We start from the raw sequence: 248,154 nt of genomic DNA, 5'->3' as shown, positions 1-248,154 counted from the left end.
CCCTTCTGTAGATTACAATTATTGGTTAAAATGTTTGGACACTCAACTTTCGGAACCAAACAATCAAAATTTAATAATAAGTCCCCAAAGTTGTCAAGTCAATGAATAAGAAAAAGTTATTATAAGACTTTGGGGACTAAAGTAATAAACAGCCCAATGCCCCCTCCCTCCCAAACAACTATACTGCTTTTTCCAGAGAGAGTGAGAGGGGACAATGTGTTTAATACAAAAGTCCCCAAAGTTTTATAAAAATGTTTTCTAATTCCTTGGCTTTTCAACTTTAGGGGGCTTTAGTTAATTTTGATTAGTTGTTTCATTGAGTTGAGTGTTCAAACGTTTCAACCAATAATTGTGAAATGAAGTTCTGTAGGTTAAAAAAACCCGCGAAAAATACACCAAAACCACATGAAGGAATGGTTAGAGGTGAATTGTACATAAGAGTAAAGTTGCTTAAAATTTAAAAATATGAAATTGTTCTTTTGGTGTTGAAACTGTAAAATGAAGTTTGGTAGTAATTTTTAAAAAAAATCCGCGAAAAATACACCAAAACCACATGAAGGAGTGGTCAGAGGTTAATTGTACATAAAAGCAAAGTTGCTTAAAATTTAAAAATATGAAATTGTTCTTTTGGTGTTGAAACTGTAAAATGAAGTTTGGTGGTAATTTTAAAAAAATCCGCGAAAAATACACCAAAACCACATGAAGGAGTGGTCAGAGGTTAATTGTACATAAAAGCAAAGTTGCTTAAAATTTAAAAATATGAAATTGTTCTTTTGATGTTGAAACTGTAAAATGAAGTTTAGTAGTAATTGAAAAAAAAATCCGCGAAAATTCCCCCAAAACTGAGTATACACAAATAAGCAAACTTTTAGTTTTTGCATAGATAGACATTTCATGTTTTACAATTTTTTCTCTAAAACCAATAGTTTTTGAGTTATTGAATTTTGAACCGTTTTGGCCAATTCTGGCCCACTGTGCATTGTACATATAAAGCATTTTATACATATGAGTAATATTTTGATTTACTATTAAGCTCCTAAATAAATGCCTGTCTATATGACCATATGAAACTTTTTGGGACAATATGAAAGTTTCGGCTGCTATTTAAAATAGACAGTTTATATACTTTCAAACAAATTAGCATCAAGTTTACTAATTTTGTACTTCACTTCTTATAAATGTTGCGAGCTAGAAGAACGTTTAGCCGTTCATAGATCTTTAAAACTTATGTTAAATAACGACGTTGTATGTATAAATTATAGAAAAGCTTTGCTTTTAAAATGCTAGTCCTTTATATATATTTAGATTAGATAATAATAGAGATATGCAAAATTTATTACTACGATTTGAGGAAATGTTTAACTGTGTAATGTACAATTGGAATAAAGGGATGACAAAATTATATTTTTAAAACTATTTGTAAAAATTGTAATTTTAGTTGTCTTTGTTTCATAATCTCCAACTTTTGTCTGGAAGTCATAACTGTGCATGATAATGAGTTGCTACTGTTTTGGGCCAAGGCATTCCCCCTACTTTGTTTATTAATGTCGTGCATATGACAAATCAGCAGGAAACATTTTTAATGTCTTTATTATGAGATTCGAACTAATCACCTCCTCAACAACGAGCGGATGAGCTACGTGTTAAGAAATGGTCGCGGGTAGATAACACCCATTAGACAACTAACTTTTATACTTTTATATTTCAACTATTTTTAGCATTTTTTGTATGCTACATTTTAAGTAAAAAATGTTAAGGTTAATATTTTTTTAAAGATTAGTAAAAAAAAGTCAGAAACATAAGAGTTATACTAAAGTTCTCTATACTACCCAAGAATCTTTAGGAATAAGACAATGGACTATATATTAATGTACATCCTCAATCATGATAAATTAAAATTCCATTTCTGTAGATTAAAATTATTGGTTTTAGAGTTTAGACACTGTTGGTTTAAAATAACTAATAAAGATTGAAAAAAATTTTAAACTTTGGGTACTAGTATAATCTACAGTCCCCTTTCTCCCTGAAATGTACTGGCAGCTATCTGGTGTAGTACCCCTCAACTAGACCCAAGGGACTAGGTACCAGCTCTCACAAACATAGTTACATCAAATAGAAAGGTTTGCAAGATAGATTTGGAGGAAAGAGAAAAATACAAGCGAGTTACATAATAATTAAAGAGAATTTACAAAGATAAAACAAAAGATGGCAATATCCAAAAGGGCAAAGCTCTAAAATCAGACGGTAGGACAAACTATCATAAACAAGTGTAGAATGTTATTACTTAATATTGATAGACAAGTCTAAAAAGAAGTTGTATATAAATAAGGACAAACTTAAAATTTTAGAACTTGATTAATATTATAGAGATGCTTTGAAATAATGTATCTTGTTATCTCATAGATCACAAGCAGCTTCGCCCCTAGCCTCTAGGGGCTTTGCCCCAAGAGATGATCAAAAAAAAATTAAGGTGAAATTCATAAAAGGACCAAGGAAATCTTCTGCAAAAAAAAAGGACCAAGGAAATCTGCAAAAAAAATAAGAGGGGGATTTTTTGTTTTTTGGGGGGGGGGGTTGGGGGTGTCCCACCCCCCAAGAAAATAGCCTAAAACCACCACAGGACCAGTAGGTATATACCCTGAAGAGTAGTATAAGCTTCAGACGGACGGACGGACGGACAGACGGACAGACATCATTCTACTTTGTATTATAGATGTTAAAAACTAAAATTAAATTCAAAACGATTATATATTCGTTACGCTTTCTAAGTCATACCTAACTGTTACAGGATTCATCATGTAAAGTTTCGATACAAGTTTGAGCAAAATGAACGGAATCAAAGAATAATCAAAAAATGTCAAAATCAAAAAATAAAATAACCAAGATAAATAGAGAATGATATAGATACATAGAAGTGAGTCAGACAAACTAAATACAAAGATAAAGTGAGTTTCAAACTCTATACAAAGTTAAAGTCAAATAGTCTGTAACATATAAAGATAAAAAATATGCACAAAAGTACCTTATTGCCGGGATCTAAAGGGATAAGACAATGGCCGATAAATTAATGTAAATCCCCATTAAAGATACACAAAATTACATTTTCTGTAAATTACAATTAGTTGTTGAAATGTTTTGACGTTCAACGTGATGAACCAACCAATCAATCTATAATACAAAGCAACTTGATGTCTGTCCGCCTGAAGCTTAAGATCTCAGTAACCACTGAACCGATCGGATTCTACTCTGTAGGGTATATACCTATTGGTCCTGTGGTGGTTTTAAGCTATTTTTTTTGGGGGTGGGACACACTCAATCCCTCCAAAAATGAAAATTCCCTACCCCCAAAAAATTGTTTTCTGGGTAAACTACTTCACATAAAGTTAGCAGCACCAGAAATTTTTTTTTAAGTTCCTCTTGGGGCAAAGCCCCTAGAGGCTAGGGGCGAAGCCGCTAGTGTTTAATAAAAGAATACAAATTGTAAAGCCATTGATTAACAAAAAAGTCTTTTAAAACTGTGAGACTAGTGCAATAAACAACATAATGTCCCCTTCCTCCCTGACCTTGTTGAGCACTCCCATTAATTCATAAAATAATTTAAAAATACGAGGGAGGGAGGGGAGTCTTCGTTTGTTTGTTCATTACTTTAGGTAAGATAATGTTGGGTACGGGATGGCTCCCCCCCCCCCCCCCTTAGGTTTAGGGAACCGAAGATAAGGCCACCTGCAGTGGTTAGGAACGGGGGGGGGGGGGGTTCTCATTGCTTGCGAAGCACATTGAGGGAAAAACATTAGTTTTTTCATAACTGTTTATTTTCAAATAAAATTCATGTAAATACTGTAAAAAAAATTTTTTACAGTTTTATATTATTATTTTTATTGTTTTGTACTACTATTCTGTATCTTGTAAACAGATGCAGAAACCACCACAGAACAGGGAGGGAGGGGATATTAGACTGTAAAGTGTAAATTATACTGGTACCCAAAATTTTATAAAAACATTCTCTTATCCTTTAACTTAAAAGATAGGGTTCTTTTTATAAAAATCTTGTGTTTAAACTTTTCCACCGATAACTTTAATATTCGAAATGGAGTATCTTTGTTTGTCATAAATTGTGGTGTAAATGGTTCAATGTCTTATCCCTTAAGATCCCTGTAACAGACAGACAGATTACAAATAAACATTAATTGGACTCCTAGACATTCATATCCTTTACAAATCTGCATGCTGTAACTATTCCAGCAATGTACTTTATGCTTTCTGCATCAAGGAGGGAGGGGACTTTGGATTGTAAAATATACTGGTACTTTTAGACACATCATCTTATTCGTTGGCTTTCAAACTTTGGTTACTTTTATTACTTCTTGATTGGTTTTTTCCAACTAGCAGCATTAAAAGTTTTCATTTATGTATTTTATAATCTTTGATCCTTATTTTAGAATACCTTTGCTTTTAAAAACAAATCAAAAAAGACTCTAGGGACATGTCGGAGGGGATTTGTGGGGAGTCAAATTCCCCCTGACGTTAACCCATTGATGGTCACAACCAACCAACCACCCCCCCCCCCCCCCGCCCGATTTTGACTCAAGACCATTTAAAATTACATGGTATATCTTGTAAAGTTGAGATATAAAGACAATGTGCACATTGCTTTAAATTACTCATATTATATCATACATATTTCAACATATAATACAGTCAAATTATTAATACTCAGAGATAACAGTATGCCTCACAAAAATTTTAATGTAAGTGTAAAGTATTACCTTACCAATATTAAATATTAGGGTTGGGCCGGATACCGGATATCCGGGCAATTTCAAATGCCGGATATCGAAAATCTGGCCGGATATTGAAAATGGTCCGATATCCGACAAATTTTACTACGGATATCCGGTATCCGGATAGTTATAATATCCAGTATCCAGATAGTTTCAATATCCGGCATCCGGATAGTTATAATATCCAGTATCCGGTTGGATATCCAGCCCAACCATATTAAATATATACCAAAAATAGATGTAACCAATACTGAGACACCCTGTAGAGATAAATTTACTTTATTTTAAATAGTTTTTCTTCTCTGGCATTGTATAATATTGTATTAATACAGGAAATAGTTATTCTTAAACACCCTGTATAAGAATAATACAAAATATCTGAACATGATTAGCAACGTTTGAGGGCTTTCTATTACCCCAAGAAGAAAGGAAACATTGGACAAATAATAACACCGGCACCCCTTTATCTTATTAGTTGGCTTATAAGTATTAGGTACTTTAATCGAATTCTGATTAGTTAGTTTCAAACTAATTTTTATCAATTCTTCCAAGATTCTAAATATACAGAAATGGTTAATTTGTATATGATCTTTGGTTATCCCTTAGGATCTCTGCATTCGCCTTTTTATTTAGAGAAAGGAAATAATCGTTTTGGAACACCCTGTACTTTTATACAACAATAGGCCGGCTACATGATGAGCAAAGTTTGATGTCTGTAATTTGTCTGAATTTAAAGTTGGCTATGGCTAGGATAGGCAGAGTTATGCAATCTCACTAATGTACACCTCGCTATTTATTTTAACAATTTTGGGTTGATTTTATTTTTTAAAACTCAAGTTAAACAAATCTTATACATGAAATCAAAATATTTTGTGTATTCAAAAAACTAAGCCATTTATTATGCTTGATTAAAAATTTGATAGATGGATAATCTCAGGAAGGGGGAGGACAATAGATTTACAACCCTTCTTTCTAATAAAAACTAAATTTATTTAAATTTAATATAAAAGTGTACAGATATTTACGAAATAAAAATTTTCACTAAAAACTTTCCAAAACCAAGTGTCAGCGCAGTGTGCACTTGTTACAAAGCAATTAGAGAAGTTTGAAAGTGGGTATATAATATAATACTAGGATATACATTATATATTTTATATGAATATTTAATCTTTATATAAAAGTAACAGGATGTCTATCTTTCTGTCTGTCTGTAGTGAAGTTTATTAATTTCAAATGTTAAGCCTTCCCCTCCCATTGATTAAAAAATATATGTACATTCATAGGGTTATAACTTTTAAACCTATTTGTCATCAAATAAATACTACGTAACATACAGATTTCGCACAATACAATGATGCTGTGAGTATTGGTGCAAAAAATATGACCTAACAAAAAAAATTAGCCAATAAGAGGCCACTATAAATTTTACCATTGGTCAATAACGGCCTCTCATTGGCTAATTTTTTTTGTTACGTCATATTTTTTGCACCAATACTCACAGCATCCAATGCAATTTAATATTCTTTAATAGCGAAGCTATTCTATGATTGTTTTTGATTTCTTGTATTCTCTTTTTTTTCTCACTCTCTCAATCTTTGGCCGCAGGTTTTGCTCATATTATTTTAAAACCTTGAATTGAATTTAATTGTCATTAAAAATTCTGATTTAATAAATAAACAACTACCTTTCCATTTGGTAGATAACCAGGGAAGGGACAAAATACTTCCTGAAATATATTTTATATATAGATCAATTCTATATATGGGCTCAAACCCATCGAGACCTAAATCTATGGGGCTTTTTCCCAATGCTTCAGCTCTGTGGGGGAAATCATTCGAGGCCTACACCTGCGGTGATCTAAGCTTTATATACCCTATAATATAAATCAAAAACCTATATCTCCCACAAAGTTTCTTCCTGCACTGACATAACTCCTTATTTTTTAAAATAGATACAAAATAAGAAGCGACATAGTTTTTTTTTATGCCTAATCCCTACGGGGGACCCTAACATGAGGGGCTACCAAGTACACATTATAACCTAACCTAACCTTACCATTAAAAAAATACCATTTTTTAAGTTGGGAGGGTTCTAAGCTCTACTAGAAACTTTAATGGAAACCGCCAAATGCATAACTTACCTCACAACTGGGAGTAGAAGCAGACCAGTTGCCAAAATTACATTTGGTGGTGGCTTCGCCCACAAGTCTATACCCATCCTTGCACTGGTAAAGCCCTGTTGATCCATGGTTCACCTAGATTATATATATTCTGAGCATTTTTTATTGAAAGTTATTTTTAGTCTATTTTTTACCCTTTCACATGGGCTCATTGCAAAATTTTTAATATTTAAACAGAGAAAACGTTTACTGATTCAGCTACCTAAACTCAAATCTATATCATAAATAATCCTATTATATAAAGTGGTAAGAATGTTTTGTCTAGAAATAAATATTTAGCCATTCCTAAATGCTAAGTGCGAAACTACTAGTTTATAATAATAAATTTTTTCTATCTAAATAAAAACATCTTAAAATCATCGAGCCGATTTGGTTGTTTCTTATTGGGAAGCTTAATTTGTGTCTTTTGACGGCTTTAGCTTATTTATGGAACAATTCAATATTTTCTTAATTTGAAATTTTCGAAAATTTGGGTATACAGGGAAGGAAAAAAAGGATATCAGATTGAAATCACTACAACACATTGTTTGATAGAATCTAGAAAATCAATAACTTTACTGAATGTTATCGAACGTTATACTAAAGTCTAACTGATACAAATTATTGTTTACCTTTGGTACGACAATCATTCCATTCTTAGGAGGAGATGGCATTGCCTAGAAAATAAAATATCATTAGTATAATGTTGTAATCCTAAATGAAAAAAAACAGGGCGTGTGTGTAGCAAAGGATCTCGTTAACAGCTGGATTTATAAGGTTCCCTTATACATAAAGCTTCTCATAGGTCCAAGGAAGTCTTAAGAGGAAATTGCACTTGAAAAAAAATCCACCCTCGCCAATAAAAATTAGAAATATACTTTTTTTCTCTTTAAACTTAAATTTTAATTGGAGGGTCCACGACTCCACATACCCCCCTATCCCATGGGGCTTAATAGATACTATTTGAATTTCCATTATAAATTTACACGAGATTTTAATCTATACTTATATTCATAAAATACACTTTAATCAATAGTCTTAAGTAAACGTACCTTCAGACAGACAGGTAATTCTTATAGAGAAGAATCACTTTTAAAATGTTGAAATGTTTAAAATGTTTACCTTACATCTGGCTGGGAAACATTTGGGGATTTGAGACCATGTTCCATTATTACACTAAAAAAGATTTATTTCTATCATGTTTTCTTAGAGGATATGAAAGATAGAGGTCTGATTTTTCTAGCGTACATTTTCTATAGGGCATTACCGACTGTTTTATAACATTAGCAGCCAGATTGCTCCTTGATTGCTTTACAGCCGCTTTCACATTTTTCATTTATAAAACATTAAAAAATAAAACAATGGATATATTATTACTTTGGTTACAACAGATTTTTATATTTTCTAATTAAGTGAAACTCGCAAAGGGCTAAAATAACGATACTCCCTGAAACCTCCTTTACTCTATCCCCTCCCCTTATGGATGAACGAACTGATTAATAAATGAGTTACATGTTAGCAACGTACATTTTCCCCTGTCAGAATATCCACGCATATTCTATATCCATTAATGTCTTGACATTTTTCATTAATAAAATATTATAAATTATAACCTGAATAGGTGTAACATTGCTGAGAACTTCATATCTTTCCTCGCATAAAATTGTTGTTATTTCGCCATGAGATATCTAAATAGAAAATAATTTAGTAATTTTGTGTCCATCAGCAAAGACGTTCAAGCTTTTAATTTTTTTTGTTGGGTAGGGGAGGGTTAGTAAGTCTCACACCCCTGTTCATCTTACTACGTAAACTTCATAAGAATGTTACAATTATCTTTATAGTAGCGTATCAATCCTATAACTACGTCAGTATTTATGAACAAATATGGCTCATACTTCTCCACTGTAAATACACATTTCCGTTGGTATAATAAAATTCTGGACATTTAGCATAATTTCCTGTAGAGGAATTTAAAACTACCTTGCTTCCAATAGGATTATTAGATCTGCCATGTTCAATTTCAGGTATAATACAGGGGGCCAGGCATTTAGGCAGCGGGTGACTCCATCGTCCTCCAGGTCCACAGGTTGTACTAGATAGATAGATAGTTAGATATGTAGTAGATAGATATTTAGATAGATATATAATGTTTCAGGTATAATACAGGGGGCCAGGCATTTGGGCAGCGGGTGGCTCAATCGACCTCCAGGTCCACAGGTTGTACTAGATAGATAGATAGTTAGATATGTAGAAGATAGATATTTAGATAGATAGATAATATTTCAGGTCTGATACAGGGGGCCAGGCATTTTGAGCAGCGGGTGGCATCACCGGCCTCCAGGTCCACAGGTTGTACTAGATAGATAGATAAGTAGATAGAGATATTGATAAATAAAAGGATGGACGTATTGCACAGATAGATAAATCATAATAATAAATAATAATTAATAAGATACAACTACTAGATTTGAAATAAAAGTTTTAATTAAACCTGTTTGCTCCTTCCATGATCATCCCCTCCAGACACTTGAAAAATACAACTGAATGCATTGAAGTCCTGAAAAATAATAGAATGTATGAACGATTATAATTTGCAAAAATTGTAAAAATAATTATCATATTACAAAAGATGTATATGATATATATATTATTGACTGTAAATGGTAATAAACCTTCAAAGTTAACTTAAAAAGCCATTGATTTTCTTTGTTATAAATGGGAATATTGATTATTTAAATTATCTAATAACTTAAAAACTTGTAACTATGTTTTCTTATTATATAGTTTCATATTACCAATTATATGCTATTTACCTAAATTCTAGTCTTACAAAACTTGTCAATTAGGTTTTACTAGCGGTTACGCCCCTAGAGGCCTTTGGAGGAACTTGAGGGAATTGAGTGGGCGGCTAAGTCGACCCTCCCCATTTTGGTTTTAAAAAGAAAAAGATAAAAAAGTTGAGGGTAGTTGTGGGGTATTTTTCTCTAGGGGTGGTTTGAGGGAGATTACCACCTCCAAAATAAACCTTAAAGAAACATCACTATAAGGAGAACCTTACCAATTCAGCAGTTTGCAAGATCTTGCGATAAAGACAAATAGACACAGCTTTTTTGTCTAGAAGTTGTGATATACATATATTGTGACGTCACTGACTAATTGTACCGACAAACTAATTCTTCAAATCATAAAGAGCAGCTTTGATACCCAAAAACAATAGATTTTATTTTGAATATAATATTTTTATTTATAACATGCATAGCTTTGTGGCAGATATTTTAATAAAATGTTGTCTAAGTTTACCATTCAAAATAGACATACTATAAAACCTTAGTCAGACTGTCTGTCCGTACATTTTCAAAGGAGAGATTAGAACTTTAAAGATGACATGATAATACTTTTATCCTATTATATAAAGTAGTTAGATTTTTCGTCTGTAGCTTAAGATTTTGATAACTGCTGAACAAAATGAGTTCTGCACTTTAACATATATATAGGATGGTTTCAGGCTACTTGTTGCCCTTCCCAAACCCTTCAAATACAAAGCCCCTATACGCATGGGGCGCAGCCTTTAATTTTATAATATGATTTTATAAGCCTATTATTAATTATTGGATATTTAATATCTTATTTAACACGTTGAGTTGTGTCCATTTTTACAAAACTTATTTTTTTATATGAATAAATTTTTCATATTGGGTGAATGGTTAAGGCAAAGTTATGGTATTTAGAGCGTGTTTTTGTTTCTGGCATATACAGAATAGGCGGTAAAATAATATTTAACTTGAGTGAATCACAAATGCTCACTCTCCCTTTTTATTAAAATTAAAACTTCAAGCAAAGCATGATTCATGGAGGGAGGTAAAATTGAATTGTAAATTATACTGGTGCTCAAACTTTTATAGACATAAACCTCATTCGTTTGCTTAAAAACTTTGGGTACTTTAATAAAATCTTAATTTTGGTGTTTATCAATTTATTTCCTGTCTTATCTTTGAGATTTCTGCTTTAAATTTTACTGTTAATGGTATTTTTTTTAATGTGCAAGGCTGACAAATTATCGACAATCTTTAAGAAATTTTAATTTTCCTAAAGAAAAGACAATAAAATTATCATCAAAAATCAATAACTACATAAAAATGATTTAATGACCCTAAAACTATTATCCTATGACGTTGAAACAACAACACTTTACAGGTTATTCTAGTTTTTTTTTTAGTGGGTGCAAAAATGGAGGATTTACTGACAAATAAAGGATGTTACCGGATAGGCAGCTGTGAAAATTTTCAATCCAAAACAAGAGTTGAAATTTAATTAACTTTCTGACAAAACCAGAAAAATTTGCCATACAATCTACACGCCTATTTGCAGACTATTCTTAAAGGCGAATCTTTTTTAATCTGTCCGTCTGTATGTACGCAACGGATAGCTCTTAGTTAAATTAAGCATGTCAATTAAGTCCTAAAAATGTAAGTATTTCCTTATACAACATCCTAAATTTACAAATATTTACAACATATTAACATATTGTTGATAAGAATATAATGATTCTCTTTAAATAAATAAAAAAACGATACTTTTGTGTACATGAATAAAAAATAGATATTTTTCATTTAACGTTGAATACAAATCTCTGTTAACTGTTTAAATGTTTTTTGTTAAGTTCTACGATATTTTTCAGAAAAGGATAATTATTATTTTAAGAAACCAATAATTTCCTTAGTTTCTTCACAGAAAAATAAAAAAATTTTTTTTAGCATATAAGAGTTTTAGAATAGAATTTGAAAGGAGTTCAGTAGTTGAGGTCCAGATAAATGGATGATACCAATATTTGGTTGGAACAAAACTTATCTTTAATTGACCCTGTCAAATTTTACTTCAAGTAAACGTTTATCAAGAATTTTGTTTATAAATTGTATATAATTAAATTCTCATCATTTTTGTGAATATATAAAAAAAATTGTTGATAATTGTAAATGATAACCTATGCTTGTGATACATAATAATTTTTTTCATGGATCTAGTGCAGTTCAGGGCAAAATAAAAAAACCATTAACCCGCAAAATTACATGTGCTGCAAGATAATTAATTATTGGCTGTTTTATACATTTTTGCCAGTTACAATGCTAACATAATATGTACATTCGACTAGAGAACTTCAAATTTTTATTTCTGGAAATAATCGATTCCAGCAATATTTTACCGTGAACTACACCTGATCCTTTCTTCAACCCTTTTTTTTGTTTTGCAATTTTATTGAAATAAAAAATGTACTGATAATCCACAAAATGTTTCATAATTTTATTTATACTCTCTATTTATGAAGCTTAAAATTAATATACATCTAAAATTAATAAATGTATCTAGCTGGCCTAGTTTATGCATATATATAGTACTACAAATACAACAACATAAATTACAAATGTTATTTATACATATAATTAATGAATTATAGCCATGGAATAAGTATAATAAAGAGGAAAACTTTGTACATATTCACTGATTCAGAGCTCTAGAATAAGTAAAAATAAAGTAGAGATTTAGAGGAATATATATGAATATTATATATACAACAAAAAATTCTAAATACAATTAAAAATTAAAGTATTATTCTCATAGAATAATAAGAAAATATATAGGTACTAATTCGATTTAAAGTCATAGAGAGGAGAATAAAGAGGAGAAGAGATATCCTATTACATAAAGTAGTAAGTTATTTTTTGTCTGAAGCTGATTTTGTTAAATACAGAACTGATTGAGTTCTCCTTTTTAGGAAAGATCCACATAGATCCCGGAATGGTTTTAGACTATTTTATTTTTGTTTTTAGCATAAGATGGTTTTAGGGTATTTCTTTTGTCAAAATTGAAGACAGAGTCCCTAGATGCTAGGGGTGCAACCGCTAGTAATCAATATAAAAAAAACCTATGAATTAATTTCATAGAACAAAAATTAAAACAAAATGCTTCAAGTCTTAAAACCCTTAGGGCTTTAAAAGCTATGACATTTTTTTATTTGTGAATTAGATTATTAAAAGTATATGAATGTATTTTTACCTCCATGTTTTAATCTACTAAAATGATGATATGACATGAATTATGAATCAAAATATGAATGTATAGAATTTGACTAATAAAAATATTTGCTATTTATTCACAGAGCCCGTCATAGACAGGGAAAACTCTTAAAAAATCTGTTTGTCGATGTATATTTTATTTAAGAGTTAAGACACTAGGGGGCTTGTTGTCGCTTCGAGTACTAGACCTCTCTCCACGCACCTTGAAACATACTCCGCTTATGATTGCGGTGTAAAGCGTTCATTCGCCCATCAGACAACCAACACTCTGAGATGCACGACCTTTGTCTGAGAAGTCCCAACTGTGCATGGTAACGAGTTGCGCCTGTTTTGAGCCAAGGCATTCCCCCCACTCTAACTAAATACTTCGCGCATCTGACATAGCAGCGGTGAGAACCATTTTTAACGTCTTTAGTTATGACGCGGTGACAGACCCTGATTCGAACCTATCACCTTCCCGACGACGGGCGGATGCGCTACGTGTTGAGCCACGGTCGCGGATTATATTTTATCAAACCTAACTATTTGATATTTGTAATAATGAACAATAAATTAATGTACAGTACATCCCCATTAATTTTAAAGAAAGTTACTCATTTCTGAATATTAAAATAATTAGTTAATAGTTATTTCTCGCATCGTATTATAGGCAGCTTTCCGCGGATATAGAATGTACAATTATAAGATTAAAACCAGTTTTTTAGCCCGTGCCTTCGGCACCTCGGGGCTAAAAACCGGTTTTAATCTTATGATTGTACATTTTTATATTTATAAAAAACTGGATATATAACGATGCTAGACATAGTTTTTTCGTATGGATGAGAACCGGTTCCTATCCACCGGATTCGAATGAATACGAGAAAATTATTTAGCAACCAACCCAAAGTGCCCCTGGTTTTTGAGCCAATAAATAAAATATCATAAAGGATTATAAAACTTTGGGTACCAGTCCAATCCTTCCCTAATCTAGGTTTTTGTCTTTATGTTCTGTCATAAGAGATTAACTAAAAAGCAATCAGGAATCAAAATTTAAGAAGATTGCTATTAAATAAATATGCTCATATATTTTTTAGTTTTCTTTACTTCAATTACATAGTTTATCATTTTCTATATCCCTATCTATGTCAGGAAGGAAAAATTATTACATTAAATATTTATGAAATTATGATGTAGGTATTACTTTAATTTTATCAAATAGAATAATTCTAATTCAGAGAAATATATAACACTATTTTTTTTAATTAATTGACAAAAAACAAGGACAAGCTTGAAATGTAGCTACTAGCTATCCTTTTATACAAAGTAGCAAAGTTTTTTCTATTTGAAGTTTAAGATTTCAAAACTACTGAAGTGATTTAGTTTTCCTTTTTAGGAAAGTTTCACATAGGTCTCGGGATGGTTTAAGGTCATTCTTCTACCTCCATATTACTCCTTTATAACTCCTTATTATGCTAGGGGCGCAGCTATAAGTGTAACATATTCAATAACATAACTAAAATATAAAGAGAGAGAGTGGAAGAAGGGGTCATAAATATTAATTTAATTTTTATTGTCATTTCCCATAAGGAAAAATAATTAGATAATAAAAAACTAATTTGAAAAATAAAAGGGAGTTAGTGAATCAGGGAAACGGATATTAATAGAAATTATATGAATCTTAATCATTTAAAATCAGTTTTATAACGTAAAACAAGAGACCAATTTTAATATAATACTAGAACTAAAGTTTAACTGGGGGGGGGGGGGGGGGAGGGCCCAGGGGGTGCACATATTAAGGAACAATATATTATGTAATAAATTGTGTGTTTACACCTCATTATCTTTTATGCTTTGTTGTCCTTAAATATATTATATTACAAGTATTATTTATTATCCTATTTACTTTTCTTAGAAATATATATCTACTTTATAATTAGGGTCTGTATGTATTGTGATACTGTTACTTCTATCTTGAATATTAGCTGGGAAAAGCACATTTCTGATAATCAGACGGACTTAAAGACATAAATTATATTAGGGTATTTCCTTAGTAGGATGGTGGTACCCTCCCCAAAATTAGATTAAATCTTTCAGTTTCAAGGAACTGTAAATTAGAATAGCATTTAGTGAGATCTTTCATTACATACAGACATGCACATCTTGACTCTTATTACAAGAATTATAGTATAAGATTGTTACATAGATTAGATACACAGAAAGATAGCTAACTAGATGGATAGAAATTATGCATACTGACTAAGTATCTAACAATAAATAGATAGATAGAAAGATAGTTAGATGGATAGATAGAAATTATGCACGGTGACCAAATATTTAACAATAGATTGATAGATAAAAAGATAGATAGCTGGATAGATGGATAGAAATTAAGAAATGCATGCTGACCAAGTATTTAACAATAGATAGTTGGATGGATAGATAGAAATTATGCATGCTGGACAATAGATAGATAGTTAGTTGGATCGGTTGAAATTATGTATGCTATCCAAGTAATTATCAATAGATAGATATAAAGAAAGATAGATGGTTAGATGTATGGATAGAAATTATGCATGCTGACCAAGTAATTAAAAATAGATAGAAAGAAAGATAGATAGCTGGATAGAAATTATGCATGCTTACCAAGTATTTAACAATAGATAGATAAAAGAAAGATAGATAGTTAGATGGATAGAAATTATGCATGCTGACTAAGTATCTAACAATAAATAGATAGATAGAAAGATAGTTAGATGGATAGATAGAAATTATGCACGGTGACCAAGTATCTAACAATAGATAGATAGATAGAAAGATAGATAGTTGGATAGATAGATAGAAATTATGAATGCTGACCAAGTATTTAACAAGTTTTCCATAAAAGATTAAAGTGTTTAAAAATAGATAGATAGAAAGTTGGATAGATAGAAATAATGCACGGTGACCAAATATTTAACAATAGATTGATAGATAAAAAGATAGATAGCTGGATAGATGGATAGAAATTATGCATGCTTACCAAGTATTTAACAATAGATAGATAAAAAGAAAGATAGATAGTTAGATGGATAGAAACTATTCTTGCTGACAAAGTATTTAAGAATAGATAGATAGAAAGAAAGATAGATGGTTAGATGTATGGATAGAAATTATGCATGCTGATCAAGTATTTAATAATAGATAGATAGACAGAAAGATAGTTAGATGGATAGATAGAAATTATGCACGGTGATCAATATTTAGCAATAGATTGATAAATAAAAATATAGATAGCTCGATAGATGCAGAGAAATTATGCATGCAATCCAAGTATTTCACATTATACCACATTATACAGATAAAGCAAGATAGATAGATAATTGGTTGGATGGATAGATAAGATAGAAATTATGCATGCTGACCAAGTATTTAACAAGTTTGTTCATAAAAGATTAAAGTATAACAAACTTCACAAATTCTTGTGGAAAGGAGGGTTTTTTTCTCACTTTCTCTCTTTCTTCCTCCTTTCCATCTCTCTTTAGTCTCTTTCTCTCTTACATTTTCTCTTTCTCTTTCTAAATTTAACTATCTATCTCACTCTCACTTTTTTTCTACTTTAATTTTTTATATTTGTGTTCTTTAAGGTAAGCTTCTCACTCTGTTTGTTTGTTTGGGTGTCCTTAATTAATATTTCTTCTAATATCCTGATGGAGTTTAGACCTTCATAATCTATTATTTTATTTTACTCTGATCTAAGGCCTTCATATATTCCTTTTGAGATTTTTTTTACTATGTGACATCTTTCTTTTAGACAATAAACATTCCTGCTTGGTATTAAGCTTATTTTTGGCATATATTTCTGCAATATATAAATTATATAACCAAATATATAGAAAATCTAGTGCCTAAGTTGTGATTTATATCCAGTAATTATTCTTATAATAGGGTCACACATAAAGTTACAGGAATAAGGTATACTAAGAATAATTTTATATACTATAGTAGCAGGATGGTGTCTGATTGTCTGTCTTTTACAATGCCAACTTATTCCGCCCCTATTTTGCAAGCTATGTTCATAAAAAAATACTTTAACATGGTTTTTATGACTTCTTTGTGGAATTTGATACTTAATACTTATATTACTTTACAATTATTGTTGAATTTACCTATCCTCACAACCATGATTATTAGCACAGTATAATTACGTCATTGCACACATACTTTTCTTAACATACATTTTTTTAGACATACAACTATGTAGACTGGTATTTATTGATAGTTTTTAGGAAGAAGATATATAGGTCACCTAAAACTTTCTTCATTTTCTATTAAGTTTTTGTCTGTTTATCATATGATCAATAAATCAAATTTTTCCTTAGCTAATTATCTTTCCATCCTTCTTTCTTCTACCCACTAAAAAATCTATCTTTTATACAAGAAAATACGCGGGAGGGAGTATTGATATTAACTCACCCCCCCAAAGAAAAAAGCTTAGACGTCCTTGATCTTTTTATCTTACCTTGATCCCTCTAGCCATACTTGGGTAGGTGACCGCCTCCAGGTGTATGTCTTACCTGGATCCCTCCAGCCACTCATTGGGTAGATGTCCATCTTCAGGTGTATATGTTATCTGGATCCCTCCAGCCATCCATTAGGTAGGTGACCACCTCCAGGTGTATATCTTAACTGGATCCCTCCAGCCATCCATTGAGTAGATGTCCACCTCCAGGTGTATATCTTACCTGGATCCCTCCAGCCATTCATTAGGTAGGTGTCCGCCACCAGGAGTATATCTTACCTGGATCCCTCCAGCCATCCATTTTATAGGTGTCCACCTCCATGTGTATATCTCACTTGGATCCCTCCAGCCATCCATTGGGTAGGTGTCCGCCACCAGGAGTATATCTTACCTGGATCCCTCCAGCCATCCATTGGGTAGGTGTCCGCCACCAGGAGTATATCTTACCTGGATCCCTCCAGCCATCCATTGGGTAGATGTCCACCTCCAGGTGCTCCACAATTAATTTCTTTACACTCGGGATGGCTTCCACTCCACTGCCTGTCACTTTCACAAGTTCTACAAAAAAAAATATTTTTATTCTTCATTTTTCTGAAAGCTTCCTTTTGGTCCAGAAAGATTAATATGTGACACATTTTTATGCATATATTTAAAATTAGAGCCATTGTTTTATCTCTTTGATGGCCTTGAATTATGATCCTATATTTTCTTGGTAGTTTTATTTTCATTGGTATCAAAATGTTTAAAGTTATAGATATGAAGAGGGGGTTGGGTGCTATCACTAATTTTGGGAAGTCCAACTGCCCCCTTTTCACTCACACCCAACTTATAAATCCCTTTGCCCTTATAAGATTTTTCATCTATACTATATATTTTTGATCCCTTCGGGGATAAAGGCCGGGTCCAACAAAACTGCCATAAAATTTATGTTTTTTTATATTCATTTTATCTTTCGTTAAAATTGTCAATACTAAGATACGGTAAATAGTATTTCAATATAGCTGAGAACCGGTTCTAATCCAGACGATAGCATCGATTCTGAAGACATACTATAATAGTTATTTATCGCATCGTATTATAAACAACTTTCCGCGGATATTAAAATGAAAAATTATAAGCATACACCAGTTTATTTCAGCCCAAAAGTGCCTAAGTCCAAGGCAAGCAAAACTGATTTTTCTTTTAATATTTGTGAAAAATTGACTGTAATACAATACGATACATGATTTTTCAATGAGAACCAGTTCTAATCCAGCGGATATTAATCGGTTTCTAAGCCAAACTATAAAATATTGTACCTATTAGCATCTCCGACAATCATATATCCATAGTTGCACTCATATGTAACTACACTCTTGTATGCCAAGGATGTAAACAGGGCCCTTTTATTCAGTGTTCATTTAAAACAAATAATTGGCAGAAAAAAAAATTAATATTTGTTTTTAAAGGTTAGTTTTAACAAAATATTACATTGTATATCGAACTTGTTTGAAATGCTAAACAATTAACTTTTCTTAATTTGTAAAACAAAATGCTGAAGATCATTTTGAATGTTTTGTATGAACATCCCTGCCATTCTCCGGGTTCCTGGGAGCTGGACACTGTACAGCTTCACATTCTGGCAACAGAGTCTGAAAAAAGAATATTATACTATTTTGCTTATTTTTAGGTTATATTAGGATAATTCAGGGTTAGAAGAGCTCTGCAAGGGGTTGAAACAGGATTTTGTTTTGAATTTAGAAAATATAGTTAAAAGTGGTCCAGTATCTAGTTGTTTGAAAGAACCAGAAATTAATTCTAAACTATTTACAAAGACCCTTCCTCGTATTTTTGTCACCCACATGATCACGAAATGAATGTAAGAAAACAGTTGTACCTTACCTAATCTAATCATATGACCTAACCCTTTCTCACCTGTGTCCAAAGGCCATCCCTCTCACAGATTTTTGTATCCTGGCCTCGCAGAATGAACCCAGGTAGGCAGGTGTACTTTACTTGGCATCTAAAATAAATGACTTAGAGTCTACTACACAAAATCTGAATGAGTCAGTTAGAAAATGAAAAATTTAAATGTTGGTACATCTAACGGAGCACTTTACAGTGCCTATAAAAAATGACGTCATACAATACAAATGCACAATGATAGGCCAATATACAGACTAAATTACCAATAACAGGCCAGTATACATTTTAATTGACCAATGGTAGGCCAGTATGACGTTATTTTTTTATAGGCGCTATAAAAAGCTTCATATCTAACAGGCATATTTCGAAAGTATTTGGACAGGCAATATTCTAGATCAACTTCTAGGCAAAATCTGAGTAATAAAGTGAATCAGTAAAAATAAACTTTTATAAATGCTACGCACCTAAAAATACTTATTGTAATATAATGTTTGGATAGTATTATGTATGTATCAATATTATTATAAATCTTGTATTAATCTTGTTAGACATGTAAAGGGGGAATATTCACACATTTTTACCAGGGAGAAAGGGAGGGGACAATGGATCAAATATTCAATATTTTAGGGTTTCAAACCTTGGGGACCAGCTTAAAGTGTTCGTGAAGGATTTTGACTGAATTTAGGGACTTTGGGGACTTAAGCACAGTTGCGTATACGAATTTGTTAAGAATGAAACAATTAACACAAATTCTAGCAGACAAAAAATTATTTTGTATAAAATTATTTCGGCTGGTTCTAACAAATATTTTTTTCCCAAGAAAATGTCATTTTATGTCTAGAAACACTACTGTGATATTTGTGTAATAAATAATCAAAAACCCTCTTGAATTTTGGTGGTTGTTAATTATATCCAGGGATCGGAAGCCTCACGTAAGCCGCGTGTAAGCCTCAGTGAAATCGTGATTTTATCACTATAAAATTCAGCTGGATGTATAAAACGGCTCTTTAGCAGACAATCCTTCTTTCTGAAATTTTTTTTCCTGCTCACAATCAGGTTTAAAACTGAGGCTTATGCGCGGCTTACGTGAGGCTTCCGATCCCTGATTATATCTATAGGGAGAAGATAAAGATGTTCTAATGGAAATTTTTCAAGTGATAAATTACAGAATGTTTACTTACTTGTGATGTAATAGTAACCTATTTTATAAGTAGATGCTTTTCTTCTTAAAACTCTTACTCATTTTGAGTTATCTAATTTATATAACCCTATACACTTTTAAATTTTCTTCAAATTTTCTGGATAAATCTGGTTTTCGTGGCTTTTCAGCAAAAACTCTCAAAATTAATTAATTGCCCATTGTCCCCTCCCTTCCTCCCTGCATTTTTACACATCGTACATGGCATTAATGCACATATCCTTTTATAAAAAAGTATATAATATAAATATGTCTGTGTCTGTCTGTACATTAGGATCACGATAACTGTTTGAGTGATATGGTTCTTAATTATAGTGAAGCTTATTAGTCCAATTTATTTTTATTTCACTAACCAGTTATATTGACCATTATACACAGTGTTGCGGAGCCAGAGCCGGAAGCCGCGGAGCCGCCATATTTTGGTGGAGCCGGAGCCGTAATTTTCGTTAAAAACGGCTACGGCTCCGGATTAGCTAAAAATGATTTTTTTAACGGTCTCTTTCTATTTAATAAATTGAAAAACTATTGTTACTTAACAAATAGACACTAGATCTTTTCATGAAAATACTCTTTTTCGAATTTTAGTCTTCTGCTAACCTAAAAATTTACTTTAGGAGCCTAGAAATACATGTACAAAATTTCAGCTCTCTATCTCTACTGGCGACCTAGCGCCAGGCATGTAAAATATCAACAAATAACGGTAGCACGGCGGTTTTAACAATATCTCAGCAATGTGCAGGTTTTAAGCTCTTCTGCATATTTCAATTTAAACACACAAGGGCAAAGATATATTATCCCAAAAATCTTTTGTCAAAGTCTACTCTACACCTAGCGCCAGTCAGTTTTCTAAAATAATGCATTTTATACCTGTGAAAATAGAAATCGCCAGCGCTAGGTGTAGAGTAGACTTTGACAAAAGATTTTTGGGATATTATATCTTTGGCCTTATGTGTTTAGGTTGAAATATGCAGAACACCTAAATTCATCTTCCAAGCCATTCTCTAGGCATTTTAATTTTTTTTATGAAATAACGGGATTTCAAAACTGCCCTTTGAAAAGGCCTAAAAAATATCTTTTTTTGTCACTTTTTTCACTGCTTATAGTTACAACTTATTAAGATATTAAGCCCAGTTAAAAAAATCGGCGCCTCCAGCACCAAAACCGGCAAAAACTGGCAGTTAAACTTCTGTGCCCCTACTTGCCCCCCTCTTCGGTAAACAGTAGTTATCTCAAGAAGTAAAAGAGATATCAACACACAGAAAGAAAGCTTTTTAAATAAAACTGAGCTAAGTAACCATTACACATTTAATTTTAGGACTTTCCTTCTAGGGGCTTGTGGAGCAAAAGACCCACCAAAACACTAATAATATGAGTTCTGAGCTTATTTTTAAAGATATCAACCTGATTTTTTTTTGAAATCTTTTGTTACCATAATTGAACTCAGTAACATTCACAGATTTAATTTTGGGACTTTCCTTCTAGGGGCTTGTTTGGCAAAAGACCCCCAAAAACTAAAAATATGAGTTCTGGACTTATTTTTAAAGATATCAACCTAATTTTTTTTGAGAAAACTTTTTTCACATAACCAAACTCAGCAACCTATACAGATTTCATTTTGGGACTTTCCTTCCAGGTGCTAGTGGAGCAAAAGACCCCCCAAAACACAAAAAAATATGAGTTCTGAGCTGATATTTAAAGATATCAAACTGATTTTTTTAAAGAAAACTTTTTTAACATAACCAAACTCAGCAGGGGCGTGCAAGCTTTTTTTTTTTTTTTGGGGGGGGGGGGGGGGGTAATTACCCCCCTGAAACCTGTTGGCTGGGGCAAATTTTGTTTACCTTCCCAAAATTTATCCCCAAATTTTTAAAAATAAAACTGAACTCAGTAATGATTACTCATTTCATTTTGAGACATTCCTTTAAGGGGCTTGTGGAGCAAAAGACCCCCCAAAACACAAAAAATATGAGTTCTGAGCTGATATTTAAACATATCAACCTGATTTTTTAAAGGAAACTTTTTTAACATAACCGAACTCAGCAGGGGCGTCCAAGCTTTTTTTTTTTTGGGGGAGGGGGCGCCCCCAAATTCGTTTGGGGGGGGGGGGGTAATCCCCACTTTACCCCCCCCCTCTTGGACGTCCATGAAACTCAGTCATGTTTACAGATTTTATTTTAGGACTTTCCTTCTAGGGGCTAGTTGGGCAAAAGACCCCCAAAACTAAAAATATGAGTTCTGAGCTTATTTTTAAAGATATCAACCTGATTTCTTTTTTAAAACTTTGTTAACATAACCAAACTCAGTAACATTTACAGATTTCATTTTGGTATTTTCCTTCTAGAGGCTTGTTTGGCAAAAGACCCCCAAAAACTAAAGATATGAGTTCTGGAGTTATTTTTAAAGATATCAACCATTTAGGAGGGGTAAACAATTTTGAATACCCCCCCAAAAAAAAAAATCTCTAACAAAAATTTTACCCTGGGGGCAAATTCTGTTTTCCAAAAGATTTCGGGGGGGGGGGAATTACCCCCCCCCCCTCAAAAAAAAAGCTTGCACGCCCCTGCTGAGTTTGGTTATGTTAAAAAAGTTTTCTCAAAAAAAATTAGGTTGATATCTTTAAAAATAAGTCCAGAACTCATATTTTTAGTTTTTGGGGGTCTTTTGCCAAACAAGCCCCTAGAAGGAAAGTCCCAAAATTAAATCTGTGAATGTTACTGAGTTCAATTATGGTAACAAAAGATTTTTAAAAAAATCAGGTTGATATCTTTAAAAATAAGCTCAGAACTCATATTATTAGTGTTTTGGTGGGTCTTTTGCTCCACAAGCCCCTAGAAGGAAAGTCCCAAAATTAAATGTGTAATGGTTACTTAGCTCAGTTTTATTTAAAAAGCTTTCTTTCTGTGTGTTGATATCTCTTTTACTTCTTGAGATAACTACTGTTTACCGAAGAGGGGGGCAAGTAGGGGCACAGAAGTTTAACTGCCAGTTTTTGCCGGTTTTGGTGCTGGAGGCGCCGATTTTTTTTAACTGGGCATAATATCTTAATAAGTTGTAACTATAAGCAGTGAAAAAAGTGACAAAAAAGATATTTTTTAGGCCTTTTCAAAGGGCAGTTTTGAAATCCCGTTATTTCATAAAAAAAATTAAATGCCTATAGAATGGCTTGGAAGATGAATTTAGGTGTTCTGCATATTTCAACCTAAACACATAAGGCCAAAGATATAATATCCCAAAAATCTTTTGTCAAAGTCTACTCTACACCTAGCGCTGGCGATTTCTATTTTCACAGGTATAAAATGCATTATTTTAGAAAACTGACTGGCGCTAGGTGTAGAGTAGACTTTGACAAAAGATTTTTGGGATAATATATCTTTGTCCTTATGTGTTTAAATTGAAATATGCAGAAAAGCTTAAAACCTGCACATTGCTGAGATATTGTTAAAACCGCCGTGCTACCGTTATTTGTTGATATTTTACATGCCTGGCGCTAGGTCGCCAGTAGAGATAGAGAGCTGAAATTTTGTACATGTATTTCTAGGCTCCTAAAGTAACTTTTTAGGTTAGCAGAAGACTAAAATTCGAAAAAGTGTATTTTCATGAAAAGATCTAATAGACACACATCCTTCTACTTTTATATAGCTTTAATCAAATCAAAGCAAAATATTTCATATTATTTATTTTAATTTCTCAATTCAATAATGAACAAAAATTAATATATTATTTTAGGTAGGAGGCGGAGCTGGAGACGGAGCCGCGTCAAAATTAAACGGCTTTGCAACGCTGCTTATACAATTGAAGAGAGTGTTTCGGTACGCATGCCTTGCCGTACACGAAATCTTAATCTCCAAGCCCTCCGAATGACCAACATGTGAATGTTTACAAATGTGTATTTATTACCATGAAAACGGTGCATCTAAAACAAAAATATAAAAATTAATAACATAATATTAATGGTTTATTATTTTTGTATATCGAGGTTGCGTGATTTCAATTTAATTAAAAATATAAAATTTCTAAAAAACTTTAAATTGGCACGAAACATATTAAATAGCATCATAAATTGATAATTTTAGATTCAAATGATCAATAAAATTAAGGAAAATATTCGTATGTCAAAAGTTAGCAGTTAAATGGTCTATTTGTTGAAAAATTAATGTTTTAAATTTCTTCGTGAAAATATACCATACTACACTTATTATTAAGAATTAAAGATAAATTCTTACCACATTATACGTCAAACTAAGCAGGAAGGCTTATTTGAGATCTTCCACGGATTAGAGCGCATGTATATCCATCCAATACATTATTTTTATTCACGTAGCTCTTCACATGGGAATCAACAAGGAAAAAATGTGCGCGCCTTTGTTTGTTTACAAGCGAAGCGCGGAGATAGTTAGGAATGCCGCGTAACACACTCATTCTCTGGTGTAAGGAAAAGGGAATTAATGGGTTCGAACTTGCCAGGGAATACAAGAAAAATCATTCCAACACACACCCGTCTAGTCACTGGGAATCGAACACAATAACTCATCTTAGCATCATGCGTGCAGACAGTGTCCACAAATCACAATCTCATAACGCATAAATTACAAGAGTTTAAAATGGCATGGCCATCAGGCCTAAAATTAATTATGGTAACTTACGAACACCACAATAACTCAAACCGACTCCACTACCACATAAGGATAGGAATAAGGAATGGGAAAAGCATTCAACATTCAGAAATGCACATTTACCACTCACACATCTCATTATATCATGGCCTCATAATCTCAATTAAAGTTAGAATTACAGACCATGTAATTGCGAATACATGAATTAATAATCAATAGTACCTAAACTTTGATTAGGTACCTACATAATAATAGGCAAATGATTTTTATATTAAAAATCGCATCAATAATTAAATAATCAACTCAAACTTTTAATCAAAAGAAAGAAAGATTAAATAATGACATTTTTTCTACTAAATCTTTTTGCTAAAAAAGAAAAGTAAAATTTTCATAAAAAACTTCTCAAAATTAAGCATTTTCTCCAGCGGAAAAATACTCGGGCTTACATCTAGACATTCTTAGATAAGATAGGTAAATCCTTAAATCTAACATGTTTAATAAAATAGATACTTAAATCTAAACAAAATATGACTGTAAAAATCATCAAACATCGGAAAATTAAAATTTCATAATTTTAAATCTTCGTGAATCAAAATTGCGTAAAATAAAATTGCAATTGAAATATGCAAATTAAATTACCAAAAAATAAAACAAAAGCTCAATTATAAGAAAAGAACTTCTCTAAATGCTGAGTTTGCAATTTCTCTCTGTTTTAAGAAGAAAGCAACTTGTACATATTCATACAGTCAAAATTAAGGCAATTTGGGGCCTCAGTTAGAATGAACCCCTCAAGATACAAACTAACCAATCTTTCAAATATTAATAATGCCGTGTTCCAGCTATCCTGACGGACGTTATGTCTTTCCATCACAATTTTTTGATACTGCATAATTTCCGACAGGATTTCTGGCGCAGGGCTCCATCAACTGAAAATAAACATAATTAGTGATGTTTAAATCAAATCAAAAATTAAAAGAATCATGAATAATTCAAGAAACTTTAGAATCATCAATCAAAGCAATCAAAATAAAATTATCTTATGCTTTAGTTTTGCCGTTCTGTAGTATGTCTGGCCGAGGTAACAGAGCTAAGATACACTATAGAGCGGTCTTATTAAGCTTAAATCTTCGAACTCAAAGAATCTACTTAATTCAAGACGAAAAAAATCTGCATTTTTCTTTAGGTACATCGGTTAAGAGGTAAATAGAAATAATTTTAATATATATGTAATATTAAATTATCTATGTGATTATAATAAATCTTAAGAAATATTTGTATGATGTAAAAAATCTCATTGTGTTACTTTTTATCATATCGAATTTCAATTAAACAAGGATAAGAATGTTCGTATTTGCGTAGGTACCTAGGAAAATTTCCGCGAAAAAAATCCCTGGTCCCGGAAAGACTTAAATCATTGAAAAAACTTGCGTAAACGTATAAATAACTTAAGTTTGCATTTTAAATGAAAAAAATCTTGTGTCGATTTGAAAGTTTAAACGAAATTGAGTTAAAATTTGCGTTTTTTGTCTTTCGAAAAAAATCTGATAAATCTACCGTAAAATAAAATTCAAAGTTAAACAAGAACGATACTTATACTAAACTTTGGGTAGATTGATCTTGAGCAGACGTCTTGCGGAAGTCTCGTTACTCGTGGCGGCTGCGTCATCTGATAATTTGAACTTGCAAACCACGGTCCTCCCACCTGGGCGCACTTCTTCCAAGTTCTCCAGCCTCCTGGTGATGGGCTCTTTACAACCTGTTTCAAAGGTGCAGATTGCATCGTTGGTCCTGCCGCCTAACAGATCAGCAGGTGAAATTATTCTCCAGCAATTGACGTCATCTCCTTGGGTGGCATAGGTCAATGGCTTAGAATTCAGGACTCTTGCAGTCTCAGCACACAACACCAATAAATCATTGAAGGTTACAGTAGCACCAGCCAACTTCTTGTTCAACACACGCTTGACCAGCCCAACCTGCCTCTCCACAGTACCCACGAACGAGTGTGCTGCGGTGGGCACCAGATGCCATTCAAAATGCATTCGGGTATCCTTCAAAAGTTCATCCATAATTCGCTTGGCACCGGCCATATTGGTGCCTCTGTCTGTGGTAACCCTTCTAGGCATATTGTAAAACGCCTGAAGTTTTCTCAAGCCGACCAGCACGGCTTCAGTTGAATAATCAGTCAACACATCAACAAACACAGCCTGTGTAAATCTACAGGCCACAATCAACAACCAAACTTTGTACTTGGTCTTGGAACTCCTGGTACCAACGCCAGGCTTCGTAACTTCGATCGGCCCCGCAAGGTCCATATGCACCTCCTTGAAGGGCATAGAGGGCTCGACACGATCTGGCAGAATATTAGCAATTGCGGGACTCGAACGCTTGGCATATTCAATGGAACATGCAGCACAACTCTTGACCACTTTCATAGCCTCCATGCGGCCATGTGTGATCCATGCATACCTGCGGCTTTGCGCCAACGTCTTACGATGGCCTCCATGCCCCAATTCATCGTGGGACTGTTGAAGGATGAGCCGCGCCAGCCTGTTGTGGCGGCTGAGCAAGACAACACCTGGGCTGTCCTTCATAATCTTCCTGGGGCCTCCAGCAGCGGCCTCAAGAGCCTCATCTCCTCTCCCGGACATTTTCAATATTGTAAATGTCCTAAGAGGATAACATCCATCATGACCCACAATGGGCCAACAAACCTGGACCTTGTGATGATAAGGTTGAAGGGAGTCAAATTTCCCCTCGGCGTCCATGGTCATCTCCTTCTCTTGGTTGAAGGAAGTCAAAAACAGGTCACAAACAGAATCCATGTATGTATTTGTGAAAGTATAGTTCTCATAATGCTTAGAACTATCATTGCTGCTAACACCATCCTCAATTGTTGCAACGCCACGTTTCTTGACAAGCAGCGTTTTAAAGCAGTTGGCAGCCTTAAGAACTGCGGCAACAGTCCTCCTTGCCTGCCTGTAGGTCCTTCTTGCCAGGGACCTCCAGAAATCATTGTCCACTACCTGTGTGAACATTACCTTGAGCTTCGCCATCTTGGGATTTAGCTCGCTCTCGGGAATGGATGCATTTACCTCACCCGCCGTCTTAACGGGCCACTGGTCCTGTTCCAGGCGCAACCAGCTTGGACCTTCTTGGTATGTAGATCCAGGTTGTACATCCTCAATCGTACACAAACCACGCGTTGCCAGATCGGCAATGTTGTGCTGGGTTGGAACCCATTTCCAATCTTCAGGGCTCGTCAACTGTTGTATCTCAGAAACACGATGACTGTTAAAAACATTTAACATAACACTGTCACTGGATAGCTGAGCTAGGGCACAGCTGCTATCACTAAAAAATACTTTGCCAGAAATGTTGAAAGGTAGAGCTCTGGCTACAGTATCCACAAGCCTGGCCAAAATTAGACAACTAAGCATTTCTAACCTTGGTATAGACTCAATCTTCACTGGTGCGACACGTGACTTGGCGCAACACAAAACTACATCATATCCTCCAGGAACTGGCCATCTCAGGTAGGTGATGGCTGCATAGGCCTGGTTAGATGCATCGCAGAAACCAACAAGCATTGGAAGCCCCAACGGCTTATCAGGAACCATCGAACGTCTGAACGACACATTTCCAAGTGCCGAACGGTCCTGGAGGCTGGACACGAGCTCCGACCTCAACTCTCCAGGTATAACATCATCCCAGTTACATCCATGTATGCAAACTGAGCGCAGACAAAGCTTGGACTTAAGCAGCAATGGCGCTGCTAGACCCATTGGGTCATAAAGTTGTTGCACAATTCTCCAAACTTCACGTTTAGTTATCAACTCAGGTAGACTTCTCCAGAGATCCTCCAGGTCCAGATCCTCTAGTAACTTTCTACCCTTAATCTTCTCGCCGTGGTTGGCTCTGACAGGTAGGAACAACTTATCCTGTTTAGGGTCCCAAACGAGGCCCAGAACTTTTACACTGTCAACATCATCTCCAGAATAAACAACAGATTTAAACTTGAAATTGCCAGGTGCAATCATATCCTCCAGCTCTTGGACCAGCTGGACAGCTTCAGGTTTACTGTTATGACCGCTCAAACAGTCATCCACGTAAGTACAAGTCTCCAATTTGACCGATGGAGGATCTTGATACAAAACAAATTCAGAACTGAGTGGTTGCTGAACATCTCTCCACACATCCTGCTGGGCTACAACGTCACAACCTCTAATCTTCTCAGATCCATAAACATCTTGAACATCCTGCTGGGAACGTCCACCAAAAATACGACCAGTGAGTCTGAGGGCGGTCACGGCCATATCTCCAGCCAAGGCCTCACCAAAGTTGATGGTTTTGGTAAGGTAGACCTCTGGCTCTCCATCAACTGTATCAGCGAAAAAAACACGTTTCAGCTGAGAATCTTCATAGGTAGCTAATAATGAATTATAGAACTTCTGAATATCAGCCACGAATGCACACTTAAAACTTCTGAACCGGATAAGATTGTGCATCAGAGTATATAATGGAACTGGGCCGTCCATCATAATACTATTGAGGCTTAGCCCCTTGCAGCAGAGGCTGGAATTTGCGCATATCCTCAACGGCGTGGAAATAGACTCTTTATATGCGCAGACTAGGCTCGAATAATACACGGGCTTAGTATAAGTTAGGTCTTCTGGCGAAGCTTTCTGATACACTCCACGAGACACAGCTTCTTGAAACACTTGGCAGAAGGTGCTGTATTCACCTTTTTTAATCATTCTCTGCCGGTCACGTAAGCAGATCTTATAGGCCTGCTCTGAATTGTCAACTAACACACTTGGCGGCTGCTTGTAGGGATATGAGGCCGTCCAAATATGGTTCTCAAGATCTAATGTCAGACCTTCTTCAATCAGCTGCCGCTTACGCACATCCAAGGCGGACTGCCCGGCAGCTATGGCGGCGCAATGACGGCAGTTCTTACAACCGCTGCACATTGATGGCGGCTGTATTCCCAAACTCTCAGTACTCAGGAACTCCATCTTGCTGACCTCCAACTTCACAGCTTTACAGGCGACAGGATTAGCAACAGTCCTGCCATCTGCAGACACAACTAAATAGCCTGTACCAAATAAGCTTCTGTACAGTCTAGAATCACCAACCATTTTATCTGCACACGGGAACATAGCTGGTGTTAAATGGCCGATTAAAACATCAATCTTGCCGTCGACCATAGAAAAATTATCAGGCTTCATGTTGAAAATGTCGGCGGCGGCTGTAGGATCAATAGAACGCAACCCTTCTTCAGTACCAATGCTGGGCACTACCGCCGCCTCCAGAATATGTGAATTCCGGTTGCGGTCAACCAAACAAATCTTGACTGTAGGACATGCTTGGCTCTTTCCATCTGCCAGAGAAATAGTAGCTGTGCGACCAGTAGATGGCAACTCTAACTTCTTGGCAATACTTCTAGAAATCAACGTCAAATTTGCTCCGCTGTCCCACATGGCATTGACGGTGACTTGACGTTTGTCAGCCGCCAACGCCGGGACCTGCTGCAACATCAGCATAAAATTGTTCTTGCTAAACAATTGTGACTCATACACCGCCGCAACTTGTCCACTAGCAACCGATTCATGTAATAATGAATTATGAGGCTGGTTGCAACTGTCAATGGTACAGCTGCCAAGCTTATCGGCTCTGGGACAATCGGCCACCCGATGCCCTTTTTGTAAGCAGAGCAAACAGGCGCCTATCTTCTTAACGAAGACTTTGCGTTCAGGAACAGACATATCCCTAAACTTGGAGCACTTAAACAACAGGTGATCAGAGTTACAACCTTCCGACGGGCAAGGCTGTTTCTTCTTGGTCTTAGCTGGAGACCCAGGTTTACCAACGGCTGTAGCTGCGGCCGCAGGATTACCTTTCTTCTTGGAGGGGGTGTCTACATCGAATGAACACCTCATCAAAATGGCGCCACGCTGCTCCTCTATAATCTTCAACAGCTTAGGAATATTTGGGGTATCCATCGAGCCCAACGCCAGGTTGAGCTTGTCCTGGAAATCACGTGGCAACTTTTTGGATAACATTTCCAAAAGAATAATGGTCAACCACTGGCTTGTGGTGACTTCCTCATCATCATCATCCTTAGTCAGCTGCTCGAGCTGGCTAACTGCACCACCAAACTCTGCTAAGACTGTCACAATCTGGTTGGAGTCCGACGGTTTAGGCTTCTTCTCCCATTGGTTGAAAAGGCAGAGCATCTGACGTGTTTTGGACTTAAAACGTGCGTCGAGGTAAGCCCATTGAGATTCATGTGATTGAATCTGAATTAACTGAAGTCTCAACTCTTTATTTTTGCAGACCTTTTCACTGCTCAACAATAACTGTAAATATGACGGGTCCTGTCCTACGGTAAGCTTTTTAAAATTGTCCTTGAAACTTACGTAGGCTGACTCTGAGCCGTCAAAGCTTGGAAGAAGACGTTCGTCGACACGATTCATATATCCTGGCGTGAACATAGAACCGGTGCCGAACTGTGGTGTGCCAAACGGCGACACAAATGGCGATGCTGTCGAAGCACCCGCCGTCGTTGTAGGCGGCTTCACAGGTTCAAGCTTAACCTCGGCCAGCCGTTTCATCAAAGCAGACAAAGTGTTTATAATTGGTTCTGGTAAGGGAAAGTATGACCCTTTAATAACTTTCACAATCTTTAAGCAACGATCATATAGTTCAGCCTTATGGTCAGGCAAATTATCACCAACTAAATCAACAACACTTTGAATGTCACTAAGCTCCTCCATAGCATCTAGAGCATCTTTCAGAGCGTTATAATCTTTTTGCACAGTAATTATATTAGAATAAATGTCACTAAACTCCTCAAGCTCTTGGATTCTCACACCAAGCTTGCTAAAACCGACCATAATGCTATCGAATGTCTCGAACTTGTCATGGACAAGGATTGACTCCTTAGTGAAATGTCTAACATCAAGCTCTGAAGATTCACTGACCAACTTCATCACTTTATCTAGTTCACTGGTTAGGGCCTCGACGGCTGGGCGCAGCCGTAGTCCCAGTTGAGCGCCTTTATTCTTTTTAGGACCCATGATTGTCACAATAATTAACTGTACTGATTACGATTATAATAGTGTGTGGTAAGGTATCACAACCAACACATTCACAAAACTTCACAGATATTTTCTTAGCCGCATCTGTTCTGTCTCGTTTTCATTGTTTCGGTACGCATGCCTTGCCGTACACGAAATCTTAATCTCCAAGCCCTCCGAATGACCAACATGTGAATGTTTACAAATGTGTATTTATTACCATGAAAACGGTGCATCTAAAACAAAAATATAAAAATTAATAACATAATATTAATGGTTTATTATTTTTGTATATCGAGGTTGCGTGATTTCAATTTAATTAAAAATATAAAATTTCTAAAAAACTTTAAATTGGCACGAAACATATTAAATAGCATCATAAATTGATAATTTTAGATTCAAATGATCAATAAAATTAAGGAAAATATTCGTATGTCAAAAGTTAGCAGTTAAATGGTCTATTTGTTGAAAAATTAATGTTTTAAATTTCTTCGTGAAAATATACCATACTACACTTATTATTAAGAATTAAAGATAAATTCTTACCACATTATACGTCAAACTAAGCAGGAAGGCTTATTTGAGATCTTCCACGGATTAGAGCGCATGTATATCCATCCAATACATTATTTTTATTCACGTAGCTCTTCACATGGGAATCAACAAGGAAAAAATGTGCGCGCCTTTGTTTGTTTACAAGCGAAGCGCGGAGATAGTTAGGAATGCCGCGTAACACACTCATTCTCTGGTGTAAGGAAAAGGGAATTAATGGGTTCGAACTTGCCAGGGAATACAAGAAAAATCATTCCAACACAGAGAGAGTGAGGAGATATTGGACTACACATTATAATAGTTCCTCAATCTTTATAAACAAGTTCTCTACTTCGAAGGTTTAAAAACTTTTGGGACTTAAATCTTAATGAAAAAATAGGAAAGGTAAAATTTTTAATGTAGTATGAAAATCTAAAACATAATAAAAAGTAAACCATTAATTCTCCATATTATGAGGAAAGTTCCAATATAAGCTTTTTGGCAGGTTTCTTAATGATATTTTAACATTATACTTTGTACTATAAAATATTGTTAGGCGGAAAAAAAGGAGAAAAAATGTAAAGATAGAGAGAGGCAGACAACAGGGTTATAAAGGGATAGGACAATGATAATATTAAAAATTACCCCTTCTGTAGATTACAATTAGTGGTTGAAACGTTTGGACACTAAACCTCATGAACCAATCAATTGAAATTAAATAAATATTCCCAAATTTGTTAAGCTAACGAATAAGAAAATGTTATTTAAAACGTTGGGGATAAGACAATGGGCGATAAATTTATTTACAACTCAAAGTATGGTAAACAAAATTACTCCTTCCGTAAATTTAAATTCAATGGCCTGTTTACTACACTGGTTTCCATTTTTCGTATTTGTTGGCTTAACAGCTTTAGGGACTTTATATGTAATCTACAGAAGGGGTAATTTTGTGTATATACACATCAATTTATCGGCCATTGTCTTATCCCTTTAGATCCCTGTTATATTACTATTTAGGAAAGACCCAGATTTTTTTTAATCACCCTGTAAATTTTGATGTATATTTCATATATTTTGCTCTCATCATTTTATCTAAGTAGGAGAAAACTTTTAGCTAATTAATTGGAATATTTAATTTCAACCCATTTCTAAAATTAATGTAGAATATATATTCTATGTTTTTAATCTATTTTTTGTGCTAATTTTCAAAGTATGCATATTTGATTACTTTATTTATTTACTATTTCTGATTTGAGTCTGCATGTCTGTCTCCTAAAACCAATTTTCTTATCTAAATGATGATTCCTAAGACTGCAAAGATTTTTTTTAAAACGACTGCTTGATCATAATACAAGGATGACATCATTTATAAGTAGCAAAGCACAACAAAATAATGGATTGGACAAAAAGGCTTATAAAATAGGTGTGTGTAGTGGTCATAAAAAAACAAGAAAGAAAATATGTGAGTACTAAATAGTAGAGAATCACGAAACCTTTATAAAAATAAATATATCTGTCTTTTGTAGCATGACCGGCTGACCGACTGACAAAGTAAGTTGTTAAGTGGTACTAAAGTCAGCAGTCTATCTTAGATACTAGACTTACGGACTGAGAAAAAAAGTGCATTATAAAGTAGCTTTGCTACTAAAATGTTATAAAATATATACCTATCTCAAATGAAAAGGTTATGATTAAATAAGCCATTTAACTTAATTAATTCCCAAAATTTGTTAGTAGTGAATCTACTCTATATTCAACTAGCGGCTTCGTCAGTACCCTCTAGGGGCTTTGCCCCATGAAGTAATAAAAAAAATAATAATGAAAAATAATAAATAAAAAATTGGAGGTGCCCCCACTATTTTCGATTTAAAAAAAATTGAGGGGAATTTTTTTATTTTTTTGAGGGGGGTTGGTGGTGTCCTAACCCCCAAAAAAATAGCCTAAAACCCCCACAGGACCAGTAGGTATATTCCCTGAAGAGTAGAATCCGATCGGATCAGTGGTTACCGAGATATTAAGGGACAGACGGACAGAAAGACATCAAGCTACTTTGTATTATAGATTTATGTAATAACTAGCGGCTACGCCCCTAGAGGCCTCTAGGAGCACTTTAAATGTTGTTGTTTGTTAAAGTTAATTTTTTATGTACGATACCACCTTATTTGACGTTGAAGTCTCCTCTAAATTTGAAATTTTTTTGATTTTTTTGTCATTTCTCTTGGGAGGGTGGTGGTACCCTCCCCCAAAATAGTTATAAACCTTCCCGGGACTTATGAGAAGCTACCCTGTTAAGGAGAACCCGATCGGTTCAGCGGTTAGCGAGATCATTCGGTACAGACACACAGACATCCTGTTACTTTAGTATAAGGATATATCAATAAGTATTTTAAAAATGTACAATTTATTCTTTTAAAAAGACTTGCAGAAAAATACAAAATACCTGTAAGAGGTACAGCTAAAAGATTTCTTTCCGTTTCTGGGTACATCAGGAGGTCCACATTCTATAGGTTTACAGGTCAAGTCTGGTCCATACCTACATATAGATAGATATATAGAATATAGATAGAAAGATAGATGAATATATCAGGAGGTCTATATTATATAGGTTTACATGTCAAGTCTGGTCCATACCTACATATAGATAGATAGATAGATATATAGAATATAGATAGATGAATATATCAGGTGGTCCACATTCTATAGGTTTACAGGTCAATTCTGTTCCATACCTACATATAGATAGATAGATATATAGATGATGAATATATCAGGAGGTCCACATTCTATAGGTTTACAGGTCTAGTCTGGTCCATACCTACATATAGATAGATATATAGAATATAGATAGAAAGATAGATGAAAATATCAGGAGGTCCATATTCTATAGGTTTACAGGTCAAGTCTGGTCCATACCTACATATAGATAGATATATAGAATATAGATAGAAAGATAGATGAATACATCAGGAGGTCAACATTCTATAGGTTTACAGGTCAAGTCTGGACCATACCTACATGTAGATAGATAGATAGATATATAGAATATAGATAGATGAATATATCAGGAGGTCCACATTCTATAGGTTTACAGGTCAAGTCTGGTCCATACCTACATATAGATATATATAATATAGATAGATGAAAATATCAGGAGTTCCATATTCTATAGGTTTACAGGTCAAGTCTGGACCATACCAACATATAGATAGATATATAGATATAAAGAATAAATATAGATGAATATATCAGGAGGTCCACATTCTATAGGTTTACAGGTCAAGTCTGGACAAAACAAATATTTGAACAGATAGATGAATAGATAGAAAGACTGAAGGATAGACAGATAGATGGATAGACAAATAAAACTATTGTTAGATAGATGGATAGACATATAGATGGATTAACACTGTAACAGATATATTGAAGGAAAGACGTACATAATGCTGGATGGACAAAGAAATGGTTAGACAGATAGATGGATTGACAAATAGACAGATAGATGGATAACAGATGGAGGGTAGACAGATAGATGGACGAACAGACAAAACAAGAAAGAGACACTTACCAAGTAGCGGTGCCATTCATGTAGAAACATTTTGCATTGTCAAATCCATCTCTTCTATATCCGGGATCACACTAAATAGGAATTCAATTAAGAGATCTTAAGGGATAAGACGATAAATTTAGAGATAGAGATAAAAATTAATTCTTTGAAGATTAAATTATCAGTTAAAAACTTTGGACACTTTTCTCACTTCTCTTCCTTTTGATTTTTATTGCAACGGAACTTATGCTCTATAATTCACTTTGTTCGTTTGTCAATCCATGATATTTTTGTGCTTCACTTCTTAATTATGTTGCCTATTACATAGTTTTTTTTTTATTTCACCCCAAATTGGCCATTACTTTTAAAATATTTTCCAGTATAGCTTAAAACCGATTCAATTTAAAATTCGCTGGATTAGAAACAGTTCCTAGTAATACTGAAAAATCATCTACAGCATTGCATTACAGACAATTTTCCACAAATTCTAATGTAAAATCGTAAAATTAAATCAGTTTTGTTAGCCTAAGCCATCAGCCTCTAGGGTCTAACAAAACTGGTTTGAATCTTAAAATTTTTCATTTTAATATCCGCGTAAAAGCTGTCTATATTATGCTGCGATAAATAATTTTTATTAGAAATACTTAATTTTGCGTGATTGTAACAAAAACCTATTGTAATCAATTTCACATTAGTAAGAAAATAAAGCAATTCGAGTACATTTTAATGATAGATGGAGGAATATTAATTTCAATGTTTTTACTACAGCATAACATATTTATTATTCATGTTCAGACTTTTTTTATCAAATGTTTATCATAAAAAATATACAGCAATTTAATAGCAAAATTTATTATTTATATTTGAAAATGTAAAAGCTTTTCTATGATTAGAGTTAAACCGTCCAACAGTCCATACGCAACGGATAGCTAATATCTTTGAATTATAATTATACAAATACCTGATAAGCTAATTCTGTATCTAAATCCCAGTAAACCTTCACAAAAAATATATATCTTTTTCAAAGCAAAATAATCCTATTATATAAAGTAGTAAGTGTTTTTTGTCTGTCCTGAAGGATCTCACTAACCGCTGAACCGATATTGTTCTCCTTTACAGTGAAGCTTTTTATATGTCCTGGTAAGGTTGTAAATTATTTTTGGGAAGGGTGTCATCCCCCCTGAGAAATATTTGTTTTACTTTTTTGAAACTCAAATTTAAAATGGGATGAGGTCGACTTTTCTCCCTCCTACCTTAATGGCCCCTAAAGGCTTTTAGGGGCGTATCCGCTAGTAATAAATAAATAAATAAGTTTTTTTTTAGGTTTGTGCTTTAAACTTAGGATCCATCATACAGTCTGTATGTTACAAGAAACGCTTCCCCAGTCACCCCGTTTTATCTAGCTACTCTATAATCCACAATGTCTATTAGCAGCGAAGATACTATTTACTTTAATAATCATCCTTTTTGGTTTTAGAAAACAGTAGGTCTCTATGAAAACTTTGTAAAATTGTTCGGTCATGTGTGTTAAGATCATTTTCTTTATTGTTTCTTATTTATTTATTTTTGTAAAGCGAAGCTTTTCTATAATTATTAAATATCCATTTCATACGTTCAGTGAAAATTGCAATGCGAAAAAAATATATTCCTGTTCGCCCGTTCCATTGTGGGAAGCGTTTGGGATATTTGGGGGAGTTCCACAGTAGTAGGGGGAGACTACACCCCCAGACATCTCCTTACAGATAGGGGGTATACCTAAATATAGATAGATAGATAGTTCCACAGTAGTAGGGGGAGACTACACCCCCAGACATCTCCTTACAGATAGGGGGTATACCTAAATATAGATAGATAGATAGTTCCACAGTAGTAGGGGGAGACTACACCCCCAGACATCTCCTTACAGATAGGGGGTATACCTAAATATAGATAGATAGATAGTTCCACAGTAGTAGGGGGAGACTACACCCCCAGACATCTCCTTACAGATAGGGGGTATACCTAAATATAGATAGATAGATAGATAGTTCCACAGTAGTAGGGGGAGACTACACCCCCTGACATCTCCTTACAGATAGGGGGTATACCTAAATATAGATAGATAGATAGTTCTACAGTAGTAGGGGGAGACTACACCCCCAGACATCTCCTTACAGATAGGGGGTATACCTAAATATTATAGATAGATAGTCAATAAGAGAGATAAATAGATAGAATGATAAGTACACTTAAATGTCTGTTTGCGAACCTAACTGAGTCATACCTTAGATATAAAATATTTCTTCAGATTCCTTGACCATCTAACTCTCACCTGCCACTAGCAGAATAATTTTGTGACTGTAGACCAACAAGTTTATACTATACCTGACCATCTGCCACTAGCAGAACAGCTGTGTGACTGTAGACCAACAAGTTTATTCTATACCTGACCATCACCACTAGCAGAACAGCTTTGTGACTGTAGACCAACAAGTTTATACTATACCTGACCATCTGCCACTAGCAGAACAGCTTAGTGACTGTAGACCAACAAGTTTATACTATACCTGACCATCTGCCACTAGCAGAACAGCTGTGTGACTGTAGACCAACAAGTTTATTCTATACCTGACCATCACCACTAGCAGAACAGCTTTGTGACTGTAGACCAACAAGTTTATACTATACATAACCATCTGCCACTATCAGAACAACTGTGTGACTGAAGACCAACAAGTTTATACTATACCTGACCATCTGCCACTAGCAGAACAGCTTTGTGACTGTAGACCAACAAGTTTATACTATACCTGACCATCTGCCACTAGTAGAACATCTTTGTGACTGTAGACCAACAAGTTTATACTATACCTGACCATCTGCCACTAGCAGAACAACTTTGTTACTGTAGATCAACAAGTTTATACTGTACGTGACCATCTGCCACTAGCAGAACAACTTTGTGACTGTAGACCAACAAGTTTATACTATACCTGACCATCTGCCACTAGCAGAACAACTGTGTGACTGTAGACCAACAAGTTTATACTATACCTGACCATCTGCCACTAGCAGAACAACTGTGTGATTGTAGACCAACAAGTTTATACTATACCTGACCATCTGCCACTAGCAGAACAACTGTGTGATTGTAGACCAACAAGTTTATACTATACCTGACCATCTGCCACTAGCAGAACAACTGTGTGATTGTAGACCAACAAGTTTATACTATACCTGACCATCGGCCACTAGCAGAACAGCTTTGTGACTGTAGACCAACAAGCTTATACTATACCTGACCAGTGACCATCTGCCACTAGCAGAACAGCTTTGTAACTGAAGACCAACAAGTTTATACTATACCTGACCATCTGCCACTAGCAGAACAACTTTGTGACTGTAGACCAACAAGTTTATACTATACCTGACCATCTACCACTAGCAGAACAGCTTTGTGACTGTAGACCAACAAGCTGATAACCCTCGTTACAGCTGTATGTTGCTTTGTCCTAAATAACATTTAGGTAAGTAAAAAGCAAGACGAAATAAATAGTAAGCGAAGCACAAAAAATCATGGATTATAAAACGGACAAAATGAGTTGAAGATATATGTTACAAATGTGTAGCATGTCAGAATTTTCTTTCATTTTTATAAACAAGTGTTTTTATTGCTCTAATAAATGATTACCTGGAAGTGCCTTCCATAAAGATGGACCTGTCCATCCTGCGGATCTGCCAGTTCAGGACACTCCTGTGTTCAGGTATAGAGTTATAGCAATGGCGTGCACAGAGTTTTTCCAGGGGGCAGTATTTCTTGTGGTGGAAAGTGGAGAAAACATGCATTCCCATTTTCGATTTTTACCACCTTAACCCCTCTTCTCACATTTATTGCTATAAAAGAAAAAAATTGAAAAGTTGATGACGATACTTAGTAAAATAAGGCTATTATAATTTTGGTTTTCTTTATTTAACTTTAATTTAGTATTAAGGAGGAAAAGCAACATATGAACAATTTTTATCACGTAGTTTTAAAATTTTCAACATTTACTTTAACTCCATATTCCTGCCTTCTCTGGTCTGATACAGGACATGCCACAGGGGCCGTCACAGAGACACAGCTTGCGGTCATTCTGACAGTCAGCGTCCACAGCACAGCGACGCATACAGGTCAGCTTTAGGGATCGAACCTGCAGTTTTAAAAGGTTATATATTTATCTAATTTGAAAGAACCCAGTAAAAGTGTCTGACTATGACGTCAGAAAAAATTAATAATTAACCAATAAGAGACCGCTATATATTTTACTATTGGTCAATTACAGTGAATACTGGCTTCTCATTGGGTAATTGTTATTTTTTTCTGACGTCATAGTTCGACACTTTTACGAGGTTCAATTTGAAAGATATGGAAAAAATGAGGCTTTTATATGTAAAGAAAGATAAAGAAATGGAATTACTTTTTCCCGCGATTTTTCCCAAGTGGATCGAACAGTCCATACTTTTTTACGTTTTTGTCATACCAATACATGGTACTAGCCTAATCAAAAAGGAAACTAAAAGCTTTACACAAATCTAAAAAACACCTTTTTTGACTACTGAAGGAAATTTACAATTATAGAGTAGCTTCGCTACCAAAACTAAATAACCTGTGCATCATTTCTAATGGGACAGGGTTCATCCGGCAAACTTCGTCTGAGATTATTTATAAAAGGATCTCTATAATATGATATCTTCTCTTTACCCCCTCCTCCTTCAAAGGATCTGTACCTTAATAGAATTAGAACTTATTAAAGTAGGTATACCTATTTACCTAGATGTAAGTATATAGGTAAACTACGTCGGAAATGGAGTTCTAAAGATAAAACTAAATTGATATAATGATTGTTTTTCTGCCCACTCCTCACACTTCGGATACAGAGCCCCTGTAAGATTGGGGCGCAGTCGCTAGTATTATAAACCACAATAAAATTAACATTTAAAAAAAGGTAATATCTGTAGCTGTGGAAACTGAAGCAGTAGAAGCAGCAGAGCCGTTGATAAAATATATGCGCACAACCTAAACTCCTATACTAACAAAACTGTAAAAAAAGCAAGCTGAAAATTACTGAATAAATGAGGAAAAAGTTGAGACTAATTTAGGTAATGTGCCCATAAATATTATCCTAATTAGCCTTAGTATCATATTATGGATAGTAAATAAACATTATGCAATATTTATAAACGTGACCTCAAATATCATCATTGTAAGATTTCTAATATACTCTTTTCCATAAAATTAATTTCTAAAATATAGAGATAATAGAGGGTACTAATGTAATCCATGATAATAGAATTAGGAGAGAAGAAGTATAGTGTGAACCCTTTTTCGTAAATCTGACAAAGGAACTCCTCCAGCTGACAAAAAACTTTAAAATAATTTCTAGAAAGCTAACTTTATATTAAGGAATTCAACAATTCATAGCTAACTTATTAAAGGATTTGTAATATGCTTTACACTATACTAGAAAATAAATTTTAACACGATATATTTTACGTGAGAAAAGCTTTATCTTAAGAAATGCGACTATTTACAGCTGATACTTTATATGAACAAAATGAAAAAAATATGCTCTTTCCTTTACACAGTACAACGCTAGGTCCTGTTGAAAACGTAACGAACGTACTGTTGTATTGCTATTTGTTGTTATTTTATTTTTATATAATTCATTTCGAGGTAAACATGAAACAAACTATGAATTTATGTATTTTAAATGTTTATAATAGATACGAATTACGAATTAAAGATTATAAATCATGTACATTTGAAGTCCGAGATATTATTGTTTGTTTTAATAGAAACTCAAGAAAAAAATATGATTTTATTAACTTAAATTCATAAAGGGATTTTTATTATTTTGCAATGATTGCAATAGATGAAGCATATTTATTATTAATGCACAGATAAAACATAGATGTGAAACAACAATATGAATGCAGTACTTTATGTAATGGACTTGATTCGAGTAAAAGTTGAAAGAACAGCTCTAATTAACTCTAATGAAAAAACTAGAAAACTTCAGTTTAATTCAACCAATGAGATTTCATGTATGCTCGGATGAGATTCATTTATTGGCTCAATCAGACATTACCTCTCTTTCTTAGTACCTTTATTTCTGTGATATTTAAGGCTGCAGAAATTGATTTTTGAAAAAACGTATACTCATTTTTTTAAATTATAGAAAGGCTTATGAAAATTATTCAGATCAAAAATTGGTGCTTTCCATAAACATTGAACCCACTTCCCTCCCTCCCCCTTATTTAGAAATTGATAAAATGTATTTGCGATGCCCCAACCCTACGGGGAATCAATAACCTAAACTAACCTGACCTAAAGAAATAAACAGACAAAAAACTAACCCACACAGTTTCGAATTCTAAATATGGGGGGGGGGGGTTCTGTGTTTGACAAGCGTCTTTCAGGTAAACCAACGAAAGCCCTAACCTATGAAGTTCTACTCTACAACTTATTTTGTATACCTGTCTAGTGTCTTTTTGACCGTCCATAAATATTGCCAGAAGCAATAGTAAGGGAGTTCAAAGTGCAATACTGCTAAGTGAGTAGATAATAATGTGTGTAACATATTGCTTATAGGTTTTAACATGAAATATTGCTAATCTTCTAAAAAGATGGATGGCCTTCGAAAAATATAGGAATATCCTTATATATATGTATATGAATGTCTGTGTGTCTGTCTATTTTACAAAAGTAAACATTTAGGAAAAAATTATCGCTTTATTTTATAACACTTTATTTTACCCCCCCCCCCCCCTCCCCCCTGAGGAGCTAAACATGCGGTGGCCTAACCCTGCCGAGATACTTTGTTAAAAATATCACCTTACCTAACCTGACATGAAAGTATAGATAGGCAAAGTAAAAGTATAGATGAGGCACGAGCTATGTGTTACTATATGGGTACCCTGTGTCGACTTTTAATTGGGTCTTTATATAAACACAGAAAGTCGATAAAAAGAGCAGAAAGCAATTTTTTGTAAAACAAAATTGACCCCATTATTTTTAATTTAATTCATAATAAAGGGCGGGAGGCCGGGGTTCTTTGGTCGACTAAGTCCTTTCAAGGAAACTACGGTAAATTTAATATGCATTCTGTGCTGTGGTAATAATTTGTGGATGTAGTCATTTGGCGGAATTGATTGTACACTACTGGTTGTGTGTTAATCAGAGAGAGCGGGGACAATGGGCTGTCTATTACACTAGTCCCCAAAGTTTTATAATAACGTTTTCTTATTCGTTGACTTAACAACTTTGGGGACTTCAATGAATTTTGATTCATTGTGTTCAGTGTTCAAACGTTTCAACCAATGATCTTAATCTACAGATGGGTTAATTTTGTGATCATCATTGGGGATGAACGTGCATCAATTTATCGGCCATTGTCTTATCCCTTTATATCCCAGGTGTTGATTGACGCGGAAAGTAATGAGTTTATCGGATATTTTCCATAGTTTAACCCATTTAGTATTTACATAATGTTGCTGTATTTCAATAATAGCGCAGCAATACTATGATAAGAGTTGGTCAAAACGTCCATTCTTACTCTTGCATGCGCTTAACGTCAACCCACAAGAACTTTTTATATCATATAATTATTCTTTTCAACTTTTCAAAATTTTTGAATAATGATTCCTGGGACAATAAGTTCCGACAATCTGCAAAGTTTATTGTTCGTTTGTCCTTCCTTCTGATTTTAGAGTTCGTTTTTATGGATGTTGTCATCCTGGTTTGATATAATTTTCCTTGCAAAGACATTATACCCATCAACAAAACCTTACAGAGGCTTCTAATTTGATTATAAATGTTTTTTTTATTTGATATTAGCTGATACGCCTCTAGAGGCCTCTTGGGGCGAGTTTCTTTTGGAAGAGTGTTACTAACCATCCCCAAAATATTTATAAACCTTCCCAGGACCTATGAGAAGCTAACCTGTAAAGGAAAACCATATCGGTTCAGTGGTTAGCGAGATCCTTTGGTACACATACACACAGATCCTGTTACTTTATTATAAGGATCTTTACTGTTTTATAAGAACTATTACAATGTTTCTCACTATCTCTATAAAAAGGTGCAAAAATACTCTAAGCATAAGAAATGATTTTACCAAAAACAAACAAGAAAAGGCGATAGAAAGAAGCAGAAATTAATTTTTTTATTTTTTGAAAAACTGAAATCCTAAGTTATTATTATGTATGTATTCCTGTGATGTCCTTTTATATATAAATTTTAATTTAGTCAAATGCTCTTATTTAGTCAAACCGTTACACACAACTGACAAAAAATTACCCACTTTTTCCTTATTCTATATTTTAAAAATGCCGAGTTACTCTTCATACCAGTAATACATCATGGCAACTGATTTTTTCAATTGAAAACAAGAAATAATCAAAAGCACGTAAATTAAAATCATATGATTTAAACAAGGGGTGAATTTACATCGTATTGTAAAATATTCTGGTCCCCAAAGTTTCTTTAAAGACATTTTTCATTCGTTGGATTAAAAATGTTTGCGACTTTTATACAATTATGTTTGTGTTGTACACTGACAGTAGCCAGAACTTTTCAACCAATAATTTTGATCTACATAAGGAGTAATTTTATTTATCATAATTGGGAGGGTATATGAATATATCGTCTATTGTTCTATTCTTAAGATCCTTAGCTTAGATAGAATATGAAATATTTTCGTGTTTTACATAAATGTATGTATGTACATATTATAAATTTATATAAGATAAACATATGAATATTATTTACAAAAATAGAATTGTATATCATATCAAATATTTCTTACAATGTAGCCAAAAATGAAAGGGGACCTTAATTTTAAAAAACAAGCATGATAACATTCGTAGAAGCGAAGCTCTAAAATCAGACGATAGGACAAACGAACATTACCTAAAAGTAGGAAGATTGTATTAGATACAATTGTTATAAAAAAGGTTAGAAAATCAACATGTTTTAACATATTTAATCTACGAACTTTCACGAAACGATTATAGAGCTGCTACGCTTTCTAAATTGTACTAGGAATTATCAAGCAAAGTTTGAAATCGATAGGACAGTTTTATTATGCCTAAATTAACGTCAAGAGCTAACGTAAAGACGGAGGGCTTTAGACCGTAATTATAGAGAAGCTTTGTTATTAAAATTAATGAATTATTGAATTACAAAAACTTCCATATATAATTAACATGATTGACAAACTGTAATGTTCCACATACCAAATCATTACTAAAAACCTATATCTACAATCTAATTGATATTTGGCCAAATAGCTCTTGAAAAATTGTCTGTTTTATATAAACATAAAGTTTGTTATAAGAAGAACAATTGGACAATCAACATGTTTATTCCCTAAGAGAAATACATGCATACTTTGGAGATAGGACAATTGAAAATATATATACATTCATTCTAGTTTGCTAGCAATTTCTGAAATTTTTATTTTGGTAGCTTAAAAGTATTATGGGTAAGATTGATCTATCGTCCAAAGTCCTCAAAGGATAATTTTAAAATTCTAATAAAGGGATAAGACAATGAAAGATGATTTGATCCTTACATAAATTCTTGAATCATGGAAAGAAAACGAAGTATTTTTGTATTTTCACAGTACTTTTTGATAGGTTATTTTAGGTTTTTTTAGGTAAATTTTAATGATTGCCCGCAGGGTTAGAGAGCCCTCCTCAGTTTCTAGAAATAGGAGAAAAGCTCCTGTGAAAATACGATGAAACCCGCTACTTTGTTTTCCTTCCATGATTCCATGATCTAAATTCTTTAGTCAGAATATTTCAAATCAACATTTTTATATCCTTAGAACAATATATTAATGATTCAATTAAATCAACCATTTCCAATTCATTGTGTACTGAAATCTACCCATGATTACTTAAAATAATTTTTAAAAATGTATATAAATTGACGTGAAATTTTAAAGGCATAATAGATGCCAAATAGAATTTTATTTAACCATGATTAGAGATCTTATATGAAAACACAATGGCGATATATTGATATACATCTAATGATGATAAACAAAATTACCCCTTTTGTAGATTAAATTACTGGAACTAGTACTAGTTTGAAACCAACCAATCCAAATTTAATTGTTTCTGACGTTTTTGAGGCAACGAATAAGATAACATGGTTATTAAATTTGTGTACCAATGTAAATTACAGCCCATTGTCCCCTCCCTCCCTGCATGCTCAATATTGAACATTTATCCATGTATCTATTACGTTTCTGGTCTTTCTTTTGGACTGGGTGTTGAATAATGCAGAGAGAGAGGGGACAATGGGCTGATTATTACACTAGTCCCCAAAGTTTTAAATTAACGTTTTCTTATAAGTTGGCTTAACAACTTTTGGGGACTTAAGATGAATTTGATTAGTTGGTTTATTAATTTGAGTGTCCAAACATTTCAACCACTAATTGTAATCTACATAAGGGGTAATTTTGTGTATCATCATTTGGGATGTACAATGTACATTCATTTATCAGCCACTGTCTTGTCCCTTTAGATCCCTGGACACAGATCATAAAGATCATAAAATAATTCAAAATAAAAATTATTTGTGTAAAGGTTTGGACAGCCAATTCAATAATCTAACCCACCATAATTTCTAAAATTACGAATGAAATACTTTAAGGGGTATTGTCCCCTCCGTCCCTGCAATAAATAAAATATGGATATAAAAAGAAAAACTTTCTATATCCGTACAAGGAAAAATCAAGATACACTAAAATAGACTTGGTCAATATTGAACTTTTTTATGTTTTATCTTTTGTTTTTTAAAAGGCTTGGACTTAAGATGTATCTTTATTTGGACATTTAAACTAATTTTAGGTAATCTCTAAATAGAATAGAATTGTCTTCGAACTTAGATCTGATAATATACCCGTCAATAAAAGAAGGACTTTTCCATTTAAAGTGCTTTGTTTAGCACCGACGTACCGACTGTCCCACCCCCTCTCTTATTTCTCTTATAATTAGATTAAAAATAAGGGTGGGGGGGTAGTTTTTCGGTTATCAGGCTAGATTAGGTTATGTTGTGTACTCTACAGCCCTGCAGGGGTACGATCCCCTTATTTTGAAATAATAAAGGGAGAGGGGGGGGGTATCAGTTCTCGATAGGCACTTTGTGGGAAAGCACCAAAAAAGCCTCTTTTGAACAGTGCTATACCACAATAATACAAATTGGGTATAATACACAAGAAAAGGTACGCGGCATAAAACTTTTTTACATGCATATCGTGTTACATACAGTTTATGCTCCTTTATTTATATTTTATTAGGGTTAAAAGGTTTCAAAGAATTTTTAATATTTCTACAAAATCAAAGGATCTAAAGGGATGAGAAAATGGACGATAAATTGATATCCATCCCAAATGATGATAAACAAAATTATCCCTTCTGTAGATTGAAATTATTGGTTGAATAATTCAGACATTAATTGTATAGAACCAGCTAATAAAAATTTTAAAAGTTTTTATGTAAACAAAAGATATTAAATTATGTCATTTATAGTCCAATTTAAAATTTAAAATCAGAAGCAATGTGATTGGTGGGGCTGTGTTGCCCCCCCAATAAAAATATATATAAAACATCTAAGAAGCGAAGGACAAAAAAATTATTGATGGACAAACGGTGTTAGAGATCATTGGTCATAAAAATAAGGGATGAAGAGAAACAAAAGAACAAACCCTAATTATAGAAAAGCTTCCTTTTTAAAAAAAAGTATAAAACTTTACCTATGATGTCTCTGTCGTCTTGAATTAGCAAAGCTTATCCCAAAAATGATTAAAAACAAGCATAATTTTATGCAAGGCACTCGCAGCAACATTTTCAATGTGATTTAGATTTTTATTTACTTCTGAAATAAAAAAAATGCATTAATTATTTTTCAAGGCGTAAAAAAGTTGTAAAGTTGTTGAAATTAAGAAACTTTGTTAAGGGTTATCCCATCCTCTCACTTCCAAGAACAAACTCCGCCCATTTCTTAAGCCTTTACAATTTAATCCACCATTCAGGGCTAAGGTCAAAATCCACCCCCCTCCTCCCACAATTTTTTCTCCTCCTTCAACAATCTTACCTATCACATCTCCGCCTATTTCCTAACCATTCCAAAAATCTCTTTTAAAAAATTTGCCCCGCCCCCCAGGTCAATACAAATAAGGCCAGAACTCCTCCTAATGAAAGTTATAATTTAATTCATTTTTTTTAGTTTTTATTTCATAATCCTGTTGACAACTTTCAACATAATTTGTGACAATTTTTTATATAAACTTTTGTTCATATTTATTGTTATCTTATGTCTCATATCTAATTTTTTAGACAAAAAATTTGTATAAAAATTTTCAAAATTGAAACAAATATTTCTAAGAGGCGAACGCGGATATTTTCATAAATTAAGTAAATACTCTTTATATATAAGTAATCCTATACAATACAAATATGGTACACACTAATTGACCAAGAGACCTTGGCATACAGGGATAGGTCACACAATCTTACCATGAGGAGAGGGGACATTGGGCTGTTAGTGTTTATTACAATAGTCCCCAAAGTTTTTTATTCGATTACTTAACAACGTTGGTGACTTTTCATTGGTTGGTTTATTAAGTTGAGTTTCTAAACATTTAAACCACAAATTGTAATCTACAGGACGGGTAATTCTCTCTCTTTTAAAAAATTCAATTAGGTTAGATTAATTTAACTGCCATTATTCTTATATCCCTGACAATGAAGCAAAATTAATGGTTAATTATCATGTAATTGCCTTATACATGTATCCCTGATTAAGAGACCAAGTTTAATAGTTATTTCAATAGAATTATGAGACAAGAAGAATAATGTATAGTAAAACAATTTGTCACAATCAAAGAGGAACTTTTACATAGTTTTTAAGAGGATTTATCATCGTTTATTCAGTATTGACTAAAACTATTTTATTAGATTCTTTTAGTAATTAAAATATTTTTTAAACATTACAAAAAAATATTGCACGTTACTTTATTATTATTATTTTTACTTTATATGAGAAAATTTAGACTACAACATTATCTTAAAAAAAGATACAGAATAATTGTTTTTTAAAACTGGTATATCATATGTTAACTACCTGAGTATAAACTGTAATCCTTTAGTTTACAGAAGATACTTCTAAAATAATAAATAGATTGTGCGTGGTATGTACTTTCAGATCTCGTCAACATTTAGAACAATTAATGCTTAATATTCGGATACAGGGTTTTGATTTTATTAGAGGGTATTATTGCGTCAACACCTTAAAATATATGAACCAACGAAATAAAAAAATATAAAAAAATGCATCATGAAAATTAATTTCAAAATAAAAATTGCACTTATAAAAATGGAAAGGCTCGTATTTTATTATCTAAGTTGAATAGTATTTTTCCTATTTTTTAAATGTATAAAAATCTATAAAAATTTAAGGAGTAGTGTCACTAACACCCGTCCGAACGAAATTTGAAAGTTATGAAAACTAATTGATCTATGGGTTTTAATTAAGAAATTCGACCGTTTATAGCCGACTTTTTTTATGGGAAGAAATAAAAAAAATAAGGCCTTTCATACCAAAATGTGTACAGTTTCTACCCAATAGCAGGTCTGCCGAGTTCTCCCAGGATATTTTTATTGGTGGAGCGTTATTACCCCTCTTTCTTAGTACCTTTATTGTTATTTCTTTCATCGTATTATAAACCGCTTTCCGCGGATATAGAATGCACCACGGGGCTAAAAAACTGGTTTTAATCTTATGATTGTACATTTTTATATTCGTAGAAAGCTGGATATAATACGATGCTAGACATAGTTTTTTTGTATGGATAAGAACCGGTTCCTATCCACCGGATTTGAATGATTACGAGAAAATTAATTATCAATGACAGTTTTATCTTCATTGAAATGGATTTAGGATATACGTGGATATATTGACAGAGGAAAATTGGGAATAGTCCCTTTCGTATTATTTTTAAAATGGCCTTTATGGGTTATTTTAGGTTAGGTTATATTGGGTTAGGAGATTGCCCCACGGGGTTAGGTAATTGGCCCCGCAGGGTTAGAGCCCCCCGCAGGGGCTAGAAATAGGAGAAAAGCTACTGTGAAAAATACGAAGAATCGCCCCATAAGGCTCGATGTTACGAAAGGGACTATAACCGGAAAATTTGTTGTCATAGCTTCCTAATGTGGGATTCATTTATTGTTCAGTACGTTCATCCTGTAGGAGAGGAAGGGATGGAGTTAAGGGATTGGATGGAGGATATCATTATTTCAGCTAGCTGCGAGCATCATCTGGTGAAACCTCCAATTAATAATATATTAATTTTCATTGATGTATCTGAACTCCACAAGTAGGAAACCAAAGTCGGTATCAATTATAATATAAATCAATTAGGATATAATCTAATTAATATTGGACACGAGATATCCCTTAATATATAGTAGCACAGATTCTCTATAAGTAGGATAAGTCCGCATTCTAAGTCGCTACAGAAAACCCTCTATTTTATTTTGAATTAAATTGAAAGGCGTGGATATTTCGTGATTTTGAGTTTTAGTCCTTGGTTAAGTTAGGTTAGGTTCAATTTTGGGTACAAGCCACTGAAGACCACAAGAAGATAAAAAACTATCCCCCTTTAGTTTTAAAATTACTATAAAAATTAGGGGGAGGGGGAGGGGTGTTATTTGCTCGCTAGGCACTTTGAGCGAATAAAAAATTAGCCAAATTTCTATAATTTTACAGACACACATTTTGGAGACCTTCAAATTTGAGGCAAAATAGTATGAATCTATATTTAATATATATAAATTGATCAAAAAGTAAAAATAAAAATTACAATGTAAAGAAATCATATTTTCAAATGCAAATCAAAGGATTTACTTAAGTCAAAGTGTTTTAATTATAGTTTTACTGCATTCTATTGCTTTGATTCATAAAGACATTTTTAGTAGCGGAGCTACAATATGGTTAGGGCCTGCTCTTTCATTAGAACAAGTAGTTTAAGAAAATCCTAATTTACCTTACTTTAGTATAGAATTAAAAAAAATGAAAGCAATAAATAAATCAACTTATCATTAACAAGTAGGAACTAAAGAAACATTAAATCAGAATACAAATAATAATAATTCACTGTTATTGTTGAAAAATCAATCAAAATTAAAGTACTTGATTTGCGTTTAACGTAGATAGTCTTCTTTAAATTTAGTATTAAAAAACAAAAATTTACCTTTTCTAATAAAGATTATAGAGCTATTATACTTTGTAATTCCTGCAGGCGGACTTTTCCTGCGTTTAGAAAAGCTTCGCTTTACAAATATTTAAATATTTTTAATGCTTAGAACGAAGAACACCACCCAGCGATAAGGCACAAGAAATACTAACGGACGGAATTATTTTATATTGAAGAGAATACTTATATTGAGAGAATGAGAGAGAGAGAGAGAGAGAGAGGGAGGAAGACACAGAGAAAGGTGTAAAACCACGAGAAACCGTGGCTGGTTCCTTGACTAGTAATTTTCCTAATATCACACAACTACTATTGCATAATATATGATGTAAATGAGATGTGAATTTTGCATTAAGGAGGATATTAGAATTACCTTCGTAGATTTTGTCATTTTGAGTTTGAATTTGGCGTTGTATTGGGAAGGGAGGTGACATTGGACTGTAAATTGCACTGTGAATCAAAGTTTTAATATATCATATTTATAGCACCAAAAACTTTCTTACTTCTATTTAATTTGTTTCTAAACCTTTAAATTATTTCTCGATTTCGTTTTTAACTGTAGTGTAAAGGGGCTAAAATATAATTTAATTCTATTCTCATTTTAAGTCCTTTACAACTTTTCAGAAAATAAAATGAGACGCCAAGTAGGAAATTTAGGTACTACAAAGTAAATAAATATTTGAACTTCTTCGCATCCAAATAGTACTAATTAGCAGGGCAATGATAAATTACTTCCATTTTTATGAAAAAACAATAGTAAAGTATAATATATAAATATCCCTAAACACTAAGGGCGAAGCCTCTGTTCTTATAATAAAATAACAGGATGACTGTTTGCACCGAAGGATCTCGCTAACTGCTAAACCGGTCAGGTTCTTCTTTAAAGGGTAGCTTCTCGTAGGTCCCAGGAAGGTTTATAACTATTTTGGGGGAGGGTACCACCACCCTCCCAAAATAAATCACAAAAAATCGACTTGAACGCAACACAGACATATTTCTAAAATTATGTATTTGAAAAAAAAACATTTAAAGTGCCACTAGAGGACTCTAGGGACGTAGCCGCTAGTATCTAGTAAAGTACGATACCAGGATAAAGTTAAATAAACTAAATAGCTAAACCTAATATTATTTTTATTGAAAATAATTTTGTGTTCATGTTTTCTTAACTTTCGTTTTTCTTTTATATTGTTTTTATAGATTTCTACGCGCAGACTTTGTTCTTTTAAGCTTAACTTTTGTAACTTCCTATCAGGGTGTCGGAGCCGTTTAATTTTGATGCGGCTCTGGAAATACGGCTCCGGCTCCAGCTCCAGCTCCTACCTTAAAATTAGAATATCAATTTTTTTTTTCATTATTGAATTTGATAAAATAAAATAAATGATATAAAATATTTTGCTTTTATTTGATTAAAGCTATATAAAAGTAGAAGGATGTGTGTCTATTTGTTAAGTAACAATAGTTTTTCAGTTTATTATATGGAAATAGACCGTTGCCAAATTATAATATTACTTTAAAAAAATCATTTTTAGCTAATCCGGAGCCGGAGCCGTTTTTAACGAAAAATACGGCTCCGGATCCGGCTCCACCAAAAATGTTTCTGCTCCCGGCTCCGAAACACTGCTTCCTGTTGTAAAAATTTGACTAATTTTATTTAATAATACTGATAGTTTAGAACTAGATGATAAAATTAAGTATACATAAAACAACATGTCTGCCTGTAACTGAAGATTTCCCTAACAGCTAGATCGACATGGTACTCCTTTACAGTGAGACTTATTATATTTTTAGGGAAGGTTTATATCTATTTTAGGAGAGAGTACCTTAAACCTAAATATCTTATATGTATATGTGCTATTCCAGAAAATATTTGTTTGAAACCAATCATTAAAAGAGTGAATATTCCTTAATTATTCAATTTATTTGTATTAATTTACATATTATCATTTAATACAATCACAATTATGGATTATTAGGTATAAAAATAAAGAAATCATTTCATTATTTAACATTTTAAATAGTATATACAAAATATTTTGACAACTATCAAACAATTATTGATTTATAGCATAACAGAAATTACTTCAAAATTTTCAAACGAGGATCAGTCCAAGGCCTCCCCTGCATTTTAAAAGCGAAGCTTTTCTATAATTATTAAAAGCGAAGCTTTTCTATAATTAGGGTTGGTCCATCCGTACGTCCGTAACGGATAACTTTTTTCGTTAATTTAGGCATGTCAGAATTGTCCTATCGATTTCAAACTTTGCATGGTGATTCCTTTAGTAGTTAGGTACGATTTAGAAAGCGTAGCAACTCTATAATCATTACCAGAATGTCCGTACGTCCATTTTAAACATGTCGATTTTTTTACTTTTTTAACAACAAATTTTCATGTGATCTAATCATCCGATTGATCTGATTTTTGGTATATTAATTCCTAGGACAACAAAGTATAATGTTATAAGTGAAGCAACTCTATAATCAAGTTCTAAAAATGTAAGTATGTTCATAAACATTATCCTGTATCCAGCAGTTTTTCAACAAATTTACTTACAATTTTGGTTCGACTCTTTTACATTTATATTTTGATTTTTCAGTTTTGACACTATACAAATGTTAATGTCCGTTTGTCCTACCGTTTCAGTGCTTCGCTTTTATGGATATTGTCATCCTTGTTATTGATACAAATGTTATATTGCATATTAATGATAAACTGTATTTCAATGAAAATATCTAATTTATGTATAAAAGGAGTAAAATAGCTCCTTCTCATGTGAAATATCGTCCGATTTCCAATTACTTCTATAGAAAACAACAAATATCAAATTTATGGGGCGTGTTGGTTTTTGCTAAAAATTTGATTGCAAGAACAAATATGAACCAAGTAGCACAGCCTCAGTTAAATAGCTAGCTCCAAATCTCTTGAGGAAGAACTGTGCTGACTCCACGAACTTTTCTTAAACGAGAAATCTGAAAAAAAATCAGTTATATTCCATGAAAACAAATATCTACCTTTCCCCTCAATCTTTCCTTTAATACATACAAAACAATAAATATAGACGTCCAAGGTCAGGCAAAGGGGTGTTTACCCCCTTCAAAGTTTGAAACTCTTAATTTTGCCCCCCCTCAAAGTTTTGAAAAATACATTAGAATAAAAAATAGAAATCCAAGGGTGGGGTAAAGTGAGGTTTACCCTCCTGAAAAAAGTATAGACAAAAATGTCAATTAGAATTTTATGGAGAGGAGGGGAACATATGATTACTAATAAATTTAACTATCTAAGAATTTTACTAGCAAGCGTCAAACGTTTTACTTAGGTCTAAAGAACACAATTTTGTAGTGAAAATTTACCTTATTTGAATTATTATTTTGATTAAATTCCTATATAAAAGTTACAGGATGTATGTGTGTGTAGCAAAAGATCATAAAAATTGTTGGACTTAAAAAGGAAAAACTTTTCAGCTATAAATATCCAAATATGTATGTCATTAAACAATTAGTGAACAAAAGATCAAGTTTAAACTGACCTGAAAATGAGCAGGAAGAGGTTGAAAAATTTGTTGGGGTCATGGCTGTCGTCTGATTGGCAAACTCTTCGGCTATATAGGGGTTATCCAGTTCATGTTTCACCTATAAAGTATAAAATAAACATTTTCAAATCGAATTTACTTTTACTAAAACGTCTATTCTCTTAATTAAAGAAGTCTGTCTGTGAGTGTGTACAGAAGACTTATGTCTAAAAAAACTTTTTATTGTATTAGTTTGTGGGTATTTTTAAAAATCTAAAATCCTATTTAATAGTAGGATTGGATCAAGTCAAGCAGAGTGTGCCAATACCCTGTTTTAGCACACTCTGCTTGACTTGGGAGAATATTGGCATACTTAAGGGAATACTGGCAAAGAAAATATCTATACCTGGGGTTTAAATTGAGGTGTAAGTTTTCTTTTCTTCAGAAGACTCCAGTCTAAGCTGGCAAAGAAAATATCCATACCTGGGGTTTAAATGGAGGTGTAAGCTTCCTTTTCTCCAGAAGACTCCAGTCCAAGCTGGCAAAGAAAATATCATCCATTATCTCTCGTCCATCGCTGGCTCCTGAACCTAACCTTAAGTATTTCATTTATTTAAGTAACAAAACAATAGGGATGAAAAAAAAATCCAAAAAAATGACAATAAATGTACCTAGAAGTTTAAAAAATAGTTTGACGATTCATTAGCTAAAATGAGTGCATACTGGTACATTAAAGTTAGTCACATTAAAAAGTTTTTCAAAATTATTTACCTCCTTTTAGGGTTCTTCTCCATGAGTCTGTGGATTATTGATTTCAACTGGAAGCTTATCTCAATCTCTTTGGGAAATCTTAAAAAAGTATAAAAAAAAATAATATGAGGGTCGTTTGTTTATTAAATTCTCTTTGCTTGAAAGATCTTTCAATGGTTAAGAGTGTACGCTTTTTGATAAAGAAGGATTTAAACAAGAGAAAAAAAATATTTCAATAAATTACGACGACATATAATCTCTTATCAGGAAAGTAAACATCTTGATACTGGTGTAGCTCAATAATAAACTATTCTTCTTCGCCTTTTAATTGTGTTGTCTCATTGTTTGTATGCTTAGCTGGCTAAAATACTTTAATCAATAAAATTTAAATTTAAATCAATGCATTACCTAAGAGATTCTTTGGATATCATTCTAAAAAGCTCCTCTCTTCTCTGACTATAAAACGGAAGTTCACCTAAAATAAAATAACTTAAATTTTTTTTCTCGTAAACTTAAATACTATGAACTTCGTGTGCATGTGTTTGTATTAAAGGGACTGTGAACGTAAATTTTTCTCATCTTAATATCAAATCTTAACATTATCTCATTCCTAATATCTCACAGATAGAGCAAAACGCGCTTTTGTTTGCTTAAAAAACGGCTTTTTCCGACGATTTTTATAAGGTAAAGGGAAAGGAAGAAATTTTCCGTATTATATAAAATGTGCATTAAATTGCTTTTTTCTCCCATTATAGCTAAAATTAAACTTTTTCATATAGTTCATGATTTTTCCTAACGGTTAAGCTGACTTTTAACATAATTCTTGCTTTAAACCAATGTATAGTTACTTAGAAATTGATAAAATAAGCAATATTTTTTTATGGAAAACCAAATACAATAACAAATCTAGAAACAGGTTTTTTATTAGTATCCAATTAACTTTAGATGGCCCATCTCTCGCCCACCTTTAATTACAAATTTGTAAATAATAAAGGCGCAATATTTCTTTATAAACAGTCTGATAAAAGTGTAAACTAATTCTCCAAAGTGGGTTATTTATTGTCCAACACAATAAAAAAGGATATTATTATTTTAAATAACCTATGAGATTCAACCCTTTGTAGACAGTGAGGTATTTTTTTGTCAATAATACGAATTTAAAATAGGTCTTTATTACCTAATTACTACGTTATAAAAAAACTAATTGGCAATTTTATATCATAAAATAAATCCTTAACAGTAAGTAAATTGTTTCAACTATATATGACACGTTAAATATCCCTACAAACATTATAAGAAACATAAACGTTCAGATTTTTCCTGTTTTTTTCTTTTTCCCTCCCAAAATACCATAAAATCAAGGCATTATTCCTGGATATTTTTGTTAATAGGACGTTTTTGGTTGATCAGTGTAGTGAAATGTGCTTAGAAAATGTTAAGATTTGATAATCAGATGAGAAATTATTACGTTCACACTCCCTTTAAAGTATCTTATTAGTTTGGTAAATTGCTTAAATACTTTGGACGCTAAAAAAGTAGCTATGCTGCTCTATTATTGTTCCAACCTGTTGCCATTTCGAAAAGTACAACTCCAAGGCTCCACCAGTCCACTTCTCTACCATACAATCGGCTGAATACCTATAAAAAAAGATAAAAAATTAGGTGTTTCAACGTTGCAGGGACAAGGGACCATGATTCTGACAACCAATTCTAAGTGAAAATTTCCCCACAACCCACTTCCTTCTTTCCTTCCCTTCTTACCCACTACCCTTTAGTTTACGCCAACATAACGCCACACAAATATCCAAATTTTCAGCAATTTCAAATAGAATTAATGTTCATGATCAGAGCCCCTGCAACAATGCTTGTATTGTTTAAAAGGTACCACACATGGTCCTGACCAACATACCTCCAAATATAATCATTACCTCAGGTACCATGTAAGCAGGTGTACCACACATAGTTTTTTCCAATATATCTCCAAATATAATCATTACCTCAGGTACCATGTAAGCAGGTGTACCAAACATAGTTCTAGCCAACATACCTCTAAATAAAATAATTACCTCAGGTGCCATGTAAGCAGGTGTACCACACATAGTTCTATCCAACATACCTCCAAATATAATGATTACCTCAGGTGCCATGTAAGCAGGTGTACCACACATAGTTCTATCCAACATACCTCCAAATATAATAATTACCTCAGGTGCCATGTAAGCAGGTGTACCACACATAGTTCTATCCAACATACCTCCAAATATAATAATTACCTCAGGTGCCATGTAAGCAGGTGTACCACACATAGTTCTAGCCAACATACCTCCAAATATAATAATTACCTCAGGTGCCATGTAAGCAGGTGTACCACACATAGTTCTATCCAACATACCTCCAAATATAATCATTACCTCAGGTGCCATGTAAGCAGGTGTACCACACATAGTTCTATCCAACATACCTCCAAATATAATAATTACCTCAGGTGCCATGTAGGCAGGTGTACCACACATAGTCCTGGCCAACATACCTCCAAATATAATCATTACCTCAGGTGCCATGTAAGCAGGTGTACCACACATAGTTCTAGCCAACATACCTCCAAATATAATCATTACCTCAGGTGCCATGTAAGCAGGTGTACCACACATAGTCCTAGCTAACATACCTCCAAATATAATCATTACCTCAGGTGCCATGTAAGCAGGTGTACCACACATAGTCCTAGCTAACATACCTCCAAATATAATCATTACCTCAGGTGCCATCTAAGCAGGTGTACCATACATAGTCCTAGCTAACATACCTCCAAATATAATCATTACCTCAGGTGCCATGTAAGCAGGTGTACCACACATAGTTCTAGCCAACATACCTCCAAATATAATCATTACCTCAGGTGCCATCTAAGCAGGTGTACCATACATAGTTCTATCCAACATACCTCCAAATACAATGATTACCTCAGGTGCTATGTAAGCAGGTGTACCACACATAGTTCTATCCAACATATCTCCAAATATTATGATTACCTCAGGTGCCATCTAAGCAGGTGTACCATACATAGTTCTATCCAACATACCTCCAAATACAATGATTACCTCAGGTGCTATGTAAGCAGGTGTACCACACATAGTTCTAGCCAACATACCTCCAAATACAATGATTACCTCAGGTGCTATGTAAGCAGGTGTACCACACATAGTTCTAGCCAACATACCTCCAAATATAATGATTACCTCAGGTGCCATGTAAGCAGGTGTACCACACATAGTTCTAGCCAACATATCTCCAAATATTATGATTACCTCAGGTGCCATGTAAGCAGGTGTACCACACATAGTTCTAGCCAACATACCTCTAAATATAATCATTACCTCAGGTGCCATGTAAGCAGGTGTACCACACATAGTTCTAGCCAACATATCTCCAAATATTATGATTACCTCAGGTGCCATGTAAGCAGGTGTACCACACATAGTTCTATCCAACATACCTCCAAATATAATAATTACCTCAGGTGCCATGTAAGCAGGTGTACCACACATAGTTCTAGCCAACATATCTCCAAATATTATGATTACCTCAGGTGCCATGTAAGCAGGTGTACCACACATAGTTCTAGCCAACATACCTCTAAATATAATCATTACCTCAGGTGCCATGTAAGCAGGTGTACCACACATAGTTCTAGCCAACATATCTCCAAATATTATGATTACCTCAGGTGCCATGTAAGCAGGTGTACCACACATAGTTCTAGCCAACATACCTCCAAATATAATAATTATCTCAGGTGCCATGTAAGCAGGTGTACCACACATAGTCCTGGCCAACATATCTCCAAATATAATGATTACCTCAGGTGCCCTGTAGGCAGGTGTTTCACACATATTTCTATCCAACATACCTCCAAATATAATAATTACCTCAGGTGCCATGTAAGCAGGTGTACCACACACAGTTCTAGCCAACATACCTCCAAATATAATGATTACCTCAGGTACCATGTAAGCAGGTGTACCACACATAGTTCTATCCAACATACCTCCAAATATAATGATTACCTCAGGTGCCATGTAAGCAGGTGTACCACACACAGTTCTAGCCAACATACCTCAAAATATAATAATTATCTCAGGAGTACCACACATAGTCCTGGCCAACATATCTCCAAATATAATGATTACCTCAGGTGCCCTGTAGGCAGGTGTACCACACATATTTCTATCCAACATACCTCCAAATATAATAATTACCTCAGGTGCCATGTAAGCAGGTGTACCACACATAGTCCTAGCTAACATACCTCCAAATATAATAATTATCTCAGGTGCCATGTAAGCAGGTGTACCACACATAGTCCTAGCTAACATACCTCCAAATATAATAATTACCTCAGGTGCCATGTAAGCAGGTGTACCACACATAGTTCTAGCCAACATACCTCCATATATAATGATTACCTCAGGTGCCATGTAATCAGGTGTACCACACATAGTTCTATCCAACATACCTCTAAATATAATCATTACCTCAGGTGCCATGTAAGCAGGTGTACCACACATAGTTCTAGCCAACATACCTCCAAATATAATGATTACCTCAGGTACCATGTAAGCAGGTGTACCACACATAGTTCTATCCAACATACCTCCAAATATAATGATTACCTCAGGTGCCATGTAAGCAGGTGTACCACACATAGTTCTAACCAACATACCTCCAAATATAATCATTACCTCAGGTGCCATGTAAGCAGGTGTACCACACATAGTTCTAGCCAACATACCTCAAAATATAATAATTATCTCAGGAGTACCACACATAGTCCTGGCCAACATATCTCCAAATATAATGATTACCTCAGGTGCCCTGTAGGCAGGTGTACCACACATATTTCTATCCAACATACCTCCAAATATAATAATTACCTCAGGTGCCATGTAAGCAGGTGTACCACACATAGTTCTAGCCAACATACCTCCAAATATAATAATTACCTCAGGTGCCATGTAAGCAGGTGTACCACACATAGTTCTATCCAACATACCTCCAAATATAATAATTACCTCAGGTGCCATGTAAGCAGGTGTACCACACATAGTTCTAGCCAACATACCTCCAAATATAATAATTACCTCAGGTGCCATGTAAGCAGGTGTACCACACATAGTTCTATCCAACATACCTCCAAATATAATAATTACCTCAGGTGCCATGTAAGCAGGTGTACCACACATAGTTCTATCCAACATACCTCCAAATATAATAATTACCTCAGGTGCCATGTAAGCAGGTGTACCACACATAGTTCTATCCAACATACCTCCAAATATAATAATTACCTCAGGTGCCATGTAAGCAGGTGTACCACACATAGTCCTAGCTAACATACCTCCAAATATAATAATTATCTCAGGTGCCATGTAAGCAGGTGTACCACACATAGTCCTAGCTAACATACCTCCAAATATAATAATTACCTCAGGTGCCATGTAAGCAGGTGTACCACACATAGTTCTAACCAACATACCTCCAAATATAATCATTACCTCAGGTGCCATGTAAGCAGGTGTACCACACATAGTTCTAGCCAACATACCTCCAAATATAATCATTACCTCAGGTGCCATGTAAGCAGGTGTACCACACATAGTTCTAGCCAACATACCTCCAAATATAATAATTACCTCAGGTGCCATGTAAGCAGGTGTACCACACATAGTTCTAACCAACATACCTCCAAATATAATCATTACCTCAGGTGCCATGTAAGCAGGTGTACCACACATAGTTCTAGCCAACATACCTCTAAATATAATCATTACCTCAGGTGTACCACACATAGTTCTAGCCAACATACCTCCAAATATAATGATTACCTCAGGTGTACCACACATAGTTCTAGCTAACATACCTCCAAATATAATCATTACCTCAGGTGCCATGTAAGCAGGTGTACCACACATAGTTCTAGCCAACATACCTCCAAATATAATCATTACCTCAGGTGCCATGTAAGCTGGTGTACCACACATAGTTCTAGTCAACATACCTCCAAATATAATAATTACCTCAGGTGCCATGTATGCAGGTGTACCACACATAGTTTTAGCCAACATGCCTCCAAATATCTTGTCCTTGCATAGTCCAAAGTCAACTATTTTTACATGACCCTAAACATGATAAATTAATTTAAACAAGGATGAAGACATCCATCTAAACAAAATCTGACTATCGGACATCTAAATTATAGTGACAAATGTTGAAAAAAGAACACTTAAAAAGTCAGATCAATGCAATATTTATATTCAATACAGAATGCTTAATATTAACATTTATGCTAATAATTGTTGTAGGAATCGCCAATATTATCAATAGGATACTTTTATCTAAAAAAATTGGAAAAGGGAATGAAAAGAGGCGTTAATATGTAATTGGTTGAAAATAACTCTGCTTACAGACATGTTAAAAAATGGATATAGGATAAACGTGGATATATTGACAGGGGGAAATATGTCATCAATTCAGTTTGTTAATATAGACCTAATTTATTTGTCAGTTCGTTTACACAGTAGAAAAAAGAGGAATGGGTAAAGGATGTATCGTTATTTTAACCAGCTGCAAGCATTTCTTTACAGAATACATGATAATCTGGTGCAGCATCCAGGTAATAATATATCGATTATTAAAACTAAAACATGAATGAAACTCTAAGAAAAATGTACCTGTCTGTCTAAGATTAAATTTTCTAGCTTGAGGTCTCTGTAGATAATGCCTCTTGAGTGTAGGTAGGCCAGACCAAGAGTAATCTCCCCGCCATAGAACCGTACCCACCCCTCGGGAAAGTTTCCCATACGCCCTGACAAAAAAGAAAACTTAGTTTTTTTTTACCAAGCTTGCTTACTACCTGCAAAGGCTATCCAATATTACCTCTTGCGAGATTGTTTGTCATTTGACAGTCTACATACTACTTATTTAAATGTATTGCTCTCAATTTGCAATCACATTCAATTTAATTAGATTGTATTGTTTGTCTATGAATTTTTAATACTTGTATTATAATATTGTTAATACCTACTTATTTTGTAATGTGTGTCATTAAATAAATATCTAATCTAAACTTGACAAAAATCTTCTCATGCATGTTTTTATATTTAGCTTTTTTGACTTTAAGAAAGTGTTTGGTTATATTTTACTTTTTAAGTAGGATAAATTTACCTGTAATTGTCACTAAAATGAGAATTATTTGAAATGTACAAATATAGCTCACCTAAATGCTCAAAAAGTTCTCCGCCTCCAACATATTCCATAACAAAGAAAATGCGTTCAGAAGTAGTAAATGTATACTTCAGATTTACCAAGAAAGGATGCCTAAAAATAAAAATGAATGGTTTTCGAAAACTACATATAAGTTTAACTTAAAAATTTTTATGTTCAACCATACCATCCTATATACTTAATAACAGGATGCCTGATAAGATTAAATAAAAGGTCGGACCCGAAATATTTAAGCCACTAGAGAATCACTCCTCCCCCCCCCCCCCAAAAAAAAAAAATCCCAAAACTCGCCATAAGCTTTATCTGTTAGGATAAAATCATTAGGGCTTGATATTTAATATTTAATTGACAGCACACGGTTGGACCCTCAGATGTAAAAACTTTATTTTAGTGTTTGGCCAAAATGACTTAGCAATTGTATCTGTAAGTACGTCCAATAACACCCTTTGCTATTTTTAAAATCCTAGAAAATTTTTTTTGCAAGAAAATTGCATAAATTCGCAACCTTTTTTAGAACCACTACATAACTCGAGTTTTAAAACTTTTTTATATAAAATCCTTTTTACAAAAAATATCAATAATTACTTAAAATTAAACCTGAAAGAAAAAAAATCTCATTACACGTAATAATTTGCATGTTTTAGGTCTTTTTTTGAGGAAAGTATAACTTCCACATTTTTGACAATAATATATTTTTTTAACATTTCAAAGTAAAATATAATAAAACTTAAACGATTTTTCTTGAATTATCAGTTGAAAATTTCATCAAACATGCAATTTAAGTGATGAAAATTTAATAAAATCATTTTTTGAAAGTTTAGAATTACCAATTTTCCACATTTAAAACAAAATGTTCACAAAATTTAAAAACATTTTAACATATAACTTCAAAAATCAATAACATTTTATAAAAAGATGTTTCAAAAAATAAATCATTAAAAGGTATTAAAATGCATTTGAAATTACTTAAAATTAAAACGAGAACATCTTTTTACACTGTATTCTGTGTAATAGAGTTTAAATGACATGATTAGTGAATGAAATATTTCCTAAACTCATTAAGCCTTTTTGTGACTATATTAAAAATAATTTATTTTGTTTTATATTGTTTTTTTATTCAAATATTTGACAAAATTTTCCCTACGTCAATAAAATAAAGTCAGTTTTTTACTGTTTCCAGGTTTTTCTTTATAATTATAACAATTAAATATAATATAAATCTTCATTATCTTTTATTTGAATTATCATACACATTAAAATGTAAAGTATAAGCTAGAATAGCACTTTTTTCAACGAATATTTTAATGACATTATATCAAAATAATTCCCTTAAATATCACACAACATATGATTGGGAAGTATAGCCATTTCTTGGAAGTATAATATTTACAAAAATACCATTAATTCTGTTTTTATCAGAAGTTAAAAAAATTCAACAATTCTAAAACAATGGTTGGCTGTCTAGATATTGAGTACACTAAGACTACGGCTCTGTTCTATTGAAATAAAGTTGCAAAAAGAGGGGTTCTGAAAGTAATCTACCTAATTTTTTTTAAAGAACCAACAAGTACTGTCAGTATCTTTTTTCTTGTAATCTAGCAGACAATCAAATCATAACACAATTTTCATGATAAAATATTCAGGTTTCTACTTCACATTTTAAAAAATATACTGATCAATAAAATGTTCAAAATTTTACTTTGTACTAATTGAAAAAATATGTTGTAATTCTTATTTTAAAGTTACATTTTTATCCCTGACAAAATCATAGACGACTTTTAAAGGCATCTTATCTAAACTTTTTGAAGAAAAACTTAAAAACGTTAATTAAGTATGAAAACTATTTTCTTCGATTTTTCTGAAGTTATTATCGCATTCTATGGGTTTTTTATTATCATTTACTTATATCGAAAGTGCCAAACATTGTACCCTAACTTGAATAGGAGAAAAGCTACTGTGAAATTACGACGATCCTTAATGTTAAATTATCAATCCGATATGAAGACGCCAAGTTCATTCTAAAAACATACCATGATTGTCATCTCATCACAATATATAAGAACAGTTAACTCAAGTACAGAATGATTTCTCTCTCTTAAAAATAGGGGCTCGGCAGCCGCCTATAAGCCTCAGGAAAATTAACCCTCTACAATTTTAAAAATAAGACTAAAACAAAACCTTACACAAAGGTGGTAATAACTCTTTTTATTTTACAATATAATTCAAAGCATCCAAACGTGTTGAAATTTTTAGGCTTTAAAATTTAGTCGCGTCTTACGCGCGGTTGCCGAGCCCTGCTAAAAATCATTAAGATAACAATTTTTATCAAGAAAACTGGTCACGCACCTCAAGGACTGTAGTACTCTATTTTCTGTCCTAGTATGTTCAACCTCATGTTTCTCTAGCAGGACGGTCTTTTTCAACATTTTCATGGCGTAAATATTTCGGCTGCTCTTCTCTCTGCACATGACAACCTAAAATACAAAAAAATATTTATTTTGATGTATGCAAGGAAAAAAAATCCACTAGCATCACAGACCAGAAGATTTTTCCCAAATTCATAATTTAGGGATTAGAACCGATTTAAAGCCATACTGAAAAATCATGTTTCGTATCGTTTTATATCCAGTTTTCTATAAATATAGAAATGTACAATTATAATATTAAAACAAAGTAGGCACGGGCTAACAAAACTAGTTTTAATCTGAAAATTGTACATTTTTATATTCGCCGAAAGAAGCTTATATAACGATGCGAAAAATAACTATTATACTATGTTGTAATATTTTTTTTGCAATTTTTGTTTTTAAATCAAACAAATTTTAAAATCTGAATTTTTTTTAATGCATTTGAAGCGTGATTTAAAGGACTCATTCCTTACATCATATAGAGGAGTGTTTACCTTTCCAAAAGCACCTCTGCCAAGAACTTTAGTGATTTCAAAATCATCCAATGAAATCTTCCTTTGGGCCACATCTCTGTCTAAACGATCTCGAACCTATATCAATAGTAATATGCCTAATCGTCATAAACTTGTACACTAATCAGAAAGTAATATTTCTTTAACAGAGAGAATAATTTTGTTTTTAAAACTAACATTCAAAAGCAAAATGAAAGTTCACAAGAAAAAAGTATTTCATCAAATTTTCAGACTTACTTTTTAATACTAAATTGAAAGTGGAAGGTCAACTTAACCCCCCCCCCCCTTCCTCTCTTATTTCTTTTGTTGTCCAGATTCCTCTATGATAGTAGCCCTTGTAAATAATATGTTTTGTAATGGCCTACCATAGAAATTCTATTCATCCATTGATCTCTACACTTAGAATCCAGGAAACAGAAAATTCTCTCCTTGTCTTTATCTGGGTCTTGGCACAACTTGATTATCAGACAACTAGGTCTGAAAATAACAGAGAGAAAGGTTTAAAAGAGAGTTCTCCTTTTTTGGTACTTCATAGACCGAATTCTTTATCATTCTCAATTTATGATAGAAATTTTCAAAACGAATAGAATTTATTTTGCTTACTATAAAAAAAAATGGATAAAAAAAATGGATTAAAAAATTGTACCTGGGGTCTTCAGTGGCCATAATCTGACAACTCTTGACAGAAAACCTGTTCAGCGGGGCCTCAAACTCGTCCCTGGAGACCGGCTTCATTTTGAATCCAATAAGATCTCCGTTCAGCCGCAGCATAAAGTATCGTTGCCGCCAGTTTTTGATGTGCTCGCCACGTTTCAACAGCCAGCCTTCCTAAAAAGTCAAAAATTAGTATACACAAAGATCTTTTCGTAAATTTCAATTCATTTAATTACAAAAATATAATTGTTTTTTTTTTCTAAATGCAAATTAATAAAAAAAAAGAAGTTTGAGAAAGCTAAAAGCTTTTAGGGCGGCCTAAAAAGTTAGGCACATTCAAGGATCATTGACTTTCTCTAGCGGCTACAATTTGAAGAAAAAAAATCAGTTGCTAGATTTAGCCGCCGCTTTTGCCGAGTTTTTAGCTTGTTAGCTAACTAGTGGCATCAACTACGGATTTTCAAAATTTTGATTGGCGGTTAAGCTTAAAAAAAGCAAAGCTAAAAGCTCAACCTGCAGCCCCGAGCAGCGTATAAAAAATGATAATACTAATTAATGAGGATTAAAGTCTTACCTGAATAATATCAGAAACATCAAGCTGTCCAGTGGCAGGTTGATGAAACTTTGTCTTCACTTGCCGTTCTTCATTATGAACATTATCCTTGTGGTTATCATTGTCAGTTGGGAAGTCAAATGTTTCATCAATAGCATCCAAACTGTCTGTGCTTCCTTTAGAGTTACACTCGTTGATTTTTTTCATGGGAAATATAAAAGGATAAGACAATGGCCGAAAAATTGGTGTATACCCCCAAATATGATTCACAAAACTTCTGTAGATTACAATTAGTGGTTGAAACATTTGGTCACTCATATTAATTAACCTACAATTCAAAATTCAAGAAAACCCCTTAAAGTTGTTGAGCCAACTAATTATAAAACATTATTATAAAACCTTTTGAACTAGTGTAATAAATAGCCCAATGTCCAACCCTGATACACCTTACATAATCTGTAAAATACCGTAATTTTATCGACAAAGAAAATCGTAAAAAAATGAAATAGTGGGGAATACATAAGGCACAATAGTTTTCCCAATTTCCCTCCCAAAAAGAAATAAAAATATCAATCGAGAGAACCTTTTTTAGTTTTGACTAGAGTATGATGATTTGAAGTTGCTGGACCAAGATCAAGCTTCCTTGTCTTACTTACTAAACACTGGGGGTCATATTCTTCACATCTTAAACAAAATATATTATATTACTGTTAAAGGAATAGATTTATTGTAGACTAGTGGCGCACCCCTAGCATATATAGGTTCTGCATTGAAATTATCTACAAATAAATATCCAAAAACAATCAGAGGACTTTATCCTAGGAATAAAATAGCATGAACACCATTCCGGAACCTATGTAAAGCTTCTCTAAAATAGAAAACCTTACTAATAAAAGAACTTATTTCTAAGAGAAAAAAGCATTAAATCAATTTGGAAATAAAATATCTTTTTAAAAATCAGGTATCTGAAGCATGCCTATATGACGAAATCTATAACTAACCAACCTTTGAACGTGACTAGTAGAATCTGTCAATGGGAGGACTTGTATTTCATCTAGATCCAGGTATTGGGGTTTCCTTTTTGTACCCAGATACTGAGACAGACCGTCAGAACACCTTCGCACATTTTTCATACCTGTAAAATTGAGATTATACCTAATTCATCCACAAAAATTATTAGGAGCAAAGCTACTCTTTAATCAACCTTGCCTGTCCGTCCATAAGCTAATCTATAACTAACTTTGACGTTTCGTTCATAATGCTTTACAGGAAATGTTATTTTGCCGTCTGCTATTTCAGATAGATTGCTGATTTTAAGATAACAATGATAACAATTGGACATAAAACTACTGGTCCTGCGATGGTTATAAGCTATTTTGTTTGGGGGTGGGACACCCCAACCCACTAAAAAAGAAAAACAGCCACCGGCCTCTTCGTATGGGAGGGGAACTTCTTATTACCAATTGATAAAAACTTTTACCTTGTAATTCTAGATTGATATCTTCACTCGAATACTCCCGTGGGGGTGGAAACACCATGGTCATATGTTCCGGGGAGGGTGGGGTGCCCACATAGAAATATGCCCCACTCGGGCCAGGGGGCGGTGATGGGGGTGGAGGGGGCAATTCATCAAAACTGAAACCCCCATCTTGTAAAGTGGGGGTCAGTGGCTCGGTAGATTTTATTTCGCCATAGAAATTTGGAACTTGGTAGATTTTTTGCTCTGGAATTTGGCAGGTTTCTTGGTTGTTAAAATTTGACTGGCTAATCATCATTGTCTAAAAATAAAAAAATTGCAAAGCTGCTCTAGAATTCACTTTGTCCGTCAGTTCTTAACGCTATTTGAGGAATGTGATTTCCTTAGTTATTATTCAAGATAACCGGCAAATTTTTTGAATAGATTATCTGTATAAATAGTAGGATTGGGCCGGATATCCGGTGTGGCCGGATATCCGGCCATTTTCAATATCCGGCCGGATACCGGATATTGAAACTATCCGGCCGGATATCCGGCAATATAATCTTTTTATATTTTACAACAAAAATCTCTTTTTTTTTAATCTTAAATGGCTGTAATTTTTTTATTATTGAAGCTAGAAGAACAATTTTTTCTGAATATGTTTATCTTTATGTAAATTTTATATTAGAAAGGGGTTGATATTACAGTTTGAGGGAAGTAATAGTTCTTTAGATTTATTTGCTAAGAAGAAAGATCATTTAATACTTACTTAATTTTTAAGTTTTAATCTTAATTTTATCCTATTATACAAAGTAGTAAGCTTTTTTTGTCTGTAGCGAAGGATCTCGCTAACCACTGAACTGATATGTTCTCCTTTAGAGTGAAGCTTCTTATAGGTCCCAGGGTGGTAATAGGCTGTTTCATTTTTATAAAAAAAAGTCGTTGTAAGGTTTTAAATTATTTTTCTGCACTTTCATGTCCCTTCTAATATCCCTAGATACTAGGGACGCAGCCGCTAGTATAATATAAAACACTAGTTTATGAAGAAATTTTTTTGCGGGTATAGTCCTCTTTGTGGCAACGACCCTTAAGGAGCGATTATTCGTATTTTCACAGTAGCTTTCCTCCTATTTCTAGCCCCTTGCGGGGGACTCTAACCTTGCGGGGCTAATTGCCTAACCCTGCGGGGCAATCACCTAACCAAATATAACCTAACCTAACCTAAAATAACCTATTAAAAGCAATTTTAAAAATACAACGAATCGCCCCTTAAGGTGCATTGCCACAAAAGGGACTATATCCTTTTTTGATACTTTAATATGTAGTAATTTGGCCGGTTATCCGGTAATTTGGCCGGATAACCGGATATTTGTTGGATATCCGGCCGGTTACCGGATATCCGGCATTTGAAATCAGCCGGATATCCGGTATCCGGCCAAAAAATATCCGGCCCAACCCTACTCTCAGTTATGTGTCATACCCATATTTCGAAAGTCACTCAGTTATAGACCTCTACCTTTTATACACAGAAAATGGGATAGAAAAAAGACAGAGGGGGGGGGGGGGCAGGCATTCAACGCCACCTCCCTGCCCATCCTCCAACCGTTAGGGGTTGATATTACAGATTGAGGGTAGTAATATTTAATTAGATTTATTTGCTAAGAAGAAAGATCATTTAATAGTTAATTAATCTTTAAGTTTTAACCTTAATTTTATCCTATTATATAAAAGAGTAAGCTTTCTTAGTCTGTAGTGAAGGATCTCGCTATCTGCTGAACCGATATGGTTCTCCTTTAGAGTGAAGCTTCTTATAGTTCCCAGGGTGGTTTTAGGCTGTTTGTTTTTTATAAAAAAGTCATTGTAAGGTTTTAAGTTATTTTTCTGCACTTTCATGTCCCTTTTAATATCCCTTGATACTAGGGACGCAGCCGCTAGTATAATATACACCAGTTTATGAAGAAATTTTTTTGCGGGTATAGTCCCTTTCGTGGCAACGCCCCTTAAGGAGCGATTATTTGTATTTTTGCAGTAGCTTCCCTCCTATTTCTAGCCCCTCGCGGGGGACTCTAACCATGCGGGACCAATTGCCTAACCCTGCGGGGCAATCACCTAACCTAAAAAAATACAATGAATCGCCCCTTAAGGTGCGTTGCCACGAAAGGGACTATATCCTTTTTTGATACTTTAATTTGTAGTAATTTTGCCGGTTATCCGGTAATTTGGCCGGATAACCGGATATTTGCCGGATACCGGCGTTGGCCGGATACCGGATATCCGGCATTTGAAATCAGTCGGATATCCTGTATCCGGCCAAAAAAATATCCGGCCCAACCCTAAAATAGTATATAAATGTCCGTCGGTCAAACTACAAAAATATGTTATTTAAGAAGGTTTTGTAGTTTTCTATGTATTTTTTTTTATTGCCATTGAACATCTGCTCTTTAACTCACTTTGTCGATTAGTCCATCCATGATTTTTTCTTTATTTACCTGTGAGGAGTCAACTCCATAAACATCTCCATGGGTCCAGAGTCTACAATCTTTACCTACATTAAATAAGAATATTAGGACATAAAAATAATATTTGAAAAAATAATCACGAAACCTCTAATTAAATCAAAGTTTAGAGTAGAGGGTAACTCAAAGTGCCTTGTAGAACATAGAAAACCTTAGTCCACATTTTAAAATAAATTTTAAATAAGAGGGGGGGGGGGAGGTTATATTGTTTGTTTATTACTTTAAGGCCAGGTTAGGTTATATTTGTTACTGGGTAGCCCCGCCGCAGGTATAGGTACCACAATTTAAAAGCCACAGAATGGATAGGCATAGATTAAAAAATGTACTATCCCCATTATTTTCCATATATTTAAAACATAATTATGGGGGCGGTTCACTGCTCGATAGGTACTTAAAGGGAAAGCAACATAAACAAAAAAAATGTGTGTAATAGCGCAGTAACAATAAACTTTAAAAAAGCTTAAGTAAACTGTAGTATATTTTCAAAACCGTTGACTAAGAAAATAAAAATCGAATTTAAAAGATGATAAAGTAGCTATTAAAAATACCTTGGTTTGTAATATCCTGTAGATTTTCCATCGGTCTGGGTCTTATCAGAGGTCTGTTGTAACGGGGAGGTTTTTGTGGACACGCGCCTGACTGTAGCCGCTACAAATATTAGCAGATTAATTAAATAGTACACTATAGTATATAAATAGAGGCTTCGCCCCCTCGAGGCCTCTAGGGGCACTTGAGGTGTTTTTTTATTTCAGTTTTACAAAAAAAGGTACAACTCCGAATAGAATAGATATTTATCGCTTCGTATTTTAAACAGCACCGAGGGCCGAAGCCCCGGGCTAACAAAACTGGTATTAATATTATGATTTTATTTAAATATTCGTGGAAAATTGATTGAATTACGATACTTTATTAATGTATGATTTTTCAATATTTCTGAGAAACGGTTCTAATCAGCCAGATATTAACAATATCATAAATCAAAGATAATGTAAACAGATAAGTTAACCTGACAATGGATATAGGATATAAGTGGATATATTGACAGGGGAAAATTGTCTAATGTGGACTTCATTTATTGGTCAGTTGGTTCATCCAGTAGGAGATAGGGTAAAGGGGGTGGATGACGAAGCCCAATCTGTCCCACTTTTGAGCAAGACTATTCCTATATGACGTCATATAAAGGAAAAAGAAAAAGGGAAGGGGGGGGGGAAAGAAAATCTCTTCAAAAGAGATGGGAGAAAAGGGAATCGTCTTGCTCAAAAGTGGGACAGATTGGGCTTCGTCGGGTGGATAAGAGCTAGCTATTTCAGCCAGCTGCAAGTATTACTTTATTAGAGTACATGAAAATCTGGCGCAAAATCCAAGTATTAATATATCGATTAACCCACCTTGATAGTATCTGAACTGAAAATATTGTTCGTGCATGTGTCACTGACCCAGCTATCGGTCATCGCATGACTGTTGTTGTTGTGTATCGATGATCGCTGTTGATCGGGCAAATATTGACCTAAAAAGGTAATATTGTAATTTCACACAAAGTGCCTGTTAAGAACTAATTTAACCCTTCCTCTTATTTTCAAAAAAATAAATTGATAATAAGAGGAAGGGGGTTGGCTTTCTATGCATAAACCCTGCGGAGCAGTGCAGTATTAAATATAACCTAAGAATTATTAACAGAGGAACAAAACAATATCCCCTCTTATTTCACGGCGGCTCGCTCACTTAAAGAAATGGGAAACTTATAAAAGTTTTACTCAACAAACGAAATCGTAACAATTTTCATGAGAAATACGCATTTTATAAGGCATACAAAACGCTCTAATTTTCGTTCTATTTAACGTAATTTTATCATTTTTTTTGCTGTTTATTTTATTTTATATCTACTTTTATCATTTTATCAAAAAAAAATTATCTTTTTTCATCATTTTTTGGAGAAATTAATGCTTAAACTAAGGGTATCTTTAGACGCAAAATTGACGCACTTAGAATAAAAAATGCGTATTGAGTACAAAGGGGGGATAACTTCAAGTCATGAATGTTCTAAAGATATCTTTTTTTCCATAAAATTTTAATGTTTAGTCCACCCCACGTCACCCTGAAAATTATATATCAATTTATGAAGATAATTTTTGTAGAATAATTACAGAATTTACAACGTTATGGACTCTGAAAGTATAGTTAAGATCAAAGGCGTGCAAAAGGTTGGTATAGGGGTTGTTTACACCACCCTTGTAAAATTAAGGGGGATGGATACACCTCCCTAGGTTTTCACCCATGTCCACCCTCTTGACAAGAGCCTACACCCTCAGATACACCCCTCTATAAATTCCAAGGGGGTGTAAAGGAAATAAATTTACACCCCTTAAAATAAAGTGGGGTTGGGGGTGTTTAAGGAGGGTGTATATAAGCAAGTCACAGATTCAGATAATTATATGCTATCTATTTTTAGATAAATTAATTACCAGACTTTACTAAAATAATCTTGCAATATTCTGTACAACTGTACTGTACAACTTTTAATTAGTAAATTGGGACATGAGGAAGCTCTCATACATATGTAGGGGGGGGGGGGGGGAGTTAATGCAACCATCCCATAATCAATTAATCCAAATTTTGTTATGAAAATTGGCATGTGTAATCCTTGGTAGGTCTGTTTTTCAAAATTTAACAAAAAGTTAAGCTTAAGGGGGGGGGGGTTAAGGCAACCATCACGTAATCAATGCACAAATGGCACTGTTTGCTCAGCTGTTTAGCCGTTTTTTGGGCTATTTTCAGGGCAAATCCATCAATAATCATGTAGGAATCATCCATTAGGGATAGGTTTTAATGGGTGCTGAGCTGAAAAATACTACCTAAAATAGTGGCAGCTGGGTAATGGCTTATAAGGATATAAAAAATTGAATATTTCCATGGAATTAAACTTTTCTTAATTAACATTTTAACTTTATGTCATGGACATATTACTAAAAGAACTTTTTTTTAATTTCTAGATTTCGCTGTCATAACAGCTAAAAACTGCCAAAAATGGCTGAGAACAGCTGTCAACAGCCAAAAGTATATATTGTAGATTAAATCATCCCGCCCTGGAAAAATTTTGATAAAAGTTTTGCCCCCAGTAAAAATTGGTTGATTTAAGCAAAAAAATGACCCATGCTAAATATTTTTCTGTGATGCAATAATTGTGACCTCATGAGCACTGCAAAGTTTTTGAAATCTGCAAAAAAAAATTTTTTTTTAGTTCTTTTGTGTGATCTCAATTTTAAAGATTTTTACAAAATTCAATTCTAGTATGTCAATATAAACCTGAAATTTACCAAAAAAATGGAGCAGTCTCAATTATAACATATGAAGGTGTAGCAAGTAATCTGCAAAGTCAAATTCCATTTTTGCAGAGTTTTTCTTACATAACTTAAAAATAAAAATTTTAATTTGGTTTTCATTTAGATGCAGTAACTACTGTAACCAGGCAGTTTCAAAATTTTAGCTCAATATTCAATCAATTTTGCTCACCTTCCAACACTAAACCCCCTTTATTGATAAGAAGACCATTAATTTTATTTGGGGTTTCCCTCAAAGTTTTTACACAGATAGTATTAGTATTTATAGTAAATTGTGACCTCAAAAATTGTATTATATATATTTATGCAATTTTGACTTTGGAAGATGTGACATGTCTAGGGTAGGTTTTTTTTTTTAAACATACTTTTGCTTTAATGTATGTTAAATTATACCAATAACCATATTTTAATTTTCAGTACCACTCACTTAACAGCTAGAACTGGCTGGAAACAGCTGGGAGTGGTCAAGAGTATGATGAGTAGATAGGGCTTTTGATGTGTCTAAGGGTAGGTTTTTATGGGTGCTGAGCTCAAAAATACCACACAACATCCATATGGCAGCTTGCTAACGGCCACAGCTCAGCTGGGAGCGGCCAAGAGTAGAATGAGTAGATAGGGCTTGTGACATGTCTCTAGGTAGGTTTTTAACAGTCTGTGTAACAGCCCCAGCTCCCAAATGGATGGACCCCCACTATTTATAGTAGTATTTTTACTTTTTAGAACTTTGATACGATCCGTTATTGAAAACTACACAACCTCATGTAATCTAAAGAGCTACAAGTATAATACGAAGCGATTTATTTCAAATTTCGTGTTTAGCCGGCGATTTCGGGTAAAAAAACCCTGTTTTGTTGTTGTTGTCAAAAAAGATCTATTAGTGAAACCGGGTAATAAAAATTTCAGACTCAAAATGGAAATGCCGAACCGGGCCTATATAGGGCATAAAAAAACAATAAAAAAATCATATAAAAAATAATAATTTAAATAAAACGAATTCACAAATAGATGTACTTGTCAATAAACTTTAGATTTAACGAAAAAAATCAGCAACTTTACTATAAAAACAAAAAAGTTAGATGGGGTATTTTAAATTGTCATGATTTTCAAACTTTGTTGATCTATACCGGCAAACGGAAGTAAGCAAAACTGCCTGCTTCAGGGGGAAATGAAAGCCAGGGTAGTAGAGGGGGGATTCATACTGAGAATGATGCAATTATGAAGCCGGAAACCGTTTTTTTTTACATTTTCTGGCACCGGGTTTTAAAACCCGGTTCGGCTCTAATGGGTTAATGATAGTTTTGCCCTGAATATAGCCCAAAAACGGCTAAACGACTAAGCCGCCAGCTGTTAGCCATCACTTTTCCAACTTTTTGTTTCATTTTGGGAAAATATATAGATATACCAAGGATTACTCATGCCAAGTTTTGTGACGAAATTCTAATTCTAAGTGCAATTTGCGCATTGATTACGAGATGGTTGCATTAACCCCCCCCCCCCCTTAAACTTGAATTAATTCCTTTAATGATCTTGATAGATATATGTTTATAACTTTTAATATATTTTACAATAGTGCTCAAAGTTAATGTTGGGAGGGAGATATATCCCAATCCTCTTTTTATATAAAATTTTTTGAAATGTAATAAATTTCTTATGTAAAGTAGTTTTGATAAAATCTTAATAAAATAACCCTTGATTTTAGTTTAAGGGGGCTGTTAAAAGTCATAAGTGGGGTGTCAAAAAATTTAGTTGTTAATAAATTAATGGAATATAACCTGATATTATAAATTTGAAACATATTTTTGATGTACAAAGAGATTTAAGGAACATGTATTACACTTTTTTTCATAGAAGAAATTGAATAATTTTTTATTTGTTTTTTTTCAACACAAGGTTATTTGTGTATCTCTTGGTGCAAGATACCACCATATTATTAGTTAAATCTAATTTTTTATAACTTAAGTGAATCAGTCTGTTAGACCAAGGGTAGAAACTCAGCAGATAGACAGGCAAGAAGAATTATCAAAGTTTGACTATAATAGACAATTAATTACATAAAATCCAATAGAGAACCTGTGAATGATCAGACAGACGGAGGGATAGACAGACGGACAGACAGAGCGACAGGTAAATAGTAATACAGTCTTTGAGGCATTAACAAATTACAATTAGGCTATGCTAGATGATTCATTGAAATCCAAAAGAGAGGCAGTTAGACAGATAGACAGACAAGTGGTGGGACAGACAGACAAAAGGACAGACAGACAGAGGGACAGACAGACAGACAGACAAATGGGTATTGCCTAAAAACAGTTTGGCTGCTATATGAATCATTAAAACCCACAATAGAAAAGAAATTTACAATAGTTTCTTTTTTCGATACTCAAGGCCCCTCCCCCTCCCCCACTCAAAGGGGTTTATTATTTCTGAAAATCAATGAGTGACTTCTCAGCATAATAAAATTGAATATACTTTTTATTTCATCAATTTATCTTAAATAGAACGAAAGTTATAATCATTTTATTGTCTACAAGAAATATGCTTTGAGTAAAAATCAACCTAATTGTCAGTAAAAACGTTATATTTATGCATATTTACACAGTAAATAGATTTTAAAATTGTATTTTATTGTAATGAATAACTTAAGGGGGTTGTATGAATTATCAAAAACCTAAAAAAAAACTAATTTAATTAAATTAGTCCAAGTAATGATTGATTTAGTACAGCACATATGAATATGTTGTCAATTTCCTATCAGAGTCGCAGTGATTTTTAATTAAAATCAAAATAAGAAGGGGGGGGGGGGCAGAAATGGCATAAAAAAACCACTTGGTTTAAACCAAAAAAACCAAGCTTAAAAAAAACAAAAAAAACAAGGTGGGGATGTTTTTTAAAAAAAATATTTTTACAAAGGCCTAGGTATCTTTCCAGTTATACCTATCTTTTCATAAAATAAATAATACAGTAAATAACTGTCAAAAACCTAAATTACCGTATAAGCCAGAGTTGTCAAATCGGGCGGGTGCTTTTGAGCTGCCCTTTTGGGCAGATTTGGGCACCCCCCGTTTGGGGGATGAGAAAAAGGGGAAGGGGATAAAAAAGAGGGGGGGCAGGCCTATAATTTGAATATTATTTTAAAAAAAACAAAACGGTTTAAACCAAAAAAAACAAACTGGTTTGTTCTTTTTTTTAAAAAAACCTGTTTTTTACCATCTCTAAGGGGGGGGGGGGTATCAGTACTCAACAGGGTAATTTGTGTGAAAGCGCCAGTGAAACTTATTTAATAAATACTAAATATTAAAAATTAGCAGAATTGAAACATATAATTTAATAAACTTGTTGAAATTGTTTTCTTTAGTGATTATTGGGAAGTGATAAAAAATGATAAATACTTTTTTCATGAAAGAGATTTTTTCACGGGAAAGGGGTGTTGAAATTCACCCTCATCACCACTGCAGTATTGCCCCTTTGAGTTAACTCAAATGTATAAAAAAAATCTTAACCTAAAACACTCCAGTATTGGTCATTTTTGAGCCAAGGAAGAACATTATGACCGCCAGAATAGCCAACAGTAGCTGACAAACGGTCAATTTCACTCTTGACCGCTAGCATCGAGTCTAGGCCGCCTCGAGATAACCCATCATGACATGTTGAGCCTATATTTTCAAGCAGGTCTTGACTATTGGTCATCGTGCGGTCAGAATCCATATGGCCGTTATACTGATGATTATGATAATAATGACCGCCGAAACTACAAGCGGTCATCTGATGACCGGTCATTGTGTAACTAGTACAATTGTTCAATAAATAAATGAAAATAAATAAAATAAAATTGATGTGACAATGGAAGACAAAGAAACAACGTCACTGTCATAGGAGGAGGTCACGTAAAAGTTCTTGGTCCAAGTGCCTCCCACTGAAGTTGAAAAGTGACTAAGAAAAAAGAATCAGCGAAAGCTTAAAATATTAAAATCATATACCTTAATGAGTGTTCATTCAATAGTGATAGCAAAATCAGTAGAAAGCTTTAGTAAAAAACAATAAATAATTTCTCACTTTCCTTTTTATTTATATAGAAATAGAAAATAAGAGGGGGTGGGGAGGATTATTTTTTTGGTGAGCTTATCTATACTTTGTTAGGCAAGTTAGGTTAGGTTGTGTTGGGCACAGTGTAGCCCCGTAAGGTAAGAGCCCCCTGCAGATATAAGCCATAAAGAGAAAAAAAATATCTACCCTCCAATTTCCCATAATTTCAATAAGTATTTTATTAGTTTTATAAAAAGTAAATAATTTTTGCTAGAAAATAAAACCTCTTATCTAAAAGGCAGTGAGTAGGTAATCACTAAGGTCGGCATGGCATGGCATAAAAAAGTTAACAATTAGACAAAGGGGAAAAAAGACTTAACAGAAGTTCCATAAAAAAGTATTCAAATATTTTTAACTTTATGTGATTCAAAAAAGAATGAAGAACAAAAAACTTTAATATAGATTTGGTAATAAAATAGCATAAAACTAAATAAAAACCTAATTAATAAAGCTGATAAGATTTCATTAAAGAAAATTGACAGAATATCGTTGGGAAAATTCATTTTTTGAGTAAAAATCCCATGAGCAATGTATATATTAAATTAACTAAAAGAGAACATCTTTCAAACCGTTCTTGATATCTTAATAGTACGCCCAACATCTTACAATAAATTCATCTGGTATATCTGTCTTTAAGAAATAATTTTATCTAGGTGTTGGTCCCCTCGAGAGATAAAAGAATTATTATGACATACTTTCATGTTCAAATTCTTTACTCAAAAGAAATTAATAGCCCATAATTAGGGTTGTATCGAAAGATATGTTTAAAAGTAGTTTTAAGTTGTCTCTTTGAATAGCGCGACAGACGTCCAGACAGGCATAAGTTGTAGAGCAGCCTCACTTCTAAAATACAAATAAAAGATCGAAGAAAAATGTAATAAAACTTAAAACTATCGAAGTAAGGAATAGTTATTTATAGCTTTGTATTATAGTTAGTTTCCCGCGGATGTTAAAATAAAAAGAATAAAACCTTTTTGTTCGCCCCAAATTGCCGAAGGCCCAGCCTAACAAAAATGGTATTGATGTCATGATTTTCATTTTAATATTCATGGAAAATTGTCTGTAATACGATGCTATACATAATTTTTCAGCATGGCCGAGAACCGGTTCAAATCCAGTGGATATTAATTGGTTTTGAAGCAATATTGGAAGTTTGTATAATTTACAAAGTTTTTGTTTTCATTAGATTACAAAATTCTTTCACAAACCTAGTTAGTTGATTATGATATCCCTAATATAAAATATCACTTTAATTTTTGGCGCAATCTGCCCTCCGCTACGAAATTTTAATCATATGTTGAATCAGTGTTAACAAACAGACTTTACCAGAAAGCTAATCTTAAATAATTGAAAATTAAAGATAATACAAAATATGAAAATAAAAAGGATATATGACAACATCCAAAGTGTAGCTTTAAAAGTAATCAAGACAAACATATATAGGTATTTTAACAACGAATTTATTTTTTAACATTATTAAGAGCTTTTACTAAATTTTGGTTCAAATAAATATATAGGTACTTTTGTGATAATTTGAATAAATACATATTTTTGTTATTGTTTAGACTATGCTGTGATGTGACCATAAAAGATCAAATACCTACCTATGGAAGGAGTCTTATATGTTGAAGAGGCCGACGTACATGTGATACAAGAAGGAGGACTCTTCAATATAGTTTTATGATAGCTTAAAAGATCAAATATAAATTCCTGTGTTTTATTTATGTAAAGAATCAATATATGATGTTGCTATTATCTTTATCATTTATTACTTTTGTTTATTATTCTATCCCCGTTACAGAGTGAATATTTCTGGGGTTTTAATTATGCTCAACTGAAGATTTCATGTGTATTTTAGAGAGTGTAAAATGGCATTGATCCTGTCTACCTGATCTGTTGATTACACTGTTGTTTGGGTGAGTTTTAGCTATTTCATTGAATATTTCAACTTTAGATAGAAGCGTGAATAAGATTGGACATACTTACATTGAAAGACTGGATCATAGGAATTTTTCTCTTATAAAAATATACCCAATGGTCTTAGGAATCTATATTCCAAATGTAAACTTAATAGGATAATTCAATAGGTAAATTTTGAATTCTATATTCCACATTTTCCTACAATATTTATAATTAACATAATAGTAAAATGTATTTTATTCAACTTTATAAATAAGTCAAGACCTACACCTATAAATAATTGACGGGGGAAAAATCCATAGAAAGTATTATTATTTTTGTTCATTAAGATCTAGGAAATTGCAATAAATCAAAAAATATATTTTCTGTGAGAAAATCTTGGTGAAAAATTCAAGTGAATCGAGGCAGAATTATTTTATCGAAAGAAAATTTTTTTTTGCATGCCTCTTAATTAGATGACTGCTTCTTCTTCAAAAGCTGTCAATTTTTAATATGTCCGACTTTTTTCATAAATTAAGGTTCTCTTTTATAGATGTAATCAATGAATCATACTTGTTATATAAATATTTTTTTTTAATTAATGAGAACAAGGGGGGATGATTTCATATGCTTAATCCCATGGACCTAAATCCTGAACATAAAGTAATAAACAAACAAATAACTACCCCCCCCCCCCCTCACCCTTATTTACAATATATTTGAAGGGGGTGGGGGATTTTCTGTGCTTTACTAGGCACTTAGAGGAAAATTGCAATTAATAGAAATCTAAAAAAAATGTTTTTTTTTGTATCTTTTTACATGATTTAAAGCAAAAATATGTTTCAAAAAGTTGATTCCTAAGTAATTTATGACAGATTTGCCCTAAGAATAGCAAAAAGGCTAAACGGCTGAGCCGTTACTTTTTTCAACTTTTTGTTCGATTTAGGGAAAATAGACCTACCAAGGATTACTCATACAAAATTTCAGATCAAAATTCGAATTCTAAGTGCCATTTATACATTCAGTGTGGCCACAACCATAAAATACTGATACTGAAGAAAAAAAAGGAAATACTGAAAATACTGAATCCTAAAATAAGAAAAAATACTGAAATACTGAACAAAAAAATACAAATACTGAATAAGTATTTTTTTATGTTTCCTCATTTCAAAATTTCATACCTATAATTATAATTAGGGGGATATTTTAAAGTTCTTTTAATTTTGCCTCTTAGATTTTCTACAAGGATGACAACATCCATAAGTAGCGAAGCACAAAATCTTTAATAAAATAGACAAACAGACAAAGTAATTTATAGAGCTGATTAACTGTTATCATAACAAAGAAAAGAAAGAGATAAATATGCAAATAAATATGCAAAAACTCAAAATCATGAAACTTTGAAAAATTACCTAAGGTTTATATCTGAAAGTTTTAAAAAGAAAAGCAGCTTAAAAGCAATCAGACTACCAAAGATAGGAGCCGAGAAAAGCTGTTGCAAAAAGTAAAAGCGGTTAAAGAGCTGTTTAGAAGCAGACTTAATTATGCTTCATATTGTTGGGAATGTTGATAAGAAGTTTTAGCCTTCTATCTTTTACAGGAGCTGAGAAAATCAGTTTTAAAAAGTAAAAGCGGCTCTAAGCTGCTTAAAAGTATTCCGACCGCTATTGATGTTTCATACTTAATTATGCTCCATATTAATAGGAATGTTGACAAGAAGTTTCAGCCTTTTATCTTTTCCAGGAGCCAAGCAAATCAGTTTTGAAAAATAAAAGCGGCTAAAAAGCTGCTTAAAAGCAGTCTGACCGCTATTGATGTTTTATACTTAATAATGCTTCATATCAATAAGATTGTTGACAAGAAGTTTCAGCATTCTCTCATTTACAGGAGCCAAGAAAATAAGTTTTGAAAATTAAAAGCGGCTAAAAAGCTGCTTAAAAGCAGTCCGACCGCTAATGATGTTTTGTACTTAATTATGTTCCTTATTGATGGGAATGTTGCCAAAAAATTTCAGTCTTCTATCTTTTGTAGGAACTGAGAATATCACATTTCCCCCAAAACGTTTCAGACATACATAAAGACATTCTTACAGACATACAGACGGTAATTTAAAGGAAAGTAAAGTGAGGCGCGAAGCGCCGAAAAAAATCTGACATCAACTACTTGAAAAAACATCTTATTTATGCAAAATTTTTTGGAATTTAAGAAATAATGAAAATACTGAATCATGAAAATTTCCAAAAACTAAAAAATACTGAATAAAATTTTTAAATACTGAATATTCAGTATTTACTGAAAATACTGAACCCCCAATTTCCAAATACTGAAGAATACTGAATATTTTCAGTATACTGAAAAATGTGGCCATGCTGTACATTGATTACGAGATGGTTGCATTAAACCCACCCCTCCCCCCTTAAGTGACTTTTTAAATATGGTTGTGACACATAACTAAGAGATGAGCTTTTTATAATATCTTCATCCTAGTAGGCACAGGATGCAAACCTGGCAAGGTCATCCAGGTGGGGAGCAAATTATTAGCTCTACATTGATGTCATCCACCGTCGTCCGCATAGGAATTAAACAGATATTTATAACCAAAATCCATTTATATATAAAACAAAGATAAAAATAATTGTAGTCCTAATAAGACATATAAAATGAGTTTCTTTCTTACCATTAAGATATCTTATTCTTCACAGTATAGGTACCACTAAAAACTGAATGCTTAAAGATTTTAAGGATATTCACTATATGACTGCGTGTTCTACTACATGAATCAGTATATAAAGAGCCTGGAGAGAGCCTTATTTTTGGCAGATTTTTAAAATGTTTAATACTCTAAATTACAATAGAATCTTAGCTTTTAAAGCATTCTTCTAAGTGTAATATTACAATTTATATAACTTTGTGGATGGCAAGTTTTAAATTCAACGCAATTTTACTCTGCTTATTCTACAAATTTTTGCAATAGACGTAATATATAAGAGTCATCAACGAAATTGTATTCGATATGAAATTAACGATTTACATTGGAGTTTTTGGTTGGGCAAATCGGTGGTTTCCCTGAAAGTGCTAAGGCGAGCACAGATCCCTCCCACCCATTTTAAAACAAATCAAACATAAGAGGAGAAAAATGGATATTATTACATGGGCTTACACCAGATTTTCCTGCTCTCTAGGTAATAAAGTGAAACATGCAGCGGGCTAAAATCGTTTCTCATCTTCCTCCCCCTTTAACCCATCCCCTCCTAATTTTCCCCTGTTATAATATCCACGTATTTTTTACATCCATTAGAAGAGGAGATATTTTTAGGTCAGGTTAGGTTAGGATATATTGGGAACTGGGTAGCCTCGTTGGATTAGGGCACCACAAAAGGGTTAGGCATAGGCGAAAAAGCTGTCCTTCCCCTTATTTTGAGTTTATTTTAAAATCAGAGGGCCCTTGTCCAAATAAGCACATTGGGGGAAACCACCAGCCTGTCAAAATAAAATTTTGATTGTTAGTTTAGAAGCTAAATGTCTAATGCAACTGCATGATGAAATAAACCGACGGCTGACTTATCGTATTATAGACAATTGTCCGCTTAAAGTAAAATGTATTTTTTGTGAAAAATTATGGATAAAATGCAGGTTTTATTTAATTCTTTTATTAAAAGTGTGCCCCAGAACCGGTTTTATTCCAGCAGTTTCGTAACCATACTAAAATGTATATATTATTTTCAAGGGTTAATGCGTACTACGTAGTATTGTACTTTTCAATACGGCGAAAAGTATTATGAAAAAAAATTTTATTCAGAAATAGATTTTGAAGTATCTTATTCTTTTATTATCGAAGCTATTCTATAATTAATTTTGTCCATTTGCAACGCTAGAGGAAAATGGGATTTTCTACCCCTTTAAAAAGGGCATCCAGTATACAATTCACTTGTTCCGGTGGTCATTCTAAATAAATGTATATATTGACATCTCTATAACTCACTTTGTCCGTTTGTCCTTCCGTGATTGTGCATCTACTTAAATGAATCTGTACATTATCCAAATCTGGCTTGCCTTGACTGCTTATTAGAATACAGTTCCTTGATACTACGTAGCACTGAATTGTACTTTCATACTGACTAGATCTACTGCGTAATAGTTACTCTTAGAGTCATTCACATCAACCTATAGACCGATTCTACAGTGGTTATGAGTTTAGTGTCACAGTATAATGTATGTCTTACTTAATCTTCTAATAATGGATAAAGAATAAGTGGATATTAGGAGGGATTCTCGTATACCCTGACAAAATGTTTCTTCCAGCTAGCTAATATAATGATACCCCCATCCCCGTCACTAATAGTGACCAAGGAGGAACAAATCGACCAATATCTGAGGATTATATTAGCAACGATTAAATTGACGACAAAAATTCCTCTGTCACAATATGCATTCTCTTCTATTATATTTAAATGTTAAAAAGGTCTTAACTTCATAAATATTAAGACTGGTTGTTTTACTGGTTTTTAACCAAAGTACAATTTGGCCCTAAATGATTTAAAAGAATTTAGGGAAAATATAGAAAAGTACACGGAATATTGAATTGAGATACCATCAAGCAGTAAGGTTTTTTTCTGTGGCTAAGGATCTCACTAACTGCTAAACCGATATGGTTCTCCTTCGCAGCGAAGCTTCTTCTAGGTCCAAGGGTGGTTTATTAACGTCTTGGGAGATGGTATCTCCAACTTGCCAAGAAAACACGCCTGATGGAAAAATGACTCAAATCCTTAAACAATAAAACAAAAACATTTTCTTTCCTTTTAAAAATAAAATTGAAAGGGAATGGTTCAACACTGGAGGCCTCTAGGGATTAGCTGCTTGACCTGGTACATATAAAAAGTAGGTATCAATTTTTTGATAAAAATTCTGTTAATAGACATCATCACTATGTTTAGCTTGTGCTTTTAAAAGCGAAGCTTTTCTATATATTAGGGCATCCCGTAGAGGAAAGCTCTTACCGTTAGTATAGGTATTTTAAGATTGTCAATCTTGGCATGATGATTCCTGTAACAGTTATGTACAATTGAGACAATGTATGAACTCATCATTACAGGAAAGTCCGTACATTAATCATAAGGAACATTAAAAACATTTAGTTTTTTTTTACCTTTTTTGACAATAATTTAGACTTCCGTCTCTAAATTGTAAATCATCATGCCATGATCATCAAATATCAATAGAACAATAACATCGTGTCTCAACTAACTATAAAATCTATCCATTTCAAACGAACCTACCCTAACTATAAAAAAGCCTCGTTTTAAAAAGAACGCACTATCCTCTATTAAAAAGAATTGCTTGAAATGTAAATCTAGGTTCACCCAACAATAATAAGACATAAGGGCAAACAAGACCTAAAGCATCTAAGTTAGGGTTGGCAATCCGTATCCGAATCTGGAATTCGCCCAATTTTGGAATCCGAATCCTTTTTTTTGATAGCGGATTTGGTTCGGATTCTTAATTGGTAGGCTAAAGTTAGCGTCTTGAGTTTTTTCTTTCAACTCCGCCTTTTTTAAGGCAAAGATTATCGACAATATATATAATATCTTTTAAAATCTGGTTCGATTCTCGGAAGTGAATATAGAGAACACCAAAAATATTAATTTTTAGGACATATGAAGTACTTAAATTTTTTTAATTTAAAAAAGCCTTTCAACATATTGGCAGAATCTCAATCCGAATCCGGTCAAAAAATTTGACGGATTACCATCCCTAATCCAAGTACAACATTTTAAATCTGAAAATCTTAATAACAGGTCAGCAAATGAAGAACGCTGCAAGTGAAACCAAAATCCAATTTATTAAAAATCTATGTAATCAAAATGAACAGAAAATTTATGTAGGACACAAAGATAGTAATTGTAATGTTATGGCCGAATTATCAAATATAAATTAATATATTACTATTATAACAAATTTACTCAATTACAAATACATGTTTTCTATTGACTGGGGAATTCATAGTTGTGGTGGAACAAAATAAGTTTAATTTGTAAGTGAAAAAAAAAGACTACAACATGAAATAGTATGTAGCCCAAAAAGCTTGCCTCAAATTGTGCTTCAAACTAAATTTGAATTGCTGATATAGGAAAGGCAATTCTAAAAACATGTCAGATTTTTAGGCACAAAAATGGTTAGGTAAGCAAGCCAACAATTTTCATAAAACCCTGCAGGGCCTAAAGATATTTCCGAAAATCTAACCCTACTTAGTAAGTGTCTCCCCAGTAGGACAACTGTCATAAGCTGGGCTAGACCGCCACAAAATTACGCGGCAAAAATGCACAAGATTAAAATTGCACGAAAGTTAATAGTCAACATCTTTTGAACCTGAGGGTTTTATTTTAATATTCTGGTTAATGTGACTTATATGATGGCAATTTTATAAGTCATAAAAAGCACAGAATTTACAATCAGCCATTTGATGTTTAGTTTTAATTTTGATGGAAATTGAATCATCCGTTGCTTTTGAAACTGCAAGGAGATCTAGATCACAATGTATGGACACTGTAGGAATAACTGGATGGTCATTTTCTTCAGGTTTACAGTCTCGAGTTTTTACATTTTTTTTATTCTTGTAGAAAGATTACATATATAATCAAGACACATGCACACACGAATGAAAAAAAGCGCCGCTGCTTAAATGTAGCCCTTAAATTATTTGGTTTTCCAGATGTTATGATGTAAAAAAGAAGAAATTATTGGACTCTAGCGCGCAGCAGGAAAGCATGCGCGTGTGCACGTGCGTTAAGAACAATAATCATAAGGTGGCGAGAAATCTGAAAGACTTTTAACTGTCTAGAGTTCAGTTTTCTCTACGCAAGAGAGAAAAAAATTACAAGTAATAATATAGTTCAAGTATCATATAATAATAATATGGATGGAAAAAAATGAACATTTACACTCTCTTTCTTACTTTCTTTACTCCCAAAAAAATTATTATTGTAGAAAAATAGTTTCATATATAAAAATCTAGGATAAAAAATTTGTATGGAAATTTTTTTTGTGTAAAAAGAAATTATTTTATAAGTCCAAAAAAACAGTCCCAGGTTATTTTTTTAAGGTTTGCTATGGCACCCGAAATGCGATTTTTTTTGTTTTTGTTGTTCATGCAATCACAAAAGTATTCAGAACACCATATATTGTATTTTTTTTAGATTTTCATTTGACACAAAATTAAAATAAGTGATAATTTTCAATTGATGGGAAGAAAAATTATAAAAATTGGTCACTTCTGAATCATCATATTGTAACAAAACTCGATGGAATAATAAAAATGAACACGCACACAAACACACATCAGTAAAGATTATTGTGTTTCGGGGGAAAATTATTGAAAAAGTGCGTTTGAGAAACACACTTGATGTTGTTAAGACACATTCGTTGCGTGGGTGTGTGTGCGTGTTAATCATATGTGTATCGAGACAATCACACCGCGGTTACGTCTTTGTGGACTTGGAGTTTTTGGGTACTCTATACTTTTCCACACCATTTTCAAATCTATTGAAGAATTACATCAGCATTTTTCGGCCTCACCATAGGGAGCAAATCAATGCTAATACTTAATTCTTAGATGAATAAATTACACAAAAAGATGGATTACAAAAGTGGCGGGAAATAAATTTGACCGCACGCGCTGGCGCGGCGGCCATTTTGATTTATTAAAAACTCCAATGAAATATGCACACAAAGACACAGCGCGCGGTTTATTACAAACACAGCCATTTGGTCGGGTCAGGGTGACGAGCGGTGACGCAAGCTGCACCAGAGCTTGGCGTTTACACTCGTGTGTACACTTTGTAGTAGTAGAGATTTGAGGCAACTTTGTTGGTTTTTAATCACTCTGACCGGACTGACGCGCACAAAAGGATTTGATATTGTGTTATTCTTCATTATGAATGATGTTGTTCTTGTTTTTTTTTATCATGATATGATGACGTTGTTATTGATCATGATTATGATGTTGTTGATGGTTTAGATTAGCAGGATGGGGAAGCAATTGCTACAGGCACCAGGAGATCCTAGATATAGAAACAAAAATTAAAATTAAGGTCCAGTATTTTTCAGTAATATAGAATAGTGTTCTTGAGAACGTAAAACGTGGTTTTGATAGTTAAAGATTTAAAGTTCTTTAAAGATTTCAATTAAAATTATTTAGGTATCCAGTATTTATAATGTATTTGCTTTAAAAACAGAAAATGTTATTTATACCTGAATCTTTAGGACCTTGTCCGGGGTGTTATGGTTGTGCTTGAACCTGTCCAACTGCAAGCTCTGGGACTGCAGGGACTTGCGTCTCTGCAACAATTTAGACTGGGACGGGGGACTCAAACCTAGACCCTGCTGTAGGTCCAGCTGGACACCCCAGCATCCAGTATTGTTGTTGTTATTATTTGTGTTAACAGCTGAGGTTTTGCCGCAAAAGTCATTTGTGCCGGATCCATACTCCCAAAGGTTGACCGACATGTGTTGTAAGACCACGCGGTTGACCTGCGCGGCAGAATCGGCAAATCTGCTCAGCTGTTTGGCGTTGTTGTGTGACCGCATGGTGGCGGGCGTGGTCAGCTCGGTCCTGGCCGAGGCGGTTACCATCCAGGGGTGGGACATGACCCCGCTGGCGGACAGACGGTGGCGCGCGTCCTTGATCAACAGCTTGGAGATGAGGTCCTTGGCTCCCTCAGAGATGTGACCCCATTCGGAGGCGTGGAATTCAAATCTTCCATCCTGCAAAAAAGAAGGAAATAAAATTGAAGCTTTTTCTACGGGACATCTTTAATTTAATTGCCTAGAGATTTGCTGTCAGAGTAACTCGTTGCTTAACTTTTTAATCAATGTGCCTTAACAGCTTCGTACCTGGATGTTATTGAAAAGATTTGCTTGACAGTCATCACAAGCTCCGCCTTGATTCCAGCCACACTCCTCTCCACAGTTGCCAGAGAAAGGTGGGTATCCACACAGCAGGATGTACAGCATCACTCCCAGAGACCACAGATCGCATCTAAAACAAAATCATATTGTAAGTTTTAGGAAAACATTCACGTAACATCACGCAACCTCGGTTGTACAGGATATTTTTAATAAAATGTCTAGATCCGAACTTACCAAGATCGTTTCGGATAGAAATAAACTATTATATAAATTAGTAAGATTTTTTGTCTAGAGCTTACGATTAAGTTTTACATTTTAGAGAAGATTTACATAGGTCTTTATTAGTTTTGGGCTATTTTACTGCTATTTCCTACCTATTTCGAATACAAAAACCATGGATGCTAGGAGTGCATCCACTATTAATTATAGAATCTGTAATATGGGACACCTGCCATATAAAATTGAGAAAAAAGAAGAAAATGAATTGATTAATACCTTTTATCATACTTGAGGTCTCTCTCTGTATCCTCAATGAATGCCTCCACAATCTCTGGAGCCATGAACTCTGCAGAGCCCACGGGGGTCAACAGCATCGGGGTGTTGTCGATACCACCGCCACTGAAATAAAAATAATTTTTTAAAGAACATTTATTTGTTTAAATTTGTTAATAATGAAAAAGTCCATTAAAGGAGGTACTTCATCAAGTTCACCGATTTTTCAAATGGTTGAAGAGTTTTATCTTTTAAATGCTAATATGAAATTGCTCAAAATAAAAAGTATTAAAAAAACCGAAGGCAAAATCATTCTTTGAGATATATTTATTTTCAATTTTGTCCTTAATGAATCATTAAGTATGATTAAAATCATTTTCTTTTTATAAAAAGAAATCTCAGTGGAAATATAAACAGAAAGACATCCTATTACTTTATTATTTAAGATATTATGTGTATGTACTTGTAAAACCTACACTAAGAAAATAAAATACATTTGTGTTTACTTTCATAGTATGAGTCATATTATTACAATTTCACATGTTAATAAAAATATTTTTATCCAATATTAAACACTTGTAATAATATTAAATATTTATTTAATGTTGGAATACTTAAATATAAAGTATGCTTTTTAGTAGCGAAGCTGTTCTACAATCCTAAACGTCAGTCAGTCATCTGTAAATCTGTCCTTATAAAGAGGAGATTAATATATTTTCAATTGCCTTATCCATGCACCTTTAAATGTACTTAACACTAGCTAGATAAATGAAACTTTAAACAAAGTGTTTTTTGTAATGGGCATAATTTTCAACAAATATAGACTTTGCACCTAACAGTCGCTATTGTTTTGATTCTTTGAGAACCATAATAGGTATTTATGCAACTATCTACCTATGTGGAGGGGTTTACAGTCAACACTGTAGGGCGTCGAAGGATCTCGCTGACCACCGAACCGATTTGGTTCTTATTGACAATATATCTTTTCACAGGTTCTGGTAAGGTTTTAAAGTATTTTGGGGAAGGATGTCCCTAGAAAACCTAAGCCCCCCAAAATTTAATATTTACTTTTTCTTTTCAAAACTAAAATTGGGGAGCGTCCACTCATCCCCCACCCAAGAGGCCTCCAGAGGCGCAGCCACTATCATTAGATAAATATTGTAGTGATATTATGGCATATAAATACTTTTATCTGGAAGTACTCCAAACTTTAATTTTAGCTTTAGCTATTTACAGAAGTGTTTTTGCAATAACGTAAGAGACATCATTCCAAATATACATTAACAAGTTTAATATTAAGAATTTTACCACCTAACTTAGTGACTTAGGCAAAAAATGAAACATATCAAGGTTAAAGAAAAATTAGTTTACTTAGAATAAAATATCTAAATCTGCAAACTATTATTTTTCGTGGTTTATTAAGAACGTAAATATGCTTATGAAACCGTGTGTTGCATTGTCTCGCCTTCAACTCTTTTAAGCATTCACAAAAATAGGAAACTCAAAAACGTGAGGGGAGGTGACAAACACGAGAGTTTTATGGGGACATGGATCAGTATTCTAAAGAAAGGGTATTCGAAGGGGACAGGCAAATGTAAAAAAAAACTTATTGAAAGCCCATTTTATTAAACCCCGAACCACTTCATTATGCAATCTTCATTTTCCTGGATATTTTGTCTACGGTAGTCCATAAGTGTACAGCTTTACAGTACATTGTTTCTATTTGTTAAAGGAAACAGTTAGTGTTTAGTTCTCATCCTATAAACACATGCATTTGTAATTCATTTCCTATACAAGGGATCAAATTAACAAAATGTCAAAGTTTAACAACTTAAGTGTAGAAACTACAGTAACAGAAGATATTCGGGATATCAGGGATAGATTATCTAAATTAGAAGTAATTGAGAGTCTGTCTGCCCGTATTACTGCAAATGAAAAAGAATTGGTTTCTCTTTCTAAAGCCATGAGTGATTTGCAGGACGCAAATACTGATTTGAAAGAGGAGATTAAGAAGCTGAATGATGATCTTGAGTCCAGGCCTAAAAAGGCAGATTTAGATGCTTTAAAAAGCGAGCTATCTGCATTTAAAGCAGAAATTAATGATAAGCATATACTTCCTTTAAAGGAAGGACTTGAGACTGTCAGAGAAGGAGTGGATGCTAGAGAGCAGGCATCAAGGAATTACTGTGTGCGTATAAATGGTCTATTTGTTCCAGAGGCGCAAGCCAAAAATATCTCTGAATATGACCATGCTAAGCTTTGTATGGCTGCTGTGCATGAAGTGCTTGAGCCTGTGTTGATCAAAAAGAAAGATTCCATTGGGTTCAGCGTTGATCAACCATCAGATTACATTGAGACAGCACATATATTGCCCATCCCAAAGAGTGGTAACTATATGTGCCCACCTATTTTTGTGCGTTTCAAAAACCGCAACCTTCGAAATCTTATTCTTGCCAACAAAAATTTTGCCAAGGTTCGGAAAAATGATAGTGAAAAAGGCACAAAGAGCTATCGTATTGCTGCGGATTTAACCAAACGCCGCTATGCTGTCATGCAAAAATTGATCCAATCTGAGAAATTTGAAAAAGTTTGGCATCTAGATGGTAAAATTGTCAAATTTATTACTAAAAAGAGTGAGAAAGTATTTAAAGTAAAAATGTTTGAAATCACACCCAATCAAATAATTGAGAAATATTGTTAAGATATAAATATATTACAAAGTGAATTTTATGTTAAATATCCTATCATATGTAATACTTTGATTTTTGACTAAGTTTTATCTTCTTACATTATATTTTATAATATTTAAATTATAGAGTAGCTACGCAACTAAAAATTGCTTCATGTAAATATAATTTTATACCCTTGTTATGAGATATGTTTATGTTAACTAATAATACCCAATTTCCGTTTGTTTCATTCATTATATATAACCTATTTTCCCCTTCATTATACCTTCTTAATATGAGTCACACACTGTGTTGTAATTTTAATTTTCGATAGAGTGGGTAGCATCTGTCAGATTTTAAATAACATTGAATATGATTTCTTATCTAGATATAAAGATTCTACATTAAATGGTAATAATTATGAAAATCCGTATTATGAAATTGATCTGTCATGTTCATATTTTAATAACAAACAATTTATTGAAAAATGTAAGCAATTTCAAACATTAAAATTTCTTTCTTGGAACATTCAGAGTCTTAATAGTAAATTTATTCAGCTTAAAGAATATATAGATCATTTAAAAGAAAATAAAGTTACAATAGATGTGATATCTTTGCAAGAAGTCTGGACTATTTATGACCAAGATATATTTAAAATAGAAGATTATATCTTTATCTATAAGTGTAGAAAGAATAAAGGGGGCGGCGGGATAGCTTATTATATTCATAAAAATCTAAAATTCAAAATATTAAATGAATTGTCAACATTTGAAGAAGGTTTATTTGAGTCACTCACAATTCAACTTGAATATAACAAAGAAAAATTTATTTTGAGTAATGTCTACCGGCCTAATACTTCTATAATGGGATTTACTGAATCTCAACAAATGGATTTTTTTATTGATAATTTTTCTAACCTACAAAGTAAATTAATGTCTTTTAAATGTGCCTCTTACATTTTCACAGATTCTAATTTTGACATTTTAAAATATCATTGTCATGAAAAAACAAATGATTTCCTTGAAAATTGCATTGCAAATGGTTTTTTATCTTTGATAACGAGACCAACAAGAATTTCTAGGACATCAGCAACATGTATTGACCAAATTTTTACTAACGCAAAAGATAATAGTTTTCATTCAGGAATTTTATTAAATGATATATCTGATCATTTCCCAATTTTCACAATAACACCTTATTCATATAAAGCAAGTAAAGAATCTTGTATTTTTACAAGAAATATTAATGAAGAAAAAATTACTGGGTTTATCAATCTATTAAGAAATGTTAATTGGGAAAATGTAACTAACAGTTTAGAACCTCAACATTGCTTTAATAAATTTTATGAGCTTTTTAATGAATTTTATGAACTTTCTTTTCCTTTACAAAAGATTAGAATTAATAAGAACATACATAAAATTGAAAAATTTATGACTGATGGTTTAATGAGATGTAGAGATAAAAAATTTGAATTGTCAACGTTAAGTATTAATGAACCAACTGCTGATAATATTAGGATGTATAATAGATATAGAAATGTCTATAATCGTGCAATAAAAACAGCTAAAAAATTGTATTATTGTAATGAGCTAAAAAAATGTAAATCTGACTTGAGGAAAACTTGGGATATTATTAGAGATGCAATCCGAAAAACAAAAGATAAAGCAACATGTATCAATGAACTGAAGTTTAATGATGCTATATATTTAGATAATGCAGAAATTTCTGAGAAATTGAATGAACACTTCACTTCTGTAGCAAGCAAGATATCATCTAAAATAAATCCTTCTAACATTGATCCGTGTAGCTATATACCTAATTATAATTCCAGTTTTAAAATGCATACAATAAACCCAAATATAGTCACAGATATTGTTAAAAAAATGGGAAATAAACAAAGCATGGACATTTTTGGCCTGTCAAATTCTTTTTTAAAGAAAATAATTTCTGTCATTGCCCTTCCTCTCTCTCATGTCATTAACCAAACTATTTTAACTGGAAAAATACCTTCTGAATTAAAAATTGCAAAAGTTATACCTATTTTTAAGTTAAAAGGGAATAATTCTAATGAAAAAGCTGATCCATCAAATTATAGGCCAATAAGTTTATTAGCTATTTTCTCAAAAGTTTTAGAAAAAGTCATTTATCAACAACTGTCGTGCTATTTGATTAGAAATAATATCATTTTTGAACATCAGTATGGATTTCAATCAAAAAAGTCTACAATACACCCTGTGATACACCTCTTAAATTATATAGCTGAAGCAAAAAACGATAATAAAACTGTAATTGGAGTCTTCTGTGATCTTGCAAAATGTTTTGATACAATTCCACACTCTATTTTAATTAAAAAGTTGTCAAAAATTGGCATTAATGGCGTTGAACTTGAATGGTTTAAAAATTATTTAAGTAATAGACAGCAATTTGTACATGTAAACAATACTGACTCAAGAAAGCTGAACATAGATAGAGGTGTCCCACAGGGCTCTATTTTAGGACCAATTCTATTTTTAATCTACATAAATGATCTTAAAAACTGTACTGATTTATTTACCCTATTATTTGCTGATGACAGTAATTTTTTAATTTCTGGTAAAAACTTTACAGAGATTAAACTGAAATTAAACAATGAACTTAAAAAGATATCCGATTGGTTTAGGAGTAATCAAATGAGCTTAAATCCTGATAAAACTAAAATCATGATATTTAATAAAAATGAAAATACTATTGATTGGAATGCTCTTAATATTAAGCTAAACTTTAACAATGAAAATGAGTTTGATCCTGAGAAAATAAAAATTTTAAATTATGTCAATTCAAGTAGCAATATTCCTGCAATTAAATTCCTAGGTGTATTTATAGATCCTTCTTTAAATTTTAAATATCATGTAGAACATTTACGTAAAAAGATTTCTAGTTCCTTATTTCTTATAAATAGAGCTAAACATATACTGAATTTAGATAGCAAAAAAATGCTTTTTCACTCACTTATAAATAGTCATTTACTTTACTGTTTACCTGCCTGGAGTTGTGGTCTTAAATCTACTATGGAACCATTAATTAAAATGCAAAAAAAGGCAATAAGAATTGTTTTTAGTAAGAAACACATCTCACACACAATGCCTTTATTTAAAAAAATGAATGTCCTTCCTTTACATGAATCAGCTAATTATTTGAAATTATTATTTATGTATGATTTTATAAACAGTAAGCTACCAAGTTCCTTTCAAGGTACATGGCTTCGCCGTAATCAATTACATACCAGAAATCTTAGAAACTCTAATATGTTTGATGTTAAAAAACCGAAGTTTAAATCTATTGAAAGATTTCCTAAGTATCATTTTCAAGAATTATGGAATAACCATTGTAATAATGATTTATTAACCCACAATCAATCAAGAAAAAAATTTATAAAAAATCTAAAAGAATCTTTGTTATCAAGCTTAACTTTAGTGTGTAACAACCCATTATGTCAAGAATGTAGATAAAATTGTATTTCTTTTCAATATTGTTTGAAATCTGATAAATCAATCAAAATCTATTTGTTGAAATGTTTTTTTAAAATTTCTATTATTGCAATAATGGTGTGAGACTTGTATGCCCTAATCAATCCTTCCTAATATCATTCTTTCCTCTCCAATATGATTTTATTTATTGCTTATTATCTTTTTTCTATTTATTTGTCTTATCTATATGGCCTGTATGAAAACAATGTGTGAATACACATTACTGCATACTTCCTAGTTTTTAGGAAACTGCCATTTGGGAAGAAATTTTTTTTATAAATTAACCATATCAATAAAATTTGACTGTATATATAAATGTATATAATATTCATTTAATTCATTTATTATTTTGTTGTTTTTTTTCTATGTATGTACACCCAAGAATAATAAATCTAATCTAATCTAATCTAATCTCACGTATGATAAAAGAAAAAGATTCTTTTTAAAGTAAAATGCTTATATTTCAATCAAAATCTATATTTTTTTTATTTTCACCGATCCACTTCATTATGCAAATCAAAAGAAAATCAATGAGAAAACGTTTGTTTTGCACTTTTCTCCACTTTTAAAAAATGATTCTGATAAAATAACAATTTTTTAAGGGATTTATGCATTAATTATAATGAAAAACAGTTTAAGGTAGATTTTATTGATTTTTCTAAATAAGAAATAATTGAAAAAAAGAAATTCTATCCCTATCACTTTAGAGGACAACTGCTGACCCCCAGTCTTATGGATGAAGCTAAATACATGTTAAAGATAAAAATTACCCTGAAAAGTATACAAAAATGTTTTTTTAAGTGTTAAAAAAATCCATTTTAAAATCTTGATTTTGAGGATGATGGCCTTTAAGATGCTCTTACTGGTGGTGAAGGTGAGCTAAATGTTATCTAAGTACATGAACATTACAACAACTTGTCTATTAACCTATGTACCATTTTTTGTAGTCATAGCAGCCTCCAGTAGAGCCTCTCGACATGAAATATAACCATTATCTAAAAACTACATTATTTACTTTATGAATTTTAGTAATTAAAATTGCAATTTTTTTCTTTTTCAATATTGCTTGGCTGGAGGCTTCTATGACTACAAAAATTGGACCATAGTTTAATATATAAGTTTTCTTCAAGGGCATGCACTTTGATAACATTTAGCTCACCATCACCACCAGTAAGAGCATCTTAAAGGCCATCATCCTCAAAATCAAGATTTTAAAATGGATTATTTTAACACATCAAAAAACATTTTTGTATACTTTTCAGGCAAATTTTTATTTTTTACATGTATTTAGCTTCTTCCATAAGACTGGAAGTCGGCAGCTGTCCTCTAAAGTGATAGGGATAGAATTTCTTTTTTTCAATTATTTCTTATTTAGAAAAATCAATAAAATCTACCTTTAACTGTTTTTCATTATAATTAATGCATAAATCCCTTAAAAAATTGTTATTTTATCAGAATTAATTTTTAAAAGTGAAGAAAAGGGCAAAACAAACGTTTTCTCATTGATTTTCTTTTGATTTGCATAATGAAGTGGATCGGTAAAAAATACAAAAATATAGATTTTGATTGAAATATAAGCATTTTACTTTAAACAGAATCTTTTTCTTTTATCATACTTGTTGCTTTAACAAATAGAAACAATGTACTGTAAAGCTGTACACTTATGGTCTACCGTAGACAAAATATCCAGGAAAATGTAGATTGCATAATGAAGTGGTTCGGGGTTTAGTTAATTTACATAATGATTTAAAGTTTGATTATACTTAATTCGTAGATTTTATTTGCTAAAATTGTGCAAAAATTTGGAAAAAAACGCGCAAAAATGGAGCAAAATTGCATATACTAAAATTGATGCACTTATTACCAGGGCTATTAATCAAATAACTTATGCAATTTTTGTTTATTTAATTTGCTACGGATGAAATCATTTTTATAACAGTAGAACATTTGTTTTCTATTTTAGGTTTTATTTTTCTTTTTGTAACTTGAGATCTCTATACCAGTTTTCACCATGGGCACGAGCAGGTTTAAAGCCATTTAGCATACCTCATCTTTAATCTTAACTTAACATCCTTACATAACAATAAAGTTAGGGGTGGATACTTCCCCTCCTCTGAAGAACGAATACTAAAAACAGGATTGTAGCTGCACCTATTTAAATTCCTTTAAACTTTCAACAAAACATTTAATAGCTATTTATTGCATCGTATTATAAACAGCTTTCCGCGGATATTAAAATGTACAATTATAATATTCAAACTGGTTTTAATCGTAAGATTGTACATTTTTATTTTGTAGTAAACTGGATATAAAACGATGCTATACATCATTTATTAGTATGGCTAAGAACCGGTTCTAATCCACCGGATATTAATCGGTTTCAAAGCGATACAGAAATCTATTTATATGAATCTGAATATAGTTATCTAACTTGTTTGTCTAGAATTAAGATAACAAAATATTAGATGGGAGAAAAATATTTGCACAATCTTTAAACTTGAGATTAAGATTTATTAAGGCTGTTTATGTCAATTATGTAAGCAAAGTTTTAGAAACATAATATGATTTGTGCCTCCAACTTTTCAATCCGTCAAATATAACATTATATTATTCTCCTAATATTTATTATCAATGTTAAAGAATTCATAAATGAATTGTTTAATGTACAAGCTTTGAAAGAAAGAAAATAGTTTCTCAATTAAGCATAAAAAAACGTAGACAAGACATAGCTTTGATAAGAAAACAAAAAACCAAATTACAAAACTATTTAATCTATGACAACTTATGTATTACAAAAACTTTGCCCTTAAAGATTGTACTATTCTGAATTATTTACAAAAAAAAACAGCTTTCCCCCTTATATAATAATAAGATTATGTAGTGTTAAAAGCTATTGTTGAAATTCCAACGGTTCAAAGAGGACTATCCACGAACGAGAGCACATGATTCTAAGTACCTTCCAGCATTAATCCTAAGTATTTTCTTTCAGAATATAATAGGACACCATATATTATTAATATATTGACTAGAAAATTTATGTTTCACCATGTTTTTTTTTAGGTATTTTAATTGATTTTGAAAAATTTAATGAAGCTAATTCTTTTAATAAAATGGATATTTGATGATACATATGCGAATACTCGTGTTATATAGATTGTAAATTAATCCATATTAGCATTAATTTAAACATACATATGAGATATAGTAAATGTGCTTTTGACTTTTTTTTATTTTTATTATTTGACAACATGGACAATTAAAGACACCCCGAACTCAACAAAACGTTTGATAGAATTTTAACGAAAAATGGTGGACATTTTTTTACTTTTCTTCAACTTGAAGTGGTGAAACATAAATTTTCTCGTCAATATATTATTTATTGATAGTGACCTATTATATTCTAAAAGAAAATACTCAGGATCAATGCTGGAAGGTACTTAGAATCACGTGCTCTTGTTCGTGGATAGTCCTCTTTCGCCCAATTAAGCATAAGATTTATGCAAGTGATTTCAAATTGCATAAAAAGTTGGGTAGGAGGATTTTTCATTTAATTCAATGTGTAAAATAATCCAATAATTTCCGCTAGGTATTTTATTTTCTGTAAACATTTTTCCCTTTCAAAAGTTGAAATATTTGACAAAATGTATTTTAAGAATACCTACAAGAGTTCAAACTTCCTATTTGCTTTCCCAATAACCCTAATTTCGATGTAAATTAAGAAAGAAACCCTTAAAAATATTCAGGAAATCACTTTTTTGAATTCTTTAATACCCCACCGCGACTATACAGGAATGGATATAGAATATACGTGGATATTAGGACAGGGGGGGGTAATGGTAGTCAATGTAGATTGCTAATATAGAACTGATTTATTGGCCAGTTTGTTTATCCAGTAGGAAGGGAGGGGATGGGGTAAAAAGAGGTGAATGGGGGGTTCGTTATTTTAGCCCACTGAGATTTTCACTTCAATGGAGAACGTGAAAATCTGGCGCAACATCCAAATAATAATATATCCATTTATAAATATACAGGCCACGTTTCCATAATGTAAAGGTACACAGTTATGTAATTGTAAATATGTCGAATTTTAAAATAAATGACAAATATCATATTTGGTCCTTCACAAATACGTCTCATTCAAATTTTCAAAATGTAGAAAATGATTTTTTCCGTAAACTCAGCTTTTTTTGCTTCGTCGTAGTTTTGGAAGAAAAAGAAAACGATTTTATAACTTTCAAGTGTCATATAAAGGAATCGAAAATCATACGCAATTAATTACGTCACGACTAGAGAAAAGCATTTAATCTGTACACATGTGTCGCAGCAAAATACCTAAAACTTTCCATAGAATTCGCCTAAATCCGCGAAAGAATTTTTGCCATCTGTCTATTAGAGTTAACACTATAAAAACACACGAGACCTATTAAAAGGCTAAACTTCAAATAAAAAGATGTTTTGTCATTAACCATCAAAAGACCTTCTATATTATTTGAGAAAATCGTCTGTTTCTATGATAGGTCTAAATCTAAATTAGCAAATAAATAGCACGTTAAATCTTAAATTCCTAAAATAAAAAACACATTTTTTATAACAAGCAAAAATGTATAAGCTAATTGCAAAGCTTATTTAAAATTTTGGTTTAAAATTTTCATTACCTTAGGTACCTGTTAATTTTTTAAGTTTTGGAGAGGTAAATTTTTAGTATTTTTCAATACGACTGCAATTTAGTAGAAAAATACTTTCAAGTGATTAGGGTAAGGCGGGGGAAGTTTCGGTAAGGGGCTATTTTCGGTAATTTCGACCTACCTTCATTAAATGACCTTTTTCTCCATGTTCCTTTCAAATGACAGAAAAAAACATTAAAGCAAATTTGTTCCTTATTAAATTGCCTACAAAAAAGTATAAAATGAATTTTTTGTGAGATGAATATTAAGGGTACTTATTGGGTCTCAAAGTCGGACGAAAATTTTTTTAGTAGGTGTGTAAAGATCGACGTACACAAAAATTGGTAAGACCTAGAGCTAATCCGTAAACAGTAAACACCTTTTGAATTAAGAATTGCCCGCTCTTTCCAAATCTGTTGAGAGCTTTAAAATCGGGGTAATATTTTTTTCAAAAATGACCAAAGTTGGCGCCAGGGGAAATTTCGGTAATTTCAAAAGAAATTAAAATTCAACTTTTAAGGTCATGTTTTCATGTATTCTTTTGTCAAATCTATTATTCCATATGGACTTTTTAAGAATTAGGCCTAAAAATGAATAAAACAGATAAAAAACAAAAAAAAAAATTTTTATTTTTTGAAGCAAATTTTTGCGAGGAAAAAATCAAAATTTCTGGTCCTTTGAAAAAAAATATTTTTGACATAGGAGGAATAGTCCGATCTTTATGAATTTTTTGGTGGTTAATCCCAATAACCTATACTAATTATGATTTATTACGCTTGTTTGGTCGTTTGGCCTTTTTTCATCGATTTTTTTAAGGTTAAAATGTAGTCAAGATTTTTTTGCAAAGATGACACTTTTGCTTCAAATTCAATTATTGAGGTCAATTTTTAATCAATTTTCATGTTTTTTTGGTCTAAATCTATAGTTCAATGTGAGCTTTTTTAGGATCAGGCCTAAAAAGTAATAAAATATGTTTTTTTCTTATATTAATTTTAAGTTTTTTAAAAAAAAATTTCGAAAAAAAAAATCGAAAATTCGCGTCTTTCAAAAAAATTCATTTTTAACATAGAAGGAATAGTCCGATCATTATGAAATTTTTTGTGGATAATCCCTATAACCTATACTAATTATGATTATTTTATTATGTTCGACTGGCCGTTTGGCCGTTTTTCATCGATTTTTTAGGTTGAAAAAAATTACCGAAAATTCCCCCGCTGGTGGGGAATTTTCGGTAACTTTTTTGCGGTCAATTTCGGCAAACTTCTAAAAGTCCTAGGATAACGTCCTTTTAGGACCTGATAGTCCTTTCCATAAGCTTTCTACCGGTCTTGGTTTCATTTGAAAATATTAATATTTACCCCATTTTTTTTCAAAAAAAACCGAATAAATACCGAAATTTCCCCCCCCTTACCCTAGTTATTAAGAAGCTACGCTCTAAGTAAAAGTAATTCTAACAGATGCTCTAGAATTCTTTTATACTAGGAATTAGGAAGATAAGAATGGGTGGGATTTCCCTATTAGTCTTAAAGCGGGTTCTACACATGTTTGATTTTAATAGTATCACAACCAAATTTAAGTAAAGACTAGAGTGTTACTGTACTATAATTTGATGTTAACATGACCTAAGAAAGGGCATTCAGCTCTAACATAACTTTTATTCTTCTTATTAGATTAAGGGTGAAACTTTTATCAATATAAAATACAAAAATTCTAAATTTTAACATTTTAAAAATTATATCAAGTCCCACGCAATTTATATATAATCCATTAAAAATAGAAAAAAAAACATATTGGGCTTCTGTTTAAACCAAATATATTAATGTATTTTATAGTTTTTTTCTGTAAAAAATATTGCATTTCTCATTTATAAATGAAATAAAAGTTAAGTAGGTAATGATTACGTAGATAGAACCCACACAAACATTCATTTGCTCTTATAATTACAATTTTAATATAAAATAAAAATGAATCAAACTAAATTTGAATTAAAGTTTTTCATTTTTACTCTGGTTTTACTGAAGAGAGTATTGCATGTAACTTTTCTACCATTCAATAAAAAGGACATACACTTTAATTATGAAAACAAAGCATAGCTTTACTGCATCAGTACTTGGTATGAAAACGGTCATTACCTGCAGAACTTGATCCCGCTGCCGAGGTCAAAATCACAAAGTTTGACCGGTGTGACCGAATCTTTGTTGGCACACAACACATTCTCCGGCTTCAGGTCACGGTGGGCTATACCTGAAATATTACATGGGTTAAATGATTGCTGTCTACCGTTCGCTAATGACCGAGGACCTTTAAGAACTGAAGACACGACACTGCAAGCACTTTTTTATATGAATATAAAAAAAGCTGAATTATTTAAGATATAAATCTATTTTAATTGACAAGGTATTGAATTTCGTTATAGTGGTGATTTTAAAACAGATAGCTTTCTAAAGTTACAATGAATGCATGTTTCTTTAACTTTGGAATAACATCTTTCAAACAACAAGCCTTTAGATTGCTTTACTTTGGACTGGAAGTCTATGAGGAGGCGTTGCGACCAACCTCTGCTATTTTATTACCCATCCAACATAGTAGCAGCAGGTAAAATATCTTTAGGCTGGCAATACTAGCATACATCACCTTCCCTCGAACATGAGTACGGGGCCGGGGTCAAAAACCCCTATCTTGTTTCTATGACAATATTTATGGGGAGATGGGAGATAGGTTGCATATGCTGACGTTATAAATGTATTTTCTGCAGAAATTTCAGGGTTTAAGCACGGATAACAATGAAACAAGTAAATATTTCAATAAGTAAAACTAAGTAAAAATCTATGAGTAAAAATTCTACCTATTTTAACAATATGGCAAACTAATACATATATACCTATCTAAAAAATGTTTTTGTTATTTTATTTTCATTTAACATCCAATATTCATGATTATATGTATATGCAATCCAAAAACACATAGAAACAGAGATATTATGGCACTGAAGAGTATCTGTTTTGCCTCTAAACTTTTGGCCAATTTAAAATTTAGAGTTTCTTTGCAAGCAAGAACAGATTATTTGTGTTAAATAAAAACAATTAATTTTGTATTAATAATAATCCCTTTTATCCCAAGGAAAATGTGGAAAATAATTGGCTTGATAAACATAATGAATGCCTTGTTTTTAACACTTAATGAAATGTGAAGTAAGGAAATATTATCCCAAACATTAACCTACAAAATTCGTTGCATAGACGAAATATTAATTCATGCATTGCAAGCCTGGCAAATGTTAGTTTGACAAAAAAAGTGATAGTTCTATGAAGGGTATTAAAATAAGTTGGAGGGGGGGAATGGTGCGGGGGAGAGGTTCTCCACTTGAAGGGGGGCACTAACCCTGCAGGGCTACCAAGTACAAAATATAATATAACTTAACTAGACCTAAAGTAATAAGAAAAATCCAAAACTACCCCACAATTTTTTCAATTTAATTCTTTGAAAATAATATGCGGTATATATTTGTTTCTATCCTATTACATAATTTTTTTCTGTCTGGAGCTTAAGATTTTGATAACTACTACACCGATAGAGTTCTCCATTTTAGGGGCGCTTTATTTAAGTCTTGGGATGGTTTTAGGCTATTTCATTACCTTTGCTGTGTAGGAACTGCAAGGCAGAGGCAACATCCTTGACAACAAGGGCGGCCTCCTTCTCGCTGAAGTATTTCCTCTGCTGGATGTGGTCCAACAACTGGCCTCCACGAACCTGCAATCAATCAATCAAATAGTTTTAAGTCAATCTTTATGTCGATTGTTTTGTTTTCGTAACCTCACAGCATCTCAAACTGAACTTTATTAATTCTATATGTTGTTTATTTGTAAGTCTATCAATCTCTTTGGTATTCTCAAAATGTTTCTTTTACTGTTAAAAAATCAATATGTCATAAAAAATCAATATACATTTTCCATATTTCAAAACAAGGATATGTTCAACTATTGTAACAATGATGTGAGGGAAGAAAGTTAACATGGATGGAAAAAATACAACCTTCAATTTCTTGTAAACTGTCTTTTTATATTTTTCCTTAGGTTTCTCTTTCTAGCTGTCTGTCTCTCCAACTATCAACACATCCATTTACCTTCTCAAAGACCAGATAGAACTTATCCGACTCTTCAAAGTATTCCACCAGCTGAATAATGTTCTTGTGGCCCTACAATCAAAATATGTCTATTAGTATCGAGTAGCCACGCTATAACAATGTAGTTTAAGGGTGTAGCTAATAATGTAAAATATAAGCATATATAAATATTACACCTACTCTACGCTTTGTATTGAATCCAAATGATATACCTACACTTAAATTAAATAAAAGCTAGTCAATTTGGGTCTTATTAGTTGCGAGTCTAGAACTTGATAATACTTGAGATGAGACTTATGAAGATCTTTAATTGTATATAACATTTAGAAACACCCTAGAAAGCTAAATATTCTTATATAAATCTTCTCATTAGAAAGCGTCATGGAATATATCTTATTTTATTCTAGACTGTTAGAAATACATTTCAATCAATACTTAAAATCCTATTAAAAACTAAAATAAAACTTTTATGTTGCAAAATTTAAAAGAACCCAAATATTCCAACCACCATAAAGTCTGCATGAATTTTGCATCAACGCAACCACCACCAGCTTATAGGAATGGATATAGAATATAAGTGGATGTTATGACAAGGGAAAAATTCTCGTCAATTTAGCTTCCTGGCATGGAACTTATTTATTGGTCAGTTCGTTCAGCTAGTAGGGGGAGGGGAGGGGGTGAAAGGTTATTTAAGCCCGCCTCGTGTTTCAATTTATTAGAGAACATGAAAATCTAGTGTAAGATCCAAGTAATAATATATCCGTTCTTGTGCGAGTCCTTGAATGTGCCTATTTTGTTCCAACACACAAGCACACAGTTATGGTCATGAGAATGAGAATTTAAGTTTTCTTTCTTAGAAAACATTTAACCAACCCATTTCGGAAATTTTCTAGAATGATTTTACGTTCTTTAAAGCAAACTATAGAAGAAATACTAGCGGCTAAGCCCTTAGCATCTATCAGCTCTTTGTTCAAAATGCGAGGTGGAGGGCAGGAAAGTAGACCCAAAGTTTTAAATCTAAAAAATATAGCCTAATACCATCCCTAAATATATTTTGAGCTTCCCTGAAATTGAAAGCTTAACCAGTTCACCGGTTAGCGAGACATTAACGGACAAACAAAAAACCATACTATTTTATATAATAGGATATATAAATCGCAAGTTGGGAATGTACGATAGTGAAAGTAAATAAGGGTCAGACATAAATCAACCTTTTTATATTGAAGCCAGATAAAATCAGTAAATTTCATCTCCTTTAGCCATTACTTTCACCTGCCGAGTGTATGTCTGGCATAAAACCAGGAAAGGAAATCAACAGAAGAGAAATCTTTATTGCTCTCCCATTTTCAAAATTAATAATGATATATTTTCTTTTATCTTGTTAAAAAAAATGAATATTGTTTTTCTTCTAGTGCAAAATCCCCGTCCGTGGTTAAGACCTTTTTTGCCAGCATTTCAAACAGAGCACGTAGATTTAGTTATTCTTTGTTGATGTTTTTTACATTTCATTTTCAGGACAAACAACAAAAAGCAATTTTATTTTTTTGTTGCAGTTTCTTTATTTGTATTTGAATTGATTTTTATCCTTTGTTATAGTATTATTAATTTTATTATTAAATACAAAATAACCCAGAAGAGCGAAGAATAATAATAATAACAAAGATAATACATACGGTAGATTTGGGGAGAAAAAATGGGGAAATTATCCCCCCCTCCCACCCCCAAACAAATGCAGTTACTACCCCACTTAATCCCTTTAAATTGCATTACCTCCCCCAATATCCCAAAATATTCCCCAAATAAAAACAATATTATTCTGCCTAGTAACAAAAATATGTTTATTCATTAACACAAAATAATTCTAATAGCTTAAAACAGTTTAGAAGCAAAATCCGCTAACTATTAATAGGACCATTCAGTTAGAAATCTTTCTCAACCCAATTTAAAAAGGAAAAAGTCTACTTTTATCATTCCGAAATATATATTTAAAGTAAAAAATACTCATTATCAATTGCATTTGACAACTAATAAAAAGTTTTCATAAAAATTCTACCGTTTAATATCGTCCTTTGATTTCTTCGCAAAAAAATATTTTAATTTGTTTAGGTATTTGAAGAACGATTTTTACGGTTTTGAGAAATGACAAAATAAAATAGGTACCTCAAGCAGAGGGGAAATAAAAACATAAAGTAAGGGGAGTGGGGTGGCTATAAAAGTGATGACAGTAGTTCGAAATCTCGGATTTTTTAAAACTTGTTTTGTTCCCCCCCCCCCCTTATTATTGTGCATTAACTGGTGTTTATACAAATGCGCCAATTTCAAATCCCCTACCTAAATTTTTTTTATAATATTTTTTATTAAAACTCAAATTAAAAAGTAGAAAGGCGGTTGACTTATCCCCCTTCCACTTTAATGATACCTAAAGGCTACTAGGGGGCGTTGCCCCTAGTCTATCTTAAAATAAAAGCTATATCTTGCATTATTTTTTTCAATTAGGTGTTTGAACACGAATTGCATATAGTAAAAATATTTTTCTTTTTTAATTGTTATCCTAATAAGATAAAAGTTATACTTAAAAATTGTTTTAATAGTTATCATTATATTTTGCATTTAAAAAAAAAAAAAAAAATTGACCAAAATATGCGTATATATTTTGTACTCACTTGCGTAATTTATATTTCAGATTTTATTTACCCGTCATCATAAAAGTGTACAGCCAAAGGGGAATAATAATAATCTTCTTTGTGTTGTAATAATCCTTTATACCTAGCAAAGACAGCTCATCCCATAATAAATTAAGCTTATGTGGAAAATCAGAAAATTAATATCTAATGAAGAATTAACAGCACTTGAGTAAATTGGACATTTCTTTGAAAGGTTTTAACAAGTTACGTCAAATTAATTATTAATTCGTTATGAATTTTAGACATGTAAAATATCACGTTATTATTATCAACATTCAAGATTCAATATTGTAAAAAAATTTAAGAGCCCCCCCATGTATTTAAATTATCCCAGTGAATATAAGACAATAATAAGTCTAGTAATAAGATATCAAACCTTAACACCCCATTATTAATGATTGAAATATAAGCCTATAGTCATAAACATTAACTTGTAATAAGATACATGTCAATACACTCATCATCATCATCAAAGGCTTTCAGCTCCGTCAGAGCTCCGCCTCCCTTGCTTGGATACATTTGGTTTGGTGTCTAGCCATATTTGTTGCTGAGAGAATTTTTCCACATATGCTGCACGGCTTATTTCTGGACTTATATACTCTTGCCGTGCCTTCTACTCTAACAGGTTGTGGTTCCTGATTATTCCTGGCCCTACATGTTCTTTGATGTCGTGCAAAATTGGCAGTAGTTATTGTCTTAAGACACAAAGAACATTTCCTGAGGTTGCGTGATTCTGTCGTAGTTCCTTGGCAGTTCTTTTTGTGATTCATTATGCTTGACTCATACTGGAAGACTTGGTTGCATATATCACAGGTGAAAGTTACTTTTTGGTTTGAAATTTCATGTGTGCGCTTGATATGTGTCATCAGACCTCCTCTACTCTTACATATCTTGCCGCATTCATCACATTTGTTGACTAGTTCTACTCTAAGCTCTTGGTTTCTGTTTGTGGTTGGTCCTTGACTTTTCTTTCCTTTCTTCTTGTCCCAATCATAAAGGTGTTTAATCCTTTTCTTGACACATTTCTTCCACTCTTTTCTGTCTCTTGTCATAGCTCCAATCTTGGTGTAATCTAAGCCTGCTTCTCTGACCAATTTCTTGTAAAATAAGACTGTCTTTCTCTTTTTTCCTGGCACTTTCGGCTCGTTCTCTAGATCTTCTAACCATCCTAGTGTTACACATTTGACCAGTCTGTTGTCGTCCATCCGCATCAGGTGACCTAATCTTTCCAGACATCTCTTTTCTATCTTGACCCTGATAGAACCAATGCCTAGCTCTGTCCTGATATCCTGCATGTTAACCCCCATCTCCTGCATCTGGATTAAGGGGGGCTTGACCTTGCTGCTCCAGATGTACCTGTACATCTTGTCGACGCAGCTCTGGAGCTTCTTAATTTCTCCAGCCTGCCAGGTCCGTACCTGACAGTCAAAAAGCATTGCACTTTCAGCACATGCTTGGACAATCTTAGCCTGACTCCGTTTAGACAATCTGGAGCCTTTCAGTTGTGCTTTAACTTTGACCCAGGCTGCTCCTGCTCTCTTCTTTCTCTGCTTAATGTCCTCTGCTGGTCCAAGCCAACTTCCCAGCATTCTGATTTTGTTGCTGTCCTCTGTCCCGAAGATAACTTCTTCCTCCTTGTCGTCGTTGTTTTTCTCTTCAAATCTGTTCATGACCTCTTTGATGGTTCTCAGTCCTAGTTCAATCTCGTTCTTCTTTCCTATAACTGAAGTATCGTCTGCAAACAGTTCCTTGTCAATTTTCACTCTCTTAGCCTCCGAATTTTGTTTCTCCCAGGTATTACCACCTGGGAAAAAGGAGCCAGGTACAACTTTGTACGATACTCCCATTTCAAGACCTGCTTCTTCTGCTTTTCTCTTTCTCACTTTTGTGCCCACCCTCATCACCACCTGGTGGAACACATTAAACAACACTGGGGATGATGGGTCTCCTTCTCTTAGGCCTCTAGCTGGTACCCATGGTTCGCTCTCCCCTTCTCTGCTCTTAACTCTGTATTCTGTCGCCTCATGCAGTCCTTTTAGTACTCTCAGAGCCTTCTCTTTCATCCCATATTTCTGGAGTATTCCCCACAGGGCTGGTTTGTTTACCCTGGGGTATGCTTTCCGCAGATCCAGTAATCTTGCCACCGGGATTTGGCTGTCCTCTAAAATCTGTCCTCTGGCCTCTCGTCGTCTCCTTAAATCTGTCACATCCTCTTGGATCCTCACCATTACCTGTGTGGCATCCGCAGTTGATCTCTCTTTCCTGAAGCCTGCCTGGTCATCGTCTAATATCTCTAGTTTCTCCGCCCATATTCTCAGTCTGTTTGCCATGATTCTAGCCAATATTCTGCTGCCCATGGCCAGCAGGCACACACCTCTGTAATTATCACGTCTGTTCCTGTCTCCTTTCTTGTGCAGGGGGATGACAAGACCTATTTTCAGTTCATCCTCCCATTTGTCTGGTCCATTGTTAAACATGTACTGTACAAGTGTTACTACTCTGTTGATTATTTCTTCTCCTCCTTTGAGTAACATGCCTAGCCTTACACCATCTCTACCTGGAGCTGAATCTCTCATTTTCTTCATTTCTTTGAGTATTTCCTCTCTTTGTGGCGTTTCCTCTAACATGTCATTCCATAATTCTGCTTCCTCAGTGTTAAACATAGTTTCGTCAATCTCGTTTACCGCTTCCTCTATCTCTTCTGGTGTGTTTTCAAACCGATTTTCTGACACACCTTTAAAATGGTCACGAAACTCCTCTTTTGTTATCGTTGTGGCGTCTGTATTTCCTTTCCATCCACGTCTGCCTAGCTCTTTCATTAATTTGTACATCTTTCCTTGGTCTCCACGTCCTTCTGCCTGTACACATTCTGCTATCTTCTCCTCCCACCACTCTCTCTCATAGCGTCTTATTTCTCTTTTCATTTCTCTCCGGGCGTCCTTTAGGTTCTCCTTAGCTTCAGCTGTTTCTCTCTCTAAGTCTTCTCCTAAAGTTCTGGCTCTTTCATTTATTGCATTTCTTCGTGCAACTGCTCCGGAGATTCTACTTTTCATTCTCTGGAGCTCCTCTTCTTTACCGACCATCCATGGATTTTCTATTCTCTTCTCCTCCTCTCCACATACATCTTTAGCTGCTCTCGTTACAAGGTCAATTATTTCCTTGTAATTTGTTCTGTCTGGCATCTCCTCCTGTCTGTTTTCTCTTTCGTTTTCTTCAATCAATTCATCTATCCTCTGTCTGTACTGTTGGGCTATTTCTTGATCTTTCAATCTTTCCCATCTAATTTTTGGTACTCTGGCTCTCTTGTTTGTTGGCCAATGCCATTTCTTGACTAGTATCTGTAGTTTCTTTGGCTTGTGATCTGACAGTGTTAGTTCCCCTACAGTGTTTAATTTTCTTGCATACCTATGTCTTTCTTCTTTTCTCATAATAAAACCGTCCAATTCATACCATCTGCCTAGCATCCTGTTGAACCATGTGCCCCTGTTTTTGTGGTTGAAAAAACTGTTGACATAAGCCAAGTTGTTCTCATCACACCATCTGATGAATTCCCTTCCTCTCTCATTTGACTCCCTCAGTCCAAATTTACCTTTGGTTCCTTCAATTTCCTCTCCACCTCCGACATGTGCATTGAAGTCTCCGCCTCCTATGAATATCTCCTTGCCTGCCCATTTTTTGTGTTGTTCTAGCTTATTAAACTCCACTTCTATTTCTTCTTCATTGTTTCCCCTGTATACTGGTATGTAGCTTGCTGTTAATGAAAGGCCTCTTGTCTTGACTGAAACATGTCTGTTACTTAACATCTTGGGTTGTCCTTTCTGGCACCACCCTTCTAGTAGGTCGCCCCTTAAGAGTATCCCTGCTTTCTCCGAAAAAATAATAGCTGTCAGATCTCTGCCTTCTCCTATCCATGCCACTCCTTCTTTTTCTGCTCTGACTTCACTAAGTAACACTGCGTCCCATCCTTCCTTCTTAGCTTTTTCCGCCACTGTCTTAGCTTTTCTTTTGTTGAATGTCCCTAGAGACATCCTCTGCACATTCCATGTTATGATGTTGTATTTTGTGCTGTTGTTGTTGTTGGTTTCTCTCCTCTTTTCCTTTCTTTTCTCCTTTCTCCTTTCTCTCCGTTGTGCTTTCCCTTCCTCCGTTTTGTTTCTCCCCGGTCCTGGGTTTGGGTGAATAGTTTGAAGTCTAAATTTCACCCATTGTCCTATGCTTCTCTCATCTCCGACACCTCCCAAATGATAGCCCTGCAAGGGCCTTCGCCAATATGTTTTTATAGAGAGAGGTGTTGTGGCTGGTAACACCCCCCTCTGCTGCCTAAAAAAGCGCCTTGGTTCGTCCTCCCTTGCGGGGCTCCTGCCGGGCTCGCTTCTTCGGCCTCCTGGATTCTTTGCCGTCGGTCTCGTTTCCGGTTCCGCCGTTCCCGCTGGTCCTGCGGGGAAGGGATCCATTTGCACCAGCATGTCAATACACTCTTCTTTTGTTTACCTATTTCTTCATAATCAATTCAGAAAGCTCTTCATAATTGAGAGCACAGTTATTTTATATTTGAGATTTGTCAGTACGTCACTAAGGGGGGGGGGGGGGGGGTTAATGCAACCAATGTAATAAATAATAATCAATGTATAAATGGCACTTAGAATTCGAATTTCGATCTGAAATTTTGCATAAGTAATCCTTGGTAGGTCTATTTTCCCTAAATCGAACAAAAAGTTGGAAAAGTAACGGCTTTTGGCTGGCGGCTCAGACGTTTAGCCATTTTTTTTGTATTCTCAATGCAAATCCATCACGAAACCTATCTCCACATAATATTCTTTGCTGGTCCAAAACGTTTTCAAACGAATCTAGCCGGTAGTTGATGGTACTAGAAATTTTAAAAAAATGTTTTTTTTTGTATCATTTCACATGATTTAAAGCAAAAATATGTTTTAAAAAGTTGATTTCTACGTAATTTATGACAGATTTGCCCTAAAAATAGACACAAAAAAAAAGGCTAAACGGCTGAGCCTTTTTACTATTTTCTTTCTATTTTAGAACTATTATTGATAGATTGTGAATATTTACTTAACCCCAAATGACTTGAAGCCTTGCAACTGCTAATCTGTCTATAGTAATTTGAACACCCCTCAATATAAATTCAGGTTACTAAGATTATCTGTCTATAAATGTAGACTGGCATGGCAAGTTTTGATACAACTTTGATAAAAATATATTTTCATGGAGAGGACATTAGACTATACATCATACTGGTGCCCAAAGTTTTGATATAACTGGGTACATTTATGAAATCTTGATTGAAGGGTTCAAACTAACAAACTAACAATTAAATTAAGAGCTGGATCTTTAAATCATTTTAGTGGTGAGCCAGATCGGGGTGAGCCGAATTTTAGCTAATCACAGCGCGGCATTTCATAAAATGCTGTGCTCTCATTGGTGGAAAGTTGGCTCACCCCGATCTGGCTCACCACTAAAATGATTTAAAGAATCAGCTAAGGTGTCTATAACATTTTATTTACAATAATGCAGAAACATCTGTGAATGCAATGGAGTGCATTATTTACCTAATCTAAACAGATTTGTTTGTCTTACCCTATCCAATTTCTTACATACATTCAGGGATCTTTAGGGATAGGACAATCATTGATAAATTAATATACGTCCCCAATGATGATAAACTCATTCTTATGATTGCAATTATTGGTTCAAAAGTTAGGATAATTAAACCAGCCAATTAAAATTAAATATTAGTAACTGTCTTTGAGGCAACGAATAAGTATAAGGGTACCATTATAATTTACAGTCCAATGTCTTATCCCTCCCTGCATTGCATATATTAGAACTTTGAAGGAATTGTCATATGCATAGGTATGAATAATATTAATATCTTATAATTATTAAGTTTATTATATTGACAACAATGATTTTGTTAAAAATATTTGAAAGATTTTCATTTTCTAAATCTAAAACCATCTTATACTGAGTAAGTCAAAATTAAGCAAAAAGTACATAATTTTCTTTTAAAGAAAATAAAAATCATTTAATTTATCCTTTGAAGAAGCTTATAAAATGGAAAATAAAAACAAGAAATTTAAAATTGCCCAATCAGCAAAGATGAATTTTAATTTTTCTAGAAAACGGGTCACGTTGAAATAAATGAGATAGTTTTGGGAGAAATATTGAGCTCTAGATATTATTAAATGGGTAGATTTGAAATTCTTATTTAAAACTATGCTTCTCTAAACCTTGGACGTAGTTGTCCTTGTGCCCTATTAATAGCTGCTTTCACTCAAGCCTATCACTAGACTTCTAACCACCCCCCCCCCATTTTTAATTTTGAAAAAATAATACTTTATTTCTAGTCCCTGCGGGGCAGTATCCTTTCGAGGTTCTTCCTTTACCTACACCTTAAATAAGCATAATAATAATGCAATATGTGGGAAACCGACTAAAAAAGAATTGATAGTAAAATTAGCATAGAAAGAAATGATTGTATTTGCAAAATAAGGGATTTGAGAAAATTGTCACATGGTCTTGTCTTATGTAAGTAATGTAAACTTAGCTAACAAAATTCTTAAAACCAAACGTTCTACATAATTACACAGCTGGTTTTAACAAACTTTAGACGTTCCCAAAAGACGGACGATCGTCTAGACTTACCAAGATGCACTATTAAAAGGTAGTAAAAACGTTTGTATTTGCAGTAACTATACTTTTAAATCATATTTAATATCCGTTCTTGCAAATAAAACGAGATGTAACAAGTTATTGACTTTAATAACAATCACTAGGTCGTCGAATGAAAAAAAAATGCAGTGTGGGTAGAAAAATATAACCCATTAAAGAAAAAGTACACATATTCGCTTTTGCGTCGCAATACAAGATGTCAGGCCACTAAAAAAGCAAATAGTACACAGACACGCACATCTACACCAGGAATCTTAAGGTATAAGACAATAGCCAATAAATTAATGTATATCCCTAATGATGATACACAAAATTACCTCCTCTGTAGGTTGCAATACATGGTTGGAACATTTGGACAATCAACTTAATGGACCAACCAATCAAAATTCAAGGTAAGTCCCCAAACTTGTTAAGCCAACGTATAAAAAAACATTAGTATAAAACTTTGGGGACTAGTGTAATAAACAGCCTATGTTCCCTACCTCCATGCAAAACACACATTCACACATACAAAACTAACACACAGAAAATAACAAAAATTGCACATAAACACCACCTAAAAAGATTAATTTAAACAGAGATAAGAGTAAAAACTTAAACATGTACAGTTTTGAATTGTGCTAAGTCACTTGACTCAAAATCAAAAACAGCTTCCATCCACTAGATTGAAAATTTAAAACATATTTGACAAAGATTTAAAATATTTGAAAACAGGTATAAGGGAGCTTAATTTAGACCTTTAAATATCGCAATTTGTCGACATATTCAACCACTTATAAATATAACAAGGATGACAACATCCATAAGTAGCGAAGCACAAAAAAACGTCGATGGGAATACGTACAGGTAGATTTAAAAGGTTTTTACTAAAATCAAGAATAGATTTATTGGATAAAATAAACATGAAACCTTGTTTTATTTTGCATGATGACGATGGTCAAAGTAAATTATATTAAAGATGCTCATAACAATGGGAAAAATTATTTTGATACAGATATCCCATAAAAGTTTGAAAATTGCATCAAAATAAACAAAGATATGGGGAAATATGTAAAACATATAAAAATAGCCAAAAACCTGATAAAAGGCAGTCTGGCCGTCATGGTTGTTTTATTAAAACGACTAAAAATTTAATTTTTAAATCCTTAACTTAAAAAATTTGGAAAATCGGACCATATACACTGAAGATATGGAAAAAAGTGTTAAATATATAAAAATAGCCTAAAACCTGCTAAAAAGGCAGTCTGGCCGTCATGGTTATTTTGTTTAAAAGACGGGAAATTTAATTTTGATATCTATAACGGAAAAATTTTGAAAATCGGACTGTAAACACTGAAGATATGGAGAAAAATGTTAAATATATAAAAAAAACAGCCTAAAACCTGCTAAAAAGGCAGTCTGGCCGTCATGGTTGTTTTCTTTAAAGACGGGAAATTTAATTTTGATATCTATAACTGAAAAAATTTTGAAAATCACACCATAAACACTGAAGATATGGAGAAAAATGTGAAAAATATAAAAATAGCCTAAAACCTGCTGAAAAGGCAGTCTGGCCTTCATGGTTGTTCCTTTAAACGACGGGAAATTTAATTTTGATATCTGTAACTGAAAAAATTTTGAAAATCGGACCATAAACACTGAAGATATGGAGAAAAATGTGAAAAATATAAAAATAGCCTAAAACCTGCTAAAAATCGGTCCGAACGCCAATGATGTTTTATAGTCAATTGTGCTCCTTAATGATGGGAATGTTGTCAAAAAATTTCAGCATTCTATCTTTTATAGGAGCTGAGTAAATCCCATTTCCCCCATAGCGTTACGGACGGACGGACTGACTGACGGACGGACTGACTGACGGACGGACAAAGTGAATTATAGAGTAGCTTCGCTACTAAAAAGTAAAAAAATACTATTTTATAGGAAGCTAAATATGAATTTTAGCTTTCTAGGAAATTTCTAGATGTATACAACCTTTGCTTTTACCTTTTGTTCTATGGTATATACAAAAAAAAATTACAAAATGTATAACTGCTCTAACCTGACAATGATGGAAGGTGTCGATCTCCTTAAAAACCCTGGCCCTGCTGTGGCCTGGGATCTTGTCGATGACCTTGACGGCGTACTCGACCTCTGTGTAGATGTTGACACAGCTCTGTACGCTGGCGTAAGCGCCCTGACCCAACACCTCTCCGGTCAACCGGTACAGCTCCTAAAAGAATAGTCATTTTCATTTAGGTACTTTTTAGATAAGCAAGAATAAAGTGAAGAAGTAAGGTTTTTTTTGTCTATAGCTTACAATTTCACGATTTTCTAAACCAATTTAGTTCTTCATTATAGGGAACCTTCGGTTTGGTTTTAGGCTATTATTCTCCTCTTCCTTACCAATCAAATAAAGAGACCCTAGATACTAGAGGCCACTAATGTAGTAATAACAAATATTAAAATTCTTTAGGGATATTTAGTAAATATAACAACTCAACTTCTCAAGTAACAAGGATGACAACATCCATAAAAGCGAAGCACTGAAACGGTAGGACAAACGGACATTAACACTTGTATAATTTCAGAACTGAATAATCCTAATATAAATGTATAAGAGTCAAAGCAAAATTGTAAGTAAATTTGTTAAAAAACTGCTTGATACAGGATAATGTTTATGGACATACTTACATTTTTAGGACTTGATTATAGAGTTGCTTCGTTTATTACATTATACTTTGTTGTCCCAGGAATCAATATACCAAAAATCAGATCAATCCGATGATTAGATCACATAAAAATTTAATGTTAAAAAAGTAGAAAAATCAACATGTTTAAAATGGACGTACGGACATTTTGGTAATGATTATAGAGTTGCTACGCTTTATAAATCATACCTAACTGCTAAAGGAATCACCATGCAAAATTTGAAATCGATAGGACAATTCTAACATGCCTAAATTAACGAAAAAAGCTATCCGTTACAGACGGACGGACGTACGGAGTGACGGACGGACGTACGGACGGACCGACCCTAATTATAGAAAAGCTTCGCTTTTAATAAAAACTGGCCCTAAAACTTTTTTTTTTTAAGTGTACTCTTTAGGTCTATAGACATTTTTGCATAATTATAAGGAGAAAATGACAAATTCCGTGAATTAATACGGATAATTTACTTAAAACAGACAGCCGTACATACATATTCTATTGTTTTTTTTAGTAGGTCAAGTACAAAGTTAAAATAAATCAAAATAGTATCAAAGGTGGTGACTCGTCACACGACATACCAGCAATTTTATTTTGGGTGCTACTCTCTTAGTTTTAGAGATAATTGGATGAAATCTTTTGGGCTGGGTCACTAATTACCCCAACTATTGGTATCTTTCAAAAAAAAACGGCGGCGGGACCGCCGCTCCCGCCGCCACCAAAAAAAAAATTTTTTATTGCATTTCTCGCCGAATTAGGCAATTTGGAATCATTTGAGACCATGTTATTTTTTTCAAAAATTTTTCCCCTTTGAAGCAACCCTGCGGGGGGACTTGTCATTTTTTTCAAATTCTCGTTTATCAAGGTATATCTTAAATACAGTGCTACTCCTGTGCTTTTAAAGATATTGAAACAAAATCTTTTTAGGTTGGTAAGGAAAAAATATTTGAATTAAGAAAACGGTGGCGGGACCGCCGCTCCCGCCGTCCGCCGCCGTTTTCCGCCGCCACCAAAAAAAAATTTTTTATTGCATTTCTCGCCGAATTTCAAATTCTCGTTTATCAAGGTATATCTTAAATACAGTGATTTTAAAGATATTGAAACAAAATCTTTTTAGGTTGGTAAGTAAAAAATATTTGAATGTGGAAAACGGCGGCGGGACCGCCGCTCCCGCCGTCCGCCGCCGTTTTCCGCCGCCACCAAAAAAAATTTTTATTGCATTTCTCGCCGAATTAGGCAATTTGAAATCATTTGGGACCATGTTATTTTTTTCAAAAATTTTTCCCCTTACAAGCAACCCTGCGGGGGGACGGCGGGAGCGGCGGTCCCGCCGCCGTTTTCTTAATTCAAATATTTTTTACTTACCAACCTAAAAAGATTTTGTTTCAATATCTTTAAAATCACAGGAAAATTACTGTATTTAAATATACCTTTAATTAGGTGGAAGAGGAGTGCCTGCAAGCGGTCCACCTGCACAGCTTATTGAGGAACCAGAAGGCTACGTTGTAAAGGTCCTACCATAACAAACAGGCTCCTGGGGAAATAACCGACTGACTGCTCCTCCTGGCCCTCCAAGTTCGGGGGTTTGGCGAAGGACCAACTATCCTTCCCAGTGAAAACAACAACAGTTAATGAAACTTTGACAAGAAACAATGACAACAACGAACAAGCAGGATCCCAGGCAGGCTTTGGTCTTCAAGCTGATGACCGTATGACCATCCCTGATGAAAGCCTTTATGAGGAAGTCAGGAATGCGAGGAGAAGTCTACTTGGTCCTAAATCTACCATCATGATAAGTACATGGAATGTTCGCACCATGTGCGATTGCTCCAAAACTAACCAAATATTGAAAGAGATGTATAGCTTCAAACTCGATATCCTTGGATTGTGTGAAAGCAGACTTGTAGGTAGTGGAAGAGAAAGACTAGAGGATGGATCTATACTTTTATATTCTGGTCATGAAAAACACTCTATTAGAGGTGTTGGCATGATAATTAGCAAGAAATATGCTAATTGTATCTTGGAATGGAAACCAATCAATGATAGACTATTAAAAGTCAGATTTAACTCCAAATACTCTAAGTTAACTGTAATCCAGTGTTATGCACCAACAAATCAAGCAGAAGAGGAGGAAAAAGATAACTTCTATGAAGCCCTTCAATGTGAAGTTGACTTAGTCCCAAGACATGATGTACTCATGGTAAATGGTGACCTTAATGCAAAAGTTGGAGAAGATAATACTGGCAAAGAAGGGATTATGGGCAAACATGGACTTGGCGTTATAAATGACAATGGTCAGAGGTTTGTGGATCTTTGTTCAACCAATGACTTGGTTATAGGTGGCACAATATTTCCCCATAAGAAAATCCACAAACAAACCTGGATTTCCCCAGACTCAAACACCAAGAACCAGATAGATCACATAACTATTAACAGAAAGTGGAGAAGTTCACTACAAGATGTTAGAGTGTACAGAGGAGCTGATGTTAATAGCGACCACTATTTACTAACTGCTAAACTTAAATTAAAACTCAAAAATCCAGATAGAACTGATAAAAAACTAATTAGAAAGTATGATGTATCTAGGTTAAAAGATACTGAAGTTCTTAATCAGTTCAGAATAGCCCTACAAAATCGTTTTTCTGCTCTAGAAGAAGAAAACCTAGACAATGAAAATACTCCTGACGAAGGAGATGTTGTAGAATCCAAATGGAAACGGTTTAAATCTGCCTACCAGGAAACTGCGGAAGAAATCATTGGCTACAATAAAAACAAAACAAAACCATGGCTATCAAAAGAAACTTGGGATAAAATTGAAGATAGAAAAAAGATCAAATCTAAAATATTAACAGCAAATTCACATGAAACTGAGCAAGTTTTAAGACAAGAATACAAAGTTAGAGATAAACTTGTCAAAAGAAGTGCTAGAAAGGATAAACGTGACTATGTAGAAGACCTGGCTAACCAAGCAGAAGTAGCTGCTAGGAAAGGTAACTCAAGAGAACTCTACAAAATCACTAAATTGTTATCTGGTAAAAATTCTTCAAGATCAAGCACTCTCAAAAATAAACAGGGCGAGATGCTTACAACAGAGATTGAAAAAGCTAACAGATGGGTTGAACATTTTAAAGAGGTATTGAATAGACCTCTTCCAAATAATATTGCTAACCCAGAACCTGCCCAAAACGATCTAAATATTAGAGTTGATGTTCCAAGCCAATCTGAGGTAAGAAAAGCTATTGAAACCATGAAACCTAACAAGGCACCTGGTATTGATCAAATACAAGCAGAGATCCTCAAAGCTGACCTTGAAACCTCAACCAAGTATCTCACAGAAATGTTTGTAGCTATATGGGATAAAGAAGTGATCCCAGATGATTGGTGCAAGGGTGTAATCACTAAGTTGCCCAAAAAAGGAGACCTTAGCATCTGTGATAATTGGAGAGGGATAACTTTGCTACCACAGCCAAGCAAGGTCTTTTGTAAAGTTCTGCTTTCCAGAATAGATGAAGAAATTGACGAGATATTGAGAGAAGAACAGGCCGGTTTCAGAAAATTTAGGGGCTGTGCAGACCAAATTTTTGCATTAAGAAATATAATAGAACAAGCTACTGAATACCAGAAACCACTTTTCATAAATTTTGTGGACTTTAAGAAAGCATTTGACTCTATATGTCGAGATGCCATCTGGAACATACTAAGAAGCTATGGAATCCCTGAGAAAATAGTTAGATTAATCAAACTATTTTACACAAAATTTGAATGCTGTATAGATTTAAATACTGAACTTTCTGACTGGTTTGAAGTTAACACTGGTGTTAGACAAGGTTGTATAATTTCACCTATTTTATTCCTTATAACAATAGATTGGGTGATGAGACAAGCAAACAGAAATACTCAAGGATTAAAATGGATTGGAAACGATGACCTCCATGATCTTGACTTTGCTGACGACCTTGCCCTACTTGCTGAAAGTATTTTACAACTACAAGTAAAAACTGACAATCTTGCCTTGTTTGCAGAGAAAACTGGACTTCAAATTAACGTTGATAAGACAAAAACAATGTATATAGCTTCAGACAACATTGACCAAATTACCATTGACGACACTCCTGTGGAAAAAGTACAAAAATTTACATACTTAGGAAGTCTTATTCACCAAACAGAAGGAGCAAGTGCAGATATTAAAACGAGAATTGACAAGGCAAATGCGTCCTTTGCTATGCTAAAAACAATTTGGAAATCCAACAAATATAGTGAAAGAACAAAGTTAAGGATATATAATAGTAATGTCAAATCTGTCCTTTTATATGGTGCTGAATGCTGGAAGAACAACGTTGCTGATATGAAAAAGTTAGATGTTTTTCATAATAAGAGTCTTAGAAGAATATGCAAAATTTACTGGCCAGAGGTTATAACTAACAAAAATCTTTATAAAAGAACAAACAGTCAACCAGTTTCCACAGATATTAAACATAAGCGTTTGAGCTGGCTGGGACATGTGCTCAGAATGAATGGTAGTAGGATCCCAAAACAAACCCTTAGCTGGATGCCTGGAGGCAGCAGGAGGCGGGGAAGACCCAAGGGAACCTGGAAAAGGACCATGGAGAAGGAGCTGGAGGACGCCAACCTAGCCTGGGAGGATGTGGAGGAGACAGCCCAGTATCGGAGAGAATGGAAAAATCTTGTCAAAGCCTTATGTTCCCCAGAGGAATGAAGAGATGGTACAGTACAGGTACAAATATACCTTGATAAACGAGAATTTGAAAAAAATGACTAAGTCCCCCCGCAGGGTTGCTTGTAAGGGGAAAAATTTTTGAAAAAAATAACATGGTCTCAAATGATTCCAAATTGCCTAATTCAGCGAGAAATGCAATAAAAAAAAATTTTTTGGTGGCGGCGGAAAACGGCGGCGGACGGCGGGAGCGGCGGTCCCGCTACCGTTTTCTTAATTCAAATATTTTTTACTAACCAACCTAAAAAGATTTTGTTTCAATATCTTTAAAAGCACAGGAGTAGCACTGTACTTAAGATATACCTTGATAAACGAGAATTTGAAAAAAATGACTAAGTCGGTCTCAAATGATTCCAAATTGCCTAATTCGGCGAGAAATGCAATAAAAAAATTTTTTTTGGTGGCGGCGGAAAACGGCGGCGGGCGGCGGGAGCGGCGGTCCCGCCGCCGTTTTTTTTGAAAGATACCAATAGTTGGGGTAATTAGTGACCCAGCCCAAAAGATTTCATCCAATTATCTCTAAAACTAAGGGAGTAGCACCCAAAATAAAATTGCTGGTATGTCGTGTGACGAGTCACCACATTTTACCCCCCCCCCCTTTCAATTGTGTCTACTTTTATGTGAGATTATATAAATCGTATTATGTTAGTCACTATTTTTATATTTTCGTATCAACATTTTTAAAAGTACTTTGGAGCGGATTATTTACAGTTTTGTTATCGTTAACAAAAATAGATTGGCCTAATTTAGCAAGAAATTTCTTGAGAATTCAAAAAAAAATTCCTAACTAATGTAGATTTTCAATTTTGTTAACTAAATAAGTTATTCTTATTTTGTATAAAAATCAATAACGCTATTTCTTAAGAATTTCATCCTTGTTAAACCGTCAAAACTGTTTAAATTCTAGAAAGATGAAATGTTTGTCAAAACACCCACAAATCAAGAAGCTGTGTTTTAAAATACATATAAAGTTTCTTGGCATAAAAAAAAAACACCCAAAAACTTATTTTTTTTTACAAGGTTACATTATTTAAGCTAAATATTAATTGAAAACAAATAAATAAAATCGGATAGGTAGACACAAGATTGATGTCTAAAAGGTGAAATTTAGGCCTAGGTAAACATAAGTCCTATGTTTGTGTGTGTCTGCCTGTATGTTTATTTGGGTGAAAATAGGCCTAACAAGGCCTATCCTAGAAAAACGGGCGAAGGGGATAAAAAAATAGAAGGAAAATCATGAAAATCGGGATAAGTAAAAAAGTTTTTTTTGCTAAAAAAATACGCTATGGATACTTGTATTTTTATATTATAAATTATCTTAAATTGATCTATCCCTTAATCCTTGAGGAAAATACATTTAGATGCGCATCTTGAATAAAAAATGTCTGGTTTGAAAAAGAGAAATTCACAGTGCCTTTGTGATGGAAGTTTTAGAACTATGGACTTTTCAATTGATAATATTATTGGTTAAAAAGTATTTGGTTGTATGTCGGCCTGTGTGTTTGTAAGTTTTACTTAAGATTTCTAACCGGATAATATTGATGGTTGAATATTAAAGCAGTTGATCATAAGTCGGCCGGTCTGTCTGTAAGTGTTACTTAAGATTTCTAACTGGATAGTAATAATGGTTGAATATTAAAGAAGTCGGTTGTATTTCGGTCTGTCTGTATCAGGGTGGGCATACAAAAAAAAACACCCAAAAAAACCCACCCAGGTTTTTTTTAAAAAACCCAATAAAACCCCCCAAAAAACCCAGGGTTTTAATATTTTTTTTAAAGGGTTTTTACGGGTTGGGTTGGGCTGGGCTTTTTAAAAAAACCCTGGGTTTTTCCCCACCCTGGTCTGTATGTAAGTGTTACTAAAGATCTCTAACCGGCTGTCCTCTTACATGGAAGGTATTGGAAGCCAGAGAGGTGGAGCTGACAGTTTTCTTTTTCTTTTTCCTGCGAAGTTTGGCCTCCTCCTTCCTTGTTGCAATTGCTGCAGCTCGTTCTGATTCATCTACAATAATGGATTTATTATTACTTGGATCTTACACCAGATTATATAATAATCTATGTATTCTAATAAAATGAAACTTGTAGCGTGCTTTAATACCCCCCCCCCCCTTCACCCACTTGACCACACCTCCTTCAGAGATCTTAATAATAAAAGAATTAATATTGTAAAAAAAAAATTAAAATATGATATTTAACTAGGTATTGAAATTCTATACAGAAATAATATAAATTTTATATTAAAATCTACAAAATTCAATTTAAGAAAAGAGTAAAAGAAACATTTTAGTAGGTAAAATATCACACCCGTATAAGGTCTTAATTAAAATATAAAATATCTTTTTCTAATAATAAGGTCTTTTTATATTTTGATACATAGTCTAAAATAGTTGTACAATATCTTGCAATTTACAATATTATTATACGAAAAAAACATCATTTGTTATTCATAGAGCCCATTAATAAACGATGAAAATATTCCATTAAATACGCGAAAAATATCACGTCAACATAAAATGTTTACGGAAAAGAAAGATGGGGGGAGAAGATGGAAAGCAGTCGAAAAAAGGGCGGGAAAATTATCCAAAGTTGCGACGCAATTCTCTTCTTGGAAAGTCTTTGGCGGGAAGGGAGTGAAGGAGGGGTGTTAGTGGTACAACATGGTAGAAAAAATGCGGGAATAAAATAGGGAATGGGAGGAAGAGGCGTCAGCTGCGTACAAAACATGGACTCAGGGAGAAAGGTTTTACGAATTAATGGAATAGATTCAGAATTTTTCAATAACAATTATAGCAAAAAGTGTACTGAAATGTTTTTGAGAGAAATTAAGTTTTTTTTTAGTAAGTATTCCTTTATTTCTGATTAAAAAAAAAACAGTTAAAAAGGAAATAATTCATCCATGTGTATGTGAAATTCAAGGAAGACTTCCCCTGGTAACATCTACACAGAACCAACGAACGGAAGAAACGATTTTGGAGGGAAGAGAAGTTATTAAACGTGTGTGTGTGTGTTTTAGTATGAGGGGCCCTGTAGAGGTTATGATCATGGTAAGGTATATGTTTTAATAAAAATAACAGATTTAAATCAGCATAAGATTGGGAGTGTAAAGACTACAAAAAGTAAAAACATTTTATCTCAAAAGTAAAACCAACTTTTATATGCATTATGACATCCTATAATATAAAGTAGTTAGGCTTTTTGTCTGAAGTTAAAATATCTAGGATATGGTTGTCGCAAATTGGTTGAACTTTTCAGGGAGCTCTATAAATATCTCGTAGTGGTTTTAGTATATTTTCCTGACCTCCCCAACTCCACCCCTCAACAAGAATCAACAAGTTTTTTCTGTAACACTAACAAGTTACAAAGAATTACACCCCCCCCCCCCCTCTCACAAAAATTAAGGGGGGAAATATGGTTCTTTCTTAGATAATCAAGACCATTAACACACGCTAACATTTCCTAATTCAAATTTGTGAATATGTATCTCTGTTTATCCTTATTAACATAGATTTCAGACGTTGGAAGGGAGGAGTGGGGTGGAAGGGAATGGGGGATCTCTAGAGGCTTTCCTGTGCATAAACTACGCAAAATAATGGACGACCTTGGGGAGGGGTTGAAGTAGGATCATTCATCAGAAACCAAGGGGGGTTTTAGGGGGGGGGGGGGGGTAAAAGTAGGACAGTGCAGACAAAAATTGAAATAAAGTAATAATTGAAAAAATTTTATACCTAGTGGTTTTTATGAACTGAAAATACTATAGCATGTTTTGGCACGATATAACTTAGGTATTATCAAGCTGTATTTGTAAATCATATTTGTCTAAGGAAAACAATTTTTCTATTGCTGGAATGTCTCCCTAAATAGGCAAAATCTTAATCTAGTGGTTTAAAGAACATCTAAAGAATTATGAAACAGACAATGATGATATTATACTTAAGGAAATGGTTTCATAACAAGAATTAAAACATAACAAATGAATTTTGTTCTGCTTGAGAAAATTTTCTTAAAATTAATTATTAAAGCATGTCAATATCATTAATTACCATCCAAAATTCCCGTTTATTAAAATAAATAAAATGAGGCAGGGCAGATTTGTTAACTGAATACAAATGTAATGACAAAATCTCAGTCCCCTGATTTTTATCATATCCAAAATTGTAAGTTTAGATTAAAATCTTTAAAAAATCCGCAGAAATACTTAAAACAACTGAAAGAATGAAAAAAAGTCTGCAAATTGTATTTTCAATTAAGGTCAATGGCAAAGCCCCAAAAAGTGCACTATTTCAAATTCTAAGAAAATGTCGCTTGCACATAATTTATTAACAATAAAAAGCACAAAAAAGCAATTTATTTTGTGTTTCTTCAGTGTAAAAAAAAGAACAATTAAAATCCAACTACTAGAATGTAAAAATGACTTATAGATATACATATCACGCAGTTATAACAAGCTTATATTTAAAATTATAATAAGCAATTGGCAATACATAAATAACAATTTTTAGACCCCCAGCTTACACAGCACGTACGGACGTACGAACATATAGAGTAGCTGCGTTATGTCTCTCCGCACGAGGTGAAAGTTAGATTTCAATTTGTAGATAATCCCAAGATTTATAATGTGTTGTCTCGAGCTTTTACTTTAATGACATGATTACAGATTAAATAATGGCATCTTAATAATAAGTGGTTTCTTAGGTCATCAAAACATATATAGTAACCATAATATTCTAGCCTCAACTACCCTTAAACCTAGGTACTGTCATACGCTAAGAAACTCATTGCAGATGTAATGACAATCAAAAGGATAAACACCTGTTGGCTTCTATTATAATTTCAAGACATCTACTTTGAAATCAATCTTGACCTTAAATTCTTGTTCTAGTAGAAGATTTGATTTGATGATGTTTAAGAAATAGTAATTATCCAAGTAAATGTTAACATTCTTGTTAATGACAAAAGTCTTTGTAAGGGGCCTTTTAAATTGTCCATTAGATTACCACGTGGTCAAAAGAGGTTTTTAAGTGTTTATGTTTCTACAGTGTCACATAACATTTGCAAGTTGGGATTTAGAAAAGTTCTACTGTGACAAAGGGGAAGACATATGTTAAAACGCAATTTTAGAGCTTAAAACATTACAAAAATGGAAAGGTAGTAAATATTTGTCCACATTTTGATCAAATCTTTTCCAAGAACTAGCTTTTGGTTATGACCAAAAGCTTTAAAAAGGCCTTTGTATTTTTAATAACAGAAAAAATTGCATTCAAAAACATTTTAGGGAAATTAAAAATTAAAAATATTATAAGCAATCAAAATAAATTGTACTTTAAGGAACAGACCTATTATCTTGTTGTTAACCGGTCAAAGTTATAATTCTTATATAATTCCAACACGTTGAGATGACAAAACAAGTCTGAATAAGATAAAAGTCCAATACTTAAAAATGAAACTTTCCATTGTAATTTAGTTAATTTTGGTTGACAAAATACCTATTTCTTAAAGTATACCTGCAAAGATGAGCCATCAAAAAGATAAAATGTTTATAAAAACATAACTTTTAAAGAACTACAAAAAGAAAAATCTCTTTTCGTGGTTGACATACAAAATATTTTAAGTATTGGGATTTGGTTCGACTTATAAGGCTTCTTGCCGGTTACTATCTATCATGATAGCACACAAGAATATTTTACTATGTTAGCTAATCTTTATGAAGTAAAATTAAGAGCAGAACGACTTTAAGAAACCAACTTATTGTATCATTCTAATCTATTGTCTTGTTGATGCCATGTTAGATTTAAATAAACTTGCTTTAGACAACTTAATTGTCCATCACCTTTAACATGAATTTTTATTCCAGAGAATTTTAAGTTTTAAGGGGGGAGGAATTGAAAAAAATCCTGAGCAGGGGATCCCATGTAGAATATACACCCCTGTTATAATGTAAACTCAATGTTTTCTAAAAATATATTTGACGTTATTCTAAAACCAATCCTTCCTTGGGCTAATGGATAGGGAAATGGCAGGGAAAAACAGTTTTTCTACTCTTATTGCAATGAAACATAAAGTACAATAAAATATGAATAAATGAGAATGTTTTTACGGGTGCTTTATCCCTGCAAATATACAATGACGCAGTGTCTATGTAAAAATGTCATGCAACCTAAAGTAATTTCTGCAATTATACCAGAAACTGCAAATGCCAATAAAACGTAATATATAATGGTATTAGCCATTTATATTAATGGGACATTAGTGGCAATAAATATACAAACAAGCACAAATGAAACATTTTAAAGTCATTGCCTTTTATAATACAAGAATAAATTTTCATTGAAAGAAGGGACAAAGGGCTGTCTATTACACTAAACCCTTAAGTTTTATGATATCGTTTTTTATTCGTTTGCTTCACACCTTTGCCGGTTTTAACTGAATTTGATTGGTTGGTTATAAAATTGAGTGTCCAAATGTTTCAAATACTAATTGTAACCTTGAGAATGGGTTATTTTGTTTATCATCATCAAAGATGTCCATCAATTAATCGTCCATTGTCTTATCCCTTTAGATCCCTGGCTGTAATGGAGAATTTTTTATTAGACAAAATGAAAAAAATAAATAGTATTTCGAATAACACTACTGGTATAAAATGCAAAACAATAAAGAAATTAAGGATCATTTATTTCAATGCACTTTATCTAATTGAAAAGCAGCATAGAAATTCTAGGCCAAAACACTCCTATGCCTTGGGGCCCATGTAAGGAGATTCCCAAGTGGATTGGTTGCAATTAAAATCACAGTAAAGTTTTAGTAAACATTGTGCTGTTACCCTAAAATGGAATAATATGAAGAACCAAGTAAAATACATGAAGTGGGAAACTAGGCCTACGTTTTTAAGCAGCACAGCTACTACAAAACTTGCTAGTTCGTAAGTCCGACAAATTCAGTTCTGTATGTTACTATCGAAGATGTTAAGGGATAGGACAATGGACTATAAATTGATGTAACTCATTATTTACATCTTTGGTAAATTATTAATCCCTAATTAAGACTGAAAAAAGTCCAAAAAGACAACAAATGAAACTTAGTAACAATTTTACAGTAAAATGTTTCATCTCTCCCTGATTTTAACAGAAAGGTTCATTTTGCCAAAATACAATAATTAAGAGAAAATAAAAGGTTACTTTTTTACTTGACGAGTTTTGGACAAATTTGCCCTTGTTTTTTGGTTAGTAGGGGGCCTAGAAGGAAGACAATAAGGTATTGAAAACTCTTTTAAACCATAACTTGATTTCTTTTAGTGTGTAAAATAAATTAGAATTATAAAAATTAGGAAAAATTTCTTAAAATACGTATTTGAAAGAAAACATGGGGAACACAAAAAAATTAGCATTGAAAATAAATATTATCTATAATATATTCTCGTATTTGTATATGGAATACATAATGTTTATTTAAGATCTAGCCAGAAGATATTTTCTCTCTCAGTACGACACACATTATAGTGCCTTTTTTTTTTTTTTTTTTTTTTTATAAATAGTGCCTAGATATTAGACTTACAAATTATGGAACAAGCCAAAAAATCCATAGTTTAGGAATACAGTTAACAATAAATAAAATTTCAATATTAGGAGATACATAAATGCTCATGACTTTAAGGGCCTGTTTGCATGTTAATTTTTTGAAATTTAGTATCATAATAGTTATCCACCATCCAACGGTATTTAAAGACATAATGATTACAGTATAGCATTCATTTTATCTCTATTAGCTATTATAAAACTAACATAAACAAATTCTCTTGATTGTATAGAGGCATCGTAAAGTATTCATTTTATCTCTATTGGCAATGGTTATGCCTACTATTATCTTAAAGAAGGGATAAGGTTAACGAACTTTTTTTTGTTTCTTGACCTAGGCCATTCTTATTTTTGGAAACATACATACATTAGATACATTTACATATACATCTTAAATGCAATAGGCCTTATCTTCTATCATAAGAAAAGACGCAAGCAGCCAAAAAGTTTTGTTTAGATTCAAGCAACTACGTTAGATAGGTATTGTTTTCAATTGAAATTAAGCTAGGTTAGTGTGAAAAAAAGATAAAATGGACAACAAAAACAATAGAAAGCAGAAAGATCATTTTCTATTCTAAATCTTTTATTCAAATACAAAAGAATTTATCTTCTATAATAGCCTTGGTTTTGGCATGGGGCTTTGCAAATATACTTAACACAGCATTGAATATGCCAAAAGTAAGCTAAAATATGCGTATTTAAATTTATCTTTTTAGTCATAAATAATTATCTATATATTAAAAGTGTCATAATAAAATTAGAAAATATATTTATACAGATGTTATTTTAGTCGCATTAAAAAAGCTGCAACTTTTGTAAAAGTAATCAAAGGAAAAATCAATAAAAAAGTTTTTTTTATATCATTTGCATATCTAATTGTGTTAGAATGAATAAAATAGTATTTTTTCAACTACCTAAAGAAATATTAAGGCGATGATTTAAAGATTTTGACTGCTTTTAAATCCACTGACGAGTTTATAGGTAATTTTCATATTTTAGTCCATATTAAAGTCAAAAGTGAAAATATACTTATTAGCTTTTCAGGGTGTTAATATTATTTTATTTCGCACCTATATCCAGACTTTAGCTAGTAATCAGATTCAAATTTTATTACAACAGCGCATACTGCACCCCCCCCCCCCCTATTCTTAATTTTTCTTGAGATATCCCGTTATGTGGCCACATGCTAAGGATAATTTTGTAATCTTTTTACCCACCTATAAAAAGAAAACGCAATATATTTAAAAGATAAGGAGTTAAAAACACAATTCTTTAAATATTTAACCTTGAGTTTACTTAAAAAATTAATTCAATAACATTTTTTTTGATTATGTAACAAGTTTAAAAAAAAAAAAGGTTTTTTTTGCGCATTTTTCAATTAAAGTCATGTTTTTCAAAACAATCTAAATTGACTCAATTCTTAACCACAAAAGAAAATGACAATTAAAATGTATTATGAAAATGATAAGAGACACAACGCAAAAAATCTAAAAATACACATTGATTTATTTAGGTCATAAAAACTACGCAGACATAGCTAACAAAACTAAAAATGTGTCTGGATGCGGGCGAGAAAAGAATTAGAGGCATTTTTCACTAATATCTGCTAAAATTACAACCCACCCCCCCTTCCCTCTTAGACAACTCATAGTAGTAAATCATCTGAAGAATAACATGGTAACCTAAAACTTTTGAAGTCAGTAAAGAATATTAGTTCCTTAACGACTTGTTGTTCTCTCATTAACAGTATTTATATATTGATGCAAACAAAAACATTTCATTTTGTCTCAATGATAATTTTAACTGGCACATTCAGTTTTTAATAGGATTCAATTTGCATGTCCTAGCTAGACCTCCAAAACTTACTTCGAGAGCATTTTAGATTAATATGGATATTGCTCCACAAAATATAAACAAAAAGCTGAGCTGTTAAACTGCAAAGCTGACCTTGTCTGCTAGATTCGAATTCAATGTTAAATTTATATCTGTTTTATAACAAAACTAGCGGTTGCACCCCTAGTATCTAGAGGGTCTGTATTTAAAGAGGTATAGAATGGGCAAAAAATTGCTTAAAACTATACCAAGAATAAAATATAAAAACAAAACAGCCTAAAACAATCCTAGGAAATAAGGGAAGCTTCCCTAACAAAATGTAAACTAAATCAGTTCGGTAGTTATTGAGATCTTAAGCTTCAGGTGAAATTAACTTTAATACTTTTATATTAAAGAATAACTATCTTACATTAAGTCTTATCTGTCAATCTTGCAATGAGAGGGGAAGGTTTCTGAGCTGGATCTTTAAATCGTTTTTATGGTGCGCTGAATCGGGGCGATTCAGAGGTGAACCGTAGGTGTGCTGGTGGTTCACGATAGTTTTGCAATAAAATATTAAAGTAATTAAAAAAAATATTTATTTATTAAATAAATCACCCCGATTTAAACCGGCAACGCCACTCGGTGAGTGGCATTGTCGCGCCGGTACTGCGCAACTGGGCGCGCCAAATCGCCCATGCCATTTCGATTTAAAGATTGGTATTTAATAATTTGATGGCGCGCTGAATGAATCGCCGCGGTTTAAATCACCTATAAACGATTTAAAGATCCAGCTCTGGTAAAATCCGTAAAGATTAGGTATGTGTTATAAGTAAAAAACAGTAGTAGAACGATAAAAATTTATGTTAACTTTAAAAAAAAATGTTTGTCTATATTTCTTTTCAATAAGAAATACACATATTTAGTGAATATTATCGTTCTACTACTACTTTTAAGCCTTAAACACACACCTTTACGGATTCTACCAGAAACCTACCCCTCTCTTAGTTGTATCGACAGTATTTCGATAATATGTCAGCCATGACCATGCACTGCAAAACAACCAAAAATAAAACCAATTTAAATGGATTGTCGAATGATTTTAATAATACATAAATATTATTAAAAAAGCATCAAATGTACTATTAATATTCAATAAATTTTTAAGGAAAAAAATAAATTATCATGAAGAAAGATTAATTTAATTGATGTAAGAATGAAGGATTAAAAAAGTTAAAAGATCACCATGATTATAAAGTTTATATTGCATGACAACAAGTAAACCAAATTCTTTGGGCCCCTCCAATATTTTTTTTTATATGTCATAATGCTTTTTATCTGAGTAGGTATAATAAAAAATAAGTTTTATATGGGGAAAAACGTAAAATTGTGAATCTATGAAAATAAATAAGTGCCTAGACATTTTACTAAAATCTAAAAAGCTCTCATATCAAAACGAATGAAATAGCTTAGAAAGCAAATTGCATTTTGAACAAAAAGGGTGAACAAGGGCCTCACCCCTCCCCCCCCCCCCCTGCTCCTCCTACTAGTCCCTTTTCTCTAACATTCTCTTACACATATATATGAAGGTATATGGTCTCAATATTTGCTAAGCTAGGATGACGCGAACCGTCTCCACTTGGTAACAGAGAAAACACGACAAAAAAAACTCTTCTATAATTTTGTCATTCATTTTTCTTGTAAGAAAAAAGTTTTATATAACAAAAGTTTGAGGACCAATCAAAACAGAATTGGAGTCATTAAGTTAACTAAAAACTTACAAAGTGAAGACTTCATTTTATTTTTAATAAAAAAAAACTTCAGCTGCCAAATCTTACTAGATCCCAAATCAAAATGACTTGACAAATCATCTTTCCCAGATTTTTTCGTCTGCTTTTCCTGGATTTTCTCCAGACCAAAATAAATTAGCAAGACAATTTTTTAAAGAAATGACAATAGTTGCAATTAAACGAAAATATAGTTGTGTAATCAAAAAATATTCCTTATACAACTTTAACTTAAAATAGAATCCATCTTTTAACAGGCAATCAATGTATAATTTAAATGCACTTAAGAACAAATTATAAAATTTAATAAAAATAGTTTGACAACTGCCCATAGGTTTGTGGAAGGAGGGTGTCAACACCATCATGAATGTTAAAATTTGGTAAAGGCCTGTATTTCCCTTTTTTTCACCCCATCAAGGTAAACATCCCCCCCCCCCCCTGACAAAACTCTGTGTACGCAACCACTTCTAATATGTGTGTACCTTTATATTCTTCGACAGGGTCAACAATGCTTTGATCCTCTAATAGCGTTGCTAGTCTGTCAGCCATGGTTCAATCCTTCCTTGTTTAGGTTTTCTTTTTAATATTTAGAGAACACAAATATCTAATGTTACATATAAATGTCAATTTAATAATCACAGCCTTCTCTTTATCTCTCTTTTTAAACGACTTTATTTTGCATTTGTTTTGTATATACCACTGGTCTTAAACTCTCCTTGTTCTCAAAAAGTGTTTGTGATTTTTGAGCTTTGGGTTTTAATTTTCTCCTTTCTTCTGCACTTTCGGTGTATTTCGTTGAAACAGTTACAGCATTTTTTATATAATATAGTTTATTTGGTGTTAGTACAAGGTTATGTACTTTAATTTGATAAATAATAATATATTAATTAATATCACAGAAGCTTAACTATTTCATTTCAAAATCACGCCTCACCCCTGTGAACTCTTAGGACAAGAGTTCCTTCCTACTTGATGTTTCTACCCTAACTAAAGTTTTTTTTTCAAAAATGAAAAGCTATCTTTTCTACATTTCTCCTGACTCTCCCTTTCCTCTTCCTTATTCCGGCCTCCCTTTCTTTCCCCATACACACACAAACCCACGCACACACACACAAAGAGTAGAGCTTCGCATTTACCATTTATGTAAAATAAACCGGCAGCTGCTTATCGCGCATGCTCGTAGAAAGAGACATGTTTTTAAAAAACTTTTATGGTGTAAAAGATAATTTTAGGTAAAAAAAGAAACCACAACTATAGCCTTATTTAAAAAGTATATACGTTTTCGACGAAAATAAACTAAAACACAATGATAATGATTCAAATTTTGTCTAAGCTCCAGAAAACATTAGAAGAGGTATATGAAGATTGGCATACCATGGCTATCCCAAAAAATGCATTTGTTTATTACAGGAAAGCTTTAAATGTATTTATGCTTCAACGCCTTGCTCATATAATGCTTATTGCTTACCTATGCTAATAAGTAATAATATGTATCCATGTGAATGTACTTGCTAGCTTTACAAAATTTGCCTATAATGCGCAAGCGCAGTAGTTACATTTCTAAAACATGTATCAACATATATACAGAGGTAGTTAAGTATATTATATGCTGAAGCGCAAGAAGAAGCGAAGAAATACAGGGATCTGGAAGGATGAGACAATAAACGATAGATTGAAATATAGCCTTTTTTATGAATATCCACTTTATGGATTCAAATTATTGGACAATCTTTTTTGTACCAATCAATTAAGACTGAATAAAAGTACCCAAAGTAATGATTCAACAAATGGGAACGTGGTCATAAAACTTTGGGTACCCGTATAATTTAAAATTCAGTGTCCCCTTCCGCCCTGGATGAAATGGCCCCATTCAGGAGTGAATATTCCCCCCCGACCCCAAGTGGATGCAAGACCAACGCCAAGCTAAACTCCTCTTTCTCCCAGAATATTGTGAACAAAGAGATAAACTTGGGAAACTCGTAGCTGCAAAGCAGAAACAAAAATGTGCATTAAAAATAGGACAAGAATTCATAATAGCAAAAATAATTTAGTCACAGGCGGTGAAACATGAGATGATTTGATGAAATTTTTGTCGCATGGCTTTAACTTAAAACTATTATTAGCTAGTTGAGTGTCATTTATAATTTTTATCAGTCGAATATTTAACTTAATCTATTTTTTAAAGAGATCAATAATACTTACATTCAAATATCACAATCAATTTCAATGTAAGTATTATTGATCCCTTTAAAAAATAGTTTATTTATAAAGTTTTAACAATAAAGTTAACTCGCTAAGAAATATTAATTTGGTATTTTGCAGAAACATAAAATAAAGTGGAGGAGGGGGAAGGGAGGATTCAAAAGCCGCCTGGGAACTATTGTATCTATCTATCTACCCTGTACTGAAAACTTAAACCAAACTGCGTAATAAAAGGTATGTATGTATATTAGTCGCATGGACAAGAATAGGTAAACTAAAAATAAACTAATAATAATAAAATAGAAAAGGATTTAATAAAGAATGTCTATTTCGAGTTTAATGATTAATGATTACAAAAGGCTTTAAAAAAGAAGCTTAGGTATATTATGTTTTAAGTCTTAATTATTATTAAAAAAAAACATGCATATATTCAGATTGTCCTTATGAATAAAAAAACCTGTCTTTTTAAGTAGAAGCTAGCAATATACAATATACATGCATATAATATTGCACTGACAAGGAGTAAAAGTATACAAAGAAAGAAATCGATAAAACGAAAAAAGAAGCATAAACGGTTTAAACAATGTCATAGTATAATGACCTATTTAAACCTTCCTCTTTCGGATCTAAATTTCCAAGATTTTCTCCTAAAATCTAACAAATATTAGATTGTGCTATAAGGACTTTTAGGATATATCGAATCAAATAATGTATGAAAAACCGTTAAAACAAAGTCGTTAGGAATCATAATTAAGAGTTAAACCGAAGCTCTACGCATTTGATACGCAATCCAAAAGAATTTTTTTTGCCTCAACGGCTGCTATGTGTATATGTGACGCGTCGTTTGATTCTGTATCGTAGCTACTCTAAAATTAGTTCACTATTTCTAGACTTAGTAAATAGACAAGTTGCTGTTAAAAAAACCTTAAAAGAAGTCATCTAAGCTTTTTTTTTAGGTGGGGTACTTTTAGCTTACTTATTTACAAAAATTTGAGGGGTGCCTACAGCATCCCAATTCTTTATTTTTTGGGGTGGGGGGGGGGGGGGGTTGTGTTAACACCCTTTTACTACCCATCCCCCTTAAAAGATATTCATGTGTGACGAACTTGTCAAATATTTATCTAAAACGTCTTTTCGGGGAAAATAACGTCCTTGTTCGAGTTGCCATAAAACACATTTGTTCTTCTATTGAAAAAATTCATAAAAATTGCTAAAAATGGGTAATTTGAAACCGATGAAAGTATTTTTTATTTTTGTAAAATTTTCCAACTTTGTTGGGGGTAAAATTGGCAAAACTGCGTAAGTAAAAAAGGATACATTAATAATACAATTATTTAATACATAAAAATGCAAAAAAAAACTTGGTTGGAGGTAAAATTATTTCGTACAACTGCGTCTAAAATTCATAACATATTTTTCAAAATGTTAAATTCCATAGCTAAATAAATGGCATAATTAAAGACATTTTGTTTAAATAAAGGCAATTAATGTATAAGAAGCTTTTTCTATTTCAATTTTCCTGAAGAACTATCAACAGAATTCTAATCTTTTTTCAAAAAGCTTCGATGAAATCGCAGCTTTCAACCCACCGACTACATTTCTCAAACTGACGAAAATATTCGTCGTATCGCGATTCGACAAGTTAGCCACTCATAATTAATTGCGGCATTCGTCAATTTTTACGAAACTAGGTTGCCATTGGAATAGTCATGAAGACAAATTGTTTGAATTTAACAATTGATTTTTGTGGCTTTTTATTTCCTTTAGGCTTTTTTTTGGGGGGGGGGGGGGGCTTATGTATTTCAACTTTAAAATTAAGCCTGCCAATAGTGCAATTACAATAACAATGAAAAAATATTGATAATTTTAATTAAAATGGTATCTAAAAGTTCTTCTGACATTTTAGAAAGAAAATAGCTTAAACCCCTACAAGGACTTAATAAAAACCCCTAATTGGAAACTCAATAAGTTTAGTCATTAGAAAAATCTTAAGAGACAATTAAAATAGTTCTAGCTATTTCAAGTTTTAGAATGGTAGAACAAGAAAATTGTAAGAAATAACAAAGGTTTCGTGAAGATAACCTAACATAATAAAAACTACCTATTCTAAAAAAAGTAAGGTGTTAATTCTATCACAATTTTTGTTTCAAATAAATTAATCAAATGTTACTTTTAAAATTCCTACATGGCAACCATGTTTCAAATGTAAACAAACCATTGATGACGTCATCAAAACTTTGCTAACTTTTTACTTGCGCATTTTTGTCAATACAAAAAACAAGAATCCTATCATATGTAAAAGTAAGGTTTTTGCCCGTTTGTCGGTTAGGATCTCGCCCTCCACTGAACCGATTGAGTTATCCGTTTCAAAGAAGATTTATTAGATCAAAATGTAAGTAAAAAAAATAGCGAAGCTCAAAATATAAAATATCCAAAGAATACAGGTGGATAATAAGTCAAATGAACAGACGGATGGACATAGAAAATGAAAAAGGAACATATTAATGATGCATAGAATAAAGTTCCTAATTAGCGATTTAAACGGAAATACATGGATTATAGATCAGATGGATATTAAAATTTATATTATTAATTGGAAAACAGGAAATCCTTTGTTATAAATAAGTTGTGCGTTAAGTACATTATTATTATTTGTAGTATAATCGTAGCTAATTTTAATGGTTGGTATGTCCGTACGTTACTAGTATTTTAAAATTAAAGGCTAAATCTTACTTTCAAGTTTTAGCTTTGGATTCAATTTAATTCAAAACAAAAAAATATATATTTAATTAGGTAGATAGTATTTTTTTTATTTTGTAAATTAATTAAAGTTATGCCAATTTAGTATCAAATTATCCTTGTTTATTTTGTGCTTGATTCAAACTCGATAGAATGAGAAACTTAAAATATTAGAGTTTTATGCATTTTCGACTAATATTTAAAAAAATAAACTTTAAGTAACAATATTAGTTTAAAAAACTAGTTTCTAAAACTCTTTCCTGTCCTTCGATTTAGACAAAGGAATTAATTCTCTTTAATTATGTAGTACATTGAGTATGGATGATATATATATTTAAACATACATAAATTACAATGTTTTATACCTTTCTTTTATAAATGATATATGAAGTAAAATTTAAGTATGTATATAAAATAAAATATGTATTTTATGTGTATAAATAACTGCCGACGAAACCCTTTGTAAACCTGTTTTTTGGCCGTAGATAAAAATAGTTATTCACTCTTTAAATCCTTAAATTGAAAACATGCTGCAGTCAAAGAATTGATCAACAAGGTAATAAATATATTTGATTACATATTAGTTATATAAATCCTACCTTTATTTTGGACAGGTTGAATATTTTCTTTCTGCTCTTGGTTGCTGCCCCCATCCTCTAGAATTGTATGTAGTTGAGAGGGGCTCAGAGCCGTTTCTACCTTCTTGGTAGCTGTACATTTGTTAACAGTCGGTGATTTATTAATATTAGGCTGATAATTTTGAACAACTTCTTTATTCTCCTCCGCAGTTTTAGGGGTTGTTGTGGTAGATTTGTGGTTGGTATTTGTTACATTGGTATTAACATTTGTAGTATGGTGGTGGTGGTTAGTCTTTATTGCGGAGTTTTCACCTGAACATTTAGAAAATATTTATCTTTCATAATGCCAATTTGTATTAAATATCATTTTTCCTATAACTAACTTGAAATTAGCAACAGGTTTTAATATTAAAGAGAAATGCTTGACAAGGCAAACTTTTTTTTTTAGCAACAATATTTTCTTTATTTTTAGAAAAATTTTCCTATTAAGTACAAAGGTACAAGTGTCAAATTTAACTTAAGTGCCCAATTAATCATTAAATCTCTTATCAATAGATATATCTATTCAATTAAATTATTATATTTTTAAAATAGTTTAGATCTCGATTTAAGAATTTTTAAGGACTACATAGGGCTTGACATTATACAAACGTAACAAATCAGTTGTAGGTACAAAGCCTAGTAAGATAGTTATCTTACCCTTAATCAGGCCGGGGCTAGTATAAATCACTGAGTGTGGAAGTTGTTGATAAAGTCCAGAGGTGGACGGGGGGACAGCCACCTCCCTATCCGTCTAAAAATATTAAATATTAGCTATGTAACTCAAAAATTTTTAGCTTGAATGGTTTTTGTTCATAACTGGACACATATCAATCAAGGATCTAAACAAAATCAAAAGGCTGGTTCAAAACAGACCAATAGGACATACATGTATTATGCTGGAAGTTCTTAAATATTTTTTTATTAATTCATTCCCGTAGTTCAGATTTTAGTGTCAAAATTAAAAGGCCTGTAAATCAACAAGCAAGTTTATCTGTCAAATCAATTTATTTAAATCCTAGAAAATGGGAGGGAAGGGAAGTCATAAAATAAAGGAGGATTGACAGATTGAATGAGTGAGCAATTTCATGGAAGGGGGGGGGGGGGGCTTGACAGATGCAACAAATAATCCAAACAAAGAGATATATTGCATATAATCCAGAGATAGGGGTAAAAGATGAAAATCTGCATTTTTAAACTAATTGCCTTATAAAGCTTTCTAACATATTCCCCCTTTATGCAAGTTTTTTTTTAATATTTGACTGTCTGTTTAAAAATAGTCTTTGAGTTCAACAATCTTTGAATAGCATCTATTCTAAACATATAAGTAGAAAGATTATTTGTATAAGTTTGTTTTTAAATGATCATTTCAGCATGACTAAAAAATTAACCCGCTGACATAGCAATGAAAATGAAATAGTTAACCAACCATGTCAAAACATTACAATTTATATTATGCCAAAAATTTTACATCTAGCAACAATTCATTCAAGAGAAAATTTAAGCCATAAAAACATTTGACCTCGGGCAAAAATGAGAACAAAACCACAAAGCATAAAAGGGTCAATTTGGCAAATTTTAAGTCTTGTTTTGACACAAAGAGCTAGGTCATTTAGGGTTTGTTTGGGTTTAAGGATTGGGGTGAGGTGTGAGGAGGAGGGTTAATTGGCAAGTGAAATTTATTCTGCAAAGATTTCAGGACTTGACCTAGCCTGACACCTTTCAAAATGTAAATATAAAAAGTTTAAATTTACATAGATGATCAATACAAAACGTTGTTTACAGTTAAAAAGATTTTATTATCAAAATAATGACAAATTACATCAGTTTGTTTTTATATTTTTAAATGGAAAGCGTCTCATCCCCTAAACTTAACCCACCCCCACCCTTCTCTTTTAACTGAAAATAGAAAATCAGCTGTTCTCGACCTATATGCAAAACAAAGAATGTAAACAAACCACTTTAAGTCCATTTTCACCGTTAAATCTTGATAAAATCACTATTATTTTTATACAAACACAATCTATAACATCTTAAAAATTGATATTTCATATTGTATCTTAATTTTATATAACAAATTTAATAAAAATTAATAAAAAATGATTGTGACCTTATTCTGGCTAGCCCCGGCTGCCATGGCGTCAGTCCAACACTGCCTGCTCTCTGTGCTCTGCTCCCAGTCTCCCCTACGCAGTTTAATAATATCTCCCCCCATTCCCTTCACACCATCCCTTTCAAACTTTTTTTACCCACCTCTCTGTCACCCACCACCCACAAGCATGATATATTCCCTTTCCCTCTCTGTATATTTTGATTCTACCTACATTCTCCTCTTTTAAGATTTAGGCAACATTGTAACCTTCGTTTTTACAACTAATTGCAATTTTAACAATTCATACAGCTTAGCTAATATCATATTAGATTTGTTTCAATTGTTAGAAATTCTAAATAATTTGCCTTTTATTTTGTTATTAGTAAATAAAAATGTGAAGATTTCAGGTTAAATTTTGTAATTGTGTAAATGAACCTTCATCTTTATTTTAAAGTTGTCTTCTATTATCAGATGGATTGCCATGGCCCACTAATTCTAATTGTCTATAATTTACCTATTATTTTCTTTTATGAAATCTTTGCCTCTATACATTAAATGCAACATTCTATACCCTTCTTAGGCCCCTGCACAATTTTGTTCCAACTTTTTCAGTCATTTCTTTGGACAAATTCTACAACATCCTAATTTGTACTATAACAGTACCATTACAAGATTTATTAGCCTATATAAAGCTGTTATACAAGGGTACAAAATCCACAAAAAGTTGTCTAAACAAATTCGTCTGCTCTTGGTTGGTAACCTCCAAGGAATTATAGTGTTCCACGGAAGCAACAAAATATGTCTCTTGACAAAGCTATTTAACTCTTGACATTTTGTGACCTTGCTTTTAAAAAGAACTTTGTTTTCATACGTTTTTTTGCTTTTAAAAACAATAGCTATAACTTTGCTTTTGGAGATAAACGTGTTTTTGCTGTTTATTTAAAAAGTTCTGCATGGCGACAGAGTATAACAAAAATTCAGGCCCAGAAGGGAGCTTTTAAGCTAAGTTATCATAGAACATATAGGCCTAATACAGACTCTTATGTTACAGTCATATTACTGATAAAGTTTGCGCTGAAACCCATTACAGACCATTTTTTCCAGACTTTTCCAATGGAGGACAAAAGCAAAGAGGAGAATTTAGATTACCCCGAAAAAAAACCTCCTTTGAAGATGTTTTAGAAGAGGAAATTTCCGGCATTTTATAATAGTTTAATGTATGTATGTATATCTAGTTGGTAGAATTCCTATTTAAGAATCTAAAAAAAGAGAGAAAGGGAGTTAGACTGAGCTTTTAAAAAGTTCACGTAAACCAAGGGTATAATTTATTATAAAAATTATTTGAAATTAGGAAGCTTAGGTATGATGTTTTCCCCCATGAATTTTTACACCCAAAATTAAATAAGATCTCACTCAGTTGTATCAAGATTACATTCCTTCCCTGTATTTATCCTTTAAAACCTCTGGAATAGTAAATCTTATAAGTAAAGCCATTTTCATTGTTCAATGACCTTTGTTTGTAAGTCGGATTGTGTTTAATAGTGGGCTGAGCCTGTTATTGAGACATGGCATTTCCTCAATACTATTTAGGTAAAAATAAATTTTGCTGTCAACTTTTTTTTTACCAAATTGAGGGAAAAAAAGATTGTAAAATTTAAGATTTTACATAAAGTCTAAAGATTTGGAAGTATGACCTAGCTTAAAAACTTGATTTTTAGATAAATATGTTTCTTTTTCTTATGTAATTTTAGTGTAGAATTACGCAGTATAATTTGAGTAACTTAAATTCGAATTGATTCAATGTCTAGCAGCAATGATATTTTCTAAATGTCGTAAGACACCATGATATGACGACTTTTATACACATATTTGCATTTTCCAGTGTCATAGCAGACCAAATGTACACTTATATTTGCTAGCAGACAGGATACTGTGATATGGCAGGGGAAAGTTGGAGAGGGTTCACAGCAGACCAATAAATAAGAGAGGACTTTAATTTTTGAGGGATTGAGTTAAGGGTATGGGGTGTTTATCTAAGGTTTTCATAACACTGTACATTTGACGGCCGACCGATAACTTAAATCTGCGAATGGGAGCAGTGGCCTTATGGTCGGCGGCTGTCATGAGCGGGGGGGGGATGGATTTTCTAATAAAATAGATTTGACTTATGTATTTCCTATCAATTCCCAGATAAATATAAATAAGTACTATTTATTTTCAGAGAAATTTAATGAAATTCTAACTTTAAAATGACAGAAACGGAAAACAGCGGAGGTTCAGCCCGATCGATGGTAGTTACAGAAGAAGTCGGAGTTATTGAAGAATTAGATGCTGAAGACGTACAGAGGTATTTATACTTAGATTTATAGATTTAAACTAAACTAAAACGGGTATAACCACGTCAAGGACAGCGTACCCGTAATAGTTTATAAATATGCAAACCTAACTACTTAACATTTTAAAGTTCTCTCTAGAACAATAAATTGTTTCAAGTAACAGGTGACACATATTTAATTTTATGTAAACTCTTTTACTTAACAATAAATTTAATCTTTTGTTTCAAGTAAAGGGGCGACACATATTAAATTCTATGTAAACCTTACTACTTAACAGTAAGTTAAATAACTTATCTGTTTCAAGTATTGGGTGACACATATTTTGTTTATGTAAACCGAATTACTTAACAGTACAATTTTAAAATTATCTGTTTCAAGTATTTGGTGACACATATTTTGTTTATGTAAACCTTACTACTTAACAGGAAGTTCATTAACTTATCTGTTTCAAGTATTTGGTGACACATATTTTGTTTATGTAAACCTAACTACTTAACAGGAAGTTCAATAACTTATCTGTTTCAAGTATTTGGTGACACATATTTTGTTTATGTAAACCTTACTACTTAACAGTAAGTTTAATAACTTATCTGTTTCAAGTATTGGGCGACACGTAGTTTTGTTTATGTAAACCTTAGTACTTAACAGTAAGTTTTTCCAATAACTTCTCTGTTTCAAGTAACGGGTGACACATAGTTTTTCTTTATGCAAACCTAACTACTTAGCAATAAGTTTCAATAACTTAATTGTTTCAAGTATTGGGTGACACATATTTATTCATGTAAACCTTAATACTTAACAGTAAGTTCAATACTTATCTGTTCTGTTTTAAGTACTGGGTGACACATACTTTTATGTAAACCTTACTATTTAACAGAAAACTTCAATAACTTTTCAAGTAATGGGTGACACACATCTAGTTTATGTACACCTGCTGCTTAACAGTAACTTTCAAAACACACAATATCTTGTGTATTAAGCTTCTTGTTTACATTATCTAATAGTTTACATTATCTAATACTCAAACAAGAATTAATATCAATCTTTCTTTTCAGTTATGACGACATCTGGAGAGCTAAAGATAAGGATTATGCAAGATTTCCTTCACCTTTTACAGACAACCCTGAAAAGTGGTTTTTTTTCCTAAAATACAGCGCAAACGGTCAATTTAAAGCACAGCTATTTAGTGATACACCTATAGTTGTTAAAATAGACTTCAATTCGCTACTGGAGTCTCCCATCAAGTCAATGGAAAATGTCCACGCCCTAGCAACTCTGAGATCCTCAGATGTCGTCTTTCAAGACAACAAACCAGTTTCTACCTGGTTTACATTTGCTCAACTATTGGACAGACAAACAGCAGTCCTGTACGACGAAAATGGACCCGTTGAATACACAAACTCCTACAGAGATATCTTTCTAGAAGAAATTAATAGTATTGCCCTTCGTTTTGAGCTTACTGTTTTACCTCCAAAGATGCATTCTTTCAGTGTTTCTTTGCGCGCAGTTAATAAAACTTTGGCATCCATGACAAAATACCAAGGAAAAATTGACCTGGCAACCATGAAAGTAGCTACATTTGGGTTGACATCAATACATCCAACAAACATCCGTCGCGCGGACAATACAAAATTCCACATTTATCCAACTGTTTTCACCTCATCACCTATTGATATGAAACAATACACTGAATTAGTAGAAACTATGTCTACTACATTCACAGATCTCATTATTTATCATCACAATCATACATACGAATCATGGCTAGATGCTATAAATACAAAGGAGTCCAGAAATAAGTTTATTCTGCGACCTTCAGTCAAACCTAGAAAGAATCCACAAAGAATGCAAGTTCCTGACCCATCAGGAATTTATAGAATATCAAAATTTGGTGCAAATTTTAATATATCACGCTATATTTTAGCTATTCCCCCACAAATACGTGACGTCATATCATATTCTCTCGCAACCTCTTCGTGGTCCAGTTATCAAACAGGCTGGAAAACATATCTAGACTTTTTAATGCGCAGCGGAAATAAACTTTTGTTCCCAATTCCAGTTGAAAACCTTCTGGGTTTCATTTGTTATTGTTTTAGAGTGAAATCTTTAGCTGCAAATACAGTTGAAAATTATTTATCAAGCCTAAAATATTGGCAAAAACTTTTCAACATACCTACATCAAACTTTGATGAACCATTGTTATCTATAGTTAAGAAAGGTTTTACTAACCTAAAACTAACATACCTGGAACCGCCCATGCATAGAAGTGTTATCACTTGGCCTATACTTCAAATACTGGGAAAAGAAATCGAAAAATTGCAATACTCTAAACTAGACAAACAGGTTATATGGACAGTAGCGTTAGTGGCGTTTTGGGGATCTATGAGGATGGGTGAATTATTACAAGGTCAATTTGGTTTTGATAAAATAAGAGCCCTAACTTGGTTGAGAATACAAGAAATAGATTCTGAACATTGTGTTGTATTTTTAGCTTTACCTAAAACCGCTACTAGAAATAATGGTCAAATTGTAGACATTTTTCGTTACCCAGATCCAGCATTATGCCCAATAACTAATTTACTTAAACTTGCGGAAATGAATGCTGAAAGAAAAAGATATGATTCTTCTAATCCTGTCTTTGTGTTATCCTCTGGCAAACTTTTGACTATGAAACAAATGAATCATGTTCTCAAGAATACATTAGATGCATGTTTCCCAAATATTGGACATTTTACATGTCACAGTTTTAGGTAGGGATAGGGTAATGTAAGATTTAATTCCGTTTTTCTTTGTAATATCAATCTAAAGTTTAGTGTACTTTGTCAATGCAATGTATCCCATAAGATTTATAAATACCGGTCATTTCTTTCCTTCATGTATCATGTTATTTATTACATTCTTTAACCTATTTCTCTTTTACAGTTTTTCATATATATATATAATTTTTTTTAAATACCTATCCCTATAATAGAGCCGGTTTGCCAAGTATAATGGGAGCTTTTCCTCAATATTTCACAGAAAAAATGATAAAAGATCAAGGTCGTTGGTTATCAGACTCTGTGAAAGCATATAAGAAACTTAATTCAATTGGTTTTAAAGCAGTGCATAAGAAAATTGTCTCTCTTCTGCTCGAAAACAGGTTTAAATTTTATGCTTCTTAATTTAAAACAATACCTATTTTATACTAGTAGATACCTACGGTCTGTCTGTCTGTCTGTCTGTCTGTCTGTCTGTCTGTCTGTCTGTCTGTTCGTCTGTCTGTCTGTCCGTCCCTTAAGATCTCGGTAACTACTGAACTGATCGGATTCTACTCTTCAGGGAATATATAGCTTATTTTTATTCATAAGTTAATACTTCTGTTAAATATAATGTAAACATCTTAACGCATCTATGACAGATGTCTTGTTTTTATCACAGAAAATACATTCTAGTAATTATTTTCTTCACTACCCACATGTTTACATAATCAGAAAAAATTTCATTTGCACCAAATATTGATATTCATAAATAATTCAGATCACTGGCAGTCTGGTGTTAACTACAACACACAATCTACTTTCAAACAAGCAGAACAATTACTTAAAACATCAAATGCTTTTACTGAAAAAGAAACAGATCCATCTACTGGTTTACCAATACTTGGAGCAAGAATATCACATAAAACCAATGCAGATAATGTATCAGATGCTCGCCCTTTCCACGGAGACTCCTCTGACACAGAATCTAATGACGAGCATCAAACTGTGCACAAAACTAAAACAATTCATGGCGATAACAAAACACGAAAAAAAGATACCTCAAAATCACAGTCTAGTCGCCAAAAATATGCAAAGAAAAGGAAACATTCTGAAATTCCTTCCCATGTCAAAACAAAATCAAACAAAAAACACAAACAGAAACACAAAAAAGCTCCATCCTCTCCCTCGGAGACTGATTCAAACACCAATGACTCATCATCATCATTTTCTTCATCTCCAGATGAATTTCAAGATGAACATGATGTAGAATACGAAGGGTATCTTCGCCAAGGCCTGATAACAGATAAGACCACACTTTTTAAAGCAAAAGGGATAATGAGTAAAAGTTTACTAAAACATCTTTACCCTACTCTGCACAGAGAACAAGCTTTAGATAACAAACACAACTTCATGCTTCAACTCCAAAAAATAGGCGAAATGGAAAAACAAGCAGTCGAAAGAAAAGCAAAAATGGAAAAAACATCCCTGTCAACACTTGAAACAAACAAAGACGTTGTTTACAAGACAAGGATTTTCCCTGAGCACAAAGACAATCTTCGTAACATCATACATCCTATTCGTTTCCATAGACTCCCAAGCATTAGCATTGGTGAATTATCCAGGAAAGATGCAAAACACCATATTGACAAACGCCCTGTCTGTGATGTGGATTATTCTGATATTAATAATGTCCAGCATTTGTCACCAAAAGCATGGGCAGATGTTTCTGATCCTTCTAATCATGAAATTTCATTAAAAAACTACATGCAAAAATCAAGTGAAGGCAATGATAACTCAAGTCCTAAAGACATTATCCAAGTTAAAAAAGCATGGGCTCATTTCATGCTTTTCATGCATCGCGCTCACCCAGCCATGCTGCATTATCATACGCTGAACATTTTCCTAACGGAAAAAGACTGGTTCTTGGCTACTAAACAACAGCGTGGTGTCAATCAAGCCACTTTCGCGCTAAAGTTTATAGATTTTGTACTTTCAGAGTGTGCAAACTGTTGTAGAAATGACATTACTTTACCCAATAAATCTAAATTGTCTTCCCTTTTCAACGATTTCCTCGACAACTACACTGTACACAACACAAACACGACCGACCAGGTCAAAGCTTCCAGCAGCAGTGGCCAATCCTCAAATCTGCCAAAAACTAATCCAAATATTTGTCGACAGTTTAACAACACGACAGGTTGCCCTCGTTCTACTGACCCAGGAAGCAAATTCTGTAATGTCAAAAATAAAAAACTTTTCCATGAATGCAATAGATATGTCAATGATAGTTTATGTTTTATGAAACCACGACATCCTGCCCACCAGCACGACACGATGATGGCGGCAAAGAAAGAAAAAAAGTGATAATGTACCGTATTTTCATTTCAACATTTTTTTTTTCATTTCAATATTTGTACATATTGTATTATGCTTTACATTTTCTACCCGTGTTTCTCAATTTTAATTTCAAAACAAAATTTTATTTTGACATTCAAACAAATTTTACATTTTCATAAACGTATATTTCACACAGTCAATTTTTTTTTTCTCTCCAAAATTTACCGTTTTTCATAACGACAGCACACATATTACATTTTATACTATATACATAAGTGCTTACTAATCTTCAAAGAAAATATTTTCCTTGTAAAATATATCTTTTCTACCTCATAAATGACTCATATTGTAATACATGTACATATATATTATGTTCAATACCATTTTTATACCATTTCGACAATGATTGATCATCCCAATAACAATTTATCCAATTTTCAGAATGAATAATGATAATAAATTCTGGGTTTCCCATAACGATTTGGGTCTTAACAGCTCATCAATGCGGGATTGGTTTTCAAATAAAACACTGAATTTAGTAGTACCAAAACTGTTAGCTGTTAAAAAACCTATTATTCACAAACAAATTCCGAGTTTAAGAAACTATGACTGTATACCCGATGAAAAGTTTTGGTCGATTTTTCCTAGTTGCCCATTACCCAACTCCGTACACACACCAATTGATACCGACAAATTAAAGGACCTAATCATGCAATATGAAGAAAATTTGTCACCTGCTCAAATAAAAAATGCTTATTACGTGTTACATAATTTACGATTTGGAGCGGACAACTTAACTGATAATGAAACATTAAAATCGTTCACATTACAAAATAGCCCTTCAATGTACAAACAAAAGGAAGTTTCATATTTACTATTTCATTTTACAACAATTCTTAAATTTTTATATTTTTATTTTCTCTTTATATCTTTATTTATTTAATCAAAACTTTACACTTATTTGCCATCATTTCATTTCTAAAATTGTTAACATCTCTTATACCCAGCATTTCGGAGCCGGGACTATTTCCATATAATAAACTAACAAATAGACGCACATCCTTCTACTTTTATATAACTTAAGTTAAATCTCCGACATGCTGCTTATGCCACTTGCTTTAGTAGAGTTCATACTTACATTAATACACATACAGAAAAAGTTTCCTGTATTTTCATTACCTTTGTATAATAGTAAATATAAATGCTAACAGGTTGGTAAAATTTTCACAGACAACCTTGCTACAGCAATACTTAAAAAAAATGTAAGTGGTCCATTCATTCACAAACCTTTACCTCAATTTTGCACCAATCAAGTTTTTGTTGTGGATCAAGGAACTAAATTAAGGCCGATTTTAAACCTAAGTGCGCCGCCAGGCCTGTCATTTAATGATTCCATTGACAAAGATAAAATGCCAAAAGTGACAATGGCAACATCGAGACAAATTGCAGACATTATTATCAGAAAAGGTAAAGGCTGTTATTTGGCAAAAATCGACCAGGTCGATGCCTACAAACTCGTACCAGTGAAAATTGATCAATTACGTACACAAGGATTTTATTGGCTTGGTCGATATTTTTGTGAAAATCAACTAATTTTTGGGGGATCTTCGAGTGTACCTCTTTATGATTGTGTACATGATGTTATTATAGACCTGGTTGCAATCCAATCTCAACCAGAACAGGATTCCATTCAAAAATGTCTCGATGATGCTATATTTGTTACTAAAACCTATGAAGAAAATCAAAAAATTTATTCAACCTATAAAGCTATCGCAAATCAGATAAATTTACCCTTAGCTTCAGAACAAAATCCTGATAAAGCCTTTTCTGCTCAAACTTCTGGCAAAATCCTAGGGATTATTTTTGACACAAATGAGCTCAAATGGTCCATAGATGAACAAAAAGCAAATAAATTTTCTAGAATTTTACTTAAAGCTATTCATCAAAGAAGAGTTACCAAAAAGACACTTCAATCAGTTATGGGCATTATAAATACAATAGTCCGCATGTGTCCTAGCCTACGTTTTTTTCGTTCCTCAATTCTTTATGAACTAAAAAGATCATATAAATTACATTGTGTGATTTTAAGACCACATTCAATTTTATCTTTATATAATTGGCTTCGAGTGACACAATCTCTTAAAAATGGTTTACCTCTAGGTAAAATTCATAATGACAAAGCACCAGCAAATGTGTTAACTTTTACTACAGATGCTGCAGGTGTTAAGAAAGACTCTAAACTTTGCTATAAAATAGGTGCAGCAGCCGTTCAATCTATACACCCAAGTGATAATTATATCTGGGCTGTTAGAGCTTTGTGGCCAGATTCATTTATTTCCAACACTTTTGATTCTAATGGAAAATTTTGTGGTGCCAAATCAACTACCTTGGAAATGTTGGCAATAATATTACCTCTATTTCACAGAATTTCTTTAATTGTAAACAACACAATTCTCATTCAAACTGATAACAAAGCTGTTTATTATGCTTTTCGTAATGGCAGAAGTAAAATTGACCCCTGGGCTAGCTTAATCCTAGAATCCATAATGTTTGTTGCAAATTCTTTACCCTGTAAAATATATGTTGAACATGTACCAAGATGCTCAACTAACTTGGCAACAATGGCAGACCACCTTTCAAGATCCGACAAAAAAGGAATGAAATTAACTGAAACCTTAAAAATCAGCGCCAATTCCTCATGGCCTCCATCAATTTTACAGTGGATGTCCAGCCCTCACATTGATTATAACCTTCCTTCCTCTCTTCTACAAGATTTCCTTGTAAAATTAGGTACCTTGTTTCCTCCAATTTTTTGTTTTTTTTTTTCTATGAATATTCTTCCTTTTCTATTCAATTTGATTAATCTAATTCCCCCTTTATTAATTTTACATTTCCATTTGCTTTACTTAAATATTTTACAACGGGTCTAAACTAAACTCCAACATTTTTCAACTTGGCTAACTAGTTAAAAAATCTTTTTTTGGCCTCTCAAATAAAGTCGTACAGCGCATTATTTGTTTTTTCGGAAAATTAAATGGCGGTTTGAAATACTGTAATTTTACTCTCAAAGTCAAGACTTAAAACCCCAAATTTAAATCCTCGATTTAAATTTTCACAATCAATGTCTTGATTGTCTAAACTTCTCATATACCTACCCATATAAAGTAAAATTACAATATTCCTTCTAACCGCCTTAGTTTAAATCTAATAAATCTTGAGCTGTACACTTTATTTTCCACCCAAAAAATTGGAGTTTCTCCTCTGCCTTAGACAAGTATCAGTCTGAAGAAATACATTAAAGGTAATTTTATTTTATTAGATAAATCCTTCCCTCCCTCTGCGAATGGGAGCAGTGGCCTTATGGTCGGCGGCTGTCATGAGCGGGGGGGGGATGGATTTTCTAATAAAATAGATTTGACTTATGTATTTCCTATCAATTCCCAGATAAATATAAATAAGTACTATTTATTTTCAGAGAAATTTAATGAAATCCCTCCCTCCACACCCTTTTTCCTGTAGATTTTAACTTACACTTTCTACTTTAGAGGAAAATTAAATGGCGGTTTGAAATACTGTAATTTTACTCTCAAAGTCAAGACTTAAAACCCCAAATTTAAATCCTCGATTTAAATTTTCACAATCAATGTCTTGATTGTCTAAACTTCTCATATACCTACCCATATAAAGTAAAATTACAATATTCCTTCTAACCGCCTTAGTTTAAATCTAATAAATCTTGAGCTGTACACTTTATTTTCCACCCAAAAAATTGGAGTTTCTCCTCTGCCTTAGACAAGTATCAGTCTGAAGAAATACATTAAAGGTAATTTTATTTTATTAGATAAATCCTTCCCTCCCGTTAAAATTCTTACTTTTCTATAGTTTATTTACTCTAAACATAAGTAATCAATCTTTTTCAGATATTTTAAAGCCATTAAAACACATTAGAAAAGAAACATTTTAACTGACACTTCATCATGATTTTTCTATGTTAAAATATTGTAGAATTTAAAAAAAATCTTTGTCATATATATAAATACCTCCACTCCATCTAATTTTGTTCTAAATTTTGCAAATTGTTCATTGTTCAAACATGTAAAAAAGATTATTTATGCTTATTTTTATATTTCAGATTTAAATAACATAGATATAAAATGGATATGATTGCTGTTAGAATTGTATCAAAATGTGAATTATCAACATCCTTTTTTGGTTCTCTGCTGAAGTCATCTTTCCACTAACTATGGCTCTCTAGACAATTATGCAGTTCTAAAAGGATTGGGAGGCGTCTACCCCTTTGAAAGGTAAAAGATTAATTCTTTCCCATTTTATGCTGTTTTTATATCAACACAAGACAGTAGACCCAATTACCATGATATATTAGAATTTTGTACCTATACATCAGGATTTATCATTCTATTTACAATCTTGATTACAATATGTTGACACTAGCGACTACGCCCCTAGAGGCCTCTAAGGGCATTAGATATATTTTAGATTTAAAAAGAGTTAGTAGGAAAGTAACAAAAGCACCAAAATTTTAATGCATAAAATTTTCAAAAGCTTTACCTATAAATAGGTACTTAACTTTACTTAATAAGTATCCATATTAAATATTAATTTATTATAAGTATTTTGTTATAGGACACCTGTCATATAAATGATAAAATTACTTTATCCTAGCTCTGTCCTTCCAAAACTAAATGTCTATAAACATTAACAAACTATTTTCAGGGGTAGATTGATGTGAGGATTTGAGTTAAGACTGAAAATAACAAAAAAGACACTAAAAAAGTGATAAAAATGTCAGGCCACCAAATTGTGAAAAAGTGTCTTCAGGACGGTTACGCCAACTGTACACCAAAGTGTAATAGCAGTGAACATACCTTTACACTGATTACTGCCCTAACTCAAGATAGACCTCAAGAGGTAAATTGCATTTTAGCTGTGAAGGAATGCTTTATTTTTTTTTCTTTAAAGTTGTGATAGGTAGGACTAGGAAACTAGTTTTAGGAGAAACTTGCATATTTTATTGAGTAAATTTTTTATAATGCTGTCTAATTTGGCATTCTGATTTAACTTGAAATTGACAAAAATTTGTAAATATAACTCTTGGTAAGACTTTTTGGAATGTATTCAAACGGAGAAAGTGGGATGAAAGAATTTTTGTACATAGAATTTTTGACAGAATAGTGGTCCCTTGTCCCTGATATAAAAAATAGAAATTGCTTTTTTTTATGATTCTTTTGACGGCTTTGGTTTGTTATTATTAATTTTGTTCATCCAATTTTAGGAGATTTTGGCATGGATTGCAAGACATTGCAATGCTCCTGGCAGGTATAACAATTTCTTTGTTAAAATCAGGGAGGAAGGGGACATTAGGTTATTTATTAAACTAGTCCCTAAATTTTTGAGAGTCCAAACATTTCAACTACTTATGTGGGGTTTTACACAAATTTATTGGCCATTGTCTTATCCCTTGAGATTTCTGGTTAGAATTAATACCTAATTTTGAAAATAATTAACAAAAAATTAAGTATGTGCCACTACGTACCTAAATTGTAAAGAATCTTTGTAAAGGTAATCATCTATCTTTAAAAAATTTATATGAACAGGGCAACTTCAATTATTTATTTAGATCTCGGGATACATATGGACGTTCTGTCCTCCATATGGCTGCCAGTCTGGGCATGGTGGATATATGCAACTGGCTCTTGACCTACAAGGTACAGAAAAATCATCATTAATACATCTTTTACCAAACTTTTTTTCTTATGAAGGCTTAAGGGGTCAATACTTGACATAACCTTCCCTTTTGTAAAATAGCCTTGATCCTTGCACTGTCAATATTGATTTTCATTAGGTAAATGATTCTAAGCCTTTTGAGATCTTACTAAAACAAAAGTACAAAGTATCAATACATTGCTTATCATTTAGAAGAATGTTTAAAATAGGACCCCTCGCCTAACGACGACGACGACGTTGTTATTTTACATTTATTGTAAAAATCATATTAGGAATTTTTTGATTCATACAAACAATTACACTATAGTAATTAAGCAATAATTTAACCACATAATAATAATACCTCATATACTCTATATACTAATGTAAATCTATTATGATAAAAAAACTAGGTAGTATAGAATGTTAGAATATTTGGATTATGGAAAGAAAACGAAGTAGCGGGTTTCCTCGTATTTTCACAGTAGCTTTTCTCGGGGCCTATTTCTCGGGGCCCATTTCCTAACCTAAAAATAACTTATCAAAAGCTACTGTGAAAAAACGACGCAAACCGCTACTTAGTTCTCTTTCCATGATCCGAATATTTTTCTTTCATAGGGTGCAAATTTGAATGGCAGAGATAAAGAATCCTGTTATACAGCACTGCATCGGTGTATTGTTTATGGTCAACTAAGAACAGCCATTTTCTTCCTCAAACAAGGTATCCGACACTTTGGTGATATTGTATTTTTTTTCTAAAAATTGATTAGGGAGGTACCTTTAATGATATGAATTTAATTGCTTACAAAAGTTAGACACCTGTCTTGACCTTGCAAAAAAGACAAATTAAAAAAAATATAGCAGTCCTTTGGTGTTTATAAATTAACTTATTTTAGAAGGTAACTGTTAATTTATATTTCTTATGATTATAGGAGCTAATCTTGCTTTGACTGATTACAATGGACTAACAGCTCTTGATTTGCTTGTGATGGATAAACCTTTACATCTCAACTACTCCAAATCTGCCCCTTTAGAGGTATGGATTGAAATTTGTAACTATACCTACTAATAAGATCTAATAAATAATACTTTCCTTTACCTATAAACCTCAAACCAAGCTACACTTAAAAATTCTAAAAGATTTATCAACTGCTGAATACCAAGATATTTGTTTTAGACTTACGTTTGGGGAAACAATTCAAATTATAACCTTGGTACTGGCGATAATTCTTCTAGAAGTTCTCCTGATCTTATAGAATCATTCAGGTAAAAGAAAAATCATAATCACAAACATTGAATGATGATACTTCTTTTAGAAGTTCTCCAGATCTTCTAGAATCTTTCAGGTAAGAGAATAATTCTAATTAAAACCATTGAACTGGTAAGATTTCTTCTAGAAGCTCTCCAGATCTCCTAGAATCATTCGTATAATTTAATAATCATAATCACAATCATGGAATGGTGATATTTTTTCTAGAAGTTCTCCAAATCTTCTAGAATCATTTAGGTAAAAGAATCAATCCATTAATAACCTTGGAACTGGTTATATTTCTTCTAGAAGTTCTCTAAATATTTTAGAATCATTTAAACAATTCAAAATTTTAATTTTATCATGTTTCTAGCTTTAATTTTTTCTAGAAGTAACACAGATCTTATAGAATACTTCAGTTATTTTTCTAAGAATAACATTAGTTGCTATGCCGTGAGTCTCGTAGGGCTTCGTCCCAAGATAATGTTAAGGGTTTTCCCTACAATATAGAACTGGGCTACCAAAACTGCAGTAAAACTTTCAATTTAAATGAATATAGGAAAATTTGTATATTTAGGTTGCTAATATGGACCTCATTTATTGTTCAGTTCGTTAATTTTATAGGAAGGGAGGTGTGGGCAGGTATCGGTTATTTTGGTCATCTGAGAATATCACTGCATTATTTTAGTACAAGAAAATCTGGTGCAACATCCGACTACCCAATTATATATTGATCACCTATTGATCTATTTTTCAGGAAGCAGAATATCTCAATAAAGAAGGTGGCGTTCCAGAAGTTCCACACTGGATTTCTTAGTTCAACAGGTAAAAAAACTTGTGCTTCTCATCAAAGTGTCTATCGAGATCTGACTCCACTAGGTACTTCTCTTGTTTTTGAAAATTGAAAAAAGAAGAGCGATAGTTTTTTCCCATTGACTTACCCCTGCTGAAGGCCGTATCACTATGACCTAACCTTATCTATCCAATCTGACCTAAAGTAATGTACCCCCCCCCCCCAGGGGCGTCCAAGCTTTTTATTTTGGGGGGGGGGTAAAATTTTTTTAAGGGGGGGGGGTAATTTGGTTTTGGGGGGGGGTAAGCGCCGCAAATTTTTTTTACCCCCCCTAAAATTTTTACCCCGGGAGGAAAATTTGCTTGGGGGGGGGGAATTACCCCCCCTGAAATCTGTTGGCAGGGGTAAAATTTGTTTACCCCCTCCAAAATTTACCCCCGGGATAAAATTTTTGGGGGGGGTAATTTAAATTTTATAAAAAATTTAGTATTAAAAATGCGCGCGAAGCGCGCAAAAATTTTTTTTGTTAGAGATTTTCTATTTTGGGGGGGGTAAATACCCCCTTCTAAATGGTTGGGGGTGCCTACGGCACCCCCAGGGTAGGGTTAATTTTAAATGGGGGGGGGGGTAATCGCCCCATTACCCCCCCCTTGGACGCCTATGGCACTTAAACGTTATACAAATTTCCAGTATTTCTGGGTGACTCATGAACTTACAACATATGATATTAACAAAACAAAAAATAAAACAATAGTTCGCAAATTTTTTTTACCCCCCCCAAAATTTTTACCCCGTAGGGAAAATTTGCTTGGGGGGGGGGGGAATTACCCCCCCTGAAATCTGTTGGCAGGGGTAAAATTTGTTTACCCCCTCCAAAATTTACCCCCGGGGTAAAAATTTTGGGGGGGTAATTTAAATTTTATCAAAAATTTAGTATCAAAAATGCGCGCGAAGCGCGCAAAAATTTTTTTTGTTAGAGATTTTCTATTTTGGGGGGGGTAAATACCCCCTTCTAAATGGTTGGGGGTGCCTACGGCACCCCCAGGGTAGGGGTAATTTTTAAATGGGGGGTTAATCGCCCCATTACCCCCCCCTTGGACGCCTATGGCACTTAAACGTTATACAAATTTTCAGTATTTCTGGGTGACTCATGAACTTACAACATATGATATTAACAAAACAAAAAATAAAACAATAGTTCGCAATTTTTTACATTGCTTGATTTACAAAAGGATTTAAAAGCGTAACAAAGACGCGTACTTTTACATTTTTAAACACTTGTTTTTGAACAAAGAAATTGTATTTCTTCTAATCTACAATTGTGGACTTTTTTAAAGGAAGACAAAATATATATGTATATAAAAAAAACATATCAACCATGTCATTGTATGTTGTTGTTTTTTTTTTTTAAAAGCGAAGCTTCTCTATAATTAGGGTCGGTCCGTCCGTCCGTACAGGATAGCTTTTTTCGTTAATTTAGGCATGTTAGAATTGTCCTATCGATTTCAAATTTTGCATGGTGATTCCTTTAGTAGTTAGGTACGATTTAGAAAGCGTAGCAACTCTATAATCTTTACCAAAATGTTCGTACGTCCATTTTAAACATGTTGATTTTTTTTACTTTTTTAACAACAAATTTTTTATGTGATCTAATCATCCGATTGATCTGATTTTTGGTATATTGATTCCTGGGACAACAAAGTATAATGTTATAAACGAAGCAACTCTATAATCAAGTCCTAAATATGTAAGTATGTCCATAAACATTATACTGTATAAAGCAATTTTTCAACAAATTTACTTACAATTTTGCTTCAACTCTTATACATTTATATTCTGATTATCCAGTTCTGACACTATATAAGTGTTCATGTCCGTTTGTTCTACCGTTTCAGTGCTTCGCTTTTATGGATGTTGTCATCCTTGTTTCTTAATGCCTTCCAAAACTTAGCGAAGCTACTCTATAATTCCCTTGTCTGTCCGTCCATCAGTCCCTAACACTATGGAACTAATGTTATTTTCTCGGCTGCTAGTTAAGACAGAGTGCTGATTTATTTATTAATGTGGTCTGTCAGTCTGCTACAAAACCATAGCTAGTGGTTTTGTAATTTTCAACATTTATAATATTTTCTTTTTCTTCCTTTTTTATGACCACTGAAAATTTGCTATAGCATTGCTTTGACCGCTTGTTTATACACGTTCTTTTGTGCTTCGATCCATAAGGATGTTGTTATCCTTGTTCATTATTCAATAATTTACTAAACATCAAGTTGCCTAAGAGTTGCTTTTCTCTAAGAACCTTTATTATTTGTTTAATGGTCTCAGATAATCAGTAATCATTTGTTGTTTGTTTTAGCGTTAGATTTATGTCCCTAGTATACATGGAATGTCGAATAAAAGGAATTTCAATATGAACCTCCATATTTTTTTTGTACTTATCAATATTATGGCCTGCTTGTTTCTTCACTGCATTTTTATAGGTCCGATTTAAGGATCTGGATCTCATAATATTTATTATTTTAGGAACTGTGTACACTTGTGGTCATGGACGGGGCGGAAGGTAAATGTGTTAATTGTAGCGAAGCTTCTCTGCAAACATTACTTATAGTAGATGTCCATACAACTATTCTTTCTGGCCTATGAAATTGTGCAATGCTCTGTTATTGTAATGAATTATACAAGAACAATAAGTTTTGAGGGAAAATTCAGCAAATGGTATCACGTGACATATAACAAAGCTATACAAGATTTTTTTTGTAATTGAGAGGGGGGGGGGGGTGCATGGATTGGATAGTTTTACTCAAAACTTGTGGGTGAGGAATCTTATATAATTGGTACCCAAAACCCTTATAGGGCTTAACCTAACTTTAACTTATTATTTAGGCTGGGAAATAGGTCGGAGATGAGCATCCTGGAACCAAAGCCAGTTCTTATAGGAATCCTCTTTTACATTAGCATTGAAAATAAATAGAAAAATATTTTAGATAGACGGATAAACAAATGGAGATACAGATTCATTAAAAATTTTCGATCATTGAAAATGAAGTAGCGGGTTTCGTCGTATTTTAAAAGTAGCTTTTCTCCTTTTTCTAACCCCTGTGGGGTGATCTAACCCTGCGGGGCAACCATTAATATTTACCTTACATAATCTAACCTAAAAGCTAAAGTGAAAATACGACGAAACTCACTTCCTCGTTTTCTTTCCATGATCCAAATTTTTTTCTTTCTAATTTAACATATTTATGTAATTGAGTTGAAATGAAGGTGCGTGCACAGACATTGCTTTGGGGGTTGATCACTCCCTTTTCCTGGCTCAATCAGGCGTCGTGTTTTCTTGTGGTCATAACACATATCATCAGGTAGTTTATTACTAGCATAACTACTCTTCAACAATGTAATGTACTGCATATTGGTTATCCTGTCCTGATTGGTTCTTAGTTTTGCTTGTATATATTGTTTTTTTATTCGTACTAATTTAAATACACTTGTGTGAAGCAAAGAGGGAAGAAAAAACTAAAAATTAATTGTTGAGGGCTAGAAATTGCTTTTGTTTTAGCTTGGACAACAACCCCCACCCTCTCGTTTGCTGGCACCAGCCCCTGTGCAAGGACCGAAGAAGCCAGCCAAGGGCGTGGCAGCTGCCAGGTACAATTTACTAAGATTGGTGCTTTCACGCAAATAGTATTTTGAGCTCTGATAGACCCTTCCTACCCCCACTTCCCTCCCCCGTTATTTATAAAAATAAAATAAAAGTAATGGGTTGGAGAGGGTTTATACATATTCCTAATCCATGCTGGGTAGAGTGGGAAGTATATAATATACATAGTTCATACCGAAATATTCCTTTAAATCCTAGGAATGGTGTATCTCATCTTTATACGTAACATGGAAACACAAAAGCAAACACATAAACAACATATCAGTTACTTTGGCAAATGATTTTCAGACCCATTAATTGTAATATTTGACAGGTATCATAGCGCGTTTTGGACCGAGGACTCAGTCTTTACTTGGGGACTAAATGCTGGCCAGCTTGGACATCTTAAGGTAATCTAACCAATAAACAGTATTAAATGGTTTTGAATTATTTCAAATGTGCATTTTTTATAAAATTGAACTAAAAAGCATATTTTCTTTGTGATTTTACTCTCCAGAAAATAATATTGTGCAAGTTGATTAAAATAACTGAAAAATCTTTCTACAAAATGGACAAAAGGCGTTCAATGATGTATGAACATCATATTGCAACAGGCATCGAAACCGACTAAAATCCGCTGGATTAGAACTGGTTCTCGTACATACAGAAAAATCATGAATAGAATAGTATTAGACAAATTTCCACGAATACTAAAATAAAAGTCATAATAAATGCCATTTTTGTTAGCAATTGCCTTTTGCCTCTCGGGGCTAACAAAACTGGTTATAATCTTATAATTTTTATTTCAATATCCGTGGAAAGCTGTCCATAATACGATGCGATAAATAAATAATCTAGGGAGAGAAGACAGTGATTTTGCCCCGTCTTGTTACAGGATATGAAATGAAAGACAGCAAGATCACCCAGGTAACTATTTTACCCTGTCTTGTGTCAGGATATGAAATGAAAGACAGTAAAGTCACCCAGGTAACTATTTTACTTTGTCTTGTGACAGGATATGAAATGAAAGACAGTAAAGTCACCCAGGTAACTATTTTACTCTGTCTTGTGACAGGATATGAAATGAAAGACAGTAAAGTCACCCAGGTAACTGTTTGGCTATTATTGTTGTAAATACTATATTTTAACTTTTTAAGGCAATTATATTTTTTCCTAGTCACATATTAACCCATTAGAAAAAGTTATTCTATGTGCAAAGTTAGCATTTCTAATTAAAAAAAAAAATTGTAGATATGTTTAACTTAAAAACAAGGACATCATCAATAAGTAGCGAAGCTTTGAATATAAAGCCAATTAAAAAATACAAGAATTGAGCATAACAGACAGTCAGACGAAAATAATAAGTTGTAGAGTATAGTTGCTTATTGGTCATAAAAGGATAGAAAAAGTGGGTATAACAGACTGTCAATTGTTGAACTAACATAATGTATTCTTTTCTTCATAATCAATAAAATACACACAAAAAAACTGCTACTTTTTTTTTAATTCAATGAAAACATACTTCCTAAATCTAGACATTAATATTATTTTAACTTTTTCATCTTGAAAATCAATAAAAGATCTTTTGTTGAATTTGAATTATACTAGGTAGAAAAATCTTCCAAAGATTTTTTAAAAAATCTTCGTACTTATAATTTAGGTTGCATTAAGTGACGGATCCACTGTGATATGCACAAACAAAGGAGATATAATTGCTCTGCATGGGTATACCTCCAAGAAAATTGGACATAAACAATTTGGAATTGAAAAAATTGAGGTAAGTTTAAACTTTTCTTATGAATTTTCTAAACATTTAGATCATGTGTAGACCTTTTTTTTGCAACCATTAATTAACTTTATTAACCAAGTAAAAAGAATTCCAAATGAAGTTTAGGATCATGGAAAGAAAACGAATTAGCGGGTTTCGTCGTTTTTTCAAAGTAAACTTTCTCCTATTTCTAGCCCCTGCGTTGGGCTCTACCCCTCCCTATTTCCTAAGCCTGCAGGGCAATCATTAACATTTACCTAACCTTAAATAACCTATCAAAATATACTGTTAAAATACGACGAAACCCGCTACTTTGTTTCTTTCCATGATCCGAATTTTATTGATTACAGCTGATATCAGTGTTGCGGATCCGGATCCGCAAGGATCCGCATTTTTTTGAGTCCAAGGATCCGGATCGGCAAAAAAATGCGGATCCGGATCCGGATCCTGGGGTATAAATTTATGGAAAAATCTACCTAAATTTATATAATATAAAATAGTCACTTACAAACTTTGAAAAATCTGGTAACCTTGTTAAGATCAGCTAATTCACTCCCACACTCTTCTCTCTCACATTGACTTCGAGATTAAAGAAAAAATATTTTTTTAAAAATTTGGTGATTTTATTTTTATTGTCAAGAATCCGGATCCGGTCGGATCCGGAGCCGGATCCAGATCCGCACTGACCAAATTTGGAGGATCCGGATCCGCATACAATCAATGCGGATCCGCAACACTGGCTGATATTATATATAATTTTTTTAATAGGTTACTGGAGGCCATCTAGATCCCGCAGTTGATCCTGGTGACAAGGACAAGGAGATTGACTTCAAGCTTGTGGCAGGTGGAGGATCCCCACTCCATATTTATGTCCTAAGACAAGGACAAGTTCTTGTCTGGACTGAGGGTAAGGTGGGTAGCTTGATTTATAAATCATTATTAAGTTTCTTTAATATGAAATTATGGATTGATTACCTAATATATTTTTTATTCGTGAAGGAAAAGAATTTTCTGAGTTGTACATTGTCAGTGAGCAAGCCACAACCAACCATCATTGACATATCTGCCTTCAGGTTTGAAAAAAAATATTTAGACCATTTTGCTCACGGATTACGAATAAATGTCATTACGCCCCCCCCCCCCCCCTTAATTAAAAAAGAAAAGGTATGCTAATTGTAATATTTTATTTTTCTAGGAATGGCTGTTTGTTAGTATCCAAAGATGGCGAGGTTTGGGAGAGTTGCATTGCCCAGTTTACCGCGCAAAATTCATCTGTTCCCGCCAAACGCGCTACGTCACCAGTTCAAGACCGGTTTGTTCCAGCTGCTAGGACCAAGTCGATGAAAGAAACTTGTGTTAGTTTGAAGGTATGATTCCATAAGATCTTTTAACTGGTATAGTAACTATAAAAAATTTAAAAATACATTGAGTTACAATTGAGTTACACCACTTATGTAGGTATGTTTTATTCTTGTTGCTTGTAGGTGAAACGTATACCTGGAATTCACAGGGCCGTCTTCGCCACTTCAGATCCAAAGGGTAAGTCAAACTATGACCTATTATCGCATGTTTTTCGATGTAATTCAACATCATCTACTGTTTAGTTATAAAAATTTAGCATGACATATCAATCAATTTAAAATAGATTGTTCTATTCACAAACCTTAAATATTTCAGGTAAAACTTTTTGTGTGCTTCAAGTAAGTCCAAGTGAGGCCTTGACTGAAGTTCCAGAAATAACAAAGTCAAGTATGACGAAGGATATGACTGATTTATATAATCAGGTAAATAAGGCAGCGCCTTTAAATATTTATTCTCCCGGATTAAAACCGGTTTCGTTGCTATATTTTAAAAAAAGGAATCACAACATTGTGTTTAAGTGACATTCCCTTGGCTTGAACACACATTAGAGTAAAATACTAGAGGGAGAAAGGGTTAAATAACTGTATCTCCCCATAGCATCAACATTGTGCAACCTTTCTATTGGGTCATTGAAAATCAACCAATTGTGTCGCTTTTTTTAACACAGCCAAGTAGCAGAAAATAATTTAGAAGCAGACGAAAAAGGTCATTGAAAAAGAAAGGGAGGTTGTTATCTGTATAATATATACTTCTATACTATAGTCGTTGAACACACACCAAGCTTGATTGCGCGTTTTTTTGTATGGTATGGTATGAAAATTTAATACATACCAGAGAAATAAATGTATTGCATACTCACTGTGGGCTAGAATTGAATCAAGACAAAAGTAAGTGCCGAGTCCTGGGACCTATGTATGGTGAAAATAGACATAAAACCATGATGATTCAAGGTAAAACCAAAATATTTCAGCGGGGGCTTTTTGAGAAAATTAGAATCCTAGGGGGTGAAAATTTCAAGTTCAATTTTCACCCCCTAGAAGTTGCCGCATAATCATGACAAGAAAAGCAAATATTATTTATTTTAAATTTTGAACAACTTTGCTTTTATATAGTTCTTCATAAAACCACTTCTGAAGGGAGTTAATAAATGGCTATTTCTACCACTTGCTTTGCAAAAGTCACAAAAATTCAGCCTTAAAAAAAATCATATATAGAGAGGTTTTAAGAAGGACTTCATAAAAGCAAAGTTGTTCAAAATTGAAAATAAATAATATTTGCTTTTCTTGTCATGATTATGCGGCAACTCCTAGGGGGTGAAAATTGAACTTGAAATTTTCAAATCTAATTTTCTCAAAAAGCCCCCGCTGAAATATTTTGATTTTACCTGGAATCATCATGGTTTTATGTCTATTTTCACCATACATATGTCCCAGGGCTCGGCACTTACTTTTGTCTTAATTCAATTCTAGCCCACAGTGTACTATATATATTAACAAGAGAGTGAAATTGTGTACCTTAAAGCCTTTAGAGAAGCTGCGAAGACATTTTTAACTATCGTACATTTTGCATTGCACAAACCATTATCCACCTATTGCACAACTAAAAAAAGCTTTTTATATTTAGATGAGTGAATGTGATGATGTCCATGATGTTGTTTGTGTTGTTCAAGGCGTCAGATTTCCAGCTCACAGTGCTGTCATAGCTGCTGGAGCTGATCTTCTTGGGTAAGTTAAGCGATATGCTCGTTTGTCTCTCAAGATCTAGATAAGCAATGGACCGAATCTTGATTTTAGAGCTGCTTGAAATAGCTAATATGATGGTTTTGGGCTAGTTTTTTAAGATGGTTTAAGTCTTTTTTCTGCTCCTAATCTTTCCTTTCAATATAGATCCCTTTAAACTTAGATGATAGTATAGAAGCTACTAGTACATATGTATTTTATTTTAATTATTATTAAGTTTATTTGATCAGAAACAATTTGTAATCCTATTATATAAAGTAGTAAGCGTTTTTTGTCTGTCCCGAAGGATCTCGCTAACCGCTGAACCGATATTGTTCTCCTTTACAGCGAAGCTTCTTATAGGTCCTGGGAAGGTTTTAAACTATTTTTGGAGAGGGTGTCTTAACCCCCCCCCCAAAAAAAAAAAAAAATATATATTTTTAACTCTTTTGAAACTCACATTTAAAATGGGATGAGGTCGACTTTTCCTCCTCCCACCAGTGCCCCTAGAGGCTTCTAGGGGCGTAGCCGCTAGTGCAAAATAAACTTCATATACGTACTTTCACAATTTTAAGTTGGTAGTTAGATATTTTTTTTTATACTAAGTTGGTAAGTTGGCCAGGCATGTATCATATACATACAATGTTCAACTAACAGCTAGCGGGAGGAAGTCGACCCCAACGCAATTTTTTCTATGAGCGTTTTCTCTTATGAGAGTGGTGGTAGTGGTACCTTCCCCAAAATAGTTATTATCTTTTCCAGGACCTATGGGAAGCAACCCTGTAAAGGAGAATCATATCGGTTTAGTGGCTAGCGAGATCCTTTGGTTCACACACACACAGATCCTTTTACTTCATCACAGGGATTGACAAGATTATTGTTTAGGAAAAAGCTGAAATGCCTGGAGGACGAGACAGTGCCTGCTATTCTGGAGATTGACAACGTGGATCTTGTCATATTCCGGCATTTGCTTGAATATATCTATACAAAATCCTGTCCACTGTTGCAAGAAGGACCATGTGCCATTGCTATCAATGTGCCAGATTCAAATGGTAAGAATTGTTGCAAAAATTAAAACAGCAGAGACGTGAACCCGTTGCATAAGCGCAAATGATAGCTTGCTGTCGGGCTCGAGTCGGATCCACACCATGTCATGCTAGAGACGTTAAAGTGGTACATACTGATGCTATGTCTGGCATGTGACACTAATATTGAGAGTATGGGGAATGTTTTGGCCAACAAACAGGCGTAACGAATATTTATGCACAGTTAGGACTTTCAGACAAATGCCGTGCGATTAAAGGGCTGGTTATCTGTTGGATGTTACATAACCTAATATCCAAGGGTTTTAAAGTATCGCATCACAATACAAGCATATTATGTTAAAACTTCTCCAGATGTTCACCTAAAAGTCGGAGGAGAATTTCGCCCTTACAAGGCAATTAACTCGGTAAAAGACAGACACATATATCTAACCTTTATTTTTCTAGATAAGGATGTTGACAGTAAAATTGCCATAACTGAAAATACGAAGAAGGATGAATTAACCCTGGAACTTGATGAAGATCCTGCCACAGTATCTGCTTATGCTGTATATGAGAGAAACAGGTAAAATAAAACTAGATTTCATCAGAGAGAGAGAGGGGACAATGGGCTGTTTATTCACTAGTCACCTAAGGTTTACAATAAGGTTTTCGTATTCGTTGTCTCAACAACTTTAGGGAGTGTTCAAATGTTTCAACCAATAATTTCAATCTACAAATAGGGTAATTCTGTTTGTCATCATTGGGGATGTACATCAATTTATCGGTTATAAGCTGAAGGGATATAATTAATCATAAGGTATCATTAAGGGGTAATTAAAAAGGACATCTGTCATACCTCTTTCGTGCATTCTATTGAATGTATCTCATCTAAAAACATGAGAACACAAAAAATATTTTAGGTATATTTATTATATATTCTTGGTTCATATGATGGACTAAATCACCAGCAAATCATTTATTAGGAAGAAGAAAGCCAAGGAGCTAAAGAAACCATCAGAAAATGAAAATGCTGAAAAGAAAAGAAATCCACTGGCCCTGTTTCAAGAGGCAGGGAAGAAACTGGGCGTCTATGGAATTGGAAAAATTGTTGATTGCTTTAGGTAATAGTCCTTGTTTATATGTTAATATAATTCTCAGAATCTCAGTAAGAGCATCATTAAAACATGTTGCTTTTATCGCAGTTTAAAGCACAATTGATGGAATATATATATGGAAGTAGGGAGATGACAATAAAAATTTCTTGCAATGTCTGTCTGCTATTTTGATTTTATGCAGTTCCAACGACTTTAAGACTTTTAAATGTGCCTTGATATATCAGTATTACAGATAACTGTTTTCCCTTTTCTTCAACAGGATTTTTATTATATCTGAGCAGCAAAATGATACACTTATCCTTTTCAAGGTATGATGATGGTGTTATCTACAAGAGGTCAAACCCCGTGATAGGACAGCTGGATTTCAACCTGCAGAACCTCATGTTCCTGGCTGACGTCACACTGGTGGCTGAGGATGGGGTAGAGTTCTATGCCCACAAGTCCATACTTGTTGCGAGGTAATATTAAATAAATGGGGAGGACCTGTAGGGAGGAAGGGGGACATGGGACTATAAATTACACTAGTACCCAAAGTTTTGTTATGTTATAACGCGTTATCGTATTCGTTGGCTCAAAACTTTGGGTACCTCTTTTTAATCTTGATGGTTTGGTTCGAAACTAGAATGGTCCAAATTTTTCAACCCCTAATTCATTCTCCGGAAGGGGTAATTTATTTTTCATCACTGGTTAGTTATGTATAATTATATAGATTTGGATGAGGCAAATGTATTTATCCAGTGTTCTATCCCTGTATTTTAGGGTAATATATAAACTATTCTCTAGGTATTGTTTGTTATCTGAATTAAATAATAAAATATACCTACCTATAATAAGAAAATATAACGTGGTAGTACACCAAAATATTACATTTTTATAGCGACGTTTAATCCCTAATATACATACATGTTAAAAATATTCTTTCAAAAAATTGATACCTAAATAATTATGTTTAAGGTCCGAATATTTTAATGCCATGTTGACCTCGGGCTGGATAGAATCAAAGGAAGAAAATAGTCTTAATCTCATGATTAAGGTAATGATAAGTTTATTAGGTATTGTCTTAAAATCAGCAGAATTGTACCTAATTGAATAAAAAATTAAACAGATTTTTTATTATTTTGAAGACAGTAATTACCAAAGATCAAAGAAAAATAATTAGCCCCTGAACTTCAAATATTTCTAACTTAAAATTATTGGAACCCAACCAAAAACAGAATCTTACTCCCAAATTTCTATTTAAAATAATAAAAAAAATTTCAGAGCTGTTATCTGGAGGCCATTCTAGAATACCTGTACAGGGACCAATGTAAAACATTGAGCCAGTCTGATGACACGGAGTTCATTTCTAATCTACTGGTTCATGCTGATCAACTTCTGTTAGGTAATATTTTTAAATAGTGCAAATAAAAAATAAAATAAAAATTAAGTATGGACTAGATTTTTATACTTCTTAGAAGTTTAACTAGGTACACCAAACAAAAAAGGATGATTAAATATTCAAATGCAGCATTGTTTGTAAATATGAAGTTGAACACACAAATAGCAGAATTTATTAGATTAAAATCTCATCATACTGAAAAATAAGCTTCCCCTAAAGTCCAAATAGTCATTTTTAGATTTAGACAAAAAAAATTTCCAGCTTTATTTTATAGTTGACGTCTTTTATGTTTAGTTCGACTGAGGGAGCTTTGTGAGAATGAACTTGCCAAGCTGATCACTCTGAAGAATGTGGCTGAAATGTTGGAATTCACGTTTGTATATATGGTAATTAGCTTCGTTTTTTTTGCAAAAAGACAACTATTTAGTTTTTCTATCAATTTAAGTATTTTTACAATATTGTATATCTTTAATAAAGGCTGAACAGTTGAAAAGAAGTTGCCTGCAATTTGTTGTCCTGAACCTTGGCTGTCTTCTGGAGTCCCAAGCTCTTAACAACCTGGAGGATGAAGTTCTGGAGGCTCTAGATCATTATTACAGGTATTCAAAGAAATTATTTTTCTGTATGGCTACGAAACCTATTGATATCCCTTGGATTAAAACCGGTTCTAAGGCATACTGAAAAATGATGTATCGTTTCTTATCATAGATAGTTTTCTGTAAAATTAATACCAGTTTTAATCTTACTTTCATTTTAATTTCTGCGATAAATAACTATTTAGAAATGGATAATTTTCGGTAAAATTATTAAATTATGAATAATCTAGAAATGAAAAAGAATAAGTTATGTACGTTGTTCAATCGTTTTACTAAGTTAAGTTAAGTTAGTTGTTTTAATTTAATCCTTTTCTGTAATTGAGGTTTTTTGTCTTAAGCTTTTCTAATCCCTTTTGCCCCTATGAATAAAGAACCCCCAGATATTAGGGGCGTATGCGATAGTATATTTTTATAAAGTGTATAATTTTTGACATATTTTTAGGGAAACAAATAACAAAGTTGCTTCAAGAAGAATCACACCTATACAAGGTAGTAAAAATAACTATAACTTAATACTGAGAATACAAAATATGGAATTATTTTTTTTAATTCAAGTAAAGTAAAGGGGTAGTTTCACGAAATGCATTTGAACTTAATTTAGTGAACCGCATATTTTTTGCTAATTAATGGGTTAAATTATATTTATATGGCATATATTTGAAAGAATTTCAATTTTCTACCACGTAGGTAGTTTTGAAAATATCAAGACTTGAAAATCGTCTTTTTGTAATATATGCAATTTAAAAAGACGATTTTCAAGCCTTGATATTTTAAAAACTACGTGGTAGAAAATTGAAATTCTTTCAAATACATGCCATATAAATGTAGTTTAACCAATTAACCAGGAAAAAATATGCGGTTCACTAAATAAAGTTCAAATGCCTTTCGTGAAACTACCCCTTTCAAAAATTGACCCATTAAAGTTATAATTAAGCAAGGAAGGTAAGAACCAGCTGTAACCAACAACAACATTAATTCAATATTATTTGGTAATTTCAGTCGGATTTGTCAAGATTTTGGGGGACAACGCTTCGTATTAAAGACGACCTTTCAATCTACCCCCAAATATTATTTTCGATTTATTTTGCTTGTTGGCTATACCTTATTCCTTGTGGGAAGGATGCAAACTCGAATCCGCGTCATACCAAAGACATTTAAAATGGTACTTACCAGCTCTGTTCGGCACAGGACATCAAAGAGTTTAAGCAGGGGGAATGCCTTGGCCCCAAACAGGCGCAACTCACTACCATGCACAGTTAGGATCTCCAGACAAAGATCGTGCAATCAAAGGGTTGGTTGTCTGCAATGTACTGTACCACGGGTATGAGGTGAAGGACCAAGAGTCTGGCCTTGAGTTGACAAGTTGACTGTTCAGTCCAGGTGCAACTCACCCACACGACATTAACATTAACATTAACATACCTTATTCCTTGGTAAAAACCATAAGTAACGAAGTTTGAAACAATTCATTAAGATAATATTTATCTACCAAATTTTCAAATTATATTAGACTTGTATCGTAGCTACAGAGTACAGAAGGACATTAAAATTACAGAATAGGGTCACTACTAACAGCTGATGTTCCTAGGGTATCCAACCAACAAAGACATTGAATCCGAGTATGATAGTAATCCTCTAACTTTTGACCAACTTCTCCAACAAGAGGACAGTGTGTTTGCAAGTGGCAAACCTAGGACTAGACGCCATAGCTCTGGGGAAAAGAAAAAATCTCCCAAATTAAGGTATTTTAAAATAAAAAAACATAAAGAAAGTAAAAATCCTATTTATATGCAAGAATTACCTATTGAAAACATAGTTAATTTAATTTAACTATTTTTTTCTTTAAATTTTAGGAATCGCAACAGCAGTATTCGACTGTCTGGAAGCAGTATAGGTAAGTGGTTTGTAAAGATGATCAATTACAAAATGAAATATACATATGTTTACTATTACTTATGTCTAATAGATATTAATTTTGTGATCTTGAATTGCAAAGTACCTGTACGTGCCTATTTGACACAAAGTTTATTAGTTAGGTTAAGGGGGTTAGTTAATAATGTTAGCAATTTGGATTATTTAGGTTAGCCCAGAACTGTTTTAGGCCACCCCAAGTTTTATGCTTCCCCTATCCCCGCAGGGGCTTGAGTGTAGATAGCGGGTGAAATTTAAATAGAACCCCTTATGTATATTTCTAATGTAGCATTTAAATCTCTAGAAAAAAAGCAGGGAGGTTGAATACTAAAGATTATAAATCATACTGATTACCAAATTGTTATCATTGTTTGTGTACATCATTGTATCGTCCATTGTCTTATCCCCAATGATCCTGATAATAAATGTACAGTAATTTATTTTTAAACTTTAAAAACCCCAATTATTATTGTAACAAACTGTAAATTTTTAGGTACCAACAGTGGATCAGAAGACGAGGATTCAATAAGCCAGGGACTAATACTTAAATATTATCAAATTGCTATAATCATTCCAATCCTTAAATATCACATATTTTATTTATTAAGGTTCAAAAAAATACATACAGAAAGACATTCAAAAAGCAATTAAATATTTCTTAATGGAATTTTTGTTTGGAGGAGTATGTACTTTTTATGCCTGTAAAAGCTTTAAATTTTAAACAACTTATTATATTATAGGAATTTAATGTTTATACAGTCAAATAATTTTCTTAGATATTATCCTTAGCTATACTGAAAAATCACGTATAGCATCGTAATACAGAGAATTTTCCATGATTATGAAAAATAAAATAAAAATCATAATATTAATATGAGCTTTTTTAGCCTAGTCCTTCGAGGCTGAGTTTAATCTTATAACTTTTTGTTTTAATATCTGCGGAAAGCTGTCTATAATACGATGCGATATATTAAGTATTAATCATTAGGATATGGAGTCCGACAGAGTTTCTTTACTTGATTTTGATATCGAAGAGAAGGAAGAATTAAGCCCTGAACCTGTGGAAAGTAAGATTTTGATTGATTGATTGATTAGCCATAGTTTCTTAGGGTTTGGACCTAAGTAGTCATGGAGTAGGCTGAGACACTTTTGTATAGCCACTAGAGCTATCAAGCTCCACGACCAAGCACATTATGACTTGACCCGCTATCTCATGAGAGCTACTCATTATTACCTCACCCTCGCCGAGTATGGCAGGTGTTCCAAATTAAGTCACCGTAATGAATGACGCTCACCGCAGAGGAGCTTGGGATAAGGGCAGTACTGATAATATTATGTACGTGACTTTTGAGTATCCAAACTTACTCAATAATCCCCTTCTTACACAACCAGGGGAAGTTGCGTGAATTATTCAACTGAGAAATTCGTGTTGCCACATGGGGACTAGAACTCGAACTCTCATCACCGTAACTCAGTGCGTTACCACTGAGCTACGACGCCCCTTAAGTAAGATTTTCTAATAGAGATATATTAATACTTAAGGATGTTGCTCCAGATTTTCATGTACTCTGTTAAGGTAGTGCTAGTAGCTGGCTATAATAATGATATCCTTCATCCGTCCACTCCTCTCCTACTAGATGAACGAACTGACCAATAAATTAGGTCCATATTAGCAAGCTAAATTGACGACAAAATATTTTTTTTTCAATAAATATTTTTAATGGATATTTGATAAGAATAGATATTGGATAAACGTGGATTATTAACAGAGGAAAATTTTCCAATTTAACTTCCTATCCTAATCTTGTGCAACATCCAAGTAATAACACATCATTTTTTTTATTTTTATATTGCTTTATCACTGTAATATCTATTCATCTTATTTAAGGTAAGACAAGCGAGGAGAAAGTATTTAAACAAGCACGTGATACATCTTTCTTTGCAAACCTTCTAGGGTCTGCTGTTACATCAAGGTATGTGTTTAGGATGTTCCTGTGTTATAGAATATCCAAGCTATTAAATGGCCCTGTGATAGTGTGTGAGTCTACAGTGCATTTGAAGAAATAAGGCAATAGCCGATAAATTGATGTACATCCCCAATGACGATACAATTACACAAAATTACCCTTTCTGTAGATTTCAATTTCTTAGTAATTGAAACGTTTTTACACTCAACTTAATGAATCAACCAATGAAAATTCAGTCCCCAAAGTTGTTAAGCCAATAAGCAAACGCTATTATAAAACTTCGGGTACCAGTGTAATAAACACCCCAATGTCCCTCCATCCCTGCAGTCAAACTTTTCATAATTTCAAATGACATTAAAAGATTATTTTATAGTTAGTTATTATCCTATAGTTAAAATTGTACTTTTTCATCCTTTTAGATGAGTAGATAATATGTTAGCTACGCTATTTATGATGCGCTTATTTTAATGATTTTTTTATTAAAAAATATATTTTAGTGGAAAGAATGTTGAGAACTTTTTGAACACATCACAAAAGGTATTATTTAAATGTTTGAAAATTTCCTTACTTAGTGAAAAAGCTTCATTTTTTATTATTTTAAAGTTATGGCTATCTGTTACATTAAACATAGTATTACAAATTACCCATTTTTCGGATTACTTAGTTTCTAAACCTTTATTGTTACAGGACAATGGACCATGGAAATCTCCTCCAGTCGACAATCCTCAAGATTTCTCTTTAAGTCAGATTTTGTCTTCCACAAGCTTAAACGAATCAGGAAAGAAAGATTCCAAGCCCAAAAAGTTCACAAAGTTGTCACAAAAAGAGAGGAAGAGGCTTGAAGAGGAAAAGGCCAAGACAGGTGAAACAGTGCCAGTTTCTCCAGGTATAATAGAAAATCTTTTTCAGCATGGCCTCGAAACCCATTAATATCCGCTGGATTAGAACCGGTTCTAAGCCATAAAGAAAAATCATGAATCGTTTCGGATTATATGAAGTTTTCTACGAATGTAAAAATGTACAATCATAAGATTAAAATCAGTTTTGCTAAATATGTGGTTGGGGGAAACAAAATGTAAAAATAAAGAGGACTGAAAGCATTTTTTCTATTTTCTCCCCTCTTTGGTGAAAAAAAACAAAAATTATGTGGAAGGGGGCATAATATGAATAAAATAAAGAGTTATGAAAAAAAATTTCCATTTTATTCCCTTCCTTGCTGGAAAAAACTAGGAGGGGAAAAAAATAAAAAAATTGCAGGAGGGGAAAAAAATTAATTATGTGCACTGGCAGAATATACACCCCTAAAATACTATTTTATTTATGTCTTATTGTAATTTTCAATCTGAAAAATTAGGTGGTGACAATAGGTTTAAAGGGTTAAAATAGATATCCAACTTTGTTGATAATTGATCTCTAGGCGGTGTCTAGGCGCTTTATCGCAAGAGGGTCATCAGCGACATTTATTATTGTTTGTTTATATAAAAAAATAGTTTGATATTTTTCCTAAGTGGCTTTGCCCTACCCCCCCCCCCTTTTACCCTCTGTATTTTGTTTTAAAAATGAGAACAGTCATAGGGGGCGAAAGGAATTATTTCTCAAGTGTGGAAGGTATCCAATATCCACGAGACCAATTGGAAATAAAAGAAATAGAAATTATTTTTTTATATTATTAGCTGGCAAGTCCTGGACAGGATGGTCACCTGCCTCAACACCATCAAACCAACCATCACTCATGGACATCATGCTGAGTCAAGCTAATAATGGACATATTGGTAAGTGAATATTTTTATTATGGGCATTATTCTAAGTCAAGCTAGCAATGGACATATTGGTAAATGGATATTTTTATTATGAATATTATGTCAAGTTAAACTAATACCTAATGGACATATTGGTAAGTGGATATTTTTATTATGGATATTATGTCAAGTCAAACTAGTAATGTAAATATTGGTAAGTGGATATTTTTATTATGGATATTATGATAGTTTAAACCTGTCAATTAAAAATCCCAAAAATTTTAAGCCAACAAATAAGAAAATGATCATAATTCTTTAGGTACCAGTTTGATTTGCATTCCAATGACCCCTCTATTCTGAAAAGAATATTATGTAAAGTCAAGCAGATATACTTGTTTGAGAACAAATTCTCTTTTTATTAACATTGTAAAACCTTAATAGACAAGAGCCCAGAAACTCGGCAAAGTGATGGCAAGAAACAGCAACCAACCAAGGATAGAAGATTAAGTGAAGACGAGTCGGGTTCTAAAACGACCAAACGTAAAACATGGAAGCAGGTAAAGGCATTTTAATTTATAAAACTAGTGGGCCTAGGCTGTGCCCCTAGAATTTAAATCGTTGTAATCTAAAGGGGAGGGGGAAAGAGTAGTGGATGAGCAGTGTTGCGGATCCGCATTGATTGTATGCGGATCCAGATCCTCCAAATTTGGTCAGTGCGGATCCGGATCCTTGAAAATAAAAATAAAATTACCAAATTTTTCCAAAAATATTTATTCTTTAATCTCGAAGTCAAAAATACTTTTAATTTTCAAGTCTGAACCTAAACCTTAAAGATTGGCTCTCATCACGAGAATGTCTGAGATGATGTCCTCCTTTGTAAAATTGTAAGTGACTATTTTACATAAATTTAGGTAGATTTTTCCATAAATTTATACCCCAGGATCCGGATCCGGATCCTTGGACTCAAAAAAAAAATGCGAATCCTTTGCGGATCCGGATCCACAACACTGTGGATAAGGCAGAATAATAGCCTTAAATTTTGTCAAGATCTATATAAACCCTTCGTAAACTACCTAGTTATAAACCTCTAAAGTGTCTACGTAGCTTTACTGTAAAAAGTAGAGATAGCGGTTAGCGAGATATTAAGCTACAGACATGCATATACAAATAGAAATTATCATCCTGTTACCTTAATATATGGATAGAATATCTAATATATAAATTTATATACTACATTTTTAAACCCGGATAATCTATATATTCGTTTTTGACTTAATGACCAACCTACAACAAAAACAAACACTTGAAATTTACGGTTAGAAGTCTTTAATTTGCATTATAATGGATGGCATATTTTAATAGCCAAGATATTGTTTCTTCTTGTTTTCCATTTAAATTATAAATTCTATATAGTTGGAAATTGGAGCATCCCCAGAGAAAAGCATGTCAGGTGCCAGTCCCTCCCCTCCCCTGACTGGTAACCCCTGGAAACTGAGCACCAGTGCCAGCTCTCCAGCACTGGCGGCTGCGTCCCCATCCAATATTATGGAGGAACAGAACAGGTCCTTCCTGGAAATTATGGAACAAGATGTTAAGGTAGATTTCTCTGAATATCATAAATATTAACACAGCATCTTTGAATATTATTTTTATTGCAAGTTTATCAAACTGATGTGAGCTTAATAAACAATTTATTAAATCCTTATTGCTTTGAATTGAGAAAATTTTAATAATTTGAAAAATGAATAGTTATAAATAATATAATCTATGCTACTAATGGATATATGGATATATATATTTGCCAGGTTAATGGATGAGGTAAAGGGTGTGGATAGGGGGTATTATCGATATTTCAGCCAGTTGCGATCATCATTATCATAGTACTTAAAATCTAGTGCAAAATCCAAGTAATAATATATCGATTATGCTTATTTATAGGAAGAAGAAACGGTTATTCGAGCAGTAAACAAACCTTTGCATATGTTACAATTAGAGGAGCAAGCGATGCTTGAATTACATCAGGTACATTTTCTATTCACCTTTTATTAACTGGGGACCTTTTTTGTGCACAAAAAATACTATTTTAGTGTTAAGACTCGGGTTTAAACAAGGATTTTTGTGGCTAATTGAAAATGTTAAATAAATGGCTTTAAAACTCTTCGAAGACTACTGTTTTAGAGGTCCCAAGGGTCATACAAATTTCTAGAAAGCATTACTAATATTTTTTTTATTCATGGAAGACGTTTTATTTTAATTTCCCAAACCCGCATGAAATCCGGGTTTGGTGCTTGGGTGGTGGGTTACCAACCCTTACTTAATTGCACTGTTTCTATACTTTTTTAGCTTTTTTAGCCAGTTTTTCTTCTGTATCCCAATATATTTCTGTTTTTTTTTATATTCATTATATATATTTACCCTTTACCTACTTCTTAACATTGATCTATCCCTGTATCATTTATTCCTTGCTGTACTTCTCTTTAATATATTCCTGTTTAACTTCAGTTATACAGCCTACAGTATTCTGATGAGGTTATCACCGTGGCCAGGGTAGAACAGCCAATTGTTTCGGCAAAACCGGTTTGGAAATACAAGTTATAAACCAGCTAGAATGAGAAAATATATGCATGTGGCATGTAATTCTATAATCATTTGGCTGTAGGCAGGTTTTAATGTCATATAGACACAAAATGTTATATATATATAACACTTGCTGTCATTTCTATAGATAGACACTGACAAAGTGCAATATATACATGTTTCATATTAAATATACAAATAACCAGTTCTGAAACATATTGTTGAGTATGTAAAATGAAAAAAAACCCATAAAATTTGGTATTTAAATTTGAGGAAAAAAATTGGATCATGTATAATTTATTTATTTGACAAATCTTATAAAATGCAGAAGAGGTTATTAACTAAAAGCTTAACAATATTAGGTAAATTAAACCTAATTTGTAATTGTTTATTTAAGAATTGTCTTTATATTCAAAACTTTTCATTATTTTACCCAAGAAAGATCTAAGTGGTTAGATTAAGCAATAAGTTAAGAGGCCAGGTATAAGACATTGGTTAGCTTTTAGGAAAATTTGGAGGTGAGAGGTGAAATAATAAAAAGTTTTATTTAAAGAAATTAAATATTTTAAAGTGAACTTAATTGAGATGAAATAAGGTTTTTTTTTTTAATGCAACCATCTCGTAATCAATGATTAAATGGCACTTAGAATTCGAATTTCGATCAAAAATTTTGCATGAATAATCCTTGGTAGGTCTATTTTCCCTAAATCGAACAAAAAGTTGGAAAAGTAACGGCTAACGGCTGGCGGCTCAGCTGTTTTGCCATTTTATTACTATCTTAAGAGCAAAAAAGTCACGAAACCTATTTTCACATAATACTTTTTCTCACTCAAAAACCTTATCAAACGGTTCTAGCCGGTAGCTGTTGGTACTAGAAATTTAAAAATTGGTTATTGCTATCATTTAACATAAATTAAACCAAAAATATGTTTTAAAAGTTGATTCCTACGTAATTAATGATGAATTTGCCCTGAAAATACGCAAAAAACGGCTAAACGGCTGAGCCGCCAGCCGTTACTTTTCCAACTTTTTGTTCGATTTAGGGAAAATAGACCTACCAAAGATTATTCATGCAAAATTTCTGATCGAAATTCGAATTCTAAGTGCCATTTAATCACTGATTACGAGATGGTTGCATTAAACCCCTCCCCCCCCTTAAAGTTGTACACTCTTCTAATCTTTTTAATATTGTTTATGTTAAAAACACAGCAATTTGTTTATGTACTGATAAATTATAGAATTTAAAATAGGTATTTAAGATAATTATTTGATTAAAACAGCAGTGAAACGGTGACTGGTGAAAAAATCAAAATAAATATGAATTAAGTATTTTTTCCCCAAAAAAGAAACATAAAAACATAATGGAAAGAATTTTTATCAAATACTAATATTAAATGGTATTTAATACCTATTGTATTTAAAATATTACCGGTGAATGTAATTAAAACATTATGTATGTTCACAAATTATCAAATATCTTGAGTTTTAAAAGCTATATTATAAAACACTTATACCTTGAATAAGCAATTTTAATAGGGGTATTTTTTATATTGTAATTTTTTAAATAATGTAATTGTTATATGTACTTTATTTATGCTATGTTTAATAATGTTTTTGTTAATGTTATGCAATTTTTACCAACTTGTAATTAATTTCATAGAATTTCGATAAATTGTTATAAATTACCTATTTAAATGATTATTATAAATGAATAGTAAAATAGACCTATGTTATTTTATAATGTTGCTACAGTTTGTATAATGGTGAAAATACAGATGTTTAATGATTGAAAATACTTTTAAGTTTTATTATTATTTTTATTATTTTAGATAAATAAAATGAGAATGATTTTAAAGCCGAATTTTATCTCTTCAATTGTGCCAAGAGGTAGTACTATATTGCAAAACAGTATGCAATAGAAGTAGCGAAGCTACTATTTATGTACATTTTTGCGTTTGTCAGTCTGTCAAGCTTTCGGTAATGTTTTGTTTTTAGACGATTAGGAAATTTACTTTATTTTACTCTCACATTAATTTGCCTCGCTTAACTTCTCCTTCTTCTCCACTCCTTTTTTTCTTCAAAGGCCCTCTTCACTAATCCTTCACTGAAACATCTAATATCAAAATACGTAGAAAATTGCAGTATCTGTCAATGAAGGAGAATGTATGTCGTGTGTCTGTATGAAATTATGTGTATCTGCCATTTTTTTGGATTTAAAAGGGGGGAGGCGGATGTGCCACTTCTTGAAACCAAAAGTAAAACGTGCATGATCTCAGCCCATAAAAGAGTTACAGCTCTAAAATTCTGCACAGCAGTTTCTTTTGTGGTGAACAATATGGAACTGTGAAGAAACGGCGGCGGAACCGCCACTCCTGCCGAAAACCGCCGTTTCCCGCCGAATTTTTTTGCCTTTTCTTGCCATAATAGACAATTTTCAATTATCTGAGATAACCTTTTTTTTCACAAAAATTTCGCTTGTATTTTCACTTGACACTTGTAAGATTTTACACTTTTAATATTGACATATTTGAAAGTGTCACGTGAAAATATAAGAAAAATTTTTGAGAAAAAAAGTTTATCTCAGATGATTGAGAACTATCTAATTTGGCGAAAAAAGGCCAAAAAAATTCGGTGGGAAACGGCGGTTTTCGGCAGGAGTGGCGGTCCCGCCGCCGTTTCTTCACAGTTCCATATTGTTCTCCATAAAAGCAACTGCTGTGCAGAATGTTAGAGCTGAAACTCTCTTATGGGCTGAGATCATGCATGTTTTACTTTTGGTTTCAAAAAGTGACACATCCGCCTCCCCCCTTTAAATAGCCCCTTTTGTGTCAACGTCCCTTAAGGGGCGTTTCTTCGTATTTTCACAATAGCTTTTCTCCTATTTATGGCCCTTGCGGGGGGTCTAATACGGCGGGGCCAATTGCCTAACCCTGCGGGCAATCACCTAACCTAAAATAACCTATCAAAAGCCATTTTGAAAATTCGATGAATTGCCTCTTAAGGTGCGTTGCCACGAAAGAGACTATACTAAAAAATTTTGCTCATTAAAAAATAATATGTACCTAGTCATGGCATGTCTATCTGATACATCTGAACACAGAGAACACAGTCAGGGGCTACGATTTAGCCAATAAATTCTATTTGAAATTGTCGAAAATTAAATATTTTGTTGGAGTCAAGTTGTAGTAAAACTTTTTTTGTGTAACTGAAAGAGAAGGGGAGAAAAGGGGAAGAATGGTTGGGGGGAAATTTTCACTTAGAATTGTTTGTCAGAATCTCATTCCTTTTTCCCTGATCACAGTAAGCAATCTTTTTTCAAAAGGCATTAGCAGGCTGGCCACAAACATGCTATTTCCACTATTTCCGCTATTTCCACTATTTTTGCATGCTATGCATACTATTCCAAAAAATTATGCTATTTCCACTATTGTCCAAAATTGCATACTATTTCCACTATTTTCCAAAAAGTAGCGGGTTTTATCGCATTTTCACAGTATCTTTTATCCTATTTCTAGCCCCTGCGGGGGGCGCTAACCCTGCGGGGCAATCATTACCGCTTACTTAACCTAAAATAACTTATCATATACCAATAAGTTATTGGTATTTCCACATTCAATGTAAAGATATCTCCTTTTAAATTTTAATAGCATTGAGGAGTACTTTTATTATTAAATGATCCTATAGGTAACTGAGGTTTATGATCTCTTAACTAATATAAATCCTCTGTTTTTAGATTCTTTTTCACATAACAATTTTAAACGGCTGTAATTTTGAAGCTAAAAGACCAATTTTTTTCAGAAAATGTTTTTGTGTGTGTAAATTTTATGTTAGGAATCTCAAAACATAAATTTCAGCAGCGGAAGCTGTACTTGGCAGCTGCCAGCCGGGGCTCGGCAGGAAAACGACGGTGGATATTTAAGAAATTTTAATACCTCATGTGGACATGTTGGAAAAGCTTAAGTTTAAAATTTAAATTCAAAAATTTCGGTCAAAGGATCCTTTTAAACATTTCTGGAAACCTGGAGGATCAGAACGTGCAGGATCAAACCTGGAACCTTAAATTGTTGCCTATATACAATTATACATATATATGATATTTTAGTATTTTGGTAACATAAAATGCTTTCTTAAACTCAAATATTTTTTCTCTTTACCTGGATGATCCTGCCAGGTTTGCTGGCATCCTTTGCCCGCTATGAATGAGATATTCATAAAATTCTTACCCTCACTCAAGTGTCATACCCAAACCCATTATTTAAGTTACTCGGTGCCTATTAGATCAAGGGGGGGGGGTTCTCAGGAACCAAAATTATGAACCTTGCAGATTTTTTGGACTTAAGCTTTTATGGGTAAAATAACATCAAGTTAGATGTCACCCCACTTCCAATTTCCCTAGCCCCGCGGGGGTTAAAAAAGCCTTTAAATTAACCTAACCCTAACTATCTCATAAATCATTTGATCATGAGAGCAGATTTTTTTGGACTTAAGCTATCAGAGGTATGATATATAGTTTAAGCAAGAAGCAACTACCCAGCCATCACACCCTAGCCCTCCGAGACTCAATAAAACCCTAAAATTTGATCTAACCTCAGTTTTCTCTAAAACTACTTAATAAACCTGAATGCCCCCTCCCCCCTAGCCCTCCGTGGCTCAAAAAGACCTTAAAATTAACCTAACCCTAGTTAGGTATCTCTTAAACCATTCGTTCATAAGAGCAGTTTTTTTACTAAAGCTGTCTGAGGCATGAGCTATGGTTCATGCAAGAATCAACACCTGAAGACCCCCCCCCCCTTCCTCCCCTGCCTGCATTTTAAGGCATTAAGTTGTTTTAAATGCACTTTATTTTGTTTAAAATGCATGCTATTTTATACTATTTTGTTTTAAATGCATGCTATTTCATACTATTTTATGGAATTTGTACATACTATTGCATACTATTCACTTTTTTTCTGCATACTATTTTATGCTATTTTGAAAAAAAAAGTCTGTGGCCACCCTGCATTAGTTTATATGAAAACTAATCTTGTTTTGATAATAAATTTACATTTCAGGACACTCAACTGTCAGAAATTTTGCCACCAACTCTGCAAGGAATACCATTATTGGTTTAAGTCTTACTCTTAAGATCTTTCAATGTAAAGAAACTTAGAGTAAAAATTTGGGATAGCAATCCGCCCAATTTTTGGACACATAATCCCAATCCGCAATTTAAATTGTGGATTGTTAATTGCTTTTACTTTTTAGTAAGAGCTATTTAAAAAAACACTATGTCTAGAAACTAGAAAAGTTTTTATGAACATAATTAGACATAACACTTTGGTTTTGTAATTCAAACTAGAGAAATTGATTGATAGGGATTGAAATATGGCCATCAAATTGCTGAACATACTATTATGATTTTAAAAACTTATTTTCCATTTCTTTAAGTAGGGTGGCTTTTCCCAAACCTCTATAAAACTAAACCACTACTTTTCAATTAAAAAAAAAAAAAAAATCTAAAAATTACCTAGTACCTCAAAATTACTTATTTTCTTCATCAAGTTCGTGTCTGGTTTATTTAAAACTAGCGGCTGCGCCCCTAGCATCTAAGGGCTCTATATTCGAAGGGCAGAAAAATAGCCTAAAACCATAACCATACTTATGTTTAAAAAAATAAATAGCCTAAAACAATCTCAAAGCCTATAAGAGGCTTCACTGTAAAGAAGAACCATATCAGTTCAGCGGTTAGCGAGATCCTTCGCTACAGACAAAAAAAAGCTTATTAATTTATATTATAGGATATAAAATTGTTAAAATCTAATAATGATATAATTGAAAAGACTGAGTGGATTAGTACAAACAAAAGTTCATGACAATGGATACACAGTTCTCAGCATGAATAAGTAAGATGTGTTTTCTCATTAATTAAATTCTTTCTTAGTTTTTGTATTCATACTTAATTATCTTTATTAAATTTTTTTCAAGGAAGCCAGTAAACAGTCTCAGTTTAGAGTTTCTTAAAGAATTAGACAAGGAAAAATGTTCAATTTATATTTTTATTTTACCCGCTTTTTTAGATACTAGCGGATTCGCCCCTAGCCTCTAGGGGCTAGGCTCCAAGAGATGATAAAAAAGTTGAGGTGAAATTCGTAAAAAAAAGGACCAAGGATATCTCCTGCAAAAAAAAAAAATGGGGTGGGATTTTTTTTGTTTTTTGGGGGGTTGGGGGTGTCCCACCTCAGGACAATAGCTTAAAACCATCACAGGACCAGTAGGTATAATCCCTGAAAAGTAGAGCCCAATCGGTTCAGCGGTTACTGAGATCTTAAGCTTCAGACGGACAGACATACATCGTTCTACTTTGTATTATAGATAAATAGAACTTTCATAAGAATTAAGGGTTTGCCCCTTCTCCCCCCTCAGTTCTTGCTAAATGCCCCTTTAGACTAAAAGAGATTTTAAAATTTAAAAATTGAATTTTTTTCAAATGGTACCTAATCAGGAGCTAGAGTTAGTACAAACAAACAGCAAAGGTTTAGTGTTAACCAGCACTATGCCAACAATTTTCTGTGCCGGGCTAGAGATAACAGAAATGTACCAGCCTGATTTGGTAAGTAGAATATTTTCTGTGCCAAGCTAGAGATAACAGAAATGTACCTGCCTGATTTGGTAAGTAGAATATTTTCTGTGCCAGGCTAGAGATATCAGTAATGTACATGCCTGATTTGGTAAGTAGAGTATTTTCTACGCCAGGCTAGGGATAAAGAAATGTACCAGACTGATTTGGTAAGTAGAATATTTTCTGTGCCAGGCTAGAGATATCAGTAATGTACTTGCCTGATTTGGTAAGTAGAGCATTTTCTGTGCCAGGCTAGAGATAAAAGAAATTTACCAGCCTGATTTGGCAAGTAGAATATTTTCTGTGCCAGGCTAGAGATAATAGAAATGTACCAGCCTGATTTGGCAAGTAGAATATTTTCTGTGCCGGGCTAGAGATAATAGAAATGTACCAGCCTGATTTGGTAAGTAGAATATTTTCTGTGCCGGGCTAGAGATAATAGTAATGTACCAGCCTGATTTGCTAAGTAGAATATTTTCTGTGCCAGGCTAGAGATAAAAAACAGAAATGTGACAGCCTGATTTGGTAAGTAGAATATTTTCTGTGCCAGGCTAAAGATAAAAAACAGAAATGTACTAGACTGTTTTAATAAGTTAAATAATGTTTCTTGTGTATAGTTTTTAAACATTTGTCCATTCATTGTCTTATTTTATAAGTATTTACAAACTTTAGGCGAGATTGAGAGAATTTTGGTATACAGTACAAGGTGTGTTTTTGAAGATTTATGGTTGTAAAATTCCCACAGTTGCTTGCATGAATGGACACAGGTACGTTATTTAATAGTTCTTTATTTTTTATATCCTTGCTTTTTGTTCTAGAAGGGGTGAGGGAATTTTTAAAACCAACTTAGAAATATTGATTATATTAACTTCATTTTGTTTGGTTAACGAGTATTTTTAAACATCGCAACTGGCGAAGTACATCGCTCGATAATAATTGACTCATTAAAAATGGTTTTACTCAGTTATCTCTAAAACTAAGGAAGAAGCACACAAAATACAATTTCTAGTACCATAGTCTGTAAATGTATGTATTTTATTCTACTCCTGCAAATCTTTCATTCTTTAGTTTAATTAAATAGAATTTTTTAGTCTTGCTGGTGGATGTTTCCTTGCCCTGGCCTGTGACTACAGGGTCATGGTTGGTCCCAAGTACCTGGTTGGACTCAATGAAACTCAGCTAGGCATAGCCGCACCTTTCTGGATTCAGGTTTGATTTAAAGGGGGGGGGGGGCGAAAGTGACACTTTTTGAAACCAAAACTAAAAGTCAAAGGAACTCAACTAAAAAAAAGAGTTACAGGTCTGACATTTTGCATGGCAGTTGCTTTATAGGGGTACAATATGGAACTGTGAAGAAACGGCGTCGCAACCGCCGAAAACCGCCGAGAAAAGGCAAAAAAAAATTTCGGCGGGAAACGGCGGTTTTCGGCGGTTGCGCCGCCGTTTCTTCACAGTTCCATATTTTACCCCTATAATGCAACTGCCATGCAAAATCTCAGACCTGTAACTCTTTTTTTAGTTGAGTTCCTTTGTTGACTTTTAGTTTTGGTTTCAAAAAGTGTCACTTTCGCCCCCCCCCCTTTATGGAGAACAATACAGGCATTGGTCAATGTGAGATAATTTTATCTGACTTTTGTGACATGGTTGTTCACAAGTACCTGGTTGTCCTTAATGAAACTCATAGCCGTTCAGTATTGGATCCAGGTATTTTTTAAAATTCAGGGATACAGGCATTGGTAAATGCAAGATAATTTAATCTAATAAACTTTCTGGATCCAGGTATGATTATTCAGGTATACAGGCATTGATCAAAGTGAGATTATTTGATATAAGTATAGTGGTATGGTTAGTTCCAAGTACTTAATTGGTCTTAATAAAAATTATGAAACTCAGCTGGGCATAGCCGCACCCTTCTGGACCAGGTATGTTTTAAGTTCAGGTATAACTATACTGCATCAATGTGAGATAATTTGATCCGACTTTTGTGACATGGTCGGTCCCAAATACCTTTTTTGGTCTTAATGAAACTCAGCTGGGCTGGGCATAGCCTCACCTTTCTTGATCCGGATATCTAAAGGATACAGGCACAGGTTAGTTGTTCTTATTTATTATGGTTGGTTCCAAAAACTGACCTCTAAAAATATCACATTTCATTAGATGTTATGTTATGTTGATAGATCCATGAAAATTTATTTCTTTATCCAATCTTTTGTACAGTTCTTATTTCAAAATTCCAAATTGATACAAGACACAGAATTTGTATTATTTTACCTAGGACGATTCTGCATACTAATATAACTTCCATCTATGCTTTAGGAGCCAATGACTCAGGCAATTGGGTTTAGAAAAAGTCTGCTTGCCCTCATGCTTGGAACTGCTTTCAATGCCCAGGAAGCTTTAAAGTAAGTTTTTACAATGAGAGTTTTCCTTCTCTACAAATGACTTGTGGCTGTAAGTTTGTCAGTAAATTGAGTTTGCTGTCCTCTTATTTTCTCCATTTTCTCTTTTTAAGGGATAAGACAATGGAGGAAAAATTACTCTAGATCATCCATGACAATAAACAAAATTATTCCTTCTGTAGATCAAAATTATTAGTTGCAAAGTTTTGACACTGATAGTTTGAAAGCAACCAATCAAAATTCAGTAAAAGTTTTGAGCCAACAAATAAGATAAAAATGGTTATAAACCTTAAGGTACCCGTGTAATGCACAGTCCAAAGTCCCCTCCCTGCCTGCAAGCAACTGCGATTCTGTGCGAATTTCAGTATTCAAGTTTTAAAGAAGATTCTTTAGGCCTTAACCTTTTATTTTCATTTTAAAATGCGCAACTTTTCTAAAATTAATTTTTTTCAGTATTGGTTTAATAGATGAGATGGTTGCCAACACAGAAGAAGCTCACAAACAATCTGATGTCATAATGACAAAATTTTTGTAAGTTTAAACAATTTTAGTTTTTACCATAAAAAGCAGGGATAACAAAATGGACAATACTATGGGTTACATCCCCAATTATGATAAATAAACTTACAAATTCTCCTTATTACCGAATGGAAAAATTTTACACTTCTGATTTGATATAAATCCTCAAAGTATTTAAGGCAAAGATTGACAGAACCTTATATAAAACTTTGGGGACCAAAACAGTTTCCAATGTTCATTCCCTTCTTGATAAAAAGACATAGATATAGTTTAAAAATATATGCATTTTTTTTCTCAGGAAAATCCCAAGCCTTGCCTATCATCAAACCAAAATGCAAATGAGAAATGATTTATACAACAGGTCGGAAATTTACTACAACAGAATATTTTCTATTTTGTATACTAGTAGAGCGACCGTGGCTCAATAAGTAGCGCATCATCTCGTCGTCGGGGAGATGATAGGTTCGAATCTAGAGCCGACAACGCGTCATAACTAAAGACGTTAAAAATGGTTTCTACTGCTGCTATGTCAGGTGCGCGACATAAATAGTTAGTGAACAGGCGCAACTCATTACCATGTACATTTAGGACTTCCTCCCCTTCTTACCCACCCCTCTCCAGTTACATGAAGAAAAAAACAAGATATACCATCATCTGACTTCCAAAGGTTTCGTTTCTATAATATTGAGATTCTTGCACTACCCCCCTGGTTCCCCCCCCCCAAAAAAAAAAAAAACTTGCAACTCCTTGAATTAATTGTTTTATAGTCTTAACGAAGCTAAATAAATGGTTTTTTTGTAAGGCTAAATGACTACAGAGAAAAGGAGACTGCTAGTTTGTAACACCCAATCATTATTATTTTTGTAAGGCTAAATGACAACAGAGAAAAGGACGTGGATAACTTTGTAGATTTTATCATGTTACCTTCTGTTCAGGTAAAATATAAATTTTTCTGTATTCTTTTAAAAGTTATGAAAAGAAAATAAAGATTTTGACGACCATTACTAATATACAAAGAAGGCGTCTTAACTTTTTTTGTCTTTTTATTTAGAATAGCTAGCCGGTGCTTTTAGTACGTAGTAGATGTAAATTTTTTGATACCCTTTTCGGGTATAGTCCTTTCCACGACATCCCTCCATAAGGAGCGATTCTTCGTATTTTTAAAATGGCTTTTTATAGGTTATTTTAGGTTACATAGGTTAGGTTATATTGTGTTAGGTGATTGCCTCATAGGGTTAGGTAATTGGCCCCGCAGGGTTAGAGCCCCCCGCAGGGGCTAGAAATAGGAGAAAAGCTACTGTGAAAAATACGAAGAATCGCTCCTTATGGAGGGATGTCGTGGAAAGGACTATACCCAAATTTTCCATAGAATTCAGATATGCAATCGGTTTTTTTTGTAGACCTTTAAAAATAAGAGGTCTACAAAAAAAAACGATTGCATATCTGAATTCTATGGAAAATTTTACATCTACTACGTACTAAAAGCACCGGCTAGCTATTCTAAATAAAAAGCAAAAAAGTTAAGACGCCTTCTTTAAAAGTTATTTATTGAAAGGATGATTTCAATCATAGTTACAAGTATACCATCAAACATACATAATTTTGTATTACAATGAATAACAAACAATTATACATCACTAAATTAGTCGTCATGCTATTTTTGTGAAAAAGGCCAGCTATTTAAATTGCGTATATCACAAGAAAACGATTTTCAAGTCTTGATATTTTTGAAAATACATGATAGAAAATTGAAATTCTTTCAAATATATGTTCTAAAAATGTAATTTAAGCCATTAAACAGGAAAAAAATATGCAGTTCACTAAGTTCAAGTTTAAATGCATTTCGTTCAACTACCTCTTCAGTGCTATGCTAGTTAATAGTGATGGATGTTGTCATCTCTGTTTTATTTTTTTTAGGCTCAGCTTGGTGCATACTTAGAAGCATTGAAGAATAAAGCAAAGAAGAAATAATGAAAAATCCATCAATTTATGCATAGAATATATATTTTTAAATATTGTGCCTTCACATTAAATAAAGAATTAGTACAAAAATATTTGATTTTGTTGTATATTTATTTACCAATTTAGTTATATCCTTATTTTAATCATATATGTAAAAAATAATATGTTATTATATTCTTTTATCAGTAAGAAATGGGACAACGTTCGATATATGAATCATTACCCCAAACAATCAAAATAAGTTTCTGCCTTTGGTTGTATAAGGTTGTAGTAAGGGGAAAGGAGAGGGCAATTAGAGCGCAAAATAATATTTTCTTTTTTAGTTACCGAAAATAATTTTAATCTATCAAAGGAGTAATTTTGTATCACATATCGAGGGAAGATTAAATTGTGAACTTTTGTCCTTTTTTTGATTTTGCTACTCTGATAAAGATATTTGATATTTTAACTTTCTTTGTTATTTCAGATTAAGTAATATGTGGTAAAAATAATGATTTTATCAAGATTTGTTATCAGTAATATGTTGTGATAGTGTGTTACTACATGTTCCTACGGACTTGGTAAAAAAAAACATAGTCATCAGGGACAGTTCCATGCTATGTTAAGTTGTTGGAATACATTGCATATCTTATTATTTAAAGTAGTAAGGATTTTTGTCTGAAACAATGAAACCGATTGAATTCTTAATTTTAGATAAGTTTCACAAAGGTCTTGGGGTTAAGTTTTCCCTCCACTTTCCATTAAGTTTTAAAACGAATTTTTTTGGGGGGTTGAGGTCTTGCAATCTATTTAGATGGTGAAGGTACCTTACTCTATAATATTTAAAAACCTTCCCTGTACCTAAAAGAACCTTCTGGTGGTTAGCGAAATCTTAAGCTACAAAAAAAACATCCTTTTACTTTCAACATGAAAATTTAAAACAAAAATATTTCTTTCAAGGAACTTTTATTTTATGTAGTAATACTTTTTAAAATTCATTAGTACAGTTTCCAGAAAATCAGAATAAATCTGTAGTAACAGTACCTTAGAAAAAAGTTTAGAAAAATTGTGAAGAAAAAATGTGTATCACATTTGTGCATCTGCCTGACCCTGATGATAATTCAAACATCAAACTTATTGTAGCCATGAACAGGTATTGATTCTATAAAAGCTTACTACTTTTTAAAATCTAGAAATAGATATTATTTATAGTTGGTCTTTAGAAGTCAAACAACTGTTTATTTTTTGCATTCAATTTATTCAAGCAAAGAAATGTTTCGAGGATATAATTTCTGGTAAGCTAACTTTATCCATAGGAATTCAACTATTTATTGCTAACTTGTTATAGGTTTTGTCATTTGCTTCGAACTATAATAGGAAATGCAGTTTTAAACGATATAATTTACCTTTATCTTAAGAAATACAACTATTTATAGCTGACTCAATATGTGAACAAAATGAAAAAAAAAACATGCCCATTCTACCAAAATCTCTGCACAATTGCAACCAATGAAATGTCATGAATGTACCGCCTTGATCTCCTATTGGCTGATTTAGATAGTTTGTCTCTATATTATATCTATCCCCCTAGAATATAGGCTAGATTAGAGTAAAACACTAGAGGGAGAAAGGGTTAAATAACATCGCAACCGCCTTGTGCAACCTTTCTATTGGGTCATTGAAAATCAACCAATGGTGTCATTTATATAAACTCAGCCAAGTAGCAGAAAAAAATTTAGAAAGAGGTAAGAAAGGGAGGTAGTTGTCGGTATATACATCTATAATATAGATCTGTTTTGGTTAGTGCGGAGGTAATAGTAAAAAACCCCTAACTTTCCTAATAAACTTATAAAGCGTACATTTATACACTTAAAGTGATTCCAAGATTATTATAATTCAGAGATGAGTTTTATGCACGCCCAACTAGCTCCGCCGAATGGAACGGAGACTTGCTCGGTGGATGGGACATGGAGCCTGGAAGAGAGGGAGGTACCTGGCTGGCCTGTCATAAGGATGGCAGGATTGCTATGCTTACTAACATATTTACTGGTGGGATCTTGAATAAGGTTAATACCTACAGTTTTTTTTTTTTATTTTGTCAACATTATTTGTATTTTATTATATCAGCTGCGCCTCTAGCCACTAGGGGACCTATTATTAGATAAAGGGGTGTATTATCATATGAGGTCATGACATTGTAAAAGTATCCCCAATAAATAACCAAAAATACCCCTTAAGTAGATAAAATTATTGGTTGAATATTTAGGACAGTTTAGTTGTACAAACAAATCACAAACCAATTTTATTTTAATCTAACTAATAATAGAACTTGTTTATAAGCTTTGGGAGACAGAACTAATGACTGTAAAATAACCTCTCCATCCTCGCAACTGACTGATTGCTCAATGAGGAATTACAGTCGAAGTCATTTAGTTTTTAAGTAGCTAAGCCACTCTATAGTTCATTTTGTCTGTCCATAAGACTGTAACGCTATGGGGGAAGTGTGATTTTTCTCAGCTGCTATTCAAGATAAACGGCTGTTTTTTTGTGAAGAATACCTTCCCAATTATGTATCCATATGTATTTTACTTTTTCCGTCGATCTGTCAGTTATGCTTGATTTTTGTTTCAGGAGGCTAAAGGCCGCGGTTTTCTTGTAGTGGACTATCTGAAGAAAACCAACTCGGCAGAAAATTACTTAGAGAGTCTTCATTCTAGCGACATTACTTACAATCCTTTCAATCTGATATTGCTAGAACCAGGTAATCAATAATTCATTCATTATTAGGCCTAGGGGCTGTGATTCAGCAAATTGATTCCTTTGGAAATTGCTGAAAATTTTGCTATTTTGTGGCATGCAACTTGGCGTGAAACTTGATTTGTGGTTACAACATTATCATATACCTATATTTTAAGTTGCATATTATTTTATGCACTTTAAATTTTGCTGGCAATTTTGTCTACTTTTAGAAGATAATAACTACAGTTTATGGCTTTACAGTCGAGGGAAGGAGGGCCATACGGAATCATGTCCACCAGTCAAACACAGGTAAAGAAGGAGGACCATTAGACTGGCCCAAAAAAACATGAATTTTTAAATCTTTATCATATCAATTTGCGCATACCTTGAAGTTGTTACCGGCTCAAATGTAGACCTTTTAGTGAAAACTAGACCTCTCTACAATGAAAATTGATCTCGAAATTTCAATCTTAAGCTTTTTATCAAAAACTTCATATTTTCATGATTTTAACAAGAAATAATTAAAGAACTGCCAATGTAACAAGAGTTCAAATATGAAGCAATTATAAAAAGTAGGCAGAACCGCCATTCCTGCCGAATAATTCCGAAAAACGTCTAAAAACATTGTTTGTTTTTTTAAATTGATAATTTGTGTAAGAAATTGAACTAAAACAGTAGCTATTGGTCTTTTGAGAAGAGAAATGATGAAAAACTCTAAAAAATATACGTTTTAAAGACATAAAATAGGAAAAAGTGTTTTTAATAAATTTCATGGCTCAACAGACATTATCGCCAATAAAGAGACAATTTATTTAAATAAAAAATTAAATGAAGGTAAAAAAACCAGGAATAAAGAGTAAGGCTTATCTTCAATGATTTTACAGTATGAATTAGCTTTCTCAAATTATTGTAATTGTACATAAATAAATTTTTATACTTTCTTCATATGTTTATTTCTGGTGATTTTAATATTTTATTTCAATGTTTGTAAACAAACAGACAGAAAATTTGATGTTTTGCTTTATATCTGGTGTAAGGCTTTCTTAATTTGAAGAAGAAAAGGTGAAAATAAATATGCATTTGACGAGATAGCGATAGATTTTTTCTTAAAATCAATTATAGGGCTAAAATCTACAAACAATACATAACCTATTTTTACATTGCGCACATTGAAAAGCGATTTAGACCTTCATTTGGGCCACACTAAGGACCATACAGAATCATGTCCTCCAGTCAAACACAGGTAAATAAGGAGGACCATACAGAATCATATCCACCAGTCAAACACAGGTAAAGAAGGAGGGCCATACAGAATCAGGTCCACCAGTCAAACACAGGTAAAGAAGGAGGGCCAGTTTATACAGTTTATGGCTCTACAGTCGAGGGAAGGAGGGCCATACGGAATAATGTCCACCAGTCAAGCACAGCTAAGAAGAAGGGCCATACAGAATCATGTCCACCATTCAAATACAGGTAAAGAAGAAGGGGCATACTTAATCATGTCCACCAGTCAAACACAGGTATAAACCTAAAAATTAAAGCTGATTTCCCCAAAAAAATGTTAAAGAGAAGACACATTTTGTTAATTGGTTATTATATATTTAGGCATGGCACATTTGGAATTTCGAATCACCCAGTCAATAAGAAATATCTAAAATCTGCAAAAGGAGAAAATATTTTAAGGTAAAAAAAATAAGATACTATATTTCTGGCTTGTAAGACTATTTTCTGTAATACAATTTAGGGCTGAAAATAAAAATAGTCTTTTTTCACGCATTTTTTAAAACGACAAAGTCTCAATTAAATCTCATAACCTATAGGGTTGGCTTCTATGGTAAAGAATCCATGGGGAATGCAGTTATTTAACTACGGCCCCCTCTATTCTTTCTTGTATATCCTCAATTTTGATCAAAGTATTAAGACATCTTAAAAAATTTTGCTGTGAACTTTAGAGTTGCGCGCTATGATATCAAAATATAGTGTTCACCTCGAAAGAATGTTAACGGCCAAACGGTGGAACGTATGTATAGATTATGCTTACACAAAATTTTAACTGACGACAAAAGAAGGCATACAAATAATCTGGGACAGCCATTACTCAATAATGCACAGACTAAAAGATAAAAAAGACTTATTTTACGCGTTTGTTCATCAGTGAAGATTTCCCTGTGCATTAAAGGTCTTGGCTATTTCAGATTATTTAAAGGCCTTCCTAACACGTATGTTGCAATTGCATGCACGTTCAGCTGTGAAAATGAAAATTACACCGCGAACTGCACTAGATCCTTAATTTGATAAAGATACATTAGTTAAAATTCTATAAAAATTTCAGGGGCATTGCGAAATCTTCATCTTGCACTAATAAATTATTTTCAGAGTTAGGTAAATACAGGGTGCGCCACATAAATCCGGACTTTTTTCAAACGGCCATAGCACCAAAACTACTTGACCAATCATGACGTTTGACCACACTATAAAAAGCTTGGGTAGTTATCTTTTTGCCCATAAAAAATTTAGACGATGGAGGACGTGTTCTCCAAGCTGGCAGCGCTTATGTTCAACATGGCAGAATCGAAACGCGCTGATAGTTTACCCTGGATTCTTGACTAGGGCCCACTAAATCTGACCTCAGCCCATCTGTAGGTGAGGTAGAGTTATACAACTTGCAGGGGATACTGTTAGATACATAAGTAAGACACTAAAAAAGACTAGAGCTCTCTATCTGAAATGGCTTGGCCGTAGTACTCCATCAAAGTGAAACGTGGCAGATTTTGAGAGGTCAAAAATGTCAAAAATCGTGAAAATTCGTGAAAATTTCTCGGTTCTCGACTACATGGGCCCATTTGTAACCTTAAAACTCGTTTTAGACTATGTGTTGCGATGATAACCCTAGCTTAATCTTCATGCCATTTCCAAAAAGGTATTGCGCGTTGTTCTAGCTTAATTGTGGCCCAAATGAGAGCCGCCGTGTCGAAGGGTAGCTTGAAAGATGGGTGAATTTGGATCCTGCAGTTACTCACGTCCCTAAGGAGATATGGCCTCCCAGCAGCCCCGATCTTCATCCAATTGACTTTTGGGCCTGGAGCGCCATTAAAGCATGAACCAATAGACGCGCCCATACCACAAAGACCTCCCTCATTGCCACTATGAAGGAGAACTTCGCCAGCATGGACAGGGACATGGTGACCAGGGTCTGGGGGCGGTTCAGGGGGCGGGTAGAGGCGGTGATTGAGGCTGGCGGCGATTTCATTGAATAATCTAATAGTCATTTAGCTAGTTTGCTTCCCAGTTTTTAAAATTCAATAAAATCTTTGAAATTGACGATTTTATGTTTATTTTTTTAAAAATAAGAAAAAGTCCGGATTTATGTGGCGCACCCTGTATTTATTTTAATATATTTTTAAATATCCAAGAATACCAGTATTGTAAGCCCCCGAGGGGCCGAAGGCCCGCCTAACAAAACTGGTATAAATTTTATAATTTTTACTTTGTTATTTGTGGAAAATTGTATATAATACGATGCTATGCCATTATTTTTTAGTAAGGCTAAGAATCGGTTGTAATCTTGCGGATAATAATCGGTTCTGGAGCCATACTGAAAAATAAATTAACATTATTAAGAAAAGTTGCTGAAAGATGGGGAACTTAATTGGCCAGATCCACAGGTAATATTGATTAAACAAAGATGACAACATCCATAAAAGCGAAGCTCTGAAACGGTAGGACAAACGAACATTAACTCTTGTAGATTGTCTGAACTAATATAAAAGTAATTTTAAATACTGGATACTGTTTAAAAGAGATACTTACATTTTTAGGACTTAATTATAGAGATGCTTTGCCTATAATTTTGTACTTTGTTGTCTTGGAAATCAGTATTCCAAATATCTAAAATACATGGTAATTAACTTACCTTCATCACATAAAAATTATTTACTAAGTATAATTGCGATTACTTTTATTTAATGAAATCTTCCAATTTTTAACATGTACAAAACGGCCTGCTTAATTGCTTCAAGATCCATGTCAGATCTATATAGGAAATAAATGTCTATAAACGAGCTCAAGTTTTCCAAGGAATATATGATTAAAACTCATAGTGCTCCAATAATCCATAATAAACTCTCATTGTCCAGAACGATAAGACCCATTATTTTACTTTATTAAAAATAAATTCATTTTTTTCATTTCATGTTGCTATTTACCTTATATTGATGTATTTAATTTCTAATCATAAAAAAGAAAATTTAAATTTATAATATGATAAATTTAAGAAAACTATGTTTTAAAAGAATTCGATTGTGGCGACATTTTGTGTGTTCAAATATTAAACTAAAATTGTAATCATCATCATTAACCCTTTGGTGATGGTAATGTAAAGAAAAAAATATAATTTAAAAAAATCTTTTAAAAATCATTTAAATTATTAAATATTTACTTTCTTTTAGATAGTAATGCCGGGTGAGGAAAATAGATTTATTGAGAAATAGATATGCATATAGAAAACTAGCCAATAGGGAGATAATTATATCGAGCCAACTCTAGTTGTTAATAAAGTTAAAATTAACATGTTTTAAATCAAATAACGGACATTTTAATAACGATTATAGAGTTGCTACGCTTTTCAAATCGTACCTAACTTTTATAGGAATCATCATGCAAAGTTTGAAATGAATTAGAAAATTCTAACATATCTTAATTATAGAAAAGAGCTAACCGTTTCGGACGGATGGATGGACCGACCCTAATCATAGAAAATCTTCACTTTTAAAAATCTTTTTAAAATATTTATCGTACACAAAATTTTGTACTGAAACACCACAGATGTTGATCTAAATATTTTTGTGTGTGAGGATCATACTTATTTCTTTTACAAGTATAGCGTAGAACCCCTCCCTCTCTCCTTATTCTGATAATAAATCGAAAACAAGAAGTAGGGGGAGTAAGGGGGAGGGGAAGTTCTGACACATTTACGTAAACCTGGTGTATAGGCTTTATCTTTGGACTGAGAGGAAAGGTTATTAGGGATAAAATCATTCTTATATGATGAATTTCCCCCAGATTTAAGATTTTTTGGATAGGCCTCCAGGTGGTCTCTGTACAGGTAAAAATTAAAAATAAGATTTTTTTGAAGAGTTAGAGGTTTACCTATAAAACAAAATATGCTTCTTTTTAAATTGTTATTCACATATTTGAAGAAAAAAAACATACATATTTTATCTCATAAGCTGACATCTAACGCCTATCTCAAAAAACGCCTATCTCAAAAAACGCCTATCTCAAAAAACGCCTATCTCAAAAAACGCCTATCTCAGAAAACGCCTTTTTAAGAAAACGCCTATAGGCATTTAATGAAATAATTTAAATGTATGATATTCATATATTTATGTTAAACATCTACACAAATATTTTAAGCATAAATTTAGCTATATAATCAAATCAATATGAAAACTAATAAGTTTTATTGTTATATAATCTTGTTTCATCACTTATTTTGTGATACGATTGGAATGACAATGTTCCATGATTTAAGATGTTCTTATAAAAAAAATTAATGTGACATTAGCTCTAGAAAGGTTTATTACCCTATAATTTAAATCTGTTTTGGCATTTTTATAATTTTTATGTTATGGTAGGAACACCATTATAAACTCACCGCTAGTGTGGTACCTGTTTTAAGATGTTCCAATAAAAAAGTTGATATGACAATAGCTCAAGAAAGGTTTATTACCCTATATAATGTTATACTTTTTCAAAATTTCAAAAATTTTGTGACATGGTAAAAACACTATTATAAACATAACTAATAAATTGACCGCTAGTTTGGCTAGTTTTGAGTTTATTAAATGGTACATAATCATCAGTAGAAGATTATCATTCACAATGAAACTAATTACTTTGTTTCTTTTATTATTTAAGTTAAGTTATTGTTTATCTATCCAACTTCACAAACACACTTTTTTACACCGTGTGAAAGAAGATGGTTATGTAACATCTGTTGTTAATGACACTAAAGTTAAAATTAATAAAAGAAAAGTGTTTACCTCATTAGTACTAGATGGGTACTGTTTCCGTCGCAAGGACATTCATGGAAAAAGAGGAGAAATTGGTTCACAATTAAGGTGATTTAATTATTATTAGTTATGAAATAAAAGTAAAGTAAAGGTTGTTTATATGTAAACGAGATAATCCTGTTTCCCCCAAACTAAGACAGACGGACATACGGACATTTCAAATTATAGAGTAGCTTCGATACTAAAAAACTCAGCCTGACGGACAGACGGACATACGGACATTTCAAATTATAGAGTAGCTTGAACTAATTTTCAAATGTAAAGAAATCTAAAATATATTATGAAGGAATAAATAAAGGAATAAAGTTTGTTTATTTCAGGTGTAAATTTATATGTAAGTCTTGCGAGGATGATGGCAAAACAACAGCCTGTTGGGCCACTGTAACTGTTACTGATCCTGACTATGAGGAAATGGACCACTGGGAGATAGATACCAACCACATTCCTCAACCTGTACACCATTCCTGCCTTCTTTCTGGAGTAGAACCTGAGGTGTGGTCTTTTGAAGCATCCCTAATTGATTCAGTAAGAGAAAACCCGATGCAGCCCTTTCCTGAAATGTACAACAAAATAAGGTTATAATATTTTTTTATTTTTTTTATAGACCATTATTTACTTTTAAATTGTATGCTTCTCAAGATGTTGCATAATATTTTACGTTGACAAATTAATAAACATTTAAAAGCAAAGCTTTTCTATAATTAGAGTCTCTTGGCAATAATTTTACATACAATTTTGCTTAGACTTAACCATTTATATTCTGTTCTAGGATGTTTGTCCTACCATTTTAAAGCTTCGCTTATAACTATTGAAAATAACTAATACGTTTTGATATTTTCTATTTTATTAAGGTCTGAATATTCTCAGAAGTTTACAGATAATGAAGAAAAACTACTTTTTTTGGCTGCTATACGGCCATTTAGTACCATACAGTCCAGCCTGTACCTTGAAAGAAGACGGCACATTCCCCCGGCCCCAGACACACAAGCTGATTTTGATGTAACAAAAGAATGGTTTTTTCACAATGGAAAGAGTATAATAATTGGAGACAAGGTAATTTCATTTTTATCAAAAGCAAAGCTGTCCTATGATTAGGGTAAGTCCGTCCTTCAGTAATGACCTGTAGAATTTAAAGTTTCAAATTTTATCATTGTTGTTTATTCCCTGATGTATATATATATATTTGTAATTAATGTAAGTAAAATTTTCAGTTGCACAGTGATGGCCTGAGAACAATTGTATATTCTAATGTCAATTGTCTTGAGATTTTGTCAAAAGCAACGTGTATCTATGGCGACGGGACCTTTTATTCATGTCCATATCTTTGGTACCAATTGTTTATTCTGCACGCTTCCATAGATGGATGTGCAGTACCCTGCGCATATGGATTATTACCTGACAAGAAAGAACGAAGCTATAACGACTTTTTTGATAGTTTGAAATTAGCATTGAATCATAATAATTTATGTATGAACGCTGATTTTTTTATATCTGACTTCGAATTTAATATTCCGAAAGCATTTTCAAAGTATTTTCCAGAAATTGAAACTCGCGGATGTTATTTTCACTTTACAAAAGGCAAGACATTATTTATGAATATTGTCATTCTTGTTTTCCCTAATTTTATGTAGACTTTATTCACGGTTGAATGCACACAATAATTAATTTCTGTAGGGGGACAGGGATATGTGCTTATGGATACATTTTATTAAAGGGACTGTGCACAAAATTTTTTCTCATCTTTAAATCATTGAATGCACACATTATTAATTAATTTCTGCAGGGATAGGTGCCTATGGTTACTAAGGGACTAAATTAATTAATGTATTAAATATCAAATCTTAACAGATATTTTTATGTTTATGTTGTTTTAAACACTTTTATAATAATTGAAATTTTTTGCGCACTCACTTTAAGTATTTTATGTTACCACATATACATTCTTCATGGTTAAATGCACACAATATTTAATTCCTACAATAATATTTTGATCTCTAGCAATATGGGGTAGAGTAAAGAAATCTGGACTTCAAGTTTTTTATAGCTGCAAATCACAGGAACCAAAATTTGGTTCTTTTATCCGTCTTTGTCTTGGACTGCCATTTTTAAAAATAACTGATTTGAAAATTGGATTACAGAATATTGAAAAATCCGCAACGAAGCTTAAACATGAACGGTGCATAGCATTTGCTGATTCCACCATCCAATATATAAAACTATAAAACAATATAATTTCTAATAAAAGGGTGAAAATATCTTTAAGTACTGAAAATCTTTAGTAAGTATTATAAAGTAATGTGAATATTTTTATATTCCTAATAAGAGGGAGAAAAAATAATTGGAAATGATGGAATTATAAGATATTTAAATCTAAACCTAAAAAACTTGTTTTATTTAGTAATCATTTTGAACGTGACATAATTGTTGTGTTGAGTCGGTCTAATCCAGCAAATGGTATCCAAAATTGTTACATAACGACTCGGGCATACACCTTAAAAAGGTAAAAAAATTTTATTTGATTATTAGATTAACTAGGTTAAAAATCACGCAACCTTTGCTTGTTCAAATATTGTAATAGTTATTTCTTGCATCGTATTATAAACGGCTTTCCGCGGATATAGAATGTACAATTATAAGATCAAAACTATTTTTTTTAGCCCCGAGGTGTATTAACATACAAAATAGTTTTTTTTTGTCTGTCTGTGTAAGTAATTAGCTATGTGTTCTTTAGAGCTGACCCGATATTGCTACTATACTTTGAAGAGTCTGATGTGTCTGCTGGTCATTATCAAAGTTTGCAATTTCTACCAGATTCGAAAATTATGCAATTGTATGATTTTAACAGAAGAAGGGATATATCAAGGATCCATACTTCAAGTGTTTCATCTCTGCCTGGAAGCCCCTTGTTTAGCAGCTCTACAACTGAGCAAGGTAAGGCAATATTTAAATTTATCAAAATTGTGTACTTCAAATATAAGAACTACTTCATGAATTAGACTATAGTTATTTAATAGCGCAGCTACTCTAAACTTTTCAAAATTGTATTCTTTGAATAAAGCTTTGAATAAAACAAACAAATGAATCTTTTAATAACCAAACCATTAAAATATATTTTTCTTTTAAAAACACAGCTACTCTAAAAAACTATACATTTAAAAATGTACTGAAATAAACTAATTAAAATATATAATTAAGGTTCAATGATTATCGGAAAAAGAAGAAATGACAACATCATAAGTGCACCACCAAAAAAAAGAAGAATTGGGGGTGTTAATTCAAGCCGGGCAGAAATAGATTTTGAGAGTAGCACACTATCTTATTTAGATTTATAACTTTATGTATATAATAATAACAAATATTTTTAATATATATGACTATTATTTTAATAAAGAATAAAACATGTAAACTTTTTATTTTATTTAATACTCATAGGCGTTTTTTGAAATAGGCGTTTTTTGAGATAGGCGTTTTTTGAGATAGGCGTTTTTTGAGATAGGCGTTTTTTGAGATAGGCGTTTTTTGAGATAGGCGTTTTTTGAGTATAGCCACATCTAACTTAAATTTATTTTTTTTTTTTCATTTTTACCTGTAGAGAGACCACCTGGAGGCCTGGAGCTCCGGAACCTGGAGGCCTATCCAAAAAAATTTTAAATCTGAGAAAATTCATTATATAGGATTTTATCCCTAATAACCCATCCTCTCAGTCCAAAGATAAAGCCTTTACACCAGGTTTACGCAAATGTGTCAGAACTCCCCCCCCCCCTCCCTTTTTAGTCTGTTTGTATATTTCTTTCTTAGCCTGGATTAGAAAATGGAGGGATAGGTCTTACCCCCCCCCCACCTCCCCTAAGGGGTTAGGCATAGAAAAAAATTACCATCACCTTACTTTCAATCAATTATCAAAATAAGGTGAGGGTATCCAAGATATATATTTTCTTTTCTTTACAATCTTAAACCCCTGGTGTTGCTAGATTGAAGCTCAGAGTCATGTGAAGGGTGAAGCTGGACCATTTGCTAAATTGTCTCAGAAGCTAAGCAGTATTTACATACACCACGAGGAAGCAGGTAACTTTATCTCTGTTTTATTTTAAAAATCTTTGGCAACTTGTTTTCAACCTTGAATGTATCTGTATTTCTTTCTGCCAAAGTATTAGGCATGCTTTTTGCTGATCTTGGCATTTTTTATTTACAGATTTTCAGCTAAAAGCATTAGAAAATAATTTCTGATTTTTCCGTGCAGTAATTGGATCTTCACATGTCAAAGTAGTGCGATGCATGTGACTTTGTGTATAGTTTCCATTTTTATTTCGATTTCATTTTTTTTTCGGCATGAAGTATCAGCAAATAATCTCCTTTTTCAATTTTTTACCTTTGTAGTTTCTGAAAACAATTTCTAGATGTTTAAACTGTTTTTAAACTATTTTTAAAAGGTATATTAAAAATATACTTTGACATCTGTATAATCATACTGCAAAGCCAAAAATGAGAACAATTGCCCACATAAATTTTTATTAGGATTTTAAAGTTTATTTTTTACTGTGGATTAAATAATTTTTACTGAATCGTGATGTTTCTTCCCTTTGTAGGTAAAATACTCAGCTTTTAGAGTGTCTTGCTTCGTAAATATTGTATGCTAGTATACAGTAAAGTTAGGTCTTTTGATTTTATCTATCAATACTAATTAAAAATTAATTCTTTACAATATATCAATGAATTAACATAAAAATGTTTCATGTTTATTATACATGAAAACACATAAAAATTGGCTGTAAAGGGTTAAATAAATTAAGATGACAACAAATGTTTATGCAATACAACAAATTTATTTTTGTCACATATACAAATATGATATAAAATAAGATTATTCAAACATATTTTTAAAAATATTTTTAAAAAGTATGTATCTTTTATGAGTAGGGTTTTCATTCTTTTCATTTTTATTAAATAAAATTATTTAACTACGTTTGAAATAAGTCACTTTGTGAAAACACTCTTTCGGAAATTCTAATTTCTAATTGGTTTAAATTCAGCATTATGTTTTTTATTGTATTATGTCAGATTTTTCAATGAAATTAATTGTTTTAGAAAAAAATTATTTCCATTGAACAGAGTAATGCTTTTTTTATTGTATCAGTATAAAGTGAATTATATAAAATTGTTCACTAAGTTACAATATTACACGAAGTAAAAAAAGACCCTTTGATCTGGTAAAAATGACCAGAGCAACAGTAAAAATTAATTTTTAAATCCCCCAAAAAAAGTTTATTGGGGACTTTATTCAAATTTGGGCTCTGCAGTCTGATTCTATAGGTGTCCTAGTATATTTTTGACCCCCCATTCAAAAATAGTTTAAAAACAGTTTAAGGGTTTGTATGTCTTTACACGAAAGAACAAAAATCTTTTTTTTTATTTAAGGTCATAATTTTTCATGGAACTAATCTTTTTCCTTTTATATTAGGTTATGGTACCCGGACCCACACGTTTATTATTGTAGATAATGAAAATAATGTACATTTCAAGGTAAGCGTATCTAGAGTCTATTAGTAATGCTGATCAATAATAAATCGAAAAAGTTGACCCTCAAAATAACACCTTAAGAGGATACTTTTCGGTACACCGACAAACGTCCTAATACGACAAACGTCCTAATGCGACAAACCTCCTAAACGACAAACATCCTAAACGACAAACGTCCTAATGCGACATCTCTTAAGTCCCAATTTTTTTTCCAAAAATTAAATCTTCCAAATTTAATTTAAAAATGTTCTAAAATAAAAGGAAATAGGTATATATATATTTTTTAATTTAGAAAATTAAAGGTTTATTTTTGTAATGCACGGTTGTATTGGGTTCGAAACCATTCCGTTTGTGATAGCCAACACAGACTTTGGGTAAACTGTCGGACAGATTTTTAAAATTTTTAAAAGTTATTCGATTTAAAAAGTATTTTTTCCTGTGTTTTATCGCCATTTTGAATTTGATATTGTTAAATATTTTTATAAATAAAGGATTTTGTCCAAAAATTTGGAAGAATTTTTTTAATTTAATAATTTTTGAAAATTTTTAGGACGATTTACTAAAGAAATGTCGCACTAGGACGTTTGTCGTTTAGGAGGTTTGTCATTTAGGAGGTTTGTCGCGGTAAGACGTTTGTCGGTGTACCTACTTTTCTAATAGGTTATAGTCTTATTATAGGCTTATTTGAAGTTTTGGTTTTCATTTTCATAAGAAAATATTCATTAAAAATCAATATTGGAGAGAAGCGTGTTTCTATGCAAAATAAGCCAAAAATCTAATGATAAAAAAGGAGATTTCATGTTCTTTGATTTTTTTCTCTAATTAATTTGATATTTTTTAGTAGCGAAGCTACTCCATAATTTTCATTCTGTCTGTCCGTTGTCTTAAACGTTTTGGGGAAACGTGATTTTCTTGGCTTTAAGCCAGTACTCAAAGTCCGAGATTCCTAAAAATTGAATATTTGATCCATTGTCCCCTCCCGTACTCCCTGTTTTTATATCTTTTTCCTAGTTTTAAAATTTCAAATTTAATTTTTAAGGAGATCACAAGAGAAAATGGAAATTGGAAGACAACAGGAAAAAAGTTTGGTCTCAATTAATAAAATTATTATGGATAAGTGAAATGTTATAAAAGAATAAAAAATCAATATTTAACATGCCATATTTATTAATCAGATTGAAAAACAAACAATACAAAATTACAATATTAAATCATGAAGATTAAAACAACAAACTCAAAGATTCCAGTTGGATTTATGGAGAAGATTCCTCAGTTTCCTTTTATTTACCACCACACATGGGAACATTAGAAGGACTACAACCGGCTGTCAAGCTCAATGTGGCTGAAATTAAGATATTTGTTACTTTTTCAGTTAAATAGCGGCTTCGCCCCTAGCCTCTAGGGGCTTGCCCCAAGAGGTAATTTAAAACAAGGATGATAACATCCATAAGTAGCGAAGCACAAAAAATAAAATCATGGATGGTAATATGTACAAGTAGATTTGAAGTGTATTTATTAATTGATTTATTGGAGAAAATAAACACGAAACCCTGTTTTATTTTGTAAATGATGACGGTCAAAGTAAATTACATAAAAGATGCTCATAACAATGGGAAATATTATTTTGATACTGATATCCCAAAAAAGTTTTAAAATTGAACCAAAAACACCAAAGATATGCGGGAAAATGTAAAGATTATAAAAATAGCCAAAAACCTGCAAAAAGGAAGTCTGACCGTCATGGTTGTTTTCTTTAAACAACAGGAAATTTTATTTTGATATGTATAACTGAAAAAATTTTGGAAATCGTACCATAAACACCAAAGATATGGAGAAAAATGTGATAAATACAAAAATAGCCTAAAACCTGCTGAAAGGCAGTCTGACGTTCATAGTTGTTTTCTTTAAAGGACAGGAAATTTAATTTTGATATCTATAACTAAAAATCTGACCATAAACAACAAAGATATGAAGAAAAATGTGAAAAATACAAAAATAGCCTAAAACCTGCTTTAAGGCAGTCTGACCGACATAGTTGTTTTCTTGAAACAACTGGAAATTTAATTTATATATCTTATAACTGAAAAAATTTTGAAAATCGCACCATAAACACTGAAGATATGGAGAAATAATCACTTGTAAAATAAGAATCACAACATCATGAAATCCGTAGTTTAAGCGTATACTTGCATATAAAGGACTTGATTAATGAGATGCTTCGTTTATGACATTGTACCTTGTTGTTCTAGGGATCATTATTTCAATAATGGATTATCATATCATTTAAAAATTTGTTTTAAAAACGTTAAAATCAACATTCTTTCATTGATCTACGGACATTTTAGTAATTAAATTAGATTTGCTACGCTCCCGATACTGTGCTTTACAGGAATCATAATTCCATGTTTGATATCTATTCGATAATTCTAAAATGCATGAAAGTCATGAACAGTCGGACAGGCGCAAAGACCCTTGTTAAAGAACAGCTTGGCTTTTGAAAATGATCAACCTACATTCTACAGGGCTAAAAATTTATTGCGTTTTAAATGAACATATAATCCTTAAAGCAACGCTTATAGATTTGATACAAAACCCTTAATGTAGAAAAGCTTCACTTATATGTATTATATCGCATGAAAAAAATTGCTGTTTAAAAGGATGCACAAACGGACCGACCCTAATTAGAGAAGAGCTTAACTTTTTAAAGGATTTAATGTTATTAAAATGTAAAACATTGTATAGAATTCCACTACCCTTTATCGCACATTAAATTATGTCACGCTTATTGTATGATTGATAGACTCCTCCCTCGTTAGGCGCAGCTGTTATTCCTTTAGGTTATGTAGTTTAGTCTGTATGACTTGTTCATAATTAAAAATGATTTAAAGCAAACTTAAATTAAGAGAGTTCTCTATAATCTATAATACAAAGTAGAACGATGTATGTTTGTTTGGACCGAAGGATCTCGCTAACCGATCGGGTTCTCCGTAACAGGGTAGCTTCTCAAAGGTGCCGAAAAGGTTTATAGCTATTTTGAGGGAGGTTACCACTAACCTCCCAAGAGAAATCGCCCCTAGAAAAAAACTTGCCACGCCCAATTTCTTTTTCATTTTTAAAAACTAAAATAAAAAATGTGGTGGGGGGATTGCCCCCCCCCCAATTTTTTAAAAAACTTAAATCTAAATTTAAAAAAAATGGGTTTGGGATTAAACTCCCCCCTCAAGTGCCACTAGAGACCTCTAGGGGCGAAGCCGATAGTTTAAAGATAAAGAAATATCGAACAAGTAATTTATTGACATTACTGCAAAATTTTTAAAAATATTTATATAAATGCTGCTCTACTAATTTGAATTAATTCTGTAAAATTTTATATAAAAAATCTTTTGTTACAAAATCCGAAAGAATTGTTTTAAAAATTGTAGTTGAATATACACAGATTTTCCCATTGGTAGTTGAATATCCAAAAATGACCCCAATAGTAGCTGAATATCCATGTGCATACTCAGCAGACAAGCACCTTTATTTATTTTTGTTATAAACGATACTTTCAAATAATACACGCAACCAATTTTTTGAGGATATAATTTACCTACTACCTAATAAGATTTAACTAGACATGCAATAATAAAAAAATGCACCATTCTATCTTCCAATTTTCAATTTATACAAATTATAGAGTGGTGTGAAAAATTAATATCCGACACCTTTGAGAATGGTTGTTAGGAAATAAAGCTTTTTAAAAGCGAAGCTTTTCTATAATTAGGGTCGGTCCGTCCGTACGTCCGTCCGTCCGTCCGTACGTCCGTCCGAGATAGTTAGCTTTTATTCGTTAATTTAAGCATGTTAGAATTGTCCTATCGATTTCAAACTTTGCATGGTGATTTCTGTAGTAGTTAGGTACGATTTAGAAAGCGTAGCAACTCTATAATCATTACCCAAATGTCCGTACGTCCATTTTAAACATGTTGATTTTTTTTACTTTTTTAAATAGCTTTTATTCGTTAATTTAAGCATGTTAGAATTGCCCTATCGATTTCAAATTTTGCATGGTAATTCCTGTAATAGTTAGGTACGATTTAGAAAGCGTAGCAACTCTATAATCATTACCAGAATGTCCGTACGTCCATTTTAAACATGTTGATTTTTCTACTTTTTTAACAACGAATTTTTATATGATCTAATTATCCGTTTGATCTGATATTTGGTATATTGATTCCTGGGACAACAAAGAACAATATTTTAAGCGAAGCAACTCTATAATCAAGCCCTAAAGATGTAAGTATGTCCATAAACATTATCCTGTAACAAGCAGATTTTCAACAAATTTACTTACAATTTTGCTTCGAATCTTATACTTTTATATTCTGATTATTCAGTTCAGACACTATACAAGTATTAATGTCCGTTTGTCCTACCGTTTCAGTGCTTCGCTTTTATGGATGTTGTCATCCTTGTTTTCTTCAAGTTTACTTAAATTGATACTTGTATAAGAGCTAGATGTTGTTGTTTCAGTGACTGTTACAGTTGAAACTGAAGTAGCCAATAGGAACAGTCTGGCTTCCCTGTAGCTGACAGGCTCTTCACTTGGGTGAATCATATCCGATCTAAATGGAAACTGTATTAGCTGGTGGATTTTAGTCCTTTACATTATTTCATACATTAAGAATAGATTAAAGAAATTGCTAAACGAACTGAGAGTTATGAAAAGTTTTAAAATCAGGAAAGAAATTCTTGATCAGTATGCTCAATATTACCTATAAATTAGAATTACTTCAAATGTAATTGAGTTTAAGATGATCAAAAGGACTCTTATACAGGTTTTATTATGGTCCGTATCCCCTTCCTGTGGTGTTGCATATATGCTGGAATTATTATTCCTCATATTCTGTCAATGTAGGGTCATATGGTAAAACTTGAAATTACTCTCTCCCTTTTGAGGACGAAGAAGGTAGAAATTACAAAGTTGGTTTGTGATCACTATGTTTACAGAATAATTTAGAAATCTATTTCCCATATTGATTCAAAACTGATTAATATCCAGTAGATTAGAACAAATTTTTATCCATACAGAAAAATTATATCTAGCATTGTAATATCCAGTTTTTTTTATGTATATAAAATGTACCATCATAAGATATAAACCAATTTTTTTTAGCTTATCGGGGGGCTAATAAAACTGGTTTTAATCTTATAATTGTACATTTTATATCCGCGGAAAGCTGAAATAACTATTCTATATGTGCAAATTTTAAAAAATGCAATACCCAATTTACTTGTATTTTAAACAAAAATGTATGAATCCCAGTATTACTTAATAAAACAGTAATACATACATTATTGTTATAAATATGATAAACTAGTAAATGAGTGATGCAGGCACCACCCAAAAAAAATATATTCTACCTTGTCTTATCCCTAAATATTAACCTATTCTTCTATTGTCTTATCCATGAATATTAACCTTTTTCTTCCATTGTCCTATCCCTGAATACGAAACTTTTTCTTCAATTGTCTCATCCCTGAATATTAACCTTTTTCTTCCATATTGTCTTATCCCTGAATATTAACCTTTTTCTTCCATTGTCTTATCCCTGAATACTAAACTTTTTCTTCAATTGTCTCATCCCTGAATATTAACCTTTTTCTTCCATATTGTCTTATCCCTGAATATTAACCTTTTTCTTCCATATTGTCTTATCCCTGAATACTAAACTTTTTCTTCGATTGTCTCATCCCTGAATATTAACCTTTTTCTTCCATATTGTCTTATCCCTGAATACTAAACTTTTTCTTTGATTGTCTCATCCCTGAATATTAATTTCTTTCTTCCATATTGTCTTATCATCAACTATAAGCTCTATTCTTCCATTTTGTCTTATACCTGAATATGAACCTTTTTCTACTATTGTCTTATCCATAAATATTAACCTTTTTCTTTCATTGTCTTATCCCTGAACATTACCCTTTTCTTTGATTGTCCTATCCCTGAATATTAATCTTTTCTTCCATTGTCCTGTCCCTGAATATCAACCTTTTTCTTCCATTGTCCAATCCATGATTATTTTTTCTTCCATTGTTTCATCCCTGAATATTAACCCTTTTCTTCCATTGTCTTTTCCCTGAATATTAATCTTTTTCTTCCATTGTCTTGTCCCTGAATATTAATCTTTTTCTTCCATTGTCTTAAGAATGTTAACCCTATTCTTCCATTGTCTTGTCCCTGAACATTTATTTTTTTCTTCCATTATCTTATAACTGAACATTAACCTTTTTCTTCAATTGTCCTATCCCTGAATATTAACCTTTTTCTTCAATTGTCTTATCCCTGAATACTAAACTTTTTCTTCAATTGTCTTATCCATGAATATTAACCTTTTTCTTCAATTGTCTTATCCCTAAATACTAAACTTTTTCTTCAATTGTCTCATCCCTGAATATTAATTTCTTTCTTCTATTGTCTTATCATCGACTATAAGCTCTATTCTTCCATTGTCTTATACCTGAATATGAACCTTTTTCTTCTATTGTCTTATCCATAAATATTAACCTTTTTCTTTCATTGTCTTATCCCTGAACATTACCCTTTTCTTTGATTGTCCTATCCCTGAATATTAATCTTTTCTTCCATTGTCCTGTCCCTGAATATCAACCTTTTTCTTCCATTGTCCAATCCATGATTATTTTTTTCTTCCATTGTTTCATCCCTGAATATTAACCCTTTTCTTCCATTGTCTTTTCCCTGAATATTAATCTTTTTCTTCCATTGTCTTTTCCCTGAACATTTATTTTTTTCTTCCATTATCTTATAACTGAACATTAACCTTTTTCTTCAATTGTCCTATCCCTGAATATTAACCTTTTTCTTCAATTGTCTCATCCCTGAATATTAACCTTTTTCTTCCATATTGTCTTATCCTTGAATACTAAACTTTTTCTTCAATTGTCTCATCCCTGAATATTAATTTCTTTCTTCCATTGTCTTATCATCGACTATAAGCTCTATTCTTTCATTGTCTTATACCTGAATATGAACCTTTTTCTACTATTGTCTTATCCATAAATATTAACCTTTTTCTTTCATTGTCTTATCCCTGAACATTACCCTTTTCTTTGATTGTCCTATCCCTGAATATTAATCTTTTCTTCCATTGTCCTGTCCCTGAATATCAACCTTTTTCTTCCATTGTCCAATCCATGATTATTTTTTCTTCCATTGTTTCATCCCTGAATATTAACCCTTTTCTTCCATTGTCTTTTCCCTGAATACTAAACTTTTTCTTCAATTGTCTCATCCCTGAATATTAACCTTTTTCTTCCATATTGTCTTATCCCTGAATATTAACCTTTTTCTGCCATTGTCTTATCTCTGACTATTAGCCCTATTCTTCCATTATCTTCTCCCTGACAATTTCTTTCCCCCCCTCTCTCTCTCTCTTTAGTTTAGTTTTTTCATCATTTCATGAAGATTAAATGTCCCTCTCTCTCACTTCCCTTTTCTTCCGTTTTTTTTATTTGATTATTTTTATTTAAAACCGTATTTACAATTTTGCCTCTCTTTCTTTAAAATATTTTAGGATCCCAATATTTTTTATTTCAAATTATCCCCCTGAAAGGGTTAAAATGTTTAGTTAACTGTTAAGTTTTAGTTTAATATCTGAACACACCAGGCACGTATCACTAGTATTCACTATCACTAGTATTCTTTTATTTTCTATATAATAATTTTAAATTGTCTGTTTTATGAATAGAATTTCAATATGTCAATATAATTCGAATAGCAACATGAAATACAAAAAAAGAATTTATTCTTCCTACAGTAAAGTAATGGGTCTTATCATTCTGATCATTATTAAGGATTATTGGAGCACTATGAGTTTTAAACACTTTTCATTTGGAAAACCTAAGCTCATTTATAGACATTTATTTCCTATTTAGATCTGTCATGGATCTTGATGCAATAAAGCAGGCCGTTTTGTAAATGTTAAAAATTGAAAGATTTCATTAAACAAAAGTTCCCGTAAATATAAGTATAAAATAAATCACCTTTGAACCCTGCTTGGGGCAAATTCCGGTTCAATATCATCTTCTTCTAAGAACTCTGCTAATCTTTTTTTTCTTCCAGAGGTACAGGCAGTTAGAGTAGTACCAGTATTAGAAGTAAAGCAGATCGAAGTTGTGGTTAGAGTAACAGTTTTTGTGGTTGTTGATGATGATTGTGATACTGTTGCAAAAAACAACAGCTTAGCATTCCTATATGAAAGGCATGTTTAATAAATTGCAAATTATTGCTGAGGCATCCTAACTCTTTGAATGACAAATAGGTATATTCTCTGAAAAGTTTTTAAACTAGTGGAATTTTTACACCCTGCCCCACTCTATTTCTTTCCGAAATATATAGCAAAATATTTCCTTAATTTGAATTCCCCCCCAACATCCCTTGGGGGGAAGGGGAAATTTTGGAAATAAAGTTTTGACTTGGTTAGAAAAACATAAACTACTTGAACTTTATACTACAGAGTAGCAGCTACTCCCCTATCATTTAGAAGATGGAGGGCAGTAAATTAGCTTATATTAGCCTAGACATAAGTTTAATATTGAAATAGCCTAAAACCATCCCATGACACAAAATAAGCTTTGAAGAAATGGAAACCCGATTGGTTAAGTGATTAGTGAGATCATAACAGAAAAACTAAACTAAAAATTACAACCTTATTAAATATGATTACCTTTTTTGAGCATTGACTGAAACCAAACATATGGCAAGGATAACCATTAATATAGGATTGCGATGCATTCTGAAATAAATTTTATACATGATAAACTTGATACTGGGCAGGGATACTGGGATATTGAAAAAGTTTTGAATCTTGATACTTTGAATGTATCAAAGTTTATGTTAATTCACCCTAAAATGGTTACTTTTCTATAAATGGGGTTGGTCCGTCCAATTGAGACAGATAGCTCTTTTTTATTAATTTAAACAGGCTAATATTGGCCTTTTAACTTCAAATTTTGCATGATTATTTTAAAACAATTAAGTACGAGGTGGGAAGCGTAGCAACTCTATAATCGTTACTAGAAAGTCCGTACGTCAATTTTTAAACATGCTAATTTTAAATTTTTTTACAACAAATATTTGTATACTATAATTATCCTATTCATAAGATTTTTGTAGTATGATTCCTATTGCCTTAAGGTACAAAGTAATAAGCAAAGCATCTCTGTAATCAAGTTTAATGTAAGCATGTCTTTAAACAGTATCCTTTAATAAATTTTGCAACAGATTTACAATTTGTTAGGACTTATGCATCAATATCCTGCTTATTCAGTTCTGTTAAGTGTTAATTTTCGTTTGTCCTACTGTTTCAGGGCTTCGCCTTTATGGGTGTTAGGTATTGTATGACGTTTTGACTTAAACTTCCAAATTTTCCATTATTTAAATCAAGTTTCTAATAAACCTTATTTCCATTAAATTATATCAAAAAAGATATAGATTTAAAATGATACTGCTTCACATTATTTTTAAAGATCTCACTCTTTAGTAGCGAAACTACTCTATAATTCATAATGCCCGTCAGTCAGTCCCTAACTTTATGGGGGGGGGGGGGTAATGTGATTTTCTCCGCTGCTATTCAAGATAGAAGGCTCAATTTATTTGTTGACATTCCCATCATTATGGAGCATAATTAACATCCATGGCAGTAGGACTGCTTTTTAGCAGGTTTTTTTCCTATTTTTAATATTTTTCACATTTTCCTCTTATCTTTGGTAATTTTGGTCCGTTCTTTATATGAAAAAACAAGTGACTTTTCTTTTAATTTTCATATATTTCTTTATATCTGTGGTGTTAAAGTTTTTGTGGATAAAAATATCAAAATTAAATTTCCCATTATTCTGAGCATCTAGTATGTAATTATTAATTTATTTTTTAATCTTACTTTTTAAAGTTTGAGAAAAGTCCAAAAGTTAAACTTCAACTGACCTTATATTTTTGTTGTTTGACACCAAGTAGTTTTTCATGTACAAACATATCTCATCAAATACATGTTTTTATTGGTTAATGATAGTTTGATCATTTCTGTGGTAATAAGTGACATTACAAGGATGAAACAATACCTAAGGAATCAAGATATTATTTATATTGGTACTATTTTATTAGTAGCGAAGCTACTCTATAGTTTAAAATGTTCGTCCGTCCGTCTGTCAGACACGAAGTGGGGGTAACATGATTTTCTCGGCTCCTATTAAAGATAAACAGTTGAAATTTTTAGTGAAGATTCTTATGACATATGCTTATTTATTCTATCCATTGCTTTGTCCATCTGTCTGTCAATTGGGGTGCTAGTTCGATTCCTAGAATTTATGTTTTTGTATTTTTCTCAACTTCATTTCAAGACAGATGACTGAAATTTTCAGGGATTATATAAACCCACATTCTACATATTTACACTAAGTTTAACTGAAATTTGTATATTAATTGGGGTGCTAGAACGATTCCTAGATTTATTTGTTTTAACGATTTTTCCAAACCTTATTTAAGACAGACCGCTGAAATTTTAAGGGATTGAATAAGTTTCCTACATCTTTCCATCGTGTTTTATTAAGATATGCTTATTGGTTGGTGCTAGATTGATTCCTAGTTTTTTTTTTAAATTTTCATGATTTGCTCGACTCCTGTTCGAGATAAACAGTTGTCAACATACTACATTTTCACCAAATTTTGTAAAGACTTATTATTGTTGGGGGTGCTAGATTGATTCCTAGATTTTCGCGTTTTTCTTATTGCCTTTATGTTTCAAAGGATATAAAGGTATTTCTCGTATTCATTCGAATCCGGTGGATAGGAACCGGTTCTCATCCATACGAAAAAACTATGTCTAGCATCGTATTATATCCAGTTTTCTACGAATATAGAAATGTACAATCATAAGATTAAAGCCGTTTATAATACGATACGAGAAATAACTATTAAAGTTTTTTTATGACATACCTTTACCTTTAATTACCTCGTACGGGCGGGATTGCAGACCAGGACCTTAAATTATCAATATTAACACATTTGGTTATTTTTGCAATACCTAATACCTGCGGGAGACTCTAACCCTGTGGTGCCTAAACCTGCAATGCCCTACCCCAGCCGGACTAACCAGTGCCAAATATAACCTTACCTTACCTAACCTAAAGTAATGATATATTTTATTCAAGATTTACTATGTTTTACCCTCTAAAGTTTTATATGTAGCTATAGAAAAGAAGAACAAATTTTAAGTATTCGAGGTGGAGGGGGGGGGGGGGCAGCATTATTAATAACTCATTGTTCATTCACTGTTTTGTGCCAAACAACTAATTAAAAAATAAACAGGTAGAGAAAGAGAATTATAGAGGAGCTGCAGTTAAAAAAAATACCAATTAAAGTAATAAGAAAAAGTTATGGGAATTTTTTACGTGAAAGTTGACATGTGGTCGATACTATGAATAATTATTTGTCAAAAGCTGAAATGCTTGGGTGATTCTCAATTTCTGTTAATATAAATTCCTACATAATTCAGTATTTGGATGTGTGTGTGTGCTGGAATGGGTAGATGTGTAGTATGTAGAGGTCGTTCTGTAATAAGATAATTAAGTGTAAATTATTCGAGAAAAAAAAATAGTTTCATTTAAAATGAACCAAAATAGCGAAGCTTTACTTTTCATTATCCACACTAGTTGAAATGACCCAACGGGTTCAATTAATCAAATTTACTGAAGTAGTTAAATATGTGTGTGTGGACTTTGGGGGCACTTAAAGATGGGGGAGTTGAACTCGATAACCCAATATTTTATTTTAGATTTTAAAAGGAAAAGTAATTTTTTGAGGGGGATTTTATTTCCGTTACGAACAAACAAATAGAACAGCAGACATCCTGCTACTTTATTATAAGGATATTCAGTGGCGTGCGAAGCACTTTGTCTAGGGGGGGGCATTTTGAAGATTTTGTAAAATTTTGCCCCCCCCTAAATCAAAGTGCCCCGGGGGGGCACTTTGCTTTAGGGGGGGGCATTTTGATTATATATACTAATTTTAAATAAGGGCGTTTTAAGGGGTGGGCCTTCTAGTCCTTATCCCTCCTTCCCCATCCCTATTTCCCATTTATATCCCCCATCACTTCCCCCCCTCTCTTCTCCCCCACTCCTTCTCCCCACCATGCAATGACCGAAGGGAAGGGAGCTAGAAAGCATCTTTAAAGATAATTTAACCTTCCACCCCCCCCCCCCCCCACCACAAAACATTTTTTTATGGGAGGAAGGGGATGTTATAAAATCTCAGCAGGAAGGATGAATAACCCCATTAAAAATTTTTTTTGGGGGGGAGATAAAAACACTCATTTTGGAAATAATTTACCAAAAATAAACCTAATATGTAGAAATGATTTTAAATATTTCTTTATTGTATGACAACAAGGATGACAACATCTATAAGTAGCAAAGCACAAAAAATCATTAATAAGAATATAGACAAGAAGATTTAAAGAGCATTAGTTTAAATAAATATATATTTTAGGTAGAAAAAGTCACAAATCCCTTTTCTTGTATGTTGTGTGATGACAGTCAAAGTAAATTACATACTAGATGCTCGGAACAACGAGAGATTTTATTTTTTTGATATTATAATCCACAAAAAAATTTATTGTGCTATAAAATCCAAAGATGCAAAAAACTTTGTAAAAAATAAAAAAAATACTTGTCCTTTCATCTACAGATATGAAAATCTCTTAGAAATATGGAAAACTTTGGGGTATAGTCTCTTTTGTGGCAACGCCTCTTAAGGGGCATTTCGTTGTATTTTCATAGTAGCTTTTAATAGTTTATTATAGGTTAAGTTAGGTTAGGTGATTTTCCCGCAGGGTTAGGCAATTGGCCCCACAGGGGCTATAAATAGGGGAAAAGCTACTGTGAAAATATGAAGAAATTAAGAGGCAATGTTACGAAAGGGACTATACCCGAAATTTGATTTTGATACCCTTAGCTACAAAAATATTGTGAATTGGACCAAACAATGGGGGAATTGTGAAAGATACAAAATTGCCAAAAACGTCCTAAAAAGCAGTCCGACCTCCAGAAATTTCTAATATTTAATTATACTCCATAATGTTGGGAGTGTTAACATTAAGTTTTAGCCTTCTATCTTTAATTGCAGTTAAGAAAATTACATTTCCCCATTAGCATTACAAACTGACAGCCATAGTTATTATAGAGAAGATAAAAAGTTATATCAACATATCCTACCCTCTTCAAATGGCAATTTAACAATATGTCAATTTTCCATGAAGTGGTGTTTTCAAGGATTTGTTAGGGCAGTGTGCAAAGCGCACCGAAAAATATTTATTTCCTCTTTTAACTAAAATCAATTAACTACAACAAGAGTGACGTATTTTAACAAGTTAGGAATATAGAGTGTAGTTAGTTTTAAGGCTCTTTAATGAAAATTGCCATAAAAAAACATGTCTTTTTGTATGTACACAAAAAAATTTTAAACTTATCCTGAACATCATATGACATCATATATAGTTATTAATTTAGACAGACATACAATGTTGAAAAAAAGGCTTAGATAAATATCAACGCTGTTTCATTTTTATTTAAATAACTTTTTGATAAATATTTGATTTTTACAAATGTTTTTATACAATGTGATAAAAAGCAGAAACCAATTGGAAGGGCGCGAAGCGCAAATTTTTTTCTTCAAATATGCAGGGAGGAGGGGAGGTGTTTTGGGCTATTTATTACACCAGTCCCCAATATTTCATATAAACATTTTCTTATTTGTTAGCTCAACATCTTTTGGGACTTAAATGGAATATTGATTGGTTGGTTAATTAAGTTGAGTTTCCATACGTTTCATCCACTAATTGTAATCTATATAAGGGGTAATTTTGTGTATCATCATTGGGGATGTACAAAATTTCTTTGGTAAAAAGTTTATATTATACAAAAAAAGATACATCCTATTAAGGTTAAATGAATAGTAACTGTCTGTTTGGCGCGAAGCGCCAAAAAATTTTTTTGTTGAGTATTTCTTGATCTTTTTTTTTGGAAATTGGGAGAGTTTTGCTCTTTGTAGGGTAGGGGGCAAAAAGGGGCATTTTTGTTTACCAGGGGGGGGCAAAACGGGGCATTTTTCAACATTTAGGGGGGGGCAGGGGGGGGCGGTCGCTAGGGGGGGGCAGGGGGGGGCGTTTTGGTCGCTAGGGGGGGGCGATTGCCCCAAACGCCCCCTTCGGTTCGCACGCCACTGAGGATATTTAGTTAACAGTTGTGTTTATTATTTCAGCAGACTTTCTCAGAGAGTCCCCGATGAGGACTGGTAATCCTACCCCCCTTTTTGTGAAATAAATTAAAAATGAGGGGGAAGGGTTATTTTTCTTTCTATATGTAACCCCTGCGTGGCCTAAACTGTGGTACCCTAATCCTGCCAGGCTACAGTACCCCAATTAACCCAAGCTCACCTGACCTTAAATATAAACAAATAAATGAAAAACTTCCCCTGTCCTCTATTGAAAGGGGGGGATGGTTCCATATCCCCAAGTGCTAAGTATGAAAGCACCATAAAAATGTTTCAATACTCTTTTGCACAAATTGAAATTTAACCCTTAAAGATAATATTCCTAAATTTTCAGTAGGGGATTGTATGTAGGAAAATTACCTTAACAAGACTTCAATTTGGACCTAACAATAAAGAAATATTAGGTTCATGGACAAACGCAGGAGTCCCAAACGTTGGAGTGGACAAACGCACGAGTGTTAACATATTAATTTTATTTAGTATTTCTACAAAGATTAGGTTAGGTTAAGATATGAATAAACAAATAAGCCCCCCCCCGCAGGGGTTAGGCATTTTTAAAAAAATATAATGGTCTAAAATAAGTTAGGTTAGGTTAAGTGTCCACTCCGACGTTTGGGACTCCTGCGTTTGTCGTAGGACCAAATGTTTAAAAGGTGGGTTTAAAATCGGACCAAATATAATGTAAAAAAATTTATAAACACAAGCAATTATTTGTCAATTATCCCAAAGTCATATTGATTAATAATATTTTAGATAATATTACACAATACTTAAACAAGGATGACCTTCCATAAGAGCATCATCATCATCATTGACTTTTGTCTCTTTTTTTGTGGTGCATAGACCACACTCAATGGTTCTCCCATCTTCTTTGGATTTGGACAGAGTTGAGGCATTACCTAAAGATAAGATTTTCTCCTTGAGCAGTTAATAGAGAAGTTCATCCTCCAAAGATGGCTTTTTGAAAGAAGAATGCCGCATTTTTTCGACATTTTTAGACCTGTCGTCTTCGTTCAATTAATTATTATGAAAAGGCCCTTAGGGTTTAAACAGAGTATACAACTATTTATTTCGCTTTTGTTGGTACGGCTTTTATAGAATCAAATAAATAATCTCAAACCTATTTTTGCTGTATATTAATTAATGATCTTTTAAGAGCATTATTAGAAACTAGCGGCTTCGCCCCTAGCCTCTAGGGACTTTGCCCCAAGAGGTTAGATCAACCTATTTTTGTGTTCTTTAGATATAAAAAGAAAAATTAAAAAAAAATTTGGGAGGGGAAGAGAAATTCGACCCCCCCTTTTTAATTTTAGTTTTAAAAAGAAATTTTGGCGTTATTCTCTTTTGGCTAGGGAGCCGAGCGCTGCGGCCAGAGTTCATCCTACGAGACATTTTCATAATAATGATTGATTGAACGAAGCCAACAGGTCTAAAAAATGTCCAAAAAACGCGGCATTCTTCTTTTGAAAACCCATCTCAGGTTATTTTGGTTTAACTGGTTTCTTTTTTCTTAGGGATTCCAAGTAAAGGCTTGATTTGTTAATGCAGAAATCAAAGCTCTCCAAACATATTTAATAGAGATAACAAATATTAAATTAACACTAGTAGACTGTCAGATCTTATAAAGCATTATATTTAATCATAGGTCTAAGTAAACAGAAGGTTTATGTAAATTTGTTGCAAAATTGCTTATATTTTATACTGTAGGGACATACTTAATTATCATTAAAGAGATAATATTAAACCTTGTTGTCGATGATAAATCAAATGAAATATCAAATCGTTATAAATGCAATAATTTTATTAAATTAAACAAACAAATAAGGATGGTATTTTTACAATAATAAATTAACAAAAAATAACAATTTATAGAACTTGCTTGTGTCAGAACATAGATTTTAATAAAACCTTTTTAGGTATAGTCCCTTTATTGACAATGCCTGTAAAGGGGCGTTTCGTCGTATTTCACATTAGTTTTTATAAGTTAGTTTAGGTGATTTCCCCGCAGGGTTAGGTAATTGGCCCCGTAGGATTAGAGCCCCCCGCAGGCGCTAGAAATAGGGGAAAAGCTACTGTGAAAATACGGTGAAAACGCCCCTTAAGAGGCACTGCCTCGAAAGGGGCTATAACCAAATTTTTAATCGATTTTATTTCTTCTGGTTAATACAAATTAACTGCAAAGTGAAATACTTGTTGGTGAACAGGCGACAGTTACACTCAGGGTTGCTAAAATAAAAAATTCAATTTTAGTAAAATTTAATGTTTGTGAATTTCACTTTTATGAGAACTGTAAAAAACATAACTGTCTTGGTTAATGTTAGTGACATTGTTCAGAGGCAAAAAATACTGTTAATACAGTAAGACCCACAAAAAAGTATTTTTTAGGATTTACAGCCCTTATTTCCCGATGTATCATCAAAAGTGATATATGTTCTTTTGTCTGTACATTTTTACACCAAATAAAGAAAAAAATGAAGTTCAAGAATGTTTCAATGGAGATTTTTAAGGCCTAAGTGTATGTGCCTATAGATTATCTTTCATATAGCATCCTTTACATATTAACTAATGAAAGTTATCTGACATAGATATCATTAGTAATGAACCTACTATCTTTTTTTGCTCATCCCTTGAGATAGCCTTTCCCTTCAAAATATGAAAATTTAAAATAAACAGAGCATACAAGCCTATAACAGACCTGTATAAGAGGTGGTTGTGGAGGTAGCTGTGGCAGTGATGGTTGAGGTTGATGTTAGCAACAGGAAGAGTCTAGCATCTCTGTAGTTGGGAGCATCATCACTACTGGATATCATATCTTCAGTCCTAAATACAATTTTATAAAAAAAAAATTTTAAGCATGTAATAGTTATTTATCACAGTGTATTAAAAACAGCTTTCTGAGGATATAAAAATGTAAACAACACATGATGTTTTCAAGGTGGCTGAGAACTGATTCCTATCCACTGGATAATTGGTTTCTAAGCCATACTGGAAAAGGTATTAATTTCACAAAACTATTTTTCACAATAGAAAAAACTATATTCATAATCCTTGAAAACATAACTAATAAATTAGATTTCTAAGAAAAAAGTATTAAATAAATATAAATTCTGTCAGACCTCTTTTAATGTGTTTCATTTTATCAAATTTGTAAAACCTCATAATTATTATTTTAATTCAAAATATACAAAAAAAAACTCTTCAAAGATTTGTTTCATGTAAGTTAGATAAGAAAATAGGTATACCTAAATTGCAAGGATTTGAATCTCAATGTTTAGGTACAAAAGGTCAGAAACCTGTCTGTAATTTTGGACAAAAATGTTCTAAGAAAACCAAATAAAAGCAACAAGTAAAATGGTTCTTATAAATTAACAGCTCTATTATATATTATAGTTTTACAGTTTAACATTTCTGTGAAACAGAACAAAACTTTCATCCTGGTTTAATTTGATTTACGCAAAAAAAATTAAGATTGCTGGTTGCACATATAATAATCAATTAAACTGTTTGCTTTACAGATTTTTCATGCTTTCACTTATAGATAAATGTGTTTAGTGTTCACTGTGGAATAATTACCTGTGCACACGACTTGGAAAGATTTCGTCACTATCCAAAATTTCAGCTGCTCTTTTCTTTCTTTTTCCTGTACAGGCGCCTGTTAGAGATGCATTAGATTTGAAACAAATGGATGTAGTTTTCAAGGTAGAGGTTGTTGTACTAGTGGATGTTGATGAGCTGATGGTGGCAAAAAACAATCTTGCATTCCTTTAATTTTAACAATTAATTATTCATTAAACAAGATAAAAATGATAATGGATGTATTATGTAAATAATCAACATGTATGATTAAGCAAAAATTGATAACATTTTGATTATATTATATACAGAGAGAAAAGGAGAGAAATAGCATATAATATAATGGCACTCTGATAGTAAATACTCTTATAGCAGTATAAAATTTTTCTGTTGGAAGGTGAATGGAAGGAGTCAGTCAGTGAAGGAAGAGGTGCTATGCATATGAAAATTAAAGTTAGTATGTTTGAACTTTATGTTGTTACAGACTGTCTGTTATCTAATATTTTACTAATGAAACATACTAGAGTTAAGATGGCAAACCAGCACTTATAAGTTTTCAAACTAAAATGAAAATCTTACAGGATAAGTAAAATATTTTTCAAACTGTTTGATCAGGATGCTTTAAATCTGTGATTAAAAACAAACAGAAACAATAATTTCAGGTTAGATTTAATTCATTTCCTAAAACAAATTTGTTATAACTGGGTGCATACAATCCTACCTGTCAGGCTGCACTGTACCTGGCTGCACACAATCTTACATGTCAGTCTGTAACTGGGTGCACACAATCTTATCTGTCAGCCAGCACCTGAGTGCACACAATCCTACCTGTCAGCCTGTACCTGGCTGCACACAATCTTACCTGTCAGCCTGTACCTGACTGCTTACAATCTTACCCGTCAGCCTGTACCTGACTGCTTACAATCTTACCTGATAGCCTGTACCTGACTGCTTACAATCTTACCTGTCAGCCTGTGTCTGGGTGCATACAATCTTACCTTTCAGCCAGTACCTGGCTGCACACAATCTTACCTGTCAGCCTGTACCTGACTGCTTACAAACTTACCTGTCAACCTGTGTTTGGGTGCATACAATCTTACCTTTCAGCCTGTACCTGGCTGCACACAATCTTACCTGTCAGCCTGTACCTGACTGCTTACAATCTTACCTTTCAGCCTGTACCTGGCTGCACACAATCTTACCTGTCAGCCTGTACCTGACTGCTTACAATCTTACCTGTCAGCCTTTATCTGGGTGCATACAATCTTACCTTTCAGCCTGTACCTGGCTGCACACAATCTTACATGTCAGCCTGAATCTGACTGCTTACAATCTTACCTGTCAGCCTGTATCTGGGTGCATACAATCTTACCTTTTAGCCTGTACCTGGCTGCACACAATCTTACATGTCAGCCTGTACCTGACTGCTTACCAACTTACCTGACAGCTGGTACCTGACTGCATTCAATCTCACCTGTCAGTCAGCACCTAAGTGCACACAATCCTACCTGTCAGACTGTACCTGGCTGCACACAATCATACCTTTCAGCCTGTACCTGGCTGCACGCAATTTTACCTGTCAGCCAGTGTCTGGGTGCGTACAATCTTACCTGTCAGCCTGCACTTGAGTGCACACAATCAGGGAAACTAATATCAGTGCTAGAACCTTCATTTTTATAATCTATACAAATATTCCAGGAGTTATTTTAATAAGAATTAAGAGACAGGAACTTAACAATTGTAATGTGTTAAGGAATTTCTTTAACCAAGTCCCAAAATAATTAAACGTTTTAAGATTAAATTATATATTTAGTATTTACCCAGTTTCTTCTGAATAACATTATTAAGGGATACATAACAGGGGTAAAAGAAAAGTATAAATTTTATTGCTTCTTAATTGGTTTGAGATATTATGGTTTCTAGGCCAATACCCAATATCCGAAAGCAATAGTATTTACCAAAAAGCAATGGTGGAAAGCGGCTATTTTTAGAAATCAAATAAATTGTAAAAAAAAGTGTGCCAAATTAATGATTACTTTACTTGATATAAAGATACAGGGTAAAATCTTATCAACTAAATAAATACAAATTGAAAATCCATTGTAATTGTTGAAAGAAGAGGACAATTGATCATAGTTTTTTAATCACATCGTATTTTAGACAGCTTTCCGTGGATAAAAAATGCAAAATTATAAGATTAAAACCAGATTTGTTAGGCTGAGGCTAAAAAAAAACCGGGGTAATCTTATAATGTTATTATTAAAAATCCACGGTAATCTTTCTATAATAATATACAATAAATAACTAAATGTTTTGTATTATTTATAATGTTAATATAGTATTCAAATCAATTAAAGTATCTCTGCTGCTTCGCGTATTTGATTATTGTTTGAGTCTGAATTTATTGGTCTGTTAAATAAGAATTGTGTGAATTAAAATTGTTTGATGTTGATCTAATTATTAGAATACTGGTTGCTAGAGGCCTCTACATAATTCTAGGGGTTTATATTATTCTAGTAGCGATAAAACTAAATAGTTTTAACCTTAAAGAAGCTTAACTGAATAGGAGAACCATATCGTTAGCGAGGTCGTTTGCTATTCACATACATGCAAACATCCTGTTAAATTTATGTTAGTATTAAACCGATCAATTCCTTATTGCGTTAAAAAGCTTGCATATGCCTGACTTTCTGATTTTTTCTTTGTATTTTAAATAAGTAGTGTTTTGTATTTATTTAGCAGGGAAAGAGTTCTTATTGGAAACATACTATTATCTGGTATCGACAATTTTAAAAAGATATGTTTTCGCATTGTTTGGCTCATTTTGCTGACTTTAATTAAAATAGTAGTGTTAAAATTTTTTCACTAACTTATGTAACGTTCGGAATAGTTATTTTTGTTTATCTTCAGTAGTGTACATTAAGCTATAAAAATTGGAAAGAATTTTAATGAATATAATAGATTTGAAATCTGCATAAAATTTTAAGGAATTTTTATAAAATTCGTTTTTTTGTATAATTCTTTATCTATAAGCGCAAATACAAATTAAGTTAAATAATTTTGACATCTGTGATTGGTGGATTGAAAACTATCTGTGCCCTGATTGGAGAAGCTTAAGTGACGTACATCATTCAACCAATTAGAGCTCAGGTAGTTTCAAATCCACCTATCCTATTGGTCAAAATTTATTTACTTAAATTGGATTTGCGCTTTTAAATAATGAATTATATAAAAAACGAATTTTATAAAAAATCCTTAAAATTTTATGCAGATTTCAAATCTATTATATTCATTAAAATTCTTTCCAATTTTTATAGCTTAGTGTACATCATCAATTATCATTTATTGTCTTATCCCTTGAGATTCCTGGGATTTAGTTGGAGAACCACACTGCATAAACCACAAAAATAGATATTTGCAACAAAAAATTTGATGAATAGATTAGCATTGCACGGTCATTGAACCTCAAATATGATTTTTTTAAATTTCCACAAATATATTTTGCTTTGTGCCAATTAGAATAGTTGTGCAGTAATTGGGAGGGAGGGGGCATTGGGCTGCAAATTGTGATGGTCTCAAAATATTATGAACACGTTGTATTATTCGTAGTAGGCGTTATCCTCTTAGAAATTTTAATTTCAATTTTTTTCAATTTTGTACCCCCCCCCCCCCCCCCCCCCGACTACCGACGAACAACTATTTTAGGTTAGGTTAGGTTTTAGGCTAGGGAGCCGAGCGCTGCGGCTAGGCAGGCAAGTGGGCCGAGCGCTGCGGCTAGGCAGGCAAGGGGGCCGAGCGCTGCGGCTAGGCAGGCTAGGGAGCCGAGCGCTGCGGCCAGAGTTCATAGTTCGCTGTCGGGGGGGGGGGGGGGGGGTACTCGAATTTTCAATATTGAAAAAAAAAATTTCTAAGAGGATAATACCTCGTAGTATTAAACTTTGGTGGCTTTTAAAAAATTGTACAAATTAGCAGTTTCACTAGTGATTCTAGTTCATATAGGGAAGTACATACATAAACTTATATTTCATTGACTAAAATTTTGAAAAATATGATTTTAATTATCAACTGGGGTCTCATGTTTTTACTAAAATTATTTTCCTTTGAGTTTAGTAAAAATAGATATTCCAGCATGGCATCGAAACCGATAAATATCTGATGGATAAGAACTGGTTCTTCGCCACACTGAAAAAATATGTATCGTATCATATTATCCAGTTATTTACGAATATTAAAATGTACAATTATTATATTAAAACCAGTTTTGTTAGACCGTGCCTTTGGCATCTCCGTGCTAACAAAACTGATTTTAATCTTATAATTGTACATTTTCATATCCGCGGAAAGCTGTTCATAATAATATGATGCGATAAATAACTTCTTTGTTTCTTTGTTTATAAAAGAGTAGTTTTAGAAAAAACTTATATTATAAAAACTATTCTTAAAATAAAAAATGTATCAAGATTTCATTTCATGTTAGTTATTAACTTAAACTGAATAGGCAGAAACAAGTTTTAAATTTAATTGGAAAGATTTATTTAAAAGAACGTGTCCTAACTTTTGTGTTTTTTTTAAGTAGCTAGGTGGTGCTTTTAGTAAGAATTAGATGTAAAATGATCCATAGAATTTAGATATGCAATCGGTTTTTTGTAGACCTCTTATTTTTGAAGTATTTTAAGTTTTAAAAAAAAATAAGTTGGTTTTAAGGTACTAAAACGCAACAAATAAGAAGAAAATTGCCATTATGAACAAAAATAGTAAGATCTTTATTTTGATAAAAACTTTTTGAATTCTGTTGAGTAATTATTGAAAAAATCTATTTTGTTGAAGCCCGGTGAATCAAAACTTGAACTTTGGAAGCACCAAAGTTAGGACACGTTCTTTGAATAAATTCCAATGCATGGCAAATATTAAAAAAATTACTTTGCACTTGATTTTATAATTTGCAACTGATACATTTCTATGTTACAGCCAAAGATGTTGACTTTAATAAAATGTATATTCATGTACAACTATATTTACACATTTTAACGTTGAATGAATAATGTTAAATTTATTCATATCATTTGCAAATATACACGAAACCTTAGAAGAAATAGTTTACTCTGATTGTTAATTTAAACATATTTTAACTAAATGCAATTTTTATACTCTATTATTTCTATGTTGGGTTTGCCGCTAGAGACCTCAAAGGGCCTTTAAAGGAAGAAGGTGGGAAGATGGGGGGGAGTACAATTCGACCCTCTCCTTTCTATTTTAGCTTTCAATGTGGGTAATAGAATATAATGTAAATATTTGTTAATACTTTTGAAAAATGTTATTGAAATGAATTGATTTATATTTTTTCTTGAAATATAACAGAATGGTACAGAGGCTTCGTTTTTAGAGACCTTAACGAGTAATGTAACATCAGTGCATATTTCATGACATATTTATTTGTTGTTTTAAAAATCAAAAGCAGTATTAAAATATTTTAATTAAATGGCGCATGCACAAAAAGTGCTTGTTGAGTAGGGTGGGTCGATTTTGGACATTTTTATCTGAGACCTAAGCGGGAACCTGCACTTGAATTATATTGGTATAATACACCTCTTGATGATTTAAATTTTATCTCAAGTCTATAAACCGTTTGCGACCTAACATACAATTGCTACAGCTATAGCTATTTGACATTTGTGCATGGGAGTCAAAAATTTATTGAATCACAACTATGGCTTCATGGTGCTCCCAGAAAAGGCCTTGAGGAGTAGAATCAGGAACTTTTGTCCATTTCAAAATATCTTGTTCCCAGCCCTAGACTTTTAAAAGGAAAATTTAAAAAAATACTTCGCATTATTTATTACATAATCTTGGCAGAATAAGTAACAAGGATGACAGCATCCATAAATAGCGAAGCTCAAAATTATAAATGAATACTGGGAAAAAAATTACCATAGAGCAGTGTCATACAATAAGCATTAAACTTCATAAAATAGGGAAATCACAAAGCCTTTCAAATCACGCAACCTTTAAATCATGAATACTTAAAAAATCTAGGAATCGATCTAGCACTGCAATTATTGGACAAATCTTAAAGAAACTTTCCCCCATAGCTTTACGGACTGACTTACTGACTGACTGACGGATAGACAAAGTAGATTATAGAGTAGCTTCGCTACTAACGGATATGAGTCTTTAGAGTTAAGAGGTTGCGAGATTATGCAAAGGAACAAGTCAAAGTAATCAATTTTGCTAAAGAAAGGTAAAATTAAAATTTTACTTGTACATGCACTTTTCAACTGTTATTTTTTTCCGTCCTAAGAATTATAACTTTATTAAAAACTATCGGCTACGCCCTTAACATATATCCCAGCAAAACTTTTGGATCATGTAAAGAAAACAAAGTCATTCCTAAATTAGGACAGAAGTCACCTTCCTAGGAAGGACATAAGTAGCCTTCCTTAAGTGAGAATTTCTTAGATGAAGGGCATAACATGCCTCCCTTAACAGAGAATTTGCAAGATTGAGGACATAAGTAGCCTTCCTTCACCTCACAAAACCTAGCAAAATCTTGCATAAAATTGGTTTTTGGTCCATCACATAGCAAAATATTGGAAAACTTAGCTTTTCTGTCCTTCACATAGCTAATTCTTGCAAAACATAGCAAATTCTTACAAAACATAGCAAATTCTTGCAAAACATAGCAAATTCTTACAAAACATAGCAAATTCTTGCAAAACATAGCAAATTCTTGCAAAACATAGCAAATTCTTGGAAAACTTAGCTTTTCTGTCCTTCACATAGCAAATTCTTGCAAAACATAGCAAATTCTTACAAAACATAGCAAATTCTTGCAAAACATAGCAAATTCTTGCAAAACATAGCAAATTCTTGCAAAACATAGCAAATTCTTACAAAACATAGCAAATTCTTGCAAAACATAGCAAATTCTTGCAAAACATAGCAAATTCTTGCAAAACATAGCAAATTCTTGCAAAACATAGCAAATTCTTGCAAAACATAGCAAATTCTTGGAAAACTTAGCCTTTTTGTCCTTCACATAGCAAATTCTTGCAAAACATAGCAAATTCTTACAAAACATAGCAAATTCTTGCAAAACATAGCAAATTCTTACAAAACATAGCAAATTCTTGCAACTCAAAAATGAATTTTCAGCGCGATCCGACCACCGGTTCTTGAGATAGCAAATTCTTGGAAAACTTAGCCTTTTTGTCCTTCACATAGCAAATTCTTGCAAAACATAGCAAATTCTTACAAAACATAGCAAATTCTTGCAAAACATAGCAAATTCTTGCAAAACATAGCAAATTCTTGCAAAACATAGCAAATTCTTGGAAAACTTAGCCTTTTTGTCCTTCACATAGCAAATTCTTGCAAAACATAGCAAATTCTTACAAAACATAGCAAATTCTTGCAAAACATAGCAAATTCTTACAAAACATAGCAAATTCTTGCAACTCAAAAATGAATTTTCAGCGCGATCCGACCACCGGTTCTTGAGATACGGTGACCTGGTGTCCTTGGTACCGACGGTAAGATTTGGGAAATGGTTCGAATCCAAAAATTCTTTGACACATATTTTCGACCTGGTGTCCTCTCAGTGTCACCTGGGTATTTTTTCTTCAAAAATTTGATTAAGTGTCAAAATATTTTTGGACCATTTCCCAAATCTTACTGTTGGTACCAAAAAAGCTATGTCAGAAAAGCTATGTTTTGTGAGGTTTTGCTATGTGAAGGACAGAAAAGCTAAGTTTTGCAAGATGAAGGACATAAGCAGTAGGGTGGGTCGATTTTGGACATTTTTTTTCTGAGGCCAAAGCGGGGATCTGCACTCAATTTATATAGATATAATACACCTCTGGATGATTTAAAATTTATCCTGATGATTTAAACCGCTGACGACCAGACATTCAATTGTATAGCTATTTGTAAATGGGAGTCAAAATTTATTGAATCAGAGTATGGCTTCATGGTGCTCCCTGGAAATGCCTTGAGGAGCTGAGTCAGGAACTTTTGTCCGTTTAAAAAAATCTCGTTCCTAGCCTGAGAAAATCTAAAAAACCTCTACAAATTGGACAATTCTCAATAAACCTTTAAAAATTTTGTTTTTTTAGTGATTTCTAAGGCTAGGAACGAGATATTTTGAAACGGACAAAAGTTCCTGATTCAGCTTCTCAAGGCCTTTCCAGGGAGCACCATGAAGCCATAGTTCTGATTCAAAAAAAAAATTTAATGTCGTCTTTGCATACTAATAAGTAATGAATTATATTTTTAAGTGGTCGTGTTCTAAAACTCAATTTTTCAAAATTCTTTTTCGGTCAGAAATGTTTTTAAGGTTAATTTTATCTGTTGCATATCCCCGCTTTGTCTAATTCCGATATGAACCCACCCTAATAAGCAGCCTTTCTAATGTAAGAATTTGTCAGACAAAGTACATAAGTCACCTTCCTTAAAGGAAGCCTGCAAGAAATACCACGCTTTAACTGCTGAAAGACTGCCACAAGTAGACCCAATACCCCAAATTTGAAGCCTTCAGCTTCTATAACAAAAAAGTTCTAGGCATTTTAAAATAGCATTTTATGTGCAATCAAAATTTTGAAAGAATCTTAATGCTAATGTTAGAAATTTTGAAATTAAACTACGTGGCCTAGAAACAAAATTATAAGCTTATTTTTGCCTTAAATTTCGGTTGCCAGTAACTTATTATATTTTTACAATAAAAATACCCATTTTATAGTCAAAATCATTAAAAAAAATTAAGTTTAACTTGCGTTATATCGAGTGTACTGTAGCCAATCAGAAGGCTTAATCAGCTAAGCAACCAATCACAGCTGAGCTTGTTGTAGTTTTCCCCTTTGTTTCCGCAATGATTTTCGTTCACAAATGCAATTTAAATCTAATTTTTTTCATAGATTTTGACTATGAAATGTGGTGTTTTTATTGTAAATATGTAATCAGTTACCGCAATCTAAATTTCTGACAAAGATAAGGTTATAATTTTATGTCTAGGCAACGTAGTTTAATATTGTTTTTTCTTTTATGAGCATTGTAAATCTTTCAAAATTTTCATTGTACATGAAATGCTATTTTGAAATGCCTAGAACTTTTTTGTTATTGAAGCTAAAAGCTTTAAATTTGGGGTATTGGGTCTACTTGTGGCAGTCTTTCAGTAGTTAAATCGTGGTATTTCTTGCAGGCGTCCTTTAAGTTAGATTTTGTTAGATGAAGGACATAAGTAGCCTTCCTTAGATCAATTTCCAGTGACTTCTGTCCTAATTAGGAATGACTTTGTTTTCTTTCCATGATCCCATAGAGAAAATAATAAAAGAGAGAAATCGAGGTATTTGAAGGACTAAAATAGGCAGTGGGCCTAGAGGCCTATATTGAGCAATTGCCGCGCTGAATTTTTAATGTTATTCCACCACTTTCCAAAATGGGAATATCTTAAAATTAAATATAATTTCAAGACAATTATAGTTACTGTTTGAAGCATAAATCTAATTTTTAAGGGATGATATAGAAATATTTTGAATTATCATCCATTCTGATGAAACCTAATGAAAGAATATAAAATTATCATTATTAATTTTTCATGACTTTGCTACTGACTTTAATCATAACACTCATGCCTAGCCGCAGCGCTCGGCCCCCTTGCCTGCCTAGCCGCAGCGCTCGGCCCCCTTGCCTGCCTAGCCGCAGCGCTCGGCTCCCTAGCCTAAAACCTAACCTAACCTAAAATAATTGTTCGTCGATAGTCGGGGGGGGGGGGGGGGGGGAGGGGTACAAAATTGAAAAAAAAATTTCTAAGAGGATAAGTTTATTGATACTTGTCTGCAATATTCAAAACTAACAAACAAGTTAGCGGCATTTTGTGCGCTAGTACCCAAAGTCAGTCAGAAACTGCTAAATTCTTGCACATTCCCTTTAAGCCAGTACCCAAAGTCTGAGACTCCTAAAAATTGAATATTCGATCCATTGTCCCCTCCCTTACTCCCTGATGTACATTCCCAATAATGATATCAAAAATTACACCATCTGTAGATTAAAATAATAGGTTGAATGTTAGGACACTTAACTTAATGAATCAACAATTTAAAATTGATAAAAGTCCCCAAAGTTGTGAATACAACGAATAAAAAATCGTTTATAAAATTTTCGGGACTTAGAGTAATATAAAGCTCTATTTCCTCTCCCAGTTTAAAGAGACAAAAAAGGTTATTATATATAGATTGCATAATATTGCTTTTATCACATTTATTACTTATAAGCACTTAAATATATTTTTTTAGTTAAGAAGTTTCTTCGCTAATTAAATATTTGAAATATTAAAATAAAACCAATGCAACAATAATTTATTTAAATTAACAAAAATACAATGTTCTAAAAATCAACAAATAATTCAGTTTATTATAATTTTGTTTCATATTAAACAAACCTTTGGAAGCTATTTATCGCATTGTATTATGAACAGCTTTCCGCGCAGATGGAAATCAGCTCTGACAGCCCGAGATGCATAAGGCATGGGCTAACAAAAACAGTTTCAATAATATGATTGTACTTTATATTTGTAGAAAACTTGAAAAAATACAATATGATACATGATTTTTCAATATGGCTTTAGAACCGGGTTCTTATCAAGCAGATATTAATCGGTTTTGAAGCCATACTGGAAATATAGTTCCAAGCTGATTTGAATACTAAAAGCCAATAAACCATGCTGAAAGCAAATCATCCACAAACGGAAATACTAGTGGGTATACAGTGGACACTCAATGACAGTGTGGCTGAAAAAAAAACCAATTATTTATTGTTATTTTCTGAATTACATAGACCATTTACTCAAAAACACACTTGGTCCAACAGTCTGTCTGTAATGCTCTAGAGGACCTTAAACTTCTTCATTGTTCATTGGTATATTGGTACTGCTCTATAATAATTTAATCCATATCGGACATGTATACATACTTTGAGTCACCTGTTCAACTTTTTATGTCCATCAGTCTATCTGCCCACTTTTATCCTGTTATCTTTTTCAATTACATACTATAGTAATGCTTTGTTTCCTCTTTTCAGTGTTGTACCTTACCTCGGGATTCTCCTTAATTTTTTAAGTAATCATCTAGAGATTCCAGATAATCATCCACTTATAATGGGATGCGATACTCTAACACCCAAGAATATTAGCTTTGATTCCATGACCTTTGTCTGAGAAGTCCTACCTGTTCATGGTACTGATTTGTGCCTGTTTATAGGCCAAGACACCCCCCCCCCCATTAACTATTTATATCGCACACCGTACATATCAGCAGTAGGAACCATTTTTAATGTCTTTAGTTATGATGTTGTGGTAAGCCGAGATTTGAACCTATCACCTCCCCAAGCACAAGCAGATGCGCTATGTGTTGAGCCACTGTCACAGGTATCTTTTCAGTGTTACTGTGTAGTTGCAAACACTTGTGATATACGCACCTGTATAGGAGGTTGTTGTAGTGACAGCTGTGGCAGTAATAGTTGAGGTTGATGTTAGCAACAGGAAGAGTCTAGCATCTCTGTAGTTGGACTTCTCATCATTACTGGATGTGATATCTTCAGCCCTAAATACAGTAATATCATCAATGTGGTATTTAAAAAGCCAAAAATGCCAGGTTTGAAATTGCCAGGAAACTTAAACATAATTATCCTTCCATTATGGATGTATTTACTGACCATAACTATAGAAAAACTTAACTTTTAAATGTTTCAGAAAGACATACAGACGACCATTTAGAATTATAGAGTAGCTAATATCTACATTAGAATGTCCCAAAATAGATATTAAACATAAGGGCTAATGCCTACTGAGTGTTTCAAAAGTAGAAAGATTACTCAAGAGAAATAATGTCTGATTCCACCAATAAGAGAATCCTTAAAGAATGTTCAAGAGATGTCATTGGTTGAAATTGTGTACACATTTTATTATGAACGCATGTTTTTTTTTTCATTTCATACATTGATAAAAATAAACAGTATAATTTCTTAGTACAAAGCTTTGCCGAATCAGACTTAATTGCCCAAAAATTTCGCCATAAATATGAAAGCTTTAAACAGAGATAGATACTTAGAAAAAAAAGTTAGAGTCGCTACTCGCTGGTGAGGCAAAATTATTTTTGTGAAAAATCCTCAAAAATCGCATAAAAAATCTATAAAAATTAAATAAAATCATTAAAGGGTTATTAACATATGATTTTGTTTAATTTTTGTAGATTTTTAATGTGCTTTTAGATGACTTTTCACAAAAATAATTTTGCCTTACCATCAAGTAGTGAGTCTATTATTTTAAGAATCCACTTCAGCTCGAGTCGAAAGTAAACAATACTTTCGTCTGCTATAAATATTCCTTTTAAGATATGACGAAAAGTAGGGTCTGATGCGTAATCTAGATATAGTATGTCTATTGTTTCAAAGCACTAAATACTTGAATTAATCCATAAATAATTTTCTATATGGACAAAAATCGAAATTATTGCCAATTTAAAAACTTGCCTTACAACTTGACTTGGAAAAACGGCGTCGTCCACAATTTGTTCAGTCATCCTTTTCTTTCTTTTGCAGGCGCTGATTGTTCCACCGGATGTAAAACATAGTGATGTTGTCATCAAGGTTGATGTTGTTGTGCTGGTCGAGGTTGAGGAGCTGATAGTGGCAAAGAACAACCTTCCATTTCTTAAAACAGATGAAACAATGGATTTAGAATATACATCGATATTATTTAATTTAGCTTGCTAACATGGAACTTTTCTATTGGCCAGTTTCTTCGTCCAATAGGAGGGGTGGTGATGCAGTACAGGGGGTGAAAGGGAAGAATTTTTAGTTTAGCCCGCCGCGTGTTTCACTTTAGTAGAAAAAATTTAAATCTGGTGTAAGATCCATGTACAAATATTTCATTTGATAAATGTAATCCTTTTAGAAATATAGAAAAAGATAGGGCATTTGTATTGTATGACGTCATTTTTTATTAGTCACTATAAGTTGCTTCAATATAGGGGGATTGAAGGGGAAGTTAAGAGAAATAAAATTATGTGGAATAATATTAAATCTGCACTTCTAATTTAAATTTACAGAACGAAACAGACATACACTTATAGTGTAGTTTTGCTTTTAAAAATAGAGGAAGTCTGCAAGAATTACACCACTCTAACTACGGAAAGACTGCCACAAGTAGACCCAATACCCAAAATTTGTAGCCTGTAGCTTTTATAACCAAAAAGTTTTAGGCATTTTAAAATGACATTTTAGTTATATGAAAATTATTTCTTGCAGGCTTCCTTTAAACATATAGGTACCGTTGAGCCTGACCATGGGGACATACAATCAACAAGATTAATATCAGGGATAGGATCTTCATTTTAAAAATCTAGAATTGTTATTTATAGCATCGTATTTTAAACAGCTTTCCGCGGGTATAAAAATGTACAATTACAAGATTAAAACCAATCTTATTAACCCTGAGATGCTGTAGGTATGGGCTTACAAAACTGGTTTTAATATTATGATTGCACATTTGTATATTTGTAGAAAACTGGATGTAATATGATACAATACATGATTTTTCAGTATGTCTCAGAAACACTAATCCACCGGATATTAATCGGCTTTGAAGCTATACTGGAAATATATTTTTCATCCCTCAATAGTAGGAGATAATGTTAGAAATTCCATACTTACATAGTAGACGGAAAATTTTATGATATCCTTAGACATCAATTTTTTTGATTTGGAATTAAAATTAAAGCGCTGTCTCTCTATGATTGTTTATGTCCATTTGTCCGTCTTACAATGTTTTTGTTGGTTAATTTGGGGCTCGGCAGCCGCGCATTAGCCACTTGTAAGCCCCAGGAAAATAAATCTTTTATAATTTTAAAAATAAGCTGGAATTCTAAACCAGAATCACAGCTTAACCCAGCGAAACTTCAAAAAAAAGGTAGCATGCTACGTTGTTCGATATCTCAAATGGTAGCTTATGAATTACCACCTAGTTTTTTGGCGATAAATGTTGGAAAATCGGCCTTTCATGCAAAAGGTAGTATGCGAGTCGCCATCGATATCGTAGCAGAGTATGGGGCGAAGTAGCACATTAGTAGCATAAATTAAAGTAATGCTGCTCTCTATTCGGTTCTTTCTAAAGTATAAAAGCCTCTCGGCTCTTTATTCTCACTTCTTCTATTTTTATCCTCTCTCTCTTTCTCTTTTAATTTATGCTACTATTGTACTACTTCGCCTCATACTCTGCTACGATATCAATGGTGAACTCGCATGCTACCTTTTGCTTGAAAGGCCGATTTTCCATCGTTTATCGCCAAAAAAAATTAGGTGTTAATTCATGGCGAATGGGATTCGAGGTAGCATAGGAATCGATTCATATATTGCACGAGCTCGAAGGCGACTTTATGGCGAAATATCTTGCTGGGAACAATTAGGTGAATCTTTTTATGAAATTTTAAAGGCTAATCTCATACGGCTGTATTTTAAGTTTATAGATAATAAGAATTTTAAATAAAACATAACCTGGGGAACGATCCTTCATAGTATAAAGGCTTTACTAAGTAGAAAAGTTGGAAATAAATATTTTTTTCCTTAAAAATCAACGAAGTGGTATAGAAACATCGTTTTAGAGACTTTAACGTACAGTACAACGATAGCGTATTTTTAAATTTTTTTATTATTTGACATTTTGAAAATAAGAATGATGACATCTATCCATAATAGCTACTTTATAAATACATTTTTTCCAAACAGAAATCCGAAAAAGCTTTAAGAACCGACTTACGGACCAAGTTAAATATATACTGGATACTAATTGGTATAGGGGATCTGCACAATATTGTATGCATAAAAAGTAAAGTACGATTTTTACATTTTTTTTGCAGTGGACATAATTAATGTTAAAATCCAATTTTTATGCAAACAATTAAAATTCTAAAAAAATTGAGCGGAAATGAATCTCATTTAGGGCCATATGATAATATACATCTTATATACAGTTAAAAAATATTTCTAAGGATATCATTTTTAATAAAAAATCTCTCAAAATATTTGTAAAAATTGCTTTAAATTTAATTTTTATTTTATAGTTTAGTTTTACATTGACATCTGAAGAAAGAAAATAAGCTTGAAACAATTTTTAAATTTGAAATCAATAAATATGTAAAATTCATAGTTTGTTTGTAAGTTAACCTTTTAAGACATAAAGTTTGAATATTCTAGGGTTATAGAATATAGTTTAATCAAAATGAATTTTTAAGTACTAAGAGGTTTCGTGATTATATCAAATGCGTAAATATAAATACAAATCCAAAAACTTTCTATTTTATTGCAAAAATAGAATGAATGATCAAAAAGAAGATAAACTTTGCACTTAATAATATATTTTGCAACTGTTAAAGTTATATGTTACAGTTAAAGATATTGATTTCTAAAAGGACTTCATGTACAAATTTTTTGCACAGTTTTTCTTTGAATGAACATCGTTTAAATTTGCAGAGCTTTTTTTACATTCATTGCACATTTTTTTTGCAGTTTATGTGTTAGAAGGCGAGAGGGGGAGCAAATATGAAATTATTGTTTTTAAATTCACTCTTCTCCAACTTTATATTTGTATTTGAAATTTTAATCTTGCAATATTAAAACTCAGGGATAAGACAATGGATGATGAATTAATGTAATATTCCTTTGATGATAAACTAAACTACCCCTATTGTTAATTAAAACTATTGGCTGGAACGATTGGACACTCAACTTTACGAACCAAAAAATCAATATTTAATAAAAGTACTCAAAGTTTGAAGCCAATGGATAAGAACACATATGTTACTAGTTTAATTAACAATACAATGTCCCCTCCCTCCTTGTTGAAACTTCATATAGTTACAAGGGCGTGCCCAGGGTTTACTTAGAGGGGTTATACGATTTTTGACACTCCTCTAAAACCAATATCAAGGGGGTTATGAGCTTTTAGATGTCATTATTGATATGTGCGACTCTAGGAAGTTACATGTAGCACATCCGCTCCTTATCTGTTGGCTGATATATTTGGTTTGATTGTCGGTCTAACACCAAGTTATAATAAAGATGTTTAAAAGTTATATATTGCTGTTTTATAAGATGCGTGACATGAAGATTTAAAGAAAAATTGCTTTGTCAACTCATCATCAGGGTCTGTTAAAGACCCCCATGAGAAAGTTCGTGCAAACAAAGAATTAGTTGTCCATGTAACATTTGGCAGGGTAATCATGCGAAAGTCATAAGCAAATTTGTCTAAAGATACACCAAAAATTAAACCTATATCATGTCATATGGAGGTTATCTTATAGTTAAACTTTAAAATTATAAAATCTTTTATTTATAAATAGATGATTTAACAAAATTATTTTCTTTATCAACAAGAATTAAAATAATATTTTAAACATAACAAAGAACAAATTGTCAAACAAAATAATAACCATAAAGATAACTTTTAAGAATTCATAACAAAAAAGTTGATCATTTTTTTATGAAGAATTTAAAAATTTCATATAGGTAGAACAATGGTAGATTTTTTGCAATTATTATCAAATAAAAAATTTAGTTTTTAAACTATTGCTTCGGATGATAAAAATTATTATCTAGATATGTTGAAATAATATGCTAGGAAAAAAATCCTTTACAGGTTGCATTTGATAATAAACTACAGAATCAGATTAAACCAGGGCTTGGCAGCCGCGCCTCAGCCACGCCTATAAGCCTCAAAATAAAACCCGCTAGTATGACAATTAAAAAAAGGTATGTGCTTAGAAATCCAGCTGAATTTTAAAGTTTTAACATGATGATTTCACTGAGGCTTACACGCGGCTGACGCGCGACTACCGGGCCCTAGATTTGAAACAATTTAAAACAATGTTTTTAACCACAGAGAGTCAAACCGGTTGGAGAACAATTTACAGTCACAGACAAGGTAGCTGAAATAAAAATACAAATAAAAAATTGGAATAAATGAGGCAGATTAAAATATTTTCTTAAATAGGTAAAATTTGAATGCATAATGCTTAGAATTATCATGGATTTATTTTGGAATATTTAGCCTAAGTTTTTTTTTCTGTAAATTGAAGGTGTATCAACTTTTTCACTTTTTATTTAAGATAGCTAGCCGGTTCTTTTAGTAAGTAGTAGATGTAAAATTTTTCACAGAATTCAGATATGCAATCGGTTTTTTGTAGACCTCTTATTTTTTAAGTAATTTAAGTTTTTTTTTAAATTAAGTCGACTTTAAGGTACTAAAATGCAACAAAAAAAGAAAGAAAATGGCCATTATGAACAAAAATAGTAAGATCTTTAATTTGACACCTTACTTTTTCAATTCTGTCAAGTAATTATTAAAAAAAAAACGATTTTTTTAAACCCACGAGAATAAAAACTTTGAACTAAATTTTATCATTACCAAGGCATAAGAAATAGGCATTATATATACTGTTAGAATGAGAAAAATATTACAAATCCTTTCTAAGCAAAATTGAAATAAAAAGTTTACAATATAGTTTATAAACTACAATAAAAGGAATTATATGAAAGTATTATATTTTATTATACAGGCAACCACCTTATTTTTTGAATTGAGAATAGAAATGGGAAGGGGGTAAAGAGGGGGTAACTAGGGGATGACGAAAGTGTTGCCTGAGCTCGATCTTTAAATCGTTTAAAGGTGATTTAAACCGGGGCGATTCATTTGGCGCACCATCAAATTATTAATATCAATCTTTAAATCGAATTTGCATGGGTGATTTGAATCGGGCAGTGGCGCGGGCCCGGCGCGCCAATGCCACTCACCGAGTGGCATTGGCGGTTTAAATCGGGGTGATTTATTTAATAAATAAATATTTTTTTTTAATTACTTTAATATTTTATTGCAAAACTATCGTGAAAACATTTTTATAGTTATTTTTAAAATAAATTATATATTAATGTTTTATATAAAATACTATACTGACACGGTATTTTATATAAAATACCTTACTGACACTGCTTAAGTAATAAAGTTGTACTGGCGCGGATCGATATTTTAGTGAGTGCGCAAGCGATTTAACAACACCACACCGAAAATCTTTTAAAAATCAGGTGCGTTGTGGCTTACCACCAGCGCGCCTACGGTTTACCTCTGAATCGCCCCGATTCAGCGCGGCATGAAAACGATTTAAAGATCAAGCTCTGTACAACAAAATACAATAGGCCATTTTTTCATTTTGTATTTATTTATTTTTTCTCAATTTTGCTTACAATGGATTCGTAATATTTTTCTGATTCTAAAGGTATATATGAACCCATATTTTTTTTACCTGTGAAATGATAAAATTAAGTTCAAAGTTTTTATTCTTGTGGGTTTAAAAAAATCAATTTTTTCAATAATTACCTGACAAAATTCAAAAAGTAAGGTTTCAAATTAAAGATCTTACTATTTTTGTTCATAATGGCCAAAATGAAAAATTTTACATCTACTACTTAATAAAAGAACCGGCTAGCTATCTTAAATAAAAAGTGAAAAAGTTGATACACCTTCTTTTTCGAAAATGGCCAAAATCTGACATTACTGATCAAAGCAGGCAAAGATTTCTCATCATATTAGACGACTTTAAATGTGACATCTTTTAAAAATATATTCTTTCTTTATACTAGGAAAATTATTTCCAGTATGGCTTAATAATCGATTGATATCCCCTGGATTAGAACCGGTTCTCAGTCATACTAAAAAAGTCATGTATAGCATCGTATTACAAATAATTTCCCAAAAATATTTATAAAAAAAATAATAAAATTAATACCAGTTTTATTAGACTGACTAAAAAAACTGGCTTAAACTTAAATTTTTTTTAATATCTGCGAAAAGCTGTCTGTAATACGATGCGATATTTAACTTTCAACATATGTATGAAAAGAACTGAAAGATACGAAAAACAAAATCTCAGATTTCAGTGATGCCTCACGGAAGATTTGGGAACCATTGTGCATGGCCTTTATCATAATGATAACTAAAAGGCAATAATGGCAAAGAAGATACTTAATCTTCTTTGAATGATGATGATAAATATATGAAAATACCTGTGTATGCTGTAGTAGTGGATGTAGCAGTTGCAGTGATAGTTGAGGTTGAAGTGGACAACAAGAAAAATCTGGCTTCTCTGTAGGTGGGCTTCTCATCTGCGATGGAGGATAACTCTTCAGTCCTAAATACAGAATAGTAGACTTTCTAAGGAATCTAAAGGGTGACCAATGGCCAATAAATTGATGTTTCCCCATTACACAAAATTAATCCTTCTATAGATTACATTTAGTAATTAAAACGTTATAAACTTAATAAACTAACCAATAAAAATTCAATAAAAGTCTCAAGATGTTGAGCCAACGAATAAGAAAACGTTATTATAAAACTTTGTGGACTATTGTAATAAACAGCGCAATGTCCCATTCTTCCCTGAAAAATTACAGTGTTAAAAGTAATGGTTGCGCGTCAAACGGAACCTATGTGATTGACCTGAAGCTAAATATGTCTCAAAAAGTTTTTTTCTACAATTAGATTGATATTGGGACTTAAAAAGGAGCTAAAATTTACAGACCTAACACACAAGGTAAATTTTTACTGCTCACTCAAATTATTGAAAACTATAAACTAGTTATCACTCCATCAAAATAGCAAAAAACATAGTCCTAAATTATTTACTAAACATGGGACATTTAGATTTTTTTGATCCTCTAACTCTAATGGAAGCACCTAACAGTTAATGAACTCTGAATTGTTTTGTTACTTGTCAAAATAGATATATAAAATTTAAAGGTGACTCATGATGCATACAAAATGAAAAAAATTATGGCCTTAATCAAATCTGTAAAATTTTCCAACCAATGACAGGTCTGGGATGTTTCTTCACTATTCTCCTATTGGCTGATTTAGACAATATGTATGTTTCTAGCTTATCTCAATTCTTATCAATAAAAATAACCTTTGAACACGACTAGGGATAAAATTTTGATCATCAAATGCAGACAAATTTCTTTTTCTCCTTTTTCCCGTACAGGCACTGGCTAGAGCAGCATTGGATGTAAAACAAATAGATGTTGTTGTAATTGTTGTGGTTGTAGTGCTTGATGATGTAGATGAGCTGATGGTTGCAAAAAACAGCCTGGCATTTCTAAAAAATTTTTTACTGAATTAACCATAATATAATTTTTGATGTAAAAAAGCAAATATTATGTGTTTTTGAAATAATATCCTCTTTCATTTAACTTTTTGAAATTTGACATAAGAAATGAAAACAAGTATTTTACTTATTAAGTGAAGTAACACATCTAAAGTTTTTTTTATAAGTAAATCACTAATGAAGCAAAACGACCAAAAAGCTAAAAAATAATTTATGTTTTTTGTATTTGTAAATTTGAAATATGAAAAAAACCTATTTTTTACATTAAAGTTGGTTTTGACTTTTTTGCATTTTTAAAGACTAAATCAATATTCATTATTGAATCCGCATAACTCCATATGAAATCTTGAACCCAGTGGTGGATTCTTTAAAAAAGATTTGGGTCACTGCATTGCTGTCTTACCAAAATTGTTTCTGTTTGTGAAAAAATGGTTATGTACAATGAAAATTTTGAAAGATTTCCATTGCTCATAATAAAAATTACAAAATCAAATTATGTCACCTAGAAACAAAATTATAACATTATCTCTGTCATAAATTTAGGTTGCCGGTAACTGATTACTTTTTTACAATAAAAACACCACTTTTCAAGTTCAGAGCTGGATCTTTAAATCATTTCAATGGTGCGCCAAATCGGGGTGCGCCGAATTTCAGCCAATCACAGCACGGCATTTCGTAAAATGCTGTGCTCTCATTGGTGGAAAGTTGGCTCACCCCAATTTGGCGCACCATTGAAATGATTTAAAGATCCAGCTCAGTTTAATTTGCATTTGTAAGCGTAAAATCATAGCTCAAAAAATGAAACTAATACAAGCTACATTACTCTGGGTACAACATCAGTTAAACTTAATTTTTTTTAATGATTTTGACTATAAAATTAAGTATTTTATTGTAAAAATATAATTAGTTACTGGCAACCTAAATTTATGACAAAAATAAGCTTACAATTTTGTTTCTAGGCTACATTGTTTAATTTCAAAATTTTTAACATGAGCAATGAAAATCTTTCAAAATTTTCATTTTACATAAAATGTCATCTTAAAAAACCTTTGTTATTAAAGCTGAAGGCTAAGATACAAGATTATTAATTTTAAGATTTTTGCTCTTTTTATTAATGAAAAATAATTATTTATTGTAATAAAATTACAATTTAAATTGTTTGAATTTCAATCAAAAAGGGTTTTTGATTTACTTGTGGCAGCCTTTCAGAAGTTAGATTGGTGTATTTCTTGCAGGGCTCCTTTAACAATTTAATTTGTAGATTTTTAAAGTGATTTTGGAGGATTTTTAACAAAATTTTTTTTGATGACACAGCGATGATGTTTACCTTTTGCCCTGGCAGCTTCCCAGAACAGCTAGCAGAGTAAGTGCTATAATTATCTTCATTCTGAAATATTAATTGATCTATTATGAATAGGATGTTGCACCAGATCTTCATGTACTCTGAAAACTTGTTGCTCGCGGCTGGATAAAATAACAATACCCCTTGAAATGGGAGGACAAACATTAAAACTTGTAGAGTCTCAGAACTGAATAAGAAATATATTAATGCTTAAGAATAAACAAAATTGTTGCAAAAGTGATTAAATACATAATACATACTGTTTGAGTACATACTTACATATTTAGGACTTGTTTTAGAGATGCCTCGTTTATAAGATTGTACCTTGTTGTAATATGAATGATAAAAATATGTTGTCAATAAAAATCAGCAATTTTAAAATGGACGTACGGACTTTTTGGTAACGATTATAGAGTTGCTACGCTTTCTAAGTCGTGCCTAACTGTTATAGGAATCATTATTCAAATTTTTAATTAAAAGTACAATTCTAACTTGTTTAACACAACGAAAACAGATAAACGTTACGGTCGGACGATCGTACGTGGGGACGGACCGACACTAATTATAAAAAAACTTCGCTTTTAAAAGCATTAATATAAAAAAAGATGGTTTTATTGATATGTGTTGAAAAATACAAAAATTACTGAGTCACGTCAACTTTCTCTACAATACACCATGGGATAAATACAGATAAAATGTTTAAAACAGCATTTTAGCGACATTTTTTCTGAACCTTATTTCGAGCATTTCTTTAAAACCAATTATTATCTGCTGAATTAGAATCGGTTCGTAGCCATACTGAAAATTCATGTATAGCTTCGTACTACCGATAATTTTCACGAATATTAAAATAAAAAAAAGTTAATACCAGTTTTGTTATCCTGGTCCTGCGGCCCCTCGGGGCTAACAAAACTGGTTTCAATCTAATAAATTTTCATTTGAATATCCGCAGTAAGCTGTCTATACAATAAAATGCGATAAATAACTCTTTTGAACCTTTTTTAAAACCGTAATGAATTTTAGGTCGTTCTATAGTAATTTTTTATGTAAATTAATAAAAGTATTTTTATGTATTAAGCGTTTTTATATAGATATCACTCATTAAATTGAAAGTTGCTTTTCAAAAACGCATTTTGCACAATTTAAAATGGGGAGGGAGGGGATAAAAAAAGCGATTATATTACAAAGCTCATTATCCCACAGCGAGCTGCAAATAATATTCCAGTACTCTTTTTGTCTCACTGTGTAATGTAGGAAAAACTCTTGAAAAAATGAAAGATACAGATATGTAGCTCATTCAAAAATGTTATCAAACAACCAAGATACAAGATTACTAATTTTAAGATTTTTACTCTTTATCTTATGAAAAATAATTATTTGTTGCAATAAAATTACAATTTAAATTGTTTGAATTTATAATCGACAACTAGAGTGATCACGCTAACTGCTGAACCGATGTGAAACTCCTTTACTGTGTAGTTACTCATAGGTTCTGGGAAGGTTTATAACTATTTTAGGGGAGAGTATCAACACCCTCCCAAGAAAAAAATGAGCCACTCAAAAAACTTTTTTTTGTAATTTTTTTAAAGAGTATGGGAGGGCCGACTTCTCCCCTTCAACACAAGTGCCCTTTGATGCTAGTATTCTATATAGAAAAATCATCTTATCCTCTTTACTTTTGTAGTAAAGATTCATATGCTCATAAGGAATAATGTTATAAGCCAAGAATCTTTATGTTCAGGTCATAAAATGTAAGTATGTCCTGTATTTAAGTAATCCTGTGATAGAGTTACAAGGAATTGTTGTCCAAACTTCTAAGATAATAATATTGAATGCGTTGTTACTCTATATTTATCAATGTTCGCTTGTCTTACTTTCTGAATTATAAAGCTTTATTGTTGGCATCTTTGTTTTATCTTTTATTGTTATGAATTTTTAGTTCTTGAGTATGTTCCTAATATTAAATATACTTTATTTTTAAAACTTGTAGGAGCTCAACTTATTTAATGTTAAATATAAAAAAAATGTGTTATTTAGCTTAAGTTTAAATAATTATCAACTAAGAAGTATGTCTTCTGTATAAGACAACTTAGAACTAACCCAAAAGTGAACATTACTATTAAGATAACGCCTAAAAGAAGTGATATCATAAACATTTATTTTTTACATCTTGGATGATTTTGATTGAAATATGTTAAAGTTTCAAATTTGACCTTTTAAACTTATTTAAATTTTTTACGTTTAGTATCAAAAGTTTTCAAATGCTTTTCTTTATTATAGAAAGTTGAAAGTTTAGGGTAAAACTCATTTAACTTTTGTGCATCCAGTCTATACATTGTTTTGTACGTCAGTCTGTCAGTAGCGCATTTAGTATTTAGTGCAAAGAATACTTTATTATCTTGGCTTCTATTCAAGGCAAAAAGCTGTAATTTTTGGTGAAGATTTATATTTTGTATACACATTTATTTTATTTTTGTTTTGTCCGTCTGGAATTAAAATCATTCTATCTATTATTTCAATAATTCTTTGGGGAATGATGATTTAAATTTTCCGACTTCCATACGAAATCGGTTTCTGAAATTTCTTAATGGTTTTAGATATCTGTGCTTCCCTCGTTATGGATATTGTATTTATTTTGTTTCATTGATACTTTTTGCTTTAATTCCTGTAATGTATTTTATAAAGGGAATTTATACAATAGTTAAAATAATAGATAGCTTGCAACAATAATTTATTTAAACAAAACAATAAACAAGAATGATCAAAGAATTTATCCACACATAGTATAACTTGGGACACAATTAACAGTCACAGACAATGTTGCTGAAACAAAAAAATGTGTTAAGAAGGTGTCTAACTTTTTTGATTTTTTATTTAAAATAGCTAGTTAGTGTTTTTAGTAAGTAGTAGATGTAAAATGGCCCATAGCATTTAGATATGCAATCGTTTTTTTTTGTAGAACACTTATTTGTAAAGTAATTTAAGTTTTTTAGAAAAAAATGAAGTCGGTTTAAAGGTACTAAATGCAACAAAAAAAGAAGAAAATTGTCATTATGAACAAAAATAGTAAGATCTTTAATTCGACACCTTACTTCAAAGAAAAATTTTTTTTGAACCCAGGAGAATAAAAACTTGATTATATCATAACACAGGTATTAGAAATACATGTTTATATATACTTTTAGAATGAGAAAAATATAATGAATCCATTCTAAGCAAAATTGAAATAAAAAGTTTACAAAATAGTAAAGAAATTATATGAAAATAATATAAAAAAATTTCACTTTTTTAAAATTTTGCTTCTGATTCTAAAGGTATATGTGAACCCATATTTTTTATGCCTGTTTTAGGATATATTTAAGTTCAAAGTTTTGATTAAACCAAGGTTTAACAAATTGATTTTTCAATAATTACCCGACAGAATTAAAAAAGTAAGGTATCAAATTAAAGATCTTACTATTTTTGTTCATAATGGCAATTTTCTTCTTTTTTTGTTGCGTTTTAGTCAGCGTTGCGGAGCCGTTTGATTTTGGTGCGGCTCCAGCTCTGGCTCCGACATAAAATAAAGAAAAAACTTGACTTATTTTTTTTCCTATGTCTATTTTTGACTTTTGAAGGTTTTAAAAGTTCAATTTTTCATAGAAATGGACTTTAAAAACTTAATAGGGGCATTTGCACAGAGTTACCAAATTATAATTTATAAAAAATCTCTTTATTTATCTAGTCTGGAGCCGGAGCCGTTTTTTTTTTACGAAAATTACGGCTCTGGCTCCAGCAAAATATGGCGGCTCCATGGCTCCCGCTCTGCAAATTGGTTTTAATACCTTAAAACCGACTACATTTTTCATTAAAAAAAAAATTACTTCAAAAATATGAGGTCTACAAAAAACCAATTGCATATCTAAATTCTATGGGCAATTTTACATCTACTACTTACTAAAAACAACAACTAGCTATTTTGAATAAAAATCAAAAAAGTTAAGACACCTTATTTAATAGATGAAGATAACACAAATGATTAGAATTAAAAATTTTCTGTTTGTTTACATTTTCATTTTGCGCATTTTGTATTTTGTGACGTCATTGGTCCCCAAATTTATCAAAACCTTCTGAATCCTTCACAAACACTTTAAGCAAGTCCCCATGCTTTTGAAACCTTAGGTGGGTTTTTGTAAAATTTTGGTCGTCTTCGATCAATCATTCATGACATTTTTTGGACATACAACAAAAAAAAAATTGCAGCATTTACGCTTAAACTAAAAAAACGACGACATTCAATAATTTATTAATCAATAATAAAAATAATAAATAATCATTATAACTGATGTACGGGCCCCTCTACCTTCCTATCTCCACTTCTGGTAGCTTGAGAATTTGTCTCCCTTGCTTATTTATTATCATGAATATTGATAAATAGATAAGTAAATGTCGTCGTTTTTTAATTTGAGCGTAAAAGCCACAAAATCTTTTTTGTTGAATGTCTAAAAACTGTCATGATTGATTGGACGAAGACAACCAAAATTTTATAAGAACCCACCTCTGATAAATATTGAATATTCCATCCATTATCCTATCCCTAGGTCAATTTATATAAGGAGACTTGGTTTAAATTTGGGTTAAATTTTGACATACCTGTGTAAGCCGTAGTGGTAGATGTAGCAGTAGCAGTGATAGTTGAGGTTGAAGTGGACAACAAGAAAAATCTGGCTTCTCTGTAGGTGGGCTTCTCATCTGCGATGGAGGATAACTCTTCAGTCCTAAATACAGAATAGTAGACTTTCTAAGGAATCTAAAGGGTGACCAATGGCCAATTAATTGATGTTTCCCCATTACACAAAATTTATCCTTCTATAGATTACATTTAGTGATTAAAACGTTTGGACGCTCAATTTAATAAACTAACCAATTAAAAGGGGGGGTGGGGGGTTCATGCAACCATCTCGTAATCTGTGATTAAATGGCACTTAGAATGCGAATTTCTATCTAAAATTTTTCATGAGTAATCCTTGGTAGGTCTATTACCTAAATCGAACAAAAAGTTGGAAAAGTAACGGCTGGCGGCTCAGCCGTTTAGCCGTTTTTTTCCTATTTTTAGGGCAAATTCATCATTAATTACGTAGGAATCAACTTTTTAAAACATATTTTTGGTTTAATTCATGTTAAATGATAGCAATAACCAATTTTAAAATTTCTAGTACCAACTGCTACCTTCTAGAACCGTTTGATAAGGTTTTTAGGTGAGAAAAAGTATTATGTGAAGATAGGTTTTGTGACTTTTTTGCTCTTAAGATAGTATTAAAATGGCAAAACAGCTGAGCCGCCAGCTGTTAGCTGTTACTTTTCCAACTTTTTGTTCGATTTAGGGAAAATAGACCTACCAAGGATTATTCATGCAAAATTTCTGATCGAAATTCGAATTCTAAGTGTCATTTAATCATTGATTACGAGATGGTTGCATTAAACCCCACCCCCCCTTTAACAAAAGTCTCAAAAGATGTTGAACCAACGAATAAGAAAACGTTATTATAAAACTTTTTGGACTATTGTAATAAACAGCGCAATGTCCCATTAAATATGTTTGAAGCATCTCAAAATATTACTTTCCTTTCCAAAATTTTTAACTAGGATTACTTTACTTCTTCTCTCTCATGTTCAGTTTGAAAAATAAACTTACCCTTGAACAAGACTTGGAGACACTTTATCAGTTGAATCATCCAAATACTCTGCAAGTCTTCTTTTCCTTTTCTTTCCTGTACAGGAAGCAGTAACCGCAGTAGTTCCTGTTGTCCAACAGATAGACATTGTAGATAAAGTTGTAGTTGAAGTACTAGAAGATGTTGAAGAACTGATTGTAGCAAAAAACAATCTAGGATTCCTAAAATTTTATTTAGTTTGTTTCTAATGTTTTTATTCTTTTTATCATTTATTGCTTTTAGCAGAAAATCTTGAACTATGGATCCAGCCAGAAGTTTAATTATTAGAAAAAAAGGAAAATTTGAAATTACCTTTCAGCTAAGCAGCTTGACAGAATTGTCAACAATGTTAAAACTAAAATGAGCTTCATTCTGAAATATTTACTTATTTTAAAGAAATTGTTTTAGAAATGAAGTTAAATCACAATAAAATACAGAATTAATATTTTTTTTCTTTCATATATTTATTTTGTATTCCAAAGATCACATCAGGACCTCATACATGAACCACCATTAGAAAGCTGGGACAAAACTTATCAAAAGGAAAACAAGAAATAAGTGAGAACTCCATAAAAATATTAGACTCTAACATATTCATCTTATAATGCTGAGATCAGTCTCCAATTTATCATAAAAGGTATGACTTTCAAATTAAGCATATCTTTCAAATATTTGAAACACTTTGAGTAGGGGTAGCACAAGG

General features: G+C 32.7%; 13 protein-coding genes across 20 annotated transcripts in view; 5 read left to right on the top strand and 8 right to left on the bottom strand.

Annotated features, from left to right (window-relative positions):
• Positions 1–48,264, bottom strand: part of LOC145326566 (protein lev-9-like) — an 80,322-nt gene extending 32,058 nt beyond the window's left edge. The window contains exons 1-20 of the mRNA XM_080169940.1: positions 48,141–48,264; positions 40,983–41,103; positions 40,407–40,526; positions 40,028–40,090; positions 39,764–39,848; positions 38,008–38,112; positions 37,319–37,356; positions 36,379–36,449; positions 35,254–35,346; positions 19,402–19,489; positions 19,059–19,118; positions 18,786–18,871; positions 17,935–18,045; positions 9,431–9,496; positions 8,920–9,031; positions 8,553–8,627; positions 8,062–8,115; positions 7,572–7,616; positions 6,922–7,035; positions 6,466–6,507 (exon numbers count right to left, since the gene is read on the bottom strand). Of these exons, the coding sequence (XP_080026066.1) occupies positions 6,466–6,507; positions 6,922–7,035; positions 7,572–7,616; positions 8,062–8,115; positions 8,553–8,627; positions 8,920–9,031; positions 9,431–9,496; positions 17,935–18,045; positions 18,786–18,871; positions 19,059–19,118; positions 19,402–19,489; positions 35,254–35,346; positions 36,379–36,449; positions 37,319–37,356; positions 38,008–38,112; positions 39,764–39,848; positions 40,028–40,090; positions 40,407–40,526; positions 40,983–41,103; positions 48,141–48,232 (1,641 nt within the window). The 5' untranslated portion in view covers positions 48,233–48,264. The remainder of the gene's footprint in view (positions 1–6,465; positions 6,508–6,921; positions 7,036–7,571; positions 7,617–8,061; positions 8,116–8,552; positions 8,628–8,919; positions 9,032–9,430; positions 9,497–17,934; positions 18,046–18,785; positions 18,872–19,058; positions 19,119–19,401; positions 19,490–35,253; positions 35,347–36,378; positions 36,450–37,318; positions 37,357–38,007; positions 38,113–39,763; positions 39,849–40,027; positions 40,091–40,406; positions 40,527–40,982; positions 41,104–48,140) is intronic.
• Positions 48,265–53,537: 5,273 nt separating this feature from the next.
• On the bottom strand, positions 53,538–83,430 carry LOC145313691 (RAC-beta serine/threonine-protein kinase-like). 2 transcript variants are annotated; one of them, XM_080153243.1, is made up of 21 exons: positions 83,278–83,430; positions 72,669–72,787; positions 71,829–71,928; positions 71,254–71,309; positions 68,786–69,083; positions 68,311–68,440; positions 67,889–67,989; positions 67,327–67,481; positions 66,745–66,926; positions 66,464–66,575; positions 66,081–66,176; positions 65,525–65,652; positions 63,171–63,271; positions 62,626–62,759; positions 61,972–62,073; positions 57,460–57,532; positions 56,303–56,369; positions 55,916–55,993; positions 55,628–55,739; positions 55,163–55,265; positions 53,538–54,605 (listed from the first exon to the last, which is right to left on the bottom strand). In XM_080153243.1, exons 2-21 carry the CDS (start codon positions 72,729–72,731, stop codon positions 54,535–54,537), a joined length of 2,262 nt encoding a protein of 753 aa, XP_080009369.1. In that variant the 5' UTR covers positions 72,732–72,787; positions 83,278–83,430; the 3' UTR covers positions 53,538–54,534. The 2 variants fall into 2 exon arrangements, with proteins under 2 accessions (XP_080009369.1, XP_080009363.1); XM_080153237.1 differs by lacking the exon at positions 83,278–83,430 and adding an exon at positions 78,119–78,571.
• A 2,990-nt stretch (positions 83,431–86,420) lies between these two features.
• LOC145313681 (MAP kinase-interacting serine/threonine-protein kinase 1-like) lies at positions 86,421–140,703 on the bottom strand. 2 transcript variants are annotated; one of them, XM_080153223.1, is made up of 12 exons: positions 140,584–140,703; positions 139,134–139,227; positions 138,456–138,746; positions 123,638–123,750; positions 116,368–116,538; positions 104,959–105,030; positions 104,471–104,585; positions 102,968–103,079; positions 90,000–90,122; positions 89,490–89,634; positions 88,848–89,360; positions 86,421–88,657 (listed from the first exon to the last, which is right to left on the bottom strand). In XM_080153223.1, the coding sequence occupies exons 1-12, from the start codon at positions 140,686–140,688 to the stop codon at positions 88,616–88,618; spliced, it is 1,896 nt and encodes a 631-aa protein (XP_080009349.1). In that variant the 5' UTR covers positions 140,689–140,703; the 3' UTR covers positions 86,421–88,615. The 2 variants fall into 2 exon arrangements, with proteins under 2 accessions (XP_080009349.1, XP_080009357.1); XM_080153231.1 differs by lacking the exons at positions 138,456–138,746; positions 139,134–139,227; positions 140,584–140,703 and adding an exon at positions 133,398–134,043.
• A 1,956-nt stretch (positions 140,704–142,659) lies between these two features.
• Positions 142,660–151,799, top strand: LOC145313641 (uncharacterized). Of its 2 annotated transcripts, XR_013877437.1 has the most exons (5): positions 142,660–142,912; positions 143,957–145,651; positions 145,873–146,040; positions 146,418–150,766; positions 151,247–151,799. XR_013877437.1 is itself a non-coding variant. In XM_080153147.1 (4 exons), exons 1-4 carry the CDS (start codon positions 142,815–142,817, stop codon positions 146,437–146,439), a joined length of 1,983 nt encoding a protein of 660 aa, XP_080009273.1. In that variant the 5' UTR covers positions 142,660–142,814; the 3' UTR covers positions 146,440–151,799. The 2 variants fall into 2 exon arrangements, 1 of the variants encoding a protein (XP_080009273.1); XM_080153147.1 differs by having other exon boundaries at positions 146,418–151,799.
• Positions 151,800–152,112: 313 nt separating this feature from the next.
• On the top strand, positions 152,113–177,413 carry LOC145313627 (inhibitor of Bruton tyrosine kinase). Of its 3 annotated transcripts, XM_080153127.1 has the most exons (43): positions 152,113–152,280; positions 152,711–152,905; positions 153,270–153,313; positions 153,615–153,702; positions 154,319–154,421; positions 154,633–154,736; positions 154,878–154,966; positions 155,707–155,774; positions 158,266–158,302; positions 158,626–158,679; positions 159,008–159,101; positions 159,299–159,387; positions 159,714–159,789; positions 160,238–160,269; positions 160,390–160,426; positions 161,040–161,156; positions 161,916–162,059; positions 162,147–162,220; positions 162,343–162,514; positions 162,632–162,686; positions 162,825–162,931; positions 164,133–164,233; positions 165,113–165,279; positions 165,718–165,835; positions 166,236–166,373; positions 166,676–166,825; positions 167,322–167,400; positions 167,628–167,748; positions 168,040–168,131; positions 168,223–168,344; positions 168,784–168,830; positions 169,930–170,083; positions 170,195–170,235; positions 170,746–170,787; positions 171,242–171,319; positions 172,141–172,225; positions 172,717–172,756; positions 172,907–173,105; positions 173,893–173,991; positions 174,397–174,515; positions 175,372–175,554; positions 175,897–175,980; positions 176,461–177,413. In XM_080153127.1, the coding sequence occupies exons 2-43, from the start codon at positions 152,780–152,782 to the stop codon at positions 176,554–176,556; spliced, it is 4,065 nt and encodes a 1,354-aa protein (XP_080009253.1). In that variant the 5' UTR covers positions 152,113–152,280; positions 152,711–152,779; the 3' UTR covers positions 176,557–177,413. The 3 variants fall into 3 exon arrangements, with proteins under 3 accessions (XP_080009253.1, XP_080009260.1, XP_080009243.1); XM_080153134.1 differs by lacking the exon at positions 160,390–160,426 and having other exon boundaries at positions 160,238–160,306; positions 174,400–174,515; XM_080153117.1 differs by lacking the exon at positions 160,390–160,426 and having other exon boundaries at positions 160,238–160,306.
• Positions 177,414–178,367: 954 nt separating this feature from the next.
• LOC145313666 (enoyl-CoA delta isomerase 1, mitochondrial-like) lies at positions 178,368–188,480 on the top strand. The gene is made up of 12 exons (XM_080153184.1): positions 178,368–178,422; positions 181,587–181,626; positions 182,355–182,417; positions 182,500–182,550; positions 183,019–183,124; positions 183,806–183,900; positions 184,225–184,342; positions 185,450–185,535; positions 185,986–186,063; positions 186,350–186,412; positions 186,920–186,986; positions 187,969–188,480. The coding sequence occupies exons 1-12, from the start codon at positions 178,374–178,376 to the stop codon at positions 188,020–188,022; spliced, it is 870 nt and encodes a 289-aa protein (XP_080009310.1). The 5' UTR covers positions 178,368–178,373; the 3' UTR covers positions 188,023–188,480.
• Positions 188,481–188,599: 119 nt separating this feature from the next.
• Positions 188,600–203,476, top strand: Tango2 (transport and golgi organization 2). The gene is made up of 10 exons (XM_080153196.1): positions 188,600–189,145; positions 189,893–190,058; positions 190,624–190,753; positions 190,962–191,040; positions 192,337–192,414; positions 193,064–193,113; positions 194,353–194,396; positions 200,777–200,870; positions 202,264–202,325; positions 203,362–203,476. Exons 1-10 carry the CDS (start codon positions 189,072–189,074, stop codon positions 203,419–203,421), a joined length of 837 nt encoding a protein of 278 aa, XP_080009322.1. The 5' UTR covers positions 188,600–189,071; the 3' UTR covers positions 203,422–203,476.
• Positions 196,208–200,211, top strand: LOC145313650 (uncharacterized). Of its 3 annotated transcripts, XM_080153158.1 has the most exons (4): positions 196,208–196,853; positions 197,126–197,380; positions 197,657–197,858; positions 198,017–198,739. In XM_080153158.1, exons 1-4 carry the CDS (start codon positions 196,615–196,617, stop codon positions 198,434–198,436), a joined length of 1,116 nt encoding a protein of 371 aa, XP_080009284.1. In that variant the 5' UTR covers positions 196,208–196,614; the 3' UTR covers positions 198,437–198,739. The 3 variants fall into 3 exon arrangements, 2 of the variants coding, with proteins under 2 accessions (XP_080009284.1, XP_080009292.1); XM_080153166.1 differs by lacking the exons at positions 197,657–197,858; positions 198,017–198,739 and adding an exon at positions 200,001–200,203 and having other exon boundaries at positions 196,236–196,853; XR_013877445.1 differs by lacking the exons at positions 196,208–196,853; positions 197,126–197,380; positions 197,657–197,858; positions 198,017–198,739 and adding exons at positions 198,841–199,305; positions 199,537–199,736; positions 200,001–200,211.
• LOC145313676 (uncharacterized) lies at positions 203,472–212,295 on the bottom strand. Its single transcript, XM_080153209.1, has 5 exons — positions 212,261–212,295; positions 211,049–211,117; positions 210,366–210,572; positions 206,805–206,926; positions 203,472–203,664 (listed from the first exon to the last, which is right to left on the bottom strand). The coding sequence occupies exons 2-5, from the start codon at positions 211,114–211,116 to the stop codon at positions 203,603–203,605; spliced, it is 459 nt and encodes a 152-aa protein (XP_080009335.1). The 5' UTR covers position 211,117; positions 212,261–212,295; the 3' UTR covers positions 203,472–203,602.
• Positions 212,296–218,428: 6,133 nt separating this feature from the next.
• Positions 218,429–221,971, bottom strand: LOC145313622 (uncharacterized). The gene is made up of 4 exons (XM_080153105.1): positions 221,829–221,971; positions 220,219–220,407; positions 219,341–219,465; positions 218,429–218,871 (listed from the first exon to the last, which is right to left on the bottom strand). Exons 1-4 carry the CDS (start codon positions 221,888–221,890, stop codon positions 218,816–218,818), a joined length of 432 nt encoding a protein of 143 aa, XP_080009231.1. The 5' UTR covers positions 221,891–221,971; the 3' UTR covers positions 218,429–218,815.
• An 8,575-nt stretch (positions 221,972–230,546) lies between these two features.
• On the bottom strand, positions 230,547–233,636 carry LOC145313613 (uncharacterized). The gene is made up of 4 exons (XM_080153091.1): positions 233,538–233,636; positions 232,738–232,917; positions 231,685–231,809; positions 230,547–230,999 (listed from the first exon to the last, which is right to left on the bottom strand). Exons 1-4 carry the CDS (start codon positions 233,597–233,599, stop codon positions 230,944–230,946), a joined length of 423 nt encoding a protein of 140 aa, XP_080009217.1. The 5' UTR covers positions 233,600–233,636; the 3' UTR covers positions 230,547–230,943.
• Positions 233,637–236,570: 2,934 nt separating this feature from the next.
• LOC145332399 (uncharacterized) lies at positions 236,571–241,802 on the bottom strand. Its single transcript, XM_080177400.1, has 4 exons — positions 241,744–241,802; positions 240,219–240,407; positions 239,320–239,444; positions 236,571–237,188 (listed from the first exon to the last, which is right to left on the bottom strand). Exons 1-4 carry the CDS (start codon positions 241,800–241,802, stop codon positions 237,133–237,135), a joined length of 429 nt encoding a protein of 142 aa, XP_080033526.1. The 3' UTR covers positions 236,571–237,132.
• Positions 241,803–244,472: 2,670 nt separating this feature from the next.
• Positions 244,473–247,819, bottom strand: LOC145332388 (uncharacterized). The gene is made up of 4 exons (XM_080177389.1): positions 247,764–247,819; positions 247,433–247,633; positions 246,391–246,515; positions 244,473–244,581 (listed from the first exon to the last, which is right to left on the bottom strand). Exons 2-4 carry the CDS (start codon positions 247,558–247,560, stop codon positions 244,529–244,531), a joined length of 306 nt encoding a protein of 101 aa, XP_080033515.1. The 5' UTR covers positions 247,561–247,633; positions 247,764–247,819; the 3' UTR covers positions 244,473–244,528.
• Positions 247,820–248,154: the final 335 nt, after the last annotated feature.

Source organism: Acartia tonsa, chromosome 1 (genome assembly GCF_053477335.1).
Source record: "Acartia tonsa isolate MP-2025a chromosome 1, ASM5347733v1, whole genome shotgun sequence".
Taxonomy (NCBI): Eukaryota; Metazoa; Arthropoda; class Copepoda; order Calanoida; family Acartiidae; genus Acartia; species Acartia tonsa.
This window is presented reverse-complemented; position numbering and strand designations above follow the sequence as displayed.

Excerpts from the sequence above, each read along its gene's own strand:
- LOC145332399 (XM_080177400.1), bottom strand. The coding sequence starts at position 241,802 with ATGAAGATAATTATAGCACTTACTCTGCTAGCTGTTCTGGGAAGCTGC. Across the intron at positions 240,408-241,743 it reads GGAAGCTGCCAGGGCAAAAG|AAATGCCAGGCTGTTTTTTG; the intron begins GTAAACATCATC and ends AAAATTTTTTAG. Across the intron at positions 237,189-239,319 it reads CACTACTACAGCATACACAG|CTACCTTGTCTGTGACTGTA; the intron begins GTATTTTCATAT and ends TTTTTATTTCAG.
- LOC145332388 (XM_080177389.1), bottom strand. The coding sequence starts at position 247,560 with ATGTCTATCTGTTGGACAACAGGAACTACTGCGGTTACTGCTTCCTGT. Across the intron at positions 246,516-247,432 it reads TCTCCAAGTCTTGTTCAAGG|GACTGAAGAGTTATCCTCCA; the intron begins GTAAGTTTATTT and ends TTCTGTATTTAG. Across the intron at positions 244,582-246,390 it reads TACCACTACGGCTTACACAG|CAACATTGTCTGTGACTGTT; the intron begins GTATGTCAAAAT and ends TTTTTGTTTCAG.
- LOC145313676 (XM_080153209.1), bottom strand. The coding sequence starts at position 211,116 with ATGCATCGCAATCCTATATTAATGGTTATCCTTGCCATATGTTTGGTT. Across the intron at positions 206,927-210,365 it reads GCCCCAAGCAGGGTTCAAAG|ATCGGATATGATTCACCCAA; the intron begins GTGATTTATTTT and ends GTTTCCATTTAG. Across the intron at positions 203,665-206,804 it reads AACATCTAGCTCTTATACAA|CCACATTGAGCTTGACAGCC; the intron begins GTATCAATTTAA and ends TCTTAATTTCAG.
- LOC145313650 (XM_080153158.1), top strand. The coding sequence starts at position 196,615 with ATGAAACTAATTACTTTGTTTCTTTTATTATTTAAGTTAAGTTATTGT. Across the intron at positions 196,854-197,125 it reads GAAATTGGTTCACAATTAAG|GTGTAAATTTATATGTAAGT; the intron begins GTGATTTAATTA and ends TGTTTATTTCAG. Across the intron at positions 197,381-197,656 it reads GAAATGTACAACAAAATAAG|GTCTGAATATTCTCAGAAGT; the intron begins GTTATAATATTT and ends TATTTTATTAAG.
- LOC145313622 (XM_080153105.1), bottom strand. The coding sequence starts at position 221,890 with ATGAAGGTTCTAGCACTGATATTAGTTTCCCTGATTGTGTGCACTCAA. Across the intron at positions 220,408-221,828 it reads ACTCAAGTGCAGGCTGACAG|GAATGCAAGATTGTTTTTTG; the intron begins GTAAGATTGTAC and ends TTAAAATTAAAG. Across the intron at positions 218,872-219,340 it reads CACAACCACCTCTTATACAG|CAACCCTGAGTGTAACTGTC; the intron begins GTCTGTTATAGG and ends TTTTTATTTTAG.
- Tango2 (XM_080153196.1), top strand. The coding sequence starts at position 189,072 with ATGTGTATCACATTTGTGCATCTGCCTGACCCTGATGATAATTCAAAC. Across the intron at positions 200,871-202,263 it reads CATACACCACGAGGAAGCAG|GTTATGGTACCCGGACCCAC; the intron begins GTAACTTTATCT and ends CTTTTATATTAG. Across the intron at positions 202,326-203,361 it reads AAAATAATGTACATTTCAAG|GAGATCACAAGAGAAAATGG; the intron begins GTAAGCGTATCT and ends TTAATTTTTAAG.
- LOC145313627 (XM_080153127.1), top strand. The coding sequence starts at position 152,780 with ATGTCAGGCCACCAAATTGTGAAAAAGTGTCTTCAGGACGGTTACGCC. Across the intron at positions 155,775-158,265 it reads TGGATTTCTTAGTTCAACAG|GAACTGTGTACACTTGTGGT; the intron begins GTAAAAAAACTT and ends TTATTATTTTAG. Across the intron at positions 175,981-176,460 it reads CGATGCTTGAATTACATCAG|TTATACAGCCTACAGTATTC; the intron begins GTACATTTTCTA and ends GTTTAACTTCAG.
- LOC145313641 (XM_080153147.1), top strand. The coding sequence starts at position 142,815 with ATGACAGAAACGGAAAACAGCGGAGGTTCAGCCCGATCGATGGTAGTT. Across the intron at positions 142,913-143,956 it reads GATGCTGAAGACGTACAGAG|TTATGACGACATCTGGAGAG; the intron begins GTATTTATACTT and ends CTTTCTTTTCAG. Across the intron at positions 145,652-145,872 it reads TTTACATGTCACAGTTTTAG|AGCCGGTTTGCCAAGTATAA; the intron begins GTAGGGATAGGG and ends TCCCTATAATAG.
- LOC145313666 (XM_080153184.1), top strand. The coding sequence starts at position 178,374 with ATGAGAATGATTTTAAAGCCGAATTTTATCTCTTCAATTGTGCCAAGA. Across the intron at positions 182,418-182,499 it reads ACAGTTCTCAGCATGAATAA|GAAGCCAGTAAACAGTCTCA; the intron begins GTAAGATGTGTT and ends ATTTTTTTCAAG. Across the intron at positions 185,536-185,985 it reads AATGCCCAGGAAGCTTTAAA|TATTGGTTTAATAGATGAGA; the intron begins GTAAGTTTTTAC and ends AATTTTTTTCAG.
- LOC145313613 (XM_080153091.1), bottom strand. The coding sequence starts at position 233,599 with ATGAAGATCCTATCCCTGATATTAATCTTGTTGATTGTATGTCCCCAT. Across the intron at positions 232,918-233,537 it reads CCCCATGGTCAGGCTCAACG|AAATGGAAGGTTGTTCTTTG; the intron begins GTACCTATATGT and ends ATCTGTTTTAAG. Across the intron at positions 231,000-231,684 it reads TACAACAACCTCCTATACAG|CCACACTGTCATTGAGTGTC; the intron begins GTGCGTATATCA and ends TTTTTTTTTCAG.
- LOC145313691 (XM_080153237.1), bottom strand. The coding sequence starts at position 78,395 with ATGACCGGTCATCAGATGACCGCTTGTAGTTTCGGCGGTCATTATTAT. Across the intron at positions 71,929-72,668 it reads TCAGTTCAGATACTATCAAG|CGGCTACAGTCAGGCGCGTG; the intron begins GTGGGTTAATCG and ends TAATATTTGTAG. Across the intron at positions 69,084-71,253 it reads ATGGAGTTGACTCCTCACAG|ACAATGATGATTAGCCAGTC; the intron begins GTAAATAAAGAA and ends TTTTATTTTTAG.
- LOC145313681 (XM_080153223.1), bottom strand. The coding sequence starts at position 140,688 with ATGGGGGGAGATATTATTAAACTGCGTAGGGGAGACTGGGAGCAGAGC. Across the intron at positions 90,123-102,967 it reads AGCGGGATCAAGTTCTGCAG|TGGCGGTGGTATCGACAACA; the intron begins GTAATGACCGTT and ends TTTTTATTTCAG. Across the intron at positions 89,635-89,999 it reads GACCTCAAGTATGATAAAAG|ATGCGATCTGTGGTCTCTGG; the intron begins GTATTAATCAAT and ends ATTTTGTTTTAG.